General features: G+C 39.3%; 2 protein-coding genes across 2 annotated transcripts; one reads left to right on the top strand and one right to left on the bottom strand.

Moving 5' to 3' along the window:
* Nucleotides 1-63,405: 63,405 nt before the first annotated feature.
* Nucleotides 63,406-72,044, bottom strand: si:dkey-266f7.9 (uncharacterized protein LOC100006223 homolog). The gene is made up of 4 exons (XM_051671820.1): nt 71,911-72,044; nt 71,227-71,308; nt 68,440-69,010; nt 63,406-63,992 (listed from the first exon to the last, which is right to left on the bottom strand). Exons 2-4 carry the CDS (start codon nt 71,280-71,282, stop codon nt 63,720-63,722), a joined length of 900 nt encoding a protein of 299 aa, XP_051527780.1. The 5' UTR covers nt 71,283-71,308; nt 71,911-72,044; the 3' UTR covers nt 63,406-63,719.
* A 45,067-nt stretch (nt 72,045-117,111) lies between these two features.
* Nucleotides 117,112-272,840, top strand: LOC127425641 (ephrin-A3-like). The gene is made up of 5 exons (XM_051671835.1): nt 117,112-117,790; nt 259,301-259,602; nt 262,139-262,204; nt 264,088-264,159; nt 270,855-272,840. The coding sequence occupies exons 1-5, from the start codon at nt 117,681-117,683 to the stop codon at nt 270,971-270,973; spliced, it is 669 nt and encodes a 222-aa protein (XP_051527795.1). The 5' UTR covers nt 117,112-117,680; the 3' UTR covers nt 270,974-272,840.
* The last annotated feature ends 15,518 nt before the right edge of the window (nt 272,841-288,358 follow it).

Below are 288,358 nucleotides of genomic sequence, written 5' to 3'. Positions count from 1 at the left end.
GGAGTATTGAATGTTATCGGATGTGTTTGTCAAGCCATGGTCAAGCCATGGTCAAGCCAAGTCAAGCCAAGCCAAGTCTAGTCTGGTTATAGTCAAGTTTCATGTTATGATTGCTTCATGTTGTAGTCAGTGTTAATGGGTCTCACGGTCTCTAAATAAACTGCACTTGGGTTCTTCATCTTCACGTCCTCGTCATCGTCATCATTGTCAGCAGTTCCAGCCAACATACGTTACAGTGGATTGTTTCCCTTCAGGATCATGGGTAGTGTAGTTCTTCACCTGAAATACCACTATTAAACACAATTTGTTTTTTAATTACGTTGAAATAGCGTGGACCATTGATTAACAACCTCAGAGCTCACGGTAGGTCTGTCTTTAAATGTTAGGTTGTTGTTCAAATTTAATTGGCCAATAAATAAATTAATGAAAACTTTTATGTTCTATTCCTAATCAGTTTTGAGGTTCCATTTTCATTTGAATGCTGCCTTTGGGGCTGTTCCCACCAAGCACGTTATGTACTGTTTTTTTTTTTTTTTTTACTATTTTTATATGGAAATATGCACTAAATGGATGTCTTTGACCGTTATGTCACTTCCTGATGTTTTCTAATCTTTTAACATAGGAGCACCACATTCAGATGCTGTAAAGTTAAAAATTAATGTAAACCTATAAAAAGCCTGCATCCTATTCTATTCATTTTGTTGTGTCTAGCTTTTTTTTTTTTTAGCAGGAGAACGGCTCATTCTGAATTGCCTCTTAGAAGGTACAGTAGCTGCCTATAGTATGTACTGTAACCAGTAGACAGCAAGGCAGCTCATTATGTTTAGGAACAGAGCTTGTGTGTGTGTTCTCATTATTAGTAGCCTCTATTTAGTATCTCTCCTGACAGATTTGACAGGTTTAAGGGGCTGGCTGTCTACCCCCTTTTGTGTTCATTAAAAAGTCCCAGCTATGTTTAGTTATCAGGCATTGTAGTGGCAACCGAGTCTCTCACTTCTCTCTGCTGCTCAGATGACTGCATTAGGCAGCACCTTTAAATATAATTGCTTAATTGGGGCCTTTTCATTTGCTGTCAGTGTATGAGGGGCCTTGAATGGCCAAGATAAGACTGTAATTATATGGCCAGCTTTGCTATACTCTTTCGGTTGAGAATGGTGCTGACAAGCAACTCTCGTGTCCAGCACTGCTCACCGCGGCCTGTCAGAGAACCAGATACACAAAAGAAGACAAATGGGATTGAGAGAAAAAAGGCACTCTAATATATATATATATATATATATATATATATATATATATATATATATATATATATATGATTTTCCCTGATATATATATATATATATATCAGGGAAAATCAGGGAAATCTGTGAGTTTAGTTGGGATTAGTCTTGCTTGAGGAGTGAGAGCTTCAGTGAAGAATGTAAAAGTTTTCTGCATCATACAAGGCACAGCTGTGAATTCGTTTGTGACACTTGTGGGGTGGCACAATACTGCGGGTACAACTGAGAATAAAATTTTCAAACAAACAGCATCCTGGTTGATGGCTTTAAAGAGTTAAGGTCACTCAAAAGGTGTCTTGCAGTATATTGATTACATTTTTGAAAATGTGTCCAAAAATATCACAAAATACAACTTAGGTTAAATACAACTTCCACTCTATCAACAGCCTTTGTGACTTTTTATTAATTACCACCAGAAAATAATTTAAAAAGAATATTCTGTGTTCAATACAAGTTAAGCTCAACTGACAGCATTTGTGGCATAATACTGATTATCACAAAAATGATTCAAAAAGCAAAAATTGAGGTTACAGTGAGGCACTTACAATGGAAGAGATTTTAAAGGCCGAAATGTGAGCTTATAATTTTATAAAATCACTTACATTAATTCTTCTATTAAAACTCATGTATTACTTTAGCTGTGAAGTTGTTTAAATTGTCATTTTTACAGTCATTTTAGGGTTTTAGAGTTTGTTGACATTACATTGTCATTGCAACGATGTCGTAAAATTGGCTATAACTTTACACAGAAAAGGTTATTAAGTGATTGTATCACACAAAAATCATATTTACACACATATTGCTTATATCTTGTGGCTATACTTTTGAAATAATTAGTATTTTAACATTTACAAATTGGCCCCAATCACTTCCATAGTAAGTTCTGTATACTGTAACACTGATTTTTTTCTTTCTTTTTTTTTTTTTTTTTAAATAAAAGGAGGGGTGAGTCAAAATTAATTTTTGCTGTCGATAAAGCATAACTTGTATTGAACCCGAAATATTCCTTTAAAATTATTTTCTGGTGGTAACAAATAGCCATTGGCCATTGTCTCATTTTCTTGCACTATTTACAAGGATTGATCATTTTGATGCAAAACTGAGAGACATGCATTATATTTTTTGAGATGTATATCAACAAAGCCATAAATCATAAATTAATAAATGTAACTACCATTAATATGACAATTAACTTTTTTTTTTAAATATAACTTTTTCAATTTGTGCCTCCATGTAACAACCCATCCTTTTTTTTTTTTTTTTTTTAGATTATTCCTTTGCTTGACAGAAAGCAGTCTGTTGTGTGTTTCCATGGCAACCACTTGAGGTCTTGTGTGTCTTTTAACTGGGAGTACTGGTAATGATTTTAGAGGCAGGCTAACACAATGGGGGAAAAACACAATAAGCAACAAGTTATCAATAAAATGTCTTGTTTATTGTAATATGTTATGATAATTGATGGAGAGAGTGAAATAAAGACAAGAAAAACATGTAAAAGGATAGAAAGAGATGCTGAAAGAGCTCACAGGAGAATAGAGAGTTGGGTCGGGAGAGGGGGAAAGGAGAAAGAAAGACATGGTTTGTGTTTACTAATTGGCTCTCTGAAGAATCGGAGAGGAAGTCAGGATCTGCTTTAATGTGTAGAGTCAGACAGGTATGAGTGCAAATAAAGGGAAGGTTTGTTGGAGAATTCTAGAGGAAGAACGGGGACACTGATGTTTGTCATCATTTTGAAATGGCAGGGACAGAATGAGAGAAAACTGTGTTACAACCCAACACTGAGGTCGCAACAAAAACTGGAGGAGACGAGCACAATTATCAACTAAATAACATTTATTTTGTGAAACACACATAGTTAAAAAAAAAAAAAAAAACACATTGAAAGACTGGATCACAAACATTGGCGAATGAGAAAACAAAAACAGGCAAGGTGCACTCAAGCGAAGCCAGGAGCAAATGCAACCGCGACTTTCTGCAGGAGAGAAGGCGGTTTAAGTAGACTGGGAAACCTGCGCGCCGGTGTTCCCAATCACCCATCAGCCCAGCGATCACCTGTAAACACACACAGAAAGGGAAAACACAAAACAGGCAGTGGACTAACTGGATCATAACACCCTCTGCCACAAGATAGAAACTAATGCTTCCAATAGTTTCCATATGCGCTACAAAACAAATGCAGACATCAAAAACACCATTTTCACAACTGCTACATTGGAAACACTACCATTAGCTTTCCTACCATTTACCATTGCACGTCAGTCCCAAATCTTCTACATACCCGTGCCCTGAGAAGAAAAGACACAGGACAGAGACAATGAAAGAAAACAACAGGAAATCCATGGAAACATCCTTTAGGACATGGGAGCAAGGGACAGCCAAATCATTATCCGCACCCTTGATATGACAGATTTCCAAATTATAAGGTAGCAAAAATAGTGCCCAGTGCATTAGACGTTGGTTTGGATTCTGAAGAGTTGTTAAATGTTGGTTATGTTCACAATAAACCACCAATGGAACCCCACCTCCTCCCACATAAACGCTGAAATGTTGAAGTCCCCAAATTAGAGCTAAAGCCTCTTTTTCAATTACGGAGTAATTGTTTTGAACTTTTTAAACTTTTTTTTAGAAAAAACACACAGGTCGTTCAACCCCTTGTTCATCGTCCTGCAGGAGAACAGCACCCACTCCCACCTTACTCACATCCACATGCACCTTAAAAGGCTTATCCAAGCAAGGAGCAGCTAGTATCGGAGCAGAGCTGAGAAGTGTTTTTATAGTTTGGAATGCATTCTGGCAGGCTGGGTTCCATATGACGGAGTCTTTTAAAAGGTCAGTCAGTGGGAAAACAATTTCAGAAAAATTCATACAAAAACTCTTATAGTATCCGATCATTTCAAGGAAACGCATTTACTCTCTTTTCGTACAGGGTGGCGGATACTGATCGTTTGCTTCCACTTTCAAACGCACGAGATACACACAACCCTGACCCACTACCTTACCTAAATAGGTCACCGTGGCCCTAGCAAACTCACAGTTCGCAAGGTTCACAGTGAGACGGGCTTCCACCAAACATTCAAATAAAGAACGAATATGGGTTAAATGATTTTCCCTGATGTCACTACACACAACTAAATCATCTAGATAGATGGCACAACCTTTAAGTCCTACAACCACTAGATTCATAAGTGGCAGGTGCGCTCCACAGACCGTAGCGCATAACATTATAGGAATGAAGCCCTTCAGGAGTAATAAAGGCAGAGAGCTCACGCGCATGTTCGGTTAAAGGAACCTGCCAATATCCCTTTAATAATTCAAACTTACTGATAAATTTTGCTGCACCTACCTGATCCACGCAATCTTCAATTCGTGGAAGAGGGAAAGAGTCCAGCTTAGTTACAGCATTACATTTTCTGTAATCAGTACAAAATCTATATGTTACATTCGGCTTATTAACCAACAAGCAGGGAGAAGCCCAGCTCGAAAAAGACAGAACAGCTAAATTATTTTCAAGTAGATATCTCGGACTCCAAATGTTTATGCTTTTCCAATGAAACTCTGCAAAAACGTTGTCAGATAGGGTCAGCATCTCCCACCTAGATGTCATGATATAAAACTTGTGTTTCAGTGAGAGTGTCAGAAAATAAATATGGATATCCTCGAATCAAATCAATTAACTCTAAACATCTGTCTGATGGAAGATACTCCAATATGTCAGGTTATTTTCTCAAGACCTCCGAATTTTTTAAACGAGGCAACAAAACATAATCAGGCTCCTCCACCTCCGCCACTGGCAGTCCACAGGGATGCGAGGACCAGCATCTGTCCACAGACAAAACAGCTTTTCCTGGCTTAGATGGTAACACATCTTTACATTGATAATATGGCTTGAGTAAATTCACATGGCATAACTGGGTTGAATTTTTCCTATCTGGAGTCGCGATCACATAGTTTTCATCAGACTGTTTACTTACCACAACAGAAGGCCCAGCAAATCTGGCTTTAAAGGGAGATGTAGCTACTGGCAAAATGGCAAGAACCTGATCACCTGCACAAAAAGAACAGCATTCACTACGTCAATCGTATCGTCATTTCATGTTTGCTTGGGAGTATTTTAAATTTTCGCTAGCCAGCCAGCCAGCCTCATAAAGATGCCTTTTAAAACCGTCAACATGCTCAGATAATTTCTTTGGAGGTTCAGCAGGTGCCCAACCATCACGCAAGACAGCTAAGGGTCCATGCAACGAGTGTCCAAAAACGAGTTAATTATGACTGATCCCAGTCACGATCCAATTCCGTACAGTATGCATACAAAAACAATTTGAGTGTTTGATGGAAGCACTCCAACACACCCTGGCTCTGAGGATGATATGCCAAAGCCTTGTTGTCCTTGATATTAAGTTGACGGAGCACCTCCTCAAACACTCCAGACGTGAAATTGGTACCCTGATCCGACTGTATAATCTTAGGTATCCCGAAAATCCAAATAAACTGGCTTAACGCTTTCAACATGGATTTCGCCATAATTGAACAATGCGCAAAACTGCAGGATACCAAGTTATCTGACACATGATGGTAAGCACATATTCATCACTTGATTTAGATCGGGGCAAAGGACCAACTCAATCTACTATTAAGTGCTTGAACATTTTACTCACCACAGGAACTGGCCAAAGTGGAACTGGCCTTGGAGTTTGGTTGGGCTTCCCTGATAACTGACACACCTGATAGGTCTTAATATATTTGGACACACTGCGATTTACGTGGGGCCAATAAAAATAACGAACAACATGGTCATAGGTTTTACTCACCCCAAAATGTCCAGCAATATTATCGTGAACTGTTTGTATGACTAACAAATGAAGAACTGTAGGAACCACAATCTGGATGACAAGTTCATTAAAAAAAAAAACTTTCCATAAGACGTCCACTTTCTCAACAGAATGTCATCCTGTATCAGATAACCTTGAGCGACACTGTCACCAAGCACAACCTGTGTAAACAGTTCTTTTAGGTACGGAACAGACTTTTGCTCTCTCGCCAAGACATTACGGGAGATGGATAAATGTAATTCGGGACAAGGCACAACCATTTTTCTATCAGCTGAAAACAACTCTTGGCCAGCACTTTTAGGCGTGACTGCTGCACGGCTGGTGGCACGAGTCACAGCGCAAACATGAAAACTTCGACAAATTCTCAAAGATTTCATCAGATTTACCCACCAAATATGGCATAGAAGTAACAATTAGGGGTGATGACCCATCACTCCAGACTCGGCCTCCAGCCAAGTTGTTCCCCAAAATCACTGAAACTCCTTCTACTGGAAGAGCAGGTCTCACCCCTAATTCCACCTCACTGTGCACCAAATCAGATAAAAGGACCACTTTATGCATCAGCACAGATAAAGTACTCAACACAATCCCACAAAATAAGGAGCATATCCTTATTCCTTCTCCATGTGGAACTCCATTTTATGTGTTCCATCTGAAAAAGGACCAACTAAGTAGACCCTAGTCTTCAAGCATACAGCAGCGGGTACTTTCTCTCCTGTTAGTAGATTACAACCAAATAAATTGGCAATGCTCTAACCACTGCTTCTGCTTAAAAAAATAACAAACTAAAACAAAAAATTCAACATGCCCACAAAGGACACACTGCTTATTCCTAAGGGGGAAGTTAATGAGTTGGGCCAAAAATTACAAAATTCTTATTGTCTCAGCTGTGACAAAGAAGAAAAATATCACAACAAAATGTAATAATTTCTATGTAATTTTATGGCAACCAAATACACTCTTAAAAAAATGCTATTAAATTGTAATTATACTAGACTCTTCCAATACAAATATTGGACTTAGATGAGTTATTAATGAATAAATAGGAGGAGATAGGGAGGTGGAGGGATGCCGGATGACTCAATGACACGTAGAGTTAAGCAGCTTTTCATATATGCTTACTCCGGCAGTGTGATTGGTCGGAATAAATAAATAAACAACTGTAGGAATTCCTATCGCCCAAGAGAAATCCATCCACTTCTATTTAATTTTTAGAATTGTTCTATTGAACTCGATACGGCTAAATTTCTCACTTCTCTTCCCAAAGAAAAGATCGATAGGATTATTTCAATCACTTCTAACATCCTATCAAACCCAAGTTGCACTAAGCATGATCTCCTCTCCCTCCTCGGCCATCTAAACTTCGCCATGCGTATCATTCCCCAAGACGGCCTGTTCATCTCACACCTCCTCTCTCTAGCTTCATCCGTTCACTCTTTAAATGACATCTGTAAGGAAGTCGACTCACTGAAGGAGGCGGGAGCTGGTCAAACATCCAACATGAGACACTTTATTGTCAGCACTTTTCAGTGTAACAAAGACATTCAATACCACTGCTTTTCAGCTCCACATAAACACACATTAACAGGGTGCTTTCAAGCTCCACATAAACACACAGCTTCATTGGTTTCTCTCTCTCCCAGAGTCTTTCTCCGACTGCTGCTCTTGTCGCGGCTTTATCTCTCGCTCGTTAATGCTGCAATCACCCACAGCTGGGCGAGATAATCCGCTGTAGGTGTCCAACCTGGCCTCGCTCCGCACAGTCGCTGCTCGGCCTGCCCCACTCTCCACATACCCCCATTGCCCAACTCAGGCTGGGGACCTCTCTGGCCAGAGCCTTACTCCTTCCCATTTCTGGAGAGGAGCCGCTGCCCTTTCGGCCAACCCAGTACCGGATGGTTTTCCCCGCCTCCGTGAACCTGGAACAGCTCTAGGGAAAGGAGAGGGGGAGAAAGGAGTGAGAGAGAAAGAGAGTGAGAAGAGCACAAGAGAGGGGGGGAGAGAGAGGGGGAGAGAGCGAGAGAGAGGGAGAGAGAGAAAAAAAAAACTCCTTGGCTCCCGAACATGCTGCCCAACCGTTCCTCAGCAAGTTGAAACACCTCCGTCAGCGATGCCAGGCGATGGTGCCAGACTCGCTCAGCCGTCCCTTTCGGTAGTCTGCTGACGAGCCGCTTCAGAAACACCAGATCGGATATCCTCAGCGTCGCATTCTTGAGGGAGCAGCGAGGTCTCCAGGACAGCGTGGTCGTCCTTCAAGTCCCGGGTTTCGGCACCAGTGTAAAGAAGCCGACTCACTGAAGGAGTTGTTCCCTGCTACAACCAAGCCACCGTCCAGTGCATTAACTAAGGCAGATCCTGTTCACCAGAATTGTCGCAATTTCTTTTGTGCCTAATTGGATTTCCATCCGTAACCAATTTATAATTAAATCAGAACACATTCCAGGCTCTTTTCTCATTTTCTCTTTCAGAGATTCAGAGCTTTGGCCACAGAAGCGAACCCGACACCAGCCCCAGTTTCTCCCTGTTCAGAACTATAAATCACCCTCTCAAACCCCTTCACCACAATTCCCACTTGAATTCTTCAAGCCGTTTCCACCCAAACCCTCCAAGCATACTGGACAACTTTGAAATGCTTAAAAAAATTACAAATTATTTACAATCTGCCATTTCCCAACTTTTCTCTCCTCTCTGTATCCTCCTTTGCCTCACACCTCAATCAAACCAAAAACCTATATCCTGGAACCATTAAAGTGTACTTAAGCGGCATCCATTTCTTCTATAAATATATTTTTGCCAAAAACTCCTCCACAATAAGCCACCCCCAGATCTCACTTCTCATTAAGGGTATCCATAAATCCCAACCCACCAGAACCGATACCAGGCTACCCCTCACCATCGGCCCCTGTGGTCGGGCATAGCAGACTTCTCCAGCGCTATCACATGAAGGACTCCCCAATTCAAATGCAGTGAGGGCCCCCGTTCGAACGCATGTTGGGCTCACTTGCTCGAGCGGCCGCCGAGCCCCTTTCCTGCAAATTAACTGCGTCAGGATGGGGACTTAAGGTCAGGTCTAGGTGGCTTGGATTTAAGCCTCCACCCGGGGCCCCGCGTTCTGTCATAAAGATCCCTCCAGCGCATCACAGCTCCTGTAAGAACTAATTTTCATGTGGCCGTAACCGCCACTGTCTCTTCAGTGCTTCAGCCTAATTTCATTCTTCATTTCTACCTATCCTGCACCTCCCAGTTTCCTATCCCCCGAGCAGACCCTTGCGTGAGGTTGCCTCTGCTAGTGGCCCTGTTCGTTCTGTCATCTTTGGCACCTCTTCCCATCTCACATAGGGCTTAGCAAGCATCGTATAAGAGGCATTGTAACAAATGTTCATCTTTTCTCAAACATATCACTTCATACTACAAGGCTCTGTAGCTAACAGTTCACTGTTCCATTTCCTGGCTTCTTTTGGGGGGTATTTGAGCTCAGATCAGATCTCGAACCTTGAGCCCTTCACCCAGAACAGTGAGCCAAACACGTTTACACTATCCTCAGTGCAGCATTACATTAACTTGTGAACTACTGAAATGGAGTTTCATTAAGGTTCAGGAGGAGCACGTTTATTTATTTCGACCAATCACACTGCCAGAGTAAGCGTACATGAACATATTTGTTTGCCTGCTGAAAAACTCACTGTTCTGCATTTGTATTCTTTGATGGAAGAATCTGACAGGTTGCTGCTGGATTGAGGAATGTAGTTAGTTTGTTTGTTTGTGGTAGCAACGGGTTGGAGGTGTGTGATTGTGGGGCAGGAAGTGCTCGGTCGACCTGCAGACAGTGCATGAAATACTCCTGCATCCCAGGAACTCTCTATTATAAAGATCTAGATCTAGTGCTCCCCAGTACTGGCATTGATTCCACTGCACTACTCTTGCTGCACATTTTGCTGAAAAAAGCTTGTGATATGTGAAAAAATGACTGCCGCTGTAAGAGAGTGATAGTTTGATGATGATAGATAGATAGTCGTTAAGCTCGCGCCATCTGTGTGGAAACATAGAGCATATGACTTCGGTAAACTGCCTGAAGGCGATGCAAAATTCGCCGAAAGTGAGCATGTGAGAAGAGCTGAGAGAGATTTACTGAGAACTTGCTGCAGTCTATGGATCTAACCGTGTTGTTGTGAGGGACTACTGAATGTAAAGAAGAGAGATCTATGTCTGCACCTGCTAGAATTTGAGAGCGAAGTTGGTTGGAGACTGGCGGAGGTTCAGTAACTGCGGCGTTTGAGAGAATAGAAAGAGGTATGGCTATTTGAAGTGTGAATTTGGGAAGGTGAGCTAGAAGGTCGGGGTTAGCTGAGAAAGGATTTGGGAACGGGTTCACTTACTGAGGCAGCCTCGCGCAAGGAACAGTTCCGGGGTAGGGGAGATTAGAATGGTAAAAAGGAGAGGGATAAAGTGAAGAGGGGAATGGGTCTGGAGCGGGGTTCTCCAGCGGAGGCAGCCTCACATGGGAATCCGCTCTAGTGGCCCATAGATAGGAAGGGATAGAGGGATGGATGTTGGCAGAAAGAATAGGTTGCGTGGATAAAAACGGAGGTGTTTGGAAGGGCTTTCATTGAAGAATGAGGAGAATGGCCCGTGTGAATGGTGGAATATTCTGAGGACAGGTGGTGAGCTTGCTGCATGTGGGGAGATGAGTTTGCTGATAATTCTGTTGTTGAGTGAAGATTTGTCATGGTAGATTGGAGAGGGAGAGGAAGAGGATGGAGCTCAGCAGGGGAGGAGACAGTGACATGTGATCCGCAACTGGAGGTTCTGCGCAAGCGCCGAACTTCCTTGATGACCTGGGGGTATATATTATTGCTGAAGCTGGATGGCTGAGACAGAATTATGGGAATTTCTGCAGTTTTGGGTTGAGGGCAGCCAATTTAGAGCATTTAGCGGGTGGAGACATAGTTGTTGGGGTGGGTAAATCACTGTGTTTATAGGTGACAAGCAGGTCATAGAGCTGAGCTTTGTTTGAACAATGGAATATCTGCGACTGCGAGAGCATGTCTTAGGCCATTGACGGTCCACTTGGCCAACCGGGAAGTGAAAAGCTCAAGTTCGAGAAACATCTTCGGGTAAGGGTGGGGCGTAATGCCGGAAGACTCGATGCCACATAGAGTTAAGCAGCTGTTTATATACGCTTACTCCGGCAGTGTGATTGGTCAGATTAAATAAATTTGCTCCAGCCAAACCTTGTTAATGAAACTTCATTTATTTAACACAGTTCATGAACTTACCTAATTTGTCATTAAAACATAATTTGATGATTTTTAAAGACTTATTGGAACCATTGTGACTGCACACACATACACAAATTCATCCATACAAGAGTGTAAATTACTTTACTTTTATAAGTTCCATCTGGATAACTGGATTTCATTTGCTGAAAAACGAGGGTCCCATCTGAGTTTTGCTCTCGGTCACCTGCAGCAACATCCTTGCAAATGTTGTTGTAATTTGAGTTCCAATCTGTCTTCAGAGGATTCGTAAAGATTTGTATGTCTCTAAAGTTGTACATACGTAAAAAGGTTTACATTTTAAAGGCAGATGCTATTTGGACCCTGGTGCAACTAGTGGCAGATACTATTTGCACTCCTAATTAAATACTAACAGTTTAGGGGCATCACTGCAGCATGTTTATTTTGTTTATTAGAGTCCCACAGATACACCAACCACTAAACCAAACTCTAACATTCTTTTACAAAAAATAACCATTGTTTTACTACAGTAACCAAAGTACCACCATGGTATTTTGAAGTAAAATCATAGTAACCACAAAAATAAACATGATTACTATATTAACACCATATTACAGTAGTATCACCATTGTTAAAAAACATGGTTACTTCAATATTACTATAGTAAAACTATCTTTATATTCATTTCTATGAATTATTATACACTAAATGAGCACTTTATTGGGAACACTATGGTCCTAATAAAGTGCCCGATGTGGTCTTCTGCTGTTGTTGCCCATCCGTCTCAAGGTTTGACGTGTTGTGCATTCTGAGATGCTATTCTGCTCACTACAATTGTACAGAGTGGTTATTTGAGTTACCATAGCTTTTCTGTCAGCTCGAACCAGTTTGGCCATTCTCCGTTGACCTCTCTCATCAACAAGGTGTATTGTTACCGTCCGCAGAACTGTCGCTCACTGGATGTTTTTTTTTTTGGCACCTGATTAGCTGATTAGATAATCACATGAATAAGTAGGTGTACAGGTCTTCCTAATAAAGTGCTCAGTGAGTGTAAGTAGTATTAAAGAAAATATTAAGAGAGGAGACAGGAAACAAAATGGAAAAAAGAGTGCGACAAATGTGGAATCGAACCAAGGTCGAAAAGGCACATTTTCACCTGGTGTTATGCTCCACGCCACTGAAGCAAACCTCACAATGCAGTTTGTCATAAATTTCTATGTTTGCAATAGACAATCTGCATTTTAAATGCTTTCGATACACTGTTGTACAGTATGTTTTAGCAGCCATACAAACTTAACAAAATGTACGCCAAAACTTTGCGTGTATATCTTTGAATACTAATAAAATCACCCCGGAAAGAAGACGTGAAAAGAGTGAATAGAGGCACTGGCAGTGTATAGCTGGAGCTCACGGGTAGAGAAAGATGGATGACAGTGAACAGAAAGGACAGAGTGAGACAGAGATGAATGGATTGGGACTCGTCCACAGAGAGAGGGAGAGAATGAGGGAGTGACCAAAGAGAGAGCTGTACAAATGGACTCAATAAAGCTTGTGGAGTCCTGAAATATAAAAAATGGTAAAGCAGGAAGAGCTAAAAGGAAAAAACTTAAAGTGATGGTTCACCCCAAAAAATCTATTCTGTCAAGCAGGTTTGACCTTCTTTTTTCCGTAGAATACAAAAAGTTCATTTTTGAAAATGTCCGTGCCACATTTTTCCATAAAATGAAAGTGAAAGGAGACTAGAAACTCCTCACTTGGAATGATGATGAGGGTGAGTAAATGATAAATTATAATAATTTTAAGTTGAACTTTTCCTTTCAATGCAAAACAACAAGGAAGACAAAGCTAGGGGGAAACAAATGGAGACCAGAACCCAGCAAAATTCCTCCCCCTTCCAGGCCTGACAGCTATTATTCCAGCCAGAATCTCAGTCAATTCAGGTGACTGGCTATCGGTGATAAATTACAGTGCAGGGACAGCATTGATCAGGCTTAGTCAAATGTGACATAAACAAGATGCTGGCGATCAATGATGCTTCGGAGCGTTCGGCCCCAGAAAATCACGGTGTGTCTCAATTAGGCGAATCTCGGTCTACTGTGTGTGCTTTGATAAAGAGACTCATTTAGCCACATCACTGTGAGACAAAGGAGCTTGCCGCAATCGTCCACCGAGCGTGTGATACAGCCACTATGCTGCCAGCCATCTGGGAGTTTGCCAGATCAATCATCTTTGTTGCTTATTGCAGCAAAGAGAAAGAGAGATAGATAGACAGGCAGAAAGACTATGTCCTCGTTAGTATTTGTAGGTATTTATTCATATTGTGTGGTTCTATCATACATACATTTGCACAGACACTGAAATGCACAATGTCAATGTATCGACAGCATCTTAAATGTAAATACTTCTACATATGAACAACTTTAGAGATGTGCAAAAGTTTACGAAATGATAAGGATTCAAAGAATCAGAAGTTTTGTTACAATTGTGACAGCACACTCACGTGAATCAGAAAATGAGTGAAACACTCGTTAATTAGTGTGTTTCCATGCAGACTATTATGCTGATGACTACCAAAAATGGGTTTATTAAAAAAATCTGTCAACGCAAGAAAAATGCTTTTACATTAGATTATTCTCTACTTTTGAGAGAAGGGTCTGACTGCATCCTGCAAGACTACTACAAAGCACGGCCACTACAAGTTATGCCCTTTTCAAATAGCGGGCGAATTGCTTGAGTATTGCAACCGACAGTTGGATGTCACATTCATACACAGTTTGTTGTGTTTATCTGGAGTCCTGTAGCAACCCTTTTCTTATAGGGATAAGAAGTTTTGTTACAATTGTGACAGCACACTCACGCGAATCAGGAAATGAGTGAAAACTCGTTAATTAGTATGTTTCCATGCAGACTATTATGCTGATGACTACCAAAAATGGATTTATTAAAAAAAAATCTGTCAACGCAAGAAAATGTTTTACATTAGATTATTCTCTACTTTTGAGAGAAGGGTCCGACTGCATCCTGCAAGACTACTACAAAGCACGCCCACTACAAGTCATGCCCCTTTCAAATAGCGGGCGAAATGCTGGAGTATTGCAACCAACAGTTGGATGTCACATTCATACACTGCTTGTTGTGTTTATCTGGAGTCCCGTAGCAACCCTCTTCTTATCCCTACCACTAAACCTAAACACAAAGATAAAAAAAAATTAAAAAATTTTTTTATTATTAAATATACCGCAATGTAAATGTTCTATTAAAAACAATAAAATCGCAGTATCACTAGTTGGCAACAGTGAGGAGAAACATGATAAAAATGAAAAGGAGAAGAAAATGCTCAGCTAAAAGGCTAACTGGTTAGCTTGTGAGCTAACTGGAGAAAACAGAACAGAGAAAGGTTTAATTTCACCATTTATATCTTTGTTTTAATAATATGATATGTGACATATAATTTTAAAATTATTCTTTGTCACATTTTCATAGTTAAGACAACATTAATCATACAGCGATTGCATTGGATTTTAAACGTTCTTTCAGCCAATAGAAAGCCTTTGTGATCCAAAGGGGGCATTACTTGGTGTGGGCGTGTCGTGTAGTGGGTGTTCTTTGTCGTCTTGCGGGAGGCAGCCAGAAACACTTGGCTTTTGATGTCAGAGCGTAAACAGATATGTGCACAACATTCGTGCACAATGGATAAGCCGGTAAGAGCTCTGGTAAAGGTGTTTGCATGCAGAGCAGAATCAGGGTAATTGCAAAATCTTCCTGTGTCGATCGGTTTATGCTTAAACCGTTTATGACCTTCACCTGATAAAGGAAAACCGTTTAAGGCGTTTATATGACCACACACATTGTCGACTTATTAAACATAATCGGTATAAGATTGTGCATGTAAAAACGCTAAGTGTAGCCTACAATAACAACATATTGGCAGCATCTTAAATGTAAACGCTTCTATGTTTGAACAACTTAAGAGATGTAAATGTTTACAAAACATTTTGTAAACATTTGTTTACATTTGGGGTGAAGTTTCGGAACAACTGGGACAGCACACACACATTTGGAAATATGTGCACACACATTTGCATAATGCCCGCCTCGGGAATGCGCTGCTCAGGAAGCCTCGGGAGCTGAAACTCGGTTATGGTAAGGGCTGTTACATTTCCAACACAAGCTCTAAGTGGTTGACCAATCACAACAGACTGGGCTAGCTGACCAATCAGAGAATACTGGGCTTTTCAGAAAGGGGGGCTTTAAAGTGACAGGAGCTACAACAGAGCGTTTCAGACAGAGGATGAAAAGAGGTGCTGCAGCAATGTACAGTATGAGAAAAATTATGTGTTTTTTTGAACATTAAAACACGTAAACCTATTCTAGTAGACCTCCAAAATAAAATTATGAACCTGTAAATGAGCATAATATGGGCTCTTTAATAAGTTTAATCAGGATGCCATTTATACATTAATATGCTTTTAAAATGTTTAATTCTTGGATAATGTTTTTCCATCATTTACTAATAAATGACAGTTCTGCTATGGGATTGTGTGTGAGTACTGAACTCATTTATCTGTCGCAGTACCCTCATTAATGTCCAGGGAATTTGTGTCCCAACCAGTCATCAGAGGATTCATAAAGATTTGTATCTCTCTAGACAGCTGGACAGATGTAAAAGTGTTTATATTTTAGATGCTGTCAATATGCTCAGTCTCTATCCAAACGCACAAAAATGTATGCGTAAATGTTACATGCAAATATCAATGAACAAGAATGAGATCACCTTGGAAAGACATGCTGATATTGTGTGGAATGCTGTGGCAAACAATTGGTTGGGGTTTCTGGCTCAAGTGGAGCTTCACAATGCTGTTCCATTTCCAAGATTACTGCTCTGAACCTCTGTATTGGATGCTTATTGTCCGTTTGGCATTGTGTCGATTCATCCTCACTTTCTAGTCTGTCTGCTTGGAATCCATTTATTAATTTTCATAGGTAATGAACAGCACTCACTAATGAGGTCCTCTGATCTTGACCTGAGAGCTGAAGGAACAACAGTCTCAAACACTCCTGCATAACTCATAGAGCTCATAGACTCGTGTGTGTGTGTGTGTGTGTGTGTGTGTGTGTGTGTGTGTGCTTACTTAGCTATAGGTTGGGGAAAAAGTAAAGCTACAGTAAATCAGACAAAACCACGCTTTAGGGACATTTTGGGACATCCTCATTTGGGAAAACTACCCACACTTAAATTGAATAATGATTTAATATATATATATATATATATATATATATATATATATATATATATATATATATATATATATATATATACTGATGCAAAAACTGTTCTGTAATAATACACTGCCTGGCCAAAAAAAACTTGCTGGACCGCCTTTATCTTTGATTATGGCACACATTCGTCGTGGCATTGTTTTGACAACCTTATGCAACGTCTCAGCATTTATTTCCATCCAGAGTTGCATTCATTTTTGTCCGAGGTCTTGTGTTAATGATGGAAGAGTCGAACCACTCCGTAAAGTCTTCTCCAGCACATCCCAAAGACTTTCAATGGGGTTAAGGTCAGGACTCTGTGGTGGCCAATTCATGTGTGAAAATGATTCCACATGCTCCCTGAACCACTCTTTCACAATTTTAGCTGTATGAATCTTGGCATTGTTGTCCTGGAATATGCCTCTGCCGTCAGGGAAGAAAAATTCCATTGATGGGATAACCTGGTCATTCAGTACATTCAGGTAGTAAGATGACTTCATTTTATGGCTGCATAACGTTGCTGAGCCTAGACCTGACCAGCTGAAGCAACCCCAGATCATAACACTGCCTCCAGAGGCTTTTACAGTAGGCACTATGTATGATGGGTGCATCGCTTTATGCACTTCCCTTCTTACCCTGCCCATGCTTTGGAATAGGGTAAATCTGGACTCATCAGATCACATGACCTTTTCCCATTGCCCCACAGTCCAATCTTTATGCTCCCTAGCAAACTGAAGTAGTTTTTTCCGATTAGCCTCACTAACAAGTGGCTTTCTTGTGGCCACACAGCTGTTTAGTCCAATCCTGTTTGAATCTAAAGTTCTCTTTGCATTGTGTGTGTTGAAATGCTCTACTTTCTCTATTAAACATAGCCGTGCATTCTACTGTTGATTTTTTTACGATATGACTTCAAGCGTTTTAGTGATCTCCGATCACGATCATTTAAGAATTTTTCTGACCACATTTTTTCTGCGAAGCTGACAGTTCACCACTACATTTTTTGTAGTGTAAAACTGTAAAAATAATAGAAATATATGGTATGCTGAGCAGACATGTCTTTGTGGTTGTGTGTGTGTAATTGGTGTGTAGTGCTGCAATGGTAATATCAAGTCAACTTGATATGTGCACCACCATCAAAAATGTTATTGCCAAGAGACTTTGTTGTTCTCAGTTACGTTACGTATCAAAACTCTTTTCAAGAGATAAAAATGGAAACAAATCAGACAGTTCTTCACATGCATTAAAAGTATAGTTCTTTAAAACTGATGGATAGCATAGCCTAAATAATCTGGTCTTTGAAGAATTTATATTGAAAATTTATGTTTGATTTGTTTTTTTGTTTGTTTTTTTGTTTTTTTGCTGCTATCAAGGAAAATCTGAGCACAATTTGTGACATTGTTGAGATCTTTTCTGAAACAGAGTTTGAAACACATGAGATTATAGAGACTACTTTTCACAATCCAGTAAATGTATTATGGATAAAATCAAGCCCTGTTCTACACTCACTGAAACTTTATTAGGAACACTATGGTCCTAATAAATTGCCCGATGTGGTCTTCTGCTGTTGTAGCCCATCCGCATCAAGGTTTGATATGTTGTGCATTCTGAGATGCTATTCTGCTCACTACAATTGTACAGAGTGGTTATCCGAGTTACAGTAGCCTTTCTGTCATCTCAAACCAGTATGGCCATTCTCCGTTGACCTCTCCCACCAACAAGGCATTTCCGTCCACATAACTGCCACTAACCGGATGTTTTTTGGTTTTTGGCACCATTCTGAGGTAACTCTAGTGACTGTTGTGCGTGAAAATCCCAGGAGATCAGCAGTTACAGAAATACTCAACCCAGCCCGTCTGGCACCAACAATCATGCCGCGGTCCAAATCACTGAGATCACATTTTTTCCCCATTTTGATGGTTGGTGTGAAGATTAACTGAAGCTCCTAACCCATATCTGAATGATTTTATGCATTGCACTGCTGCCACATGATTAGCTGATTAGATAATCACATTAATGTATAGTAGGTGTTCAGGTGTTCCTAATAAAGTGCTCAGTGAGTGTTTTTTCTTATTTTTCTTATGGAATATCCTTAAATATAGTTAAATAGGTAACAAACATTGTTTCATGTTGACTTTAAGCAAAAGCCACCATTTGCTCTCCATTTCATTTCTGAGAGAAACAACTGAGATCTCATTTGAGATTACCTTCCTATGAGAACAGTTCAAAGAACATTTACTGTTTTTCAGGAGCTCATCTTTACCCAACCTTCCTCTTCACTAATCTCTTTCTCTATCTTGCCTACAGTACCACACAAACAAACTCACACTTAAGTACAATATACACATATGTCGAAGTACTAATGCATTTGATGTAAATGAAGTACCAGCATCGAGCATTACTAATGGTTGTCTGTCTAATGGTGCACTCTGAGCTTATGATGTACACTAACAAGCACTGAAGCTTCTATCTGAGCTAACCTCCCTCACCCTGAGCTCCTTCAGCCAGACCGCAGCAACTCATAAACAGCTCTGTGGCTACATCAAAGCTCAGCTTTCTGTTCCCGAATAGGGGAAATAGATTGACACCAACAGTTTCAGTATTAGCACAGCTCTTAGCACTGTTTCCCTCAAATGAGTTTTTGCATTAATGCTACTCTGAACACTACTGAAAACGTTGTGCTGATCTAATTATAGACTGGTGGAGGTGACATATGGTATCTTCCGTAATCTTTTTATTGGAGATGACAATGGTAAGGCTGCACAAAGAGAAAGGTACTTGTTTTCAAAGTATTAGTTGACCCAAAAATGGAAATTCTGGCATCATGCACTCACCCTCATGTTGTTTCAAATCTCTTTGACTATCTTTCTTCCTTGAAATACACAAGACGATGTTAGGCAGAATGTTAGTCCTTAGTCACTATTCACCCTTTAATTGTATTGATGAACATAAGAGAGAAGGATGAACTGATGAAGGATGACCTGTTCCTTTTAAGTTCAGTTGTGTTCTTAGGAAATGTTCCTACAAAATTCAAGTTGCAGACTTATCTAGTGCCAGTGGATGGCAGTAAAATTTAAGAAATACACATCCTGACCTCTCAAGCTGCTAAAGTTCATGTACTGTATTATAAAATAATATATAATATATAAAGGCATATACTTTATATTTATGAAGTTAATTTAAAGTTCTGTATTTTCAAAAAATATATAAGTAGCATAAATCAAGCAAAGACGATGCAAGCTATGAAAAATTGTGTAATGCCCTTAGCATCAAAATCTAATTCATTCATTATCCTGTGGCACTAATCTAATTGCTCTCAATTTGGTATACATATAGACTCTCTAGAAACAGAAAGCAAACATGACACATTGATTGAATTATGTGGTTTACTCATTCACAGAAGGCATTAATCTAATTTAAGCTGAGCCTGAATGTTCTCGGTATGAATACTAGTAAAAGCCTGGTTTTATTAAAGTAAAGTGCTCTCACTGAGAACAAGCAGCAGTAAATGGCACTTTGGAACAAAGAAGAAGAAAGTGCTGGAAACAGTGATTTCAGTCAGGCAAAGTGCTACTTCACTAATCGTTGGACTTTGTTTGTTTGATAAAAGGTGAGACAATCACTGATTTCCCTTTTCAAAAGGCTTGAACAGAAAAGCATTACCAAGAAAACAGCTGAATGCAACACAGTCAGAGAGGGTTAAAAGGTTGTGTAAAGTATTTCTCAGTATGACTGATCCAGGGGCAGTAAATTGCCTTTCACAAAGCTCTTGTTTTTGATCAAGGAACTGCGTCTAACTGCATTCATGATGAGGATAAGTGCTAATTGCAAGGAACTGAGGACAAAGCAGCATAGTAGGATATCAACTCTGGCATTTATTAAAGGGATAGGTTACCTAAAAAATAAAATTCTGTAATTTATGTTGTTCCAAACCCCATTTGAACACAAAAGGACTTGTTGAATGTTAGCCTCAGTCACCACTGACTTTCATTGTATGGAAAAAGATGCAATGAAAGTAAATGTTGACTGAGGCTAACATTCTGCACAACGTCTCCTTTTGTGTTCCAAGAAAGAAAGTCATACAGGTTTGAAACAACATGAGGGTTAGTAAAGGATGACAGAATTTTCATATGGGGTGAACTATCCATTTAAAATCACTTATCACTTTATCAGTATTTTTGTCTTGTTTTCCAGTAAAAAATATCTGAACATCCTTAAAACAAGATGTATTGCGTGAAACAAGACTGGTTTTTAGAGAATATATCTTGAATTAAGTTTATTTTTTATTTTTATTATTTTTATTAAGCTATTTTGTTAGATTTATACTTAAAACAAGAAAAACAATTGTAATATGGTAATAAAAAATAAACTTCATTCAAGTTATATTCTCTGAAAACAAGTCATAATATCTTTGAGATAATCCAACATTTCAGGAGATCTTCTGGGATTACCACAATTTAACCTCAATTGACAGCATTTGTGTTGATTATATTTGCATTGATAATGTTGATTACCACACACACACACACACACACACACACACACACACACACACACAAATATTTAAACTCGTCCCTTGTAAGTAAAAAAAAAAAAAAAAAGTAAGGCACTGACAATGGAAGTGAATAGGGCCAGTCCATAAATGTTAAAATGCATATTGTTTCATAGCATAGCATTGCCATTATATATGTTAACATGATTTTAGAGTGATAAAATCTCTTACTAATCTTATCTGTGTAAAGTTATAGGCTGTCCAATATTACAATGCCAGTAAAACCCTGCTTTTATCACACTAAATGTAATGTTTATGTCTTGTGACTATACTGAAACTGTGTATTTAATGTTTATGGACTGGTCCCATTCACTTCCATTGTAAGTGCCTCACTGCAACTGCAATTTTTGCTGTTTTTAAATAAATGAGGAATGAGTCAAAATTATTTCTTGTTATAATCAACACTATGCCACAAATGCTGTTGATTGAGCTTACATTTTTTGAACCCAGAACATTCCTTTAAGTTAATTTCTCATGTTTTAAATTTGTTAAAAATATTTTTAGGAGGAAACAAGGCAAAAATACTAATTATGGATTATTATATTATATATATATATATATATATATATATATATATATATATATATATATATATATATATATATATATATATATATTTATTTATTTATTTATTTTTAGTGCAGTACAGTGCAGTGCAGTCTAAAATAATTTTACTTCATCAATTGTTTTTGACCCATTCTGTAATTAGCTTCATCGTTGCTCCGTGCCAACTGCCCAGACCTGGGAATGATAAAAAACACAAACTGTAGCAGTTCTCTCCCCTGACACAAGAATTGCAATTGGACACACATTAAAACCCTGGTATAGACGAGCGCAGCATATTTTGTAATTTTAGTAAGTGCTAACCTGTTCTCTTATGCTTGGACTCTTGCTCTGATTAAAGTAAGTTATTAGCCCCCCTTTATGGCCTGTGTTGAAAAGCCACTGCTCTTATAAAAGCCAAGAATAATTTATCCTTGACCTAAAGGGCTGTAGTGAGGACATGTACCCAGTAAAGCTCCATTACTGTATTAAATCTTAACCCTGGACACCGGCAAGAGCTAATAGCACTTTTACTCACAAGGGGAAGGATAGCGGATGCTAACAGTTGCTTTTTGAAGCTGATCACACAGGCAGGTACTGTTAATATGGCAAGAGGTGATAATGAGACCTATCTAAAGAGCTGTTACCATCACACAGGTGTCACTTCCTGTGGATTTTCTTTTCATTTTTCTCATGTATGTACATTTCAGTGCTTCATTGTCTTGGTAAAAACAGCTTACAGTATTTTGATTATCTTTATTATCTTAGTCTCTATAAATATATGTTTTGCAGTTATCTTGTGGAAAGCCAGGTGGAAAACTAGCTTTTTTAGTAGCTTAGACTTTAAGGTATGTGTCTATACAGAAAGTAAAAGTAAAAAGTACTGAAGTAAAAAGTGTGACTACTAGCTCCAGTTCCCCATATCTCTTTGTTAGTAAAATAGGATTCGGATGCTTTGTTCTGCCTTCCTCACAGTCACTCTTCGATCAGGAGATGAATTCACCGGTGGGAAGAAATACACAGACACAGAAGCAGTGGCTTATCCAGGACATTTTTACTGGGGTGGCCAAGATGGGGCACATACCTAGTGTGGGATGGCGATACCAAGAGAACCTTTATGAATGGCACATGATCAAAATGTGTAAATATCACACTGCTTTGCTTCAGCATCTACACATGTAGAATAAATGAATTCTTAAACTCATGTTAGCATTCACTGAATTGTTTGTATTCAATATCAGACTGTTGTTTTGACATTTGACAGTTTTCTATTCCTGTTCTATTTCAACCTATTACAGTTTCTGGGAATCTCTGGTTATTTTAACATAACATCCATTTTTAAATCAGTAATTGTTTAGGAAAATCAGTTACACATTTCTAAGAGTTATTCTCATTGTAGAGAATTAATCTGCGTATAACATCAGGTATAGTGTATAATCATAAAAAGATACAAGTACAGGTGATAACTGATTGAGGCGCAATTCAATCAATCATTCAATCAATCAATCAATCAATTATTCATTCATTTATTAGCTATAACTGCACTGTCCAGCAGAAATATTGTTAAATTGGGTACAAATCAGTGTGTGAAACTGGCTATGAGGGCTTATAAGTGTCTGTCTGGAAACCCCAAAATTGCAGATTGAGCTCTGAATACAGTAAAAAAACAAAACTCTATTTACAGTGTCTACTCAGGTTTATTTTCCACATGTTCTGATAGCTTCAATTACTTTGAATATTACTAATAAAATAGTTAGTCAAATCATTTGCAGCATTTAAGTGCAATTTGCCCTGCCTCTGCATATTTAAAATGTCAAATAATAAAAACTTTGAAGATTTTATTGGTCTGACTGACCAATAATACACATAAAGAGCTCATAAATAACTCATGTAAAGATTTAAAGTACAGTCACAGCACAAACCCTTCCATTTCACACACAGGTTAACCATATATATAACTTTAGCTATTGAACATATACATCTGCAAAACGCTTTACACACCTCCGTCATTAAATCAGAAAACATGGCATTTCATATTTCATATCAATATAAAGATAACATGCTGAATGTGGTGTAGGGTCTAGCTTACTCTTTAACCTAGCTACTGTAACAATGAAAAAATGTTTTCACATTCACATGTAAATTCGGGATAAATTAAACGATAGATTAGATGAGCATACCTCCCAAATAACAACATTCTTTTTGACCACAAATCGACGTCGTCAACTCATTGGAAGTTGGAGGTAGACGCTAGCTTGTATCAGCTTCGTGCTTCTGAACGACCGTTATACTCCAGACCTGGCGCCCGCTGCGCCCGTCACCTGCGGCACCTGCCTGGCCACCCGCGGCCTGCCCCTCCCACCACTGATCAAAGACCAGCTCACACAGCTTCAGTTCCACCACTACTATAATGGTCAGAAATATAAAACTGACCCTGGGTCAGTGTGGCTCTAAATCAACAAATGAACTGAGAAGTCATCTTTGATTGACAGGCGTTTCTATTGGTTCTTCGTTCTTGTGTTGATGAACATGATGAACTACCAATCAGTTCTGGGGTGGCCACAGGGTGGCCAATGAGCTTTCAGGGGTATTATATGGTTCTTGTCACACAAGGCTGGTTACACCCTTTACCTTGAACCCCCCCCCCCTCCCCAGTCCTCCATATATGGGGTTTTTTCCTCTCGCTTACAGAAGTACATTCTTATCAAGTACATTTTGTGATCAAGACAGTGCCGAAAACATACAAAGCAGATAAGCAAGCATCAAGGTCACATTGTTCCATCTGAGGCCTATTTATCACACTCTTCTATTGTGATGATTTTGTGCCTGGCTTTTACAACAGTAGAAACTGTAGAAATAATATCTACTATCCAGTTAACATGAGTTATGCAACAATGTTTGGATATGACCCAGTTTTGTTGGCCTAGCAGAGAGTTGTCTACTGTAACACTTGCAGTTGGTTCAAACAACAGCACAATGCTTGAGTGACATCTTTAAATATTTTGTTATATGAAGCGCCATTTGTCCATGGGGTAGAACATCTAGGAGAAGTCCATGTAAGCGAAAGACTCTACAAACGAGGAGAACAATCAAGGTGCAATGACCGAAGGGTGTAGTGTAGGCGAAGGGCATGAATCATGTGGTAATCATGTTTACCAAAATGATGATGAAGGAGGGCTCAAGGGATTTAATTGCTAGAACACAACACATTTTGGAGGTGTGGGTTTAATTATACATTAATACATTATAGTAGTAACAAATAGTGGTATTTATGACAAAATATCCAAATTTATAGTGGGGATAATATATATATAAAAATGTAGCTGTCACTATGCTAGAGTGTTCTGATTGGTTGCCAGGGAATTGCTGTGCAATTGCTAAAGTTTTCAATGCACAACAGTCACTAGAGTTACCTCAGAATGGTGCCAAAAACTGAAAAACATCCAGATAGTGGCAGTTTTGTGGACGGAAATGCCTAATTGATGAGAGAGATCAATGGAGAATGGCCAGACTGGTTCGAGCTGACAGAAAGACTACGGTAACTCAGATAACCACGTTGTTCAATTGTAGTAAGCATTGCAATGCAGTTGCTAGTAGAGTTCGACCGATATATCAGTTTTACCTATTAATCAATGTCGATAGTTGCTTTTTGGAACTATCAGTTATCTGAAAATATCAACCACAATATTTTTTTTCTTTTTTTTTTCTCCATGTTTCTCTGTGGCCAAAATCCTTCTTCTGGTGAATATATAGGCTATAAACAGCTTAATTTGGTGAATATATACGTATAGAGGATTGTAACGGAGCACCTGTCAGCAGCACTGTTTATGGACTAAATCATGATTATTAATATGAAATATAATTTTTTTAAAAGACACATATGAAGCATAGACATTATCGAACGTTTATTTACAGTATATAACCATTATTGATTATTTAGTTCATGCTGATTTTGACTGACAGTGTCAATAGAGAAAAGGAAATAACTCTGTTGATCTACTATTGATGAATGATGATCTACTGTTAATTATTTGCTGCACATACAGTATTTTTTAGCCCATATGACAACTTAATGGTGCATTTTTTAGGTGCTGCCCGCAATTTTTCAACCTTAAATTTAAAAGCTCACCATTCACACACACTATGTATCAATTGCAAAAAATTGGTCTCATTTTTCAGAAATCCCCCAAATAATAAAAAAGACTCCAATTATTCATAAGTAATATTGAATGTGTTTATAATCTTATGATAAACAAAAAGAAAAAAAAAAAAACAACAACTTTGTTATCATGAAATTCTAGTTCTGCTTACTCGACCTTAAATTGAAAAGTCTTATTTAATTCCACTAGATGGCAGAAAGCACTAGAATTTTTTCTCTCTCTATCACATTCCATCACAATATACAGATCTGAAATGTAGGTGGTGCTCTAACACATTTTAGCCCTCAAATATGTGCTCGTCCAAAGACATTCAGTCTAATTTTCAGTTCATGCACCACCTTCGCTATTTCATCGAATATCTCGGCCTCTGAGTGGACTAAGCTCAATCTAAGAGTCAATAGATAGATGAGATCCTCCCCTTTGTGATGATATGATACATTTTATCATCAATAATCTAAAACATATTTTTCTGATGATTTGTTTAACATGCTTTTCCTGCTGGATGGCATATTTTGTTCTGGACATCTAAGACATAACATTGGATTACCCAAGCAAGCTCACAGACAAGTAAAAAATGGCTAATATATTTTTTAAACTGCCTAAGATAAAAGCAGATATTGACCCCATTTCCACCTGGTATTACGATGCGTCTTGGGTGATCCGATCACAAGTGGTCAAGTGAGACACATTGCTGATTACACCTGGTCACATAAATGCGTCTCCTGTGACCACTTGTGTTTGGATTTGGAGGGGAAGGTCTCTGTTTCATGACGACATACATCAGTCACTATGTCAGTGTGTTACTGCATGATAATAAAGCGCAACAAAATAAGAAAAGACAAAGAAAGCGTGAAAAACATGGCACACTATTTCTCCCAGATGCAGTTGAAATTTAATCTAAGCACAAATGCAACATGTCAAGCAGAATTATCCATTTTGTTTAGTGTATTACCTGTATTAAAGGAGCTTCAGGTGTTCCTGCTTGTCATCTGTGTTGATATCAGCCACACTAAAGAAGATCCATTAAGCTCTTGTGATTGTGTATGTAACCGCTTTTTTAAATTTTCCGATCAGACAGCTATTTCCTTTTAAAGCTGCAACCAATAATCCTCTCAGCAGTCCTTTGTAGTCTTCTGATGTCTGATTTCGTAGCTGAACCAAACCAGACAGTTATTGAAGTGCAGAGGACAGACTCAGTGACTGCTGAGTAGAACTGTATCAGCAGCACCTGTGGCAGGTTGAACTTCCTCAACTGGCAAAGGAAGTACAACCTTTGTTGGGCCTTTTTCACAGTGGAGTCAGTGTGTGTCTCCCACTTCAGGTCCTGTGAGATGGTAGTGCCCAGGAACCTGAATGACTCCACTGCTGCCACAGTGCTGTTTAGAATGGTGAGGGGGGTCAGTGTTGGGGTGTTCCTCCTAAAGTCCACAACCATCTCCACCATTTTGAGTGTGTTCAGCTCAAGGTTGTTTTGACTGCACCAGACAGCCAGCTGTTCAACCTCCCTTCTGTATGCAGACTCATTGTCATCTCGGATGAGGCCGATGACAGTGGTGTCATCTGCAAACTTCAGGAGCTTGACGGAGGAGTCCTTGGCGATGCAGTCATTGGTGTAGAGGGAGAAGAGTAGTGGGGAGAGCACACATCCCTGGGGGGCACCAGTGCTGATTGTACAGGTGCTGGAAGTGAGTTTCCCTTGTCTCACAAGCTGCTGCCTGTCCGTCAGAAAGCTGGTAATCCATTGACAGATAGACATGGGAACAGAGAGTTGGTGTAGTTTAGTCCGGAGAATAGCTGGGATGATGGTGTTGAAAGCCGAAATGAAGTCCACAAAAAGGATCCTCGCATATGTCCCTGGTTTGTCCAGATGTTGCAGGATATGATGCAATCCCTTGTTGACAGCATCCACAGACCAGTTTGCTCGATAAGCAAATTGAAGGGGATCTAGAAAGGGTCCAGTGATGTTCTTCAGGTGGGCCAACACCAGTCTCTCAAATGATTTCATGACCACAGACGTCAGGGCGACAGGTCTGTAGTCATTAAGTCCTGTGATTTTTGGTTTCTTTGGGACAGGAATAATGATTGAGCGTTTGAAGCAGCATGGGACTTCACACTGCTCCAGTGATCTATTGAAGATCTGTGTGAAGATGGAGGCCAGCTGGTTAGCACAGGATCGAAGACATGCTGGTGAGACGCCATCTGGGCCTGAAGTTTCCTCGTCTTTTGTTTCCGAAAGACGTGGCTCACATCATCTTCACAGATTTTAAGTGCAGGTTGAGTAGCAGGAGGGGGGAGGAGGGGGGTTGCAGGAGGTGTTGGTGTTTGTGTGAAGTGAAGGTGAGAGTGGGTGTGGGGTGTGAGATTGGGCCTTTCAAATCTGCAGTAGAACACATTCAGGTCGTCAGCCAGTTGTTGGTCCACCACAGGGTTGGGGGTAGGAGTCCTGTAATTTGTGAGTTGTTTTCATGCCACTCCACACTGATGCAGATTCGTTAGCTGAAAACTTGTTTTTCAGCTTCTCAGAGTATCTTCTTTTAGCCACTCTGATTTCCTTGCTCAGTGTGTTTCTGGCCTGATTGTACAAGACTTTATCCCCACCCCTGTAAGCATCCTCTTTGGCCTGATGAAGCTGCCTGAGCTCTGCTGTAAACCACGGTTTGTCGTTGTTGAACTTTAAATAAGTCCTAGTAGGAATGCACAAATCCTCACAGAAACTGATATATGATGTAACAGTATCTGTGAGCTCATCCAGGTCTGTGGCTGCAGCCTCAAAAACACTCCAATCCATGCAATCGAAGCAGGCTTGTAGTTCCCGCTCTGCTTCATTGGTCCATCTCTTTACAGTCCTTACTACTGGCTTGGTTGATTTTAATTTCTGCCTGTAGGTTGGAAGAAAATGAACCAGACAGTGATCAGAGAGTCCCAAAGCTGCTCTAGGGACAGAGCGATATGCATACTTTATTGTTGTGTAGCAATGATCCAGTATGTTCCTGTCTCTGGTGGGACATGTAATGTGCTGTTTGTACTTGGACAGTTCACGTGTGAGATTTGCTTTGTTAAAATCCCCAAGAATAATAATAACTGAGTCTGGGAATTTTTGTTCCATGTCTGTGATTTGATCAGCCATCTGTTGCAGCGCCACATTCAAACACACGTTTGGCGCGATATACACACTCACCAGAATAAACGTGGAAAACTCCCACGGCGAGTAGAATGGCTTACAGTTAATAAAGAGTTCTTCCAAATTAGGACAGCACATCCTCCTTAACGTTGTTACATCTGTACACCAACTTTCATTGATGTAAAAGCATGTTCCACCGCCTCTCGTTTTCCCCATTAACTCCGCTATGCGATCCGCTCTTTACAGCTGAAAGCCCAGCAGATGTAATGCGCTGTCCGGAATGGCTTCACTCAGCCAGGTTTCTGTGAAGCACAAGGCAGCAGAGGTTGAAAAGTCCTTGTTAGTGCAGGTGAGGAGATGTAGTTCGTCCGTTTTGTTAAGAAGAGAGTGGAGATTCGCAAGATGAATGCTCGGCAGCGCTGTTCGAAAGCCACGGCGACAGAGTTTGACCAGCGCACCGGCTCGTCTCCCTCACCTGCGTCTCAAAGTGTTTAAACAACACAGCTGCGCCTCCGACTAAAATGTCCATCAAAACATCTGAATATTCAAAAACCGGGAAAAGAATGTTCAGCAGTTTGTCTCTGGTAAAACTGACTGGAAAAAGATTACTAAACACAGGACAAACAAACAGAAACAACAAAACAATAGGAGCGCTCCACACCGAGGCGGCCATCCGCGGCGCCATCATGATGTATCATTATTCTGGTCCCTTATGGCTCGGGTTCCTCCTTCAATATAAATCTATGGTATCTTTTTGGCAGTTTTATCATTCACAAGGTGAAAATTCTAAGTCTGAGAGATAAGCTCCATGCCGATGTTTAATATTTAGGGTTAGGAGTTTCTTTAAATCCCTAACCTGAAGTATAAGCAACAGTAAAACTGATACTTGCCTTAACAAGAACTATTAAAATTGATGGTGGTGGTTGTAATTGCACAAGATCATCTTCAAAGTCTAGTGATTCATCACTGGGTTAAATAATATGATCAAGTGAGAGTGATTCATTTTTTGTGCTCGTTTGCAAAATAGCTCTTAGCTCTTTTCACAAAGCTCTGTGATAAATTACGCTAATTGAAAACAAAAAGATTATGATGAAGATAAATAGTGTTCATATAATAACACTCAGTTTGTAAGTGTTATCTTTTAGATAAGGTTTCTTATTCTAGTATGTAATATATTACAAAGATGTTCGACTAAAGTGAGGGGTGGTGTGTTTTAAATATTTGAGCAGTCATACATAATTTGTAGCTGCAGTAGCTGAGCAGTGATATTACACCAATGTTGCATAAAGGTGCAGAATCAACCATTACGTTCATTCCACTCTAGTAGCGGAAAACTGATTGAGAATCATTATAAATCAATTGCCCAGGATTTTAATAGATGCCACAATTGTATTCAGTGGGTGGAGGCAAATGTGGACTAAACGATTTTAAGATTGGATCTTATAAATAAAAAGCCACCCCTACATGAAAAATAGTGGGCTGAACCAGCAGCGTCAGTGGGTTGCTCGCAGTAGTAGGTCCATTTTTATCTCAGTAAAGGAGAATGAACCATTTTAGAGTTTGGAAATGTGTCCCAGTGCAGGACACAAAGTGAGAGAAGCCAGCAGCAAGAGAAAGACATTATTCTAGACAGTATTTTAAGGCATCATAGGCACACTCCCACAAGGTCCCAGACGGTAAGCAGCATAATTAAGCAACTTTCTTTTGGTCAAATTCTAAAGCAGCATTGCATTTCCATTCAATACTGAAATGTATCCATAAAAATAGTTGAATCTAATTAATATGTAATATTTTTAATCATCATAAAAATGTGGCATTCATGGCCTGATACGCTGTAACAGCAGCAATACGCATCACAATGGTCTGTTGTGAACAGCCCCATAGAAGGCAGCTGCCTATGCACACTAGGTTTTGGAACAGAGCTAATGTGCATCTCACCTTCAAGAGGCCATATTACATCATTGCTTCTTCTCTCCACGGGCTATCTCTCCATCACTGTGTAAAGGAAGAAAATAGATGGTAATGCCTAAAGCCATCCGAGCAGTGGAGCGAGAGAGAAAGACAAACACACACAGAGTAACCATAAATCTCCACTTTCACTTTTACTTTCAAAATGTGAAAGAATGTGAAAGTGGATATTTATAGTTAAAAAAGGACTTAAATATTGATCTGTTTTCACCTACACTTATCATATCGCTTCTGAAGACTTTGATTTAACCACTGGAGTCTTATAGATTACTTTTATGTGGCCTTTATGTGATTTTTGGGCTTCAAAGGTTTGGTCACCACTCACCACTCTGGGATTGCATGAAATTGAGTAAATGATGAGAGAATTTTTGGGTGAACTAACCCTTTAACATCAAAAAATTGTGTGAAATTAATTGAAACTCATTTCCATGACTTTTCCAGGCCTGGAAATCCCTATTTTAAAATGTTTTTCCAGGTTTTCTATGACCGTGGGAACCCTGAAACCCACAGTTAAAACAAATGCTATTGAAAAAAAAACATTTGCGTTTTTGGGCAATAACAAAAACTAGATGATGCACAACGAATATAACACAATGCAGGTGTCCTGAGATGCACTTTTAAAAGTTGATGTTCTTTTTAACCTGACACAGCATTTAAAAAAAAAAGAAGATGAGATGCTGAAAAAGCAGCAAGACGCACCACAACAGTCAAAGATGTCCGTCTAGCGCTTGTTAAGATAGAAAAACTATTGAAATACAGCACAGATGCAGGTGAAAGCGTGTTTGGTGTCAGCAGCCCCTTTAGAGTTACTGAGATACAGCCCTCTCTCCTACATATAAAATAAATTGCCTTTAAATGCATGTTCTCTTCTAGGAATGACTAGAACAGACAGTATATGCATCACGTGCCTGCAGATCAAGCGCGAGAGTGACTGCACGTGACCAGGGCCCGGGGCCGGAGTGGTCACTCTCCTACAGGTTCTCCCTCATTCCATCCATCGTCCTCACTCTGTACATCCCCTCCATGACCTCTTTGTCGTTCTATGTCAGTCTTTTCCTCTCCGCTCTGATGCCTTTACATAGAAGAACTGCACAGCTGTAGATGCTACACGGACTGTGTGTGACAGCTGTGGCTTTGACCCCTGACCAATGAGATCTATGTGAACCACAAGATCATCACACATTCTGACACCAGCTGGTGCTTATAAGTTAATTATCATAAACACTTCTCTGTATTGCTATGTTGTTTGTGTGTGCAGCGGTGGGTGAACAGGTTTTCATCATCTGTTTGTCTGTATCTCTCTCTTTCTCTGTCCCACCTAAATTGACATTTCACTGCCCATTTCCTTTTTTCATGAATGTAATGAATCTAATTTTATGAGTATAATTCAATAACCACAGAAAGGGCAATAGTGAAAAAATGGAACAGGGAATCTGGCATAGATCACCTGATATATGGGAGACTGGGGATAGTTGTCACGCTGTTTTCTATAGTGATTATTTCTCATCAATTCTACATCTATAAAGGTTCCTATATTTAAAGTCTTGGCGACAAAAAAAAAAAAAAAAAAAAAAGGCTATTGGCAGTTTACACTGTTATTTCCCAGCAAAAAAGATACAGTTCATTTAACACATGTTGACTTTTTGTGACAACATGCCCCAATTGCAGACATGCCATTATTCAGCCCATTTTATATATATATATATATATATATATATATATATATATATATATATATATATATATATATTACAATATAATCCATATATATTATAAAACAATATAATTATGGTCCATGTAGCAACTGTAAATGGCCTGCAGTTAGGCTAATGAAAAAAAAAATATTTATATTAATTTATACTCGATTATTTATATTAATAAATTTATTGAACATTGGTGTCTTTTATCATATTGCCATTGCTGCCGATTTATAAATGCAATAAGCTTCTCAAAAAAACCCTTAAGCTGTTATAAAATTACTGTAATACACAGCCTTTTACAACCACTTTGAACATGGCTCTTACAATCAGATTGTATAGCCTTAATTATCCATTATCTAAAGCTATTTTCTGTTCTCTGAAGTCACAAGGGTGCTAAATAGTTAATTGCAGTCCTCTGAATTGTTGTTAACATGGAAAATTGATGTCACCATTTTCAAAATGGGTGTAAGATTAACACCACATAGTTGCCTTTACTTGATCTACTATCTTATTTCTTTTGTTTGTCCGAGGCATCACTGTTATTTATTCCAGCAGATATCTGATTATAAGCCTCAGTGCTTCTGTTCTATTTAATTTTTTTTCTTCTCTTTTTCTTTCTCTTACAGTCTCTTGCTCTGTCTTTTCCAACCCCCTGGCCCAATTTGCTGTTTCATCTCTTTATCTCGCCTCCACCCTCCTCCTCCTCTTCTGCTCTCTTGCAGTGTTTGTTTAATCACTTTCACGGTCACTGCACTGTGCTCCCTCTCACCACTGCACTGTGGTCCCTCTCACAGGACAGAACCCCCCACCCCACCCTCACATGTTCTCTCTTATGAAAAACACTCTTCCATTCCATTTGCACACCATCCTTTTGTCCCCCTTCCTTCTGAGTTATTTACCTCCATCCAACTATCTCTTTCCTTTCTGATTATGTGTACATCCACTCCTGCTGTCTTTTATTCAGTTTTCCCCATTCTTTTCTCCCCTTCGAAACCTTTAATGTTGGGTTCTCTCTCTCTCTCTCTCTCTCTCTCTCTCTCTCTCTCTCTCTCTCTCTCTCTCTCTCTCTCTCTCTCTCTCTCTCTCTCATCTCTCCTGTAAATAACAGCTCTGAAATTCTGTCATGCTTCACAGGCATCACTGGGTCTCTTCACTTTTGAGATCTAAGGCTGAATGTGAGCCAAATATAACTATAAAACATTTACAATACTTACACTCTTGCAGGCTCGTGGTTGTTTAAATTAAAGAAGGACCTTTCTAGATAGAAAACAGTAATCAAAAAGTGTGATTTTTTAAAATCTTTCTTAGCATTTCTATTTTGAGTCCTGGAATAGTACCAAATTGTATCCAAATCAAAATGTACAGACCCATCCTAAAGTAAAACACCAAAATAGCCTTGGTAATAATTCATGTTATTGTATTTGTTTATTGGGGTTGTTGTGTTGTTAATGATTCCAACATTTTCTTCCATCCAAGTTTAGCATTATGGTCGAATGATTTACAAATGCTTTGGGAATCATTTTGACTGAATCATTTAAAATAACCAATTCGAATGAATGATTGATTTGTTATTTAGACATCACTACAGCAAGCTGGCCTGGGAAAGTATTAATCAAATGTATTTACATGTATTCACACAACATTAATTAAAATACAAAATCAATATTGGTAAGTCTGATTCATTTTACATTTTTTTATTTTTTTATTTCTAAGACAGTTTCATGAAACAATTCACCATTTTCTTGAAACTATAATCAAAACATTTATTTGAGAGTACACAGTAAAAAAAAAAAAAAAAAAGTTGAGTAAACTTAAAAAATAAAACAATAAAAAAAAGAGTAAACAGCTGCAAAGCATTTTTTTTTAGTTTACTCAACTTAAGGCAAATTAGTTTTAACAACTATTCAAGTTGGATGGTAAGTTCCATGAGCTTAAAACAATACATTCACCAAACTAAAAAATATAAATGATTATTAAGTTCAATAAACTTGCATTTTTAATTATAGCTGAGCATAATTATCAATATTGTTAAAAATTATATAAAAACACTATTTTCAAGCAGATCCATATTTCAACATAAGATAATGTATCAGCCCCACCAAGCGATCAAATATTTGGTCCAACTTTAAACATGGTGTGGGTTACAAGTACTTCAAAAATTTAACAGGTTGAGTCAATTCTATAAATAAAGAAAATTCATCAAAGTGAACACTAATCACCCTGATGGTGACTAAACAAAACAAAACTTTTTACAGCAAAACAAAAAAGCACATAAAGTGCTATAACATCTATTTATTCAAAACAGATTATTTACAAATAATCTACACGCTTTGACCAAACACACTTGAATAATTCACAGGGGACTGTGGGTAATGTCCTCAGCCACAATGATTCTCCAGTGGGCATGCTCAGGTGCAAACGCAACAATGTGAAATTCATAGTGCTCAGCCTTACGAGTCTCCCACAGATTTTGACCCATTAATTTTCAAGACCTTTCCAATACTTTAACAAATAAATAACATCCGTAGATATGAGTCAAAATCAAAGATTTATATTCCCATTGTCCTGATTTTCCATGGTAGAGCCTGGCTTTATAGACGTATAGACTTAAAATTTAAACTTCCATTTAATAGAGGTGCACAAATTTTCCACAGAAAATGCACTAAATGGACAATCATGCAGTAATTTTGCAAAAATAAACAAAAACATTTTGTCAACTAGTATGGTAAGTTCAATATATAATAATATACAATTCAACATCTGATGAAAATATTACTTTTATAATGTACTTATGATTTGTAAAAATGTATATTTCATAAGACAATATTCCTTGTCAAAGAATGGGGAGGGGGAGGGGGGTTCCAGAGGCTGTATATGGAGGTGAGAAGGGATCAAGGCACATCCGAATCCAATATTCGTGTCACATCTTGTCTACTGAGATGCCTTTATCTGATCGATTTTTGAAGGCAGCATAAATGTATCCTTCGCTGCCTATGAAATCCCACAATCCTGTGCCTGTGGATCCACAGTGGTTGAGCTGAAGGAAAAAAATGGCGGCTGAAGAGGCAGTTGATAGCCAATTTGTAATATAAATGTATGTTTTTATTAACTTTTTCCAACTTTTGATTCCAGTTCTATGCTGCCTCAGTAGCCGTCCAAAACCAGTTTCTGGAGGTACCTTCGTATGCAAATGCTCTCTGTGGAGTAACTGACTGATAGGGTAGTGAGGCAACAAGACAGCTACCTCTGGTTTCGGACACAGCCTATATAACACTTAGTTTTAATATTTACTCTTCCTGTCAAGTGCCATGCCAGTGCATGATGGGAAATAGAAATTCCCACCCCAGTTTCAGTTAAATTTCAGTTCCTGTAAATTTAAAGAGACAAGATCATTAAACTCAAAACAATAAAATAATTCAGGTTACTTAAAAGGTGTCAGTTTTGTGAACTCAAAAAAAGAGAAAGTTCTACACTAAATACTCATTATGGTTCATTTATTTTAACTAATTTATATGATTACATTTTCCTTACTCAAAACAATTAATTATGTTGAGTGTTAGGGTTTACAGTGTACTGTAAATCTGTAAGTAAAAGTTGGCACACAAAAAAATCATACTACTCTGGATTTGGCATGTTTTTCACAGGACTGGGCTTGAGCTTTAAGATTTGCCAAGTCTTTCTTGAAGTCTGCGAAGTCTTTCTAGCAAGTCAGTCCACTGTTGGCCATGTTTGGAATGCTCTCGGGAAGCTATTTCCAGTCATAACAGTGCAGCTCCTATCTACTTGAATGGGGAAACACCAAAATCTCCAAAATTGTTGGTCAAGATTACGATCAAAGAACATATTTCAAATCAGCAGTAAAATCTGACAACACTAATATCATAAATTGTGCTTCTTTACCTCAGAAAATGCAAAATAAATAAATAAAAAAAAATCCCGGTTTGTATATCTAATGCGCATGCATGTTCTCAAGTTGATTGACAGGCAATGTCTGTGTCTAAAAGATGATTGGCTCTTTTAACTGTAAGGCTGGACTTCCTTTCTACATCCGTTGACCGTTGGCTGCCACTGGGCATTCCAATTTTTCCTATTCATTTTTATAGAAGTGGCCTGTCTCTGCTAAAAAGTCTCTGGATTCGCCCATATATTTATATGCAATATAAAGGTGGAGATGGGGAGGTGAATGGATGCCAGAAGAATCATCACCAGCAGCATCAAAAAAAAAAAAACAAAAAAAAAAATGAGATGATGAATCATTGAATGATGAATCATTAACTGATAGTACACCATTAGATAGTCATTTAAAAACAATTGGGAATCAGTCTTAACAAATCATTAAAAAGAATCAGTTCGGGGGGCCTGGGTAGCTCAGCCAGTAAAGATGCTGACTACCACCCCTGGAGTTCGCAAGTTCGAATCCAGGGCGTGCTGAGTGACTACAGCCAGGTCTTCTATTGCTTATCCACCAAATTGGCCCGGTTGCTAGGCAGGGTAGAGTCACATGGGGTAACCTCCTCATGGTTGCTATAATGTGGTTCGCTCTCGGTGGGGCGAGTTGTGCGTGGATGCCACGGTGGATGGCGTGAAGCCTCCACACGTGCTTTGTCTCCACGGTAACGTGCTCAACAAGCCATGTGATAAGATGCACGGGTTGACGGTCTCAGACGCGGAGGCAACTGAGATTCGTCCTCCGCCACCCGGATTGAGGCGAGTCACTACGCCACCTCGAGGACTTAGAGCGCATTGGGAATTGGGCATTCCAAATTGGGTAGAAAAAGGGGAGAAAGTAAAAAAAAAAAAAGAACCAGTTCAAATTAATGATTCATCCACAATTTGGATATCACTAAACCAAAACACTTTTAAAATGTTAATGATATTAATAATCAGCAACAGCATCAAGACTACAAAAATATCATGATGAATAATGAATTATTAATTGATACTGTTCCACATACTGTTCCACCTGGATGACTTAGTATGTCTCTCAGCATGTCTTTCAACATGCTTTGCTTTCAAGACTGTCAACCACAGCCGTGAAGTATCCATAACCCCCCCCTTTACCTCAGTTTCCCAAAGGATCTTCTTAGTGTTAAGTGAGTTCTGGTCTGATGACTCGCCCTCAACCTGTCCACCTTCTTTCATCTCCTCTCTAATGTGTTGTCTATCTCCCCTGTTGATTTCAGCATTCTCTGTGTGCACACATGTGTAAACAAGCTCAAAGAACAACTTTCATTTGCATGCACACAGGTTCACATTTACATGCACAAAAATTATATTGCTCAGTGGTTGCTCTTATAACATAGGAGAGTGAATAGAATCTTAGCAGAATTTGCGACATCTAGTAGTTTACACATACACAGATGCACACAGGTTCACACACACACACCTTCACTTCCTTTTTGAAAACCAAGCTGTTGTTCAAAGCATGGATGAATTGAGGGAATACATTTACATTTATGCATTTGGCAGACACTTTTATCTAAAGCAAATTACAGTGTACTTATTACAGGGACAATACCCCCAGAGCAACCTGGAGTTAAGTGCCTTTCTCAAGGACACAATTGTGGTGGCTGTGGGGATCAAACCAGCAACCTTCTGATTACCAGTTATGTGCTTTAGCCCACTACGCCACCACCACTCACTGTGAAGATACAGAAAGAGTAATGAAAGCATTCCTCCAGTCCCTCTCGTTCTTTATTTTTTATGACTGTGTTGTTCCCTCTGACTCGTGTTTGTCCTCCAAAATGAATTATTCCTTTGACGTGGCGATAAGGGACGGCTTTAGTCCATTATGCAGAGACCATCTGCGTTACTGAAATATGTTTTGCAAAGGCACACACTCATACCTGAGGGGGAGCTTACAAATACACACACAGTAGATTTCTCTTGCTCTCCTTCCTTCTCACACAAGCTCGGCTTCACAAAATGTTAGTCAAAGTATTCCCAGATCTGTGTCAAGGCTTTCTTTCAAGACGGCAACCAAAAACAGCCAGAGGGCTTGATTATGTTTCCAACCACCAGTCCAGAGCATTTCAAAACCACAACATCTAGCCAACGTCTAGGGCTCTTTCACTCGTCATTCTTTTGGTCCTGGTGGACATTAACTCTTGTAGCTGCACAGATGGTTTTATGTGGCTCCTCTGTGTCTTCATTATCCGTGCAATTACTAAGGGAGGACGTCCACAATTACAACCAACAACAAGAGCCAACGTCGCAGTGCTCAGTATTTATTACTTCTACACCTGCACCAGCTTGGCCCGGGTTTTTCTTCTGCCACAATGGTAATTTTCTTGTTTCTCTCTCTGCTTTTATGTATAACGTATGGAAATCAGTGCCTTACCTTTACGTTGCAACATTGTTGATATGGTGATGGGGTTTACAACATACTGGAATCAAAATTTCCAGATTAGATATACTATGAACATGGACTTTACTCTACTGAGAGGAAGTGGTGTTTCCTACTGTCACCCTGCTGGTTTTCCTATGGTTATTTTTTTTTTTACCCAAAAATAAAGGGTTAATCTGCATCCAGCACTCAAACTTATGCTCCACAATTGGGGCTTGGTCAATGTGTATTCAATGTACTGTATCTTTTTTTTTCTTTTTTTTCTGAGCAATAACGGTGGAATTGTTCAAAAGCTTTTTTTTTTTTTTTTGTTGCCTAAAAGACTTTAAGGTATGTGGCTATATAAAAATGGACTATCAAAAATAACCCTACCCTGAGAAATATTCCACCCGAACGGATGAAAATGTCATGACTGTGGCGACATTTCATTTGGTTCCTTAAAGGAACAGTTCACCCAAAAATGAAAATTATTTTATCATTTTCTCACCGTCATGCCATCCCAGACATGTTTGACTTTCTTTCTTCTGCAGAACGCAAACAAAGATTGTTTTAGAAGAATATCTCAACTTTGTAAATCAACACAATGCCAGTGAATGGTGATCAGGCCTTTGAAGCTCCAAAAAGTAGATAAAGTCAGCATAAAAATAATCCATACGATTCCACAGGTTTGATCAAAGTCTCCTGAAGCAATCCAGTTTGTTTTGATTGAGAACAGACCAAAATATAACTCCTTTTTCACTGTATATACCATTGCAGTCTCTGAGCACGATCATGATTTCAAGCTCGATTACACTTCCTAATGCTTGACACATGCGCAGAGTGCTAGATGGCACTGTAATCGAGCTTGAAATCATGATCCCCAAGGAGACTGCTGTCAAGATGTACAGTGAAAAAGGAGTTACATTTTGGTCTGTTTTCAACCAAAACCAACTGGATCGCTTCAGAAGACATTGATTAAAAGTGTTTATGAACTGTTAATCTGACATTTTACTTGAGATTTGTGTGAAAGTGAATAAAATTAATTGTTGTAGAGGCACTAGTGTTTATTTCTCATGGAAAGTGCTGTGATTTGTAAAACTAGCCATGTAAAAATTATTTTGCAAATATTTTGGTAAAGTAATGTGAATATGAGATCAATTTGAAATAATTCACTGGAGTTGAAAGTGTGACAACTAGCCCCAGTCTCCCCTATTCATAATCATAAAATTGTGAATGGGCCTAAAAATATATTTTTTTTAAAGTTGGTGTCAAACTCTTATTGAAAACATGACACTGTGTTCATTCAACTTATTCACATACACAACCACACACACACACAACCAAATAGATTTGCCTTTTTTCCTGTTGGCTTCTTCAGGGTCAATGATTTCTTCAAACTCTCAGAAAGTCTTGAGAACAGGTTCATTTAGCAAAAAACAGCCTGCAATAATGCTTGCGAGATGCAGCTGGCTTTGCCACTAATAATAATAATAATAAAAAAAACATATCTGCTGCTTATTAGGCAAATGAACCAGAGGCCAAAATTTTAGACTGAGCTGGAATGAGAAAAGTGCAAACCAGACATAATAACTTCAGTTTTTAACTAGAAGATGATATATATATATATATATATATATATATATATATATATATATATATATATATATATATATATATATATATATTTAAATTTCATTTGTTTAAAAAAAATAAAAATAATAATGGCTCTGCATTATTCATGAATTATTGTATATATATTTATTTAATTTTCATTACAAGAATGAAAGCAAGAAAGACTAAAAAGAGAGTTTAAAAAATATTGTTCACTGTGATCAAAAGGCCAAGACAAGTTTATTATAATATTTACTGAATAATTTAATCATCTTAAGTTGAACTGGAACATGTTAACTGACCTTGGAGACTTCAGTGGCAAGTCTAGACAATTGCCCAGACATTTATTTCTTGCTAGTAGCATTTAAAAGGACGTGCGTATGCGTAGGTGTGTGGTTGGTTTACTGAGTGTTGGAAGTATGCCTGCAAGCATTTTGTCTTTATTTGCATACATCACCTTGAGATGCTGCTGTATTAGCATATTTGAAAACAAATGGGATTTCCATTCAAGTGCTTGATACCAGGCCAGTCAGAACATAATGCAATGTGAATAGTTAGAGAATGCAACAGTTAGCTGATACCAGAGCATTGAATCTAAAAATTCAAACTGGGGTTAAAGGAATAATTCACCCAAATACGATCATCATTTACTCACCCTCATTTGTTTTCAAACCCTTATGACTTTTCATGCATTCATGGAAAACAACTAAAGATCCATATAATGAAAGTGAACTAGGACTAGGGCTGTCAAGCTCCAGAATGACAAACAAGCACCATAAAAGTATCATAAAAGTCAGTGGGTATTTGTAAAAAAATATTTTCAAGGGGGATGGTGTAGTCAAATTGTTTTTTTCATACTTATGGGTCACTGACAAATACAGTGGTCCAATGTGTTAAAATTAGAAATATTGTAATAATCTAGTTTAAAACACTTGTGTCATGTTCTCAGAAATTTGTGTCCAAATTGATTTCATACATTTTTGAAAAACCTTTATAGCATTTTCTAATATATATATATATATATATATATATATATATATAACTTTACAATTGTCATGTGGTGTAACCATCAAGTAAAAAGTATTATAATACTTTATTTGCATACTTTACTTGAATATATGGTATAAACAACTTAATCATTAATTTCCAAAAAGTTTTCAAGATAATTATTATTTTTTTTAAATAAATATTATGAATTTCTGAATCAAAAATGTCAAGAAGTTTTCTCAGGGTTACACCACATGACTTGAACAAAATGTGCCTTTTCATAAAAATGTCAAAATAAATATCAGATGTTTTTTAAAACTTCACGCTCTGTCTTGAGGGTCTAAAGGTGTCCGCTCTGTTTTATGTTTTTTATGGTCAACATAAACAACAAAATGGCTACCTACATGTTGGTTTCACCCAATGACTTTATTTGGTGGACAAAAGTGTTTTTAAATATGAATAATATTTTTAAACAGTTATTTCACATCTTTTATTTTTTTATTTTTTATTTTTTATTTTTTTCAAAGAAATAATAAAATATTATTCTGCTGTAGTTTTAATGTAGTTCTAAATTTATTTTTTCAGGAATTTCAGCTTTTATTAAGACTATGTCTTTTTTTTTACTGTCTCTGGACACCAAATTACATTTATTTTACTTTAAGCCCCAGAAAAAAATTTCAAAGTGATTTTAAACTCAGAAATCGAAAATCATAGAAGAGGTGTATTCAAGTAAATAGTTAGTATGAATTGCATTTATATATATATTTTTTATTTAAAGGGGTCATGTCATGAGGAATCAAATTTTCCTTGATATTTTGACATATAAGAGGTCATTCTACTATAAAAACATACTGTAAATTCCAGAACTCAAAAAATCCCCAATGGAATAAAAGCATTCAAAACACCCCATTCTCTACTTCTGTGACTTCCCTATGTCACTTGGGGTACTCATTAACTCAAGACGGCCTCTACAGCAACACCATCAACGGCTATTTTAAAATCATCAGCCCCACCCATTGGTGCTCACTTGGCTCGTAAACAGAGACAGACAGAAGGACAAAAGTCCCACTGTCTGTGGCCTAACTGCCCCTGAACACGAAAGGGGACTGATCTGGACTATTTCGAATTATACAAACATATACTACACAAACATTTTGACTATTGTCATCTCTCTAGCACGCTTTTAAAAGACGCGGTGTCAAGTTTCAATTCTGAAGAGAAGATGCGTTTTATAAGCTGCTGTGGCTTCTGCTGTTTCTTGCTTATACTGCTCAACAAACTGTTTGTTCGCCTATCAGTGCTATTTTTAATTGTTGGTGTATGTAAACACGCACTAGATGGACATTTTTGACCGTTTTGATTTGTTTCTGGTGATGTGCACCTCAGTGCAGGATGATAAACTGGATGTGTGTGTCTTGTGAAGCAGTCATAAAACAAAGGAATTTTCACTTAATGATATGGGGCAGTTAAAAACACTATTGGACTCGAGCAAAAACATAAGTAAACAATTCCATTCATTAATATTTAAAATGTCATGATGTTTGTTTATGATGCTCTACACCGGGCTCATCCATTGACGTGACGCAACGGCTTGAGGCTGTCTACACCAGGCACGTCGACACAAACTTTCTGAAACGTGTCTTTGTGTTATTGGCAGTAGTAGCGCCAGCGCAAAATGGAACGGGACACCTGTTTGTTTACTGTTGGAGTGACGCGCTGCAATGGACGGTTCCATGGTAGACAGCATCATTGATTATAGCATCTGGTGTAGACAGGTTGTGAGTGTTAACAGTTGTGCTTGAGATGAATAGTGTAATATATTTGGATGCAATGTGTTGGATGTGCGTTATGTGTAATTTTTTTCTCCCCATTTTCTCCCCAATTTGGAATGCCCAATTCCCAATGCGCTCTAAGTCCTCATGGTGGTGTAGTGACTCGCCTCAATCCGGGTTGTGGAGGACAAATCTAAGTTGCCTCCGCATCTGAGACCATCAATCTGTGCATCTTATCACGTGGCTTGTTGAGCGTGTTACCGCGGAGACCTAGCGTGTGTGGAGGCCCATGCTATTCTCCAAGGCATCCACGCACAACTCACCACGCGCCCCACTGAGAGCGAGAACCACATTATAGTGACCACGAGGAGGTTAACCCAACGTGACTCTACCCACCCTAGCAACCGGGCCAACTGGTTGCTTAGGAAGCCTGACTGGAGTTACTCAGCACGCTTTGGATTCGAACTTGTGACTCCAGGTGTGGCAGTCAGCGTCTTTACTTGATGAGCTACCCAGACCCCCTGAAATGTAAATTTCTAATGTTTTGGTGCTTGTTTATTCTCTTCCGATTGAGTTTAAAAAATGGCTGAATTTGAGGGGCTGCACGCTGTTAGCCAATCATAACAACGTTTGATATCATAACACTGACGTTTAAAGGAGGAGATGAGGCAAAAATCAAGCTTTTCAGAAAGATGGTCAGAGACAGGGTGGAAAATAACCATATTTTACAAAATGATGACTGTTTTGGTGAAAAAAATAAAAACATTACTAACATTGTCAGTGGATCTCAGGGAAGTTAATGAAACTATAAAAAGAGCATTTCATGACCCATTTAATAGATCTGGACAAAAATGAGCCTCTTCATTGACCATTAGGACAGATGGCCATAATAGGCACCTGTTACCCTCTGTTATTGTATTTTATGATGAATCTTGTGAAAAAAATCCATGTTAAGATAATGAAAAAGGTTTTTTTTCTAGATTGCTCGCCCACTGACACAGACATGCATTTTTTTTCTACTACAATAACCGAACTAGTAACGGAAGTTATGGGCTGTTTCTATGGCTGCGGTTACACTGCAAAGCTTAATGCACAGATCCGATATTTTGATCGTATTTTCAAAAGTAGGCAAAATTGCACGCAATTGCAATCAATTAGGCAAAAAAAGCTGAAAGCGAAAGCGACTTTTCACTGCTGCCATGTAAAGTAATTATTACTGCGGACGTCTGTAATAAGAGATGTCTGTAAAAATCGCAGACATGGGTGTGTCTATTGCATTTACACACTGCTGTCACACGTAACTGACCTATTAGAAAATGTGCAGTATACTGTACTGATTAATTATGCAGGAAATATTAAACATGAGCATATACTGGAATATCTGGCTAAATACATCAGAACTGGTGAGATTAACAATCCTGTAATCTTGTACAGGGGCGCAACTACAAATTTGTTGAGGGGTATGCAACATCAGTGTTGGCACCACCGAATAGGACACACACACACACACACACACACACATTCACACACACACACACATACACACACACACACACACACACACACACACACACACACACTACAACACAGATCAAAAAAGCCAAAAATCCATAGGCAAATTATGTGTCCTTTGGAGCCGTTTTAACTTTATATTAAATAGTCATTTGAAGATGACAAAAAATTTGACACCTAGAACTGAACCATTAATAACTTTTATTTTAAAAGTGTTTAATAAACACTTTTTAAACTGCTTCAAATGTTACAAATATTACAATTCAGAACACAATTAAAAAAAAACAAATAATAATTAAAAAAAAAACATTTAAATCAAGAATTCAATAAAAAAGTTATAACTTAATGTGATGCCAATTATTTAATTCAAACTTTCATATTTAAAATTTAATTTAAAATATTTATATGAACAGTTATGTACATAGCAATGAAACTGTTTAGTTATAAAAACAAATTATTAATTTAGTTTTACCTGCATCGTTATTTTCAACCCAAACAGAAAAAGAAAGAAAATAAAGAAGAGACTTTATTGTTCAACATGATTGATTCTGAAGCAAGCCTCTCCATCACACAATTCTTTGCCCAATTTTTTAGATTTAGTCAATAATTGATCCAGGTGTTATTTGATAATTCCTGAGGTAATTTATTCACACAGCATCCAGTGATTTCTCACGTTGTGTTTGACAGCGAGACAACAACAGGCAAAGGTTGGAAAGCTCAGCAACATTAGTTATGGTTAGTAAGAGGAGCCCAAGTAGGCTGGACATGGCGAAGGGTCAGTTCTCTCTAAATGTAAAGCGATTGAACACCCATTACCAAACATACTGCGACTTTTTGCATAACCGTGATAGAAAAGATATTCGGAAATTAACTAACATTTATAATAGCTGGCCATCTATAGCCTACTTCTCTGCAATGATACATGTCGGCTAACTTCAAGCCTTTCTTCAAGATTTTCGGTGAAAAGTGATGTTAAGCCCACCAATCTTTCTTTATCCACTTGGGCATCGTTCTAATTTTTTTTTTTTTTCACAATTTTCCATCTTCCTTTTTCTGTCCTGCACCCCAGGCCTGAGCGCATTCCCCCTCTGACCATATTTGTCATGTGACAGTTAAGGCTAATTTATACTTACTGGGCGAACAGGCTTTGCTTAGTTAGCCTACAAATGATGATGAAATGCAGTGACGTTTTTGTTCTGCCAAGGTGTTCATTTGGTGAGATTTCTCCTGTTTGCACACATCTCTGAAATTATTGACCCAAGATAACTCGGCTGGTCGAAGAGTGTTGATGACTGGTTAAAACTATTCGTGGGTGTGGTTTGGATGTGACGCTTTTTATTAACAATGGCATGTGCCTCTCAGAGTTTGTGTGGAAGTATACTTTTTTACAAAACAGCATGGCCACGACAAATGAGTGGAGAGAGATTTGAGCTTTTAAAAGTGAAAGGGGCCGTGACAAGTTTAACAAAGCAAAGAAGCGGCACAGCACTAAACGCGGCGGTCCACGGAGAGAAAAACCTGCATTACTGGCTTTACTTGAGGCTGGAACAGTACGTTAAACACAGTGGCATCGCCCTAAACGAACACATTTTAAAATGACATTGAGTGTAGTATAAACAGCGGCTTCGTTCGCATGGGTGCTTTAGTTCGTCCAGCAGAAGAAAGTTCGGCTTCTTCCAAAGTATGACCTAGGCTTTAGAGCAACGTCGGTAGATAGAGGGTGAGCGCAGTTGTGTAGTAGTATCTGAAGAGGTGGGCATACTGTGTAGTATGTTCACATAATCTAGTATTACCATATATAGCCTACATAAGAATTAATGGTTATTTGTTTTATTTGTGTACTATTATGTGCTTTTCTTTGTATATTGAAATTGTTTTCCTACTTAGAAATATAAATTTAAATGATTCGATATCATGAGAAAAAGGCACCACTGACAGCAGTAAAAGAAAAAAGAGCATCAAAAACTATCAGGGTGCAATAACATGCAATATATTCACAAAGTTTAATTGCATAAGTTAAATTTAAATGAATATACATATATTTACGTTTAGCAGAGAAATAATTTTACAGTGCAAATTGTGGTTACTCCAGGTTTGCTTGTGCATTAGCATTAGATGCTGGAAATGTCCCGCCCCTTACTGAAATGGAAAATATTATTGGTTAGCAAATATCCAATCACGTCTGAAATGAATGTTCTGATTAGTGGATCAGATTAGTCGGACTGTCTGTCTTGCCAGTGTCATCAGTTGCACTCCCGCAGCTCCGTGCGAGTTTAGAGAGAATCTCTGTACACTTAAATATTTATATATATATATATATATATATATACACACACACACAATTCACTCAATGGTGCTGCGGCATCACATTAGTAGATTGAAAAAATTCCAGGTCAAAAGCCTACTCGTTGTTCTGGTGGCCATACTTATCATCACTTATTTCAGGTGGGCATTTGCAAAATCCTAAGAAAGATAGCTGGGCATACGATGTATGCCTACGTATGCCCTAGACAACACTAGTGGGTGAGTGGTATGCTATGCTATGAAGGTACCTCTTGATAAAAAAAAAAAAAAAATAAAAATTTAAAATGCTAAGAAAATTTTAAGTTAAACAAAATTAAATAAAATAAAAGTTAAATAAAATACATTACAATTGTGCTTTTGGTTAATTGTAAGGTATTATTGGAGATTTAAAAAGTATGATTTTGCCCCACATTTGTGGCTCAGATCGGATATGAAAAATTCCAATCTCGTGTGGATTTTTGTGTTTATACACATGTGCAACACTGTCCGATCTGTGCCAAATTTGAGTAAAAAATCGGATTTTTTTTGTGATGGTGTAAACATAGCCATGAAGTATGCTTAAACAGTGGTGTAAAAAAGTTGTTCTACACACAAAAGCGTTTTATGGGCGAAACCCTGAAAATTGTTTGAGTTAAAATCATGTACATGTTATAACTGTACACTCATCATAGCAATGTCTTACCTTCTGTTTCATGTGAAAACTAGGAAGGACAAGTAAACCCATCGCTAAACTCCAACATACCTGTTTGCCTGTGTAATGATAAATTGAGTCCGCCCAGTAAATCGAGCCCCAGGGGGTAACCGTTTGTAATGTCTGATCATTTTATCGTGATAGCATGTCATTGAAGAATAGGCTAACTGAAAAACGCAAACAACTACACATCTTTAATTTCACAATCTATAAATTCAGTTATATACCATTATGTGTAACTTATGGTTTAAAGGTCATTAAATGTCGTATTTACAAAGTTATATCAACATACATCATAAAATAAGAGGGAGACCCAATTTTCAGGGGGGACTCGATTTCTTACAACACCGGTGCTTCCAGAAAACTGTGTCTTTTCGCAGTGGAGAGAGAGCTTGCGTGCTCCCGGTTACCAGATTGCATGACTAAAGCGTCACCCGGGCAGAATATATCCAAACTGTTCAAGTGTTAAGATCTGATTGGCTGAGTTCACCTATAGAAATCTGGCAACCTCACACATCGAAATATAATTCTGACTGGCTAATCACCATTATTTAAAGTCTTTTATTTATCAAACGTAGAAAATTATGAGTAATACATGACACACTTGATCTAAAGGGGATGCTAAGGGGGATTGTGGTTTTACAAGCGTGATGCTTTTTGATATTTCTTTCAACAAGGGGGATAGCATCCCCTCACATCCCCCCACAACTTGAGCCCTGATAAAAGTAGTGCATATGACATATGCACTACATTCCAAGTCTTCAGAAATAGCTTTTTGTGATGATTTTAAGTTGTTATTCACTCATGATTTTCCCTTTCAGTTAAGTTCAGAAATGGACCATGATATTGGTGTCGTTGACGCCATTTAGGCCAAACAGTATTGGTTCTCGCATGTCACGTCCTGACCAAACATCATTGACATCAATAGAACATATTTGATTTGAGAGCAACAGTGGAGAGGAAGTTTATGCTCAAATAACGACTTAAATTTTGGTCTGTTCCACACAAAAATATAGTATGAGTTCAGAAGACTTGGAATGTAGTGCACAAGTCTAATGGACCAACTTTTGTGTTATTTATTTATTTAAATTTATGACAGCCCAAGTCTCCATTCACTTTTGTAAACTTTTCCTATAAGAACTAAACTAGTTTTGTCCCTGCTTAGAGAGAAAAGTGTTCCAAGGTCATTACAAATTTGACCATTCAAATGCTTTCCTAATTCAGTTGCTCAGGGTCACTGAAGGGGGTTTGGAGTCCCGGTTTGAGCTTCACTGGTGGGGAACAGCTTCTCAGCAGGCCATGGATCAAAGCCAGGCAGCCAAATCACCAAGAGCCGTATGTGGAGAGATGCTGGATTAGCAGGATTAAGTGGGAAATGCACTACAGTTGGGAAAACTGCTTCACGGTCACCAGGGTCAGCTAAGGCCCAGGGGCCGGTTGCACCAGCTATACGAACGTTACAACTTAGCCTAGTTTTGGCATAAATGGGCACTAAGTCACAATTTACAAATTTACTAAATATTTGAGCGTTACACCATTAAACTTAGGTAGGACGAAACCCTACGTATAAACTAAATATTTATGGAAGCCTCTGACCAGGAGTAATGGATGGAATAAAAAAGCAGACTGATATTTTATGACATCAATGAGCAATCTTTCGACATACAGTATGATGTTGACATTTACACTCATTTAGATTTACGAGAGAGAAAAAAATGGCATCCATATATTTGTCGCGAGGAGCGTGAGATCCGAGAACCACGTCTGGGTGGGCCAGTAGGGTGCTACTAGGATGATCTACTCCTCGTCCTCCCTGACCTTGCACAGGGTCTGTGCAAGTAGGCTCATTGGGGGAAATGCGTATTTGCATAGTCCAGGGGGCCAGCTGTGTGCCAGCGCATCTATACCGAGGGGTGCCTCAGTCAGGGCGTACCAAAGCAGGCAGTGGGAGGATTCCCGGGAAGCAAACAGGTCTACCTGTGCTCGACCGAATCGACTCCAAATCAGCTGGACCACCTGAGGGTGGAGTCTCCACTCTACCCTGAGGGTAACCTGATATGACAGCGTGTCCACTGCGTCCCATCCGGTCACCCCGGATGTGAGTGGCTCGTAGCGACTTGAGGCGCTGCTGACTCCAGAGGAGGAGATGGCGGGCGAGTTGTGACATGCAACGGGAGCGTAGACTGCCTTGACGGTTGATGTACGCTACCGTCGCTGTGTTGTCCGTCCGGACCAACAAGTGCTTGCCCTGGATCAATGGCCTCCAAAGGGCGAGCAGTACTGCCAACAACTCTAGGCAGTTGTTATGCCAACGCAGATGCGGGCAAGTCCAGGAGCCGCTGGCTGTGTGCCCATTGCATATGGCACCCCAGCCCATCTTGGAGGCATCTGTTGTAACCACGACACGCCTGGAGACCTGCTCTAGGGGAACCCCTGCCCGTAGAAATGCAAGGTTGGTCCCCGGACTGAAGAGGTGGCGACAGATCGGCATGATGGCCACGTGATGTGTCCCGCAGCGCCATGCCCATCTTGGGACTTGAGTCTGAAGCCAGTGCTGAAGCGGTCTCATATGCATCAACCCAAGCGGTGTGGCCGCCGCTGAGGATGCCATATGCCCCAGGAGCCTCTGAAAAAGTTTCAGTGGAACCACTGTCCTCCGTCCAAACGCCTTCAGACAATTCAGCACCGACTGCGTGCGCTCGTTTGTGAGGTGTGCTGTCATCGAGAAATCCAAACCGAGAAAAGAGATGCTCTGAACTGGGGAGAGCTTGCTCTTTTTCCAGTTGACCTGAAGCCCCAGTCGGCTGAGGTGCCGGAGCACGAGGTCCCTGCGTGCGCACAGCAACTCTCGAGAGTGAGCTAGGATCAGCCAGTCGTTGAGAAGGTTGAGGATGCGGATGCCCACTTCCTTAGCGGGGCAAGGGCTGCCTCTGCGACCTTCGGGAAGACGCGAGGGGACAAGGACAGGCCGAAGGGTCTGTGTCGAGGTAAGACCGAGACATGGAAGTATGTGTCCTTCAGGTCTACCGCTGCGAACCAATCTTTATACCAATTCTCATTGGCCTTTTTTAAAAAAAGCAGAAGTGTTTGGGGCTCCCAAGAGTGACCCCTAGTGTCACTACATCGACACATCTTCGAGTGAGTGACAGATAGGACAGAACGTACTTTTAAGTGGCTCTTCATCATGAAACCATTCTAACGGTGCAGTTTTCAGGATTAAAATGAATAAATGTCTATTTTTCCAGCCTGTTGTATTAGTATTTATTTATCACCCCTTTTTATTTTAGATACAGTTCCAATATATTGTTATTTACACAGGGTAAATATACTATTTATCAAATCTACTTTTATTATGGATCATATTTTAATGGGGATATAATTTATTACAGCTGACAGTTACGTGAGCAAACAAGGTTTGAACATCAACTGTACAAGATCAAATTGAAGTTCACGGCTTTTTAACACTTCTGTGCACAAATTTGAAGGCTGCTTATTGGATCAATACAGGTAAACGTCATATTATGCAACTATGCATTACTTTACGGAGAGCTTACAACCTGCTAGTTAAGTCTTGCCTTAAGAACAGGTGGTGCAACCAAATTAAGCACTGACTTAGTTACAAACTATCTAGTAGTTACTGAGCCCTTAGTGTGAACTTTACATCCTAACTTACGTGAGAACTTATACACAGTTAGTGCAACCCTACCCAGAGGAATAGGGCCAGGACTGTGACCACCTTCCCCATCCATTGCATCCTGAAACAGCTTAGTTTGGCAAGGAAGAATTTAAGTCACCCTTATCTTGGCTCTCTTGTGCCTACAAAGAGGAAAAAGATATATACTGTATAGGCTTAAATTAATTGCAAGGAAAAGGTTTCACCAATTAATTAAGTTCATTTAAAAATATATATATATTTGTGAATAGATATTTCATGAGGACAATAAAGGTTTTGAGATAGAAACGAGAATTGTCTGAACACATTTAAGTGTTGTGTTTCACAAAGATTGACATTACCTAGTTAAGCTGGAAAGTCAGTCTGGGAGTAGGTTGGCATTGCATATGCGACAATAGTGACCAGATTACCAATATAAATACCGCTGTTGCTCTTTACAGTGCTCTTGATTGTTTCATAATTCTCTCAACAAAGAGAATATGACATCTACCTTAAGTCCAAAGGGTCACACACTTTCTCCACAGAGGTCAATTTCTCCACAGTGCTTTTAGTACAGCCTTATTTGGAGGAACAACAAGTCTGTACTTAAGCATCACCACTGCGGTTTGACAGCATTACAGCTATAACAGTAGCAATAACTATGGGTGTCATATCAGACAGCCATTATTATATCATCATAAATTTCCCCATGGACCTTTCCAAGAATGCAACAGTCAAAACATATAAGAAATATGGTACTTAGAGGCTACAGCTTGTCAAGACACATTCATGCTGCATATAAGTAAATTTGTTCTGCCCATTAATCTTGATAACATGCCTTTATAGGTCCAAGGTACCCCGCGGGGATGGGCTGTTTTTTTTTTTTTTTTTTTTTTTTTTTGCTCAACTTTAGTGATATTGATATTAGTGTTACACTGAGTTCCATTCCACCATCTCCAGCTTATGAATTAGGGAGAACACTTCCTTTGGAGGGTCCCACCATCAGTCATAGAAACAGTGGTACACAGTTGTTAATACTCCACTCACTGTGGTTCAACCCTAGCAGTGTGACCTGGCTAGTCCTGTGGGAGTGCATATGTGATTAATGTAGCATTCTGGGCAGGGAGTTTTCATTTTCCTCCTATCAAGGGAACTGGTCTCTAGGGGTATAGTTGAAGCTACTGAGACTCTGCATATACTGTTATTCTGGGGTGTCCTACTATGTAAGAAACCGAGAAGAAGGAAGAACAAATACACCAGTTTATTACCAAATATGGTTGCCAAAGAAGGTCGATCCAGGAGGTTAAAGAAATAGTCTACCCAGTCTCATGACAAGTTGTAAGTCGCATGCGCAAGCCGAGCAACTGCCATTGAGAAGAATGGGAATGCTAACAGATAGCTTTTTCCAGGTATGATAGACCTCCTTGGTTGATGCATTCAAACCCACAAAACAGGAAAAAGCCAAGGATGTATCTGTGTGTGGTTGTGCACATACCTACTCACAAAAGCATAAAACAAAATGTCTTTGGGACAGACACAGTCAATTCCAATACAATTTTGTAATTTGGGTAAGCAATTGGCTTGGAAACTGAAACAAAAGACGGTCCAATTTACAGCGCGTTTCAATTTCAGCCCTATCGACAGCTGGAAAGCTTTTCTGAAACCAGACTTCCATTGAATACTACTTGCTTGTGAGACTCGGGTATGTGTATCACGTCTACTGCACACACACTAGCCCACCTCAGTTGTGTCTCAGTGGAGCAAGCCCTTTTATTGGCACTCTAAAGCTTGGTCATAAGTGGTGGTGATTGTTCACAGTGAGGGACAGAAAGCACAGGAAGAGTGCCGTTTACTTAACTCTTAGAGACATGATCACAACAAAACTACCAAAAGGCACATTAGGGCTCGGAAATTAGCCTTTTGGTGAAATTGTATAATCATATATAGAATATAGGTCTGCCGATTTAACACGTTAATTCAGTGTGATTAATTATATAAAAAATAACGCGTTAAAAACATTACCGCAATTAATCATGTCCCCACCATAGGAGCAATTTAAGCTTGAAGTACCACCTGTTTAAGTACCACAAATGGATTGCTGTGAACTGCAGGCCAATGATAGGCTTATGCTCAATAATTTGTAAATAAACAATAGCCTATATTGGATTCTAAAGCCACTTTTTGTATTGTCTTATCAATGCTTTTGGGTCAGAATTTGTTTGATAGGAAATGGGGCAAGTGCTTAGTGTTTTGGGGGTCTCTCGGAGAGGGGCTGAAGAGAGAGTAGTTTAATTTTAATCATATATGATCATTATATTTTCTTTTTTGTTTTCTTTGTGTGTGTGTGTGTGTGTGTGTGTGTGTGTGTGTGTATTCTTATTTGTGACCACAGGGGTGTTTGTTGGGGGTCAGGGTGGGGCTGGTGATTGGGGAGGGGTAAAAGTGGGGGTTAAATGTTAAATGTTGATTCAGTGTTTATATGTTTTGTTTTTTCTTTGTTATATGACCATGAATCAATAAAAAATTTTAATTGAAAAAGAAATCTTTATAGGCAAATAAATACAAACCAGCGTAATATTCATGATTATTAATTTTTCACTGCTCACTGTTCAGTTTCATATTGCCAGCATAATCATCACAAATATTTTGTAAAAATTTAATAAATCACACAGCCCTAATTGAGATAACCACAAAATAAATGTAGCTCAATGACAGCAATAGGGGAACTATTTACTCAAAAAGTAGTTTTCACAGCCCCCTTAATGGCTCTTCTTTCTTCCAATTGACAAATGTGGCAAATTTGATTGGTGTTACCTTTAAAGAGCGATTCAAAATCAGATAAGGGCTTTCTGCCACTCAGTGCTGACAGATCTTGAACACCTTCACAATTTGTTTGATTATCCTGTCTACCTGTTTTATCATGTTTTTTTCCCCCCATTGCTCACCTTCCTTTAGTATTCTGCACTCTTCCCAGTTTCCCTTAATACAACCCCTTCTCTTTATCCCTCGTTTTCTTATTACCATCTCTCTCTAGTCTTGCTTTCTCTCTTTTATTCCTCCTCTTCCTTTCCTCTCTTTCCATAATAACAGGCCTATGGTAAATGCTGCTCCCTCATGCCCTCCCTTGCTCTCTCCCTCTCTCCCACCAGCCAAATTACCAGTTGGTTACTATAGAGACGTGTTTATAAATGCGCTTTCCTCTTTTTATGATTCCCAATCTGCCCTTTTCCTCTCCCCCTCCCCTCTTGCTTTTCTCTGCCAGCATTTCCTGCCCTGCAAGGTGCCTATTCTTTCCTTTGCTTTTTTCTTCCCTCTTTTTGCTGCATTCCATTTTGGGGTTTAATTATCTGTTTTTTTTTGTTGTTTTTTTTATCCATCTCCATGCTATTTTTTTGCCCTCTCAGTTCATTTCATCATTAGTTAGTGCATGTTTTTCATAAGTTGTCATCATCACTAGAATCTCGCCCCATACTTCCCAGCGAGACAGATCAGCCTCTATGACACATTTGATTGGTTGTGCAGCTCTCCGAGTCTTTCACTGCAGAGATCTCTTTGGTCCCACCTCAATTAAACATCTGCATCAAATGACTAATAATCCAAGATGTTTACCATGCAAGCTGTCTTTCTGTACCGACACAGGTGTCTTGAAAAAAAGAGCATGCTGTATGCGAAAGATGCTGGAGGGTGATTACAAATGCTTGGTAGAAAATAGTTGAAATTAAAATGAAATGTTCTCACAAAATTCCAAAAAACTACCTCAAACAGTCAAGCGAATATTATTTAGAATGTGCATTTAAAATGTAACTAAATATGTTTGGAATAAAAGGTTTCCCTCAGCCCAAGGTAGCTAGGATAGGCACGTCCTGCAACCCTACATAAAATAAATGGTTAAAGAAAATGGATGGATGGATGGATAGATGGATGGATGGATGCGTGGTGACATTTGACACAGGAGTCCACACTGTAAATACTTTTAACTGTGTGTAAATACTATACTGACAAATATCTGCATATTCACAAAGCACCCTAAAAATACTCCTTACAACAAGTCTTGAAAATAATCAGATTACAAAATTATTTGTTAATGTAATTACTTTTTAGTCAAAAAGTAGTATTACATATTACATTTTAAATTTGTGCAATCAGATTACAGTTACTGAAATTCATTTGAGGTAATTACTAGGCTTGGGATTGATGCATTTTTCACCCATTGATAATCAGAAGAGATTTGCAGATTGATTATCAATATATATCAGGATTTTTATCAGATATAAACACACACATGACAATGCTCAGCGTCAAAATTCTGAAGTGCCAAGGAGCTCAACTTGCATAGTTTTCCAATAAATTTGACCCAAATCATTATCAAAAAACAAATATTCTCTGACCATTGCTGTATATGTATCATTCATTTAGCCAACACAATGTACACTATATTGCCAAAAGTATTCACTCATCTGCCTTTAGACGCATATGAACTTAAGTGACATCCCATTCTTAATCCATAGGGTTTAATATGACGTCGGCCCACCCTTTGCAGCTATAACAGCTTCAACTCTTCTGGGAAGGCTTTCCACAAGGTTTAGGAGTGTGTTTATGGGAATTTTTGACCATTCTTCCAGAAGCGCATTTCTGAGGTCAGACACTGATGTTGGACGAGAAGGCCTGGCTTGCAGTCTTCGCTCTAATTCATCCCAAAGGTGCTCTATCGGGTTGAGGTCAGGACTCTGTGCAGGCCAGTCAAGTTCTTCCACACCAAACTCGCTCATCCATGTCTTTATGGACCTTGCTTTGTGCACTGGTGCGCAGTCATGTTGGAACAGGAAGGGGCCATCCCCAAACTGTTCCCACAAAGTTGGGAGCATGGAATTGTCCAAAATCTCTTGGTATGCTGAAGCATTCAGAGTTCCTTTCACTGGAACTAAGGGGCCAAGCCCAGCTCCTGAAAAACAACCCCACACCATAATCCCCCCTCCACCAAACTTTACAGTTGGCACAATGCAGTCAGACAAGTACCGTTCTCCTGGCAACCGCCAAACCCAGACTCGTCCATCAGATTGCCAGATGGAGAAGCGTGATTCGTCACTCCAGAGAACGCGTCTCCACTGCTCTAGAGTCCAGTGGCGGCGTGCTTTACACCACTGCATCCGACGCTTTGCATTACACTTGGTGATGTATGGCTTGGATGCAGCTGCTCAGCCATGGAAACCCATTCCATGAAGCTCTCTACGCACTGCTCTTGAGCTAATCAGAAGGCCACATGAACTTTGGAGGTCTGTAGCGATTGACTCTGCAGAAAGTTGGCGACCTCTGCGCACTATGCGCCTCAGCATCCGCTGACCCCGCTCTGTCATTTTACGTGGCCTACCACTTCGTGGCTGAGTTGCTGTCATTCCCAATCGTTTCCACTTTGTTATAATACCACTGACAGTTGACTGTGGAATATTTAGTAGCGAGGAAATTTCACGACTGGACTTGTTGCACAGGTGGCATCCTATCACAGTACCACGCTGGAATTCACTGAGCTCCTGAGAGCGGCCCATTCTTTCACAAATGTTTGTAGAAGCAGTCTGCATGCCTAGGTGCTTCATTTTATACACCTGTGGCCATGGAAGCAATTGGAACACCTGAATTCAATTATTTGGATGGGTGAGCGAATACTTTTGGCAATGTAGTGTATTTTAAATTACAAGTATTTGACAGCTTGAAGGAGAGCCCTATTCAAGGGTACATAAAGAGAAATTACATAATAAACATCACCATTTCTAATTGTTCAGTTTGCGCAGTTACACTGCAAACTCAACAACACTTTGTTAATTCTTGAAGAAATACAAAAACCTTTGTAACTTTGGACTGCCATCAGCTGCACCGCATCAGCTCGTCCTGTGTCTGTGATTGTGAACGCGACTGGCTTCAGTAAATGATATATCACCCTCTTGTGGTCTCCCAATGCTATTACAGCAGACTGTTAAACAGAGGCCAACTGAGTGAATTGGAAAGCATGCAAAATAGGCATCTAATTTAAATGTTGGCTAATTTGAATGTATTGATAAAATATTGTGGCGATCAATAATCAATATATCTATATTTTATGACATACCTAGTAATTACTTTTAAGCACATTACTTGGGTTCCAGATATTTCTAAAATAATATTATGTAGAATACATTTAAAACTTGAATTATGTGCATACTGCATATGTCTGTTTGCCTTTCTGTAACAGCTATAGTAACAATAGTCAATGTCAGTTTATTTATAAAGCATACTAAAAACAACGACAGTTGACCAATGTGCCATACAACAACAGTAGCAATATAAAAATATAAAAATATAAAAATGTCACTAATAAGTCACTGTTGAAACTAGTGGTTTTGAGTGTATTACTATAAACAAGGATGAAATATAATATTTTTAATTCATTAAGAGGACAAACTAAAGCTGTTTTGTGAAACATGTTTTAGAAGTAAAGTAATTAGTTATGTGAATACTTTTTCCATGAAGTAATAAGCACTTTATTCCTATTACAATTTTTTAGAAAAGTAATAAGTAATTTTTTGTGGATTACTTGAGAACTGCTTATGCTTCATGCGCTATGCATTTCAGGTCTTCTGAAGCAATATAAATGCTTTCTGTGATAACATACCATAATCTAAATAATTACTCACTGATAATCTTCTCTTCCGCCATGGCACAAGATTTTCAGTGAATAATGACTTAAATCATACAGAAACAAAACAAAATCATACACGTTTGCAATGGCATGAGGTTGAGTAAGTGATCACAGAATTTTCATTTTTGGGTGAATTAAAGATGCTATTCTTCTACTGTTGTGTTTAACAACCGTGGAAACACGCACTAATGCAGCTCTTCTGCTCGGTGTCGGTCTTAACACTATCTTTGATGTGCTGGGTTTTTGAAAGAAGGTGCATGGCTAATATAATGGTTCAGTCTCGTGGAAGTTAGAACGGCTTAAATCGCTTACAGCACCTTTAATCCTTTAAAGGTGCCAAGCTACGACACATCAAGCTATGACAAAAGCAGTAAATGGTATATTAGGAGTTAAACCCAAGTGTCATCAGCTTGATTTAAGAACAGCAAACCCTTAATGTACAGTTCTGCTGTGATGTTTTTACAGGAGTATAATGCTGCTAAATAGTTACACATGAATTAGGTAGAGATGAACAATTCCCAAATTAACTAGCAAGGAATTAAATGTAATTGTCTTTGACTTTGGAATAAGGAGGACATTTTAGCCAGTAAATAAGAAGCTCAGAGTCAGAAATAAGCTCAGAAAGCCACTGTCTATATAGCACTGGAGCTAATGAACTAGTTTTGCCCCATTATGCAAGAACATTTAATTTGTGCTAATAGCACTGTTATTTTGTGCCTAAGCACTTTTTGAAAGTGCATTACAATTAGGTCTTATTATGACTCAAGCAAAGTCGATGATGAATTTGTACAAATCACACCAGTACTATTCAAAGACAAAGTAGGGAACAAATTAATGACTGCATCAGACTTAACACCCTCGAAGATTATTATTATTTTTTACATGGTAAAATCAATTCAGCCAGGCTAATTTACATGAAGGATTCAAACCAGCAAGGGTTGCATTGTGCAAATGTCATATGAGGCTATTCAAGCTAAAAGACTGATTTGAGTGCCATGACGTGCTCTATTGCTGAAATGTGTTTTGACGGTTGTAATGGTTTGCTTTGTACAGCAAGGCACCTACATTTCAAATGGTGAAATTGTTGGAGGTAATGTGACATTCGTTCAAAACCTATTGGGTCATTGTTGCTATGCAGTAGCTTTTAAACTCCCACTTTTTTGCACTGTCCCAATCTGCATGCGACAGAGGGTGGAAAACCAATTTGGACGCAGAGCAAAACACATTCACTCACCTTCTGTCATCCTTCTGTTCCTCTCATGGCGTGTCGTTTTCCGCACACTGTTCCCTGGGTGTTCAGATCCAGGGATGGGAACACTCATGTGATGTCACAGACACAGGAGAGAGGGATGATGGGACACAGAAACGTGACATTGAGGATGCAAAGCTGGTTATCTCCTGCTGTGTTCCAGCACCGCTTAATCTAGCACCTTGAATAGGGCCAAGGCTTTTTGTAAGAGCATCACTTGAGACCAGAATTCAAGTCATCTATCTATCTATCTATCTATCTATCTATCTATCTACTATCTGTCCATCCATCCGTTACTTGATGTTTTGTTAAATTTAAGTGTAGTTTCTTTTCTACGTGCGTTGTTGTTTTCTAAGTTGTTGTTATATATCAGCTAGCACAGATGACTCAATGTTGCACACCTTGACTTTGGGATAAGCATCGGGACAAACAACATCATTCTACTGCTGTGCCAGAGATTTAATTTAAAAATGTGAACTTTTCCTTTAAATAGAGAGCTGTGTGACAGCAGTGCATGGACAACAAAACTCTTAGTGTAAGTGTAGGAAGAATCTGTTGGCAACATCTGAAACTTATGTAATGCTACCAAGAACAAACATTATGTTATACCTGGCATTAACTTAGCTTGGTGAAGACCATTCTTAAAGGGGTAGTTCACCCAAAAATAAAAATTCTGTCATAATTTACTCCAAACCTGTTGAACACAAAAGGAGATATTAGACAGAATGTTAGCCTCAGTCACCATTCACTTTCATTGCATCTTTTTTCTATACAATGAAAGTTAATGGTGACTAAAGGTGCAGTCACACATACCTTCTCACAGCAAAATTCTACAGGCAAAGATGGCATGGGAGGACATTGAGCACGTGTGAAACCAGCAAAAACATAATTGTCAAGCGGCTTTCTTTATTGCTGCACTTTATACTCATTGAGACTTTAGCTAAAAAGAAACTCATGGCTAAAATGATATCCTTGTCCATTGTGAATATTCAGTGTAGCTGTGCAGGAAGCATCGCCCACACAGAGGTCACTGCCAAACCAAGCGTCTTCCTATGGACCCTTTTCATACGTCCACGTTTGAGAAAAAATTGGATTGGATAAACGCATCTATGGCCGCTACTGAGGTGTATGTGTTTTCACAGTCCTTAAAAGTTTTGCCTGCATTTACGTTTGGAGACATTGACTGCATCGTCCATCAACGGTTAAATCTAGACTCAACAAAGGTTACAAGTTGTATTTCTAGGGTTATCTGCACGAATACAAGAGGTTGTGCGTTATATCAGCAGGCACATATTTATGTATTAAAGGAACAATCTACAAATCTGTAGCCATAAATTGTAAAAATGCAAAAAACAGGGCACAGTTAACAAATCTGTGAGTTGTACATGGTGAAACTAATATCTGATGGGGGATGATGCAGGATGTCAAGTAGAGAGAGTAGAGAGATACATGTCCCTCTCCATCCAACTTCTAACCCTGTCAAACACACACTCTTGTGTTGGTTGTGATGTGTATACATTTCAATGAATCTGTGACAGTACAGCTCAGATTTAAAAGCGTTTCAGAATTCCACCTGTGAGCGACTGCTGTAAGTCCTCATCTTGAAAATACTGTCCACATACAAAAGTGCTTCCTCGTTTAATAACAAAGTTATCTTCTTTGAGTTTAATTGCCTGAACCCACTGTTGGGCCTCATGTATTCAGATAGAAGACAAAGGCAGGCCTAACACAGTCGTAAACACCTAACTCAAGCCCCCACATTCCAAGTCATAAATTATATTGATAAAATTTGCGCCAAAATCAAACAAAGGGAGTCCAAAACAGACTACAAATCCCATGAAGCCTTGCTCACTAAAGGATCGAACTTTCAACTCCTATTGGATGAGGCACACAACAGAACGCACCTCAAACCATGACATCATCAGGAGTTGAAATACCTCTGAAATGCTTCCGGGATTTGCTTCCAGCAACTTTGTTTGCAGTGCGTAGACGCAGCTCATCGCTGCTCTCAGGTGCAACCTCATGGCACAAGGAAGTAACGTCCGACTTGAAACTGTGGCCATACAATCTCCATCTCGCTGGACGAGTTGAGATTACTCTGTGTTCAACCGAACACTCTAACGGATCTGAAGGAGACCGCCGAGCAATCCGCAACTTCATCCGTTTGCCTGCAGAAGTGAAGAGATTAAAGATTTCTCTTCTATCTTCAATCAAGTCGACATTTCTGAGTTCTCCGCCAGCCCGCCGAGAATCAACAGCCATGCCCGCCAACAGAGCGAGGAAACGGCCTCCCGTCATCACCCGAGCCTCAAGGAACCGGGTCAGAATTAAAGGACGGATGAACACACATTCTGTCTTCATGCGATTCAAGTAAGAGGTTTACGTCTGGGCAGAGATAGAATATTATAGTGTGTTATTCTTGTGTTTCAAGGTTTTGGCTTGTACAGTTTACGGACCGCCATGTCCGCTCATTATTAATACTCAGGGTATTAATTGTCACGAATTTGATTTGCTGTACCAACCAAATTGGACTGTTGTGCATTTTCGCCATCGCGGGTGAAACCGGCAAACTGAGTTATCCATTAAAAAGTCAAAGAACGCGGAACTTTTACGAGCCGTCCACCGCGTCTCTGAGTGATAAACTAACAGCTGCTTTCTCTTCCATGATCGCGAAATCGGCTTTAGGGCCGTCACTTAATTCTCTCTCTCTCTCTCGTACTAACCACACACACACACACACACACACACCTTATGTGTTATAGGATTATTTTTATTTCCATATCTAAACATATCACTGTTTAGTTTGTAGTTGTAAGTCGGAAGTTTATTGACTGCATTGTATTAATTATTAATTGATATTACTGCATAAATATACTTTGTTTATATTACAAAGAGAAGTGTTTTGGTTTGTTTTGCATACGCCTGTGTCATACTGATGGGATGTCAGTGCTCGGATTCAAGCCTTCATTCATTGTTTTTTTTCCCGAAAATCGATATTCTTCGGATGTCGATTTTCCTAAGAAAACAATCTAATATTGGTTATTAGTCCCTGATTTCAGGGTGGTGCCCCGTCAATGTTAATCCTTATTAATATTCTATTGATTTTTGATAATTGATAATTATCTTTGATGATTGTTGAATTTGAATGATCAATAAGCTAGTGTTAATTTTAATTAATGTTTCATCAATGTTAACAATTAATGATTATCTTTGATAATTGTTGATTTAAAGGATTAAAAAAGCTAATGTTGATTCTCGTCAATGTTCTGTTGATTTTATTAATTAATAATTATCTTTGATAATTATTAATTATTGCTAATAACCAAACTTGCTCCTAAACATAGCACACTACATTTACTGGAGCCCCATATGAGGTTTTAATGAGTTAGATTCAATTAATTAATTTAAATATGAATTAATAACTAAATAAATAATTATTAATTATTTCTGATAGTAACACTGATCTAAACAACCAGTAAAGCCCTACACCACCTAGCCCGTAAAAAGTTCAGCATCTTTTGGAAATTCGTGGAAACAAAAATTTCAGATGTTTTCTTTTAGAATTTGTGCAAATAGGAACATTGTAGTGGAACTGGTTATTGCTGTTCTTCCTGATTGCTGCTATAGTTTACCCAACTATGACAAATTCCGCTTCGCGCATGCGTAAGTGTGAAAAGTGTCCATTGGTCAACATGGTGATTTTGCCAAAGTACCCCAAACTTGAACTCCAACATGAAATCTGCGATAGGAAATTCTTCGCCACCGGAACTTGCATGGATTCCCATTGAGATTATTGTATTTCTCCCACAGAATGCTGTGAGAAGGTATGTGTGACCACGCCTTCAGGCTAACGTTCTTCCTAATATCTAATTTAGTGTTCCACACAAGAAGAAAGTCATACAAGAGAGAGGTGAGAGAATTTTCATTTTTCAGATTTGTTCCTTTAACACTTTTAAGGTGGACAGCATGTTCTGTTTTCAGTGCCATGATGCAGACATTTTAAAAAAGCACATCTGTCTAATTAAAGTCCTGATGGAGAGACTGGAGAGCATGTTTATTTCAAATTTTGTCATGACATGGTGTTATGACAGGAATTTGTCTAAGTGCTTTATTACACTAAGTGTCAGATATTCCAAAAATTGCCACCAAGCTCAAACATTTTCTGTCACAGTTATGGAAATTTCAATACCTGGGATTTGTGCCAATTAATATTTTTTAGATTATTTTGTATTTTTATACTATATTAGTATTTTGCCCAGTTTTAGTCATATTAGTTCTGACTTCCTGTCATTGTCTCTCTTTAATTGAAGCCAATAATTGTTTGCACTAACTTTGCACCAGGAAAATCCATTGTTACAATACCGAATCCCTTGTTTTGAAAAATGTAGCCTGTCAGATATTCATGTAGGCGTGGGTTTATGAGCTTGGCCAGGGCATTGGGGTGTGCCAGGATGCTGGCACCACTGCTGTAGGTTAGGAACATACGGCCTTTGTTACTAACTGCAGCTGCCTCCAGATGGTTGTAGACACTTCTCCATTTCTTCTCCACATCCTCTGACTGCAGAGAGGACACCTGGGGCGAGAATAAGTGAGGCTTTTATCAGTTCCATTTAATAATGTGGTAAGGGATCACAAACATTCTCTGATGGACTTTCAAAGACAGCTGACTATGAAGATTAATTGGACTCTGGAAGCTAAATATAAAGAGTCTCAAAAGTGTATTCTTAGGAACCCTGTCAAATGATTCAAATGACTGTTTTGTTATTTCAGATAACCCCTTTCCTGGATGTTTCTTTCAACAATTGGCATTGTTATGTCCCAGTAACACACACACACACACACACACACACACACACACACAGATATATATATATATTATATATATATTTGTGGGTGATTTCCAGCCATTTTGTCAAATTATTCAAAAAGTAGCAACATGAACAAAATCTTATATCACAATATGAATACTTTTAAATCACGATAACGATATGTATAATGATTTAGTCAAATTCTTTCTGGAAAATCAATAAAAATTGGTTTAAATTAAATACTCATATTTTAGTATCGGTATAAATGAGTGTGATTATTATATCTATCTATCTATCTATCTATCTATCTATCTATCTATCTATATATATATATATATATATATATATATATATATATATATATATATATTTTTTTTTTTTTTTTTTTGTGTGGGTGTGTATACTCATGTGTGACCACAGGAATGTTTGTTGAGGGTCAGGGCGGGGTTGGGGATTGGGAGGGGTAATAGTGGGGGTTAAATGTTGATTCTATGTATATATTTTGCTTTTCTGTATGAATCAATAAAAAATGTTAATCACAAAATAATCATATTTTAAAGGCAATTTTTTGGGAGAATCCAGTCAATTAATTAAATAATTCATGAATCGATATTATAATTCGAACATAATTTTTGTAAGAGTGATGATGTATAGTTTAAAACCCCTTTATTTTGGTACATAACACATTTAGTTTGAGATGTTTGACTTTCTCCATAGCACTTTCTCCAAAAATGTTTTGTGGTCTGCAGCATGTTATCGAATGAAGCCGGGTAGTGCGAGTGATCTAGCTCTGCGCTCTCCTGTTTCAGGAGCACAGATATCGGGAAGCCTGCTGGACTCGCATACAATTGCATACTCCAGATATAGCACTCGCAACACGGTCATGTGAAACATGTAACGAGTATTTGCTGAGATGAGACAGGAGACACTGGATCTAAGTGCAGGCTTTTAATGAAGATGATGATAGTAATACAAATATACGTGAACTCATGAAACAACAAACAAGAACTGTACTCGTGTAGCAACAAACAAGAACTGACAAAGAGGGAACAAAACTAGAGGGTATTTATACAAGCAGGTGTAAATGAGGGAATGTAGAACAGGTGAGGATGATGGGGAACAGATGGCTGTGATGAGGGCAGTGCACCGTGGGAAATGTAGTTCATGGAAAACAGAGGGCAGAAGACAAAAACTATATCAAAATAAGAGTCCTTGGAAACATAATGGTGACACACTGTGATCAGGATGTTCAGGAGTAATTGGTGGATGATCAGGAGGGTGGGGAGGAGTCTGGGGATGAACAGGAGGCCTGGGAAGCGGCCACAGGGCAGGGGTAGGATCGGAAGGCCTAGGAGGCAGCCACAGAGCAGGGATAGGATCGGGAGGTCTGGGAGGCGGCCACAGAGCAGGGACAGGGCCAGGAGGACTGGGAGGAGGCCACAGAACAGGGACAGGGTCAGGCGGCCTGGCTGCAGGAGGTGGAGACTTAGAAGGCAGATCCAGAGGCAGAGCAGCAGGAGTGGGGACTTGAGATCCCGATGGCAGGGCTGGAGATAGGTCCGGAGATGGGGCGGCCAGAGCTGTTGGAGGAGGAGTCTCAGGGGGTGAGGGCGGAGCCAAGGGAGGCTCGACGAAGGTGGGCGGAGCCAAGGGAGGTTCGACGAAGGCGGGCGGGGCATGGAAGGTGGCGCCGTGAGAGACTTGAGGGGCAGAGCCATGGAAGGAGGAGACTTGAGTGGCTCGAGGGGCAGAACTGGGGATTCTAGTGCCCGGAGAGCAGCCTAAGGCTCGAAGGACCATGGTGGAGCCAGAGGCTCGGAGGACCAAGGCGGAGCTGGGGGATCGGAGGACTGAAGTGGAGTCGGTGGGACTGAGGACCAAGGCAGAGCTGTAGGGAGGGAGGTCTCTGGTGGAGCCGAAGGAACGTAGAGCCGAGGCGTAGCCGGAGGATCAGAGAGGCAAGGTGGAGCTGGAGGGATGAGGGACCCCGGTGACGGCGATAGGCTGATGGTCCACGGTGGAGATGAGGGGATGTAGAGCCGAGGTGATGATGAGGGATCGGAGGGCCAAGGCGGAGTCCAGGTCTCGGAGGGCCAAGGCAGAGTCGGAGGGTTGACAGATACCCTTGTCTGGGAAGTCACTGGGGCCGATCGTTGAGCCGGTGACTTGAGGGGAACCGGCTGATCAGAAGGAGGAGGAGGAGCTAATGTTCTGGGTGGAGGCAACGGAGGAGAAGGGGCCATCATGCTGGACGGAAAAGCGAGTCTATGATGCTGGATGGAACCAGCGGAGGGGGAAGGGTAAACAGAGTGGGCACATGGGCGGGAATTAACTCCATGCCTATTAGCACAGTGAGAGCTGACTCTGGGATGGACAAGGCTTCAGGCATCAGCTCTGGGATGGTCGAGGCTACAGGCATCGGCTCTGGGATGGTCGAGGCTACAGGCATGGGTGCTGGCTCTTTAACCGTGGCAGGCGTGGGTGCTGGCTCATTGGCCGTGGCAGGCGTGCGCGCTGGTTTGTTGGCCGTGGCAGTCGTGGGCACTGGATCGTTGGCCCTGGCAGGTGTGGGCACTGGATCGTTGGCCATGGCAGGCTTGGACGAAGGAGCCGTGGAAGACTTGGACGAAGGGGCCATGGAAGACTTGGACGAAGGGGCCGTGGAAGGCTTGGAGCAAGGAGCCGTGGTAGACTTGGAGCAAGGGGTCATGGAATCTTGGAGCAAGGGGTCGTGGAAGGCTTGGAGCAAGGGGCCGTGGAAGGCTGTGGGGCATTTACTGTGGGAGGTGATCCAATGTCTTCATCCGCCTTACCTACAGTGAAAGGGGAGTCACAAAGTTGCAGAGCCACCTCCACGTAGTCTCACAATGTCCAGTGAGGATCCGCCGGAGGCATCTGTGCCTGTAGTGCACTATTTAGACTGACCCTGAAGAAAATCACCAGAGCACGGCCATCATAGTGCACCACGTTAGCCAGTTCTAAAAACTCACAGATGTGATCCTCAACTGGATGGTCCCCTAGCTTGAAAGAAGAATTCTGACAGCCGCTAGATCCATGTAGGTCAGTTCTTCTGTAGCGAGTAGTTGCTGAGATGAGACAGGAGATACTGGATCTAAGTGCAGTCTTTCAATGAAGATGATGATGATAGTAATACAAATAAACGTGAACTCAGGACACAACAAACAAGAACTGAACTCATGTAGCAACAAACAAGAACAGACAAAGAAGGAACAAAACTTGAGGATATTTATACAAGCAGGAGTAAATGAGGGTATGGAGAACAGGTGAGGATGATGGGGAACAGATGGCTGTGATGAGGGCAGTGCACCGTGGGAAATTAAGTTCATGGAAAACAGAGGGCAGAAGACAAAAACTATATCAAAATAAGAGTCCTTGGAAACATAACGATGACACACTGTGACAAAACACAGATGCGTGTCAGATGAGAAGCATATTTAGAAGTTATGAAGTGCTGAACTCAACATGAATCTTACTGAATTTGCTGAAATTTTAAATCCTGGAAAAACCATGTTATGTATCTTCAATTCTCTCAGTCTCACATGAAGCCTTGCCCACTGATAGACACGCACTCGCCATGCACATGGATATTTACATATCGCAAAATAAACAATATAGCAAAATCTCTAGCAATTGACACTTTATATCATCACCACAATATATATTGTCATATCGTCCAGCCCTAGCAAATAGTGTGAAAAAATTATTTAATTGTGAGTGTATTTAGGTTACATGAAATGTTAGCTGTGAAATTAGTCTTAACAAGGCAAATTTGTCATTTTTAACACTGTTTTAAATGTAAGTTTCACCTTAGAATGTTATTACATTAAATACATAATGTGAGATTTGGTTATGTTTGCATGTTGTCCCGTAATAGCTGAAACATGATGTATTTTGGCCAAAATGAAGACATCCCATACAGGATGACTATTGTCCCATATTTAAGCAGTGCGAAGTGGGCAGCCATGGTGGGAATGACATTTATTTTTCCAGAAAAATGACGGTTTTGAAAAAAATAACAAAATTCTCATGTAATGCATGTACTGTATATCCAATTATGGACATTGTTAGTAGAAAATGTGAAAACTGTTTTTTTCCAAAAGTGTTTTAAGTCCACAGGGCCAAAAGTTACCAGATTTCATAAATCCATCAGAACCTGAAGTACAGAAGACTTTCTTGAATATCTGTCCTTACCTGCCAGTCATCTGCAATGTCCAACGAGTTGTAGCGCATTCCCAGCTCAGGGCCTGTAAAGTCTTGCAGCACAATCAACTTTCCTCGTGCCTCTCCCATAGTGGGCATCTCACGGCTGTGCCACAGCAGGTCCCAATGTGCATACTCGTTAATGTAGCGCACTACTGCCCCATAGATATCGTTTGTGTCACTCAACTCTTCCTTAAGTCTCATCAACACCGTTTCAGTAGGATAATCCTTTAGGAAAGCCACAACGTCCATCAATACATCCCCAAAATGAGCATACTGATACGAGATTCCGTGGTGGATGGTCAACTTGCCTCTCACATGACGGACACGAATATCCAGAAAGCGAATTCCAGCATGCAGTTGTAGGGCGAGGTACCAGGAGTTACACTCAGCCAGTGTGCCACCGTACAGAGCCATGGTGTTGTGGGTGCCAGGCATTGTCACGTCTGACAGAGAGTAGATGTCAGGGATGGTGGCCATCCAAGATGGGTTTAGGATCTCAGGAGTGGAGGTGTCATCATAGTCAGGGGTCTGGATTGCCCCATGTCCCGGGCAGGCCACACTATGGGGGGAATTCACTAAGTATGAATTGTGAAATTATTTGCATGCACTTTCTGAGTTTTCTCAGATTTTCTAAGGGGATTGTTCACCCAAAAATTTTAATTCTTTTAACACCCTTATGCCATCCCAGATGTGTGTGACTTTCTTTCTTCTGTTCAACACAAACAAAGATTTTTAGAAGAATATCTCAGCTCTGTAGGTCCATACAATGCAAGTGAATTTTGATCAGGCCTTTGAAGCTCCAAAAGGAAGAAAAGTCAGCATAAAAGTAATCCATACGACTCCAGTGGTTTAATCAATGTCTTCTTAAGCGATCCAGTTGGTTTTGAGTGAACTCCTTTTTCACTGTACATCTTGCCATTACAGTCTCTAGGCACGACCATGATTTCAAGCTCGATTACACTTCCAAGTGCTTGACGCAGGCATGCAGCGCTAGATGCCGCTATAAGAAGTGTAATCAAACTTGAAATCATGATCGCCAAGGAGACTGCTGTCACGATGCACAGTGAAAAAGGAGTTACATTTTGATCTGCTCTCACCCAAAACCAATTGGATCGCTAAAGAAGACATTGATTAAACCACTGGAGTCTGATGGATTATGTTTATGCTGACTTTGCCTGCTTTTTAGAGCTTCAAAGGCCTGATCACCATTCACTTGCATTGTATGGACCTGTAGAGCTAAGATATTCTTCTAAAAATCTTCGATTGTGTTCTGCAGAAGAAAGTCATACACATCTTAGATGGCATGAGGGTGAGTAAATAATATGAAAATTTTCATTTTTGGGTGAACTAACACTTTAAGGAATAATGCAAATCAGGTAACTGCGCAAACATGTCAAAAAATTTTTTGCTGAACACAATTTGCATGGCGCAAATTCCAGATCTTGCAAGTCAGTAATATTTCAATATTTTCGTCAGGCAAATAGCACTGTCTTTTTTGACTTAACGGCAATGTATACTTCGGTTTACCATGTGTGCGATGCAAATTTCATCATCAACACATTACGCGTGTACTGTTTGGTAGAAGTCCACTGGTATTGGATTTTGCAGATACCGATAACTAAGGTGGTGGAAAAAGCCAGTAACCGATTAATTGGCCGATAGTTTTTAAAATGCATTTATTGAATGTGTTTTCTTTCTAATAAAATGTTCTTAAACTTTCCTTACTGTGAAGTGTAAGGAAAGTCCAAATGTAATAAAATCTCAGATGCATTTTATTGTGCAACCAAAATTAAGATTTAGGACATAACGTTGGACTTTTAAACATAAACAAGACAGAAATACAACAGGGACTCTTATTTTTAAATGTTTTCACTCCAGCTGTGCACACAAACAGATGGGAAACGTAATATGCACTTTTACTATAATCTACTATGAGGTATTGCAATATAAACACTTTAAAGTAAACAATGACTTTTAACAAATAAGCATTAATTCTCAACAGGTGAAAATAAGCTATCGCTTGTCATAAATGTTCAATAATCCGGTATTATTCAAACTGATTTATTTCCCTTTTCTCTATGGACACTGTCTATCAAAATCAAAATGGTTATATAAATAAACATTAAATAATGTCCATGCTTCGTGTGTCTCTTTTCTATAAAGTCATCTCGTATTTACAGTATAATCATGCATTGAACAGTGACAAGAGCTCCGTTACAAAGCACTACATATAAGCATTCACCAGATGAAGTTTTTGTATTTATAGCCTATATATTCATAAGATGAATGGGTTTTATATGCATTTAAAGTTTTACTATGCATGCCCTTGCTTCAGTTTAAACACTTGATGATTATCTAATCAAAATAATAAAATATGCATTAAAGTGAGGATATTAATAAGGATGCATATTGTCAATTACCAAACAGAGATCCGATTAGCATCAGACAAAGTATGGCTGTTCATGGAAAGCCTTATCTGTCCAGCAACAAGATACAAAAAGGTTACAGTGAAAACACTCAGGCACGCTTATCTATAATGGATGAATATAATGATATTAAATAATTGGTTAATTTATTCATGCTAACACCAGGCAAACAAAGAGAAATGGATACATTTGGTCAGTTTGAGATAAATGTTTTTAAAAAATGGATAACAGACTTTCTTCTCAGTAGAATGGATTTTCTTTTACTATAAATGAAATGAGAAAGAACTGCAATTTGTTATGTAATACACTGTGAAAGAGGTTGTACAATTATGGTTATTAGGAAGCTTACCCCAGCAAAATGCCCATTACCATTAGCTGCACAATGTGTCCTGTGATGCCTTCCATAATGAGCCCTTCAAATGGGTCCTTTACTGTAAAGATAATGATTATGATAATTAAATTATAATTCCAATGACAATGATAATACTTTTTTTGGTATGACATCATAAATATCAGACATTTGATAGTTATTTCATGGCTGTGTATTTTCAGGTAGTTGACACATAATGTGTCCATAGGCTTTCTTTTAATTAACATCAAGATTTCAAGTTTATATTTATATGACTGTAAAAGGAAAAGTGTATACAGTACGTTACACTGCTCACCACTTCAAGTTTTTCACCTTTTTATTCACTTTATTATTTTTTTTTTCACTAGTTAATTTTTAATTGCCCTGCAGTTTGTGATAAATGAATTTTTAAAAGTTCAAATATTCCATGTAGTTTCTCAATGACTTCATAAAAGCTGCATTCATAAGCATTATAAAAGAATTAGCAACATTCAGTTTAAAATAGTTTTAGATGAGTATAGCATGTCACACTTTAGGACGTGTCGACCCTTGTTTGCTGAATTATCTGCCATACAAAATGGCAAAATAAAAAGCCTTCAAACAAACTATGCTGGTACACACAATTTGATATGCAAATTAATATTAACCGCCACTGGAGAAGTGGCCTAGCACAAGATTTCCTACCTAGTTTATTGGGTTTGCCAGTAAAACTGAAGAGTGACTTCACACACAGAACCTACCAGGCAGAGTCAGGTTAGCCGTGAAGCCTGCTGCTGTTTTTGTGCCTTTTTTTTCTTTTTTCAGTAAGTACACAGATGTGGCTTGAACTTGTTGGAGGCACCAATACAAGCTGACCCTTTTGTTTGAGGGGTCATTGTACCTATTAGTAGTGTACAGTAAAAAGCTGACTCATTGAGAGGGGACAAATAGTCCAAACTGAACTCATTTGCCCCATGGACCACACCAAAATGTAGTTGTGTAATGTATTTATATTTATACAGTTGATTATTTATATGCATTTACATGAAATGCATTACTTGTATTTGTGTACTTTTAAGCAATATATAAAATGAATAGTGCCGCCTCAAAATTCTCATTCAATGAACCACGTTTGAAGCTATAAAATGACACTAAATGCGTACACTAGTCAATGGTTCTCCCCACACTACTGAAAATTTCTTGTGTGTTTTTCAATGTTTATATCTGTTTATTAATTAGACAAACAAATATAAAAGAGTAAAAATAGAGATGTCAGCTCTATTTAGAATGAAAATAGAAAGTAAAATATTACCATGCTGGTGTAAATATATTTAGCATAAGATTCATTATCTCCCAGAGTAAACAATTAGGTTTACAGTAAATAAACATGAGCCTGAACTGCCATGATAGACATGGCCAAAGATTTTTCCAGGGTTTATGGGAAAATATAAGTTTACTTCTTCTGGTACTTCTTCTAACTACTGTTCTTTTTCCCAGGGGTGAATAAAAAAGGTTAAAACTCTTGAAAATGTTTTCTGTTTTCAGCTACTGTAACATAAAAAAATAAAATAAAACAAACAAATAAAAAAAAAACAACAACAACAACAACAACAAAAAAAAAAAACATAAAAAATAAACCAAAGCAAACATCTTTGTTGTTGTGTGTAACCCACGTAATGCCAAAAACTTTTAATAAGTCAAACTTTGGCGAGCATGCATCCCATATTGTGCTTTACGGATTCTACAAAATAGCAAAAACAAAACAACCTTAGCTACTGCAGTTGTAATTTGAATATGGATGTATTGCTTTTTTTATCAAGGTTCTGCCAATAACCATGTAACTTGACTAGTTTGTTTGCTCAACCATCTAAGGATTGTGATCGATATCAAATTGTAATCATTTTAATTAGTGGCTTACTTCAAGAGTTAATTTGTTTATTAGTGTGTCCATGCAACAAAGAAAAACTCTTAATTGGTAACACTATGCAGATGGGTTCAGAAGTCCACTTGTGAAAATGCTCTTTATTTTTTTCTAGTTTAATAATAATAAAAAAATAAAAAAAAAACAATTACAAATGATATCTTTAGACAATACAAATTATTTTTGAGTGAAAAGTTGAATTTAGAATTTATATCAATTTCAGGTCACACTTTATATTAGGTTTCTTTAACTATTATGTACTAACATTAAAATACATACAATACATTGTATTTACTGTGTAACTACATCTTGTTCTGCAAAATTTTCACAAAATTCACATTTGCTGCTTCTGAGGTTGAGGTACGGGTATAAGTAAGGGTAGGGTCAGGGTTTGGGGTTAGAGTTAGGTTTTAGGGTAAGGATTGGGGTAGAGTAGGGTTAGGTAAAATTCAAAAACACGTAGGTACATAATAAGTACATTGTATCAAATGCTTAAGTACATAGTAGTTCATATAAAATGGGACCGAATTTCAGAATTTCTCGGTATTTAAAAAGTCCCCATTTTAATTTAATGACAGCATGCACTCGAGCTGGCATGGACTACACAAGTTGGCCAGAACCTGATGATCCATGTTATTCCAGCATGATTTTAGAATGTAGAAGGCTCCGCCCGAAACTAGGAAAATGCTGCCTCGGTAGGAAGAAAATAAGGTGCTTTTCAAACTGTTCTGAGACCAGTTTCCTTAAGAGTTCCATTCATTCTAAACAGCTGTCAGTTAAGCCATTAACTGATTATGCAGCAAGGTAGCAAGTCAGCTGCCTACATTTTCGGATGCAGCCCAAGGTAAAAGAGCTTCATGTGTGCTATAAGTAAATGTCTTATTCACTATGTACTGTATGTGAAATTGGTTTGATTCTGTATTTTTTGATTAAATACGATTGTTAATGTGGACATGCCATCCATGGTTGCTGGACTACTGTGTGTACAGTTATTTCTTCTTCCTAATATATTAACAAGTTCTTCATGTGCAAATAAATTACTAAAATTTGATGACTATGAAATCTGAAGAAACTGCTATCTACCATTTAAAATATAATATTATTATTTTAGTTTTGTGTGAAATTGAGTAAATATAGTGCTAAATAAGAGTTTTTTTATTTTTTATGTTTATGTTATTTACTATATTAAATTGTGTGATATATCAGCATTGTATCGGCCTATCAGCCACCCTGCTATCTGGATATCGGCATCGGCCATTAAAAAACTCATATCGGTCGACCACTAGTCTTAAAGGAATGATCCGGGCTCAATACAAGGTAAGCACAATCAACAGCATTTGTGGTATAATGTTGATTACCACAAAAAATTATTTTGACTCATCCCGCCTTTTCTTTAAAAAAAGCAAAAATCAAAGTTACTGTGAGACACTTACAATGGAAATGAATGGAGCCAATTTTTTGAGGGTTTAAAGGCAGAAATGTGAAGCTTATAATTTTATAAAAGCACTTGCATTAATTCGTCTGTTAAAACTCTTGTGTTATTTGAGCTGTAAGATTATTTAAAACAACATTTTTACAGTCGTTTTAGGGTTTGTTGACATTACATTGTCATGGCAACAAAGTTGTAAAATTAGCTATAACTTTACACTGAAAAAGTTAGTAAGTGATTTTATCATGCTAAAATCATGTTAACAAACATATTGTTTATATCTCGATATACTTTTGAAACATTGAGTGTTTAAATGTTTATAGATTGGCCCCATTCACTTCCATTGTAAGTGCCTCACTGTAACCCAGATTTGAGCTTTTTCTAAAGAAAAGGAAGGGCAAGTCAAAATGTATTTTTTGTGGTAATCAATGTTATGCCACAAATGCTTTCGATTGAGCTTAACTTGTATTGAACCTGGAATATTGCTTTAAACGTGCCCATTGAGCAGTTTAATTTAGCTACAGTATTTCCACAAAATGCTATTGAATTTTCTCAGAACAGAAAAGCAATATTCAAGCAGTTGAGTTTCAAAACTCATCAAATTCAGTTAAAAGTGCAACACTTGTAGCTGTAATAATGCCCAACATGACGTTATCTGTTCACCTTCCTGCCTCTTCTATTTCTCATCATGCTTTGGAGATCAGCCGGGTATTCTCAGTTCCCTGAGCCATATCATCTGAAATAAATAATAAACAAATTTAATAATAAAAAAGTGCCATGTTTCATGTGTGGCATTCATAAATAAGTTATTGGATGAGGCAAGTACTTAGTATAGCAAATCCTAACACACTGTTCCCTATCTGTCACTCACTCGAAGTTGTGTCGAAGTAGTGACACTAGGGGTCACCCTTTGGAGCCCCAAACACCTCTGATCTTTGAGAAAAGGCCAATGGGAATTGGCGAGTGGAATTTGCATGCCACTCCCCCGGACATACGGGTATAAAAGGAGCTGGCTCGCATCCACTCATTCAAATTTTTTCTTCGGAGCCGAGCAGTTGTGTTCAGCGAGCTGAATCCTCTGCCATTCCATTCACCTCTAAAAAAACTGTTGGAGTTTATGGCATATTACAGAGGCTTCTCCCCCTTGCGCACCGGTGGAGTGCAGAGAAATTCCCCTGGGTGCTTCGACAGTCTAAAAGAGTATATATTCTTGCAAAAGATTATATTTTCCCTACTAAAAGAGTGGCACTGACGGAGAGCGTCTTTTTAAAGATGTCTTTCCGTCTGTGTTTAATTCCTGGTTGCGGTCGTTACCTCTTTGCTTCCAATGTCCACGATTGCTGTCTTACGTGCTTGGGCGCTGCCCACGTGGAGACAGCGTTCATGGACAGGTCATGTTCTCACTGCGAGAGCATGACCATGGCAACGTTGCGGTCGCGGCTTTCCTTCATTAGAGGGAAAGCCACCCCAGCGGCTCCCCGCCTCGGTCCTTCTACCTACAGGTTTGAGGCCGCAACGGTTAGCACTGGGGGCGATTTGGGGACCCCAATGGGAGCTGCTCCGCCGGGTAACCCCCCATGGACCTCCCATTCCCCAGTACACTCGTTCGCCCCGGTTAAGTTCTGGGATGAGACCGCCGGCTCTTCTCAGGCCAAGTTCGCAATCTCATTCGGCGCTCGCGTAGTGGATGAGCACTCGATCGCAGCATCAGAGAGCGGGCTGGTCCAGTCTGACGCAGAGGACTCGATGGGCTCCCACCTTCGGGTGCGGTCGCCCAGTCGCAGACCGACGCGGAGCTGGCGGCCATGTTTGCCCGGGTGGCTACGAGTGTCAGGTTGGAGTGGAACCCTCCACTCCCTCCTGAACCCTCACAGCTTGATGATTGGTTCCTGGGCTCGGAGCACCTGAGCATGAGGAGCTCACGAGGTCGTGGCGGGCACCTTTCACTGCCCGGACCCGGTCTCTGAGCTCCTCCGCTCTCACTACCCTTGAAGATGGGTCTGCCAGGGGGTACTCGGCGATTCCCCAGGTGGATAAGGCGGTTGCAGTGCACCTGTGCCTGCAAAACACCGCCACCTGGCAGAACTGCCCGAGACACCCATCCAGCGCCTGTAGGTTTATGCTGTCTCTGGCAGCTAAGGCCTATGGTGCCGCTGGACAGGCCACCTCCGCCCTGCATGCCATGGCTCTCCTGCAGGTGCACCAAGCCAAGGTGCTAAGAGAACTGCACAAGAGTAGTTCTGACTCAGGATTGATGCAGGAGCTGCGCTCAGCGACCGATCTCGCCCTGCAGGTGATGAAAGTCACAACGCGGATTCTTGGACAAGCGATGTACACCCTGGTGGTCCAGGAGCACCACCTATGGCTCAACTTGGTCAAGATGAGGGAGGCTGACAAGGTACGGTTCCTTGATGTCCCCATCTCCCCGGTCTGCCTATTCAACGACACCGTCAAGAACTTTGCCCAGCAGTTCTCAGCGGTTAAGCAGACGGAGGTCATTCAGCATATCTGTCCCCCTGTGGCGATGACACCGTCTCCACGGCAGCCCGGGCCAGTGGCCCAGCCCCGGCGTAGAGCCACCCGCAGGAAGCAGACGGCCCCCGTCTCGTGGCCCGCCACCAAGAACCTGAGAAAGACTTCTAGCCGCCACTAAGACGGGTGACACAGGCATGTGGAGACCTGCTGCAGGCCTAGAGATGGTAAGCAGACCACTTCATCCCCCAGTGGAGGGCTGGGAGGAGAATCCTTTGTTGCCTTTTCTTTGTTTTGCTGCATGCCCGAAAGGCTGCAGTACCCACATGTTCAGAAAAGGAGCAGTTTCCTCATTTCCTGGGTCACACACCCAGTGTTTACGGCCGTCGTTATTGTGATCGCCAGACACCACACATTTATGGCATGCATGATGCTGTGGAGGCGGGCCCCCGCCCCTGCACGCCCAGCTGCGGCAAACACACCCGCCCGGGCGGTTGTGATGGATTACGAGGACGGTTCCCTCCTCCCCCATTGCTGACCGGTCCTATGGTGGGTACCCGGAGCCAGGTAAGTGCTTCAATGTCCACAGCACGGCCACGAGTTCAGGATCCGAGCCCCCTCAATGTAGTGCCTCTGGCTCCGCCCTGCCGCGAGGCCCCACCCGTCAGTACGTCAGACGCGATTGTCTCCTTGGTCCCCCTTGCCCGGAGCTTGGGGGCATGTCTTACGCCCCCCAACCCATTGCGATGGCTGACTAGGACCGTCCGAATTGGCTATGCGATTCAGTTCGCCAGGCACCCGCCCGGGTTCAATGGCGTAAAATGACCTCAAATGCAGGGCGAGAACGCCGCTACCCTGCCTGCGGAGATTGTGTCCCTTCTGCAGGAGGACGTGGTAGAGCCTGTCCCTCCAGCCGAAATGAAGAAGGGGTTCTACAGCCCCTACGTCATCGTACCAAGGAAAGGCGGTGGGTTGCGGTCAATCCCGGACCTGCGAGTTCTGAACCGGGCCTTCAACAGACTCCCGTTCAATATGCTGACATGGAAACGCATTTTAGCGAGCGTCCAGCATCAGGATAGGTTCGTGGCGGTAGACCTGAAGGACTTTCTTCGGTTCACCTTTGAATGGCTGGGCGCACCAGTACAAGGTCCTCCCATTCGGTCAGTCCCTGTCGCCTCGCATCTTCACGAAAGTCGCAGAGGCAGCCCTTGCCCCGCTAAGGAATGTGTGCATCAGTATCCTCAACTGTCTCGACGACTGGCTGGCTCTAGCTCATTCTTGAGACTTGTTGTGTGCACACAGGGACCTTGTGCTCAGGCACCTCAGCCGGTTGGGGCTTCGGGTCAACTGGGGAAAGAGCAGCTCTCCCCGGTACAGAGCATCTCTTTTCTCGGATTGGAGTTAGACTCAGTCTCTATGATGCATGCCTCACGAGTGAGCGCACGCAGTCAGCGCTGAACTGCCTGAAGTTGTTCAGACGGAGCACGGCTGTCCCACTGAAGCATTTTCAGAGGATCCTAGGGCATATGGCGTCTTCGACGGCAGTCACACCACTTGGGTAGATGCATATGAGACCACTTCAGCACTGGCATCGGACTCGAGTCATGAGATGGGCATGGCGCCGCGGCACACATCGCGTGTCATCACGCCAATCTGCCCCTACCTGTTCAGCCCTTGGACGGGCCTTGCATTCCTGCGGGCAGGAGTCCCCTTAGTGCAAGTACCCTAGGTGCGTCATGGTTACGACAGACGCCTCCGAGCGTGGCTGGGGCACTGTGTACAATGGGTCAGCCACCCCAGCGGCTCCCCGCCTCGGTCCTCCTATCTATGGGTATGAGGCTGTGCTGGTTAGCAATGGGGGTGATTTGGGGACCTCAATGGGACCACCTCCGCCTGGTATCCCCCCACGGACCTCCCATTCCCCAGCACGCTCGCTTGCCCCGGTCGCACGCTCGGACGAGATCACCGGCTCATCTCAGGGCGAGTTTGACCCCTTGTTCAGAGCCCGGGAAGAGGCATCGAGTGCAGCATCGGAAAGCAGGCTCATCCAGTCAGACGCAGAGGCTTTGACTAGGCTTCCTCCTTTGGGAACGGTCACCCATTCCCAGGCTGATGCGTAAATAACGGACATGCTTTCCCGGGCGGCCGTGAGTGTCGGGCTAGAGTGGAACCACTCTCCCCAGAACCCTTGCGGCTTGATGATTGGTTCCTTTCTTGGGACCAGGAGCTGACAAGATCATGGGAGGCACCTTTTACTACCTGATCTTTCAGCTCCCCCGCTCTCACTACCCTCGATGGCGGAGCGGCCAGGGTGTACTCGGTGATCCCCCAGCTGGATAAGGCGCTCACGGTGCACTTATGTATGCAGAACGCTGTCACCTGGCATGGGCGCCCGAAACTCCCGTCCAGGGCCTGTAGGTTTATATCGTCCCTGACGGCTAAGGCCTACAATGCTGCTGGACATGCCGCCTCCGCCCTGCATGCCATGGCTCTCCTGCAAGTACACCAAGCCAAGGCACTAAAAGAACTGCACGAGGGTAGTTCTGACCCAGGATTGATGCAGGAACCGCGCTCAGCGACCGACCTCGCTCTCCGGGCGATGAATGTCATGGTGCGGTCTCACGGGCGGACGATGTCTACCCTCGTGGTCCAGGAGCTCCACCTTTGGATCAACTTAGTTGAGATGTGAGAGGCTGACAAGGCACGGTTCCTTGTTGCCCCCATCTACCAGGTTGGCCTATTCGGCGACACCGTCGAGGACTTTGCCCAGCAGTTCTCGGCAGTGAAGCAGCAGACGGAGGCCATACGTCACATCCTGCCCTGGTGTGGCGCAAGACCCCGCACCCTGTCTGCTCATCGCCAAGGACATCCTCCTGCTGCAACGACATCAGCTCCACCGCAGCCCGCTCCCGTGGCCCGGCCCCGGCGTAGAGCCTAGCGCAGGAAGAAGATGCCACCCATCTCACGGCCAGCCACTAAGTTCCTGAGGAAGATTTTGAAGCACCCCTGAGACGAGCGACCCAGGGGCAAGGAGACCTGCTACACTGGAGCTGGTAAGCAGACCACTCCATCCCCCAGTGGAGGGCCGGGAGGAGAATCTTTTGTTTCATTTTCATTTAATTGCGCCATATGCCCAAGAGGCTGCGGTACCCAAAAGTTTAGCAAAAGAGCGGTTTCCTTGTTCCCTGGGTCACATGTCTGGTGTGCACGGCCGTCATCATGACCACCATCCACCGTCTCATCTTTGCAGGTATGGCGCTCCAGCGGTGGTCCCCCGCCTCTGTGCACCCAGCTGTGGCACAAACACGTCCACACGAGATTGGCTGCGGTGGCTAACGGGGACGAGACTCCTCCTCCCCCCTTCCCACCGGTACGTCCGACGTGATCATTCCCTTGGTCACCCTCGCCCATAGTTTGGGCGCATGGCTCGTGCTTTCCACCCACTGGTACGTCCGACGTGATCATTCCCTTGGTCACCCTCGCCCAGAGTTTGGGCGCATGGCTCGTGCTTTCCAACCCGTCGCGATGGCTGGTCCGGACCATCCGACTCGACTACGCGATTCAGTTCGCCAGGCACCCACCCAGGTTCAGCGGCATCCACTTCACCTCGGTGAAGGGCGAGAATGCCACTACCTTGCGTGTGGAGATCGTGTCCCTTCTGCGCAAGGGTGCGATAGAGCCTGTCCCTCCAGCCGAGATGGAGAAAGGGTTCTACAGCCCTTACTTCATCGTACCAAAGAAAGGGTGCGGGTTGCAACCAATCCTGGACCTGTGAGTTCTGAACCGGACTTTGCACAGACTCCCATTCAAGATGCTGATGCAAAAGCGCATTCTAGCAAGCATCCAGCATCAAGATTGGTTTGCGGCGGTAGATCTGAAGGACATGTACTTCCATGTCTCGGTCTTACCTCGATACAGACCCTTCCTGCATTTTCCTTTGAAGGCCAGGCGTACCAGTACAAGGTCCTCCCCCTCGACCTGTCCCTGTCCCCTCGTGTCTTCATGAAGGTCGCAGAGGCAGCCCTTGCCCCACTAAGGGACGTGGGCATCCGCATCCTCAACTATCTCGACAACTGTCTGATCCTAGCTCACTCTCGAGAGTTACTGTGTGCACACAGGGACCGCGTGCTTCGGCACCTCAGCCGACTAGGGTTTCGGGTCAACTGGGAAAAGAGCAAGCCCTCCCCGGCTCAGAGCATCTCTTTTCTCGGTTTGGAGTTGGACTCAGTCTCGATGACAGCACACCTCATGAACAAGCGTGCACAGTTGGTGCTGAACTGTCTGAAGGCATTCAGATGGAGAACAGCGGTTCCACTGAAACACTTTCAGACAACTCACCCACCATCTCCTCCTGTGGAGTCAGCAGCGCCTCAAGTCACTACGAGCCACTCAAATTCTGGGCAACCTCAGCACCGCAGCGGACGTGTCACGTCAGGTTACCCTCAGGGGAGAGAGGAGACTCCACCCTCAGGTGGTCCAGCTGATTTGGAGTCGATTTGGTCGAGCATAGGTAGACCTGTTTCCTTCCCGGGAATCCTACCACTGCCCACTTTGGTATGCCCTGACCGAGGCACCTCTCGGTATAGACGTGTTGGCACACAGCTGGCCCCCTGGACTACGCAAGTATGCGTTTCCCCCAGTGAGCCTACTTGCACAGACCCTGTGCAAGGTCAGGGAGGAAGGGGAGTAAGTCATCCTAGGAGCACCCTACTAGCACACCCAGACATGGTTCTTGGATCTCACGCTCCTCGCGACAACCCAACCCCCACGGTGAATTCCCCTGAGGAAGGACCTTCTTTCTCAGGGATGGGGCACCATCTGGCACCCACGACCAGACCTCTGGAATCTCCATGTCTGGCCCTTGGACGGGACGCGGAGGACTTAAGTGGCCTACCGCCCGCAGTGGTAGACATGATCACTCAGGCTAGGGCTCCCTCTATGAGGCGCCTGTATGCCTTGAAGTGGTGTCTGTTTGCTAAGTTGTGTTCTTCCCGACACGAAGACCCCCAGAGATGTGCAGTCGGATCGGTGATTTCCTTCCTGCAGGAGAGGTTGGAGGGGCGGCTGTCCCCCTCCACCTTGAAGGTGTATATAGCCACTATTTCGGCTCATCACGATGCGGTAGATGGTAAGTACTTGGGGAAGCACGACTTGATCATCAGGTTCCTGAGAGGCGCTAGGAGGTTGAACCCCACTAGACCACACCTCATCCCCCGTGGGACCTCTCTGTAGTCCTTCAGGGTCTACAGGGAGCTCCCTTTGAGCCCTTGGAGTCAGCTGAGCTTAAGGCACTCTCTTTGAAGTCTGCCCTCCTGACTGTGCTCACTCCATCAAAAGGGTAGGGGACCTGCAGACATTCAGTGAATCGTGCCTGGAGTTCAGTCCGGGTTACTCTCACGTGATCCTGAGACCCCGACCCGGCTATGTGCCCAAGGTTCCCACGACCCCTTTTAGGGATCAGGTGGTGAACCTGCAAGCACTGCCCCAGGAGGAGGCAGACCCAGCCTTGGCGTTGCTGTGTTCGGTGCGAGCTTTACGCATCTATTTGGATCACACGCAGAGCTTTAGAAGCTCCGAGCAGCTCTTTGTCTGCTTTGGTGGACAGCGGAAAGGAAGCACTGTCTCCAAACAGAGAATCGCCCACTGGGTCATTGACGCCATCACAATGGCATATCAGGCTCAGGACATGCCACCCCCTGCGGGGTTACGAGCCCACTCTACCAGGAGTGTGGCGGCCTCTTGGGCCCTGGCCAGTGGCGCCTCTTTGGCAGACATCTGCAGAGCAGCGGGCTGGGCAGCACCCAACACCTTTGCGAGGTTCTACAATCTCCATGTTGAGCCGTTCTCATCTCGAGTAGTGGCAGGCATGAGCAGGTAAGTTCTGGGACAACTGGCCGGGTGTACCACTTGCGCATAGCGCCTTTCCCCTCCCTTGAGGGGAAGACGTGCACTCTTGACTCCCAGTAGTGTTCACAGACTGGATGACTTTCCTCCTTAGCCCTGTGGCAGTTGAGTTGGTGGAGAAACTCGCTGCCGGCTCAGTAAGTGTGCTAATGAGGCACTGTACTGAGGTAGGTGCTCCGCTTGTGCTGGTTCCCCTGAAGGCAACACCATATGATATTTTCTGAAAAATCATTTCCCTGTTGGTAAACTGCGTCTTCCTTGGGCAGGGGCCCCTCTGCCCCCGGTCGCCATGCTTTGTAGAAACTCCTCCCCCTTTGGGTAGGACCTACCATGGGACCTCTCCACATGACATACTTCTGACAAGGCTCGGTAAAGACCATGTGATGTATTTCCACTCAAAATACCCCCCCCCCTTTTTTGGACGGGGTGTGGTCTCCATGGTGTCTTCCACTTGGGAGTGACACCCCCCGACGTAGACACTTAGGGCTCCCAGTCAGTTAACAAATTCCACTCTTTTTGGGGAGAAATGAGAAGGAAAAAAGGCCTCGGATGGGCTAGCCTGTCCACCTATTCGTTGGGCAGTCGACTTGTTCCTGAAGGACTGTTCGACGCCCAAAGAACATTGGGGGAGGTTACGTGACGGCCTGGTGCGCTGGCTACGAGGCACACAGCAGTCTGCCCATCACACATCGGCACTTCACGTAACACAGCTCAGTTAGTTGTGCCATTTTGTATAGGGACCCCTAGTGTCACTACATCGACACAGCGTCAAGTGAGTGACAGATAGGGAATGTCATGGTTACTTTCGTAACCTCCGTTCCCTGATGGAGGGAACGAGACGTTGTGTCCCTCTTGCCACAACGCTGAACTACCTGCTGAAATGGCCGGGACCTTATCTCGGCTCCTCAGCACAAAACCTGAATGAGTGGTTGCATACCAGCTCCTTTTATACCCGTATGTCCGGGGGAGTGGCATGCAAATTCCACTCGCCAATTCTCATTGGCCCTTTAAAAAAAAAAAAAAAAGATCAGAGGTGTTTGTTGCTCCCAAGTGTGACCCCTAGTGTCACTACATCGACACAACATCTCATTCACTCCATCAGGGAACGGAGGTTATGAAAATAACCATGACGTTTTCACAAACAGTACTACATGAATATAATGCCTTTATATTGCAATTGCAATCACAAAGCCTGCTGATCTGCATAAATTCAACACAGTGTTTTTTATAAAGAGGTTTTGAATATATATTTCCCAAATATCACCATTACAAGGTCTATTGTCACAACTGTTGTGTACATACATAAATTACCTCATCACATTAGTTAATTAGGATTTCTTTTCAAATCCAAACCGGACTCTGACACTAATTATAAAGACACAATACAGTCCAGGAAAACTGGGAGTTGTATAATGCAAGCTGATAATCATTTGAACTACTCTAGTGCTTTTCTAAATTAACAGACTTGAGCTTTACCCGTTTATCTTCTCCGTTCCCACTCTCTTTATCTGTGCTTTATACCATTTGTTTTTTTCCCTCTCTCTCTGTGTTTTGTAATTGCATGGAAACAGTTATTTTCTATTGGCTGATGAATCTTATCTGTCTCTTTCTATGGAGGATTAATTACAAGCTCAAAGTGTTCAATAGCTTTCATTGTTTTTGGTCCCCACATTCAATCCTCGAAACAACTGTTTCTACAATGTCTATTTGATTTTACCCATATTACTCTCTCTTTGCTTATCTTTATTCTCAGCTAACATTTTTGTCTGCATATCCTGTACTTTATTTAAATACTGAATTTCTATCAGTTGTGTGTTTATTGAAGGTCTGCATCCATCCTTTATTTGGCCCATTTCTCATTTTAGGTCAGCTGGGAAACAAGAAAAGTGTCTTAGAAGAAGAGACAATACAAGGGCATCAGTGGCTATCATCTTTTCTAACACGAGGCTCTTAGAGCAAACATGAGGTGAGCATCATTACAGGAAACGAAGAGTTACATCTGTTCTTTTTATGTACATTATAAGCACATGCTTTATGAAAAAAAAATACCATGCAAGATCCTTCAAACACAAGCTTTAATTTTCACACACAAAAGTATATGTTTAGCTATGTTCAGAAAGGAATACTAGCATAAAGCTTACACTGTACAGTACACAATAAAAAAATAAAATAAAATAAAATTGGTATGGTTGCCCAGAATTTACCATAACAACCACAGTGACCATGCTTTAGGCATTATATGATGTCAGTTTGTTGCCTGTATATTTTACAGTTCACTACAGTATCAATAAATGATATAATGTTAGTATAGGCTACTATCTTAAAACTACAAAAACCTACTTCGCACTTTTAAATGTACTGTTAACATAGTAACACAGGTGGTCAAATAAAATGCCACACGATGACTTAAATTTAATCAAGAGTGGCCCTTCCAGGAGCAATGGCCAATAATTATGTATAGACAGTGACTACGTTTACAGGGACACCAGAAAGCGGGTTATAGCGTGAAAGCGGCTTTTTGCAAGAAAGCAGTGTTCTGGTTTACATGCACTGTTTTGCACAGTCACTGACCATGTTTACATGCACTTAAGAAAGTGGTTTATTCCAGGGATTTTGCAGAAAGAGGCGTTCTGAAATGTCATGTAACAAGAACACAGATTTTCTTATGCCGTTTAATGGATTAAACTATACCCATTTACACACACCCATGTAAAATATCAACGGTCCCTCACATTAGCATATATGCGCTCCAACAGTGTGGGATTCCTGGAGATTTACGTAAGAGGGAAAGCCCACAATTGCAGAGTTGCAGGTCCCGATAGAAAGTTAAGGAAACAAACACAGCAACAATTCTAATATCTGGAATATCTGGCAATGAAGCGAAGCAACAGAGAATAAAATGGTTAAGTCTTCATTGGATACCGTGTTTGTTATTTACAGAAGCGCTGCGGGGAAATTATGTTTCTGTGGAGAAAGCTGTGTACTGACACAGCTTGTATACGGGAGGAAAGAGTACGCAGCTTAGAGGTGCACTCAGTAACTTTTGTCTTTATGTCATCTTGCACTTACACTGACACCTAGCGGCTTGATTGCAGCATAATTTAAAATCAATAGTTTTGTAGAAATTTAGTATTTACAATTAGCCATGCTTAATTTGATGAGTAAAATTGTCCAATAACAGGATTGTTGCTGAGATTAAGCAAGTAGTATTTGGCTGGTCATGTGATTCTAACATGGCAGCCCCCATGTGCGGACCCTCTCCATGTTGAATAAAACAGCTTTTATAAGGTTACTGATATGACTGGAGTCTCATTTTAATGGGTGTGCTCATGATTTTCTACATACATATTGCAAAATTACAATTCATGTCTTTAGGAGTTAAACTTTTTTAATGAGGAAAAAATGACTGAGTGCACCTTTAAACAGTGCATGTAAACCGGAAAACTGCTTTCTCGCATCTTTCTTGTAATAACCACTTTCTGGTGTCCATGTAAATGTATGCTCGCACAAGCACAAAACACACGTCAGGGTTTCCTTATCATTAAAGGAATAGTTCTAATACCTAAAAATGCTGCTTTTGTGTCCTTTTTGGCACTTGGAAGTTTTGGTCCCCATTTACTTTAATTTGAATGAAGTAAGACACTTACAATGGAAGTGAATGGGGCCAGCCAATAAACATTAAAATACATACTGTTTAAAAGTATAGCCACAAGACGAAACACATGTAAGAACATTATACATGTAAGCATGATTTTAGTGTGATAAAATTGCTTCCTAATCTTATAAGTGTAAAGTTATATGCAATATTCCAACATTGTTGCCATGACGACACAACACCGGTAAACCCTATAAGCGATTTTAACACACTAAAATTGTGTAGAACAGTGAAACATGTTAAAGCATATAATGTTTACGCCTTGTGGCATTATTTTTGAAACAGTTTGTATTTTAACATTTATGGACTGGCCTCATTCACTTTCATTGAAAGTTCCTTCTTGTAACGTCTTGATATTTTTCTGTGGTAATCAACATTATGCTACAGATGCTGTCCACTGAGCTTAACTTGGATTGAGCCCGGAACATTCTTGTAACCAATTAACAGTTTTTAACTGTAGCATTTTTACATTCTTTTTCCGCTAAAATTCCAAACATTTGGCTAACACTTTTATCCAAAGCAACTTAAAGTGCCCTGATTACAGGGACAACCCCCCTGGAGCAACTGCCTTCCTCAAGGACACAATGGTGGTGGCTGTGGGGGTTGAACCAACAACCTTCTGCTTACCAGTGCAGTGCTTTAGTCAACTACACCATGCTACTTTTTACAGTGTATATACTGTAAACCATCCTAATAAAAACAGCATGTGAAACAGTTTGTAGAACAGAAAACATTTGCATACTGTTCACATACTGCATACTGCATATTGCAAAAATTGTAGTAGGTAGTAGGAAATGCTGAATTCAGATCAGGATTTCTGCCTTAAAATTCAAGGCTCTTAGGCTCCAAATGGTGTGCAGTATTCATCCCTGACCCTTGTCATGGTGAATCATGTGAACATCTGTGCTGATTGCTCCTCTTCTTCCATTCAGCCCTGGGCAATGCATCTGCAGCGGAGAGAATCCCCCATCGCCTCGTTATCACCAACTCAGCATCTCTGTGATTTACTCACCTGCACCAATGTATACCGCACAAACTAAAGGATGAACAAAAGGAGGGAGGGGTGAGAGGAGAGGCTGTAAGATGCTGTAAGTGTAAAATGTAAGAAGCTGACAGTAGTAGAAGTATTTGAGAAAGAGAGAGAGTAGAAAGATGATAATGACTAGATGTCAGATTGAAATTCAATACACTTAATGTGGTGAAGATCCATGCTGAGCTGTGCTTGTAGCTCACACTGTAGAGATTTGACACTACCAGTGATGTGAGATATCTACATTGTGATGATGGATAAGCTGTGCAGGTACATAATAGACTAGGAATACATCAAGATGCATTTAACTGGCATATAAGCTATTGAGAAGTCAATCTGTGTCAAGAGAAAATTATAGCATCAAAATAATGTTATTTTAAAATGTGTATTTCATTTATTATTTAAACACAAATGCTATTTGGTCAAATCTGTCAAAAGCACCAGTCGCTGATAGCTTCTGCTGGAAGGAGAGATATTTTGTCAGGTCAACTATATTCTTTGAATATTGCTGGTGCCCAGGCTCAGTGGTTAGTGCATGTGTTGGGACAGATGTTTTCATGCAGGAGATGCAAGTTTAAGTGTGGCTGATGACATACCCCATTCCTTGTCCTCTCTGTCTGTATAAATAAAAGTGGCAAAATGTAAAAATTAAAGTGTTAGTATGACCCTTATAAGGGGTTTGAAAGTTCTGTAATCATTTATTCACCCTCATGTTGTTCCAAACCTGCACTGAAAAATACAATTCACTATATTTTTTTTTTAGTGGTTGCATGAGATTTATCTAAATTTGAGATATATATTATGAGTTTAAAATACTATTTTTTGTTAAAAACATTACGCTGCTGGGAAGGACGATACGAGAGATTGGGGATCCAAATGTAGAACTATTTATTATGGGACTCAGAAAATGATGAAAATAAAGCACTGGAGCAAAAGGGAAATCAAACATAACAGCAGTTTGCTGGCTAACTATGTATGTAACATCCATAGATTAATGTGCTCACAAACAAACAAGAATCGACCATGAGTGAAGGAAACAAGAGGGTATATATACACAGATGAATAATGAGGGAACAGGGAACAGCTGTGGAAGATGGAGGGCAGGTGAGTGTAATCAAAAACATGCATACTGGGAAGTGTAGTCCATAAACAAGGGGAAAACTAAAAAGTCACAGAAACTGAACTGAAGGTGAGGGAAAAAACACGAGGCAGTTTGTGACAAAAACAGCCCAATTATATTAAGTAAAGTGAGTTAATCCAATGAGATCAAATCATTTCCTTTCTACTTAGTTAAAATATGTACTGTACATAGGGTGTCATGTAAACTTTTAGGTATACTTAGCATTTTCTAACTCCAGTGCATTATCAAGCAGAGAATAATTACAGCAGAACATGAGGGATAATTTTATTGTCTCAAACTCTCTTTTATCAAATATGAAAAAATATCAATCAATTGAAATCTTTGTTGACACTGACAGGTTTGATGTCAATGAAGAGACAAACAAGAACCAAAAGCATTTGACATCATGATGCCAAACATGGCGTGACATGCCTTGTACGCATATTTGAATTGAACGTGAGTGCAAATGAGATTGGAGAACTACAACGGATGGGAAGGTTTTCAGTGAATAATGATTTAAATTTCTGTCCTTTCCTCACAAAAAGCTAACAGATTGCCCCAGAAGATCTAGAATAATAGCACAAGAGTCGTATGGAATGAACAAAAGTTCAGCCATGCAACTCTATGTGGCACAGGCAGATAGGTTCTCTGAATGGTATCTGTTTAGTCAACTGGCTCGCTTTCATGTGACATGTTAAGCCATTCAGCTCGCATGGTGTAAACTAAATTGGTCCTTTGACTTGCACTGCAAGAGTTTTTTTTTTCCTGAAACCCACCTCCACCCCAGCTTCACTTGCCTAGATCTGCTACATGGCGATTGTTTGTAATGCTGATTTGTGCAGCAGCATATGCATAACTCAGTATGTATGCATATTTTCTAGCAGTAGCATGTCTCTTTACTTGCTCTGCAGCAGCAGCAGCAGCAGCAGCATAGCAGATCTAGATGGCCAAGACCAATATCCTATCCATATGTCATACCTACATCAACATACTAAACCTTTCCAAGAGTTGTCATGACTGCACTACTATTATGGTGCTAATAGCCCCAGTCCATTTAGTTTCATTTGATAAAAATATCACTTTGGACATTCTGCAATTTATTCCATGGAAGAGAGAAAGTCATATAGATTTGGAACAACAATGATAGAATTGTCATTTTGGGTGTACTACTGTATACCTTTAAAATAAAAATCAACAAATGATTGCAAATTGTTTGCAATTCTACTTCAGATTATACTGTACATTTTCAGTCCATTGTCAAAAGTACAACACATGCAGTAGGATGATTGTCTCCATTCTGTATAGAACTGAGCTGGAATTTAAGTTAAGCCTGAAGGCCTTTCTGAAGTATGACTTTGCCCTCTCTATCAATGATTACATTCACAATAGCTGGAGATCTCCTCCGCTGAACCCTCGCCTCGTTTTTAAAGCCACTCCATGTCTCTGTTATCTCTTGGCTTAGCTAACTCATCCGTGTAAGCATGTAGCCTATCAAAGCCCCCTGACACAACCACAGGCACACACCTCCCACCCAACTGAAGGTAGTGTCTGAGGAAACCCCGTCTGGCTGGTTCTTAGAGAGACATCCAAGCCACGCTCTACCAGCAACACCAGGATAGAAGACAGACACATTGAAGTTGAGCCTGCATGCCTCAATGCCCGCTCTTTTAGCTTTTCCTCTAAGCCAAGATCTGGCAACACATTCTCATATGGAAACGTCACTCTAGCAACTTATATCCTGCAACATAAAAAACGGCAATCTTGTTCCATATTTTAAATGTCACTCTGGTGCCATATTCAACTCGTTTTAGAGGAATGAACAAGACGAGAAATAAGAACTTAAATTTGAGATTTAAGACTTAAATTGCTCTTTTCATCACACAAAGTTATCATATGGCTTTAGAAGACTTGCACCATATTTCAGATGTTACTTTTGTACCATATTTAAATTATTTTGGAAGATTCCATTACTTCAACTTTATTACTTTTGGCTCAACTTTGTTAAAATATGAAAATTAAATAAAAAGTTCTGTTATCATTTACTCATTATTTGTTTGCCATGGGACACAAAAGAAGTTTTTGATTTTCAGAATGTTCGAGCTTTAAATTTATCATTAAAATAGTTCACTCTATTTCTGCACGATATTCCAAGTCTTCCGACGCCATACAATAGCTTTGTGTGACCGAAATTAAAGTTTTTATTCACTGATAATCGTCCACCATAACTCTGAAATCTCACTCTCATTTAAACATTCAAAAGTTGCTTTCTCAAGAAGTGTTATGACAGATCTGATGTCAAATGCCTTTGACTCTTGCATGTCTTGTGACCAGTTGCATCGTACTTAATTTTGGATGTAAATATTTGATTGAGGTGTGACTGCCATTAAGGATGGAAAGATTTACAGCTAATAATAACTTAAATGTTGCTTCATTCTTCACATAAAGCTATCTTATGCCCTTGGAGTACTTGTATTGTCCTACCTGGTCTCATAAATACATGTTGCTATACCTACATTTTGCTAAATAATTTTTACGTGCCTCGTTGTACAACCCCAATTCCGAAAAATTTGGGACAATATGAAAAATGCTAATAAAAACAAAAATTAGTGATTTGTAAATTATAATCACCCTTTGCTATATTGAAAGCTCTACAACTACACATTATGTGATGTTTTACCCTGTGAATGTAATTTTATTTATTTTTTTTTTAAATGTACAGTAATTTCAAATCAGATAATTGCAACACGCACCAAAAAAGTTGGGACATTCAAGTATTAACCACTGTGAAACATCACCATTTCACTTATTAAGCATTTGGGCACTGAAGACTCAAGTTTAGAAAGTGGAATTGTTCCTCATTCATTCATTATGTAGGTCTTTAGCTGCACAGTTGTACGGGGTCTTCATTGCCATCTAATGTGCTTCATAATGCACCACATAATCTTAGATGGAGACAGGTCAGGACTGCAGGCAGGCCAGTCCAGCACCCGCACTCTCTGCTTACACAGCTATGCACTTGTAATCTGGCAGTATGTGGTTTGAAGTTGTCCTGCTGGAAAATGCAGGGACGTCCCTGGAAAAGACAGTGCTGGATGGCAGTATATGTCGCTCCAAAATTTGTACATATCTGTCTGCATTCATGGTGTTCTCACAGATGTGCAAGTTACCCATGCCATGGGCACTGACACACTCCTGGCCCATACAGACACTGGCTTTTGGACCTGACACTAATAACAGCTTTTCGTCTTTGGCCCAGATAACACGACGGCTGTGTTTTTCAAAAACTTTTTGAAATGTGGACTCGTCGGACCAAAAAACACAGTTCCACTGTTTTACTTTCCATCTAAGATGAGACCGAGCCCAGAGAAATCGGCAGCGCTTCTGGACAGTGTCTGCTTTGAATAGTAAAGTCTTAACTTGCATCTGTGGATGCAGCGGTGAATGGTGTTGACTTACAAAGGTTTAATAAAGTAATCCCTAGCCCATGTTCATGATATCCATTACAGATGAATGTTGTTTTTTAAGAAAGTGATGCGTTCAGAAGTGGTTTTCGTCTTGCCCTTTACACACCGAGATTTGACCAGTTTCCTTGAATCTTTTAACTATATTGTGCACTGTATAGGTTGAAATGCCCCAAGTCCTTCCAATTTGTCTTTGGTGAACATTGCTCTCAAAGTGCTGGATTATTTGCTGAAGCATCTGTTGGCAAATTGACAAGTCTTGAACAATGCTTGCTCTTGAAGGACTAGGCTGTTTTTGGAAGCTCCGTATACAGTATACAGTACTATGACACAATTGCCTCATATGTTTAACATCTCCTGTTTCACATTGCCTTGTTATTTCAACTTGTCAAACTGTTATTAGTCTTAAATTGCCCCTGTCTCAACTTTTTTGGAGCATGTTGCAATCATCTGATTTGAAATTACTGTACATTTTCAAAAACACAATACAATTCACAAAGTAAAAATTAATATTATGTGTAGATGTGGTGCTTTCTATATAGCAAAGGGTGAATATAATTTACAAATCACTCCTTTTTGTTTTTATTAGCATTTTTCATACTGTCCCAACTTTCCTGGTGAAAAGCAGTTTCCTGGTGAAATGAACACAAGATTCGATAAAACAACGACTTTTATTCACTTTCACACAAACCATGAGTAAAAGGGCAGATTATAAATTCATAAACACTTATGAACTTTAAACACTTTTTGCCCTGTCTCTCAAAAAACTTTATCTGATGATATCTAAACACTTTTACTATAGTGCATGACTTGTAAGGCGATACATTTTAATGTTTGCATTACATAACCAACATTTTATAATCTTGTTCAAGCATGATCAAATATATATCATAATAATATAATTTAATACAAATATTAATAATATCATTTTGTAAAAATGTCACCACAGTCAGGTTTTTTTCATGAGATTAGGCTCCAAATGTTACTGTCACAGTTAATCACGTTATGTTTTCAAGGACTCTTATTTTGAAATGTTTTTTGTCCTCTGTCTTTAGTTTTTCCCAAACTACGTTTCCCATGATTCACTGCCTTCATCACAGCCATGTGTTCTCCATCTTTGTTCCCAGGTGTTCTGTGTTTGGTCATCACCCTAGTTTGTATAAATGCCCTTTAGTTTCTATCACACTTGTTCAGTTCATGCTTGTCTGTTGGTTCTTGAATATCTTTCAGTTTACTTGTATGTTAGTGTGTAGTCTAGGGTTTATTTGGTTCTTTGTGTTCTCCTCGTTGTTTGATATCTTCATCATTACGTTCATTAAAAGCCTGCGAATAGATCCTTGCCTCTTATCTCTATTACACATCCGTGACAGTTACACGAGTTGTATGGACAACTTTTATGGTCTCATTTCTTTTTTATTCAATAAATTATTGTGACTGTACATGTTTTATATTGTTGTGCAGTGGTTATGGTTAGGGTGGGGCAGGTGTTAAAAATATCTGTGTAATAAAATAATGTAATTATACTTGAATATTTATTATATAAATATAAAAAATCATATTACTGTTAAACATACTTCAGTTTCACATCATTCAAACACATAATAATATTCAAAGATTGTAGAGGTTTTGATAGAATCCTTCGAACTGACAGCAACATTTTTATAGTACAGGAGATGGTGTCCTGGATCTTCAATGACTGCCTGACTGTATCTGGGTGGATGTCCATGTTTCTTGGTTTGGGTGACACTGCCCATATTTCAGTGTTAAACCCCCATAACCAATTATGGCCCTCAATCTTGAGTGCTAAATGGCCCTCGTAATGTCACCGGAGATAGAGCCGATTCATCTCTCAATTTCTGACGCCCTCGCTGACTGTACGGTGTGAAGAGAGAGACATGATATCACAGTGGTACAGGAGTCTTGATTCAGCAGGAAACCTGGTGACCTTTCCACATTTCTGACAAGCAGACCCCACTGGCCTTTTATGAAAATGCTAATTCCATATGTTTGCCTTCTAAAATGTAGGTACATTTGGGACAGGCCCCACATGTCAAACAGAAACCAGTGCAAAGCCCCTGTGGATAGTGAGGTCACCGGCCCTTAACTTGAAGTGTTGCACGATTTTACATGTTTGTGAGTGTGTCAGTGTGCTTGTGTACCTCTGGGCTTATTTACATGTTTGTTTCTTGAGTGATATTCACAACAATGTGTGACTTTTAACTTTGGGTTAGAAACAGTTCATGATAGTCAAATGTAAAATAGTTTGTTCCTAGGATGTGAATTTTGAATTCAGAAACAAGCAAAACCCCACAAAATAGATCATAATGTGTACCAGAAGTTCAAGATTCAAGATTCATAATGTACACAGAACTATATTTTCCCAACCAACTGAAATTCAGAGGATCTAATATTACTTTCCATCTTCAAAACAGGTCAGTTGGATTGGTCCAGAAGTTAATATTCATGAATATTTTTTATATACATAGGCATACTGCATACCAGACTGCTATTAAAATTATATTGCTGAAAACATATTTAGCATAACTTTGCCCAAATATTGATTCAATAAATTGAAGGATCTAAAACACTTAAAAGACTGAACGACAGGATCATATATAAATTCGACTCAGTGAAGCAGTGGAGGATAGAGTTCTGTTTACACATACTGTTTACACCTTGTCCTAACCAGATGCGACACAATAAGATTTCATCGACAAGCAATCTGTCTGTCCACACTAGACGTGACAGTGATATTCATACACTAAAATGAGGAAAATTTACAATAAAATGTAGAAATCAGAACAATCACAGACAGAACAGTCTGTTTATTGAACGCAACTCATTTTCGCACTGAAGCACGGGAGCATATTTACCAGCAGAAACACATAGGCCTGGGCTATTCAACTTCAGCGACAAGTGGGCCAGATGGTAAAAATCTTCTGCGCATTAGGGCCAAGAATGTTTTGTTAACATAAAGCTTCTATCAGATATATCATTATAGTAGGTCAATAATATTTTTTCACTATGTAAATAAAACATCTGTGTTTATAGCTTTAATTTTTTTTATCATGAGAAAAATTTGCAAGCAGAAAATTTCTGACTAAATAGTGATTTCATAATTTGTCCAAATTTTGTTTGTGAAGTTGCATCAGATGTTACCCAAATCTAAGTTTGTTATAAATGCATTGATCTAAACTTTTGACTTTTCAAATCAAATGTTTACTTGACCAAATTAATAAACAGAATTTTTCTGTTTTTCTGAACTCACGCTTATCAGTCGTCCATTATTTTAGTTGATTCATAATGATGGATAATGATCATTCGTAGCACATCCTCTGAAAGAGTCTAACAAATGTGGTGGTCCTGCATCAGTAGCGGTTCTAGCTTGTATGGCGACCTTCAACACGCCCCCGAAGTTGTTGACTGGGGGGGGGGGGGTGTTGGTGATTGTAAATGAACGCCCCTGAAGTTGGAGCGAAATTGTTGTCGCCCATGCCTAAATCCGCCACTGTCCTACATGAGATACTGTAAAATTATTGAAACGTGGCACGACGTCCATCTAGCACAATTTTACATAGGAAAACAATTGAAATACAGCGTGAACAGACACAAAATGCATCTGGTGTGAACAGCCCCTAAGACAACTGACAAACTCACGTGGGCCACTGGAATTTTAAAATGGGCCAGATTTGGCCACGGGCCACCTGTTAAATAGCCTTTATACAGGCTAATAAAACATGATGTTTAAATCCACTGCAATCTTTTATTGGTGTGATCTTTCAATACTGATTTACATATTTGTCTCCCCGGACATTTTCCTCACAGACCAACACTGCATTCAGCAACAGCTCACAGTGATCATGTCTTTCAGTTGTTGTTGTTTTTTTCTTCTTCTTCTTCTTTTTTTCTTTCTTTTTTTTTTTTTTTTTTATTTCATTGAAAAAATAACAGCATACAGTTTTAGAACAGTATGAGGGTAAGTACAGAAAATACTAATAGAATTTTCACTTTTGGGTGAACTATCCCTTTAAACTAAATATACATAGACATGGAATACAAGGTTCCATAGTTTTTATCAAAAGAAGTTGCAGATTAAACATTTGCATTTTTTTACCCTCTAAGGAATTCAGTTTATTTTGCCCTGAGGCCATCAGGCCTGCTAGATCTTTTTTGCAATGTACCATCATCAGCATTAAAAAAGGACAGAAGATGGTTATAAACAAAGGAAAATCATTACTGTCACTGTTTATTCATTGGCTGTGCCAGGGCTGATGCAACAGTTGGGATGCACCATGCAATTATCGTAATGGAGGACTGAGCACTTGCTCTTGTAGCACAAGGACCTCTTCACAAGCCAATCAATAGCACGGTACATATCTGCTCACTGGAAAACATTGCCCTCCACTGTGCCATCGAGCAATCCTTGTAGTAATAAGCAGCCGTTCTGAGGCTTTTGATATCGCTGCATAGCCCACTTTGCTAAATCAAACAGATTTTTGTTTTCTCAGTGTCTCACTATGACATTATTGAGTGTCACAACCAGGGGCGGTTCTAGGAATATTCATGGCTTAGCCCAAACCTTTGTTAATGCACATAAGGCCATCCTTTGATTAAATTTTAAAATATAATACACATTATAATAAATGTTGAAATTTTACATCTGCGAGGTGTAAATCTTTACATTTTATTAGAATTTCAATTGAAAAGGTCCACTAACCTAGTCTAACCCTCAGACATGCCAACAAATCAAAACTTGTGTTTAAACAGAGACTATTTAGCTGAGATGGGGCACTTCTATTAAAATTAATGGGAGAAATTGTAACGGTCAGCAGATGTAAAAAAAGGAAGTCCCACCTTACAGGTAAAAGATCACCTTTTAGATACAAACATTGCCTGTCAATCAACTCGAGAACGTGCATGCGCATTGGTGATACAAGCCCGGAAAATTTATAATTTTATGATTCCAGTGTTGTCAGATTTTACTGATGACTTGATATATATATGTTCTTTGATCGTAATCTTGACCAGCCATACTGAAGATTTTGGTCTTTCCCCATTCAGTTGATAGGAGCTGCACCATGCCTCCTGTTTACCTGCGTTCCAACGATGGCCGCCAATGGACTGACTTGCTAAAAAGACTTTGATTTAAAATACTCTGTATGGACTTGAAAACACAACAGTTAAAAATAAATAAATAGGGAATTTTGTCCCTTTTGGCATTCCTTACTTACATCAATCAATCGCCAGGTGTAAATAGCATTATTTAAAAGTTAGCAGGCTGTTAAAATATGTGCTTACGAGAAAGAAAATAGTTGCTAGATTGTCCAAAGTTTGCAGTGTTTATGGAATTGTGCCTTAGTAAACCACAAATGTCCAAGCATGTGTGTTAACATTGTCAAATTCCCCAAGCACAACTGTATTTTCTGCTTTGTTTTCAAAGTGGTGTCTCTGAAATATTCAGTACTTAGTGCATCTGGATGGACCAAAATCAACACCATTTTCTTTAATTTCTGCAGTGTTAAGAACGTTAAGCTATACTGTAATTGAGTTTTCACTTTGTGGCAGAATAAATTATAATATTTGCCAAACTTTGTGCAAAAGAGTCCAACATGTGGCATACAAGACTACAGTATATTTATCTGATTTTTTTAATAGATTATTAATTTGATATATTATAGATTTATAAATGTATAGATTTAGATATTTATCTTACATTAAATTATCAGGCATGAAAAAGCAAGATGATAAAAAACATCCTGAGTTTAAGCCCCGGAAATCAAAGTCTAGCACTGCCAATCGTTTCAACCATTGTGTGTGTGTTTTTTTTTTTTTTTTTTTTTTTAAATGGCCTTACCTATTCATATTTTCCAAGCGCACAACCGTATGCATTACAAGTGCATTCTTAACCAAAGCACTTTGCCTAGTATCACACCACACTCAAAAACTCATTAAACCCAAACAAACAATGAATCCTCAAAGGGATTGTTCCAGGATTCTCTGCCTGGGCAATTTCTATCACATTACTTATTTGCTAAGTAGAACTGTTTATCTCCAACAGTTTATGTAATTTAGGTCCGAAGCCCTTATGTCTTTACTTTGCATTTTCATCTGGCTCCAAAGACACTAAAGCTCTGCCAGTGGCAGAATCACTATGGCAGATTTGGATGACCCTCATTCTGATTAGCCACTGATTTCCCTTAGGGCTAACGTCACACTTCTACAGATCAGAGCACTGCTAATCAGCAACGTAAGCAATAGAGGAAGTGCCATGAAAGCAGCAATAATGCCACACAATCAGAGCACAGTAAGTGTTAAAGCTGTGGGTGGCATGAGGGTCTTAAACCTTCCTCTGCCTTGACAATTTAATTAATAATAATTAATTAATAATGTTGCTTATTTTGCATGTATGGATTTGGCAAATACTTTGATCCAAAGCGACTTACAGTGCATTCAAGGTATACATGTTAGTACATGCATTTCCTGGAAATTGAACCCACAACCTTGGTTTTGCTAATGCCATGCTTTACCAGCTGAGTTACACTGGCATTTGGTGGCAGATTAAAAAACAAAATACAATTGAAAGTATTAAAATCATGTGACATGTGGAATATACGCTCTACTTCTTATTTTCTTCATTAGACATTTAATTTACTAACCAGGCTCCTTGCTGCTGCTTGATAGACCAGAATTGCTGTTCACATTCATATGTTTTGTTTTGGATGCTGGAGTCCCCAGCAGGCGCCGGTTGCACCAGCCATGCGTAAGTTACAACTTAGACTAGTTATATTGTAAATGAGCACTAAGTTATAATTTACTGTAAGCACTTGCAAGTATTTCATCATTGCACCATTAAACTTAGGTGAAACGTAACACTACATATTAACTAAATATTTATTGAAGCCTCCGACCAGTAGTAAAGGTTGGAATAAAAAAACTGATTGAATGACATAAAAACAGTGATGTTTGGCATGACTACAATCCTTTAGACATACACTCACTTAGCACTTTATTAGGAACACTATGGCCCTAATAAAAGCCAGATGTGGTCTTCTGCTGTTGTAAACCATCCACCTCAAGGTTCGACGTGTTGTGCATTATGAGATGCTATTCTGCTCACTACAATTGTACAGAGCGGTTATCTGAGTTACCGTAGCCTTTCTGTCAGCTCGAACCAGTCTGGCCATTCTCTGTTGACGTCTCTCATCAACAAGGTTTTTCCATCCTCAGAACTGCCACTCAATGGATGTTTTTTTGCTTTTGACACCATTCTGAGTAAACTCTAGAGACTGTTGTGCATGAAAATCCCAGGAGATAAGCAGTTACAGAAATACTCAAACCAGCCCGTCTGGCACCAACAATCATGATACAGTTGAAATCACTGAGATTGCATCTTTTCCCCATTCTGATGGTTGATGTGAACATTGACTGAAGCTCCTGACCCGCACTGCTGCCACTCAAATGGCTGATTAGACAATCACATGAATAAGTAGGAGTACAGGTGTTCCTAATAAAGTGCACAGTGAGTGTAAACTGTAGTTCAAAATAGTTTACTCAGATACTCATGCACTAGCTCAAATTCATTACAATGCTACTCCCCTGCTACAGTAACAAGTGTGGAAAGGTCAGTAATTCACACAGGAATACATGGAAGCTATGTTATACCACTGATATGACATTTGGTTCAGTGTCAAGATATTGTAAAGACATTGGCTTTAATTGTATCATGTAAACTTAATTTGTTTATAAAACATTTAACATAAAAGCATTGGATTTAATATTAAAAAATTGCTGAAATTAATCAGTTGCTCTTAGCATGCAAATTTCATTTGTGTAATGGCTTTCCTTTACTTATTTGAGTCTAGACATTATTGGCCAATTAATTTGATGGAGTTTGCTTACTGATGGCTTTTAAGCCTGTCTAACATCAATGAGCCAGTTTACATGCACACCAATATGCTGATTACTCTCTAAACTCAGCTTATTTAAAAAATCCGACAAAGCAAGAAATCCATGTTTACATGACATTTGAAAAAATCGCATTATTCTCTACTTTTGACATCAAACCGTGAAGAGGCATGCGCTCAACACGTGCGCACATTGGATGAGCCAGCTGGTAAGAACACCGGGTAAGGTGTTTACATGGCACGCAAAATCGGTGTAATGGGCAAAAATCTACCCGTGTCGACCGGGTTATTCATAAGACATTTATGGTCTTTACACCCATAAAGAAACGCCGTTTATTGTGTTTACATGACCGCATGCGTTGTCGGCTTATTAAGCATAATCGGTGTTATAAGCGCATGTAAACTTGCTCAGTGACAGAGTCAAGCTCTGTATACTGTACATATAATAGCTGACTTGCTGTCTGCACAGTTGATTTTGACTTTAGCAAGTTACTAAGCTAATAAGTCAATACTCTGACAAACACAAAACATATGTACACGTAGTTATTAGGAAAAATATTACACTTTTAATTGGATTTTCTATCAATACTGTTTAGTAATGAATAAAAATCACCAACATGTCCTCCAATTTGTCCATCATCTTGGATGGAATTTTGCGCTAAGATTGTCGCAGTTCATTGTGGGATTGCTTTATCCATAAAAGATATATGCAATCCCGCCTCCTGCCTTGGGCCAAAATGAGGTATCTCAGAAGTATGCCTAATGCCTAAAAAATGTGTTAAGGTAGGCAGCACACACCAAGTTTTGAGACCCAGCCAAAGTCACAGTCTGATTTAAAACTTTCAGCAAAACTCCCTTGAGAAACAAGACTCAGGAAGCTGGACAAACTCAATAGGCAATGCGGACAAACTTTTCTGACGCAATGACTGAGAAGATTTAAGGATTGTTTAGATGTTACACCATCATTTCTTTGGATCTGTCTATGGCAGTGTTTGATCAGTCATACAGCCTAATGCTGACATTTGTTTTTTTGCACTAGTATCAGATTCTGAAAAACATGATTTGAGCTTTTTGTGTAGCATCAAAGGACTCTGACATGGTTCTTTAGGTTTATGGCTGGACAGCTCCTGCTGCTTTCTCAAACACAGCTGTCTAACGGGATGAACAAGTGTTAGAAAAGAGATGAAAATGGAGGTAGACATCATGGCTCTACTCCAAAACCTTGTGAAAGGACTCTGTTGGCAGGATTAACGGTACTCCAGAGGCAAATGCTGTTCCAAAGGTAGACAGCACAATTATTATCCTCCCATGATGATGGAAGTTGATTTACATTTACATTTAGTAGGTGCCATGGGCGGACTCTTTTCTGCATATCACGGCGCTGTTTTGTGGCCCTCTTCAGCTAGTCATGACCCGTTTGGCATAACGCAACTTATCGCCACCCGTTTCGCTGCCGGCCCACCGGGAAAAGTCCCGGTACTTCCTATGGCCAGTTGCCCCTGGTAGGCTCTATTATACAAAGCAACTAAAAATGAGGAACATCAAAAGCAATTATGTATGTATTATTATAACATTTTTGATTAAAAAATATACAATTATAATATATTAAAAAATCCATTCAATACTGAAAATATCGTTAAAATAGTACAATCAAATTACATATTGAAAAAAATTAAATGACTCAATATTTATGTATTCTATGCTTATTAAAGTGTCAAGTTGTTAGCTAAGCCAAGCTATATTTAAATCAATTGTGAGCCATGTCTCCTATGTGCTTTACATGAGGAGCTCTATTTTATAATACTGAATTGTTTTTATTTTTAATTATTTTGTTATTTTTATTTTAAAGGGATAGTTCACCCAAAAATGAAAATTCTCTCATCATTTATTCACCCTCATACCAGATTTGTATGACTTTCTTTATTTTGCTGAACACAAATAAGTATTTTTAGAAGAATATTTCAGCTCTGTTGGTCCATACAATGCGAGTGAATGGGTACCAACATTTTGAAGCTCCAAAATGCACATAAAGGCAGCATAAAAGTAATCCATAACACCCCAGTGTTTAAATCTATATCTTCAGAAGCGATATAATAGGTGTGGGTGAGAAACAGATCAATATTTAAGTCCTTTTTTAATATATATGCCCAGTAGGTGGCAATATGCATAAAGAATGCAAATCATCAAAAACCAAAGAAGAATATGAAATTGAAAGTGGAGAATGATGGTAAAAAAAAAGGAATTAAAGCTGAAGTATGTAATTTCTGTGACACTAGCCCCACCGAACGGAATTGCAAATGTAAACAATGTTTTCAAAACAGCTTTCTGAATACACCCCTTGCCTGTCTCTGGACCTCTGTTTGAAACGCTTGGTTTTAAGCTGTCTGGCCCTTTAAGACTTCAATGTAAACACCCATTGTCATGATTGGCTGACATCGTGCAGCCCTTCCAATACAGCCATATTTGAAACGTAGTCCGAAGAAAATAAACAAATTCCACAAGACCACAACCTTAATAAAACTAATAAACTATTAAACATTTATGAATTAAATTTTTTACTTACGGATTTGCAGTCCAATAGTGTTTTAACTGCCCCATCCTTCAATAACAGTTCCTGTGACTGGATTACAAGCATACAATATAATCCATGCTGAAATGTTCTGAATACACAAACGTAATACAGTCCATGGTGATGTTGGGGTGCTTTAACCGGTTCAACGGGCCAAAGCAGAGATGCTGGTTTTCAAATCTTACAACTTCCATGTTTGTTTACACACAGGACTGCATGTTTCTTCCATTCAGTGGCAGCAGCAGAATGAGATGCCTTTTTAAAAGTTGTGGTTGTCCTGCTCTTAAAAACATGGCATACTTCTACAGAGCTGAGATATTCTTCTAAAAATCTGTGTTTGTGTTCAGCAGAAGAAAAAAGTCATATGCATCTGGGATGTATGAGGGTAAGTAAATGATGAGAGAGTTTTAATTTTTGGCTGAACTATTACTTTCAAAGGTGAACAAGTAACTTTTATCTTTGTGCCATCTTGGATTACACTGACACCTAGATGAAGCTTGGATGCAGCATCATTTAAAATCAAGTTTTCAGTTTCAGATGCCATTGTAGAAATGTAGTATTCACAGTCAGCCATGATTACTTTAATCAGTGAGTGAAAGTGTCAAATAACAGGACGGCTGCTGAGTGTTACGGCTGGCTTGTAAACTGCAACATAAAAAAGCATACAATACAATTCTCTCCATGTAGAATAAAACAACTTTTATAAGGTTACTGATATGACTGGAGTCGTCATTTTAATGTGAGTGGTCATAATTTCCTACATACTGTATATTGTAAAATTACATTTAATACCTTTAGGAGTTAAACTTTTTTAATGAGGAAAAATGACTGAGTGCACCTTTAAGTAATTTGACAGTTTTTTTTTTTTTATTTTAATTTTTAATTTTTTTTATTATTATTAGAATTTTTTACCTTTATTTTTATTATCATTATCATTTTTAAGTATTTTTTAGTTTTAAGTTGTTGGCTATATCGGTCACTTATGAGGTTCCGTTTCAGTTAGGATGCTGCCTTTTCACTAGGTTTTGGAACAGAGTTCATGTCTTTGTTTTACACATATGTACAATGTACAGTAGAAGAGAGCAAACCACAAATCACATCGCAACATACAGTATATAAAATGAAAAGTGAGGTTTTATGAATTATCTCATTCATCTCTCTATCTGAGGATAAGAGAGATAAACTTTTTACATCTTTTTAGTCAAACAAGAAACTTTTTATATCTTTTTAGTCAAACTGGCCACACACACATATACACACACAACTGACCCCGTTAGACCTCAAACCAGATTTTCAGGCAATTATTCAGGCAGCTAATTAGGTCATTCTCCTCCTTTAGGCTCCAACAGTGCAGCAACATGAGATGCCACAGACTGACCAATGGGCCTACCTGCCTCAAGGCTCAGAGCAACAGAATCTGTGATTGGTCCACTACTTGCCTCACCGGTGGATGTACTGGCGACTGAAGACTCCTGTGGTGGTCGCCAGTCTCTAGAGTTCACTATAAATACCGGGCAGTTTATGGAACCTTCTGGAACTGTGGAGTATGGTCTAATATTCATATAGTGCAGTTAAACATTTGATTGTCTGTGCTATATAACTCAATAGTGCTACAAGGTTGAGGAGTTTTGTACCGTACTTTTTTTGACTTTCTCCTATCTCCGCATTACATTGTTGTCTCTGCATATTACATTGATTTTCACAGACATTTTTAAACACTGTGACTCTGTGGTGCTATCAAAACATTGCTTATCGCTCTAACTAACCTATCAACATTGGCTCAACCAATGGCATCAGTCTGGGGCAGGATCTCTTTGCCCAACTAATGGGAGGAAGGGGGAGTGTTCATGAAACCTGTAAGAAAATAATCAATGTTGGCTTGACAAACAAACTCCAACTGTCAAAAAATAAAATTTAAACAAAACCCATGGGTTACGAAAGCTGACATATATATATATATATATATATATATATATATATATATATATATATATATATATATATAAAGAACTAGACTGCTGACGCAATGGTAAACTGCCAGTAGGAGGTGAAGCCACCGGAAGTGTTCAGGCAACCATGTTGGAATGTCCCAACTGCCATAGAGCCTCAATGACCAACGGCTGATACAGCTGTCGGTTCACCATCTTTAACTTCTGCATTCGACAGTTGCATTTTGCCCCCTAGTGACAACCAAAATTATCTTTTATTTGCTCGTTATGGATCATATTGTTACAAGGGAGAACATACACTGGATCACGATGTCAGAGCATCCACCTGCCACCAGTCTATTAGTGCAGCACAATGTTAACCAAGGTATGTGGCAAAACTGTCAACAAGTTGTAATGTAGGAAGGAAAAGTTGCAACATCTGCTTGTTGTAGGGTGACAGCACGTCCTTTTCCACAGACATCTAACCAGGATTTCTAAATAGCCTAAAATGCATGTTTTCACATTGACATGCTCTCTAAAGTCATAGATACATTTCTTACATTCTCTGTGTGTGTTTATAATTTGAAAACCATTTAAACTTAGCGTATCAGTTTAATTTGATCCATTTTGCATGGCTTATCTCCCACTCTTTCTGCGCACCCACTGCATATGTGTCAATATAAAGAGAGACAGAGAGAGCAAGTGAGAATGCACACTCACTGTGAGGAAAAGGCACTTTTAAATGAAACAATTTCTGCAAAATGAGCTCAGTACGAACAATTCCATGTTAGCCATACATATGTCTGAAGATGTCAGACTTATGTTTCAGTGAACTTGCTTACATTCAGTGTAATCTGTTTGCCACTGAAGTTAGTTAAAGCTATTTTCTGATATAGATGTACAAAACTTGCTCAGGCTTTAAAAAAGCAGTAACATTTCCTGACTAATTAATTAAACAATTACATGTATTGGAAGATTGCATTGTAAGGTTAAGATACACAAGTGGTGGATGAATTACTAATGTTTGCTCTTTTACTTGAGATGTTTTCCTATTAAGTCAATTGGCACACTAAAATTTTTGGGCTGACAATAATGGCGGCGCGGTGACTTCAATGTTATGACGTCTTCAGCATTCCAGATCAGTGGTTGCGAATGACATTTTATGTTCAATTTAAACCCCAACAGGCCAAAAAAGATGCTGTTACTTGTTGGTAATAGGGTTTTATAAGGAATTAAAGAGGCTGGTCAACTTACCGGACACACATACACCCACACACTGATTGTGTCAGTAGGGGAGCAATCTGCAATGCCCACCTCATTCAGTGCCCATTGAATTCTCCCTCTCTTTGCAATAAGGGCAGATGAGTTGCCCTCCCCGCTATGTGATTCTGCAAACAAAAATGTCATTCTTGAAAACACACACAGATGACCACATGCACCAAGCGAATAAATGGGCTTTGTAGTTCATCCAAACACAGACACTAATATCATCCCTCAGATTTATAAAAAGCAAGACAAAAAGTATTGTGTCCAAGGGAATGCATCTGTGAATGCATCTCACACACACACACACACACACACACACACACACACACACACACACACACACACACAAACAGAGTGAACACTCTCTCTGATAGCCAATGTGACATTTCATCTATTCTCCCTCTGGGTGCTGTTGATCCCTTGTGTTACCTCTGCCTCATGCGTAGGGGCCCTTCTTTCCCTCCATCCTTTCTTCATCCCGACACAACAGGGAAAAAAGGTCAACCGCACCATTATTTTATCCCGAACCTTTGGCATAACATTTATACTAAAGGCAAGAAATATCCACCAAAGTAAAATACGAAGGAAGGGCAAACAATAGGAGAACACTATTGGTTAATGCCAACAAAAGCTTTGAAACTGATTGGCGTAAGAGTTCAAAAGACCTCTGTGCTGTCTGGCAATTGCTTTGAAACTCACTATGGGATTGAAAATCAGTGGTAAAATCATGATTTTTTCAGTTTTTAAAGACTTTTCCCCTTCATTTCATTGCAAATAGAACACAATTGAATGGCTTTTAAGATGACTAAAAGGTTAGTTATTGTAACTATAAAATCTAATCAAGAGTATAACACCTTAGAAGTAGCATTTTAGCTGGTGCTAAATGTCTGTCACCCCTCTATAAATATATTAAGTCATTAGTGTTGTGTTTCCATATCACATTCAACTTTTAAATTACTTTGAAAGATATAAAAGGCACTGTTTTCATGGCACATGCATACCCTGCAAAAATGTTATTTATATAAGCTGATTAATAAGAAATATTATTCAGTCAGCCTAGTCATTTTCACAAAATAAACCCTAATGAGGTAAAATGGGATTTATTTAGCAATAATGGCCATCTGATTGTACATTATCTCTCTTATTAAAGACGATATCACTATTTACCAAATAAATAAAAATAAACAAATAAAATAAACACTCAAGAGTGATTTGAGCTATTGATTTGCAAACTAACTGAGAATGTGAGAAGATACGGTGGCGTGAAATAGGAAAGCAATACAAAACTAGCACAGTGTAGGAGATGTAGATTCAAATATATAGTTTGGTGGTCAATATACAAAATATTTTACTGCAGAGTGTCACAATTACCCAATCATATTGGGGGGGGGGGGGTTAACAAAAGGGAGAGAGAAAGCAGAGAGGGAAGAGAGAAAGGAGAGAGAGCCGGGCTCGCCGGCCCCGGACACGCCATTCCGTCTGCGACGCCGGGCGATGGCACTGGACCCCTCAGCCGTCCCTTCCGATTGCTGGTTAATGCAGTGCTCCAGCACTACTGGATCGAGCACTCCCTCAGCATCGCGATCCTCAGTCAGTGGCTAGGACACCTTGACGGTACGTCCTTCCTCCAACCCAGGTTTTGGCACCAGTGTAACAATTTATATGGTAAGGAGGAAGCTGGGACTGGACTGACAAACACTTTTCAGCATAAAAAGAAACAAAAACACGCACTGCTTTTCAGCCAGCTGCGTCAAATCATAAAAACACGTGGACAAGCTTCGTACATCTCTCTCCCATCTGCCGCTGTCTCCTCTCCTTAAATACTCCCGCCTCCCCTCGCTGGAACGCGAGGCAGATGTGGCGTGCAAGTGGAAATCATTCGCCACTTATCTGCCCAGACACCGCTCGGCCCTGCCCTGCTCACCACAACATTGTACAGTGGACCAAAAGCAGCTTCCATTTTCTTTAAAGTTCACCTAGTGCGCTGCCTTGAGCTTCAGCTGTGCCAATTTCAGTTGAAATTAAGCATTTCTGTTAAGTTCGCAAACCTATCCTCGGTCCTGCATCAGCTGAGGACGTTTTCCTTGAAGTCTTCTCATCTTCCTGAGCAGACAAATCAAGGTTAATGCATAGCAGTACAGTAACATGACCTTATCAATCAGCGAGAGTCATCAGTCCAACTAATCTCAGACTAAACATTGAGCCAAGCTCAGCAAAGTCAAGCTAGACTAGTGGTTCAGACAAGGCCAAACTCAAATACCTTAAATCCTTCAGGACAACTGTGCATGGCTTATATTATCAAAGAAGGCAAAAGAAGCAAACTCAGTGTAAGAGATAATGTGAGAGGTGAAGAGGAAGACAAAGACATACCAGGAACAACAAAATAATGGAAGACCACACATAGATTCATTGGGAGTCTTACTTAATTACTTCCTTAATCGATTGGTCTATTTGCAGCTTAGTCAGGGGAGACGGCTGTTTTGGGGCCAGTTATTGACCCGTATGCTGATTGTGCATTTGCTTTGTTGTATACCACCAATTCCTCAGTGGCTGTAGAAAGAAGCTGATGAAAAGACATCTATAACAACTCTATGACAATGCTGATTTGAAGTGTTGGTTATTTGGGATTTGTAATATTGTCCGAAATTACATAAAATTAAATTATATGTCAGTAATATCGAGATACTAACAATAAACTGCCTACGATCAATTCATTCTAGACCAGACTGATCGCACTGTGAATTCGGCAACAGTAGGTCAAAAGTTCTGCTGTTAAAATCAATCTGTGCTTACTGAAATTCAAATTACTGTCCCCAGTGGCTAAAGCGGGAAGTGTTGTTGGACGTACAGTAAGGGCACGTGTGAGCTCCAGTTTCAGGGTGAAATGTACACAGTGTGGTGCCAAAAGCAAGTTGTATTTTTAGTTGTTAATGGTGTAATACAGTCAACAGAAATGCATATTTTATTAACTCTACCCCCTAACACAAACCCCAACCCAAAACCTAACAGTCAGTGGAGTAAAAATTTAATTTTACAGTGAAAATGCAATCTCCAAAACACACTCACCTTACTTCCTGGTTTCTGTGGGACCAGAACCCTTGCCTTGGTTGTTGCTCACGCTGCGTGCTTACAGTAGCGCTAGAGGAAAATGTGTTCATGCTTGAATTTATGCAAAAATGTCTGATTGGGCATATAGGGTGCATGAACATTTGAAAGCAACTTGTCGATTTCCAGTGTGACCATGTTGCCCAGACTGGCGGTAGTCAGACATTAAGTGTTACCTAGTGTCTGCCACCAACACAGTAGGTGACACACCCAAAAAGTGACAAAGAACTATGGTAAACACTAGGGATATACACTAATTGGCTAAACAAGCGACATGTGCCAACAGTTAGGGGCACATTATACCAATACATGGAACAAGATGATTTCAAAGTACAAAATTGAGGAAGTAAGCACTACATTTCAGCAGCTGTCTCCATTGATGGCCATTCAAAAGCAACTTATAAAATCACAGATATGTCATTGTATTATAGTACATTGTTTTATAAGTGACTGACTTATTTGGAGGGCACTTAAAGGAATAGTTTATAATATATATATAAATATATATATATAAAGAGAGAGAGAGAGAGAGAGTATCATAATATACTATCATGTCACTTGACTGAGAGGGATCTTTATTAAAACATCTCCTTTTGTGCTCCGCATAACAAACAAAGTCATACTGGTTTGGAAGGACATGATGGTGAAATACTGACAAAATTTTCATTTTTGGGTGAACTATTACTAGTTTGAGTCTCAAGTGTGTTTGAAGTAGAGGAAGAAATTACTCAGCATCCATTCCATCCATCTGTTTTAGAACTCTGCAATTAAAGGAAAAAGTATTTATAGAGGAAAAATTCTACCCCTATATCTTATTACCCTCTGTTTCACTTTACCTTTCACTTTTGAAAACATAAAAAAAACCCACTGCACCTTTTACTGTATCTCTTTGCTCTCTTCAATATTCTCAATATCGTATCACTGAAAGTACATTTATTCCTGGCCAGGTCAGCACATGTCTTGGCACTTTTTGACCATCAACATATAATTTCCTATTGGCCTAGCTCATCCTCTTCTTTGAGTCAGCTAACAGCAAAACTGCCTCTGTTTTGACTGTCATTCTCTGTTTGTTTGTTCCTCCTCTTTCTCTTATTTGTGTCCACCATTTCCTGATAGTTTCCTGTCTGTTTCTTCCTGTTTCTCTTCACATTTTGCTCTCTTCCATTTCCTTTCCCCTCTCTTTTGCCATCCATACTTGTAATAAAATTTTTAATGTCTCGGTACATCTTTCTTCTTCTCAATTTCTTTGCCTCCCTTCTTCACCCTTCCTTCCTCCCTCTAAATCAGCCTTTAAGTCATGACACGGCAGAATATTGCCAGCGATTTGCCTGGCAGGTGCCTTTATCCAAGGCCTCTGTTTCCACAATCACATTAGCCATTAGTACAGCTGGGGAGGTACTGGAGCGAATCAGGTTAAGTAGCTGCTCAAGGGTACAAAAGCAGAGGCCCACCTGGAGTTCAGATCTGCCTACCTCGCTAAAACACTCTCTCAGATGCACACAAACACACACTTGGACTTTTGCAGGAGTGTGCATATTTACATACTTAGATGTATGCACAGGCACGCATACATGCAGATGTTTGCTAATTCAGGTTTGTGGCGTACAGGCAGAGAATCTGGAACGGATGGGACATAGTTGGCAGGGTGGTTATGTCAGATCAGTTGATTGAGTTTACATAACCCTGAAAATGCAGAAAGAGAGCAAAAAAAAAAAAAAAAAAAGAGACAGAACTAGAGCATTATAACCTCTTCAGTTGCACTGAATAACTTCCCAGAAGGCATCCAAGAAGAGTGGAAGCTGTTACAGCAGCAAAGGGAGGACCAACTCCCTAATAATGCCTATGGTTTTGAAATGACATGTTATACAAGAACATACAGTATAGGTGTGGATTTTGGGTGTCCATGTACTCTTGTCCATATAGGGTATCTCTGCTAACAATCCTAAACAGCATTCTTCAAAAGTCAACACAAGGTTCAGTACCATGAAACATGGGAAACTTCAGGACCATGGACAGTTCCCATGCCAGCTCAGTGCAAGTTTAATGGATAAAACCTACTCACTTTTGCTTTCTGATCAAGCTGCGCAGTTCTCCAATTGTAAAATGAATTAATATGTAAGGGATAATGTACAGTCAGCCGGTCGTTTTAGCAAAATAATCCCCAATGGTCTTGTATCACTATGAAGGGGTTTATTTTGCGCTAAAGACCATCAGACTGTACATTATCCCATTTATTACAAGGCTACCTACCAAATAAATGGATATAAAATATTGATTTGCATTGAAATTATGTTATTATGTAAGAAGAAAGAGACTGCGGAGTCTCCAAAAACAGCTCAACTGAACCTCTGGTTTGCTGCAAGCAGGGTTGGGGAGTAACGGAATACATGTAATGGGAATACGTATTTAAAATACAAAATATAAGTAAATGTATTCCACTACAGTTACAATTTAAATCATTGGTATTTAGAATACAGTTACATTCAAAAAGTATTTAGATTACTGAACAGATTACTTTGCATTTTATTGTCATTTGTTTCATTTAATATGTAGTCTTTTCAGATAGAAAACATTTATACATATAAATGATGCGATCCAAAATGCATTTGAACAGGGTGAAACACTTTCTTATGTTGTGTTACATTCATACGAGCAGACAGAGAAGTAAGTTTGAAGTAAGTTTGGAGCAGAAGAAATAGAAATAAACCTTGTGTAAATTGTCAGCTTTACGCTAAGCTAAAATGCTATTTCTAGACATTTTACATGCACATGTTAACAGGCACAATCATATTTTTTTATCAAGAAAATTCATGTTAGATCATAATTTCTTTTTTTCTAGTAAGACCTTTGATATTAGCGCAAAAATCATATTCTTGATAATAATTTTTGTATTGTTTTCCTGTAAAAATATCTAACAATCCTTACATTTTATTATTAATTTTTTCATGGAATGGGTTTCCATGGCCGAGCAGCTGCATCCAAGCCATACATCACCAAGTGCAATGCAAAGCGTCGGATGCAATGGTGTAAAGCACGCCACCACTGGACTCTAGAGCAGTGGAGACGCGTTCTCTGGAGTGACGAACCACACTTCTCCATCTGGCAATCTGATGGACGAGTCTGGGTTTGGCGGTTGCCAGGAGAACGGTACTTGTCTGACTGCATTGTGCCAACTGTGAAGTTTGGTGGAGGGGGATTATGGTGTGGGCTTGTTTTCAGGAGCTGGGCTTGGCCCCTTAGTTCCAGTGAGAAGAACTCTGTATGCTTCAGCATACCAAGAGATTTTGGACAATTCCATGCTCCCAACTTTGTGGGAACAGTTTGGGGATGGCCCCTTCCTGTTCCAACATGACTGCGCACCAGTGCACAAAGCAAGGTCCATAAAGACATGGATGAGCGAGTTTGGTGTGGAAGAACTTGACTGGCCTGCACAGAGTTCTGACCTCAACCCAATAGAGCACCTTCGGGATGAATTAGAGCTAAGACTGTGAGCCAGGCCTTCTCGTCCAACATCAGTGTCTGACCTCACAAATGCGCTTCTGGAAGAATGGTCAAAAATTCCCATAAACACACTCCTAAACCTTGTGGAAAGCCTTCCCAGAAGAGTTGAAGCTGTTATAGCTGCAAAGGGTGGGCCGACGTCATATTAAACCCTATGGATTTAGAATGGGATGTCACTTAAGTTTATATGCGTCTAAAGGCAGATGAGTGAATACTTTTGGCAATATAGTGTATGTTCCAAGCAAATGCAAGCATTCAGCTGCAGGTTAAGGTGTTTGTGGCTAAAATGTTAGCATTAGAAAAAATAAAATACATATTCAACAACATCTCTTGCAATGAATGCACTTTTATATAAAACCAAAATGTAATTGCACAATTATAAATGATCGTAATGATAAGAAGTTAATAAAATTTGTGCTTGAGATTGAAATGTTCAGACCAATGTGTGACAGCAGTCAGCAGGGGAAGAATAAGAGAAGATGAATGAATTAGTTGATATGAAAAAGAGATGGATGAGAGACAGCTAAGAGAAGGGGGAGGAGAACAGAGAACAGAACGCACCCATCTTCGTGTGATCTTGCATGCCCCGTGAATAAAAACCTTGGGAAAAGCAATTAAACACCAAACAAGGATACATGACTGCAACGAGTCAGATTGATGATAATGGATTATCTGGATAATCAATGTGCCCATAGCAGGGCTTCTCATGAATTAATCACAACCAACACACGAAAGCAAACAGAAACAGTCTAGTTTTACTAATTCCTCCTGCTGCCTAGCAACGCCTGAGCCACAATGTGCACATCAGCACCTCCCCATCACTCAAAAGCCAAGCCAAATGTATCTGATTACAGGAGACACATAAAAGACACTTACATCATATGTAAACATGCACACAGCAAACACATATGAAATGCTGATGTACTGATGGCATGCAGAGGAACAGTAGCCTTACTTTGGATATGATAAAATAATGTACTCTTGTAAATAAATATAAATATAAATGTCCAAACTTTAATACTGTATATATAATTCACTAAATTTAAGAGGATTTATATAAAAATATGTATTTAAATTAATTGCATGTGCCATTTTCTAACCCCTAAATTAAGTGATAAATTACTGTTGCAAAATTTTATATGAAAATAAATGTCATTCAGTTAATTTAAATCATGTATGCATCTTCTTAACTATTTTGTAATATGTATAATAATGGCTGAATAGGTTGAATATCTTGCACTATACTCTCAGAAACAACTGCCTAGAAATGCCACCTGTGGTGGAATAAAAGCCGGATGACCCTCCTTTTCATTCAGTTTATTTTAGCCAATTTTGCAGTACTCAGGTGGTGCGCAATGACTAGTGAGTAAATTTCTCTCTCCACTTTCTGTCAAGTGATGTATCGATGTACACTTATACATACCGTCTGTGATGGCATAGAACAGGTGTGCCTCATACACTGATTTTTGATACTGTTGAGTTTCAGAGAATCCTTGATTTTGGGACAGGAAGATAATGTGAGAATCTTGTGATACAAAGATATGGGATACTGTAAGAGAAACATACTGGATGAGAAATGGACTTTGGAGAGAGCGAGAGAGAGAGAGAGAGAGAGAGAGAGAGAGAGAGAGAGAGAAAGAGAAAATAATTTGATTGACAACAGTGGCAATTGACATGGCATATATGCACAGACAAGTGCAAGGATGGTAGATACAGCAAGTTTAAGAAGTGATAGTTCTCTCTCTCTCTCTCTCTCTCTCTCTCTCTCTCATCCCCTTTACTGCAGTCACCACAGCAACATGCCTGGAGGGGACACAAGAGAGGCAGCATCCCTGTCAAAAACAACAGAGAATGGGAGCAAAAATTGAAGGAGGGAGAATGCAGGAAAGACAGAGTGGGAAAAAATATGCAGAGAATGACAATAGGCTATACAAGCTAAAAGGAAACACCAATTAGTCATACTTTATGGGATCATTTGATTCAAAATAAATATTGTATGCTTATCAACTTTTAAAGGGAAGAAGAAAATGCTTTCCATATCTTTTGCTGTTGACATCAAAGTCTGTGCATCCAATCAAACTTTATATTTGGTGCACATTTATCTGTCACTTGGTATAATGGCTTATGCTAGTAATACACTATATGGCCTTGTACTGTATTTGTTCCATGCGGTAGGCCACACATCTGAGATAAAACATTTAATGAATTTTCTGTTTAATTTTAACAATTTTTAAACAAAATTAAAATTCTGTCATTATTTACTCACACTCATATTGTTCCAAACACATATTTCTTTCATTCTTCCATTGAACCCAAAAGGATACATTAGGCAGAATGTTAGCCTTAGTGACCATTCACTTTCATTGCCTTTTTTCCATACAATGAAAATGAATGGTGACTGAGACTAACACTCTGCCCAACATCACGTTTAAAGAAATATTCCAGATTCAAGGGATAGTTCACACAAAATTTAAAATTCAGTCACTGTTTACTCACCCCTGTGTTGTTATAATCCCATATTACTTTTTCTTTTTCTTAACACAAAGGGATAAATTGTAAAAAACATGTTTTTCTCAGTGATGTCATACAATGGCAGTTTATGGTGACCACCTCTTCAAGCTTCAAAAGAATGTAAAAGTATTTTCCAGAATAAAAGTATTCCATGAGACTCCATTTCATTAGTAAAAATGTACACTGACCGTTATTCTCCGGTGCACGTTCAGTCTGCAGCTCTTTGCATGAAAGCAACAGTAGTAATGCAGCACGTGCGAGATGGGGCATTCAAGCGAAAACGAATTTTGTTTCGCTTCAACAGGACCACCAGTGATATTAACAACAGAAAACACAACATAGCTGCACACAAACCAGAGAACAGAACTTACAAAACATATCTGAAGAGTTTGTAGTAGAAGAATAGATGCATTTCAATGTCGAGCCTTATTTGTTTTAACAGTTGTCCTCCATCAAACAGAGAGATAGGGCTGAAGGTAGCTACACTCACACCGTGTCCTACTCAGATGGCAAACGACACTATCTTAATCAGAGTTTTTTGTCTTAAGCAGCTGCGATGAGCAACGGGACATTCTGTTGATCACTTGGTGTCTATATTTGGTGTCGCACCCGGTAACCCAGCCCACTATGAACTGGCACTGGTGCGAGTGCGAGGCGATTGTGTGTGTTCCGCAACTACTTTCGGGTCCTTGAATAAGGTGTAACGTGCGAGTAAGGGCAGCTGGTGGAGTTTCTGGTGCCCCCCTCCAGTAAGATGATGGTCATGTTGAAGCGAAACAAAACTGATTTCCGCTTGAACGTCCCATCTCGCGGGTGATGCATAACTACTGTTGCTCTTTTGCAAAGAGCTCAAAAGCTTGCGTGCAGACTAATGAACGTGCCAAGGAGAATAATGTTCAGTGAACATTAGATTTCGGTTTGTTTCACACCAAACCATACTGTATGCTTTCATAACAATCATGAGTCTCATGGAATAATTTATTAGACTTCTGAATTATACTTTTGTGTCCTTTTGAAGCTTGAAGAGGTGGTCACCATAAACTACCATTGTATGACATCACTGAGAACAAATATTTTCCCAAATTTCTCCCTTTGTGTTAAGAAAAAGAAAGAAAGTCATATAGGGTTATAACAACACAGGGGTGAGTAAACAAATGCTGAATTTTCATTTTTGGGTGAACTAATCCTTTGAGCTCAATCGACAGCATTTGTGGCATACTATAGATAAAAAAAATTAAAATAAAAATTTACCTATCATTGTCTTTATAAAAAGCAAAAATCTGTGTTACAGTGAGGCACTTACAATGGAAGTGAATGGAGCCAATCCGTAAATGTTAAAATACTCACTGTTTCAAAAGTATAGCCACAAGAGATAAACAAAATGCATGTTAACATGATTTTAGTGTGATAAAATCGCTTACTACAACCCTTTCTTTGTAAAGTTATAGCCAATTTTACTATTTCATTGCCATGACGATGTAATGTCAACAAACCCTAAAACCCTAAAATTACTGTAAAAATTACTATTTAAACAACTTTACAGCTCAAATAATACATGAGTTTTAAAAGAAGAATTAATGTAAGTGCTTTCATAAAATTATAAGTTGCACATTACTGCCTTTACACCCTCCAAAAAAAATGGCCCCATTCGCTTCCATTGCAAGTGCCTCACTGTAACCTTGGTTTTTACTTTTTTTTTTTCAAGAAAAGGTGGGATGAGTAGAAATTATTTTGTGGGAATCAACATTATGCCACAGGTATGTGGATTGAGCTGAACTTGTATTGAACCTGGAATATTCCTATAATGTTCCATGGGGGAAAAAAGTCATACAGGTTTTGAACAACATAAGGGCAGTAAACAATGACAGAATTTTCATTTTTAGTTGAATTTGCAGCTTTCTGTTATACATATCTAACTTTAACTGAAAATACAAGGAGCAAGAAATACTGTCTCCACAATAGGAAAAAACAGCGACTTAAACAAACAGTTAAACAAAGCCGGATAATGTACGTTTACTAAACAGTTAAAAAAGACGCTTTATTGTGTGAGTGGGAGGAGGGGGCGTGGCCGCTAACAGGGCAACCGCACCCTGTCAATCACACACTGTGGCGGGAGGCTGAGGAGAAAACGAGTGTCAGTCAAGACGCCTACGGCTGGCTTACGTTTCTTATTACTGTTTGACATTTTATCTGCGTTTCGTCAAAAAAGAGAGTAAAACCATAGAGGGATGTGGGAGAAGCTTAGACAAGTTCACATGCGGTTTTGTATCGTTCTTTGCACTTTTTGAGTCGTTCTTGTGTCTTGTTTCTTCGGTCTACCGCACGTCACCTGGCCAAAGAGACACCTGCTAATGTTTATCGTCATTTTTTTCTTTCTTTTTTTCTTGTAGATGATTTATTTCATAACAGAATTATTTTGGAACTTATTTCAGTGAATTCCGACAGACTTGGGCAGGATGCCTTGGATGAGCGTCTCTCTGTTAAGGAGTTACATTAGGGAATGCACAAAGCTCTGTGACTAAAACTCACCACACTGCGGCACGGCTTCGCGATATAAACGCTTTGCGACCGTCTGTCCACTTACCGAGTCGCAGGAATGTTGTAAAAACCGTAGTTTTCCGTGGGACTGGGGTACTGAGAGTCGAAGAAGGTGAGAGACGCAACGGGTGACGGGTGAGCGAGAACGCGGGAATATTATAATGGCTCTCGCGGCGGTTTGTCTCTACCTCCTCGCGCTCGCCTGGACAAACTTGCGCCCGGTCCAAGGAAACAACCGGCACGCCGTGTACTGGAACAGCTCAAACATACAGTAAGTGTGTTTTTTAAGTTTTATTCGACGGCAGTTGTGAAGAGAGCACAGTCCCGTACTTTGGTTAACACGTAGAGAACGTTTGAGAAAAGAAAACATACACCGTGGTGGATCCACGTAACATTTCACCCAAGATTACAATAGTAATACATAAATAAGTATATTTAGAGACAGATTTTTATGCATTGTGGCATTATTCTCATTACCATAATGCGTCAACGCCAAATGGAACAATACAAGTACTCTGCACTTTTAAGTCTATTATTGTAAAAATAAAGTAATACAATCTAAAAAAAAAAGTTTAGGTTGTAAATCAATGTTCTCAATTCAGTACAACAATGAAACATATTATGCATAAAGATACTTAACATTTATTTGAATTACAGTAATGACAATCATATACAGTATGTTTTTGCATTACAGTAATGAGAATGCTTAATTGTCATGAAATAATGCCACAGTGCAACCGTGAATGGTCTTAATGATAAGCATATTTGAGTAAAATATATGGGGTGGCACCGAAATTCCGTCCGACCGGGGGTGGGGGTTGTGACTGTTATATCGTATGACCGGGGTCTCTAGAACCACTCCTGTGACCCAGACATGTTCTTGACATGTTTTGTAAAATTTGGCCACTCATCCCCGCACACACATTTGTGTACACGTACTTAAAATTGTCCTCAGGAGTTTTGATTTAGGGGATGGTTGTCTGGTCACGTGCCACACATTTTGGCTCGTGCACTGAGGAAGTTGATAAAGTGGCTCGTGGTTGAGCCATGTTTGGTTATGCCTCTAGACTGATTTATTTTTGTATCAGGACTGGATTCTGTGAACTGTGTGCTGATGCTGGGTTCACACATTCTCCGTGAGCAGGGCGTGAGCGCAGCCTGATCTCACAATGAAAAGAGTAGATCGACTTATTTTTTTGTCAAAATCGGTATACGTTGACTGAAATTTCGAAACATTGCCCCGCAGTGGCCAAAGTGTTGTAGGGCATATGGGCACGTGTGAGCTCCATCTATGTCCAGGAGAGGTCGCCAAAAGCTAGTAGTGAAGCAAGTTATTTTCAGCTTTAATGGAAGTTATACAATGAAGAGAAAAGCATATATTTATAGATTCTATCCCCCAATCCAAACCCAGACCTTACCTTAACCATTAGTGGAGTAAAAAAGTAATGTTAGAGGGAAAAGTGAAACTTCCGAATCATGCTCGTCATTGATTATTCAAACGTGGTTACTGCCTGGCTTTGAATCCTAGTCTCCCACGCAGCTGCTTATCACACCAGGTGGAAAGGTAAACACATTGAAACCACTGCAAACATGTCTGATAAGAATTCTGCATGTCAGCACGTCGGCATACAGTCACCAAACCTAGGGTACCGAAACTATCGGAAACATCATGCCGACTTCACATGTGATCATGTTGGTGAGCGAGGCATGAACGGTGCGTTTTCGTTTCGCTGCCCATATTAACAGATCACACCGTTCTCGCTGCAAGCATGAGTCGCGAGGTGACGTGTTCCAGATGCGGCATTGAGCGGACAGTTTCAGCATTGAGCCTATTTTTCCCGCGTGGCTCACGCTGAGCTCAATGGCTCTGGGTGCAGTACAACACTAAAATAATCAGGAGATTATAGAAAAAACACAAAAGCAAATCAAAATTATTTAAACCGAACCTTAGTACACTACAGTTTATATGTCTGCATGCTAGTAAACTCAATAAAATAACTTAATAAAGGAAAGAATTAATAAACTGCCTGACCATTTGTCATTCTGTGTATATAGGTGTACAGTATAGACACAACATTAACTAATCTCAACCAAGTGTGCTGATAAAGATGAAGTGCACGTGACTGCCTGCTGTTGTCCTTGAAGCAGTAATAACCACGGCTTATTATGACCTTATTTAATAATAAATTTGGCATAGGATCCCATAGATAACTTATTTTCTGTGCAGAGGTGCTACTGTTTCTTGCAGAAGAGATGCGGCCAGTGTGAATGTCCTCACGTCCTTGCTCACGCCATGCTCATGGAGGATGTGTGAACCCGGCGTGACAGGTGATAATTCAACATTACCTGACAGCCAAGACATGATAGCTAAATAATCTGTGAAAAAAAACTGTATGGTGCTTTTTTGGCTACCATTCTTCTCTTTTCTACCTCACCACAGATCTTTTCCCCCCTCTTTACCTCAGCTGCTTTGCTCCCTTGTCTACTTGAGCTTCTATACTGTAGCCCATTTCATCATTTTAATTTCTTTGGTCGGTAATTACAAGAACTGCTGTTGTGATGAATGGGATGTCTTGTGCCTTTAGTATTATTATCTTAAGATAAATCACATTTATCTCTCCTCTGATAAAAAGGGAGGGTGAGCACCACCTCCCTTTTTTCCCCTCATATCTATTTGTATTCATATCATCCACTTATCTCCTGGCTATATTCTGCTTACCCGCTCTCCTCTCCACTTCTGATTCTGTATTTCTTTATAGTGCTTCTTTTCCTATATTTCCCCCTCTTTCATCTTGCTATTGATATGCATCACTCTATCTCTGATGGAAATAGTATGGAAATATTTGTTAGAGTCAAACTGGGGGCCAGAATATGTGGCATGAATGCCAGCGAGCATTACACTCAAAACACAGGTTTAGCATTAGTCAAAAACCTCTTGTGCAACCTACCGGCCCAAACAAGCACCAGCTGCAGCAGCAATTAAGTGTGTCAGAGTGTTAGTATTTGTGTGTGTGTGTGTGTGTGTGTGTGTTTTTGGAAGTCTGGGTGTAGAGATGAGAGGAGAGCCTCATTAATACCCAGATCCTCATTATCTTAACTGTAGCATCTTCAAAGTGCAAAGCAGTCACACGTTTCCCTGTGTGTCACATTCTGTTGATTCTGTTATCTATTACCTTTAATTATCCTTACTGTTTGAACAGAAGTTTGGTTAGATGTCTACAGATGTGTATTTAAATGAATTCATATACATCAAGAAAAGAAGTAGGCTCCACAGAATTTTTAAATATTCTGTAGCATTGTTACCAATAATAATGTTAGAGTCTTGATGTATGCTGTAGACACTAGTGAAAGGTGTGCATTGTTGGGGGAAGCTAATTTAAAACTGTGCTACTCATAACATAAAGTAATTAATCTACAGTCAAGCTACTCTTTAAAAAAGAAAGCAGTTAGCTACACTACAAGCTACTAATGAAAGTATCGAGCTGCAAGGAAGCTATTTAAAAATTATAATAATAATATTTTAAGATATATAACAACAACACAGACTCAGCCCCCTCTTCACTCCGGACCGTGGTGGTGAAGAGGGAGCTGAGTCTGTGGGCAAAGCTTTCAATTTACCACTCGATCTATGTTCCCACCCTTACCTATGGTCATGAGCTTTGGTTAGTGACCAAAGTATTAGATCGCGGATACAAGCGGCCGAAATGAGCTTTCTTCGTGGGGTGGCCGGGCTCACCCTAAGAGATAGGGTATGGAGCTCAGACATCCAGGAGAGGCTCGGAGTAGAGCTGCTGCTCCTCTGTGTTGAAAGGAGCCAGTTGAGGTGGTTCGGGTATCTGGTCAGGATGCATCCTGGACACCTTCCTCGGGAGGTGTTCCGGGCATGTCCAACTGGGAAGAGACCCCGGATCAAACCTAGAATATGCTGGAGAGATTATATCTCTCGGCTGGTCTGGGAATGCCTTGGGATCCCCTAATAAGAGCTGTAGGATGTGGCCAGGGAAATGGATATATGGGCTGTCCTGCTGAGTCTGCTGCCACCGCGACCTGGACCCGGATGAGCGGAGGAAAATGGATGGATGGAGGGATAACAATTGTATAGTATTATTTAATTCTGCAGTCAGTTCTGATAGAAAGACATTTATAAAAGGTGACATTCCCTTACAAAAATTAACCATGGTTTAACTACAGTAAGTCAGTAAACATAGTTTAACCATGGTATGTGTAATAATACCATAATAACCACAAAATTAACCATGGTTACTACAGTCATGGTTACTACAGTATTACTATAGTATAACTATGGTTCATTTTCATAAGGGATAGGTTAAACAAATAGGGTGACAACATCAAATTGAACATACTGTACACTCACTGAGCACTTTATTAGGAACACAATGGTCCTAATAAAGTGTCTGATGTGGTCTTCTGCTGTTGTAGCCCATCTGCCTCGAGGTTTCGACGTGTTGTGCATTCTAAGATGCTATTCTGCTTACTACAATTGTACATTTGTACAGTGTTTATTTGAGTTACCATAGCATTTCTGTCAGCTAAAAACAGTCTGGCCATTCTCAGTTGACCTCTCATCAACAAATCGTTTCTGTTCGCAGAACTGCCGCTCACTGGATGTTTTTTGTTTTAGGCACCATTCCGAGTAAACTCTAGAGACTGTTGTGGATGAAAATCCCAGGAGATCAGCAGTTACAGAAATACTCAAACCAGCCCGTCTGGTACCAACAATAATGTCACGGTCGAAATCACTGAGATCAAATTTTTTTCCCAGTTCTGATGGTTGATGTGAACATTAACTGAAGCTCTTGAACCGTATCTGCTTGATTTTATGTATTGCACTGATGCCATACGATTGGCTGATTAGTTAATTGCATTAATAAGTAGGTGTACAGGTCTTTACTAATAAAAGTGCACAGTGAATGTACATTTATAGGTACCTAAAGGGTTAGTTCACCCAAAAATGTAAATTCTCACATGATGTACTTACCTTTAAGCCATCCCAGATGTGTATGAATTTCCTTCTTCAGCAGAACTGAAGTGAAGATTTTTATAAGCACATTTCAGCTCAGTTTTTCTGTACAATGCAAGTGAATGAGTGCCATCAGGCTGCTGGCTATTTGACAGTCCAAAAGTAATATTTAGGTAGCATAAAGGTAATCCACACGACTCCAGTCGATCAATTAATGTCTCATGAAGCAAACCGATAGATTGGTGTAAGAAACAAATCAATAATTAAAACGTTTTTAACTTTAAATTGTTGCTTTAGCCCAACGCTGGATTGTTGTTTGAACTGCCTGAAAGAACCGACTCACAAAAATGGGAGTTTCCAACACAAAATATAAGGGAAAAAGATTCCTTTATTCTAACCAGTTCATTTATATGAACTGTCCAATAGAACTGATTCATTTAAAGGATTTTGTAGGGGTGTAACAATCTGGATCAGTATATTGATCAAATCACCAACAATACGATGTCATCGATTCAGTGTGTAAACATCTATGTATATTTTTTGAAGATGCACCTTTATTTTGTAATTCTCTTGCCAGCCACGTCCATACGCATTTCCGTCAGGCTATGCAGCATCCTGGTGATATTCATCTTGCTTTATAAGTGCTAAATATGCTTCTAATGTATCTACATGGATGTGCGCAGAGTGATTGAAGCCTGATATTGCGCTGTGTTCTATCCATGCTCGTCCGTCAACAGGGCTGCGAGTTCTGGTTACAGTATAGCGCAGAACGGCTCACATGCACAATTCAATCGGGCTTTCCTAGATATCGTGGCACATATAACACATTTGAATTCTACATAGAATTTTCTATTTTAAAGCGCTGTGAAGCAGTTGAACCAATTCAATTGGCTAAACAGCTGTGATATTCTGAACAGCGCTTACGAGGAAAAGAGAAAACACATGCCCTGCCCCAACATCAATAACAAGACTTTTCACATTTACACAAACACCCTTACTAACATTTATCACAGTAAACTATGACACAGTTTTTCAATACAGCTGTGGAAGTTGTAGCCAAGAAAAAAACACAGAATAGCACATACTTTTCTGTTGTGGGTATGTACATATTTTGGATTGAAAGACTTGCTTGATTGTAGTAGAGAAGACAGATTGTCATTGTAGTGTTTCCTTCATTCTACAAAGCAATAAGCTGTCATCAAATGATTAATGATCACATGTATGTGACTTATTTTTTTATTATTTTTATTATTATTATTTTTTTTTCTGTATTATTTTTTTCAACAACTGAAGTACCTTATTTTGTTGTGGATGTCCCAATCTGGATACTGGATTTGCGCTTTTCTAGAGAGCTCAATGAAATATTCAAATTATATTTTGGTTGCATTTGTGAGATAATAAATGTAACTGATTGTGTAACATTTAGCACATAATATTGTAATATCGATCGCAGGCCCCTGGATCGAATCAAATCGAATTGCATCAACAGACTTTGAGGTATTGGCAAACATTGGATCGCTGGCTAAGAGAATCGATATAAGATCGTATCGTAATGAAACTTGCAATTTACACACCTATTGTTTTCCCAGCGCTACATGAAAGAGAGAGGACTGTATAAGTGAGTGTGTTTGATTACTGCATCAGCTCCATTGCTGTGTGCACAATACAATGTGACAAATGTAGCATTTTGTAAAGCTACAGAACTACTAGATGGAAAATATATGTTACTGGAAAAGCTACACTATTGTGAAAATAGCTGAACTACTGTCACACTACTGAAAAGTTATTACTGAAAAGTACAACACTGAAGTTGTGTATAATTACTTCATGTTCACGAACTGAGCACTTCATTAGGAACACCTGAACACCTGCTTATTCATGCGATTAATCAGACAATCATGTGGCGGCAATGCATAAAATTATGCAGATATGGGTCAGAAGCGTCAGTTTATATTCACATCAACCATCAGAATGAAGAAAAAATGTGATCTCAGTGATTTGGACCGTGGCATGATTGTTGGTGCCAGACGGGCTGGTTTGAGTATTTTTGTAACTACTGATCACCTGGGATTTTTACGCACAACAGCCTCTAGAGTTTACTCAGAATGGTGCCTAAAACAAAAATACAACTAGTGAGCGGAAATGCCTTGTTGATGAGAGAGATCAATGGAGAATGGTCAGACTGGTTCAAGCTGAAGGAAAGGCTACAGTAACTCAGATAACCACTCTGGCATACAATTGTAATGAGCAGAATAGCATCTCAGAATTCACAACACGTCGATCCTCGAGGTGGATGGGCTACAACAGCAGAAGACCATGTCAGGCACTTTATTAGGACCACAGTGTTCCTAATAAAGTTCTAAGAGAGTGTTGGTCAGGCAATAAAAAAATACTAAATATCCTGTCTGACTTGGATTAGTTTTGGCAGGTGCAATTCAAAAGGTGGCAATATTCTTTTGAAGAGGTTTTTAATCAAGTGAATCCAAATGTAGTTTTATGGTTTTTAGGAATAAATGAATCTTAAACACCTCATTTAACTTATTTAACTATTTTAAATAACTAAACCTGGTTCCCGCCATGAATATAGCCATAGAAGCTGGCATGGCGTAAAAAATGAAAGAAACAAACAAACAAACAAAAGGTGGCAAATATTACTGTTTGTAAGAACTGTTTTTTTGTTGTTCCTGTAGTTATTGTTGTGTGTATAGAGCTGATGAATATTTCTTTGAGTTGTGTGCATGTTCAGAGCTCTGTGTCAGGGCATGTGTACCTGTATGTCTCTGTTAGTATAAAGCCTATTTCTACTCTTTCCTCCCACACTGGGAGAAGATCTGCAAAATAATGCATAAACTGACCTAGATTGCAGGTAGTCAAGGAACCCGCTGAGGCCTTACGGCATGAATACTGATCCTAGATCAATCCTGAGAGGCTTAGAGCTCCAGGCCACGCACAAACATGCACGGTACAAACTGGAGCAACGTTCTCCAAACCAACCGGTTCTTATGAGCCCCTCAGAGTTTGTTTGTGGCCAGGAAAGCCTAGTGGGTCATCGTATTTTTAGATGAGATAAAGAATTTTAGGGACTTGTAACACTGGGACAGCCAACAGAGATGGACAACGTAGGCTAATGCAATGAAAAATGTAGTAACGTGGCCCACAGCTCACTTTTCACTCTGCTTCCCAATTCTCACAACACAGAGAAAGATAAAAGCGTCGATTGATAAAAGCACTTTCATGGATGCAGTGAGAAACCTTGCTCACAGAGTCTGTTTGAAATTTTGCTGGAAAGTCAAGTGAATAGAGGATAATCAATCACGTGAGATGATGTGTCTGGGGAAAATGCCAAATCTGGAAGCAATTCAGAGAGAACACGGCTCCTGGTGTAATACAACAGAAAGTTGCAGGGAGTCTTCTGAGTTGCTCAGATATGTATAAACAACCAAACCGAACAAGTATAGAGTATGTGGATACGGATGGCGAGGATGACTCTGTAACACACGGCTGGGCTTTGATTGCATCTGCACGGCTCCATTAGGAGGCAACACTCTTAGCTTTTGCTGGCACTGGCACTGCAACCCAGTCTCATTACAGCTGTCCCAGCTAATGGAACACACACTCACACACAATATCATTTAGATACGTTCTGTCACGGCGTTAATTAGCGATTTGTTTTTCACACAAATTTATCAATTCACTTCAAAAGACATTACTTAATCTACTGGAGTCATGTGGATTACTTTGATGCTGCCTAAATATGCTTTTTGGACCGTCAAATATTGGTGTCCATTCACTTGCATTGGATGAAGCTAAAAACCTGGGATACTTTCCTAAAAATCTTAAATCCTGTTCTGATGAAGAAAGAAGGTCATATACATCTTGGATGGCCTGAGGGTGAGTAAATTATCAGCAAATTTTCATTTTTGGGTGAACTATTCCTTGAAGAAACTGTAATTGTTACGAGGAATTGGAATTGTTAAATTCCTTACGATTCCCATTCCTACTGGTTTATAGATTTTTTTTTTTTTTTTTTTTTGTACATAAAATATAGCATATGTTTTTTGGTTTTTATATTTTTAGTGGTGGTGCTTTAATTAGTGTGCTGTGCTTTAGACCTTGAGACCCCTAGTTTTTCAAGGTCTATAGACCCCACTATTCTTTTCCCTTCCATTGCACTCAATCAAGTTTTTTTTCTTTTTTTTAAGAAAGCACACATTTTTATTTAAAGTCCCCCAAAGAAACATGTCCGTTAGGTGAACATAAAGCCAGTCTTATTATACAGGGCTTCATTAATACCAATTAGTTGACTCGTACAGGCAATACACGACTAGTCGGTTTTCAAAATATGTAATTTGCACATCCCTATACACAAGTGACTTGAAAAATCCAGACTCTTGGATTAATAGGTACCCCACACCACCTCCCCCAGCATGCACATTAAATCATTGCTACTCTCAGGTTCTCTGTTAATTAGCCAAGTTTGAGGTGGAACATGTGTAGCTGAGCAAGGTGGTCATAGGGTACATTTCATGTGGCGGCGTGGCCTCTTGCACCAAGTTAGTGTCATGGCCCGGGATCAGAGCAGTGCCCTTTAATTGGTCAACCTCTGTCAACATGATGATAACAAATGAGAGCCCTGCTCTCATACTGCACAGCTGAAAACACTCAAAGCTCTAGGCAACAGTGAAGGGCTAGAGCAGGGGTCATGAACCTTTTTTCAATAAGGAGCCAATTTAAAATTTTTGGTTGATGCATTTTTTCGAAAAGAGCCATAGCACAAACGAATAATTTCTCAAAAACACAAAAACAAACAAATATGCAAAAATTAATAGGTAGCGTGTTGCAAGACATCTTACAGGTCACCCACCTGTTGCGGGTAGATGAGCAAAATTACTCACGCATGAAATACTTTTGAATGAGGAGCTCGCGAACTGGATTGAGCCTCGTCGCATTTGCGGTGGCGGGTGCTATTTCACACCCTGGGCGCACACAAAAAATAAAAAGTTCATAAAATCGCTCGTAGAAAATGCTCTTAACAGCTAAGATCAATAGTTATTGGGAAACAAGGCCCAGAACTCTATGAATGTGCGTGTCTTGGAGAAGCGCTTTCATTGCACTCGTAAACAGCAGCGCTTACTGCGCACACATATCAAATCAGACAAGCATCAGCTGCTTTTCTTTTGTCTGTTCTTCAAAAATATAATCATGTTTCATGAAACGCGTGTCTTTGTGTCTAATTTCTTGTAATATATCACTCCGACAAGTCTTACAGGTCGCCTTCCACTGTGGCTGGTACATCAGCAAAATGCTCTGCATGAAAAATCCGCATTTGGCGGTTATTCATTTCAAACATTGTTCACCAGGAGTAGGCTATATGACAAATTCAGGAGAAAGAAAATCAAAACATTGACTTCAAGCTTTGCAATCGCACCCACATTTTCTGCAGGAAAATTATCTCTAGAAAGTTTTAAATGATCATGTGTTGGTGAACGGTGAGACACCCGGCGAGCCACCTGATTTTTAACAAAGAGCCACAGGTTCCCAACCCCTGGGCTAGAATACTGCTGCTTATGTACTCTAAAGCAGAGTTACACTAGAAGTGAGACACAAAAAAGTGGTATGTATCTTCTCAAAAGCATTGTGCTGTGTTAAAGAAAGATCAAGCACACAAGCTGCAACATATTTAAACCTTCAAGAGCTGGTTCAAATGAATTTGAAACTCACTTTTGGTGAATTTACACTCACCTGTGGAGATAAAGCTTCGAAATTAAATTTTTGTTCCAGCAATCGTTTACTCCTAAAGTAGCTGCAAGGTCTGATGGTGGCAGCTGATTTCAGAACTGCAATTGCACATTGTTAAGTTTGTATCAACAACGGTTGTATGCTTTGAGACAAAGAGCTTTGATCTTAAGTATAAATCAAATTATAGAGGTGATAGTGTGATGTTGCTACCATTATGGATTGTTTCTTTAATATGAGGTCAGACCAAATGTATTCCGCTTTTCTATAAGATGAAACAAGACTGGTGGGTGGGAAAAACCAGTAGCAAAAAGTAGGAAAGTTATTATATTTAGTGCACAATCTCCTGTGCTGCAGAGCAAATTATCATCTTGACAAATGGCTTTCTTGGGAAATGGAGGCATTGGGTGGGGTGATCAATGACCAACTGGGCAGGAGGCTTCTTCCTGCAGGTCATTACAGTCTCATATATCCTATTAATGAAAAAAATAGACAAAACTCACTAAAAAACAAGGTCGCGCACAGAGTATAGTTGCTGACAACAGTTCAAGCCCTTGTATTATTCTGACTATGGTTTTAGAACTGTGAAAATAGGAGGGGAAAAGTGCCATTGTGTAATTTTATTAGAAATATTAATTTTGGCATTTGGGCTGGTTATTAAATAACCTGAACTCTCTGGTTGTGACCTTGGGTGATGTATTAAGTTCAGTCAGTGCTATTTTTGAATTGTTGGTCTGCGTACATTTACATCAGATGAATCCTTTGGCCGTTGCATAGTGTCTTGCGCAGTGAGCATCATGTTTTTTAAGATGCTGCCGTGTCGATATTACATTTTATTTTTATGTTTCATTCCATTCCATCGGCTGCGCTCTGCAGAGTTGTTTTTGAATGCAAGAAGGCATCCAGTGTGAATTGTTTTGTGAAAAGGCACACAGTTATTGTACTTATGGCCATCCCTAATGTTAAGATATAAAATTAAAGGAATATTCCGGGTTGAATATAAGTTAAGCTCAGTCGACAGCGTTTGTGGCATAATGTTGATTACCACAAGAAAAAAAAAAAGAAATTCAACTCATTGTTTTTCTTGAAAAAGAAAAAGCAAATATCGAAGTTATAGGGAGGTACTTACAATGGAAGTAATTGTGGCCATTTTTTTTGAGGTTTAAAGGCAGAAATGTGAAGCTTATAATTTTATAAAACACATTAATTCCTCTGTTAAATCTTGTGTATTATTTGAGCTGTTAAGTTTATTTAATTGTCGTTTATATGGTAGTTTTAGGGTTATGGCATTATGTCATCATGACAACGAAGTTGTAAAATTTAATATAACTTTACACAGAAAAAGTTAGGTTAGTATATTTTAACTTGTGGCTATAATTGTTTACGTTTACGAATTGGTCCCATTCACTTACACTCACTGAGCACTTGTGTTCCTAATAAAGTGCCTTACATGGTCTTCTGCTGTTGTAGACCATCCGCCTCAAGGTTTGACATGTTGGGCATTCAGAGATGCTATTCTGCTCACTACGATTGTACAGAGTGGTTATCTGAGTTACAGTAGACTTTCTGTCAGCTTGAACCAGTATAGCCATTCTCCGGTGACCTCTCTCATCAACAAGGCTTTCTGTCCGCAGAACTGCTGCTCATTGGATGTTTTTTTTTTTTTTTTTTTTTGGCACCATTCTGAGTAAATTCTAGAGACTGTTGTGTGTGAAAATCCCAGGAGATCAGCAGTTACAGAAATACTCAAACCAGCCTGTCTGGCACCAACAATCATGTCACGGCCGAAATCACTGAGATCACATTTTTTCCCCATTCTGATGGTTGATGTGAACATTAACTGAAACTCCTGACCCTTATCTATATGATTTTATGCGTTGCACTGCTGCCACATGATTGGCTGATTAGATATCACAAGAATAAGTAGGTGTACAGATGTCCCTAATAAAGTGCTCAGTGAGTGCACATTGTATGTGCCTCACTGTAACCCAAAGTTTTGCCTTTTTTTTTTTTAAGAAAAGGAGGGAGGGAAGTCGAAATTAACTTTTGTGGTAATTAACATAATGCCACAAATGCAGTCGATTGAGCTTAACTTGTATGTGAACCCCAAATATTCCTTTAAAATAATATGTTATTCAAGCAAAAGATAGAACTAGGCTACTTCTGTTGCTTACTCTTTAATGCTTTTTAAACATTTATGACAATATCCATTGATTGCTCATTTGAACAGATATAACTTTGCTTAAAACTTTCCCCAAATGTTACTTTGTTGTTTGTTGGAACTGTGAAACATTTACATCTAAACGTAATCAGAATGTTATTTAAAGGTCAGCGTTAAATTCCTGAACTTAATTCGGCAAAGTCTCCAAAAAAGACATACAAAGAATTTTGCATTAATTTGTTTTTTTTTCCTAACATTGTGAGAACTTTTATCAAATACTTAAAAAAATGAATGTTCGTTTAACATAGACAGGTACATATAAAAAAGAGGACAGACAAATGTGACCGCAAATATCTCAATTGGATTTAAAAAATATATAAATAATGAATTTCAAACTCTAGTTCCCCAAGTCAGTCCTCTTGCCAAGGGACTTCATTTGTGCAGGTAGATAAAATCTATTTCAGGCTTTGAGCATGTTTTTTTAGCCAGAGAAAAAGATGAGAGTCAGGTATTGATGGAACGGAACAAGGAATAAAAGCATTAGAGGAGCAAGGAATTACTCAAAAGGTGTTAAGAATCCGAGACTGGCAAATTAATTAACATGAGAAATGAGGAGCAGCAACAATGAAGATTAGAAAATTAATTGGAAATGGAGGCTATCAATGTGAGGGAATTTGAGTGGTTTAGAGGTGTTTTTCCACTGTAAAAGAAGGTTCAATTTCAGAGAGTCATTCAACCACACAGAGTTTGTCATGTGGATGCTATGAAACAAAGGAGCATGTGCTACACCGATCTGTACTCGGCTGTGCCGTGGCTACGAAAAAAATACAAGTGGATTTGCCAGCCGATTATATGCAAGTCTGTCCATCTGGCTTGGCCTCACAGTAAAGTCTCAGATTTTGCATAATGAACCTTATTCACCAGCATTCAGTCATTCATAACCAGTGTGTGCGCAATCTTACAGTTATTAAGCTTAAACCCCAACAATGTGTAAGATCATGTAAATGCCTTAAACTGTTTTTTTTTTTCTTTTTTATAAGGGAAAGGTCATAAATCGTTTGACCAATAGGATCAATGATGTGACGCTCTTTTTTTCTTTTTTTTTTGTGTCTAAGTGGTGTAACTGTCCAGACACACACACGCACACAAAAAAAAACACTACCGTTCAAAAGTTTGGGGTCACTTGCCTGAAAAGTGTCTCATGATCTTAAAAACCTTTTGATCTGAAGGCGTATGCTTAAATGTTTGAAATTAGTTTTGTAGACAGAAATATAATTGTGCCAACATATTAATATATTTAATTACAAAACTAAAATTTACAAATAAATGTAAAAAAAAGTTTTTGAAATGGATGACTTGGACCGAATAATTAAAGGTGCAGTATGTAAGATTCAGAAACCCTTGTTATTAATGACACCTGTGGCTGTTAAGTGAACTGCAGCCTGTTGCCTGTGATCGCGCTCGTGCACACACTCCAAAGGGATGCGAGCGAGCATGACTCCATAGGGAATTGAGACTGAACGTGATTCACCGGCATAATGATGACAGATGAGGTAGCATAATTAAAATTTCACAGTTATGATTGTTTTACTACAAACTTTGAGACTGTATATTATATTTGACTCTCCAGTGCTGGAACAGGGCTAAAACAAAGTGTGGATATAGGTCTGACTATGCGAGACTTTAGTTTGAAGTAATCACATTTCTTTGCATGATACATTAACTGCATTTATACTATGTCGGCGTTAGCTAGCTAGCCAGCTTTATCAATAGCTGTTAGCTAAATTTGGTGGAAGATGACAGTAGCTGTTTATAAAGTAGACTGTACATTATAAATATGTTGACACATTTCAGTATTGATGTGATTCCATCACAACTGTCATTTTGATATATCAATGTGCTATCGTTTCATAATAATAGAATGTATATATTTTCGGTGTAACCAAGTTATGTTACACTAATGAATGGAGCTTTTTGCATTATCTTGAATATTGTCTTGCATTCATTTCATGTGTTATTGTAGTTTACCTTGCTGAATAATTACAGATTAACATTATGTCAGTTACTGTGAATCAGCATACCTGACTTTTAGTATAAAGAGAAGATCGTTGAAATTATTTGAAAGTTACGAAGCAAGGTATCTTGCAATTCATCAGCGTTAGCAGGCAAGATCAAGTTAGCTAAAATTACACAGATCAATCCTTATGGCACAATATTTCACATGCTTTGCAGTTATGTAAGCTTACCTGTCCAATAAGAAGAATACCAATTCAGGGTCGGTTTTGATCCCCAAAACCAAACAAAGGTCCCTCCAGTAATCAGATGTCCTGCTGATGTTCACTGTAGTTTTTGCTCGACCATGGTCACGGTCCCGCTTAGCCAGATGGGATTCAGTAAATGTTTTTTTTTTTTTTTTTGGCTAACTCAGAGTTTGTGTAGGAGTCAGTGTTGTGCTGGGAGCCGGACGTTTGCTGGTTTCCATCTCTTAAGATTACGTTACCTAGTGTTGCAGACAGTTGTCGCTGTTGAATAGTGGAAGAGAAGCACTGAGGCAAGGCTCTCGGGAACACGCATAAACGTCACATCCTTTGGATTTTCCCGGCAAAAGTGACCCACTCCCTTCACATGAAAATCAGTCTACAGGCTTTAATAGGCAACCTAGGAAGTCTGGGAAGGGCTCATTATTTAAGTTGCGTTACAAGCCATTCACACATTGGCAAAAAAAAGGCGAATATTACATGAAAAAGTTTACATATTGCACATTTAAGAAAAGCAGCCACTAAGTGCCCAGCATATAGATGGGAACTCCTTCAATACTGTTTAAAAAGCATCCCAGGGTGATACCTCAAGAAGTTGGTTGAGAAAATGTAAAATGTAAATAAAAAATAAAAATAAAGAATGAGTAAGTGACCCAAAACTTTTGAATGGTAGTGTGTGTGTATATATATATATATATATATATATATATATATATATAGTCCAACTCCAAACCGAGAAAAGAGATGCTCTGAACCGGGAGGAGCTTGCTCTTTTCCTAGTTGACCCGAAGCCCTAGTCGGCTGAGGTGTGAGAGCACCAGGTCCCTGTGTGCGCACAACATGTCTCGAGAACGAGCTAGGATTAGCCAGTCGTCGAGATAGTTGAGAACGCGAATGCCCACCTCCCTTAACGGGGCAAGGGCAGCCTCTGCGACCTTTGTAAAGATGCGAGGAGACAGGGACAGGCCGGAAGGGAGGACTTTGTACTGATACGCCTGACTCTCGGACGCAAACCGCAGGAAGGGTCTATGTCGAGGAAGGACCGAGACGTGAAGTACGCATCCTTCAGGTCTACCACCGCGAACCATTCTTGATGCCGGACGTTCGCCAGAATGCGTTTTCGTGTCAGCATCTTGAACGGGAGTCTGTGTAAAGCCTAGTTCAGAACTCACAGGTCCAAGATTGGCCGCAACCCACCCCCTTTTTTCACTACGATGAAGTAGGGGCTGAAAAACCCCTTCTTCATCTCGGCTGGTGGGACAGGTTCTATCACACCCTTCCGTAGGAGGGTAGCGATCTCCGCGCAAGGTAGCAGCGTTTTCGTCTTTCACCAAGGTGAAGTGGACACCGCTGAACCTGGGCGGATGCTCGGCGCAGCCGAGTCGGACGGTCCGGACTAATCCTCGCGACGGATTGGAAAACGCAAGCCATGCGTCCAAGTTCCGTGCAAGGGGGACCAAAGGGACAACGTCATCGGACGTACCGGCAGGTGGGGCATCGCTGCGGGGCAGAGCTCGAGGGACTTGCCTAAGGACATCGAAGCACTTACCTGGCTCCTTGTGACCACCCCTGGAACAGCCTGGGATGGGGGAGGAAGAGGCCTGTCCTCGTGACCCATGGAGACTGTCACATCGGGGGTGGATTTGTGCCACAGCTGGGCGCTCAGGGGCGGGAGACCGCCGCTGGAGCGCCAAAGCTGCCAAATAGAGTGGTGGACGGTGGTCATGATGACGGCCATGCCCACCGGATACATGACCCAGGGAACAAGGAAACCGCTCTTGCTGAGCTCTTGAGTATTGCAGCCACTTGGGCATGCAGCGCAATTAAATGCAAAAGGTAACAAAAAGATGGAGATCTGCTTACCAGCTCCAGAGCAGCAGGTTTCGTTGTCCCTGGGTCACCCGTCTCAAGGGCGCTTTGAAGTCTTTCACGGGTTCTGGGTGGCCGCTTCCTGCGGTGGGCTCAACACCGGGGCTGGGCCGAAGGGGCGGGCTGCAGTGGAGCTGGTGCAGTCACCGCAGGGGGACACCCTTGGCGATGAGTAGACGGGGTGTGGGATCTTGAGCCGCTCCGGGGCAGGATATGCCGGCTAGCATCTATCTACTGCTCTACCATCGAAAACTGCTGGGCAAAGTCCTCGACGGTGTCGCCGAATAGGGCAGCAAGGAATCGTGAATCGTCGGCCTCACCCATCTCGACCAGGTAATTAATTTATAATAATTATAATTATATTTATTTATCACACATTATACATTTGCACATATACAGTGAAATTCCTTTTTTCCACATATCCCAGCTAAGCTGGGGTCAGAGTGCAGGGTCAGCCATGATACAGCGCCCCTGGAGCAGATAGGGTCAAGGGCCTTGCTCAAGGGCCCAACAGTGGCATCTTGGCGGTGCTGGGGCTTGAACCCCCGACCTTCTGATCAGTAACCCAGAGCCTTAACCGCTGAGCCACCACTGCCACCTTTGGTTGAGCCAAAGTTGGCGCTCCTGGACCACTAGTGTGGCCATTGTCCACCCGAGAGACCAGTTCCTGCATCAATCCCGGGGCGGAACTACCCTCGTGCAGTTCCTTTAGCGCCTTGGCGGACTTGCAGGAGAGCCATGGCGTGCAGGGCGGAGGCGGCTTGTCCAGCGGCACCGTAGGCCTTGGCCGTCAGAGACGACGTAAACCTACAGGCCTTGGACGGGGGCTTTGGGCACCCGCGCCAGGTGGTGGCGCTCTGCGGGCATAGGTGCACCGTGAGTGCCTTTATCCACCGGGGGATTGCCGAATAGCCCTTGGCCGCCCCACTATCAAGGGTAGTGAGGGCGGGGAAGCTGAAAAGATCGGGACCGGGCAGTAAAAAGTGCCTCCCGCGACTTTGTCAGCTCTTCATGCACTTCCGGGAAGAAAGGAACGGGGGCGGGGCATGGCTTTGAGTGGCGCCGCAAGCCCAGGAACCAATCACAGAGCCACGAGGGTTCAGGGAAGAGCAGTGAGTTCCACTCTAGCCGACGCTCGCGGCTGCCCGGGAAAGCATGTCGTCATCTCTGCGTCAGCCTGTGACTGGGCAATCGACCCCGAAGGGAGGGGCCCAGCTGAGGCTTCCGACTGGACGAGCCCGCTCTCCGATGCTGCGCTCGAGAGCTCATCATTTTCGTGGGCTCCGAATAAGAGGTCGAACTCGCCATGAGACGAGCCGGCGGACTCATCCGGAAGCCCGATCGGGGCAGACGAGCGTGCTGGGGAATGGGAGGTCTGCGGGGGGATACCCGGCGGAGGCGGTCCCATTGGGGTCCCCAAATCACCCCCAGTGCTAGCCGCGCTGGCCTCATACCTGTGGGTAAAAGGACCGAGGCGGGAGCCTCTGGGGTGGCTTGCTTTCTTACGAAGGCGAGCCTCAACCGCAACGTTGCCATGGACATATTCTCGCAATGAGAACATGATCATCCACGAACGCTGTCTCTGTGTGAGCAGTGCCCAGACACGAAAGACAGTGATCTTGACCGTCAGAAGGTGAGAGATAACGAGCGCAACCAGGAATAACACACAATCGGAAAAGCATCTTTAAAAAGACACGTCTTTAAAAAGACGTTCCGTGTGTGCCGCTCTTTTAGAGAAATATATACTCTTTTAGAGGGGAAAAATGCTCTTTCAGAAAATATACTCTCTATTTTTTCTGCCGAAGCGCCCAGGGCGTTCTCTGCAGTGCACCAGTGCAGAGGAGGGAGAAGCCGCTGAAATGCGCCATCAGATCCAGCAGAGAACATTGATATTCAGCTCAATGAGCATGACCGTTCGGCTCCGAAGAGAAACTCTGAATGAGTGGTTGCATACCAGCTCCTTTTATACCCGTATGTCCGGGGGAGTGGCATGCAAATACCACTCGCCAATTTTCATTGGCCTTTTATCAAAGACCAGAGGTGTCTCGGGCTCCCAGGAGTGACCCCTGGTGTCACTACATCGACACCAATGTCGAGTGAGTGACAGATAGGGAACAGAGAGGACCACTTTAGACCCTTATGACTGTCTGTAAAGTTGAACAAAAATAAGATATTTGGGAATTTTTAATGAAAATGCACATGGAGTCAAATGGCTAAGAAAACTAACTGATATTTGTGACTCAAGAATTTATATTTGTAAAAAAAATAGCTTAAAATGTGAACTCGTAATTTCAAAGTTTTGGTTGTCTTTCTTGCCATCCATGCCAGAGATGATGTTATCTCTGATTAATCTTCACACAATTTAAACAAATCTGTTTATTACCAATAGACTCAAAAATATATCTTTTACTTTATGGTTACACTACTTGACATTTTTAAAATAAGTAAATCTTATTTTTTTTTTTTTTTTTTTTTTAAGAAAATGCTATGCAATGTATGAAACCAACATGAAGATAAAGAATATATTTCTACGAACTTGACAGTTGTTTGAAACTAGATTTTTAAAAGACTTCTAATTTTTACCACCTCGGACAACCTTATTTGTCAACGACTAATAACCCCAATTTTTTTTTTTTTTTTGCCCTTTACCCCCATTTCTTGCTGCATGTAAACACCTTTACTGCCATTCTGGCAGCTTATCCAAGATATGCATGTCTGTTCACGTTTTGAAATCAAATGTGGTTTTCTTGCGTTTTTATATATATATATATATATATATATATATATATATATATATATATATATATATATATATATATATATATATATATATTTAATGAGCTGATATTTGATTGTTTTTTCATTATATTTGTCAATGTAAATGCACTCATTGACTGTTTCAGATTAGTTCAAATACAGAGGAAATAGGAAATGCTTTTTTTTATTATTTAAAAAAATATATATATTATTTGCACAGGCATCGGTGTGCAAATGATTTCTTTTCCTCACTAACAGAGCCTTCAAAAACCTAATCAATCACATCCCTAATCAAGGTGAGATCTACTTGAGTGAATCTTTAACGAGGTGGAAGCGTGATAACCTGTTTTCTGTTGCCCCCAGCAATGCTGGATCATTCCTGTAGAAATGACACATCTGTGCTGAACATCCCCCTGGTCCTCTGCCTGCTGCATGCATAAAAAGAATGACTGCCTTGGCTGTCAAGAAGAACTTACGCATAGCGGTTAGGTGGATGTGTGTGTCTGTCCTGTTCCTTCTCTTTATTTTCAGCATGGAGGATGACAGTCCGTAAGGACCTCTGTGAATTCCCTGCCATGGTGTGACTCATGCGCACAGACTTTGCAAAGGAAAACCAATGGCTTACCATGTAATTCCTCTGTGTTTTTCTCTGGAAAGTTAGATTGAGGAAAGGGAAGGTGATCGATTCAAGCTGAATGCAGGAAAGGCCTCTAGCCTCCAAATAAATATATAACCCTTAAATACGAGGCCTTTGGTGCCTAAAGAGCGGTCGATTTCAGGCCTTGTGATAATCAATACGCAAATTCATTTTTGGTTGAATGTGAAAGTGTGTGAGAAATACCAATTAGAATTGAGAGCAGAGTGGGATTTTAATTTGAGAGGAGAGAGTGTACAGCTTGGCTCTCTCAAACACTCTACCCTGAGGTCACCCCCCTCAGACACCTGTCATTGGGGAACAAAGTGAGAATGCAGAGACATGGAAAGCAGAAAACTGTTGTCAAATGGTAGTGAGTGGTGGAGTGGATGATTTGGTCTGTGGGCTTACCTACCTGTGACCGAATCTTTTACTCTTCCGCAGATTTCTGCAGCACTGGAACGCCTGTCATTCACAATGTTCTACACATTCCCAGCCCCATGCATGATTATTTATTAAATATTTTGGCTAATTTGATTATACTTTCAGATGCCAACACAGTACATTCAGCTCTGTTTAACACAATCCCCAGAACAGGTCCTGCTGAATTTTTCCCATTTTCTGTGCTGATTTTTGGGGACAATATGTTAAATTCTGTGATATATATTTAAAAATGATAAAAATGTGTATCACACTCTTATTGGTAGCTGAAGACACTATTAAAGGAATGTTCAGTCGACAGTCAAGTTAAGCTCAATCCACAGCATTCATGGAATAATTTTGATTTCTACAAAAACTAATTATGATTTGTCTCTTGTTGATTAAAAACAAAGGCCAAAAATAGGTTACAGTAAGGCACTTACAACTGAAGTGAGTGGGGCCAGTCCATAAACAATAAAATACCCGCTGTTTCAGAAGTATAGCTGCAAGCCTGCAAGACAAACATTATGCATGTGAGCATGATTTTAGTGTGATAAAATCAGGGATTTACGGGAAAGGTCAACCGTTATGTTTTTTTCAGGGCCGATACTGATAACGATTATTAGTAATCAAGGAGACCGATAACCGATATTTGGGGCTGATGTACACTTACAGTAAAAATGTAAATGTTAAATCAACAGTCAAAAAGTCTCTTAAGAACTAGGCAAGAATGAGGACATTGTGGCCCAAAGACAACCAAAGTAGTGTATTATGGGGTATCTTCTACATATGAAATATACTGTATAGGGGTTCAGGGGTAACCCCTGAGAGAAAATGTATGTAAAAGTCTTAATAGATTATTATTAAATTTCCGTAATATACAAATCTAAAAAACAAAAACAATGTACATCTAAATAGTGCAGTTTTAAAATACTGTTTTCTGTAGTTAAGTATAAATGGGCTGACTATCAAATAATGGAAATGTTTTTCATCATAAGCAGAGAACTCGTAATTTCAAAGTTTTGGTTGTCTTTCTTGCCATCCATGCCAGAGATGATGTTATCTCTGATTAATCTTCACACAATTTAAACAAATCTGTTTATTACCAATAGACTCAAAACATGTTGATTAATAAAGCTAATTTTAGACGAGAAAATAATTGTTTCTTGTCTAAAGGCGCTATGGAACAACGATCAATTGTCCTGTCACAAATCTTGCTTAGCTGAACCGTCTGAGTCATATCAAACACATGAAGATTGTTTCTGCTTCATTGCTATACTATGCTGCACCTAATGTCGCAGGCCGGTGGAGAGAGGCAACGCGTGTGGAGCGCGAAGGGCATTAATGAAGAGTGTTAGGTGCTAGAGAAAAATATTCAAGGATATAGTGCTGAAAGATCAGTGTTATCTATGCCCCAGTGCACTTGCTGTGTACAAAGCTCCGTTGTTTTGTTTCGCTGCTAATCAAAAGTGTAGAAATGGTAAGATTGAGCAACCATTGTCATGATGTCTCACGGTCCTGATGGAACAAATCCAGCGGCCGGATTTGTGATGTTTATTTCAACTTCAGTATCTGCACTCTTACCTTTGAAAACAGCCTGTCCTCTCAGTGATGCATCTTTCTCTCACTGCTTTCCTCTTTCCAACCTCTCCCCCATGAATACAGTACAGTGTTGATTGGCCATATACTCGTGACATATAACCAATCCGATAATACTGTGGGCGGGACACTGAGCCGGACTACAAGCAGTGACCTTTCAGAGAGAGGCGGTGGCATCAGAGCTAACGGAGCACATTTTAAAATTTGTCGGCAATAAGATCAGACAAAATAACGATTTCAATAATTCGAAAAATTATGAAAATCAGATCTGATTATCGGCCTGGTTGAACCCTAATTTACGGCATCTACCAGACTGCATTGTCACGACTAGGGATGGTCATTTTGGTCATTTTGTCTGCTCGAGTACTCGGACTAATTACTCGAGTACTTGTCGAGTACTCAAGCGGTGATTACATGTTCAAAACTGTATATATAATAACATGTCTGACAAACATCGATGGCTGCTGCATTGTGCCTTGTTGTTCCAGTGTATCGTCTATTCATTATTATAGGCTGTTACAAAATAATATGTTACAAAATGTACAAAAGATTCAAAATATAATGCATCATATTTTATCATTATGTGAAGATTCGCTGGCCAACTCTGAAAGAATGTGCCCAACGCACGTCTGTCTGTTCTTCCTTCAGGTTACCGTAGTAATCTTAGTAAGCACGCACCAGTTTTTTAAGTGACTGTCTGAACTGTCTATTTTCAACTAACAGGAGACGCCATAACCATTGCAGTTTTAAGCGTGTTAAATTGAAGTTCAGTTTGAAGACGCTGCATTGTGTTCCATTTAGCTGCGCTCTGTCTAGATGTTTGAAACACTCGCCTGCTGTATATGCGTTGTTTCAGCGCATTGAGTCCACTGCCACATGCGCCTGGTGTGTGTGTGTGTGTGTGTGTGTGTGTGTGTGTGTGTGTGTGTGTGTGTGTGTGTGTGTCCCCAAATGTTCACTCTTGTGAGGAAAGCCGCGATGCTCTGAATTGTTGTTGCTGCGATTCATGAAGCATTCCATTCAACTCGGAGAGTCTGAATTTCCACCTTTCAACTGGGGAAAGTGCAACGGAATGACACTTTATATTGGACATTTAACTTGGAAACTCGTGCAGAAATCTTCACGCAGGGCAGGGAGGTTTTACAGTCAGTGACAAACATTTACTTTTATTAAATAATATCCATTAACGAGTCAAAGTTCTTACATGAAAAGAAAATTAAAACGTGTTTAGCAAACGTTTTGCAGAGAGAGGTGTTCAAAACACGATTAATTACACTCTCTTTTGATTATCGTAACGATAGCATTGCAGTGATGTATCAGTTTGGTTGCTGTGAGACATTTCTGACAATCAATGTACCCCTCAAAACCACAACGTACTCAATCTCAAAATTAAAAATAAGCTCCCTCTTTGTTTGTGTGTTTAGTTGTCAGGTAATTGTCACTGGATTTTGAATTAAGTGAAAAGTCACATCATGCGTGATAACTATTGATCATCGTTTTCATGATCGATCATTGCTGCCCTGTCCGAGTACTCGAGTACTTGTGCCCATCCCTAGTCACGACAACAAAGTTGTCATAATGGACCTTATACAGATAAGATTAGTAAGCAATTTTATCGTGCTAAAATCATGTTAACATGTTTACATCTTGTGGCTATACCTTTGAAACTGTGTTTTTTAATGTTTATGGCCTCATTTGCTTCCATTGTCAGTGCCCTACTGTAGTTGTGATTTTTGCTTTTTATTTAATAAACGACCAAATAATCAAAATTATTTTTGTGGTGATCAATATTATACAACAAATGCTGTTGATTTAGCTTAACTTGGAACATTCCCAGCCTGGTCTAATGAAATTTACGTGAACATTTTAACGTTTTTGCAAAACTGAACTTGCGTGCTTCAAAAAAACACATTTGGCTGCACTTTTCAAGTGAAATGTCCAGCAGGGGGCGGCAAAACCGAGCGAAATGAGGTTGTAATAAGACGAGGTTGTTACGATGAATTTTAGATGGATAAAACACACCTCCCTAACCTAAAAATGTACCTTAAACTTAAACAATAGTGTCCTAAAAGAGAAATGAGAGTTTAACAAAACAGACATCCTTACCCTTAACCAACACCTAACCTTAACTGATAGTGTTTTAAAATGCAGAAACAAAAATTAAAAGCACATTTTCTAAAGCAACCACGTCAATTCGTGTCGCTTCTATGTCTCTGCCGTGTCACGTGTCAGCTTGAGATCTTGTCTGATTTTGAACCACAGTCCTCTGAGTCTAAAGTCCAATGCTCTGTGGCTGTGTTCACACAGGCAGAAAAAATCAGATTTTTTTTGGATGCAGTCACTCAAATCCGTTTAGGTTTTTGTAGTCTGAACAGGACAAAAACACATTAAATTAGATTTTTACAAGCCTCATCCAAACCACATTCGTAGGTGGTTTGGAATCTGATTAAAATCTGATTTTTTTTAATGTGTCTCAGTCTGAAGAAGCAGCCTTGAAGAAGCAGCCTTTATTTTTTGTCACACATTATACATTTTGAAAATATACAGTGAAATTCTAAGCTAAGCTGGGATCAGAGCGCTAATGGTCAGATCAGATTTCATGTGGTTTATTTCGTCATTTACTGTGCACGACGGTTGTCATACATCAGGTTTTGCGACGAGAAAACATACTCCGAACTACATAATTTATGCCTTCACAGGGCAAATCAAATTTAATACAATAATGATGACCACGCAGTAGGATCATTACAAACAGAATTTTCAATAAAAATGACTTCAAAAGTGAGATCAGCCTGTTTTATTACACATTTCAGCCCTACAAAACTCTCACAGTGGAAGGTAAACAGGGCATAGAGATCATCACTTCTGAATAAAACACACCCATATGTCATGTATATGTCACAGGGCATGCAAAGCACTGCAAACTTTTTATAAAAACACAGACATTGGCTTAACTTACCTAAAGAGATGCGCTAAGGTGCAGTAACCCATACCGGTTTGCGAGAAACCACAATGCAATAAAGTATTGAATGTCACGTGAATACTGGACGCTTCAGCATTTTGAACGTTTCATCACAGGACGCGGGTCCTCGTCTCACGTCTGACCTTTTTTGATTTAATATGGGACTCAAAACCTTCAATACGGGATGTTTTGCTCTCTGCTAAATTACAGGACCCCAAGATAAAAGGCGTCGTAATTTCGTAAGTATGAAACGTCGTAATTTCGGCCAAAATACAGGATGCTCATATTTGGATACTGCCCTCGCTAAAATCTCATGCATGGTGCATACGCAAGTTTTCTGCCTTACCATGACATGTGGATGTGATAGTAAAAGCGACTGTAGTCTGAACAGAAAAAATCTGATCTGGCCAAATATAACTTGCAGTTTGAACAGTCACTCAAAAAAATCTGATTTGAGGACAAATCTGATTTTTCCTGCTGTGTGAACAAAGCCTATGAGGTGCACTACCGCGCAAGCTAATCATATTGGAATAAGTGTATATATGTAGGTGGGTCTGTAATACAAGCGCTAAAATGTATATTTTTTCTAAAGATGCGTTAGAGTAAAAGTGTCTCGATATCATTACATAGCAGGATCTGAGTAATAGAGAGAAAAATAAATGTTTATAAAGTCATAATCAGCCAGTGAAGTCATGATATGAGTGAAAGTGAACAAAACACACAGTTGTTGTTTTGCCTCTAGTGTTCATTTAACCTGGAAACTGCAGGGAATCGTACACTGTAAAAAGAACACTGTGAAAAGTACAGTAACTGGTTGGCAGCAGTTAGCTTGTAAGTTGCTGTAGTACATTACACAATATGCAAATATGTAAATTGAATCACAGTATCTATAAAATACTGTAATTGTTATTACAGTAATAATCACAGTACTGTAATTGTCATTAGAGTAATTGGATACTGTATTTTTTATCACAGCAAATATTATACTACTGTAACAGGCATTACTGCATTAATTTTAATACTGTAAGTTAATAACTGTAAAATAATTACATACTGTAAATAGACACTTTTTGTCACAAACATGACATTTATTGTATAACTTAAATTTGAAAATACATATGCACTAAATAGATTTTAATTGTTATTTTTCACTTTGTAAACATTTTTCATTTTGTCTAAAAAATGTATTTTGTAAACAACAACACTACTTTCCTGAACATACAAATCCTTCCTCTTTGTTCGAGTTACCCTGGCAATGTAAACTAAATGGCCTGAAATTTTGTTCATCTTTCATGCATATTTAGAGAGTTTTAAAATGATTGATTTATTGTTTGAGGAGTTTTAGTTAATTTGACTGTATTTCTAGAGACACATATAAAAGAAAGAAAAAGAAAAAACAAAGGGAAGGAGTTGTTAATCATAAAGATGTGTACAAGTACACACACACACACACACACACACATTATCTGGTTTAAGTTTTGAGTGGTTTTGGTACATGTGTGTCTGTAATAGGGATGTGCGCTACAACAAATTTGACTGTCGTTTAAACGGAAGTTTTATAACCGACAATTCGATTAGTCTAAAGAGAAACCAACCTTTAGAAAACAGTACAAAAAAATAAAAATAAAATGTTTTTATGTGACCCATTTAAAATACTTAATCTATTCCAAATCAGATGCTAAATTCTACTGAAAAGGAGCATTTATCTGCGACGTGCTCGCCTTGAATTATGATCATTGTACATTAAATATAGACCATGACACGCATTCACTGAATCAACGTTAGCGAATATTTAATAGACATATTTATTGAAAACAATTGAATGAATAGTGCAGGATCAATGGAACAACCATAAAAGCCTGTTCTAAATGGAAATCACCAAGTAAAAGTTACTTAACATATTAAAACAGTCAGGACATTGTTGAAAATAATTAACAGGTAGACTAAGCCAAAAATGCGCTGAAAAGTTGGGCGTATTTCATGACGTGCAGTCGTGCATTAACCATTGATCTAATATGACAGTTGTTCGTTAAAGAACGTTAACCAATAACAGTTAGATGTAAAAAAAAAAAAAAAGTAGCTATAGGATAGAAAAAATGGGCCTGTGATGTAGTCTGTAATAAACCTAATATACTCTAAACATGACGTGCACACAGAATAAGAGATAGTTTAACCCATTCAGCAGTCGGCACCTCGTTGAAAATAGCCTTCTTAATCAGCAGATTAAAAAATTGCATACCTAGTCTAAAACAGTTATTTTCTAGGCTACTTACTCTAAAGCATACATATTTTGATGAGTAAAATTAACCCGTCGACATGGTCCTGTGAAAGACGGGACTTGACTCACCTGAGGCGATTATCCTGCAATTGAAAAAGCCTGCTCAGCGGAAAAATAACATCCAAGCATGCACAGATGTAAAGAAGACTCAAATGTGAAAACATCCATAGGGACTTTCAAACATTTGGAAAGCCGATTCCTGCACCACTACCGAAGTGATTTCATAACTACTTTGCTGAGTTTGCTTGTCTAGCGAGAGGATTTTGTCCTGTGCGCGCCGTGAGTGAGAGAGCGAAGAAGCACGCGCAGTCTGAGGTGAAATTAAACTCTGTATCTGCTCCAGATATCCTCTTTTTTAAATAATATTTGTATTATTAATTCTATTTAAAATATGTAACATTAATATAACAGTAATTTAAGTGCAGCCTCTGTAAAAATATAAAACCAAACGTAAATGTGTAAAAATGATTATCAGTTTAATGGGGGAAATATTAACCGACTAGTAAATCCAGTGTCGACTAGCAGCATAAGAACCGTTTAGTGACTAGTCGACTAGTCTCGCACATCCCTAGTCTGTAATGCACAAAAGTGTGGAATCTTGTCAGTAAGCTCTTGCAACAAAATAGTGTGGAGAAAAGCAGATGGCCATCAGCATATCGTTATACTCCCATAATTTGTGTAACTGTTAACGTTAGGGAGGATATAAACATGTTGGGTCCTCTGTCTGCATGATAACAAAAACTAGAAAACGTCTGTGTTGGAAATAATGCAAAGTGTACCATCAGCAAAGACAGATTATTGTTTCTGCTGTTGAAAAAAATAAAATAATCCCGATAAAAATTACTGTATTGTGATTCACAGGAAAAATATATTTACTGTAGAATTCACCCACCAAAGAAATTTAACCATGATGCTTTGCAGCTCTATAGCAACATGCTATATACAGGTTCTACAGTAAGCATTTGTTCATTATACAGTAAAAATACTGTGAAAACTACATACATTTGTTACAGTGTACCTGGAGACACGTATAACAAGTTTTGCAAAAATGTATAGAGTCACGTTTTCTATGACCTATGAGACCAGGTTGAACATTCCTTTAAATTAGCCAACATATTTAATTAGAAAACACACAAGTGGCAGATGATATATAGAACTTTGTGAATGACGGGATTCCATTTGGGCCTGGTCATGGGCTGTATACGTATATTAGAGTATACAGTTTCATGTGGGTGAAAACGTATTTCCATTTAATTGAAATGCCATCTTTGTTCCAGCTGCCGTAGCTTCTGCAATCACTTGTCAAAATAAAGGAAACATGAAGTTTGTTTGTGCTGTTCACCTTTTGGGGTTCTAATGAGCACTTCAAAACTGTCCTTCCCTATCTGTCACTCACTCGACGTTGTGTCGATGTAGTGACACTAGGGGTCGCTCTTGGGAGCCCCAAACACCTCTGCTTTTTTTAAATAAGGGCGCCGCCCACGGCCACGCCCTGCCCCCGTTCCTTTCTTCCCGGAAGTGCATGAGGAGCTGACAAGATCGTGGGAGGCACCTTTTACTGCCCGTTCCCTGTCTTTCAGCTCCCCCGCTCTCGCTACCCTGGATGGTGGAGCAGCCAGGGGGTATTCGGTGATCCCCCAGGTGGACAAGGCGCTTGCGGTGCACTTGTGTTCGCAGAGCGCCACCACCTGCGTGCGCGCCCGAGACTCCTGTCCAGGGCCTATAGGTTTATGTCATCCCTGACGGCTATGGAGCCACTGGACAAGCTGCCCCCGCCCTGCACGCCATGGCTCTCCTGCAAGTACACCAAGCCAAGGTGCTAAAAGAACTGCACGAGGGTAGTTCTGACCTGGGATTGATGCAGGAACTGTGCTCGGCGACTGACCTCGCTCTCCGGGCGATGAAGGTCACGGCGCGGTCTCTCGGGCAGGCGATGTCCACCCTGGTGGTCCAGGAGCACCACCTTTGGCTTAACTAGGTCGAGATGGGAGAAACAGACAAGGCACGGTTCCTTGACGCCTCCATTTCCCAGGTTGGCCTGTTTGGTGACGCCGTCGAGGACTTTGCCCAGCAGTTCTCGGTGGTGAAGAAGCAGACGGAGGTTTTACAATATATCCTGCCGCAGCGCGGCTTAAGACCCCTCACCCTGTCTGCTTGTCACCAAGGGTGTCCTCCTGCAGCAACAACACCGGCTCTGCCGTGGCTCGCCCCCGTGATCATACCGAAGAAAGGCGGTGGGTTGCGACCAAACCTGGACCTGTGAGTACTGAACCGAACCGGGCTTTGCACAGACTCCCTTTCAAGATGCTGACGCGAAAACTCATTCTAGCGAGCGTCCGGCATCAAGACTGGTTCGCGGTGGTAGACCTGAAGGACGCGTACTTTCACGTCTCGGTCTTACCTCGACATTAGACCCTTCCTGCGGTTTGCCTTTGTAGGCCAAGCGTACCAGTACAAGGTCCTCCCCTTTGGCCTGTCCTTGTCCCCTCGCGTCTTCACGAAGGTTGCAGAGGCTGCCCTTGCCCGGCTAAGGGAATTGGGTGTCCGCATTCTCAACTGGCTAATCCTAGCTCACTCTTGAGAGTTGCTGTGTGCACACAGGGACCTCGTGCACCGGTATCTCAGCCGACTGGGGCTTCGGGTCAACTGGGAAAAGAGCAAGCTCTCCCCGGTTCAGAGCATCTTTTTTCTCGGTCTGGAGTTGGACTCGATGACAGTGCGCCTCATGAACGAGCGCGCACAGTCGGTGCTGAACTGTCTGAAGGCATTCAGATGGAGAACAGCGGTTCCACTGAAACTTTTTCAGAGGCTCCTGGGGCATATGGCATCCTCAGCAGCAGCCACACCGCTCGGATTGATGCATATGAGACCACTTCAGCACTGGCTTCAGACTCGAGTCCCGAGATGGGCATGGCACTGCGGGACACATCGCATGGCCATCATGCCAATCTGTCGCCGCCTCTTCAGCCCGTGGACCGACCTTGCATTTATACAGGCAGGGGTTCCCCTAGAGCAGGTCTCCAGGCATGTCGTGGCTACAACAGACGCCTCCAAAACCAGCTGGGGTGCCGTATGCAACGGGCACACAGCCGCCGGCTCCTGGACTGGCCCGCGGCTGCGTTGGCACATCAACTGCCTAGAGTTGTTGGCAGTACTGCTCGCCCTGCGGAGGTTTCGGCCGTTGATCTAGGGTAAGCACATGTTGGTCCGGACAGACAACACAGCATTGGTAGCGTACATCAACCGCCAAGGTGGTCTACACTCCCATTGCATATCACAACTCGCCCACTGTCTCCTCCTCTGGAGTCAGCAGCGCCTCAAGTCGCTACAAGCCACTCACATCCCGGGTGACCTCAACACTGCAGGGGACAAGCTGTCATGTCAGGTTACCCTCAGGGGAGAGTGGAGACTCCACCATCAGGTGGACCAGTTGATTTGGAGTCGATTCGGTAGAGCATAGGAAGACCTGTTTGCTTCCCGGGAATCATCACACTGCCCACTCTGGTACGCCCTGACCGAGGCACCCCTCAGTATAGATGCGCTGGCACACAGCTGGCCCTCTGGACTACGCAAATACGCACTTTCCCCAGTTTTCCTACTTGCACAGACCTTGTAAGATAGGCTGGAGGGGCGGCTGTCTCCCTCCACCTTGAAGGTTTATGTAGCTGCTATTTCGGCGCATCATGATGCAGTAGATGGTAAGTATTTGGTGAAGCTCGACTTGATCATCAGGTTTCTGAGAGGCACTAGGAAGTTGAATCCCTCTAGACCGTGCCTCGTCCCTCTGTGGGACCTCTCTGTAGTCCTTCAGGGTCTACGGGGAGCTCCCTTTGAGCCCTTGGAGTCAGCTGAGCTTAAGGCACTCTCCTTGAAGACTGGCCACCTGACTGCGCTCACTTCCATCAAGATGGTAGGGGACCTGCAGGCGTTATCTGTCAGCGAATCGTGCCTGGAGTTCTGTCCGGGTTACTCTCACGTGATCCTGAGACCCCGACCGGGCTATGTGCCCAAGGTTCCCACAACCCCTTTTAGGGATCAGGTGGTGAACCTGCAAGCACTGCCCCAGGAGGAGGCAGACCCAGCCCTTGCTGTGTCTGGTGCGAGCTTTACGCTTTACGCATCTATCTGGATTGCATGCAGAGCTTTAGAAGCTCTGAGCAGCTTTTTGTCTGCTTTGGTGGACAGCGGAAAGGAAGCACTGTCTCCAAACAGAGGATCGCCCACTGGGTCATTGACGCCATCACGATGGCATATCAGGCTCAGGTCGTGCCACCCCCTGCGGGGTTACGAGCCCACTCTACCAGGACTGTGGCGGCCTCCTGGGCCCTGGCCAGTGGTGCCTCTTTGGCAGACATCTGCAGAGCAGTGGGCTGGGCAGCACCCAACACCTTTGCGAGGTTCTACAATCTCCGGGTTGAGCCAGTCTCATCCCGAGTAGTGGCAGGCACGAGCAGGTAAGTTCCGGGACAACTGGCCTGGTGTACTTGAGGGGAAGACATGCGCACTTGACTCCCAGTAGTGTTCACAGACTGTGATCCTTGGATGACTTTCCTCCTTAGCCCTGTGGCAGTTGAGTTTGCGAAGAAACTCATGCGCTAATGAGGCCCTGTACTGAGGTAGGTGCTCCGCATGTGATGGTTCCCAAAGGCAACCCCATGTGATATTTTCCGCAAAATCGTTTCCCTGTCGGTAAACTGCATCTTCCTTGGGCAGGGGCCCCTCTGCCCCCGGTCGCCATGCTTTGTAGAAACTCCTCCACCTTTGGGTAAGACCTACCATGGGACCTCTCCACATGACTTCCGACAAGACTCGGTAAGACCATTTGACGTATTCCACTGAAAATACCCCCCCCCCCTCTCTTTTTGGGTGGGGTGTGGTCTCCGCGGTGTCTTCCCCTTGGGAGGGACACCCTCTGACGCAGACACTTATGTCTCCCAGTCAGTTAACAAATTCCACTCTTTTTGGGGAGAAAAGAGAGGGAAAAGAGGCCTCGGCTGGGCCTGTCCCTATAGTTGGGCAGTCAACTTGTTCCTGATGGACCATTCGACGCTCATAAGATCGTCAGGGGAGGTTACGTGACAGCCTGGTGCACTGGCTACGAGGCACACAGCAGTCTGCCTGTCACACACCGCCAGTTCACGCAACACAATTCAGCTAGTTTTGGCATTTTGTATTGGGACCCCTTGTGTCACTACATCGACACAACGTTGAGTGAGTGACAGATAGGGAACGTCCTGGTTACTTTTGTAACCTCCGTTCCCTGATGCAGGGAACAAGACGTTGTCCCCCCCTTTGCCACAATGCTGAACTACCCGCTGAAATGGCCGAGACCTAGTCTCGGCTCCTCAGCTCAAAACCTGAATGAGTGGTTGCTTCCCAGCTCCTTTTATACCCATATGTCCTGGGCAGTGGCATGCAAATTCCACTCGCCAATTCTCATTGGCCTTTTTTAAAAAAAGCAGAGGTGTTTGGGGCTCCCAAGAGTGACCCCTAGTGTCACTACATCGACACAACGTCTTGTTCCCTCCATCAGGGAACGGAGGTTACGAAAGTAACCGGGACGTTTTGTAGATCTTTTCATAGTGCCTGTGAACTAACCACCCTTAAATAGACTTTTTGTGTTGGTTTCCCACACTTCAGAAAAGTGCTTTTGTCAGATATGGAGCAGTACAATTTCATTTAATATAATCACTGAATTTATCTATGCTCTGTTGCTAAAAACACAAAGAAAGCCTAATGGAGTTTCAGTACATTATAGGAGTTTTAACACCTGCCTGTACCAAGTACAGCCTATATATCTGTTTGTGAGTATTATTGTTGTCTTCTATACTGCCATACAAAGCCAAAATGCAGCAACTAAGCCAATACTAAAACTGAGAAAAGTGACTTCAAAGGTTTCTGGATTATCCAGACAAATGTGGATTATTAATCTGTAGAATCTATAAAATCTGTACATTGCCAGTTTACTTCGGAATGCACATGCGCATTAGCTGGACCAGCCTTTAAAAATATGTTAAAAATAGATAGCTCAAATATAGATTTGAGCTGATGTAGTACTGTTTATGATTGATGTCAGATTTTATTGTTGATTTGAAATATGTTATTTGAACCAATAGGTTTAGTGATTTCAGGCTTTCCCCATTAAAGTACATAGGAGCTGTACTTGCATGACTAGAAAGTAGCTGCCCGGAGGTGTTACAAATATTGTCGCCGAGTGACAAGACTTGCCTTAATGATACTTTCTCTATCCCTCACAGCCTTGTTTTCACTTGTGTCAAATGAAACGTATCCGAATAAGGTCTATTTTTACCCAGACAACTATTGCTTCACTTCAGGTGTGACATGTGAGAGATAAAAACGTTCCACTGAGCTCTCTTTGTTTTATGAATGGTAACTGTGTGTACGACCTCACTACATTGAGTCCCCCTAAATGCCTCTCTGGAGAGGCACTGTCAGCAATGTGACCTAATCATCGCACTCTTCACATGGTGGTAAGGTGTTCTGTATGGTTGCCATGACAACAGCAAAAAACAAAAGAGCCATACCATACCTTGCACTCTTGTCAGCCCCTACTTCAACAACTGAAAAGACAACACAGTAAGTGCAGTGGAATACTTGACAAAGCAAGGAGGTGCCATGGGACGTTAATTGTGAATGAATAGCAGTGGAATGTCCCTTTAGAACAAGGCGTGAAAGAGAGAGAGAGCAAGCAAGTCCACATTGACTTGAATCGCATCACAAGCCATTAATATTCCATCAGCTCCAAGGTTATGGAGTGTTCACCTAAGCGAAGCTCCAAATCCTGTAGAGACGGGTTTCCACTCCAGACAGGTGAAGTCAATTCCAGACTCAGTGATTTGAATGCAAATGCTGTAGTGAAGAGCCACCCCAACTTCAAGTCTCTTTTTATTGCATTATTGTACAGTACGTCTGTGACGCTGGAGAGAGGTACCTATTATTTTCACTGGTTAGAAAAATTGCTTTTGTTGTTAAAGGTGCAGTATGCAAGATTCAAAAGCCCTTGTTATTAATGACACCTGTGGCTGTTAAGTGAACTGCAGCCAGCTACCTGTTGCTCATGCTCACACTCAAGCGCACACTCCATAGGGACACGAGCATCGGCCAAAAACAATGACGTAACGTACAAAGAGACAACGTGATTCACTGGCATCATGCTGACATATGAGGTAGCATAATTAATATTACACAGTTATGATTGTTTTACTACAAACTTTGAGACTGTATATTATATTTGTTTCTCCAGTGCTGGAACAGGGCTAAAACAAAGTGTGGATATAGGTCTGACTATGCGAGACTGTAGTTTGAAGTAATCACTTTTCTTTGCATGATACATTAACTGCATTTATACTATGTCAGCATTAGCTAGCTAGCCAGCTTTATCAATAGCTGTTAGCTAAATTTGGTGGATGATGACAGTAACTGTTTATAAAATAGACTAAATATGTTGACACAATTCAGTATTGATGTGATTCCATCACAACTGTCATTTTGATATATCGATGCGCTATTGTTGTATAATAATAGAATGTATATATTTTCTGTATAACTAAGTTACACTAATGAATGGGTCTTTTTGCATTATCTTGAACATTGTCTAGCATTCCTTTCATGTGTTATTGTAGTTATTGTAGTTTAGCTAAAATTACACAGATCAATCCTTATGGCATTATATTTCACATGCTTTGCAGTTATGTAAGCTTACCTGTCCAATAAGAAGAACGCCAATTCAGGGTCGGTTTTGATCCCCAAAACTGAACGAAGGTACCTCCAGGAATCAAATGCCCTGCCAATGTTCACTCTATTTTTCTCTCGACCACGATCTCGTTCCTGCTTAGCTAAATGGGATTCAGTAGATAAATGGTTTGTTTTTTTGGGGGTTTTTTTTTCACCCAATTTGGAATGCCCAATTCCCAATGCGCTTTTTAAGTCCTTGTGGTTGCGTAGTGATTCGCCTCAATCCGGGTGGCGGAGGATGAATCCCAGCTGCCTCCACATCTGAGACCGCCAAACCCGTGCATCTTATCATGTAGCTTGTTGAGCGTGTTGCCATGGAGCCATGGAGGCTTCACGCCATCCACCGCAGCATCCATGCTCAATTCACCACGTGCCCCACCGAGAACGAACCACATTATAGTGACCACAAGGAGGTTACCCATGTAACTCTACCCTCCCTAGCAACCGGGCCAATTTGGTTGCTTAGGAGACCTGGCTGGAGTCACTCAGCACGCCCTGGGATTCGAACTAGCGAACTCCAGGGGTGGTAGCCAGCGTCTTTTACCACTGAGCTACCCAGGCCCCCAGTAGATAAATGTTTTTTTTTGTTTGTTTTTTGGCTTACTCGGAGTTTGTGTAGGAGTCGGTGTTGTGCTGGGAGCCAGACTTTTGCTGGATTCCATCTCTAAGATAACGTTACCTAGTGTTGCAGTTTGTTGTCGCTGTTGAATAACGGAAGAGAAGCTATTACTGTCTGAAGCAAGGCTCTCAGGGGCGTGCATAAACGTCAAATCCTTTGGATTTTCCCGGCAAAACCGACCCGCTCCCTTGGCATGAAAATCAGTCTACAGGCTTTAATAGGCAAACTAGGAAGTCCAGGAAGGGCTTATTTTTAAGTTGCGTTACAAGTTGTTCACACATTGGCAAAAAGAAAAAAAGGCAAATATTACATGAAAGTTGTTACATATTGCACCTTTAAGATGCAAATTTTCACTCATTGAAAAGTGATGGAAATCACTGAGCCATGAAGGCTAATCAGTGAGGTTGACATGAGGAAAATGTGCTGTTTTTTTTTTTTTTTTTTTTTTTTGTGCACACTATGTTGTATGAGGCTTGGGCCATAGCTGAAAAATATTCTGTTTATATTTATAAGCCTTTAGATGATATTTGATATACATTTTGTGTTGAATTAGAGTTTTGAATGAACCACACCTACCAACTCTAACACCATTTTTGCTACTGAAGTTTAGGTAACACCTTAAAATAACTTTCATTAATAAATCATTAACAATATAGTGCTTAATAGATAATTAGTTAATGTCAATTAAAATAGTTAGAAATATTAGATAATGTGCTTGTTAATGTTTACTAAAGAATTTAACTAACATTAACTAATGATCTGTTAAGCATTATTTAATGCAAATTCAAATACTTAGAACTAAAGACTTACTGTCATGCCCTTTTTTACATTTACTTAATTTTCACTACTTCTTGTTTACAAATTATTAATTAATGTCCAGCTAATTAGTAACCAGCAGCAGGAGTTTCCATTTTCATTCATGTCTGTTATAAAAAGTCCAGTGCTGGAGTTTGTAATTTCGAATGTTATAATGAGTGCTTGTTGCTGCTGTTATCAGTGGCGTTAATGCTGCATTCCATTCAACTCAGAAAGTCGGATTTTCCATTTTCCTACTAGGAAAAGTGTAATGGAACGCCACTTGAAATCGGAATTCTAACTTGGAACTTGTGCGGAAATTTTCAACTACGATTTTGCCGAGATGCAGGTGCGTGACGTCGCACAAGCATGTCTGCACCCAGGTAGATATACAAAGTGATAAACATTAACTTTTATTAAATAATATCCATAAATGAGTCAAAGTTCTTACATTACATGATATTAAAGCTTGTTTAACAAACATTTGCAGAGAATGGTGTTCAAAATATGATAAATGATACTCTGTTTTGAAAATAGTACATCTGTAGCACAAATGCTAGCACTGCAGCATTGTTTATCAAATGGGTTGCTAGGAGAAGTCTCTGGTGACAGTCGAACCCCTGCTAAGCTAACGAAGCGTTACAGTTTTTTTTCCTCACATGTCATCTTCCGAGCATTTTGCAATGTAATGCCTTTATGGTCAGAGATCGGGGACATCAAGTAGGAATATCCCATATCCTTTTTGAATGGAACACAGCATAAGTGACAGAGGGCTGCGATTTTATATAGTGCATCCAGATGTGCTCTCTACTCGCGCCGCACCTCGCGCATCACCTTGCACTCCTTTCCAGTTAAATCGCAAAGCAAATTGCAAACATTCAGTATGTTATTTTGCAATATTTGAATTTACATTATATAATGCTTAACAGAGCATTAGTTAATGTTAGTTAAATTCTTTAGTAAACATTATCTCATATTCCTAACTATTTGAATATACATTAACTAATGATATGTTAAGTGTTATATAATGTTTGTAAATTATTTATTAATGAAAGCTATTATAAAGTGTTACCAAAGTTTAAAACAAAAACATCAAATACACATTAAAATATCTTATGTCAAAGATTTAGAAATGTAAAAAAAAAAAAAAAAAAAAAATACCAGAACAGTGTAATTTTCATGACTTTCAGTTCTGTTCAAAGTTCTTAAATTTGTGCATTTTTCCAACATCAGAACACAGAACTAAAATACTCTGACAGTGTTTCCTGCAGCTGTGCAGCCTTTCTACTAAATATACATTGTCAATCACACTATGCGAACAGTGTATTCTGATTACCAAACAAATTACTGTTATGAGCCAGTTCTTTTGCATCTTCAGCTTGAAACAAATATTTTTCCTCAAAAGTAATAAAAAGAATAATCAATGGAACTGTTAAGAAATCAGAATTGTAAATGGAACCGGAGTTATTAAATTCCTTATAATTCCCATACATATTATTTACTCACTCTCATATTACAAACCTGTATGACTTTCCTTCTCCATGGAACACAAAAGGAGAATGACAGCCTCAGTCACAATTGACTTTCATTGTATAAAAAAAATTCAATGAAAATTAATGGTGACTGAGGATGTCATGTCACCTAGTATCTCCTTTTGTGTTCTACAGAAGAAAGAAAGTCTTACAGGTTTGGAACAACTTCAGGGTTAGTAAATTATGACAGAATTTTTATTTTTCAGTGAGCTATTCCTTTGACACTTGACTTAACTTGAATATCTGGTATATCAGAGAGCGCTATGTGAGACATCAACTTTTAGTGCATGTCTGTCATCACTGACAGTACATTTAGATTTAGGGCATTCATTTGCTCGGATCTCTTTGCACTTTGTCAGAGCTTGTCTTTAACGACTGTACCGCTGGGTGCCATGTCTAAGATTTATTTTCTCCCTAAGTCTAAAGCGTTTGATTTTAATAAAGAGACAACCACCTCTAACTCTCCCTTGAGCACTGTTAAAATGAGGCACTTCAGACAATTAATCTAGAAAGGCTATTTTAAATCTGGACATAATAATTAGTTATTCTGTTATAATTGAGAATTTGCCTATTGATGCAGTAATTATAAGATCTCAGACCCTTTGGCTGCCATCAGCACAGTAATGAGAACATCAGAGGCCAATTGAAATCGCTCTACAGTGTTTTACACATTAACTCAAGCAAAAATGTAATTTGACCTCCCTTCAATGGCATTCAGGGGTGACCAGTAGTTAAATACGACTACTTCAAATGTCCAGGAAAGTAAAAATCAGTGGAAAATTACAAGCGAAGCGAATCCATTTTGTTACGGTGTCATGGGCGATATAGTTCAACTCCAAAAGCTCAGATTAAGTGATGTGGATAGGATGTCTTTGCATAGGAAATTGCATACAACCTTCCAACTGAAGGGCAACAGTAAGAAGTCTCAAAAACCAGCTTTTCCAAAGACAAGTTGGTGGAACTAATGCCTACTTCATTGCTTAGGTCTAAACAGCCTACTTTAGCGCTCACTCCATTGCTCTTATCACCCTACATTTGTTCGTTGATTGAAAAACAAGACTGCAATTATCCTCAATGTGTCATCCTTGAGCGAGTGAAAACGGGGAACAAAACCTTCATCTCCATTGATTAAGCTCAGGCTGCCTTGAGTTTCTCAGTGTCGCCCCATTTCACGGCTAAACTTGGACCAGAAAGCACAAACAGGGATCGATACAAAAAAAAACCTTGACATCAACATGAGCTGTTTGAGATTGTTGCGGCGATGCTCCCTGCACGTTTCAACCTCATCATTTACTCTTGTCTCGTCTATGCCTGCATCAGAAATCCATTTGGAATGCATTTGGCTGCCTTGATGTGTAAATTTCTCTATGGTTAATACATGAGCTTAGGTATCATCTGCCTACCCATTACAAACATTCTCAGCAGCTACAGTTGAAGTCAGAAGTTTACATACACCTTAGCCAAATACATTTAAACTCAGTTTTTCACAATTCCTGACATTTAATCATAGAAAACATTCCCTGTCTTAGGTCAATTAGGATCACTGCTTTATTTTAAGAATGTGAAATGTCATAATAGTAGAGAGAATGATTTATTTCTGCTTTTATTCCTTTCATCACATTCCCAGCGGGTCAGAAGTTTACATACACTTTGTTAGTATTTGGAAGCATTGCCTTTAAATTGTTTAACTTGGGTCAAATGTTTTGGGTAGCCTTCCACAAGCTTCTCACAATAAGTTGCTGGAATTTTGGCCTGTTCCTCCAGACAGAACTGGTAGGCCTCCTTGCTCGAACACGCTTTTTCAGTTCTGCCAACAAATTGGATTTAGGTCAGGGGTTTGTGATGGCCACTCCAATACCTTGACTTTGTTGTCCTTAAGCCATTTTGCCACAACTTTGGAGGTATGCTTGATGTCAATGTCCATTTGGAAGTCCCATTTACGACCGAACTTTAACTTCCTGGCTGATGTTTTGAGATGTTGCTTCAATATATCCACATAATTTTCCTTCCTCATGATGCCATCTATTTTGTGAAGTGCACCAGTCCCTCCTGCAGCAAAGCACTCCCACAACATGATGCTGTCACCCACATGCTTCATGGTTGGGATGGTGTTCTTCGGCTTGCAAGCCTCAATCTTTTTCCTCCAAACAGAACAATGGTAATTATGGCCAAACAGTTACATTTTTGTTTCATCAGACCAGAGGATATTTCTCCAAAAAGTAAGATCTTTGTCCCCATGTGCACTTGCAAACTGTAGTCTGGCTTTTTTATGGTGGTTTTGGAGCATTAGCTTCTTCCTTGCTGAGCAGCCTTTTAGGTTATGTCAATACAGGACACGTTTTACTGTGGATATAGATACTAGTCTAGCTGTTTCCACCAACATCTTCACAAGGTCCTTTGCTGTTGTTCTGGGATTGATTTGCACTTTTCACACCAAACAATGTTCATCTCTAAGAGACAGAATACATCTCCTTCCTGAGTGGTATGATGGCTGTGTGGTCCCGTGGTGTTTATACTTTCGTACTATTGTTTGTACAGATGAACGTGGTACCTTCAGGTGTTTGGAAATTGCTCCCAATGATGAACCAGACTTGTGGAGGTCCACAATTGTTTTTTTGAGGTCTTGGCTGATTTCTTTTGATTGCCCCATTATGTCAAGCAAAGAGGCACTGAGTTTGAAGGTAGGCCTTAAAATACATCCACAGGTACACCTCCAGTTGACTCCAATTAGCCAGTTAGCCTATCAGATGCTAATTCCACAACAATTGTTGGAAAAATTACTTGTGTGATGCACAAAGTAGATATTCTAAATGACTAACTGACCAAAACTATAGTTTGCTAATATGAAATCTTTGGAGTGGTTAAAAAATTAGTTTTAATGAATTCAGCCTAAGTGTATGTAAACTTCTGACTTCAACTGTATGTTTGGAATAGCATACTACCTTACTACTCTTACCATTGCTGATGGAAATAGGATGTATAATGTGCAGAGTATGTCAATTTTGGTTAAGCATAGAATGCACAGATGACCTACTATTAACCAAAATCTAATAAGTATGGAATACTGTATCTCACAATGCATTGCACTCAAATTGACCTTCCATTTCCAGTTTGATGGATGGACTGGAAGTAATATTCCCTGCAAACATATCTTTCTTGGTCAATTTTTTATTATTTGTTCAGACTGCCAAATTTTCACACAATGAGATTCAAAATGCAAAATAATTTTCAAGATACAAAAGTAGGTGTCACTCACTGAATTGCAAACATGCAACATGATTAGGTTACAGTATATGGTAATAATGTAGCAAACTACTGTTTAAATGTTTAAAGTGTAATAATGGCTGCTGTTAATTACTAGGTAAAAATATAAAAGTATAGTGTATTATAGGACTGCAACAACTAATCGATAAAATTGATAATTATTGATAATGAAAATCATTGACAACGAATTTCATTATCGATTAGGATTGGATATTTGTGGCGAGCACAGAGAAGATCCGTCAGTGACGTCACTTTACAGCCTGGTGAAAAATGTGTTGCATGATGAAATCCATATGAAAAATGACGGAGACAAGTTCAAGTGGAAAAAAAACATGACCCAAGGTGCCCATCGAATGAGAGCACTTTATAAACACTTTAAAGAAGATCATAATAAGCATACAGTTTGTAATGGAGCGGTTGCTGCATCAGTTGCATTGAAAGAGGGCTTGTGCTGTTTCATGCGCTTAAGACTTGTTTCTTTCCAGCGCATAACTTACATTTTACTGCTGTTTTCTATGTTTTGTAATGTATACATGTTATGAATTCAAAATCAGGTGCATATTTCTATTTCGCAAAACTATTTGTCTTTACCACAAGCGAGTCTCCGTTAAACTTTACCGAGTATGCGAGCACGTGCATACGCGTCAATCAAACCGATTGCAATGGAGAAAGAGAGTGCAATCATTTTGATTACACACATGCAACATCATACCACGATTTCAGTTTCAATGTAATCAATTATACAGCTTTCATGGATATCACAATGTCTTAGAGGTCCAATTGTGCCAGCTTTAAAATGTTTTAGATGGTTTAGGATGTCATGACAGTGTTAGAGTGAATCTACTGATTGTTCTATATAAACTGTATGCTGAATATAATGTATAAAAATGCTAAGGGTCCTGATATTTGATAGGCCAGATAATGCCAAATGTAATGTCTGATTTCACCAGTACATTTATACTATGGCAAACATTATTTTACTGGATAAGCATACACTACCATTAAAAGTGTTTTTTCGAAAAGAATAGTTTAGAAACATGTAATGAGATACCTTTTTAAAATGTACAATTTTAATTTTAAACACTTAAAATGTATGTAATCAGTAACATAATTATGTCTTTTTCAGCTGGGAAGAATTGTTATTATTTTTATTCTGATGACATTTTGCCCTCTGCTGGGCTGATTTTTTGTCACACTCCATCCCTGATGGATCATTTTACTCAATGAATAGTACTTTTTGTTAAGCTTCACAAGTAAGAGAAAGGAACTGTTTTGCATATGTCCTTAAGGGTAATAATATTTTTAATAATAATAAATTAAAACTTAACTTTTCATGATTCAAATCAAATCAAATCACTTTTATTGTCACACAACCATATACACAAGTGCAATAGTGGGTGAAAGTCTTGGGTGCAGTTCTGAGCAACATAGCAGTCATGACAGTGATGAGACATATACCAATTTACAATAAACAGATTTACACATCACAATTTACATATCTAATATACACATAATGGGGCTTTGTTAAAAGTTTTGTGAGAGTATAGAATCGTGTATTAGAATTCAGAACTGTATATCGAACAAAATATTCTTTATAATTTTATAAAAATATCACATTTTCATAAAATACAGGAAATAAAAATTTCGTTTTTTAAAATCCAATTTTTATAATATTAATTGATTAATTGACTTTTGGCCGATACGATACTGATTTTTAACAAAAATGTATAGGCTGATAACGAGACTGATATTTTGCAACTAACCTAATTTTGTCATCAGATCACTGTTTTATTTAAGAATGCTTAAAAAATGTACAAAGGGGTACGAAGCTTTTTCACTGTTCTAACAATAAATCATTTCCTTTGAACACTGGATCTGTTTAACACATGACAGGTCAACATTTTAAAGAGAGCTGCCATGAAAAATACACAATACACAAGATAAAAAGATATAAAAAATAACTAAATATGATAAAATGATGATTTATATAAAATTAGTTTTTTTGTACATATTTGCACTTCAATTTTTGCCATTTATAATGCAGCCTTTTAAGGTTTAGTAACCGCGCAAGCCCATATTGCAATTTCAATCTTAAGTCAATCAATCATGCAGCATTAATAGATATCATACCACTTAGAGCCCGACCGATATGGGATTTTTGAGACCGATACCGATTTTAGAGGGGGAAAATTCACCGATATAGTTAATGTTTGAGCTGGAATGAAAACAGACCTTTTCTATGTGGATTGTTCACCGATTTTGCACCAATATGACTAAGCAAAGGTACTCAGAAGGCTGCTTTCTTAAACAAATATTTTTATCAAAGAATATTTGACATTATTATTATACATTGTCAACAAATTCTAGAAATTAACACTGAGAAAATAAAGAATAAATAACAATACAATAAATAGCTTAATAAACATCAGTACTGTATGTTCAGTATCAGTCAGTTGCTGGCCATTTAAATAAAGAATAAATAAAAGTACAATAATTAGCACAATAAACATCAGTACTGTTTAGTATGTCAATTGCTGACCATTTAAATAAAGAATAAATAAAAATACAATAAATAGCTAAATAAAAATCAGTACTTTGTTTAGTATCAACACTCAAGTGAAATCAACACTCAACAGACACAATCCACCACCGACCGTTGTCTGCTGAGCTGCAAAAAGATGCTCTGATGTTTAACTTTCAATTTGCTACATTACTGACTGCACTGACAAACTGTAGCTGGCTAACACAGCAAACAGATGTGATAAACATGAGTGACATGGTTGTCAGGGACAGGGTTAACGTTATATTAGTTATATTGAAAAGAGAAAATGATGGGGTCATTGTTTATTAACTTTCCAGTATGTATTTCACAAACTAGTTAGCAACTTACCAAGAAGACACCGCTTAACTCCACACCGCTTAACACCGCACCGCTTAACTCCGCCCTGTCTGCAGAGCTGCCGTCAGTTCAGAGTCAGCTCTGTAAACAATGGAGTCGGAGTGCGCTCTGCTGAACAAACTACGTTATGACACCAATTCTAAAGCATTGTTTTCTGCATTATATGTTCTGAAAAAAAGTTTTCATATCTGCGCATATCAGTAAACATATCGGACGACCAATATATTGGTCAGGCACTAATGCTGATATCTCAGATGTCAAAGTCTGCTGGTTTCAAAGCGTTTGAGATGGTTTCCCTTATCATGTAGCCTATAGGTAAGGTAGGTATATCCATTTATGGCGTTTTTTTCTGCATTAACGTGAGAATGAGACAGGATAAAAGTATTACATGTACTTGGGAGTGCCAACCCTTCTTCATATTGTGGCTATTATTATTTCTTGATTGTGCATTTGAATTCACAGACTTTTTACAAAGTGTGTTACCAGTTAACTACAAATCATCCTTGGTTTTTCAAATCAATATTTTCATGCTTATTACCGATATGCCGATGGTTTTAATTTGGTCAATAATTGGCCAATAAATATCGGCAGCCGATACATTGATGCATCCCTATAGCCAACTGATGGCAATAGATGCCATAGCCAATTTATTTCCATTTCATGTTGATGCTTCCTTTGAGTCTACCTCCATGCATGAGTGTGACTAATAATTTTGCTGATTTTTGTATGCATGCCTGCATGCCTTTCTGCATTAATGCAACGTATCTCGTTGACGTCTCTTCCAGAGCATAAAAACTGGTGTTAGCTTGTGCATAATTGAGTAGCATTCATGGGTTTATCCCAATATTTTTGTGGGTAAGCAAAACCTGTCTGTGTTTACAATACAGAGAGCAATTTGGTCATGATTAATACTGTGTGCGCGTGTGTGCCCATCAGTAAATTTGTGTACATTGCGAGCAAGTCTGCTTAATGATGATACTGCAGAAGGCTGCGGCGTGTGTGTTAACTAGGAAACTCTGGGAGAGTCCACATCTCAGATCCTAACCACACTGTGTGTGGGTGTTCTGAATATCAATGGCGTGCTGTGCTCTCCTTGTCTGCCCCTGAAAGAGAGAGAGAGAGAGAGAGAGATGCTAGTCACTTAGTGTTTGCATGTTCTCATACATAGATAGCATATGCAGTTTTCTTGTTTATTAACCTTGCATGGTTGCATTGTTTATTTTATCACTTATTGTGGGTTTTAAAAGTGGCTAGAGGCTCAGAGCATGTAGGAACCTAGGGCAGGATGTGTGTTGGTGTGTGAGTAGGTGGATGGATCGCCAAGTCGAGTCGAGTGTGTATCCTGTGTGGGTGAGTTTGTACACCGATGTCAGGGAGTCATTTAGCTCTTGGTTTTGTAGTTGTCCACTGCCTGGTTTTGTAGTTGTCCACTGCCCACATATAAATATGTGTAAGTGTTTCCCACTAAAATACACACTCAGTATTGTATGTGGAGGACACCTAATGAGCAACACTGTGTGTGGGTATAAGAGACAAAAAGTAGTTTATGTAGCCCTGTAGTATAGTGCTGCTCAAGCTTTGCGTCAGTGGAAATTCCCAGATGAAAATGCATGGAATGTAGGAGGTGTGTGTTTTATGATCAATGCAAAGGCTATGTTCGGAATGGAATATTAGTATACTGTTTACTGCCAACTGCCAAAGTCTCTGTAAGGCAAGTCAGGTCACTCACTGGCCATGTCCGTAACACCTCTGGGCAGCCTGAGGGATGCTATTTTCTATGGATACTAGTACAGCTCCTATATACTTTAAAAGGGAAATACTGAAAGCTCAAATGGTTGGTCAAGATTATGAGCAAATAACATATTTCAAATCAGCAGTAAAATCTGACAGCAATTGTATTATAAATTGAGCTTCATTAGCTCAAATCACGCCAAAAATGCTACTTTTTTAATCTCATCCTATACTTTCTCTGCAGAAAATTACAGTGCACAGTATAAATATTGCATAGTACTTTTTTTCAAAAATAGTAGGTAGTATGCCTTTCTGAACTTACCGAGTTTGTATTTAAATGTATTTAAAAAATACACAGCTGCTAGGTTATGATGCATAGATTTGCCTTAACAGCAGCTTAAAGATTCAAAGCAACTGTATTGCACATGAATAAAAGAGAAAATGGAGGGGAAAAAGGAAGAATACAAAAGATAGATATGGACAAATGGTTTTAAAATGAGGAACGGCATCAGAGGTGTTCAGTTAAGAGTGATAGAGAGAAAATACTAAGATACTAAGATTAATGGAGAGACAGAGTGTCTGCGTTGAAAGACATAATGGAGGCAGTGAGAATATTAATGTTGTGTCAGACAGTTGAGACTCTTATAGACCATCCTTCCTCAAGACATCGCAACACACACACACACACATACACGCACATTGAGATGTGCTCTGAAAACAAGGGCCACCTATTCTTATACATTCAACACAGACCTGCCAGATTCACATTCTAATACATACGACACTCACTTGTCACTTTATTAGGAGCACTATGGTCCTAATAAAGTGCTCAATGTGGTTTTCTGCTGTTGTAGCCCATTTACCTCAAGGTTCGACGTGTTGTGCATTCTGAGATGCTATTCTGCTCCCTACAATTGTACAGGAGGTTATCTGTGTCAGCTCAAACCAGTCTGGCCATTCTCCGTTGACCTCTCTAATCAACAGTGCCGCTCACTGGATGTTTTTTGTTTTTGGCACCATTCTGAGTAAACTCTAGAAACTGTTGTGCATGAAAATCTCAAGAGATTAGCAGTTACAGAAATTGCTCAAACAAGCCCATCTGACACCAACAATCATGCCACGGTCGAAATCACTGAGATCACATTATTTCACCGTTCTGATGGTTGATGTGAACATTACCTGAAGCTCCTGACCTGTATCTGCATTATTTTATGCATTGCACTTCTGCCACCTGATTGGCTGATTATATAATCACATGAATAAGTAGGTGTACAGGTGTTCCTAATAAAGTGCTCAGTGAGTGTATAAGACACACACTATGACCCTGCTTAAATCTTATGGTTTGTTTTGGGTGCTGGTCCGCCTGCATGGGATGCTGGTGTGCTGATATCCCCACCAGGCTTTTAAGCTAGCCTAAACAGCTTCACAAGCTAGGTTTTTCTGGTGAAAAGCATGGCTATACTGGTCCACCAGCTAGACCAGAACCAAACCAGCACTAACCAGCATAAACCAGCCTAGACCAGCATGGGCATGGCATGCTGGTAAAGCTGGTCTTTTCAGCAGGGGAGGTATGCATATTTAGAAGGATAGTAGATTGAAGTAGTCTTCAATCCAAATCATCAGTGTCTAAAAACTGTGGTGCCCTCCACTGATTGTGGATCATTGTAATCAAGCTTTGATGGCCAGCTGCAGCCTGTTATACTTCCATTTCACAAACCTGCAGTCACACTGTTGTTATGACATACACACACACATGTCCATTCCTACAGGTGCATTACAAGTTAACACTATGTCAAGATTGTGAAATTTCTGACAAGACCTGTCACAGTGCAGATTCAGCTTACAGACAGAATAAAGAAGACAAGCTGCAAAAATAGAAGGCAAAAGAGAGAGTGAAAGAGAGAGAGAGAGAGAGAGAGAGAGAGATAGGGGAAAAGATGAAGGGGTTAGAAAAAGGAGATTTTTAGATGTTCATGATTGTAAGAAGAGAGAAGACGTCCTGTCGTTCATATGACATATGTTATGTCTCCTGGTCAATGGACAATGACAGGTAAGATTATATTCATAGAGCAGAGAGGGACTAAAGCAAATATAGATTAATAGAAAAGGAACAGGGGGGATATCACTTAGAGTGTAATACTAAACTAAGAAAAGATATGTGTTGGACAGAATACTGAGAAGATTTTAAGAATAAAATGTCAATATTGTTGCATGCTGAATAGTCGGTAGGCCTGCATGGAAACTGTGAGGCAGATATTCACAATACAGGTGCCCATCATTCACAAATTTCTATGAATCTGCCGGTCCTTGCATGTTTGTTTTATTAAATATTTTAACAGATTTTATCATTTAAAAATGACAGTTTAAATGGCTTCCAGATCAACTGTACATTGGAGATGGAAGGTCAAGTTCAGTATGCAATGCATGCAGTGTGCTCAGGTTGAAATTGGATGATTCTTTCGAAACCTGTCAAGAAATTCCAGGTCGTATTCAACCCCAAATTAATACAAAAAATATAAAATTATATGTTGCATAAAGAAAATAAAGCCAACATTTAGGACGAATAAGATTTTTTGCATTGTGACATTATTTTCAGGAAACTAGAGCACATTTACTCCCAAATTGTCATTACCGTAACGCAGACGTTTTACTATTTTTAACTATTGTTTTTTACTTTTACTCTTTGCTGTTGTACAATGATTTTTTAAATTAAAATCAGCGAAAATTAAATGCAGTATCAAGAGAGGACCACTATTATGCATAAATATACTTTACAATTCGTCATATTTGTCATATTTTTCACATTGCAGTTATGAGAAGATCACAATGACCATCTTTTTTTGCATTGCGGTAATAAGAATTTGTAGGGTAAAAAGTGTCATGAAAATAATGTCACAATGTAAATCTTAATGGCCCTAACACTAGGCTTTATTTTTTATATGCCAAATTTAATTTCTTATTTGTTTCTTTTTGATTTTGGAGTAAAACAGGACCAAGATATTTTCCTAACAGCAGGAGCAATCTGGGACTAAAAAGTGGCCCATCAAACCCAGCCCACAACACACCACACCATAACATACCAGCTCATTGATTAGATTTTCCGTCTCAATTTCAAATTTTTGTGTTGAGAAAAAAAAAAAAAAGTAATTTCTATTGACTGCTAGTCATGCAGGGTTCCCACGGATCCTTAAAGTCTTAAAATTTATTAAATTCAGTTTTCCCAAATTTAAGGTCAGAAAAAGTCTTAAATATCTTAAATGAAACAACAAAAGTCTTTATGATCATTTAAAGAGGTCTTAAATTTGGAGGCGGAAAGACAGAAATCATGATATGACAATGTCATTATCAAACTTCAAAATAAATTTTTAAGAATACAATTTAATTAAATAAATGCATGCGCTGCGTCCTTCAAAGTTGTATTTTCTCCAAGTATGTGGGGCTTTTGAGTGTTTTCAGCTGTTGTAGAGCACTTCACAATCATTGGGCCATATCGGAAATTTATGACAAACTATCACTAAAGATCAACTGTTGATGATGATGATGTAGTGTGGATGAAATATGGCAATGTTTACTTTTAACTGTTTATATTGTAATACGTTATAGATTATTGTAGGAGTGCATGTTTTATTTCCCTTATTTGTTTGAATGAGCAGCTGGAAGCAGTGAAATGCAAGCATTTCAAAATAAGAGTCCCCGGTGTATTTCAGCCTTTAAAGTTAAAAGTTCTGCGCTATGAATCAACTGAAGCCACTGAAATGTGCTGTTAGATCCAGCAGAGGTGAATGAACAGCCGTGGGAATTCAGCTCCGTGAGCATCGACCGTTCGGCTCCGAAGAGAAAATCTGAATGAGTGGTTGCATACCAGCTCCTTTTATACCTGTATGTTCGGGGGAGTGGTATGCAAATACCACTCGCCAATTTTCATTGGCCTTTTTTCAAAGACCAGAGGTGTTTCGGGCTCCCAAGAGTGACCCCTAGTGTCACTACATCGACACAACGTCGAGTGAGTGACAGACAGGGAATGTTGTTTAAAATAATTAGATGAAGAAAGTGTCACACAGCAGGACACTGATGACAATGCTAAAATTTTACGTCAGTTACTCACATAACTGTGTAAATGTTTATTTAAAAAAAAAATAATGAAAACAAAGTTGGCCAGAATATGTACATATATAAAAAATATAAATATGTGTAAAACAAAATAAACATACCTCTTGAATTGTAGAACTTTGCAGATATTTTGCAGAATAATTGCTCATATTTTCACTGTGTGTGAGTCTGTTGGGTCTTTATATCTGCAGTATTTTAATTCCTTCCCCAGATTATTCTTGACAAAAAGTGAAAAGCCCTATACTTTGACGAGCGCTGTTTTTGCTATCCTTTAAACAAAGTAAGCCTTAAAGACTCAAATAGCCACAAAGTCATATTTTTCATGACTTATTTTCTGCATTTTTATCAGGCGTGAGCATTATTCAGTAAGACGCACTTCAGCTCCCTGTGGTATGAATAAATTGTGCAAATAACTATGTACTGCTCACAGCTTTACTGTTTGCAGATTTTATATATGCTTCTGTTATTGTATTTGTCATAACTTGCAGTTATTTGTCATTTTGTGATTATTCAGAGCTCATCTTATACTTAATATGGTGTCTTTGGTTGTCACCATTATGGTGATTTGTATGTCAAATACTGAGGTCCACGTGATACGGAGGTAAATCACATAAGTAATGTGTAGGGCTGCACCCTAATAGTTGACCAAACGCTAGTCGATGAGAAGAGTCTTGGTCGACCAAGTTTTGATTGGTCATTTGGTCGCAGAAAAAAAAAACTCCACAGGAACACCGGTATTACTGCTGGTTGGACGCTAGGTGGTACTATGGGGTAATTTTCGATAAGCAGGTTTAGGGTTAAGCCTACACAATAAAGCAAGACACAATGATTTCAAACTTTATTTTTTTATTTATTTTAACTAAAAATTAAAATGTGTGAAAGATGGTGAGGTCATTTGCAGCACTCATAGACGATACTGTTCTTGCAAAAAAAAAAAAAATTCAGAAGAGTGAGAACCTTTTACATGCACGTGTTCCACGAGACTGCACGCCTCCATACAAACAGCGTGCCATACAGGCGCATAGATGGCTTTTCTGTCATCCGTTCTTAATAATATAATAAAGTGTGTTTCTTCAAGTTCGTGTCTATGTGTCTACAGACAAATTATTTGTAATATTAATCTGATAATAATAATAGCCTAATAATAATAATAATTATTTAATATATTAATGGGGAAACGAGCCAAATATCGTCTTGACATCGTCAAAGGCCTCAGCTATTGGCGATCACTCTGACCATTGTCGATCCCTGAGATCATCGTTTGTTGGCACAACCCTAATGTGCATTTCACTCTATAAATTAAAATGTTCAGACAGTCTCCTTGCTGGTTTTGCCAACACATTCAGAATCATTACTGCTTTTGCCGGTGTCGCTGCGGCTCGCTTTGTGCATGCGCTTATAAAATGTATATTTTAAAGACTCATTATTACGGTTGAGTATTTCTCTGTAATGTAGAACAGTGTTAGGAATGTTACTTATAACATTCTTTCTCAGCCCTGGAACTCAAACCATTTTCTGATGCCCCCCCCCCCCCCAAATATATTTAAGTAATTAAATTAATATCATAAACGTGCGACAACTAGTCAACCAATGGCTTAAACTAACACCTACTAGTCGACTAGGATAATCTTTGGTCGGGGGCAGCCCTAGTAATGTGCTATGATGTGGAATTTTTGTTCAAAATAAAAGTAATTTAAATTTTTCAAAATAAAAGCCATTGTAATGGCTATACCTTACAGAGTTTTTTTGAATAAACACTCTATAATGGAGTCTGAGCAGGCATGTTGGAGCCCAGGGCAGGTGCCTATATCTCCTGTAGGACGGGCCAGTACTTGTGCAGCAACGGGCCGGCCCAAATTACCTTGAGGCCCACAGGGAAAAAGCCCGGGGCTCCCGATGGCCAGTCCGCCCCTGCCTAACAGATTTTGTGAGAATCACTAATAAACAACATGTAACCCAATAAAGCCTAATCCAAAGCTTTCTTTCGTCAGCTTAAAATTATTTTTGGAGTTCTCCACATTACTGCACAAACTATTAACTACCCAAAGGTGCAGCCATAATCCATTGAAAAGTTGATAACCTGAGGCAGCATGCTCGAATTGGCTAGTTTTTAGAGGTGTGCAGTGTAGCCATTATCTGTATTTGTATCTGTATTTGTTCATATGACAAAATTATCTGTATCTGTCTCTGTATTCGTATAGAACTGGGTGGAGGCGGGGCTTAAACCGGAAGTGCGTCAAAACTAAATGAAACGCCCATTTTAAGTGTTACTCTTACATTTATAGTTTCTATTAATAAAATATGCATAGTATATGCCTTTTCATAATAATACCCTAATAATAATAATAATTATTATTATTATACAATTTTTTTTTTTTTTTTAATTCTTCTTATCAGAAAAGATGAATTTGTAGGCTACATTTACTGTGGAATATGTTGTGTTTTTTCCTGGTATATCAGATATTAATATCTGCATGAAGCAGAATTTTCGTTTGTCCCTGCATGTATAACAACATTATTCTGGAGGCAAGAGGTGTCAAGCAAAATGTGAAATGTCAAGCACACATTTTGCAGTGAATAATAAATAAAAATTCAAATATTAAAGAAATTAAAATAAAATCAATATAGCCTACAAACAGGTGAAAGACCCGTAAATCTATCAGGAATTTTTACGATAGGACACCATTATTTAGTTAATAATAATAATAATAATAATAATAATGTTAAATTTATATAGCGCTTACCAGAGTTCACGAACATTTAACATTTTCAAATTTAGCACAGTTTAAAGAAGAAGAAGAAAAAAAAAAGACTGAGCATGTTTCAGTTTCTTCGTTTTACATAAGGAGGAATATTCCGAATAGATGAATACTCTATGGAGCATTTAAACCTTTATGGAGCATTTTAACTTTTTTTTGGAATAAAGTCTTAACCAGTTAATAACCTAAATCGCTGATGTGGATATAAATTTGGTCAACATCGCGCTCAGGTTTAGGCTATAAATAAGTACATGAGAATCTCTTGTGAATCGTGTGATACATTAACATAGACATTTCAAGAAGTGGAAAGTGTATATGATGTCGTATCTTAGTTTATGTTACACTTGACAAGCTCCAGATGCGCAAAATTAACAGAGACCAAACGGAGTTAAGACCACGCCCATCCGATCTGAAATCACAATGTGTGCATTTTCATTCATAAGGTTTACACTTTAGAAATATTGGCTGCACAGATTCATAAATTCGTTGTAATTTTGGATATGTTTATTTAAAATGTCGCTTTATCCTTGTGCTTTTTGTATAATCAGTCATACAAATATTTTTTATATTATTCGGATGAATCCGTTATTCGTTTTGAAGTCATTTTTTGTGCCTTTCCGAATAAGGTATTTGGCTTTGGGCACATCCCGACTAGTTTTATTAACTAATTGGCTCCCATTTAGCTTTAACTTGTGTAGATAAATTTAAATTACTTCCGAATGTATAAAGTTTGCCAAATCACTGTCTGGAGTGTCAGAATCTCACTATTTTCCACTGATATTTAGCATGTGAATATTGACAATGCAGTATGAGTGAGATACAGTATTAGCATTGCCATTGAACAGATTGCCTGCGAACTCTCACTTTTAAAATCCAACATGAAATGATCTGTTGTCAGCAGCCCCACCCTCTCCCCTCATTAGGCATCTCATCAGCAGTCAGTCGTCTCATGGATAATTTATGAATGCAGCATTTTGGTTAATTTTGCAGGCAGCGCAGGTTTGCTCTTTAGCGTGCACGCCACACAAGGGAGGTTAGCATTAACTCATTGTCTGCTCTGATTTCACAGCCCAGAGCAACAGTGCCATTTAGAAAATAAAGTCAATCCCAACAGATACCTGCAAGGTTGAGTCTCAGGTGCTTGATAGCTCACAGATGCCCATTTCTAAACAACCTTTTAGTGGGATTCGGTAAGCTGCTAGGTCACTAAATTATTTATCCAGTGTTCCACTGACCCACAGGGTAACCCTGTTAACAATCACGCCTTTAATCAGTGCACTTCTGTTGAGAGTGTGTGGATAGACTGATGATTGGCTGAGTGGATCAGTGTCGGGAAAAGGAGACTTTATGCTAACAAATCACAATGCACTACTCACCTGCGCAGTGCAGTTACCAGTTATGGTGAAAGTGATGCTGAAATGGCTTCTAGCTTTACAAATAAGAAAGGAATCTTCATGGTTTTTATTTAAAGGGTTAGTTCAGTCAAAAATGAAAATTCTTACATCATTTATTCAACTTTTTTTCTTCTGCGGAACACAAAAGGCAGAATGTTCCCAAAGCAATTTTCCATACAATGAAAGTGAAGGGGTTTGAATGAATAACTCATAAAAGCACCATAAATGTAGTCTATAGAACTTGTGCAGTTCTTTCCATTCTTAAATGTTATTTATGTTTGTCCATATTCAAATATGGTACTCAGTGCACAAGGTTTGGCAACAATGATAAATGCCATTGGTTGTTGTGTGTAGTAAACTGATTGTATGTTTTTTTTTTTTTTTTTTTTTTAAGCTTGAAAGCAACTTGGAGTGGTTTTGAGTAAAGTGAGGTTTAGTAATTGTGAGGTTAAGTAAATTGGTGAAATATTCATTTAACATCATTCTATAACAGCAGACAGTTTGATTATGATAAAGGTAACATCTAGAGCCATTTTGTTTGGCCGTTTACTCATCTTTATTAAATATGTATAGACAGGAGAGGGAGAAAAGAGGAAAACATGATCAGCAAATTGCAGAAGTTGGACTTGAACTCACATCACCCACATGAGCACCACAGCACACTTTGTCAGAGCATATGAGTTGACCACTACGGTCTGAAAAGTCTAGACCCACTTTTACAAACCCTTCAGCACCTGGTGAGGAGCACGGGGTGAAGAATTACAACCCATATCTTGAGTATTTCATCAACCTGCAAGCTCATCTGTCTCCCCCAGTGCATCGCATATTGCAAGCAAATTGTAAGGGGTACGTGTACTTCGCAATATACTGAGTGTGAGTAGGTGTAAATCCACAAGGGCCTCTGCAGTTTTTTTCTCCTTGCAACTTTCAAACCTACCATGGTCTTGACCTATGGAGTTGGACGATTAGCATCAGCTATCATTGGCATTCAGTTCAAGTTCTGAATTCCCCAGTTTCACTCAACCTCCCACTCCCCACTTGACAGAGGACCGCAGGTTAAAGGCAAGGGGAACACTCTATCATGACTAGATTTGATCCAATTAAGTACAGATTTAATCAGGCTTGTGTTTCAGGAGGTGAATGCGGAATGTAATCTGCGCTGTAACTGCAGTTTCCTCGAAATGGGCCGTGAGTTTCCTGCTTGGCATGGTGATTGGCGGAGATTGCGGGTGGGAGGGTTGGGCCATGATCCAATCCAACTTGTCAGTAGTATCCACTGGGATTTTTTTTGGTCGCCGTCTTTTTCTGATTAATGAGCTAGTTAGCTAGGTTCTGGTTTAATAAGAATCTGCATCTGAGCCTAAAAGGAAGGCGAAAAGGATGGTTTTTGGGATTGGAATGTGAATGGCAGGATAGACCAGGAAATGGCTCTCCTATCATAGGGTGTAGCAGTTCCAGAAGTAAAAACCCCATTCAGCAGAGCACCTTGTGAAGATGCTGGAGGAAACAGGTAGACAAGTACCTATATCAACAGTAAAACAAGTCCTATATTAACATAACCTGAAAGGCTGCTCAGCAAGGAAGAAGCCAGTGCTCCAAAACCACCATAAAAAAGCCAGACTACAGTTTGCAAGTGCACATAGGGACAAAGATCTTACTTTTTGGAGAAATTTCCTCTGGTCTGATGAAACAAAAATTTAACTTTTTGGCCATAATGACCATAGTTATGTGTGGAGGAAAAAGGGTGAGGCTTGTAAACCGAAGAACACCATCCCAACCGTGAAGCATGGTGGTGGCAGCATCATGTTGTGGGCGTGCTTTGCTGCAGGAGGGACTGGTACACTTCACAAAATAGATGGCATCATGAGGAAGGAAAATTATGTGGATATATTGAAGCAAAATCTCAAGACATCAGCCATTAAGTTAAAGCTTGGTCACAAATGGGTCTTCCAAATGGACAATGACCCCAAGCATACCTCCAAAGTTGTGTCAAAATGGCTTAAGGACAACAAAGTCAAGGTATTGGAGTGGCCATCACAAAGCCCTGACCTCAGTCCGATAGAAAATTTGTGGGCAGAACTGAAAAAGTATGTGCGAGCAAGGAGGCCTAAAAACCTGACTCAGTTACACCAGTTCTGTTAGGAGGAATGGGACAAAATTCCAGCAACTTAATGTGAGAAGCTTGTGGAAGGCTACCCAAAATGTTTGAACCAAGTTAAACAATTTAAAGGCAATGCTACCAAATATTAACAAATGGTATGCAAACTTATGACCCACTGGGAATGTGATGAAAGAAATAAAAGCTGAAAGAAATAATTCTCTCTACTATTATTCTGACATTTCACATTCTTAAAATAAAGTAGTGATCCTAACTGACCTAAGACAGGGAATGTTTTCTACGATTAAATGTCAGGAATTGTGAAAAACTGAGTTTAAATGTATTTGGCAAGCTGTATGTAAACTTCTGACTTCAACTGTACACAAGATCCTGAAGAGAGTTCCATCCAATCAGAGAAGTCGCTGTTACCATGAAAATGGTATAATATACTTGGTCTCCTTACACTCTCAACCTCTTATATATTTGTATATGGTTGTTTCTTCTGGCACTTTAGCACTGTGGACTTACCTAGAAAGTAAAGTCTTGTTAAACTTTTTTCACACACTCAATTGTTTTTTTTTTTGTTTGTTTTTTTTTTATTTTATTTTTTTATGTGTCTACTGACAATGTACAACAGTGTAGGTACATGCATCACAGGAGATTTATGTAATTTATTTTTTTTTTTTTTAGAAAATTCCACCACATCTCAAGTTCTTTATTGTGTTTAATAGAATTCTGTGGTGGAAATGACAGTGATGGAAAGGACATTTGTAACAGTTTTTTAATAAAATGGCCAACTCCTTTGTCTTGCTGAACTAATTTCATAGCTAACATTTTATGTATCCTAAATACACAATTAAATGTTGATTTTTTTTCATACTTTTTGCAAAATCCCATTCACAGCTTGATTGGAAATGATACCCAATACGAATTGATTATGATATTTTTATTTTATTTGTGTTCTTCAAGCATCACTCATCTAATATTTAATCTCAAGCATGTTCTTGACTGACACTTTATTAGGAGCAAAATTGTTCGGTGTGGTGGAAATGACACCACAACAGTGGGACAGTCAGTCTTTTTAAAATATTGATTGAAACCATTTTACACAATACATTTTGAAATGGTTTGTTTATTTCATCCATTGTTTAGATTATCGTAGTTTTAAAAATGTATTCATTTGTATTTTTATAATGGATTTTTATAGTTTCATATTGAAAGTCTGGGTCTGGGACAGGACTAAAACAATAAAAATCTATAGGCCTTAAGAAAAGACATTTGAAAAGTACCAAAAATATATTACGAAAGCCAGGTCAAAAGTTTCCAAGTTTATTGTGACAAAAAGAAAAAAAGTCTTTTAATAAAAATCATCCCTCGGGACATGAAAATTCTCGGAGTTGAACAAACACCCATATATCTTAATATTTTGTTATAAACTTTATTAAAGCAATATCACAAAAGTAAGAGTGCTTTTATGGATGAATATATAAGCGTGGCTGTTATTCGTGTGGTGTGTGCATGTAAGAGAGAAAGAGAGACTTGGTGTGTGTGATTACCTGCTTCTGTCGTGACTCCCAAGCAGTGATGAACATTAATGCTGAAGCTGTATGTCAATTCCTTAGCTGTAGTGTGGTAGTAATACACTCCAAGCTATCGTGGATGCTGTTATTCGGACATGCTATCTGACATATTCTTTGAGTATTTCACGTTCAAGTGTTTTGAGGACGCCAGTTTCATTCTTTTATATTCCTTGGAGAGCTCTTATCGGACACAGAAACTGTATTCTACTTTGCCACGTTGAAAGTTTACGTCTCCTCCCAACTTGGAAACTTGGGTATCAGGTTGGCACGGTGAGCGTGTTGGAGAATTTCATCTGTCGCAGCTCTCAGCTATGATCGGCAGAAATGCTGTTAGTTTATCTCTATTTCTCAGCTATAGTGTAATACTAATCCAAGCAATCAAGAAGTCAGAAACAAGCTGATGACGTCAATGAAACTCTTACTGATTGACAGAGCAGACTCTCAAAGGCAACTGAACTCGCTCGTAACACATTAAAGGCAGCTTTTTGTCGCCACCTGATGGCTGAATGTTGTCACAGGGATGAATCAAAATCCCCACATCTAGCTGCTCTTACACTTCTGCACTGCTCTTACACTTTAGTTTGGAATGCCACAAACTCAAGTGGGGTGATACAAGCAGTGAAGTATCCCAGTGCTGATATGACTCCTTTATCAGCACTCTTGAAACACCTCTCATCCAATCAGATTCGATAACAGAACTAACTGTAGTATAAATACTTTTTATAAATGACTATATGTCAACAGTTTTAAATTCTGAAACTTTTTTTAATTACATAATTTGCAGTACATAATGGAACGAGTAGTACAGAGTCTCATAAAAGATGTTAAATATGCAGTTTGTACTTTTATCATTTTTCCTATTTTCTGTTTTTTTTTTTTTTTTTTTTTTTTTTTTTGCTTCAAATCGAAGTTTGTTTTCTTATAATTTTTTAAAATCTCTATGGAGAAAATGAATGAGAAAAATGTGTCCTGAACTAAGGCAGCTAAAAAAGTTTCTCAATTTACTTTCTGTTTTCATATCTATGGTAGAAATTAGCTTACTTGACTTACAGTAACAGGACTAAATCCAATGCCTCCACTTTCCTTATTCCAGCACGAGAAAAATAAAAATCTCTCCTAAGACTTAATTTTATAGAGTAAAGGAGTTGCACAGAGATGATAAACTGTGTTATCGCCTCACTCTCACCGCATGAGTTAGCACATCTAAACACAGTGGGTGATTATGCAAAAAGAGAGAGATGAGCACGAATTCAGTGTTGACACAAACACTTAATTATTTAAATAATGAAATGATCGAATTATCGGCCAAACTGGCAGAAGGAAGACAAAAGAGATGATCATCTTTCATTACTAAAAGCGAATACAAGCCTATATAATTTAGGACAGAAAGAGGAAACACTTCTGCTTGTGAGGTTTTGCTAATGGTTGGGACAAGTTTCAGAGAATCTGTGGGTTTCTCAAAGGAGAAACTGCAGTGCTGTATGAAATATGGCTCCCTTGTGTGACACACCTTCTCTCCGATAGAAACTGCAGCGTCACCCCATTAGTTTCTGTAAGGGGTGTCTCATTAATGAAGGTTGAGTGATTTAAATTGCCAAATGTTGAGATCATATTTCAGATCATCCTCAATCCAGTTTGAGACCATCAATCATGACAGGCCCTTGTAACAACACTGGACTTAAAGTATCTGAGATATGGGTGTAAGCAGTTTAAAGAGTTTGTCTTTTAGTGCCATCTGAATTTTTGGTACAGTAGCATAGATTTATGTAGCCTTGCAGTGATTAAACCATACCTGAAAACAATAGCAAGATGACTTGATTTGTGGAGGGATATATAATGATCTTGCAACATGTATTGAATTACAAGAAACTATGAAGAACTACTATATATTCTATTATATATACTAAAATGGGTCTATGCCATTGACAGTCTCAGACGTGGAGGCAACTGAGATTCGTCCTCCACCACCCGGATTGAGGCGAGTCACTAAGCCACCACGAGGACTTAGAGAGCGCATTGGGAATTGGGCATTCCAAATTGGGGAAAAAATAATAAAAAAAATGTATCCTTCATCGATGGTATTGTAATTTGTCTCCCTGAAGGAGAGCTTGCGACTAATAAACAGCACTGGCCGTTCCTCCCCTCCCACCTTCTGCGAGAGCACCGCCCCAGCCCCCTGTCAGATGCATCAGTCTGCAAAATAAAGGGGAGAGGGAAGTCAGGAGCATGTAAAAGCGACCCCCCCACAAAGTGCAGACTTCACCTTCAGGAAAGCCTGTTGGCACAACTCTGTCCACTGGACCGGATCAGGGGCCCCCTCTTTAGTAAGGTCAGTCAGCGGGCTGGTGATATCAGAGTACCTAGGCACAAACCTCTGGTAGTAGCCAGCCAACCCCAATAACTGCCTTACCTTCTTTTTGGTCTTGGGCGTCAGGCAGGCCACGATCGCTGTGGATTTGTTAACTTGTGGACACACCTGCCGTGACCCAAGTGGAACCCCAGATACCTAACTTCCACCCGCCCAATTGCACACTTCTTCGGGTTGGCCGTGAGTCCCACCTGTCACAACGCTCTCAGGAAAGCCCTCAGATGTTGCATATGCTGCTGCCAGTCATTACTGTAAATGATGATATTGTCTAGATATGTGGCATATGCCATATGCGGTCTGAGGATCTTGCCCATGAGGCGCTGAAACGTGGCCGGGGCTCCGAACAAACCGAACGGAAGCATCATGAATTGGTGTAATCCGAACGGTGTGGAAAAAGCCGTTTTTTTTCTCGGGATATTGGAGTTAAAGGGATCTGTCAATATCTCTTTGTTAAGTCCAGTGTCGAGTAAAATTGAGCCGCACCCAACCGATCGAGTAACTCGTCAATTCGCGGCATTGGATAGGTGTCAAATTTGGACACCGCGTTCACTTTCTGGTAGTCAACACAGAACCTGACCGAGCCATCGCTCTTCGGTACCAGAACTACCGGGATGGCCCAACCGCTGTGCGACTGTATTAGTTGTATTACGCCCTTTTCAAGCATTGCCTCTAATTCTTCCTGAACTATCTTTTTCTTGTGTTCAGGAAGACAATAGGGGCGGCTACGAACCACCACTCCTGGGGTGGTTTCAATATGGTGCTCTATAAGGTTCGTGCGACCGGGAAGGGGTGAAAACATGTCCGCGAATTCTGCTTGCAACCGGTCAATGTCTGTAAGATGCGACAGTGAGAGGTGGTCTCCACAAGGGATCAATGGCAGAGGGCGCAATGATGCTTTTAGGGTGGCTTCACCAACTGACATTCATGGCACGCTGCACACCATTTGCGTACATCACCGTGAATACCCGGCCAAAAGAAACAGGCCGTTATATGGTTCAAAGTCTTTTTGTGAGCTAAGTGACCAGCCATTGGGTTATTGTGAGCCACCTGGAAGAGTGTTTCCTGACGGCTCTTTGGTACTAACAGCTGAGTTGTATTCTCTTTGTGTCCTGTGTTACTCGACATAACCGCTCTTTAATAATAGAAAAGTATGGATATGTGAGCACAACATTAGGCTGGAGCTGTTGACCATCAATTACTTTCACTTGGTCAAAGGCGTGCTTGAGGGACTCGTCACGGGACTGCTCCAGAGGGAAATCCCCCTCAGGGAACCCCCTGAGTACGGGAATTCCCTTGTCTGTGTCATCATGACGTGGAGCAGAAATCGACGGCCCTGGCACCGCCTCTCCAGCCATAGCATCGCACGTCACATACCGCAACACCACTTTGCAGGACCCATCCACACTTTTTAAAGCCAGGCCAATTGGTTCCCAGAATTAGTGGATGGGTGAGGCAGGAATTAACCGTGGTCTCGACTCTATGCCTTTTTCTGCTGAATCGTATCTCAGTGGTAACCACTGGATACTTGTGGATGTCACCATGCACACACCTCACCCTCATCTGTTATGCCCGCCTTGCAACAAGCGTTGGTGGATGGGGGGGGGGGGGGAGGAATGAGATTCAGGGGGTGGAGAGAGAGAAGAGGGAGAAGAAAACACTGCTTCGTTGCCTTCTGGAAACGCCACCATGTAGTCCTCTGCCAGCTGAATGACCTCCTCCAGCGATGCCGGGCAGTGGCACTGGACCCACTTGGACATTCCTCGAGGAAGTTGGGAGACGGACTGCTCCAGCACCATCCACGAGGCTGCGGGTTCCCTCTGTCAGCAACCATTTCCGGCAGGCATCCCGGAGTTGTTGGGCAAAAGTGAATGAGCGGCCGTGCCTCCCGAAGCTCAAGGATCTGAAGAACTTCGCCCAGTGGTGAAGACTCCATAACAGCATAATCCTCCAATCCCAGGTTTCGGCACCACTGAGATATGTTCAAGTTCGGGGCAATGGAGGAGTCAGGAGGCAGTGAACTGTCAGCGTAAGTGTTTTATTTTCTTATTTCCACTCTTGGTGTACAGCGCAGTCACTCTCTGTTAATTTTCCACTCAGGCAATAATTCACTTCCAACATAAACATAAAAGGCTCTGCAAACACTCATTAGATTTTTAACACTCGGAAAGCATGCCACTGCTGTACACTCAGTCTCTCTCTCTCTACTGGTTCTCCTCCACACTAACGCTCTGGCATGCCTTATCAGGTCTCCCTCCGCCATCACTATAATGAGAGACAAGTGTTAAGAGTAATCACAACCCAGGTGACGAGCCTTACCACTCTCCGTCTCCCGCAGATAGACACATGACCACGCCCCCCATGCCACAGGTTAGTTCACAAAAAATTAAAATTCTGTCTTTTACTCAGTCACCATTCTATACAATGAAAGTGTTTTTTTTTTTTTTTCATATAATGAAAGGGAATGGTGACTGAGACTGAACATTCTGCCAAACATTTCCTTTTGTGTTCCACAGAAGAAAGTCATACAGGTTTGGAATAGGGATGGGCATTTTGGGAATGAACAACATGCATTATTAAAAAAACAAAAACATTTGCACTCACCCGGAGCTTACATAGAAACCAATACTGATGATATTAGGGTAACGCACATATATAAACTCTGAGAACATAAATACTATCTATTAAAATTTCACATGTTATTATTCAGATTATCATTTGACGTGTTATTCAGAAAAACAAATGGTAATAGTTTGCTTTTTATAAAATGTGCTTTCTGTGTGTTCAGAGACTTAACACACATACACATGCACATACTGGTCTGCTAAGCTTCACTGAATTGCTCCACTTTTTTTCCACCATAAAAGCAGATCCTTGTTCATTGGTTTGCATGACTCCAGCAAGAACTGAATACCAGTAAGTGTAATTCAATAAGAATCAAATATTACAATTATTACCACACCCGGCTTTGCTTGAACGCGCAGACATCATCAGAAGCCTGTTGCACGAAGCTGATTCAGTAGCTACCCAGGTAAGTTTGAGTTTAGTTTGAGCAAACTCTGGTTTTTCTGGCTCAAGAAGGTAGGTCGGTTTTTACCGGTGTTCACCACTATAGCAACTTACACCACACGGCTAACTTGCTCCATAGCAGGTTTTATTCTGGGTTATAGACTGCAAACCGATGCTGAACCAATCAGCTGTGAGTAAAGTGATGTCTCTGATGAAATAAAATTACTCCTGTATCTCTCACTCCAAATTAAAGCATGCTTCACAGGGAAATTTATATATTAAATGAATTTAGTTTTATATATATATCGATTTAATATATTAAACCTTCATATTAAGACATTGTAAGATGGTTTAATTGAGAGATCGGGGAAACTTTTATCTTTTGAGCAGCACATTAAAATGTATTATTGAGTTTCTTTGCATTTACATACTGTACCCAATGTGAGAACCTCTGATTCTAACACTTTAAAGACAAATTTATTGTGTGACGAGTCTTTGCACATGGACAAATAAACTGGTTAAAATTATACTGTAGACTATCACATAAAATTACATTGCAGCTTCATTCATTGGCTGTTCCTGGCAAACGTCACTCATTCATGTGCACGAGCTTCAGGGTTAACCGCGTACTTGGGATCAAACTCTTGAGTTGACAGCGAACATTTGTTTCAAGCTTCTTGAGATCGTTGAAACCGATCTAAACCAGTTTGGCTCTATCTGGTTTTCTGAACCTGAATCTTACTCTGAAACTCTGAGTTTGTTCAACTAGCTTCGTGCAACAGGCCACAAATCTGCTTCTCTCGTCCATCACCTCATCAACACAAACATCCAGAACGCCCCCCAGTGGACTAAATTGTAACTGCAAGATGTAGTGAGAGATTCAGCAGGAACAGTGTAATTTAGCGCTGCTAACGGCAGACAGATGCGGAAATGAATATTCATTTGCGATATTCGAGTAATGTTTTTTATATTCGACTAGCTGGTGCAGAACGATTAGTGGATTACTTGTGCCAAAAACAAAAAACATAGAGTGAGCGGCAGTTCTGCGGACGAAACGCCTTGTTGATGAGAGAGGTCAACGGAGAATGGCCAGACTGGTTCGAGCTGACAGAAAGGCTACGGTAACTCAGATAACCACTCTGTACAATTGTAGTGAGCAGAATAGCATCTCAGAATGCATAACATGTCGAACCTTGAGGCGAATAGGTCACAACAGCAGAAGACCATGTCGGACACTTTATTAGGACCAAAGTGTTCCTAATAAAGTGCTACATGAGTGTATATCAGCATTATATAAATTATATAAATATTGGTATCTGCATTGCCTATTGAAAAACCAATATCAGACTACAACTAATTTTGTTTTCAGTTTGTAATATAATGTTGAGTCTCATTTTTAGTTTTTCAGTGGACACCTTTTCCATTGAGTGAAAAGCAAGTACGGTATATTAATTTTGGTTTGAAGGATGTTTGAAGGAGAACAGACACACATAGGCTTACAGAAAGGCAAACTTCAACACCAAACCACTAACGATACAGGAATATTAATGCTGCTGCTAAATATTTTGCCTTTTTATACAACAATTTGGAACACTGCATCCTTTATCCTTGGGTTGGCACCATTGACTTTTCTTCCCCTGCGCCACACCAGAGCCACGGTCTATAATTGTATTCAAGATGGGATGGAACACAAACAGCCTTCCCTCCTGTTCTGCTCAGGTATGAGTGGCATAGGGAAAGGTCACCGGTAAAAACTTCTCCCCTAGGATCTGGCTCTCTTCAGGGATGAGCTCGGCTCACCTCCTGCCCTGGCCTGATAGCACAGACTCCCTTTCTTTTTGTTTTTTGAAGTGCTCGGTTGGGCGTCTGGTGCGGCATTCACTTGGCGCTCAGCATGAAGTGCCAAGCACCGCCCCCCACACTTACAACTCATGCTCGTTAAGCATCTCTTTTTCTGCATTTGCATACATAACAAACAGGAAATTGTGTTCATTTGTATGCAAATGCTTTTGTCCCCAAGGCAGCGCTTTTGAATTCAAAGTTTTACCATCCCATTAATTCCAAATTACAGTCAGGCACAGACACGGGCATCCATTTTTTCTGTGACTAGGAGAGGACAGATACCGAAGGTGGGGTCCTCGTCCCCAAACTGCCGTGTCTGGCTGGTGCGGTTTAGTGTGCCATCTGCACATCAACGTCATGATTTGACCGATTCAGTGGTTTACAGATTGATTGGTTGTGCTCTGTCCTGGTTTTCATCTGAACTATCAGGAGAGGAATATGCAGTGATCTGGCATGACTGATATTGCTCAATATTCTCGAGGACGGGTGAGCTGAGACCTTGGCGGAGATTTGATGGACAGGCTGTTAAGCAGACAAAGAATGGCAAAGGACATTGTGCAATATCTTGGCAGAGGGCATTTGATCATTACTGATTCATTAACATATATGTAAAACACATGCAAATTGCATGAGACCTTAATTTTTCACTTACCTGCACCAGTTCTGACACATGGGAAAATTTTGTGGTTCTGCGTTAACATTAATAAAAATTAGGTGGACATTTTTATTAATTTTTATTGTACAAAGCTTAGGTATATTCAGTGAATATACCCAGGATATATATGGGAAAATGGAATATATATCTCACGTAACCTGTAAAAAACATGTCTGATCATACTTTGAATCAAATTATTTAATGAATCAGAATCATATAAAATTTTATTTAAATTGGAATCTAATCAAATCTGGAAATCTGTATCAATACTTAATTTTAGAACCAATAATATGTTTTGCATTGTGACATTATTTTCATGCCAGTTGAACACATTACCCCATACAATTCTCATTATTTTAAGAAAATCAAATTCTCATTACTGTAATGCAATAAATAAATAAATGATGTATGATTAAATTGAAAAGTAGCCTATTTATACGTAATATAGTATTTGTATTAGAGTTAGCGTTTATTTATTATTTAATTAAAGCCTTTATGCTGATTGAAATTTTGAAAAATCATTGTATTGCAGTGTTTTCTTTACTGTAATATATAAAAAATTATATTGCAGTAATGTAGGGTTGCGCGGTTTACCGGTACTAACGAAGTATCGCGATACCAAAAAATTAAAACGGTTCGATATCTTCTTGTTGCTAATTTCAGTACCATAAAAAACCTATGGATACGGCCAAGTGTGATCATTAAACAGCAAAAGGATGTGATTTAATTAAATAATATACAGTCACACGCGCTGCACGCTATAGAATTAACGAGGTGCCTCTGCTCTGTCATCTGCTTCACACACACGCGCGCACACACTCACACAAACGCAACACACACAACTGGTGCTTAATTTTCATGCAGTGTGTTTAGAGTATAAACGGCTGTTAACACTTAAATGAACTCCAAAGCAGCTCAGATTTCAGCTCGAGAGTCACCAGGGGAGTATCCCAGAATTAATGGGAACATTGATATAACTAACCCGTCATAAACAGGAAGAACTGAAAGGTTTGTCAAAATAAAAGTCCAGCTAAAATGAAAGCTCTATTCAACTGGATGCGTAAAATTGAAGACAGAAAAATATAACCATTGTATAGAAATGTAATATTCAAAAAGTAGCAATTATACTCATAATAACAATTATATAATATTAAATGGTTGTATTATTATTATTATTATTATTATTATTATTATCTGTACGCAATATCACAAATGCAAGTGTATAATCAGCATGTTGTGATTCAACCATAGCAGCCTTGTGCCACAGGTAGTTAAAAAAAAAAAAAATTCATTAATGTTTTCATTAATACTGTGAGGCTCTGTTGTGCAGCATTTTATTTCACCAAAAAAATAAAAAATAAATTGCTATTTTTTGTGAAAATAAATAAATACAAATTATATATATATATATATATATATATATATATATATATATATATATATATATATATATATATATATATACAGGTGCATCTCAATAAATTAGAATGTCGTGGAAAAGTTCATTTATTTCAGTAATTCAACTCAAATTGTGAAACTCGTGTATTAAATAAATTCAATGCACACAGACTGAAGTAGTTTAAGTCTTTGGTTCTTTTAATTGTGATGATTTTGGCTCACATTTAACAAAAACCCACCAATTCACTATCTCAAAAAATTAGAATATTTTGACATGCCAATCAGCTAATCAACTCAAAACACCTGCAAAGGTTTCCTGAGCCTCTCAGTTTGGTTCACTAGGCTACAAAATCATGGGGAAGACTGCTTATCTGACAGTTGTCCAGAAGACAATCATTGACACCCTTCACAAGGAGGGTAAGCCACAAACTTTCATCGCCAAAGAAGCTGGCTGTTCACAGAGTGCTGTATCCAAGCATGTTAACAGAAAGTTGAGTGGAAGGAAAAAGTGTTGAAGAAAAAGATGCACAACCAACCGAGAGAACCGCAGCCTTATGATTGTCCAGCAAAATCGATTCAAGAATTTGGGTGAACTTCACAAGGAATGGACTGAGGCTGGGGTCAAGGCATCAAGAGCCACCACACACAGACATGTTAAGGAATTGGGCTACAGTTGTCGTATTCCTCTTGTTAAGCCACTCCTGAACCACAGACAATGTCAGAGGCGTCTTACCTGGGCTAAGGAGAAGAAGAACTGGACTGTTGCCCAGTGTTCCAAAGTCCTCTTCTCAGATGAGAGCAAGTTTTGTATTTCATTTGGAAACAAAGGTCCTAGAGTCTGGAGGAAGGGTGGAGAAGCTCATAGCCCAAGTTGCTTGAAGTCCAGTGTTAAGTTTCCACAGTCTGTGATGATTTGGGGTGCAATGTCATCTGCTGGTGCTGGTCCATTGTGTTTTTTGAAAACCAAAGTCACTGCACCCGTTTACCAAGAAATTTTAGAGCACTTCATGCTTCCTTCTGCTGACCAGCTTTTTAAAGATGCTGATTTCATTTTCCAGCAGGATTTGGCACCTGCCCACACTGCCAAAAGCACCAAAAGTTGGTTAAATGATCATGGTGTTGGTGTGCTTGACTGGCCAGCAAACTCACCAGACCTGAACCCCATAGAGAATCTATGGGGTATTGTCAAGAGGAAAATGAGAAACAAGAGACCAAAAAAGGCAGATGAGCTGAAGGCCACTGTCAAAGAAACCTGGGCTTCCATACCACCTCAGCAGTGCCACAAACTGATCACATCCATGCCATGCCGAATTGAGGCAGTAATTAAAGCAAAAGGAGCCCCTACCAAGTATTGAGTACATATACAGTAAATGAACATACTTTCCAGAAGGCCAACAATTCACTAAAAATGTTTTTTTAATTGGTCTTATGATGTATTCTAATTTTTTGAGATAGTGAATTGGTGGGTTTTAGAACATTTTTGATTAAAGAATGTATCAATTTTATTAAACACCATTTGTTCATAACATTTAATTAAATCATTTAACATGGAATCCAGAAAAATTTAACGGAAAACACAAAATTTGTATCTGTGTTACTTTTTGCAGTTCTTGTAATCAGGTAATTTTCTGTGTAATTTTATACAAAATTGGAGGTTTTTATTTATTGATTATAGTATTGATTTAGTATCGATACCAAGATACCAGACTGGTATCGTACCTAAGACAACATTTTTGTTATCGGAGCAACCCTACAGCAATGAGAATCTAATGACAATCACTTCTGAGAATAATGGTAATTACAAAGAAACTTAAAAATAAAATGTTCTAATGAATTACAGAAATGCAAAATGTATGGTAACTTTAATTGTTTAATGGTCTTTAGAAAAATACCACAATGCAAACAATTTATAGATCCTAAAGATAGGCTTCATATTCTTAATATCCTTAATTCTGTTTTTTTATTTTAAGTTTTGGGGGTAAAATATGACCTGGACATTTTTTTTCTTTAGATTCACCCACATTGGATAGACTACACTACCCACACAAGATCAATCTTTCTTGATAAAAATATAAACAGGTAAATGAAATCCCTCAGGAACTGAGCTGCTTGTATTTATCTCGAAGGAAGTCAATGGGCTATGAGAGCATAAATAAGAAAAATAAGATTAAGAGGATTAGTTAGTTAAATGATTGGATTAGACGTTTGCTATTTGCCATTCTATACTTTTGTTCCAGGGTATATGTTGCAGTGGCTGTTCAGGAGTTTTAAGTAGGTTATAAGAGGTAAAAAATAATCCTAAAGGCATTATTGCATAATTTATTTACTGTGTTTATGGGTCATACGATGAAATATAAATACCTTCGTAGTCTTTAACAGGCTGAAAATGAGAAACTGCTAAAACTAATCCTAACTGTAATCTATGCTAATTACACATGAAAGACATCCAACATTTGAGAGAAATAATGTATAAAAGAGTATAACACAGCACAGGAGGATAGAATGTATGACACCTACAGTGCACCTGGCACTGCTAGTAAATGTGGCATCTGTCCTAGATATCCTGGTAGTGTGGTAATGTGTGGTTGATGGGGACACTTGATAGAGAAGGTTGTAACAATGCAACATGCTATGAAACTGCCACCACTGCCACTATCACAGACAGGAAGATGACGACATGCCTAACCACAATAATCACTAAAAATCATTCTTATGAGACACAACCTTAAAAAGTGTGTGTGTGTGTGTGTGAAAGAGAGATTTGTAGCCCTAAATCTTTACAGTGAAAGCATACAGTGACTAGGGACTGTCAAGCTCTAAAAAGTACTACAAAATGATCCATATCCACATAAACCTATATGATATGGCTTTAGAAGACTCGAAATATAGGGCTCTAATTGTATGGACTACTTTAATGGTGTTTATTTTATTTATTTATTTATTTATTTATTTTGGAAACTTGGTACATTGATAAATATATTGATTTTACATATTTTATTTTATCATTAGTTTTTCATAATTCTGGTCATGTTTTAGCTTTTTTAAAAATTACAAATTCCATGTATTTTATCAGTAAATATGATGGCTTAGTACAATATATAATAAACTGCATACACTTATGAGCCAAAACATTATGACCACCTGCCTAATATGCTGTTCTGTTGATCCTTTGCGTGCCACCAAAACAGCTCTGACCCGTCGAGGCATGGACTCTACAAGACCCCTGAAGGTGTCCTGTGGTATCTGGCACCAAGACATTAGCAGCAGATCCTTCAAGTCCTGTAAGTTGCGAGGTGGAGCCACCGCAGATTAGACTTGTTGGTCCAGCACATCCCACAGATGCTCAATTGGATTTAGATCTGGGGAATTTGGAGGCCAGTGCAACACCTTGAACTCTTCATGTTCCTCAAACCATTCCCGAATAATGTGTGCAGTGTGGCAGGGTGCATTATCCAGCTGAAAGAGGCCACTGCCATCAGGGAATACCATTGCCATGAAGGGGTGTACCTAGCCTGCAACAATGTTTAGGTAGCTGGCACTTGTCAAATTGATGTCCACATGAAATGCCGGACTCAGGGTTTCCGAGCAGAACATTGCCCTCACACTCCCTCCACCGGCTTGTTGTCTTCCCACAGTGCATCCTGTTGCCATCACTTCCCCAGGTAAACTGCACACACATACATGGCCATCCACGTGATGTAAAAAAAAATGGGAGTCATCAGACCAGGCAACCTTCTTCCACTGTTCCAAAATCCAGTTCCGTCGCTCTCATACCCATTGTATGCACTTCTGACGGTGTATAGGGTTCAGGTTCGGACCAGACAGGACAGACTTCGTTGCCCTCAATGTGCCCATCAATAAGCCTTGGTCTCCCAACACCCTGTCTCCAGTTTGTGGTTTGACCCTCCTCGGGCCACTGTTGGTAGGTACTCACCACTGCTGAACATGAGCACCCCATAAGCCTTGCCATTTCAGAGATGCTCTGACCCAGACGTCTGGCCATTGTCAAAGTCGCTCAGGTCTTTACTCCTGCTGGATTGTTTGCTTACCATCTAATCTACCCAGACCTTTACATGTGGCCTTGTAAGGAGATGATCAATGTTATTCGCTTCACTTGTGAGTGGTCATACTGTTTTGGCTCATCTGTGTATATTTTATTACATAAAAATATATTGTTACAAATTTGTTGTTACATGCATCATTTATACTATTTGCATCATCTAAGCAACTGGAACCTTTTGAATTTGACTCAAATGGAGATTTATTTCTTTTTTCTTTAAAGATGCTATGTAAATTCAAACCTTATTTCAAAAACACGTTTCTTTAGGACTAGTTATAATATTCTGATTGAAACATGAGTAGACCACTTTATTAAGTTTGGACTGTGCTAGTGGAAATGTTTGTTCCCCGTTCCATAACAGATATTGTTTTCCTTTCATCAGGCTCATAATGATTTAAGTAATTGTTAAGAATATCTTAAGGCAAACAAGGCCAGTTTATAACATAATATCAATTATGATTCAAACAGAACATACTGTATGTTTAAATGAATATCACCATGCATCGTAAAATGTATATTTTTACCCACCCCTAAAAGAAAGTCATACATGTTTTCAACAACATATAAATATGATAATAGAATTTTCATTTTTTGGTGAACTGTGCCCTTAAAATTAGTTTACCGCCTGCTTTTCTTGGGCGGTGATAGTGTAATGTTTTTTTGCACCAGGCAGATAGCAGTTTTGTGAATAAAGCGCAATATATAATAAGCTTAATTTACATGAAATGAGGCGAGTTTGCATTGAAAGAAATGACAGTGACTTAATTTAAATACTACCCAACTGCTTAGTGAATTTGCCTGTGAATGTTCTACTAGCTACAATTAAGGCTGGATGATATGGGCAAAAATATTATCACAGTATTTATTTTCATATCGTTCAAGATCTATATTCATCACGATATACATTTCATAGCATTAATGGGGAGGGAAATGGATTCCACATGTTGTTAGACCTCAAGAATAAATGTAAACTTAACTTGTTTGTTTACAAGTAAACTCCACAGGTTATGATAATTTTTAATTTGAAGTTCAAGAAGTATACTCAGGTTACGATTTAATCCTACATAAGGTGTGTGACCTCTTCAGCAGATGTTTGACTCTACTCAGAAAAGACTTTGTTGTGATGCTCCACACTCCAGCTCAGTAGGTGAATGTAATGCACAACAAGCTGGATTGCCAACCTCCGATAAACATAACAAGAAGAAGAAAAACGTACTTGCCTGTGCCAAAACAATTTGTGGACGTGACAGCGCTATGGATCATAAAAAAACATTTAACAAATAGTACACAAATAAACAGCAATGAGGTTGATGTTCGAGTTGATGTTGTGTTCAGTCGATAGTAGGAGTGGGTGAAAAAAATGGATTTTTCGATGCATCGTGATCTGCGTCTGAATCTCGATATCGATTCTTAAATCCCAAGATCGGTCTTTCACTTTATGCACAACCATCTTAAACGCGTGACATTAATTAATTAAAGGAATAGACTGATTCTGAACATTATTCAAAAGCTTTAGTGTGATTAATTTAATGAAAAACTAATGACAAAATATAATTTGTAAAATAAAAATTTTCGAATTGTACCTAGAAGGTTCCTTTAAAATTAAGAGCATTAGCTGAGTCATAATTTATTTTATACAGTATATAAGCAAAATGGACATTGTAACAGAAATGTACCCATATGAATCGACATCGAATCAAAATCGGAATCAAATCGAGAGCGTGTGAATCAGAATCGAATTGAATATGGAAATCTGTATCAGTACCCAGCCCTAGTTGATAGCTGTATTGCATTGTCAGTGCTGTCGTATTCGGTACACAGCAGGGCTATGTAGCCGTTAGCCAGCTTATACTTCCTAACCTGCTGATTTAATGACTATTCAATTAGTTGTGTGTATAACTTTGCTGAACTGCTTACGCACCTGATCCGATTGTCTATGTTGAATATAGGCAAAATATTCAAAAGTTTATCATCGATATTTAGGATTTTCTTTTCTTGGTGAATATCATATCGTTTTATCGCCCAGCCCTAGCTACAACCCTTTAATTTCCAAATTGCTGCATGGTTTATTATGTTGAGAATGAAGAATCAGACAGAATATAGAAGCCTGCATAATTGAGAGAAACATTTACAATAATCACGACTGAACAAATAATGACAGAAGGAAGAAGAAAAGAAATTTAGCACAGAGAGCATGTCAGAGGTCAAGGGTTAGCGATTGCGAGTGGGAATGTTGTGATAATGGAACATTAATGACTTATATAGGCTTGTGGGAGAGAAGAGCCAAAGAACTGTATGGAAGAGGTAAGACATATACAGAGCTAATCATAACCCTTGAAATGTTCCAATCCACTTTCCAGTGTGACTTTATCCTTACCATGATGCTGGATGCTTCTTGATTAATGCTTTTAAAGCTTCCCTGCCCACAAGGATGTCATAAAAGCCAATTGACAGCTCTCGTGGAACAAAAGGGGAGAACTTTGCATCTAGCATAACATACACTATATTATGCATAGTAATATACCTCACCAGCATGACACAATAAAGCAGTGATTTCACCTTCAGAAAATACCCAGTGGATTGGACTCTCTGGACTTAAACCTGGATAATAATTAGTTACATTTGAATAGCAAACCATTTATCATTATCTCAAAAGCACATAGCTCACTTGAAAAGCATCAAAAAGCAATAAAAGTTTATAGGTGTGATGCAAAAATAAGTCTGGATGGCAATTTCCTTGTTTTGCTTACATAACTTGTTTGCTTACTGTCTGGTTCTTCGGCAAATGGTTTTACTGGTCTTGAGGCTTATAATTTTTTTTTGCCTCATTATATAGTCTTTTTTTTTTTTCTGTGTACATAAACTCAAAAGTGACAAAGTTTTGTGTAATGAAGGACAATTAAGACTTCAGGTGTGAAGACTGAAAGCTGCGAGAGTGAAACATTCAAGCAGGGACAATGAAAGGTGAGATTTTGGCCATGAAAGTACAAGGTGCATTATCTGCCATGCTATAATCACCTCTCTCGCCCTCCCCACATCCTTCTCTTTCTCTTCTACTCCCTCCGAACAGTGGCAGCTATTAGTGCTGAATGGAGCGGAATTGAATTAGCGGTGCCCACTGTTTCTCTAAAAGCGCCAGGGCCCAGGGGCACCATCAGCATGCTAATAAAGCCAAGGCTCTTACTGTGCAAGGAAAAGTGGCCGGAATTGCTGATGAGAGGGGTGGGGGGGTGGGGAGGGGGGTCTTTCTTCATGATTCAAAGGCGGACATGAGTGGTGAGCAGACAGAGCTCACTGAATAAGAGTGCTCACCCCTGCGATCCCATCGGCGTTCCACGGGCCTGAGTGACACGCAACAATAACTCACGCCACAGCGTTCTTGATGCTTCAGGCTGCCTAGAACCATTTTAGCTGCTCGCGGCGCTTTTGGAATAGCGGGGCACTGCAGTTTAACTGTAATTACATTCATTTTCCGTACTCTAGCTACCACAAAATGCCAAGACTGCACTCAAAAAGGTCGGAAATATGCACCGCGGGGATCCGGACTATTTGCTGTTGAGCACATCATCATCCATATTCACTATTGCAACTTTGTTACAAGTTCATGTAAAAGTGAACAGAAGTTGACTCATAAGGAATGAATGCAGGAGCAGTGGTTGACCTTGTGACTGAACAGAATTAAAGGCATAGTTTACCCCAAAAATAAAAGTTCTCTCATCATTTATTTATTCTCTTGTTCCAAACCAGTATTACTTACTTTCCTCCGTGGTACACAAAAGGAGATTGCCTCAATCACCATACACTTTCATTGTTTGGAAAAAGGATGCAATGATTGTGAAGGGTGACTGAGGTTGACTTTCTGCACAACATAGTCTCATAACAACTCATAGTAATTCTTTATTTTAAGAAAGGAAACGTACGTGAACAAATTAGATTATTCATATTCATATTCAATACAAATGACTGATGTCTTTCCATAACCTGTTACACACTTCCCTCATTCCAAACCCCAATGTTTTCTTTCATTGAACACAAACGTTATTTTCATATTAAAATCTTGGTAAGGTTTAGGATTTGGGTAAGGGGTTAATCTTTATGGTTAAACCGACAGGAAAGAAAAATCTATGGACTGAAGCACTTAATGACACACTTTGGTTGAGCACAACACATTTGAGAAGCATGAGTTGGTAACAGTCTACTTAATCTCGGGACTGTTAAAAGTATCTGACTGATGACCATAAAAGTAGCTAGACAATGCCAAAGTACCCCTCGCCCTTAACATAGCTAGCACAGTTTTGACCAAAGTATTTGCATCCATCAATAGGTTCCTAAAGTACCAATTAACCCTGCTAACTTGATATTCACTATTACAGGCCAAAGTTAAACTGGGTTTAGACAAATTTCTTCTTGGTTGATAGTAACCACCCTTGGGCTGTGACATTTGGGTAAATAAGGTTCATATACATTAGGTCTAAATTATTTTAAAATTGCTGAACCAAAATAGATAGGGAAGATTCATGTCTATGTCAGGATGTGAAAAAGAGAAAGAAACATGAAATTGCCCAACATGTCCATTTTATTTAGACCAAAATTTCCAAACTCTTAAGTAGATCCTTCCCAGGAGAACTTGAATGCAGCTATAATACAGTGCCAACTGGATATCCTTTCTTCTGCATTTTCGACATTGATCTTACAACAGGGGGCTCAGGGTTTTCCCCTGTTGGTGCCATCATTGTCTGCATACAATTGGCAACCTCTGGCTTTGGCAAAGTTCATGTCACCTATACCATTTTGTATCTCATCCTTATTGGATGACACAACACAAAGGTCTGCCAGCCTACTGGAGCGCAGCCTTTTGTCTTTTTAGAGTCTCTAAAGGAGGCATAGAGCCATTTGTACTGAAAATGGCAGGGAAGCCTGCAACATTTTATCTTCCTGGTTTTAGTTGGCCTACATCGACACAGGACACAAAAGGCGGCATACATTCTCAAGAATAAAAACAACATGAAATGGTGTTTGCAACCCATTTTACTTTGTAATATTAGGTATTTCCAAGAGAGTATTTTTAATTATAAATTATGTAATACAGTCAACAGGAATGCATATTTTATAAACTATATGCCCAAACCCTAATTCTAACAATCAATGAAGTTGAAATGTAATCTTAAAGGAAAATACAACCTCCAAATCACGTTTACCATTGTTTATGTGAACACAGTACTTCCTTGTCTTGGAGATTGCTTGCGCAACCCACTGTCAGTCACGTCACAGGGAAAGGTGAACACATTTGAATTGTTACAAAAATGGCTGATTGGAGATCATTGTTACTATTGGCAGAATGAGGTCATATTTAGGGTATATGTACATTTGGAAGAAACATTTTGATTTCCAGTGTGATCATGCTGCTTTAACAACCAGAATAAGACACATTTGAATGGTTAACCCTAAAACACATGTGTGGATGAAAATTAACCAGCGTCTAGTTTTTAGACATCATTCTTACATGAAGTGGTCATTTGATCTGCCACTCCATGTATTACTCAATTAAGATGTCTTCTATCGTGTGAATTTACTTTTTTTAATTTAGTTGAATATTTTTAAATTATGAGATAATTTGCATCACTACCCCAGGAATTCATATGTGGGTCCTTTAAAACCCATTTGTGTTTCCTATGGGATTCAATGCATTTAACACTGGTATTATTTTTGTATGACATTGACTGTATTTAGTTTCCATTTGTTATGTTATTAAATACACTGATGAGCCTAAACATTATGACCACTCAGGTGAAGTGAATAACATTGATCATCTCATAACAAGGCCACATGTCAAGGTCTGGGTAGATTAGATGGTAAGCGAAAAATCCGTTCTCGTAGTCAACGTGATGAATGCAGGAGAAAAGACCTAAACGACTTTGACAAGGGCCAAATTGTTATAGCCATACAACTGAGTCAGAGCATCTCTGAAACGGCAAGGCTTGTGGGGTGACCCCGGGGAGCAGTAGTGAGTACCTACGGACAGTGGTCCGAGGAGGGACAAACCGCCGACAGGTTGTTGGGCGCCCAAGGCTCATTGATGTGCGAAGGCAACGAAGGCTATCCCGTCTGGTCCGAACTGACAAAGGTCTACTGTGGCACAAGTCACATAAAATTGGAATGATGGTTATGGGAGGAATGTGTCACAACACACAGTGCATCGTACCCTGCTGCGTAGCCGTAGACCGGTCAGAGTGCCCATGATGACCCCTGTCCACCGTCGAATGCGCCTACAATGGGCACATGAGCGTCGGAACTGGACCTTGGAACAGTGGAAGAAGTTCTCCTGGTCCGATGAGTCCCGTTTTCTTTTACATCACATGGACTGCCGTGTATGTGTGTGGTGTTTACCTGGGGAAGTGATGGCACCAGGATGCACTGTGGGAAGAGGACAAGGAGGGAGTGTGATGCTCTGGGCAATGTTCTGCTGGGAAACCCTGAGCCCGGCAATTTATGTGGACGTCAATTTGTCACATGCCAGCTACCTAAATATCGCTACACAGCAGGGACACAACTTCATGGCAATGGTATTCCCTGATGGCAGTGGCCTCTTTCAGCAGGATAATGCACCCTGCCACACATTGTTTGAGAATGGTTTGAGGAACATGATGAAGAGTTCAAGGTGTTGCACTGGCCTCCAAATTCCCCAGATCTCAGTCCGATTGAGCATCTGTGGGATGTGCTGGATCTATGCAATCTTGCATAGTTGCACCATGCAGCTTACAGGACTTGAAGGATCTGCTGCTAATGTCTTGGTGCCAGATACCAGGACACCTTCAGGGATCTTGTAGAGTTCATGCCTTGATTTGGTGGCACACAGAGGACCAAAAGCATATTAGGCAGGTGGTCATAATGTTTTTGCTCATCGGTGTATATGTTAAATACCATGTTCATGTTCATATTTATGTGTAGTATGCAAGTATTGAAAAGGTTAAGAGCATTGCTGGGGCAGCATTATTTGCTTTGTAACTGTAGTTTAGTGCCGTAAAACAGCTTGATCAATTACATAGTACTCAAGCTGCCCATCTGCTCACCCCCTTTGTTTTGTGATGTTTTGCTTATTCTAGCAGTCTGCTAAAGTTCATTGTCTTTTCCCATGGCAAGCTTTGTTTTCATTTAATTTGTCTTTGGCAGAGTGCGCCATAAAATCGCCAATTTGTTTAGTGGACACAGGGTGTTCTCTGTGAGTTTTATGTCTTTTGTGGCATAGTTATGTTTTGATTTTTATGAATATCAAATTTTGTGTGTGCGTTTGTGGCTGTAGAGTAAAAACAAAAAAAAAACAAAAAAACAGGCACTGACACTGATAGTTTAATGAATAGTTCAATCAAAAAATAAATGTCACCATACACTTTCATTCAATTTGGCTAAATATTTTATTTTGTGTTCCACGGAAGAAATTATGTCAAATGGATTTTGAATGGCACGAGGGTGACATAATTTTTCTTTTTCTTTTGGGGGGGAAATATCCCTTTAATGAAATGATCTATGCCATCAGTAGTTATTTTCATCATGTCATTATGCTGATGCTGATACAGTTGGACGCATATGGATCATCCATATTAATATGGATATTTACTCTTGGCGGCAAATGGATCTCCTTGTCATTAACATGCACAAAACCTGTTAATGAAAACCTGAAGATGCTTGTTTTCATTCCCAACCTGACTTAAATTAACCAAAGCTCAGAGGTGTCGCTATCCTGCTCACTACTAGCTGTTTTCACACTGTGAACAAATGTTGTGTGATTTCCCGGTAATCTGCCTCCTCCCAAGAGAAGTACGTAGGTGTGCTGTAATGACAGGCCTGTTCCAGCAGCCACCTGTCATGACCTGCCTCACAGCAGGGCCCCGCCATCACTTACCCAACACAGCCATTCATCTCTGCACACTAATTGTCATACACTTATTCATCGGATTAGCTGCGTAATTATTCCTCATAATTACCACTTATTGTTCATACTTGTTATTTCCTTGCTCAGATTGTTTGTTTGCATTCACAGCTTGCCAACAAAGAAAACAATTTAATTCATTGTCATGACAATGAATCAATTTGGATTCAAATGAAATAAATTTAATTTAGTGTGTAGGGGGTGATCTTAAACTAAAGTGGCGGAAAATTGGAAGATGGGATGAATGAGGAAGAACAGAGAATAAAAACCAAAGAATAAAAACAGTTAACGGTGTAAATTTAAGAGATACTGTTTACTTAGCCCAGATGTATTATACATGAATGATTTTTAAGACCCCATGAATTAAAAATTGGACTTGTGGCTTGTAGTCCAGGTTTATTGGCTTTGAGGCTGTCTTTAGGCTAGTGTACTCCTAAAGGTTGACAAAATTAACTAGCAGATATACACATTTAAAATGTAGTCTTTTGTGAAAAATTACAAAAATATTGGATGTCTTATACTGCACAGGAGCATATACAAACTTTTGTCAAATAATATGATTAGTAGAATGGAAATGTTCTCTCCCCTGTATAGAGTTATGGAACTGCTCGTTTTTTAAAAATGCCGGAACCGTATGATTTTCAAGACTTTCAGGTCCATTAACGGATCCCGAACATGCTGTTTTTCTCCAATGCAGATGGGACACTGTAATAAAATATTGTTTTCTGCAGCCCTATTAATTGGCCGTGCTGCCCCACGACTGAATCCATCTTGCGAAAAATGTGCAGCACGACCAGTGTATTCCAATTCCTGAATGAATGACTGGTTTCCTTTTTTTTTTTTTTTTTTTTTTTTACTTCAGTGCGAAACATACAGCGTAGTCAAATTCCTGAAAGAATGACTCTTATGAGCTCTTGAATCTAAAACGCAAAACACACAGCGCAACCAGCGTTGTCCAATTCCTGAACGAATGACTCTTATGAGCTGGTTCTTTTGAATCTACCATGCAAAACAAACATCAAGACCAGTGTAGTCCAATTCCTGAACAAATGGCTCATATGAGCCGGTTCTTTTTAATTTAGAGCACGAAACATACATCATGACTAGTGAAGTCCGATTCCCGAAAAAATGACTCTTAAAAAGTCGGTTCTTTTGGATATACAGCACAAAACACACAGCGCGACCAGTGTAGTCCAATTCCCAAACCAATGACTCTTAAGGAGCCGGTTCTTTTATAACTACAGTGCAAAACACACAGTGTGCCCAGTGTAGCCCAATTCCTGAACCAATGACTCTTAAGGAGCCGTTTCTTTTATAACTACAGTGCAAATCACACAGCGTGCCCAGTGTAGTCCGATTCCTGTACCAATTACTTTTAAGGAGCCGGTTCTTTTAAATCTACAACACGAAACACACAGCATGACCAGTAAAGTCCGAATCCTGAACAAAAGACTCTAATTAGCCGGTTCTTTTGAATCTACAGCACTACCAGTGTAGTCTGATTCCAGAACAAATGACTCTGGGCTGTCTCTTTTTAGTGAATCAAAAACACTTATACATAATTTGGAGTGGTTACTGAATTAGTCTTACTGATGTGCAGGTTATGACTTACCTATCTAGGTCTGAATTGGGTTTGCTTTAAAGGGGTCTGAGTTAGTTACCAACAATTTTGCAAACCATTTTCAGACCCCTACAATGAAGTGTGAAAACATCACATGTGTGGGAAGTAAAGCCAAACTGGTGCAGCAATAGAGAGCAAAGCTAAACGAGTTAAAAAAGAAAAAAAAACTCAGCAGAAGCATCAGTTTGAACTATATGCTGAGAAAGTATCCCCGCAGGGCTCCTCTTGGAAGGATTATATTTGGTGCTCTTTAGTCTACTGCATATCTTTACATCAAGATAAGTCCAAGATTGTGTTATAGGCTGCTCTCTGTCTGGTGAAAAGTCTTTTCTATCCTCACTGTTCCAGCTAGGAACACTCAAAGCTGTGCTTTCAAATGAAAACAGATGCACTAAAATCAACGAATGACCCATTTCTGTCTGTTTGCAAACTCAGTGTTGCAATGAGTGGTCAAGGCTACATTAAATTGTTGCGATAATGCACAAGTCATATGAATTACTTTTATGGTACTTTTATTTTTGTCCTTTCTGGAGCTTGCGAGTCCTTGGTCATTATGAGCTATAATTTTATGGCAAAAGCCGTGTAAAAAAAAAATTTGTGTGTTTGTTTTTCTGTGGACAAAATAATAGCGTACGGATTTGAAACGGCATGAGGGTGAATAAATAATGACACAATTTTCATTGTTGAGTTTTACATAAAAAATTTAACTGAAATGGACCTTTGACTGATTGTATCTTGGTGCTTGGTCCAGTATCCAGGGACTGGGCGAGAAATGTTGTAATTGGACTATTCAATTCATATGACGCGTTTTTGACAGAAATCTTCCGAGCCATCCCTACAGATGGTGAGTGAGCCGGGTTTCTTGCGCTCCCTGTATTTGTGGTCAGAGATCCCATGGGCCTCATGGAACACGCACACACTTCAGTGGCCCACTAATGGCAGCTGCTTGCCTGAGCCAGGATTACTGTGCAGGGCTTCAAACTCCACCTGAAAATCAATACACAACTCAACTGTGTTCAGCCGGCTGGAACTGGCTCCCATTTCCTCCCCAGATTCAATACACAGCTCAGGCTCTACCGGCTTTACACTGTGGAAATGAACAAACTCCATTAATGTTGAATTACTTTGCAACCATGCCCAGTTAATTTACAGTTTAAAACTTTACCTTGCAAATTGTATTTATAGTTTTAGTTTTTGGCAAGCATGCTTTGAGGGAATTAATGAAGTTTAGGAATATATAAAGTTTCATCCAAAACACCATACTACTGTAACATGCTGTACTGTAGCATATACCATATTATATGTAACAATCCTTTCCTATTCTGTCCTATATGGTGATTTCAGGGAAATTGGGCCACTATTTTGGAAAGTTTTGTTTGAGGCATTTACAAAAAATACATTTTTGTTGCATTTTCTGATGTTGATGTGACTGTCAAAAGTTTTTCAGATTATCTGAATAAGATATAATATAAAATACTGTCAGTGCTGGGTAGAAACAGATTACATGTAATCTGGATTACATAATCAGAGTATAAAAACCTAGTACTTTGAATTAGATTTTATTGCATTTTAAAATACTTGGAATCAGATTACAGTTACTTTTTTTGGATAACATGATTACATTTTCATCAGGAAAAGGCAGTAAACAGCACATAAAGACCTGATACTAGACACCAGCCATAGTTACATTGAAGGTGGAGTAATACACACATAAATGCCGAACAGATTGCATTAGTGCGGTAAAGTTAGTTTTAGTCTCGCAAATTGATTTTGTGCTGTGCTTCAAAAATGTACATGAATGATCTTTTGCAACAGCATATTTTTTATTTTTATTTATTTTTTTTATTTTTTTTGTGATGTTACTGGTCTGATTTGTAGCCACATATGGATGGCATTTGTAATGCCAACATTTCCGGAGTAAGAACATTTTAAGTATCTTTTTATTACATATGTATTATTTTATTATTATTTATTGACTGAGTTACATTTACATTTATGCATTTGGTAGATGCTTTTATCCAAAGCGACTTACAGTTACTTATTACAGGGACAATCCCCCCAGAGCAACCTGGAGTTAAGTGCCTTGCTCAAGGACACAATGGTGGTGGCTGTAGAGATCGAAACGACAACCTACTGATTACCAGTTATGTGCTGTAGCCCACTACGCCACCACCACTCAGAGTTTCATCTGTAATGCGTCTCAAACCACCTCCACAATGACAGGATTTTTATCCATTTCTAATCTGCCTGGGAGGGCATTTGCACTTGGTCTTTTCATGATCGGATAGCTCTCTGATCATTAAAAATGCATGAAGTGACCAAGTTTAAATACCCCCTTAAAATGGTTGTTGTTCTCCATCTGGATGTACACAATGCACATGCCTGTGATTGGATACAACGCAAAGCAGAAAAAAACATATTGTAAATGGAAAACTTTAATGCAACGGGGCATAAATGGAATAGTATAATAAGGCCACTGGTTTTGAAAATTTTATTTGAGGCATTTTTACTAAAAAGGGCATTAGCAAACATTAGCACAAATTAAATGCTTTGCACTTTTAACAATGAAATGACTGACAAAAGTTTATAAATGTATCTGAATTTCACTATTGTACTATACTGTACTGTACTATACTATTGGGTGAATTCAAGCAGTACAGCTGTGCACCTTGATGGAATTAATGAATTTAAGCCAAAGAATAAGTACCATAATGCACCAAACTATACTATATCATACCATAACATACTACTGGATGTACAATAAGCCTACCCCTTTTGCCTGCCCCTGTGTTCTGGTTGGCTGCCCTCTCTCCATTTCTCAGGCTCTGTATTGACTAGGAGAGTGTTGGGCTGTGCTAAAACAGTGCTGATGTATTAGCAGGCGTTAGCCTCCTGAACTGCCGTTAATCTTACTGTAATAAACTTACACTGCAGCATTGACAAGGTGGATTTCTCTCTCTCTCTCTCTCTCTCTCTCTCTCTCTCTCTCTCTCTCTCTCTCTCTCTCTCTGTTTATCTCTCTGTCTCTCACTCACATATACACACACAACATCTGTCTGTCTGTTTGTCTGCCTGTCTGTCTGTCTATCATCTTAGTGTCTGTAGTACTAGTATATCAGGTATGTACTTGTATGTCTATGAGAGGTGTGTTTGTTATGTTTGTGTGCCGTTGTAATCTTCTGCCTGTTGTTTATGGCATAATTTACTCGTATATCTGTAAGAATCACTAGCACTGGAGATGAAGCTCTAATTGGAATGTAATCTGTGAAACGATATCTATAATAAATTACACTAATTCTCTTACTGAAATGCAGTGTTTAATATCCCAGGCTTCACTTGTTCAGGCTCTCTCTCACTCATCTCCTTCCTACAGTCTTTGTGGTTTATGTCAGTCATGTTCAGTGAAGCGACTCTGAGGAACAAGCCCTCCTACTATACCTGCTCCAGAGCAGCAGGGTCAATGTGCATCTAGAGAAACAGTGATTTCAAGGAAGTGGGTGTTGCAAATGTTTTTTGCTGTTATTTTTAAATCTTTTATTATTATTATTATTATTATTATTATTATTATTAATGCATATTGTTCATTTAATTTTTCCCCCCAAAAGAAAAGCATAGTTTGTTAAAGTTAACTTATTTTGAAACCATTCTTGGTAACGTTTGTGAATAAAACTAAATCTGTCTATCTATCGATCGATCGATCGATCTATCTATCCCTACATTGAATAAGCTTATCTATCTATCTATCTATCTATCTATCTATCTATCTATCTATCTATCTATCCCTACTTTGAATAAGCTAAAATAGAAGATAATTTCTACCTGATCTCATAGAATTATATAACTATACCTATATTTTTCCAAAAGGAGTTTTATGCGTCTCGTTGTATGTATCGCTGATTCTGTACTATGTGTCGCTCAAACGTTATTGGTTGGCTGCACAACTGGCCATAGCTTTTGAAATTCTGATCACAGATGAGATATAAATTAAAATATCATTCTAATTTGACAAGGAATCATTTGTATTGACTCAGGAACATCCTGCAGGGTAGAGTGTTATTATATGCTTTAAACTGGAGCAGTGCTCAATGCAGCATATTATTAACACAATGAATGATCTATTGATTTATGAATCAAAGTTATTCAGATTGCTGACAATTTCTGACAATTTTCCACGCATATTTTTTTCCCCATTTTATCACAATACTCTTTTTTTTTATATTGTTTGATATCGATATTTATCACATTATACATTCACACATTGCAAGTTTCAAAGTTGTCAGATGAAATTAAGAAGAAAAAAATTCTAAACGGTCAAAATAGTCTGCACAAAACTGCATTGGGGCCCAGAGACAGCCAAAGCAGTGGAGTCTGAGGGATAGTCTACCAAAATATTTTATTGAGTTTATCAATTGAGTGCAGTTGGATATGAATCTATTCATTTTGAAGCATAATGACAACATATAATTTTTACATTCAAATTATTTTTATAATTAGTTACATTCAGATACCCAAATGGGGGCATAGAAGCCCTTGTGACTGAGGAATGATACTGTGTGGGGGTTCAGGTGTATCCCCTGAGAGAAATTTTAGAAAATGTAAATGTCTGAATGAACCATTTTTATATTTTCATTAAAGTGAGAAAGACTAGGCTACAGACTAGTCATTTTATTTTCTTTCCTTGTCATCCATGCCAGAGATTATGACATCTGATTAATTTCACAAAATTTGAACAGAAATCTATTTGTTTATTATTAAAAGCTTGTAACATGCAGATTAATAAAGCTAAATTTAGAAGGAAAAAAGTTATGGTCTAAAGGCGTTAACTTATCCGGCGCCTCATGTTTACTCACATGCGGGGAAAAGAGGCAACGTGTGCAGAGCAGGACAGGACATAAATGAAGCATGTTCGGTGCTAGAGAAAAATATTCAAGAATACAGGGCAGAAAGATCAGATCTGGTGTACACACCACTGTTGTTTTGTAGCGCTGCCTACAAGAGATGATGAGAGAGTGCAACTGTCGTCATGATGTGTTGCGGTCCAGATGGAATCAATCCAGGGTCCAGACCCAGAGTCGGATCACAGTGACTGCCGTAGCCTACTCGTTAGCAAGGCAGCTAACGTTAGCAACTTCATTCAGAGAAAGCCGAACTGCTTGAGTTTTTAGCGTCACACACCTGATCGTCTAGATGCAGAACACAGGCTAAATATAGAAAATTACTCAAAAGCTTATCATCTATATCGTGGATTTTTTTTATCGCGATAAATATCGAGATCGTTTTATCACCCAGCCTTATGTACAGAATGTAGTTACAGACAAATGATATAGAACATTGAAATCGATGACAACAACTCCAGTTTTCCTTGCACTCGACTCTAGTCTCTCACAGGAGACGGATGCCTTGAGCTCCGTCTTCAATCCTATTGGTAGTTACTGCACAATATTGTTTTGTATTTGCATAAGGTTAAACTATTCTCAAGTTTGTTGCATCTCTTGACACACCCACATCTTGTTGCTAATGGTCGCTGTCAATCGTGTCACCGGAAATCGCCAGCTCTCGTTGAAAATGAATGGTCTCCTGTCTTTATTTGGTGCTAGAGGAGTTAAGGAGACTGTGGAGGAGGTCAGAACCCTGCGCAAGGGTTTCCGTCTCACTTGCAAGCTACTATAACAGCCATAGAGCATAGAGGCTGCTAATTGTTTTAGTTGTATTAGTTTGAATGGAGAGAAATCAGTGAAGAAGAAAGCAAAAGAGAAAATATGGGAGGGCCACAGGGTGCAGCAAAAGAAAGAACTGGGAAAGTGAGCTGGAAATCAGAGGAAGCAGAATACAGAACCGCTCCATTCACACTATTTCTGGTTTTGTATGAGGTTTTAATTCAATATTCAGAGAGAGCAGCATTGCAAACCCTACCTGCTTTCACATTAATCAGTCTATGCATCACAGTCTCGCCTGTGTCACCTCCAGATTGTTACGCAAAACCTCACAGCTGCTCAATTTGCGAACTTGTTCTGAAAACCTCAAACGCCGTGGTTTGAAAAGCCACAGGATTGCTCATGTAAATTAGCTAATCTTTTGTTCATTTCAGGAGGCCCAGAGCATGCAGATGTGTACTGCCTCTCTGTCATATCCTTTGGCTTAAAGGAGCAATTCAAAATTTTGTAATTATTTACCCACCCTGATGTCGTTCCAAACCCGTATGCAATTATATTTCCATGGAATGCAAAGGAAAAATTTTTGAGAAATCTTCATGCAGCTTTTTTCATCATTGTGATCATGTCTGTTGAGCTCCAAAAAGGCATTCAGTTTCAACACACACGAGAACTGATGCCATTTGCGTTATTTTTTTAATCTTAAAATGGACACAAATAAGATTTCAGAGTTTCTAAGATTTATTCTAGAATAGATTTTTTTTTTTTATATATATATATCTAAGTCCCTCATTTCATCTGTTGTCGATTGCCCAATTGGAAACATCTTAGTCTCGGATCACACCCTGGTGAGTTTAGAGGTGTTGCCTTATACGGAGAAAAAGAAATCATATAGTTGGTGCTTTAATGTATCCCTTTTGCAAAATCTAGAATTTCAACAAATGATAAAGGCTGAAATTAATGTCTATATGGAGACCAACAGGTCCTCAGTATTCTCTGTGGGCGTGGCTTGGGAGGCATTTAAGGCGGTTCTTAGGGGCCGGATCGTACAGTATGCCTCATTCATCAAAAAATCCAAAGCACGAGAACTCGTGCAATTGGAAGGGAATATTAAAAGTGCCGAGGCAGAGCTGAAGCACCAAATGTCGTCTGATGGCCTCAGAGAATTGACCCGATTGAAATACAGATATAATGCTATTTTGTCACGGAAGGTGGAGTTTTGGCTATTCAGGGCAAGACTATTCATATTTTGAGTCGGGGGACAAAGCAGGGAAGATTTTGGCTAGACATATAAAGCAGAGAGAGTCTTTTTCTGCCATTCCCTCAGTGAAATCTGCTGATCTTTAAATATTTACCTCAGCCATTGATATTAATAATGCTTTTAAAGAATTTTATCTTGATCTTTATAGTTCCACATCTTCGTCTACTGATGAAGATATTAGGAACTTTGTGGAACCATTAGAACTCCCTAAACTGACGACTGAGCAAAATAATTCTCTTGATTCTGAGATAACCTTGGAGGAGCTTGGCGAGGTAATTAAGGCCTTGCCTACAGGCAAGGCTCCGGGGCCAGATGATTTTACCGCTGAATTGTTTAGATTTTATACTACAGAACTGGCTCCAATTTTGTTAGAAGTTTATACAGAATCATTAAAGAATGGAAAGCTTCATCCAACCATGACACAAGCCCGGATCAGTCTGATTCTTAAAAAGGACAAAGATCCAAGCGAGTGTAAGAGTTACCATCCAATTTCCCTGATCCAACTAGACGTAAAAATATTGTCAAAAGTTATGGATAACCGATTAAGTAAAGTTATGACATCTCTTATACATATAGATCAGGTGGTGTTTATTCGGGGCCGTAGCTTTTCTGATAACATTAGGCGTTTCATCAATATCATGTGGTCAGTGGCGAATGATCAGACTCCGGTTGCTGCCATCTCACTTGACACTGAAAAGGCATTTGATATGGTAGAATGGGATTATCTTTTTAAGATTTTGGAAATATACGGGTTTGGGAAAACTTTAATTGGATGGATTAAGTTACTTTATAGACACCCGGTAGCGGCGGTACAAACAAATGGATTAATTTCAGATTATTTTACTCTGGATAGGGGCACCCTGTACGGTTGCCCTTTTTCCCCCTTATTGTTCTGTCTGGCCCTGGAACCATTAGCAGCCGCGAAAAAAAAAGGAGGATGATTTTCCAGGGGTGGTGGCGGGAGGTATGGTGCATAAGCTTTTGCTTTTCACAGATTATATTTTATTTTTTGTCTCCAACCCTACTAGACCTATGCCTTGCCACCACAAAATGATTCATTCCTTTTCTAAGTTCTCAGGATACAGAGTCAATTTGTCTAAATCCGAAGCTTTGGCTCTGACAGCATACTGCCCAGTAACGGCTTTCCAGCCGGGTGCCTTACAGTGGCCCAAACAGGGCATTAAGTATTTGGGTATAATTGTGAGTTAATTATGAGTTAATTTTGACCCCTTAATAAAAAGATTTTCGAGCGATGTGGGCAGGTGGGCTTCATTACATTTATCTATGATTGGGAAGGTTAATGTTATTAAAATGAATTGTATTAAAAATTTAACTATCTGCTGCATTCTCTCCCTGTAGATGTCCCCCTCTTTTATTTCAAACAATTTGATAGCATAGCAAGTCCTTCATTTGGAATGGTAAACATCCTAGTTTACATTTTAATAAGTTACATAGGCCGATTGACAAAGGTGGGCTAGCCCTACCCAAGATTTTGTTTTATTATTATGCATTTGGTCTCAGGCATTTGGCTCATTGGTCGATTCCACCTGAGAGAGCCCCTCCCTGGTTTTGTATTGACAGGAGGTTTTTGAAAATGTCCCAAATGAATTTAATAGACAGAGAAGGAGAAAGTGCTCAAAGAGGAACCACAGAGGAGTCCCTAATGATGGTAGAAAGGAGATTTCTAAGCATAACGGTTTAATGCTATGCAGACTTGACTTAAATCCTCTCTTTTCCACAGACTAGGAGCATAATGTATTCACCATGAATCCATACTGTATTTCATTTAGGCCCAAACTTTTATTCATGAAACTCATACCATCTATACCCATTGATGCATAGGCTATTAGTTTTGTGGAGTTAAAAAGCAGGGTCCAAAACTAACTCTCGCCAAAGCATCTGTTTACTGACACCTGGCACTTGGCAAGTAATAATTAACACTCTACTTTTATTTGCTAAAATAAGTAAAAGAAAACAGAGCTATTTGCCAGTTGACCTATAAGGAATTGTAACATAATACAGTGTTTAGCCTAAATCCCAATTTATGAACAGTAGCTTAGTGACTGTTGTTGGTGTTTTCTAACAACTTTTACCTCAGTAGAAAATTTACCATCAGAAATGTAAGTAGGACAGGATGTTTTTAAGTCATAATTCTAAAACTCCATGTGGAGAAACATTTATGGCATTGGCCCAAAAATATGTGAAACAAAATCAAGATGGGTTTGATGTTTTATTGACTGGAAGAGTTTAAGACCGAGGGAGACCGGCTAGTACATGATGCTTTGAGTGACACGTTTGCTGAAAACATGTATCTGATTCTAAATGATTCTATCATAGCCTGTCAAGAACAGGCCATATATCACCCTGAAATCATTAAAAAAAAAAAAAAAATTGCATATATTTTGCATGAAGAAAATGAAGCCAACATTGGCACAATTTCCCCCAAAGTTCTCTATAATTATTAATTACTGTAATGCATCCAAATGTCTTTTGCTAATTCTCATTATTTTCAATGATGATTCTCATTAGATTCTAATTACTGAAAGAAAAAAAAAAAAGGAAAAAAAAGTATTTTAATGTATACTACAACACAAACAGGGTTGGGAGGGTTACTTTTGAGATGTATTCCACTACAGATTACAGAATACATGCTGTAAAATGTAATTTGTAACGTATTCCATTAGATTACTCAAGGTCAGTAATGTATTCTAAATACTTTGGATTACTTCTTCAGCACTGGTAGATTTTTTTCACTTGTTTTGACTATAAAACTCTGCCAGTACAGTAAGACAAAATACACGTTAAAAATACATTTCCTGAAAAACCTAAATATCTTATGCAGTGTTGTTTCTAAAACAAGATTAATCTAACTGATCTAGTTTTAAGGATTTTTAGATATTTTTACAGAAAAACAATACAAAAATTATCAAGAATACAATTTTTGCCCTAATATCAAACATCTTACTAGAAAAAAAGAAATTATGATCCAACATGAATTTTCTTGATAAAAAAATATGATCGTTCTGTAACGTTTAAGACAATGTATTTACATGCATTCTGTTAGTATGCAGGGTACCTTTAAGACGCTGACCATCTCATATGCGTGTGCTGTGTGATTAGAGAGTTACTACTCAGTCTGTGTGCAGGTGCAGGAGGATGATGACCGATCTGCTCTCCCTGACCTTTATTATACTTTTATATTTTGTGACACTAATGGTTTGTTAATTTTCTCATGTATGAGAAGAGCGTGCAGCATGTGTATCTGCCATTAAATGTGTGGAATACAGACTTTTTCTGTTTGGCTCCGTGATTTGTTGGACTAAACAATTTATCTCCGGGGAAAAGCGTTACAGTGCCTGGTAATGTGCATGTCAAATGGCTAGAAACAGCATTTTAGCTTAACGTAAAGCTGACAATTTACACAAGGTTTATTTCTATTTCTTCTGCTCCAAACTTACTTCAAACTTACTTCTCTGTCTGCTCATATGACTGTAACACATCATAAGAAAGTGTTTCACCTTTGTTCAAATGCTCTTTGGATTGCATCATTTATATGTATAAATGTTTTCCATCTGAAAGGACTACATATTAAATGAAACAAATGACAATAAAATGCAAAGTAATCTCTTCAGTAATCAAGATACTTTTTGAATGCACCTGTATTCTAAATTCCAATAATTTAAATTGTAACTGTAGTGGAATACAGTTACTTATATTTTGTATTTTAAATACATATTCCCGTTACATGTATTTCGTTACTCCCCAACACTGAATACAAATACTGTAATACAGTGTTTTTTTTTCACAAATAAAATAGGCATAAACAAAAGGCAGCACAACAAACACTTCAATGATGTATAAATGTGCTACATTTGAGATATTATACACTACCGGTCAAATGTTTTGAAACACTTGACTGAAATGTTTCTCATGATCTTAAAAATCTTTTGATCTGAAGGTGTATGCTTAAATTATTGAAATTAGTTTTGTAGACAAAAATATAATTGTGCCACCATATTAATTTATTTAATTATAAAACTAAAATGTAATAAAAAAAATTAAAAACAAGTTTTTGAAATTGATGACTTGGACCAAATAATAAAGAAAAGCAGCCAATAAGTGCCCAACATAGATGGGAACTCCTTCAATACTGTTTAAAAAGCATTCCAGGGTGATACCTCAAGAAGTTGGTTGAGAAAATGTCAAGAGTACATTTCTGCAAATTCTAGGCAAAGGATGACTACTTTGAAAATGCTAAAATATAACACAGTTTTGATTTATTTTGGATTTTGTTTAGTCACAACATAATTCCCGTAGTTCCATTTATGTTATTCCATAGTTTTGATGACTTTACTATTATTCTAAAATGTAAAAAAAAAAAAAGAAAAAAAAATATATTAGGCATGTAACGATTCTAAATTATATATATATATATATATATATATATAAATTAAGAGACCACTGCAAAATTATCAGTTTCTATGGATTTACTATTCATAGGTATGTGTTTGAGTAAAATGAATTTTTGTTTTATTCTATAAAGTACTGACAAAATTTCTCCCAAATTCCAAATAAAAATATTGTAATTTAGAGCATTTATTTGCAGAAAATGACAACTGCTCAAAATAACAAAAAAGAAGCTGTGTTTTCACACCTCGAATAATGCAAAGAAAACAAGTTCATATTCATTTTTAAACTCAATACTAATGTTTTTAATTAGAATTCAGAAATCAATATCTGGTGGAATAATCCTGATTTTCAATCACAGTTTTTATGCATCTTGGCATGCTCTCTACCAGTCTTTCACATTGCTGTTGGGTGACTTTATGCCACTCCTGGCACAAAAATTCAAACAGCTCAGCTTTGTTTTATGGCTTGTGGCCATCCATCTTCCTCTTGATCACATTCCAGAGGTTTTCAATCGGGTTCAGGTCTGGAGATTGGGATGGCCATGACAGGGTCTTGATCCGGTGGTCCTGCATCCACACCTTGATTGACCTGGCTGTGTTGCATGGAGCATTGTCCTGCTGGAAAAACCAATCCTCAGAGTTGGGGAACATTGTCAGAGCAGAAGGAAGCAAGTTTTTGGTAGAGAGCATGGTAAACGAGTTTAACGCAGTTCACAAATGGTCAGAACACAAAATCAACTAGAGCATACATTTGAGCCATCAAAGAAATTAAGCAAAAGTGGTTACCTGTGTTGAACTGGTTAGCTAGCTAGATATAACATTACATACATTATACATTGTTTTTCAGGACAAGCAGCCGACTGGAAGTGAGAGATGCTTTGCTGGCGCAAAACACAACGTTAGAGATCTTTTATGCTGTTATGAGAAGTATACAAATATTTTCAGTTCAATATGAAACTGCCGGGACAAATTAGACTGTGGCGGGCCACTACAGTCTAGGTAATAAATGTGAAACACTGCACAAATTTCATGATACGATACTATGCATAGCCTCACTATACGATACGAAACAATACGATACAATCACCCACAAATGTTTCATTCAGACTTATTCAAGGATTCAACATAAATATCTTTTAAACCATAAATGCCACAAAAGTGTCTGACATTGGCAACAAAAAGCAGAGCTCTAAGTATCTTAAACAACAGCACTGCAATTATTTTGTTTGATTGTTGAGAAAAACTCATATGAACTCACAATTTTCATGTTTTTCTTGAGAAAATAAGTTTGTCCACACTCTAGTCATTTATATTTGTATAGCACATTTCACAATACTCACAAAGCAGCTTTATAGAAAATCATGCCTAAATGTCTTAAAGCCCCCAGTGATCAAGTTAAATTGAATGTACAGTAGCAAGGAAAAAACTTCTTTCAATGTTATTTAGTGGTGAAAAACTTGAGAGGAACCTGACCTCTGGTTTTATGATATATGTATATAATCCATTATTATATAGCGGCTTGAGCAAAACCGATCGGCACACTTAGTTTTTTTATTTTTTTTATTTTTTTTTTGCCCTCTTCCCCGTTTCACTTTTCATGTAAAATTTGCCGGCGTTATTACCGGCTTAAAACATGTGCGCAAGTGTTGTTCTCAAAGCTGTTTACATTTCGAAGTCAAAAGCAGATAATTATAAGTTATCTGCTTTTAAATAAAATTAAATAACAGCTATATCCATTATCATAAGTAAAAAAAAAAAAAAAAACATTTTTATGACATAATGCTAAATGCAGTTCACCATCTTAATTCACCAGTCATCGGCAGTAGGTTAAAAAGTACATTTTGGACTGTGTTTACAAAGTTGTATGTCTATCATTTTTCAATCCCTAAGAATTGTGGACAATTCATAAAATGCAACAACATCTGATTTTCACGAATGGAGAAGACCAAAAATTGTTTAGAGGTGAGAGAACAAAAGAAAAGGGAAAGCAAAAATCCAGAGAAGCAGCAAGAATGGATTGGTGGAGGGAGGAAATGGCACAGAATACGAGTCAGCATGGATGAAGCGAAAGAATGAAACAAGGATTTGAAACAGAGGTGAAAGACACGGGCGATACACGGGCTGAAGGGGAGAAAAAGGGAATGCATGGAGGGCAAGCCAATCATGTAAGAGAGGCTGAGAGAGGGTGTGTTGTCATGGGACAGAGGAAGAGAGCGAGGGGTGAAAAGGAGATAGAGAAAAGGAGGAGGTTGTTGTTTTAAGATCAGTACGGATGAATGCATTCCCTCTCTCTGGGGAGGAGGCCTGCTGCCTCTCTGTGTCTGTCATTCCACTCGTCTGTGCAGAGTCGAGGAGAGAGGGGGGTGGAAGAGAGGTGCACGGGCCTCTGATTTCAGAAATATTTCCACCTGCAGTCTTCTGGAATTTTTGGAGCGAATTTGGCAGCTTCTGTTTTGAATGTATGCCCATTTCTGCTGGGAATATAGAGTTTACTGCTTTGCTGTGCAATTTGTGTCTTAATGAAAGAGTTTGAAGTTCAACAAGTAAAATGTGTGAAATATGTGAAAACTGTGAAGAACTAATGCGTAAAGGTTTTTATAATGAAATAAAGCTGGCAAAAACAACAGCACTTTAATTTGTGTCCTTGGTGTGTAAGGCCGGCGCATGAGCTTGGTGAATTACTATAGAGAATATACATTTCTCTTAAAGGGGACATATCATGGAAAACTGGATTTTACTGTTTGGGGAAAAAATAAGAGGTCTTAAAGATGCAGTACCTGTTTAATTCTTAGGGTCACAGAGAGGGTGGAATGTGTTCATGCAAAACTAAATGGACTCTATTCAAGGCATGTAGCCTACTTGATTAAAAAAAAAAAAAAACATTTTTTAAGCCATTACAGAGCAAATGAATAAATGCTATGACTTATATCAAATTTCACCAAAAGGCAAAATAAACTCGATTTGTTTTTTTTCCGGCTATGCTATACAGCTCTAAGAGACAGCAGGTAAAGTTGAACAACAAGAAAAAGAGGGAGCAGGTAAAGGTAAAACTGAAGAGAGGGAGGTTGAGGCTAGAGAGTGAGATGGGAAAGGAAAAAGAGTGCAAGGTGTAATGAGATGGGAAGACAGGGTGAGAGGGCAGAGGCAAAAGATTGAGAGTGAAAGAGAAAATATATAGAGAGAGTGAAGGTGACTGCGAGACAGTGAAAGGTGATTCTTCATGAGGCTGGCAGACGGGTGATGATGACCAGCATGAGATAATAACAGCACACACACACACACACACACCTTGCCCTCTGTATTTCTGGCTTCCTCAAACAGTGAGAACAATTTTGGTGATACAGGAATAGTTTAACCAAAAATGAAAATTCTGTCATCATGTTATTCTAAACTTGTATGGCTCTTTTTCTTCTGTGGAACACAAAATAAGAATGCCCTGGCTGCTCATTTTGCATCAAATGCTTTTTTGTTTTGTTTTTTCAGCAGTGGGCTTTTGATCTCCCAAAATGACAAAAAAGCACCATAAATATATAAAAAGTACTATAAAAGTAGTACCATATCTAAGACTTCTATAGTGTTGGGCCTCATGTATTCAGATAGAAGACAAAGGCAGGCCTAACACAGTCGTAAAAACTAACTCAAGCCCCCACATTCCAAGTCGTAAATCTTACTGATAAAAATCGCGCCAAAATCAAACAAAGGGAGTCCAAAACAGACTACAAATCCCATGAAGCCTTGCTCACTAAAGGATCGAACTCTCAACTCCTATTGGATGAGGCACACAACAGAACGTCCCTCAAACATGACATCATCAGGAGTTGAAATACCTCTGAAATGCTTTCGGGATTTGCTTCCAGCGACTTTGTTTGCAGCGTGTGGACGCAGCTCTTTGCTGCTCTCCGGTGCAACCTCGTGGCACAAGGAAGTAACGTCCCACTTGAAACTGTAGCCATACAATCTCCATCTCGCTGGACGAGTTGAGATTACTCTGTGTTCAACCGAACACTCTAACGGATCCAAAGGAGACCGCCGAGCAATTCGCATTTTCATCCGTTTGCCTACAGAAGTGAAGAGATTAAAGATTTCTCTTCCATCTTCAATCAAGTCGACATTTCTGAGTTCTCCGCCAGCCCGCCGAGAATCAACAGCTGTACCGCCCGCCAACAGAGCGAGGAAACGGCCTCCCGTCATCACCCGAGCCTCAAGGAACCGGGTCAGAGTTAAAGGACGGAGGAAAACACATTCTACCTGTGTCCTCATGCGATTCAAGTAAGAGGTTTACGTCTGGGCAGAGATAGAATATTATAGTATGTTATTCTTGTGTTTCAAGGTTTTTGCTTGTACAGTTTACGGACCGCCATGTCCGCTCATTATTAATACTCAGGGTATTAATTATCACAAATTTGTTTTGCTCTATTGTGGTCCAACCAAATTGGATTGTGGTGCAATTTCGCCATCGCGGGTGAGACAGCAACTGAGTTCATCCATTAAAGAGTCAAATAACGCTGGACTGTTTATGAGCCGTCCACCGCGTCTCTGAGCGATGAACTAACAGCTGTTTTCTCTCCCACAATCGTGAAATCGGCTTTAGGGCCGTCACTTCTCTCTCTCGTACTAACCATACACGCACGCGACCCCTCACAAACATTCTGGCACACATTTTTGGCTCATAGATAGCTTAAATGCTAAAGCCCAGCTTTGTCCCTAAGCTATCGTACAAGCGGATACACGCGGTAACTGGTAGACGCCATCTCCGCCCCCATTCGCGGTCATATTCGCTGGCCGGAAGTCTCGCGTGACATACTCTCCACGAGAGTCACGTCCGCCATTTTGTGCGCGTCCCTCCTTACACACACACACACACACACACTGTCACACACACACCTTATGTGTTATATATTTATTTTTATAATCTAATCATATCACTGTTTAGTTTGTAGTTGTAAGTCGGAAGTTTATTGACTGCATTGTATTAATTATTAATTGATATTACTGCATAAATAAACTTTGTTTATATTACAAAGAGAAGTGTTTTGGTTTGTTTTTCATACGCCTGTGTCATGCTGACGGGATGTCAGTGCTCGGATTCAAACCTTCATTCATTATCGATTTTCCGGAAAAAAAACATTCTTCGGAATCTAATATTGAGACTGTTTTACTATTTGGTTATTAGTCCCTGATTTCAGGGTGGTGTCCCGTCAATGTTAATCCTTATTAATCTTTTATTGATTTTGATAATTGATAATTATCTTTGATGACTGAATTTGAATGATCAATAAGCTAGTGTTAATTTTAATTAATGTTTCATCGATGTTAACAATTAACGATTATCTTTGATAATTGTTGATTTAAAGGATTTTAAAAAAGCTAACATTGATTCTCATCAATGTTCTATTGATTTTAATAATTAATAATTATCTTTGATAATTATTAATTATTGCTAATAACCAAACTTGCTCCTAAACGTAGCACACTACATTTACTGGAGCCCCATATGAGGTTTTAATGAGTTAGATTCAATTAATACATTTAAATATTAATTAATAACTAAAGAAATAATTATTAATTATTTCTGATAGTAACACTGATCTAAACAACCAGTAAAGCCCTACAGTAGTCATACCAAAGCTTTGTGTGAAGAATAAACCAAATTTGAATCTTTATTCTTGTTTGTGTACATTCAAAGATGAACTGACTTATGACTTTAAGCAGCGTGTCTTGAGATGTTACAGTAAAAATCTTGTTAAACCTAATCAAGCATTGTTTTCCACCTGTTTTCACCTGTTGTAAATGAACAACAGAAAGATTTATATTTAATAATTTTCATTTGAATGCACCAATATAACATAACATTGGTGTTTATAACATTAAATTCCATTGTTTACCCATATCTATTTACTGAAATGTTCTAATATATGAAAATGGCACACTGAGACTTTTATTAAACATTTTTGAGTGATGACGTAAAGAAACAACCAAATCCAAAGTATTTGTTGCATAATGTTGATTACCACAAAAAAAATCATTCACCTCGTCCCTCCTTTTCTTTAAAAAAAAGTTTGACAATTTGAGGTTAAAGTGAATTACTTACAATGGAAGTGAATGAGGCCATTTTTTTTTTTTTTTTAGGGTTTAAAGGCAAAAATGTGAAGCTTATAATTTTAGAAAAGCACATACATTAATTTTTCTGTTAGAACAACTGTTAGATTTGTAAAGTTGTTTAAATCATAGTTCCCCTTCTGTCACTCACTCGACGTTGTGTCGATGTAGTGACACTAGGGGTCGCTCTTGAGAGCCCCAAACACCTCAGATCTTTGAGAAAAGGCCATTGAGAATTGGCGAGTGGAATTTGCATGCTCCCCGGGCATACGGGTATAAAGTTGGCTCGCAACCACTCATTTAGATTCTTTCTTTGGAGCCGAGCGGTTGTACTATCAGCGAGCTGAATACTACTGCTGTTCCATTCACCTCTTAAGAAGCGTATGCTATTGGATATACGGCGCATTTCAAGCAGCTTTCTCTCCTTCTGCATGACAAGCGCAGATTTCGCCCCTGGGTGCTTCGACAGCGCTAAAAGAGTGTATATTCCTGCTAAAGTGTATATTTTCTCTATTAGAGCACACACATTGACGTTGAATGTCTTTTTAAAGAAGCATCTTTATAAACATGCCTTTCCGTCTTTGTGTGATTCCTGGATGCGGTCACTATCTCTCCGCTTCCAACGGCCACAGGCGCTGCCTCACGTGTCTGGGCAGTGATCACACTGATGCAGCGTTCGTGGATGGTTCATGTTCTCATTGCGAGAATATGACCATGGCAACATTGCGGTCGCGGCTTAACTTCTTCCGGGGGAAAGCCACTCTAGCCGCCCCCCGCACCTCGCCTTTTACCTCCGGGTACGAGGCCGGCCTGGCTGGCGCTGGAGGCGATTTGGGGGCTTCAATGGGCGCGGCTCCGCCGGGTAAATCCCTGTGGACCTCCCATTCCCCAGCACAATCGTTTGCCCCCGGCAAGTTCCAAAAGGAGACCAGCTCGCCCCAGGGCCAGCTTAGTGTCCCTTTCAGAGCTTTGGAGCGGGATGAGTGCTCGATCGCTGCATCGGAGAGCATACTGGTGATGTCAGATGCCGAGGACTCGACTGGGCTGCCACCCTTCGGGTCGGCCCGCCCAGTCTGAGGCTGACGGCAAGATGACGGCGATGCTTGCCCGGGCCGCCGCATGTGTTGGGTTGGAGTGGAACCTTCCACCCTCCCCTGAGCCCTTGCGGCTAGATGATTGGTTCCTGGGTTCAGGGCGCCGCTCACAGCCATGCTAAACACCAGCATCCCCCTGTGGCGGCGAAAGCCCAGGTGGCTCAGCCTCAGCCCGAGCCCAGTTCTCGGCCCCAGCATAGAGCCCCCACAGGAAGCTGACACCCCCCGCCTCACGGGCCGGCACGAGGACCCGGAAGGCTCCTAAGCGCCCCTGAGACGGACGACCCAGGGAGCGAGATGTCTGCTGCAAACCCAGAGCTGGTATCCAGACCACTCCATCACCCGGTGGAGGGCCAGGAGGTAAATCCTTGGTTTCATTTTCTTTTATGTTCGCCGCACCCCGAACGGGCTGTGGTACCCACATTCTCAAAAGAGCAGTTTCCTCACTTTCCCTGGGTCACATAGCCAGTGTTTTACGACAGCCATTATCACGGCAACTGGGCACTAAGCACCTGCGACTTAGACGCCGCGAACGCGGGCCCCCCGCCTTCTTGCGTCCGGTCGCACCACACTCACACCCACAGCCAGGTGGTTGTGACGGACTATGAGGACGGTCAAAAAGTCCCTCCTCCCCCATCGTTGACCCCCCCAATGCCGGGTACATGGAGCAAGGTAAGTGCTTCGAGGATCCCCTCAGCGCAGCCATGAGTTCGAGACGAAGCGAGGCTCCTCGACTTCGCATGGCCATCACGCCGATCTGCCGCCACTTGTTCAGCCCTTGGACAGACCTTGCATTTCTACGGGCAGGAGTTCCCCTATAGAAAGTGTCCAGGTGCATCGTCATTATGACAGACGCCTCCAAGCGAGGCTGGGACGCCATGTGCAATGGGCACACAGCTACTGGCTCTTGGACAGGACTGCGACTGTGTTGGCACATCAACTGCCTCGATTTGCTGGCAGTATTGCTCGCCCTGCAGAGGCTTTTGCTGTTGATCCGGGGCAAGCATGTGTTGGTCCGGACGGACAACACAGCGACAGTAGCGTATATAAATCGCCATGGCGGCTTACACTCACGTCGCATGTCGCAATTCTCCCGCCGTCTCCTCCTATGGAGTTAGCAGCGACTGAGGTCGCTGTGGACCACTCACATCCCGGGCAACCTCAACGCCACAGCGGACGCCCTGTCACAGCAGATGACGCTCAGGGGAGAGTGGAGACTCCACCCCCAGGTGGTCCAGCTGATTTGGCGTCGGTTCGGCAAAGCACAAGTAGACCTATTTGCCTCCCGAGAAACCTCCCCGCTCTGGTATTCTCCGACAGGGGTCCCCCTCGGCCCCCCCTCGGCCCAGATGCGCTGGCACACAGCTGGCCCCGGGGGCTGCGCAAGCATGCATTCCCCCCAGTGAGTCTACTTGCACAGACCCTGTGCAAGGTCAGGAATGACAAGGGCCCCGTATTGGCCCACCCAGACTTGGTTCTCAAACCTCACGCTCCTCGCAACAGCCCCTCCCTGGCGAATTCCCCTGAGGAAGGACCTTCTTTCTCAGGGACGGGGCATCATCTGGCACCTGCACCCAGACCTCTGGAACCTCCACGTCTGGCCCTTGGATGGGACGCAGAAGACCTAAGTGGCCTACCACCAGCAGTGGTAGACATGATCACTCAGGCCAGAGCTCCCTCCACGAGGCAGCTTTATACCCTGAAGTGGTGTCGGTTCGCAAATTGGTGTTCTTCTCGAGCTGAAGACCCTCAGAGATGCGCAGTCGGGTCAGTACTTTCCTTCCTGCAGGAGAGGCTGGAGAAACGGCTGTCCCCCTCCACCTTGAAGATGTATGTGGCTGCCATGGCGGCACACCACAATACAGTGGACGGTAAGCCCTTAGGGAAGCACGACCTGATCATCAGGTTCCTGAGAGGTGCCCGGAGGCTGAATCCTCCTAGGCCACACCTGTTCCCCTCATGGGATCTCTCCGTGGTCCTCCTGGGCCTTCGCGGAGCCCCCTTTGAGCCACTAGAGTCAGTCGAGTTGAAAGCCCTCTCCTTGAAGATGGCCCTCGTGATTGCACTCACCTCCATTAAGAGGGTCGGGGACCTGCAAGCATTCTCTGTCAGCGATACCTGCCTGGAGTTCGGTCTGGGTGACTCTCACGTAATCCTGAGACTCCAGCCGGGCTATGTGCCCAAGGTTCCCACAATCCCCTTCAGGGATCAGGTGGTGAACCTGCAAGCGCTGCCCCAGGAGGAGGCAGACCCAGCCCTGTCTTTGCTGTGTCCAGTGCGTACTTTGCGCATCTACTTGAATCACATTCAGAGCTTTAGACGCTCTGAGCAGCTCTTTGTCTGCTTTGGCGGACAGCGGAAAGGGAACGCTGTCTCCAAACAGAGGCTCGCCCACTGGATCGTGGATGCCATCACCCACTGGATGCCCACTGGATATGGCATACCAGGCCCAGGCCGTGCCCGCCCCTTCAGGAATATGAGCACACTCCACAAGGAGTCTGGCATCCTCATGGGCACTGGCCCATAGCACCTCTCTAGCAGACATCTGCAGGGCAGCGGGCTGGGCGACACCCAATACCTTCGTGAGATTTTACAATCTCCGGGTTGAGCTGGTTTCTTCCCGTGTTCTGTCAGGTATGAACAGGTAAGTTCAGGAAAACGGACAGCTGGCCAGGTGTATCACTTGTGTATAGCGCCTTTCCCCTCCAAAGAGGCGAAGATGTGCGCTTCTTTTCCCATGCGAGTTCACGAACCCGTGAACCCTGGATGTCCTTCCTCCCTAGCCCTGTGGCTCGCAAATTCAGCGGAGTAATTCATGGCCAGAACCAGTACGTGTGCTAATACGCCCTTACTGAGATTGGTGCTCCACAGGTGCCGGTTACTCCGGTAACCCCCTCTGATGTATTTTCCACAGTACGGTTTCCCTGTAGGCAGACCTGCATCTCCCTTCGACAGAGCCCTCTCTGTCCCGGTCACTGTATCTTCCATGTGCGGCTCTGAGCCCACATGACGTGCTTGCCACATGTTACCACCCCTCCGGGCAGGATGTGGTCTCCGCGGGGTCTTTTCCCCCTGAAAGAATAGGATAGGAAAAGAACACCTTCCCCGGTGCATATATTGAGCATTAAAATGGCCCCAGCTGAATAACTGAATACTCTGTTGAGAGAAAACATATAGAGAAAAGGCTGGCGCGGCCTGCTTCCATACTAGATACGTCTCTTCCCCTCCCCAGGGATGTGGGGAACTATACGACATTTTTTGGGGTGTTGGGGGAGGCTACGTGCAGACCGGTGCACCTACTACTATGCACGCAGTAGCTTGCTTGCACCGGCACCGACAGTCCACATAGCACGGTTCAGCTAGTTGTGGCGTTTTGTATATGGACCCCTAGTGTCACTACATTGACACAACGTCGAGTGAGTGACAGAAGGGGAAAGTCTCGGTTACTGTCGTAACCCCCGTTCCCTGATGGAGGGAACGAGACGTTGTTTCCCCCTGCCATATTGCTGTACTACCCACTGAAATGGCCGGGACCCTGTCTCGGTTCCTCAGCACAAAACCTGAATGAGTGGTTGTGAGCCAGCTCCTTTTATACCCATATGTCCGGGGGAGTGGCATGCAAATTCCACTCGCCAATTCTCATTGGCCTTTTCTCAAAGATCTGAGGTGTTTGGGGCTCTCAAGAGTGACCCCTAGTGTCACTACATCGACACAACGTCTCGTTCCCTCCATCAGGGAACGGAGGTTATGACAGTAACCGAGACATTTTTTGGTCATTTTAGGGTTTACGGTGCTACATAGCCATGGCAACAAAGTTGTAAAATTGGATATAACTTTATACAGAAAAGGTTAGTAGGTGATTTTATTACACTAAAGTCATGTTAGTATGCATGTTGTTTATGTCTTGTTGCTATACTTTTGAAACTGTGAAAAATAGTTTTAACATTTATGGATTGGCCCCATTCACTTCCATTGTAAGTGCATCAGTGTAACCCACATTTTTGCTTAAGAGGCAAAAGTAAAAATAAATTTTTGTGGTAATCAACATTATGCCACAAATGCTATCAGTTGAGCTTGACTTGTATTGAACGTGGAATATTCCTTTAAATCAAGAGACAATATTAAAACATGTAGACTCTCTTAATGCTCACCAGTCAAGTAAAGTTCGGAAAACTAGTCTAATGTCTAGCGTTTCTTTAGGAAATGTAATGTAAATAATAATTATTTTTTTAAATCATATAAAGAAAAGAAAAGAAATAAAATCATCATGATATTTGCAATGTTGCTTAATTTTTTATTGCCGACAAAATAATCTTGAATATATTGTAACTATCTGATATATTGTGTGGCCCCCTCTCTCTTTCTCCCTCTGTTTTTCTTCCAAGAGTTTGTCATTTTTCATCTGTATCTTCCACCCTAATCTTTGTCCTTTCAGCTGTCTCTGATTCCATTCATCATCTCGGCTGTGGCCTCCCGGTGAAGGTTACTGGCACAGGGTAGAAAGATGGAGAAAACAAGAGGGTGGAGAGATGACCGTGTGGAGTGACAGAGAGGGCTGGAATCTGTCCTCTCTTCCTCTCCTATCTTCATCCCTCCAGCTGCCCATTGACACCTCTCTCCATCGTTTTTTACCCTGTATTCCTGTCATTCTCCCTCTCTGATGCGCTATGATGCACCTGAAGGAAAGAGTGACAGCTATCCAACACACACATTGTACCTGCAATCACCCATGTGTGTGTGTGTGTGTGTTGTTGGGGGTATTAGCCAGAAAAAAGTCAAATAAAAGTTATGTTCAAAAACCTAGTGAGCTACCTTAGTGCCTACTGCCTACATAAACAGCTTTCTTCTAAGGGGGCGTTTACACTGAACATGTTTTTTTGTCCGTCTCTGTTCTCTTTTTAAATATGCGCTAAACGTACACTATATTGCCAAAAGTATTCGCTCATCTGCCTTTAGACGCATATGAATTTTAGTGACATCCCATTCTTAATCCATAGGGTTTAATATGACGTCGGCCCACCCTTTGCTGCTATAACAGCTTCAACTCTTCTGGGAAGGCTTTCCACAAGGTTTAGGAGTGTGTTTATGGGAATTTTTGACCATTCTTCCAGAAGCGCATTTGTGAGGTCAGACACTGATGTTGGACGAGAAGGCCTGGCTCGCAGTCTTCGCTCTAATTCATCCCAAAGGTGCTCTATCGGGTTGAGGTCAGGACTCTGTGCAGGCCACTCAAGTTCTTCCACACCAAACTCGCTCATCCATGTCTTTATGGACCTTGCTTTGTGCACTGGTGCACAGTCATGTTGGAACAGGAAGGGGCCATCCCCAAACTGTTCCCACAAAGTTGGGAGCATGGAATTGTCCAAAATCTCTTGGTATGCTGAAGCATTCAGAGTTCCTTTCACTGGAACTAAGGGGCCAAGCCCAGCTTCTGAAAAACAAGCCCACACCATAATCCCCCCTCCACCAAACTTCACAGTTGGCACAATGCAGTCAGACAAGTACCGTTCTCCTGGCAACAGCCAAACCCAGACTTGTCCATCAGATTGCCAGATGGAGAAGCGTGATTCGTCACTCCAGAAAACGCATCTCCACTGCTCTAGAGTCCAGTGGCGGCGTGCTTTACACCACTGCATCTGACGCTTTGCATTGCACTTGGTGATGTATGGCTTGGATGCAGCTGCTCAGCCATGGAAACCCATTCCATGAAGCTCTCTACGCACTGTTCTTGAGCTAATCTGAAGGCCACATGAACTTTGGAGGTCTGTAGCGATTGACTCTGCAGAAAGTTGGCGACCTCTGCGCACTATGCGCCTCAGCATCCGCTGACCCCGCTCTGTCATTTTACGTGGCCTACCACTTCGTGGCTGAGTTGCTGTCATTCCCAATCGCTTCCACTTTGTTATAATACCACTGACAGTTGTCTGTGGAATATTTAGTAGCGAGGAAATTTCACGACTGGACTTGTTGCACAGGTGGCATCCTATCACAGTACCACGCTGGAATTCACTGAGCTCCTGAGAGCGGCCCATTCTTTCACAAATGTTTGTAGAAGCAGTCTGCATGCCTAGGTGCTTCATTTTGTACACCTGTGGCCATGGAAGTGATTGGAACACCTGAATTCAATTATTTGGATGGGTGAGCTAATACTTTTGGCAATATAGTGTATGTCTTTAACCATTGCGATTGACTCACACACGAGTACCACATTTTTAAGACGCCACGCCGTTAACTTGAACCTTTAAAATTGCATCATGAGACACCTGCATTTTATCAACTGCCATCAGTTCATCTGCTGTAAAGACATCAGGCAGGACCGGGGCTAGGTCTGGCAGGCTCTGGTAACCTCAGGATATGTATCCCAAGGTTGAGACAAGGAAACAAATGGAATAATATTAGCGTAGATGCCATTCACTTTAAAGCAGAATTCTAGAATATGAGAAGTGTTTACGGTTGCGGCAGACCTAACTAATGCAGCAAAACTATGAGTTGATGGATAAATTAGGTGTATGACTGGCTGAAACTATGAGTCTTTAGTCTAGACTTAAACTGAGAGAGTGTGTCTGAGTTCTGAACAATGCTTGGAAGACTGTTCCATAGTTTAGGTAATTTAAAAGGTAGCCAATGTATTGACGATAAAATTGGTCTGATATGAAAATATTTCTTGGTTCTAGTCAGCACTCTAGCTGCTGCATTTTGAACCAATTGAAGTTTATTTATTGAACCTGCAGGACAACCTCCTGGTAATGCATTAATATAGTCTTGAGGTCATGAATGCATGAATTAGTTTTCATGGCATCAGCAACAGAGAGCATGTGTCGTAACTTTGTAATATTTCTAAGGTGGGAGAATTCTGTTCTACAAACACTGGAAATGTGATTTTCAAAGGACAGATTGCTATCAAATATAACACCTAAGTTCTTCGCTGTAGATGACATAACAGTACATCCATCAAGAGTCAAATTATCTTTTAGTGGCTTGTTTTTAGAGGTTTTTGGTCCAACAATTAGTACCTTAGTTTTGTCAGAATTGAGTAGAAGGAAATTTCTAGCCATCCAATCTTTGATTTCACTGATACACTCTGCTAACTTGGAGAATTGTGAAATTTTGTCAGGTTTTGAAGAAATATAAAGTTGGGTATCAACGACATAACAGTGAAAAATAATTCCACGGTTCCTGATATTGTCTCCCAGGGGAAGCATATATAAGGAGCATATACTGTACGTATATAAGCACATATATTATGAGGCAACATAGTTAAGTTGCCTACTTTTTCGACACTCTTAAACTGAAATACACTTTTAAGTTTGATTTCAGTCGGACTGAAACAATAATTCATCTTTTCCAAAACTCAGTATTTTACACTTTAGTCAGACTGAAATCATACCAGTCCAATTTTTGCAAAGTCAGACTAACACATCTAGATAATGCGATTGAGCTTCGCCCAGCATGTATACGCATGCCCGAAAGACAGGTGACGTGTGATGTGTGTTATCTGCACTTTCTTAGCTGATGTCCTTCCTTCAAATATTCAGTCGCATTATGTCATGTATACTTGGACCAACAGATGAAGACTGCAGCTCGACCATGCTAAAACTTTCTGTATATCGATTATAACTGCACATGTAAACATACTGACTGTCTTTTTGTGAGGAGCGGGACTTTGCCTTAAAATGTTGCCTCCATAGGCATCTCACCAGGTTTTGAAACAGAGCAAAATAGTTTCTTAAGTGTAAATATAATAATATAGAAATGTTCTAGTAATTTTTTTGCAGTTGATGGAGCTCAAATACAGATACCGCAGCCCAGCACAAAGCAATTATATAAAGAGCTGGTTTACATTACTCTCAGTTTGTTTCAGAAAAGAGGGCCACTCACCTTAATAAATTATGTGATGGCTGTTGTTTCTGTAGAGGTAGTACACAGTAATAAAGCATGGAGAGAAAAAAACATTAGATTAAAAAGCCATTCACTGTTGATGAAAAACAATAACAAACATACTCCCTCCGTGACATGTCATATGGTACATTTGGGAATTGAAAGCATATTTCAATGTGTTATTCCAGTATTCCACTGCTTTTTGTGTGAATATAATAAAAGTTTGGGTGAAATACTGTAAAGACCTATTCACATACCAACAAATTCATTCTACTTGTGTTTCAAGAATAAAACAAAATGTGTCTAACGCATGTTCTGTCCTCACAATCATACGGTCATACACAGCTATGTTATAACCTGGTGTTAGCTCGTCCTTGGCACAGATGCTGTCCACTCACCCAGGCAGCTGCTCCCATTCACTCAGCAGCTCATCACAAATAACCTCAGACGTTAAGCCATACCTTTCCTCATCCATATTATCAAAGTGTTTCAGTTGTCTCTGTACACCTGGAACATGCAAATCACCATCACTTCACTGTATGGATTGAGTCTTTGTTGACTGTCTTGTGGAAAAGAGTGCATGGTTTGACTAAGGTTAGCCAAGACTGAGCTCAGAGTTGTTCAGCAAACATAAGTTCACAGGAAATCGACATGTCCTCTCTGCTGTCTCTGATTCCATTCATCAACTCAGCTGTGGCCTCCCGGTGAAGGTTACTGAAAAGCACCATCATATATTTTTTTTTGCATCAATTCAAGCTTGAATACATTTCCCTCTAGTGCTACTAATAGCGCATTGTGCAACAATCTCAGAGACATGGGTTCTGGTACTATGGGAACCAGGAAGTAATCACGTTCACATAAACAATGGTGAGCCCGATTCATAAGTTGCATTTTCACTCTAAAATATTTTTTTTTTTACTCCACTGACAGTTAGGGTTGGGGTTTGTTTTAGGGGGTATGGTTAATAAAATATTCATTCCTGTTGACTGTATTACATAATTTACAGTAAAAAATAAATAAATAAATAAAATATATATATATAGTTTTGCTGCCACTCTGTGGACCTTTCATCTGAAACTGAAGCTTATACATCCATACATTCAACAACACTTCCAGGTTCGACCACTTGGGGACAGTGATTAAAATTTTGGTAAGCACAGACCGATTCAGCAGCAAAGAATTTGACCTACTTTTGCCAGTTTCACAGTGTGATCAGTCTGGTTCAGCATGGAATAATCATCACTTTTTTACCTGTTTAATACCACATTATCCCAATGATACTGTACTTGGTTATATGAAAGTGAGGGGTTTTTTTTAGGACAAATTGGACCCTACATACTTTCTTATTAATTGTCCCTGGTCTTTTGTGTATGATTTATATTAGCACATTATTTGAAAGGGGAAAAGAATATTTGTTTTCATAATTGTTTATCATTTCTTTCTCTACCTCAGAAAGAACATTTCTGCTGACGAAATATTAACATGGATGGATGGTTAGCATTGAATAAAATTGAAAAGGCCTGCTACATTATTTTCTGCTGCCTTTTCTGTTTGAATTGGAAATAATGTACAGTATAGAAGGTACACTCACTTGGCATTAAATTAGGAACACTATGGTCCTAATAAAGAGCCCAATGTGGTCTTTGGCTGTTGTAGCGCATCCACCTCAAGGTTCGATGTGTTGTACTTTCTGATATGCTATTCTGCTCTGCTCACTACAGTTGTACAGAGTGGTTATTTTATGTCAGCTCGAACCAGTCTGGACATTCTCCGTTAACCTCTCTCATAAACAAAGCGTTTTCATCAGCAGAACTGGCGCTCACTGGATTTTTATTTATTTATTTATTTATTTATTTTGCACCATTCTGAGTAAACTCTAGAGACTGTTGTGCGTGAAAATCCAAGGAGATCAGCAGTTACAAAAATACTCAAACCAGCCCATCTGGCATCAACAATCATGCCACAGTCCAAATCACTGAGATCACATTTTTCCCCATTCTGATGGTTGATGTGAACATTAACTAAAGCTTCTGACCCATATCTGCATGATTTTATGCATTGCACTGCTGCCACTCGATGGCTGATTAGATAATCGCATAAAAAGGTCTTCCTAATAAAGTTCTCAGTCAATGTAAATTCTTTTTGAATACTATTTCATGTTTTCTTAAAACTCTAATCTTTCTGAATAAATTTACCTCAAACTGTTCTGTATATGTGAGCCAGGTGCGGAACCAAAAAGCAAACAGATTAACATAAAGTGACACGTTAATCTTCAGCAATTAAGCCAGTAAAGACTGTAAATCTGAAAATAACATGCTATCCAACACACAGCATTTAGTATTATGCTAAATTTCAGTGTGTTTCAGCTTTAATGTTTCAATTTAAAGGCTCTCTCGCTCGCATATATGCATTAAAATGGATGGATGTTATCTAACGTTAGACACGTAACCTCAAACAGGGGGTGACTCTGCATGCATCAGTGCCCAGACAGTCTCCTTTAGACTTCATACACTCTCCTGCATACAGGAGTAGATTTCTCTCCCTGCTCACTCCTTCTCCAGTACCGTCTGCTTTCTTCTTTGTTACTCTTTCTCTCTCTGCAATACTAATCACTCTGTACACCAGCAGTGAAGATCTCACTTATGCTAGTGAGATCTCTCAGACTTTCATCTTGTTTAAGGTCATGGCCATTATATAGCACCCATGTTCATTATTAACATTTTCCTTCTGGATTGCTCTACCTCTGACCATGTCTTTTGTGTGTTTTCTGCTTCGTCTTTTCTCGCTTCGTTGTTCCACACTGTCCTATTGTCTTTTATTCTGTTAACATGAATGGTGTCTCCATGTCTTGCAGACCATCAATATGTTTCCATTCCCCCCTTTTCTTCCATAAATATTGACTTGACAACAGAGTTCCCTAGAACATCAATGCATTTCTGGTATTTTGTAGTATGGTGCACTGCAATAATTAACATACACAGTTATGTTATCATGGACACTTCAAAATGCCACAAAATTTAGAAAACCCATTAGCTAATTTTTTTATTTTATTTTTTTAAATGCACCATTATGTTTCCTCCTCGTCTAGGGATGGGTGGGGGGGGACTAACAAGTGATAAAGAACAAAATTATTTAAATGAAACGTATATGGAGGTCTTCACTCCTGTCCCAGCCAATAACAACCACAACAGGTTACAATAATAGTTACAAGTTTATTTTCCTTTTATGAACACAAAGGAAGCATTAAGACTTCAAGAGGGGACCAGGCCAAAATAACAAACAAAAGGAATCTAGCTGATGGGAGGCACAAACTACTTACCCTTACAAATAAAGAAATAGAAAATTAACAACAGAAGTCTAGCCTCACTCCCTATCTAGCCATAAACAGGAGAAAACAAGGTTTACACCAAAAATGGCACCCACCTCTCTACTACTTCCATAAATGTTAAGGGGTGAAAATAAGCACACACCCAACATAGGATTTTATACTCACAAGATTGTATAAAAAAAAAAAAAAAAAAAGGCAACTGTTTATCATAGAGTGCAACTTCAAGTTACAACAGCACTAAACACCAAAGTTGCACATGCTGGGGCAGGAGGAAGAAGTCTCTTCTAGCTTACTTTCCACCTCAGCTTTGTCCACATGTTCTCCATGTTGTCCACCAATCAGAGCAGCTCAGCACTTGACCTTAATCATTGGCAGCTGATGTCAATTAATCTGGTTGGGAAAATGACAGAGAGAGAACAAGGAAAAACAAGGAAGACAACAGAAAACCTACAAACACTGTATAATCAATATACAATCAACCACTACATCCACAGATGTAACAAGGAAAGAAATAACGAAAGAAATAAAGAAAGAAATACGTCCTGGGACGTAACACTGTAGCTTTATTTCCATACACAATTCAAGATTCTGAACGAGGGACCAAAATTTACTTTAAGAAGCTAAAATGTGATTACAATTATGAAATGCAAAATATAAAATAAAATTTACAATCTTGCATACTATATTGCGTGAAGTCATACATATAAATATTCTGCGCTTCCCGAGCACTTTATTAGGAACACCTGTACACCTACTTATTCGTGCGATTATCTAATCAGCCAATCATGTATCAGCAGTGCAATGCATAGAATCACGCAGATACAGGTCAGGAGATCACATCAGTTAATGTTCACAAGAACTATCAGAATGGGGAAAGAATGTAGTCTTAGTGATTTTGACCGTTGCATGATTGATGGTGCCAGACAGGCTGGTTTGAGTATTTCTATAACTGATGATCTCCTGGGATTTTCATGAACAACAGTCTCTAGAGTTCACTTAGAAAGGTGCCAAAAACAAAAAACATCCAGTGAGTGGCAGTTCTGTGACAGAAAAGCTTTGTTGATGAGAGAGGTCAACGGAAAATGTCCAGACTGGTTCAAGCTGACAGAAAGGCTATGGTAACTCAGATAACAACTCTGTACAATTGTAGTGAGCAGAATTGCATCTCAGAATGCACAACACATCAAACCTTGAGGCGGATGGGCTACAACAGCAGAAGGCCATGTCGGGAACTTTATTTGGACCATAGTTTTCCTAATAAAGTGTTCAGTGAGTGAATATAATGTATGTGAAGATAACCCCTTCCTGGTTAGCTTAATATCTTTTTCAGATTTTTAGTTGCATTACACTTACATGTTGTTAAATGTCTGGTGAGTAAAAATATACATTTACTAGCCAATGGCTATTCTTTCTCCAGTGTGTTCGTAGAGGGTTGAAGACAGATCAAGAGATTCATTAATGTGTTCCATATTAGAAAGAAAGTCATACAGGTTTGGAACAACATAAGGGTGAGTAAATGACAGAATTTTAATTTTTGGGTAAACTATATCTTTAATGTAAAGCAGACCTTTCCATTGATAGCTGTGCTGAAATATCTCTACTAGTTGATGCATATATAGTCATACCACCCAGGCAAACTCTAACATAATTCTTGCATCAAGTCATTGGTAAAGATATTTGGTACAGGTTGCTAAACCTTTCCTGAAACACTGCCCTATTCCTGAACCTAAGCTGTAATTAAACAGTTTTCGTGTCTAAATAGTCTTCTCCCTTATCTCTGCCCTTCTTTTTCTCTCATCCACCTTTCTCCACCTTTCCTTTCGTCTCGTCCATATCTGGAGACACGCTGCTCCACCTCTGACTTCCTCACTTCCAGCCATCCCTGGGCTTATCTGCTCCGCCTCTATCCTTCCTTCATCTTCCCCCTCTGTCTCTGCCCAGTTCCTGTGGACTAGAGGCTGTCCTGTATCACTCACTCTCATCCTCTGTCAGTCTGTCTTTCTGTCACCCTGTCCCGTATTCCCAGGTGTAATAATGAGAGATGGCAGTATTGGGCCAGGTCAGCGCCTCTCATTCCATCTGTCTCTTTGAGAAACAGTATAGCAGAGTTAGGAAAGGGAGATTAGCCACATCAAACCACAGCAGCCTCAGTGCACACTGGGCAGTCAGAGTATTTTTAGATGATTATTTTACATTCTGCTGGTCACACAGATTCAGCATTGACTGCAAACACACACACACACACACACACACACACACACAAACTGAGAAAAGGAAAGTTTAACCTGCATGCCAGGACATAGAAATACACAAACACACAGAAAAGTGCTCACAACTTCCTGAGGCAGGCTCAAATAACTATGTATTATAGAGGTAAATACATTCACACATGCACACAATTCCCCTCTCAAATGCAATTTTTTTCTTTGGCTTGGTTTCAGTTTCATTAGCTCTCCCTGCTGGTTTAAACTCATTTTCCAGCCTGGCTAAGCTGGTGTTCAGCTGGAATAGCTGGTCGGCCAGCTAGTCTCACAGTCTGACCAGCTGACAAGTGTACAAAACCACTCTAAAACCAGCAAACCAGGTCATCCCAACCAGTTTGGCCAGGCTAGGAGACCATTGGACCACCTTCAGCTAGTTTAAGCTGTTTTCAGCTGCTGTTCCAAAACCAAGTGATATGCCTTGCATTTTACTACCTACATAAGAATCCTGTTGAAAGGATAGATCTGGCGCAACTTTACTTACTCACAAGGTAATTGGATTAAATCAACAAGGATGAAGCAGAGGGATCAAGTAAAACTTGTGGTAAAAAACAAACAAACTAATTTTAAAGTAAGACAAGAAACCAGTGCATTTCGGCACATAGAACCCTGACGAATACCTACATTGCCGAAACATGCTGGTTACTTTTGTTACTTTTAAATAATGCTGTCAGTTGGTGAACATTTTTATTCACTATTAATTGCATACTTTTCTGTAGTTAATCGAGATTAATCTCGTATTTTGAAAGTGCTGAAATTTGACACAATGTTCTTTTCTTGTCAAAATTTATTTATTTCCATTTTAGGAGGAAAACAAAACAATATGTAGCAATATAATGCTTTATTAACATTTTCCAAACAAAGCCTTCCACAATATAAACATAGACATGCACTCAAATATCACCAATTCAAGTCAAATCAAACGTTTCCCAAAGTCTAAGTGGAAGTTTGACTAATTGAAAGAACTAGTCCCCATATAAGTTGCATGCTCATTGCAATGGGCATTAAATCTCTTAAACTCTCATCCTCCACAATATTAATCTGCAGGTAAACTGTGGCTATCTGCTTTGTTACAGCAATCGTGAAGCTGCGTTCATGATTGACGTCAGAGCGTCAACACCAGTGTCGAGCGCCTCTTTGAGCTCACCATGCACCTTACATAGGCTGAAAAATACTGGTCCTGTCTTGGCTTGTTTTGTACATCAAATAGCGCTAAGAGCTCCTTTCTCCATCATTTTATCACTGACAGGGAAGCGCTGTCAGAGATTCTTTTATTTACTGAGATTAAACCTTCGTGGCTCTATCATAGGAGAGAGCATAATGGTCTGTTTAACCTGTTAAGACAGTTCTGCCCATAGAATGTCTATGGGACATGTATGCTATGCTTGTAGGCTCTCCTTGGTAGAAGGGTGGCGGGTGTGTTAGTGTAATGACTCCAGGCGAACACATTACAAAGGTCCCGCCCTTCACACCAGTGTTTATGCTGTATTAACGATAAAAGATTTAATTGCAATTAAGAAAAATTTACTTGTTAAACGTTTTAAATTAATCACATGCTTTAATGCGTTAGTACTGACAGCTATACTTTTAAATTATAATAAATTTGTTGTTTTTTACCACAAGTGTTACATAGGAATCCTAATTGAAATGGAACCTCTTAAGGGGTTGAACTGGAATGCCCTACATAGGCAACTCTGAGCACCACACATACAGGTAGCGTTCCACATTTGAAGCACACAGGAAACTTGATTCACAATTGATGCCAATAGAGCTTGACATCAGCATGTTGCTCAGATAACAATGTGATACTCCAAAATAGTCTCATGACAACTCAATAAATCATAAGATATCGTACAGCTTGACTTGTGAAAAGGTATGACTTTTATTCCCATAGAGACCAAACCATTCAACAAACAGAATTACAAAGCGATACAATACTGACATCAAATTTTAGCTATCCTCTGATTCAACACTTAATTTTAAGAAAGGAAACGTAAGTGGACAAATTTGTTTAGTCATTCCATATTTATTTATGCAATACAAATGATTGATGTATGTCAATCACCTGTAATACGCTTCCCTCGTCTCGTTACAAACCCCTGTGTTTTTATCTTCAGTGGTACACAAAAGTTATTTTCCTCTTAAAATAATGGCTAGGTTTAGAGTTTGGGTAAGGGGTAAGACTTTATGGTTCTGTTTAGTGTCATACGTCTATAAAACTTTCTTCCAGGACTCAACAGGTTTTTCCTAATTACTTCTTGAATATTCAAGTCAACATTTCCCTTGGTGAAGTTTTGCTTTCTTCCACACCACAAGAAGCTTGCTGTTGTACCATATTTAAAATATTTATGAATGTTGCTGCCAACTTTGTCTATTGGAAATTGAAGTGCCTTGGAAATGTACTTTTAGTCATGACCTTTCTTGTGTAATGAAATAATCTCCTCTATTAGCTTTTGAGACAGCTTATTTTTAATTGCATTTTTTGCATAGAAATACATTTTTGCTTACAACGCTAAACTTAAATTTTATAACTTAAGTGCCATTGCAGATTGATGACTTAATTTTGTTTAAAACTATTACTTGTGTAGCCTTACATATTTAAGAAACAGCTACATGCAATAGGGGTTGAATAATTATGACATAATTTTAAAAAAAAACTGCTATTTCAAAATATTAGGTTATATATTCACACTATGACTTTGAACGTGTCACTCAACTGATATAGATGGAAAGTTTAAAAATTCTGGGTCATCAGAAAAGCTTACCTTTGTAAATCCTTACTGTCTTGGGGGGTTGAATAATTTAGATTGCAACTGTACATATATATATATATAGTATTTTAGAGCTCCTTAATATAAACCAATAGCACCATGTAGTAGCGATTGTTTATTGCAAAGAACATATCTGGCTTTTAACAAATATGCGTAAATGTATTAAGTGGACAGATTTAGCCAGGTCATATTTTCAAACATCAAGTAAAAAAGTTAAACAAGACAAACAAATGCTTCAATAGACAGTTCTATGTTAACTTAGTTCTATGGCACCAGAAAAGAGCAACACTACCACGGACTCAAGCTTCATAGAACCGGCAGTATCACAGTGTTTTACAGCAAGACGCAGCGAGACGCTGATAAGGCATAGTCAAGACACAACCACCAAAGACATCCACCTCTGGGAGCCGTTCACTCCAAATGCAACCGTCCTTTTCTTTGTAAGCATGCGCTAGATGGACGTCTTTGATCGTTGCATCATGTCTCTTAAATTTTATGAATAATTTGACAGCCTTAGACAGAAGTAATGATACGTTTTGGTATGCATGCACCAAGCTCAGCAAAACCATCACTCAACAACTCACTACCATCTTGATTCATGTCTTTCGCTTTGTACAGTGCTTGAAAACACTCAAGAAGACAATCATTGACACCCTTCACAAGGAGGGTAAGCCACAAACATTCATTGCCAAAGAAGCTGGCTGTTCACAGAGTGCTGTATCCAAGCATGTTAACAGAAAGTTGAGTGGAAGGAAAAAGTGTGGAAGAAAAAGATGCACAACCAACCAAGAGAACCGCAGCCTTATGAGGATTGTCAAGCAAAATCGATTCAAGAATTTGGTGAACTTCACAAGGAATGGACTGAGGCTGGGGTCAAGGCATCAAGAGCCACCACACACAGACGTGTCAAGGAATTTGGCTACAGTTGTCGTATTCCTCTTGTTAAGCCACTCCTGAACCACAGACAACGTCAGAGGCGTCTTACCTGGGCTAAGGAGAAGAAGAACTGGACTGTTGCCCAGTGGTCCAAAGTCCTCTTTTCAGATGAGAGCAAGTTTTGTATTTCATTTGGAAACCAAGGTCCTAGAGTCTGGAGGAAGGGTGGAGAAGCTCATAGCCCAAGTTGCTTGAAGTCCAGTGTTAAGTTTCCACAGTCTGTGACGATTTGGGGTGCAATGTCATCTGCTGGTGTTGGTCCATTGTGTTTTTTGAAAACCAAAGTCACTGCACCCGTTTACCAAGAAATTTTGGAGCACTTCATGCTTCCTTCTGCTGACCAGCTTTTTAAAGATGCTGATTTCATTTTCCAGCAGGATTTGGCACCTGCCCACACTGCCAAAAGCACCAAAAGTTGGTTAAATGACCATGGTGTTGGTGTGCTTGACTGGCCAGCAAACTCACCAGACCTGAACCCCATAGAGAATCTGTGGGGTATTGTCAAGAGGAAAATGAGAAACAAGAGACCAAAAAATGCAGATGAGCTGAAGGCCACTGTCAAAGAAACCTGGGCATCCATACCACCTCAGCAGTGCCACAAACTGATCACCTCCATGCCACGCCGAATTGAGGCAGTAATTAAAGCAAAAGGAGCCCCTACCAAGTATTGAGTACATATACAGTAAATGAACATACTTTCCAGAAGGCCAACAATTCACTAAAAATGTTTTTTTTATTGGTCTTATGATGTATTCTAATTTTTTGAGATAGTGAATTGGTGGGTTTTTGTTAAATGTGAGCCAAAATCATCACAATTAAAAGAACCAAAGACTTAAACTACATCAGTCTGTATGCACTGAAATTATTTTATACACGAGTTTCACAATTTGAGTTGAATTACTGAAATAAATGAACTTTTCCACGACATTCTAATTTATTGAGATGCACCTGTATATACTATATATACTATATATATATATATAGTATTTTAGAGCTCCTTAATATAAACCAATAGCACCATGTAGTAGCGATTGTTTATTGCAAAGAACATATCTGGCTTTTAACAAATATGCGTAAATGTATTAAGTGGACAGATTTAGCCAGGTCATATTTTCAAACATCAAGTAAAAAAGTTAAACAAGACAAACAAATGCTTCAATAGACAGTTCTATGTTAACTTAGTACTATGGCACCAAAAAAGAGCAACACTACCACGGACTCAAGCTTCATAGAACCGGCAGTATCACAGTGTTTTACAGCAAGACGCAGCGAGACGCTGATAAGGCATAGTCAAGACACAACCACCAAAGACATCCACCTCTGGGAGCCGTTCACTCCAAATGCAACCGTCCTTTTCTTTGTAAGCATGCGCTAGATGGACGTCTTTGATCGTTGCATCATGTCTCTTAAATTTTATGAATAATTTGACAGCCTTAGACAGAAGTAATGATACGTTTTGGTATGCATGCACCAAGCTCAGCAAAACCATCACTCAACAACTCACTACCATCTTGATTCATGTCTTTCGCTTTGTACAGAGCTTGAAAAGTAGCCACTCAGGTACAAAGCAACCAAATTTTCTTATGCAGAATGGTACTCATTCAGGGGTGTGATAATAACCCTGTGGCACATGGTTCTTCACTCCAACAGGCAGAAACTGCTCATGTTTCTCAAGGGTCTCCCACAATGGATTTCCAACTGGAGTTATTCAGTGATTGGCCCTTGAGCAGAGCTCGAACTACAAATTGTTGTGAGGCTTCTATTGGCTCCTGAGCTAATAACCTATTTGCTGGATTCTAGGGTGTGTGTATAAATGTCTACACATACATACATACTTTTTCAAACTGTAATTGTCATCAAAATACATCCCGCCCACCCAGCGAGGCCACTGTTTGATGGGAACGTAAATGTTCAGGGGGCGGCATTCATTTGCCACAAGCAAACAAACACATTGCAGCAGCTGCTCGTATATAACAGCCTACACAAGTTGCTCGGTTTACTTTCGGTAGTCAGTGAATTTATGCTTCATTTATGGTTTAGAAGCTTGATTTATTGCAAAATCCAAATGCTAATGCTCTTAGCAAGAAACACTTCAACCCCGGAGGTTCCCCCATGGGTGTGGGCGGATGACAGTGCGCCAGACAAGGATTCACTGTCGACTCCCACTCACACGCACACACACTGACACAGGAAAGTGGAACATTACATTAATCATCGGAACTGTGATTCAAAGGGATCCTGCTTATGTTTAATTCCTTCGTTCTGCATTTTTGAGCACACAGAAAAGAGGCTTGCATGTCAAATACAACTTCTTGCATCAGTTTTATTTTATTTTTGACAGGTTTGGTATCATATTTATTGACAGAAGCTGTTAAGAGGAGACAAGAATGGGATCAGGACAATGCAAGGTGAATTCGAAACACTATGCTATAGCTCCAATGTGCATCACTGTTTTGCCAATAATTCTTTGCATGTATTTGTAGGTTTCTCTTCTCTGTGGTGTTTGGTAACTAATACAGGTAACTTTTGGCATGAAACCTAGTTATACCAGTGCTTTGCTAGCACACAGAGAGAGCAAATTAAACCTCAGGGACATGTAATGCAAAGTATCTTTGGAAAGTTTCCAATATGTCCAAAGTAATCTGCAATAATAGGACAGGATTTTACTAACAACAGCATTCCAGTCAAGACGCTTCTCACACTTGGCAGACATGTTTTGGGATTTTGTTTAAACCAAGCATTTCTTAGAATGTTAGACATTTGAGCATTACTTAAATACAGGAAGGTTACATATCAGAATATTAGAGGACTTTGGTTAAACACAGTTAAAATCTTATGATACCTATTTGTTACAAATGGAGTCCAAGGAAACTCAAGCAGCGATTTGCAGCTAAGTGAACATACATGTAAGACATGAAATCTGCTACAGCTTCTAGTGTGCAGAAAAGGATATATGAAACGAATAATGGTCAGTCAGCTGGTCATTATCAAAATAAACCTCTACAGGGTGTTCTTGTTTCACCCTGAGTTTAGTTTGGAAATATGCTTATTATACAGCTACTTAAAAAAAAGTGCATGAAACACTGATTTTATGATGAGAAGATTGAGACTCCAGAGTGGTACGAGAGACATTAGACAAGAAACATTGGTTGCTTGGGACAATGCTCAATTATACAGTATAATGAATGTCATTATTAAAAAATATTTGTCCGCAGAATGTCGCAATTGACTAAAACTATCAAGTATTCCTGAGAAATGTGGAATTAAAGATATTGTTATTATAATTTATTTATTTATTTATTTTTTTTTTGTGGCTTTTGACTAAGGCTTTGGATGAAGAAGTTATTTGAACCCTTTAAACGACATGGTGAATACAGGAAATGAGAGTGAGCTACTGAAATAAGAGACTTTAAGGGATATAAGTTGAGGCCGTGTAGCCCAAATTGGCCAAACCTAAGACACCTCTCTAGGCTTAGTAGACTTAGATTAAATGTTGCATCTGAAAATGGACTTTTAAAAAAGAAAGAGGAGAAAGATAAGGGTACAGAATATTATAGTCTAAAGTTTTGCTTCATACTGAGTTGTGGCCTTATGTTTCAGATAGTTGTTAATTTGATTGGAAAATGTCAAAAATATCTTTAAGCTACATAGACTTGCTTGAAGTCAAAATTAACACTTTTTACTTTCTAAATACACTGTGCATTGTGCATTATTTTACATGTTCATGTTATTTAAACTATAGTGAACTTTGGAGTTGGGTATTGATACAACTTTCCCAATTTGATTCGACTTCAATTCACAAGCTCTCGATTTGATTCAAAATCGATTCATATAGGTGTATTTCAGTTATAATGTCCATTTTGCTTAAATATTAGAGAAATTATTTTCCAGCTAATTCTGTTAGTTATTTAGTGGACCTTCTAACTAGGTACATTATGAAAATATACATTTTTCAAATTATAGGCTATTTTAATTCTATTTTAATTATTTTAAGTCGCATTTAAGCTTTTTAAAATGTACAAATCCATGTATTACATAAATAAATATGATATTATATTGTATATATTTTGTCACATCTTTATTGTTTAATGCACAATGTATATTATTTAAATTATTTACATTGATTTGCATAACACGAGCTAAATATTGGTACTGTCTAAATTGGCAGTTCTTTAAAGAGCATGTGTAAATGAGCGCATATTTACGAGAGAGGACTTGAATGGCTTCTTTTCCTCATCTGTGCTATTCATGATTAGAATGAAAGGCTTATTTTTTGTTTTTTATTAACAACTGACTGTAAAGAACAGAAAGGGTATTAAAAGAGACATTATTCAATGACAAATAGATTGCGTGGGTTGCCGCATAGAGTAAAAGATTGATATTATTATTTAAGAATCATTATCGGGATCATTCAAATGAGGATTGCTATGCATAGGATATTTTTCTACCCAGTCCAATATTTTTACCCATTCCTAGTCAACTAAGGAATTCATGTATAATTACACTGCAAAAAAATGATTTACTTATTTGATGTTTATAATATTTCTCTGTTTTAAGTAATGCATCTTTTCCAAAATATTGCCAATATTTAATAATACCAATTAATGACAATAATAGCAAATAACAAGAGATTTGAAAATGAAGTGGTACCATTGGAATACGTTAAGATGCTCATGAGGGTAAACTTGACCTCCACGTCCTGGTCAAAAAGCTTCCTCAATAGTGGGTGCCATAGGTGTTTCTGGAGGGGAGGAGTTCTCCACAATCGACTTCAACCTTGCATTCAGGTTTGGCTCCATTCTGGTATGGAATGCTAATTTTTCACAATCCAAACTCTTCTAGATAGATCAAATCAAGTCCCTTAATTTTGTTCCCATTGAAAATTCAGTTTAACTCAGTAATACGTCACATTACTGAAGTAAAATGGTTGCGAATGCTGTTTTTTGACTCTCATGTCGTCCTAGTTGTGGGGTTAGCCAAATACTCATGCAATCCACAAGTTTTGTGTGTCTGGCTTTCAAACCATGGCTAATTTATGACTCCATTGCCTGTTTAGCAGGAGAGGAACAGTTTTAACCACTGACATTTCTTACCTCTGAAGAGCCATTAAGACAAATGGCCGGTCTCCGTCTCTCCTCACTTTCTAACTGATGAAAGACTCTGACCTTCTGATGGGGGCCTTTATTTGATGTGAACCTGATAGTACCATCTCTCTGACAGACACATTCCACCTTTATTACCCAGAATGCCTTTGGGAGGCAGTTTCATGTAATGGGAGTTATATAAGTTAGATGTACATTCTCTCCAGAGCTGAGAGAGAGGGAGGTGACGGCAGACACACACACACACACAGAGAGAGAGAGAGAGAGTTGGGGATGGTTGTAAATTTTTAATTTATATAGTACAGCACAGCAGCAGCCAATGAGTTCTGCCCCCACCTCACCCTCTATCTCCGACTTACTCGCACCAGAGCATCATCATAGCAAACTATGTATGTGTGTGTGAGTGTATGTCTGTGCCATTGTGTACAAAGTGTAAATAATTACTCAAACTTTCTGGTTGGCTTAATGTTTGGACAGTTATTTAAAAGGCTGGCTATTTTTATGATACAATCAAATATTCATGGAGGATAGAGGCCTTCCATGACGCACCCGTTTGTGTTAGAGCGGGTTTATGAGTGTGTATGTCTAGATGCATGCATGAGCAAACACATATATGAAGAATAAGCACATGAGTTATGTATGAGAATTGCTTAACATAAGTTTGGGCCATATAAATATATGTTTTCTTTAAAGGTGGTCTCTTAAAGGTATGAATTTCTTTTTTTATTTTGGGCTTTTTTGCCACTTATTGACAGCAAAAGACATATTTTGGGGGGATATGATGCAGGTTGAATGTGTCTCCCACATGAACAGGGAACAATTTTTGGAGCATATGCGATATTCATGGGTAAATATCATGAAAACATCTCCAGGTCACATTTCATGCCAAAATCAAAAGCAAAATAAAATGTTTTGTATAAAGAAAATAAAGCCTGTTTTTTTATGAAAAAAGCAAAAATTCTAACTACTATAATATAAAATATCTTGACACTTTATTTTATTTATTTATTTATTCATTCATTCATTTTTGCAATTCACATTATTGTCAGTGCCAAAAATTGAATCGTGATTAATTGCATAATTTTTTTATAGTTAATTTCGATTAATCACAGATTTTGAGAAATGCTGAAATTTGACTCTTTATATACAGTATACTTCTTTTTCTGTCAAAATTCCTTTATTTTCTTTTTAGGAAAGAAAACAAAATATTTTGTAACAATAAAGCTATATTAACATTTTCAAAACAAAGCCTTCCACACTATAAAGATAGAAATGTACTAAAATAGCATCAATTCAAGAAACATTAAACTTTTCCCAAAGTCTAAATGTGATGTTGACTAATTGAAAGAACTTGTCAGAGGGTGAGGGGAGACAAAGGGACCAAAACGCAGAAGGAGTTTATTAACAACAATGATTGTAAACAAGGACAGGTGCACCCGGCACCGGCTGCAGTGATGAGCAGATTCAAAAGCTATAGCCACTCAGCGGGCTAAGGAATGAGTGTGTTAGTATGATGAGTGCATGCGTTGTGGAAGTCAGGAGCAATCCAAAGAGAGTCCGTTGAAGCTGGTGTGGTGCAAAGCAAAGCCCAGGCAAATTTCTTCCCCGACATGCGGGCAGGAATCCTCCTTCAAGGGAACTGGGCGACAATACAGGTGAAGGCGACGGTGAATAGGAAGGTAGCCACACCTCTAGAGACAGGCAACCAACAGACACACGAGCAATCTCCAACTAAATAAGAGAGCACAGTTAACACTTGGCAACAAACAATAAACTGGCAAAGAAAGACGGGAAACACAAGGAATAAGTAGGGAGTGCAATCAGTGTGAAGCAGGTGGAACAGGCAAGTAAATCATTGGCGTGATCAGCGCCTCCCTGGGAATGATCTCATGGAAACACTGATCACGTGTGCCTGCTCCACCTGTGAGACACGAAAAAGAGAGAAAAATAAACAACAGTATGAGCTGGCACAAATGCCGGAACCATGAACCATCCCCATAGGTTGCATATTTTATAGAAATGTGCATTAAATCTCTTAAACTCTCATCCTCCACAATATTAATCACCACTTTCCTGTAGCTGTCATGTGTATTTTATTGATTCTTGTATTTCATGTCTTTTATTTAGAAAATTCTAGTTCCTGGTTCATGTCATGTGGTTCCCTAGTCATGTGATTCCTGTTTTTCCTCCATGTTCATGTGTCTTGTTTTCATTGGTTTATTGTTTAATTATCTTGTTTAGAGTTCTGTTTGTTCATTGGTTTGTTCTCCCATGTCCATGTATTTAAAACCTCATGTTTTCCATTGTCCTATGTTAAGTATGGTATATGTTTGGTATGCTGTTCATGTTCATGTTCATGTTCATGTTCATGTTCATGTTCATGTTCATGTTCATGTTCATGTTCATGTTCATGTTCATGTTCATGTTCATGTTCATGTTCATGTTCATGTTCATGTTCATGTTCCTGTTCCAAGTTTATAGTTAGGGTTTTATTGGATTTCACTTTTGTTTAATAAATTGCACTTAGGTTCTTCAATTCGCCTTCATCTTCGTCATTGCCAGTGCCAGCAGCTACGTTACAATAGCAATCCTGAAGCCACATTCATGATTCACATGAGGGCATGAACGCCATCATCAAGCGGGCTTTGAAATTCACACCAAAAGTGTTACAGACTTCTTGTTCTGCTTTCAGCTCTTGCACTACCCATGTAATAATACTTCATCTGAATTGCCGTTTTGGTGATAGTTAAGACTTGACGTTCTTCTGCGGTAATTAAATTGCACCCTACAGAGGCTGCAAAGTACTTGATTTCTGTCACAAGTCCCATCTGTAATTTATTTATTTTTTTTGTACAACAAATAGCATTTAGATGTACTTTCCCCATCACATGATCACTGATACAGAAATGCTGTGTGTTTGTTTGTGGTGCAGTGTAATAATGTCCCTGCCAGACACATTGCAAAGCATACACATTGTATTTATTTTATTTTTTTTTCATTATGGTAATGGTAATTGCAGGGGGAAATGTGCTTATCACTATGAATTTTTTTTATTTAATTTTTTTTTTTTTTATAAGTCTTAAAAAAGTCTTCATTTCCTTGAAGAAACCTATAATTGATTATTTCTTCATTTTATCTTAATGCATGTTCTTGACAGATTTTGTGAGATTCACCCTTACAAACTCCTGCTGTGACTTTAGCACTCACACTGACTACATTTACATAGAAACCAGAAAGCGGGTTATTGCGAGGAAGCAGCATTCCGGTTTACACGCACTGTATAAGCAGCGTACTCTTTACTCCCATTTACATGCAGCTCGGTCAGTACAGTGTTATTATAGTTAACGAAAACTAACTAAAATCATTTTCGTTAACTAAAATGAAATTATTGGAAAAAACTGAAACTCATCTAAAATGCTTTTTCATAACTCCAAAACGAACTAAAATAAAATAAAAATGATCTCGAATTCATTTTAGTTTTAGTTTTTGACATAATATGGTGAATATGGGCAAAGTGGGACAATTTTGGACATTTTTCTTTTCTTGACACTTTGATTTATGATCCAAATGACACATAACCTAACATTATACCTTTGAAGAAAGCTTAGGATGTCATATACCTTAGCCAAAAGCAAAAATTAAGAAATATTCAATATTGGGAAATAGAACCTTTGAAGATCCTCTTTTGACCAAATCCCAGATGTGTTTAAGCAGCAGGGCCTACTGGTAAAGTGGAACAGAGGAAAAATGATTGTCTAGAATATATATATATATATATATATATATATATATATATATATATATATATATATATATATATATATATATATATATTGAAATTAATTTTTATATTTTCTTCTACACTTTCACATTAAACATTAAGTTAACTTTTACTTGTTTATAAGCTTAACTAGATTTACCTCTAATTTCTGTCATTTTCTTTACCATTGCTTTTCCCACCAGTGGTCATGAAAAGAGTTCACATCCCAAAGTAAAATCATCAATTTAAATCCTCAAAACAATAAAGTGATAGTTCACCCAAAAATTAAAATTCTCTCATCATTTACTCACCCTCATGCCATCCCATATGTGTATGGCTTCTTCTGCAGGACACAAATTAAGATTTTTAGAAGAATACCTCAGCTCTATAGGTCCATACTATGCAAGTGAATTGGGTCAGAAACCTTGAAGCTCTAAAAAACACATAAAGGCAGCATAAAAGTCATCCATAAGACACCAGTGGTTTAATCCATGTCTTCTGAAGTGATCTAATCTGTTTTGGGTGAGAACAGACCAAAATGTAACTCCTTTTTCACTATACATCTTGCAGTTGCAGTCTACTGGAATGATCATGATTTCAAGCTCAATTACACTTACTAGTAGAGTTTGCAGAGTGCTAGATGGCACTGGGAAATATAATCTAACTTGAAATCATGATTGCCAAGGAGATTTCTGATGTCAAGATTTAAAGTAAAAAGGGAGTTAAATATTGATCAGTTTTTTCACCCACACCTATCATATCGCTTCTAAAGACATTGATTTAACCACTGGAGTCTTATGGATTACTTTTATGCTGCCTTTATGTGCTTTCTGGAGCTTCAAAGTTTTGGGCCCCATTGACTTGTATTGTATGGACCTACAGAGCTGAAATATTCTTCTAAAAATCTTTATTTGTGTTCTGCAGAAGAGAGAAAGTCATACATATCTGGGAAGACGTGGGTGAGTAAATGATGAGAGAATTTTCATTTTTGGGTGAACTATCCCATAAATTGTTCACTCCCCAAAGATTAGTTTAGTAATGATTTATAATCATTTCATGAAATACATATGGATACAATGTGGATCGAGCTTAAATGTCTTTTGTCACTTTGCCCATATTCGCCCTATAATATACATTTTGCAACATTTACAATCCACATTAAACATGAAAATACCACTAGACAGACGTAACACAAGACTGCCGTGAGAAATGTAATGATGTTAGACTTTTTAAATTACACCAGTAAATGCTCAGCTTTGGCAGCCATAAAAAAATACTAAAACTAAAATATAAAATAACTAAACTGAAACTAAAAAACACTGAGAAAATGAAAACTAAACTAAAACTATCAGACAAACTGTGAAAACTAACGAAAACTAAACTAAATTGTAATGACAAATTGAATATAAAATAGAAATAAAAACTAAAGTAAAAATCCAAAACTATAATAAAACTGGGTCAGTAAGCAGCTTTTTCCACAGCAACATAATTTCCCCACGACGCTTGTGTAAATATCATACATTGCATCTGAGGAACACTTCACTATTTTATTCTCTGTTGCTTCACTTTATTTTCAGATATTCCAGAATTGTTTGTTTAATTAACTTTGCATCACGACCTGCAGCGGAATTACGCTGCAATAGTGGGGTTTCCCTCTTACATAAAACTCTGGGATTCCCCCAGTATACAAGCGCATGTACACGTACATAAGGGACAGTTGATATTTTACATTGGTGTCTATTAATGGGTATAGTTTATAGCAGTGGTTCCCAACCCTGTTCCTGGAGGCCCCCCAACACTACACATTTTGGATATCTCCCTAATTAAACACACCTGATTTAACTCATCAGGGTAGGGTTGCACCAGCTGTGCATAAGGTCTCGTGTAAGTTGGGACGTAAAGTTCACACTAAGGGCTTAGTAACTACTAGTTAGTTCGTAACTAAGTCAGTGCTTAATTTGGTTGCACCACCTGTTCTTAAGGCAAGACTTAACTAGTATGTCGTAACTCTCCTTAAAGTAATGCGTAGTCGCATAATATGACGTTTACCTGTATTGATCCAATAAGCAACCTTCAAATTTGTGCACAGAAGTGTTAAAAAGCTGTGAACTTCAATTTGATCTTGTTACGGTTGATGTTCAAACCTTGTTTGCTCACGAAACTGGCAACTGTATTAAATTATATCCCCATTAAAATACGATACGTAATAGATTTGATAAATAGTATATTTGCCCTGTGTAAATAACAATATATTGGAACTGTATCTATAATAAATAAGGGCTGATGAATAAATACTAATACAGCAGGCTGGAAAAACAGACATTTATTAATTTTAATATCCTGTTATTTTGAATGTGTTGAAACTTGACACAGGGCGACGCATCCTGAAAACTGCACCGTTAGAATGGGTTCATGCTGAAGACCTGCTTAAAAGTACGTTTTTTTTTTCTCTCGTGCATGTAAACGAGTGTAAATGTCAACATCATATTGTAATTCAAAACGATTGAAGCCTGTCACGCAAAACATGAGCTCATTGATGTCATAAAATATCAGTCTGCTTTTTTATTCCATCAGTTACTCCTGGTCGGAGTCTTCTGTAAATATTTAGTTTATACTGAGGGTTACATTCTACCTAAGTTTAATGGTGCAATGCTCAAATATTTAGTAGTGCATAAACTGTGACTTAGTGCCCATTTACACCACAATTAGGCTAAGTTTAACTTACGTATAGCTGGTGCAAATGGCCCCAGCTCATTAGTGGAGACTCTAAGATCTGAATTGGGTGTGCCAGAAAAGGGAGATATACAAAATGTGCAGTGTTAGGAGTCCTCCAGGAACAGGGTTGGGAACTAATGTATGTGCTTTTCCCACTGTACTCCAAGAAATGTTGAATTCCTTCCACTGTGTTGACTTGTTGTTGGGCTCCATCCTATTTGGTCTGTTCACACACATGCGCATTCTTAAAACACCCATCACAACTGCGCTCATGTGTTTACATGGCCAAATTAATCCGCGTTCTCTTAATCCCTAAAACGGTGTAAGGAAACTGGTGGTCTCGTTTACATGACGTTTCAGAATGCTGCTTTCTGCAAAAAACCCTGGATCAAACCGTTTTCTTAAGTGCATGTAAACGTGGTCATTGTTTGGGTCCAGAGATTGGCATCATAGTATTCATTTTTAACATCTGAATGAGGGAGTTTCTCTCAATTCAATTCAAACAAGCTCTTTTTTCCCTCCTGTCTTACTCTCAAAGGGGAGCGTAGAGTGAGAGCTCACACCGCATTGTGTCAGACTTCCTGAAGAGAGTACTGAGTAGCGGCTCCCCATCACATTGTTCACTTCAAAGACAGCGCTGCTCACTCTCAGCTCTTTGAACAGACACAAGTGTCTCTACTGAACTTGGAGATTGCTGTGTCTGAACGCCGTACTGTATGAGCTCTGCTGGGAGGGATCTTTAGAGCATAAATAATTTATAAACTCATAAATGTTTGATACAATTGATTAGCATGTAATTGCTCACATAATGATATCTCTAGTCTACAAGAATTGATATTATATTGATTTGCATGTGCATGAGTTGCTTACAGATGTTGAGTGGTGTGTTTTGTTTATTACATAGGATTCAAAGTCAAATTTAAATTTATAACTTTTGATAAATTTAAAACAAAGAAATATTATGACGTAAAATGTACAAGAAATATTTAAGATTCTGCACTATTTCTAGGTCATTGGTCAAATGAGCAAATTTGTGATAGTGACCATGTTTACTCCTTTGTACAAAAGGTAAAATTTCTTTGCTTCCATTGAAGCACATACGATGCTTTTTGGAACATTCTCAAATCAGCTGAATAACATGGATCATCGTGTTTTGCACAAACTTGTGGAGTTCAGGCCAGCTCAAGTGCAATTTTTTAATTCAAATTTTCACTCAAACTCTGACGCTGATGATAAAAATTTTAATTGAAAACTGTATTAAATTTAGAAAAATGCAAGATGAAGCATGTTAATAGTCTTTAATCGAATTTTGGAATCCACTGTTTATTTGAATGTAAATGACAAATATCAGCAAATATTTGTCTATTTTTAAGATTTACACATTTCAATTCCATAACAAAATTCCATCAAATTGAATTGTGTAATTCATAAAACTTAAAACATTTAAGTATATAATTTTATTTTTTACATTTTGTTAAAGATTAGTCAATTCAACTTGATAGAATTTTGTTATGAAATTTCAATCTTAAAATAAATAAGATCTTTAAATTAATAAAATATATATTTTAACTTTTTTAAAGATTACACATTTCAATTTGATGGAATTTTGTTATGAAATAAAACATAAAAATAAAAAAGGAATCTAACATTTTTGAGTGCAGAAGCATTTTTGCAAGTGAACTCACAATGTGCTCGTACAAGATTATCATTCTTTATTGAAAATATTGAATGAAAATATGTCCTCTGATATAAAATGCTTTACATCCCATTTCAAAATGAATATGGCATGCAAAATCAACTACAGCAGATATGAAGTGAAATAGGCTACAGTACATACTATTGAAAAGGCTTCTTAGAGCATGCAGACATCTCACCTTTTCAGTCTTACTAAGAAAAAAATTAAGATAAAAGACAAGAGAAAGAGATGTTTCTTCATCCTTTCCTCCTATGATGCTATGTTAGCTATGGTGCTCTTTTATTTATTTATTTTTAGAAAGAAGCGTGTTAAGAGGTTAGATGTGAGAGATATCGTCCACATAAACAAACATGAAAAGGTCAGGTATTTGTATTCTCTCATACACTTCAAGCCTGTGGAGTGGCCGGTATTATTTTAAAACTGTACTCATTCACTTATTACTTAAGTTGGCAATACGAGCACTTGTATGGGTCTCAACTGATTTCTTTAAAGCCATGTCTATTGCATACTGTATGTGGATGTAATCTAGATAGATTTGCCACAGATATTTTTAAACCTGTTAGAGTGGAGCTTTTCAAAGAAAGTTTTAAATGTTTTTTTTTTTTTTTTAAATGAAGCCATCCACACGTGTGGGTTGATGGTCTCAGATGCAGAGGCAACTGGGATTCATCCTCTGCCACCCGGATTGAGGCGAATCATTATGTGACCACAAGGACTTAAAAGCACACTGGGAATTGGGCATTCCAAATTGGGTGAAAAAGCAAATATGAACAAGTGTGTTTGGCTCCATCCCCAAAATGTTATTAACCAAAGGATCTCAGTTCTCAAATTTCAGTCATTACCACAGATGTAACAGATGTAATTTTTAGGTTCTTTAGATTATGTACGGTATATACTCTTAAATCTTGCTCCCTCTCTATATCTTATATTCTCTCTCATGCTGTCTCTGCATGCAGCCATGTGAATAATTTGCGGATTGCCCCCGGGAGTGAATTTTCTATGGTAGAGCTATAACCTTTTACAGGGAATCCATCACAGTAATAGCCAGCCAAGATTGCAGCAGATACCATTTCTGCAATGTTTAAAGCTCAGAAACAAACTGTGCTGCAGTTATGTGCTGTGTTTTTACCAGATAAATAAAAGTGTATGACCTAGAGCGCAATAGTGCCCGCCCACTTTTTCAGCCGTCTTGTTTCCGGAGGTTTTTTCCCACTATTTTTTTCCAAAGGGATGGAACCCCAAGCCATGAACAAAACCAACCAGCTCCAGGGTGAATTACACCATTACAAACTTTGATTTGAAGCATAAAAAGATTTGAAAATCGGGCAAAACGGTTCAAGACTGTGTATGTAATCAAATAAAAAATGATGAAAAGTGAAAACACTACTGATTTAAAGTTGTTGATTTTAAGTATGTTAACATTACCTTTTAAGTTTATTGCAAAATATTAAGATATATGCAATAAGTAAAACATATACAGTATATATAAATAGTCCAAAGCACACTTATTACAGGGACAATCCCCCTGGAGCAACCTGGAGTTAAGTGCCTTGCTCAAGGACACAATGGTGATGGCTGTGGGGATTGAACCAGCAAACTTCTGATTACCAGTTATGTGCTTTAGCCCACTACACCACCACCACTACTCCAGCATAGGGAGACCGACTTGATTGCGTAATTTGCGGTACGTCATGGGAGTGACCGGTCACTGCAGAGCTCTTTTGGCACGGTTTGCTTGCCTGGATTATCTGATTGGTGGATCTTTCTTTGCTGGATCACAGATAGTGTAGTTATTCAGCACAAATTCCACTATTAAATGCATTTTTTTTTTTTTTTTATCACTTTGAAATAACATGGATCGATGGCTTCAATAGAAACATATACAGTACCATTGATTAAAAACATTGTATCTCACGATAGGTCTGTCTTTAAAGGTTTATAAATTATTGTTAAAAGTCTGTTGCCCTATGGGAAAAATAAATCGGATTTTAACTTCCAAAACCAGACATTCCACTGACATGCAGAGCCAGTCATAGCCTTTGGTGTGGATATCTGAACACAGAAGTGTCATGCCCATACAAACTGGTGCATTCGCCCTCCAAGTAGATTTTGAATGCAACTTCCAAAAAAAAAAAATGTATTGCATCTTTGCTTGAATTGAAGTTGCAAAGTTATTGTGTAGAAATCACTGATTCGCATCTACTATGTTTGGTTAGTCTAATCGAGTCACACCTTTTGCAGATCTTTAAACTGAAAATTGTCATCATCTGCACATTGCTCAAATTTCATAATTATAGTGGAAGGATAGCTAGCCTAAATCAAAGACACTAAAGTGCAAAAAATTAAATCATTAATGTTAAAAAGAGATATGTTAAGAAGAAATATTAAATTTAGCAGGCTAAAAGCAAACAGCTAAATTTGTGTTTACAGATAGAGCAACACTGGAACAAAAACAAAAGCATCGTTAACACCAAAGATTCACCGGCCGTCTGTTTGACTGCCAACAAAATTGTCTAACTAATCATATTGTCATTTTCCGTCCTCTGAGAGAGCTCTGAGTCTCTCATAACAATCTGAGATCTGACATCTGAGCAGCTCAACCACAAATTAAAAAGTACTGCAATATGTCTCTTTAGATATAGTGGGTACATTGAGTATTTGGTGATACTGAAGACTTTTTATTGTGTCGTCCTCAGACGATTATTAGCAGGATACGACGCTTCTGTGTGTCTCTCCTCACTTTTATTTCTCACCTTCTGTCTTACCACTCTCTTTCTCTCTGTCCTTTTACTAACAAGGTTTTCCTTCCTCCTGAAAAGAGAATGGTGATGAGATAGCAGAATGGGGAAGTGAGAAAAGAGAGGAAGAGGGAAAAACCATTACTCCATTTTCACACTTCAATACATGTGCTCATCCCTGGGGAGTGCTCCATCTCTCTCTCTCTCTCTCTCTCTCTCTCTCTCTCTCTCTCTCACGCATCTGTTGGTGTCATGGGGCAGTCATATAGTTGCATAACACTTCACCTATAGAACTTACGCAGTAAAGTGCACAAACATACACCTATATGTGTTGGCACAATGATACTGTAGCATACTGTACTTGTTCAGAAACACATACCCACATTATGAAGTGTGTTCTCTTTTTGTTGCAGTTAACACACACACACACCCACACACACATTTACCTATCCAAATGGACACATGCCATTGACCTACTGATTTTATATCAAGATAATTTATATAATATAGAGACTACAGACTAACCCAAACCCTAATCCAACATGTAAATAAAGCAGATTCTCATTCTCATTCCAGAGAGGATTTGATCGGACTAAGATCTGTTTAGTGCAAGATGAATGATCAATATTTTTGGTAAGACTGTAAATTATAAATCTGCTATAGGTTAATTTAGTCAACTTTAAGGAATAAACTGGCATATGGATGTTTTCAAAGCTAATAGAGATGGACTAAAATCCACTGGTTTTGATTTAGCTAACTTCTGGTGGCAATTCTTTGTCCACAAGGTATAGCTAAGGCCCTGTTTACAACTGATATTAAGATGCATTTTAGGCGATCTGTTTGAAATGGGATAACATTAAAGACAGGTGTAAATGGGGTCCAAAACGTTTTGAGATCTGTCCATTTTATCCACATTCAGAGGGGGCCGAATGTGGTTGAAAACGCATGTAACCATACGGCGCTTGTAGTGTCAACGCTCATCCACTTGAATGTGTTTGAACAGTAGTGAAGAACTGCCTTCTCACCTGTCAATCAGCCGCAGCACTTAAACAAAAGATTTACTTTGTCAGTTATGAGTGGCTTTGGTCGGAAATAACTGTGCAGAAAAGCACGTAAATAAATAAGAACTTCACGGAACTTCATTAGCGTGTCTGATATCATAATGCAGTGACACAGATGAGTAACACAAAATAATATCTGTTTTCTCGTTCATTGTCACACACACTTCAGCTGTCACAGAAACACAAACAGACATATATGAATATATTAATTTACATTTGAATTGTATTAGGGATGCACCGATACCACTTTTTCTCTTCCGATCCGATTCCGATATCAGAAATCTCAGTATCGGCCGATACCGATCCCATGCCGATACCAGTGTTGTTTTTTTGCATAATCAGTTTAGAATATCTTTACATTATTGTCAAAAATCTAATCAAAATCACTTTTATTGCCACACAACCATATACACAAGTGCAATAGTGGGTGAAAGTCTTGGGTGCAGTTTGAGCAACATAGCAGTCATGACAGTGATGGGACATATACCAATTTTCAATAAACAATAAACATCAGATTTACACAACACAATTTACATATATAATATACACATAATTACACACAACACAATATACAAATAATAATATACAATGTACATTATACAATACACACAATATAGAATACACATACACACAATATAGAATACACAGTATACAATGAAAATAGTATATGTAGTATATTAAAATATACAGTAGGTTGTATTGTACTGTATTGACAATCAGGCTGTCGGTTGATTGTCAGTTGCCAGTGTGTTGTTAAGAGAGAATATAATTTATTACAGTCCAGTGTGAGATAATAAGATTAATAAAGTGCAGTGCTGATGTATATTGATTGTGAGAGATCAAGAGTTCAAAAGTCTGATTGCTTGGGGGAAGAAGCTGTCATGAAGTCGACTGGTGTGGGTCCTGATGCTGCAATACCGCCTGCCTGATGGTAGCAGTGAGAGCAGCCCATGGCTCGGGTGGCTGGAGTCTCTGATGATCCTCCAAGCTTTTTTCACACACCTCCTGGTATATATGTCCTGGAGGGAGGGAAGCTCACCTCCGATGATGTGTCTGGCATTTCGCACCACCCTTTGCATGGCTTTGCGGTTGTGGGTGTTGCTATTGCCATACCAGGCAGTGATGCAGCCAGTCAGGATGCTCTCTACAGTGCTGGTGTAGAACCGTGTGAGGATGTGGCAGTTCATTCCAAACTTCCTCAGCCGTCTCAGGAAGAAGAGGTGCTGATGAGCCTTCTTCACAACGGCCTCAGTGTGGACAGACCATGTGAGTTCCTCGGTGATGTGGACACCGAGGAACAGCTGCTGACTCTCTCCACCAGTGCTCCATTGATGGTGATGGGACTGTGTTCTCTGTCTCTTCTCCTGAAGTCCACCACAAGCTCCTTTGTCTTGCTGATGTTGAAGGAGAGGTTGTGCTCCTGACACCAGTGTGTCAGAGTGTGCACCTCCTCTCTGTAGGCTGTTTCATCATTGTCAGTGATCAGACCTACCACCATCGTATCATCAGCAAACTTAATGATGGCACTGGAGCTATGTGTTGCCACACAGTCGTGTGTGTACAGGGAATACAGGAGTGGGCTGAGAACACAGCCCTGCTCCAGTGTTGAGGGTCAGTGATGAGGAGATTTTTCTGCCCATTCTAACCACCTGGCGTCTGCTTGATAGGAAGTCCAGGATCCAGCTGCACAGTGAGCTGTTTAAGCCCAGAGCCCTGAGTTTCACATCAAGCTTGGAGGGCACTATGGTGTTGAATGCTGAGCTGTAGTCTACAAACAGCATTCTCACATAAGTGTTCCTTTTTTCCAAGTGGGAGAGAACAGTGTGTAGTTTAGATGCAATGGCATCATCAGTGGAGCAGTTGTTGCGGTAAGCAAACTGCAATGGGTCCAGTGATGGTGGCAGCACAGAGCAGATGTAATCTCTGATTAGTCTCTCAAAGCATTTGCTGATGATGGGGGTCAGAGCAACAGGACGCTAGTCATTTAAGCAAGTGATTTTGGATTGCTTTGGTACAGGCACAATGGTGGACGTTTTGAAGCATGTGGGGACCACAGACAAAGAGAGGGAAAGGTTGAAAATGTCCATAAAAACACCAGCCAGTTGGTTTGCGCACGCTCTGATTATGCAGCCCGGAATGCCATATGGACCCGTGGCTTTACGGATATTCACCTGTCGGAAGGATCGGGTTACATCCGGTACAAAGACGGAGAGTGAACTAACCTCTGTAGCTTCGGCCGCGAGAGCTCCCTCCACGAGGGTGGTGTTATTTCCCTCAAAACGAGCATAAAAAGTATTTAGCTCATCCGGGAGAGAGACTGAGTTTTTATTTCCTTTAAAGTCCGTGATGATATTAATTCCCTGCCACATGCTTCTAGAGTTGGTGACGTTAAACTGTCCTTCAATCTTGTCCCTGTACTGGCGTTTGGCTGCTCTGATAGTTTTGCGGAGTGCATAACTGGCTTGTTTATGCTCCTCCCCATTCCCGGAATTAAAAGCGGAGGTCCACGCATCAAGTGCCGTGCGAACATCGCTATTAATCCATGGTTTCTGGTTGGGGTAGATCCATATTGTTTTGGTTGGAACAACATCCTCTACGCACTTTCTGATGAAACACGTTATGCTATCAGCGTAAACCTCGATGTCGTCATCAGAGGCGGAACATCTCCCCGTCCGTGTAATCGAAACAGTCTTGTAGCATAGAATCTCATTGGTCCGACCAGCACTGGATCTTTCTGAGGGTGGGTGCTTCCTGTTTCAGTTTCTGCCTGTAAGCGGGCAGAAGCAGAACGGAAGAGTGGTCCGAATTGCCATATGGTGGGCAGGGGAGGGATTTGTAGCCATCCCGGAAGGGAGAGTAGCAGTGGTCCAAAACCCGGTCCCCTCGTGTGTTGAAACTGATGTGTTGGTGGTATTTTGGTGGGATTGATTTGAAATTGGCTTTGTTAAAGTCCCCGGTCACAATGAACGTGGCCTCAGGGTGCGCAGATTCCTGCTCACTTATACTCCCATACAGTTCCTTGAGTGCCCGGCCTGTGTCGGCTTGTGGCGGGATGTACACAGCTGTGATAATGACCGCTGTGAATTCCCTTGGTAGCCAGAATGGCTGACACAGAAGCATGAGAAATTCCAGATCAGGAGAGCAGAAAGACTTGATAGAATGTACGTTCCTCTAATCACAACAGGATTTGTTGATCATAAAACATACACCACCACCTCTGCTTTTACCTGAGAGGTCTTTCGCTCTGTCCGCTCGGTGCACTGAGAACCCCGCGAGTTCAATGGCTGAGTCTGGAATCTCCGCAGACATCCAAGTTTCTGTAAGGCAGATAATGCAGCAGTCCCTCGTCTCTCGTTGGAAAGAGATCCGTGCTCTCATCTCGCAGAGGTTGTTGTCCAGAGACTGAACATTTGCCAGTAGAATACTGGGTAGCGGGGGTCGATTTGCGTGAAGTTTACTCTGATGAGAACGCCGGCTCTCCTTCCCCTTTTTCTTCTGCGTTTCCGCGGCCAGGCTGCCCAGACAAAGGGCTCCGCTGCCGTGTTTGTAAACAGCGGGTCGGCATTGAGGAATCTGAAGTCCGGTTTACGGTGTGAAATTGCAGAACCAATGTCCAAAAGTGTTTGTCTGTCATATACAATAAGGCAGACAACATCCAAGACAAAAAAAACATAAGAATTGTAAACAAAACAAAAAAAAAAATGCAATGTTGTGTTGGAGCTCGCAACGCAGCAGCCATACTCGGCGCCATCTTGAGTCCATTTAAGTGGATTTGAGTACATATTGTGTGGAACTAATTGGGAGTATTCTTTAATATGTAAAGAAACACAAACCTCTAACTACACATTATTTCAATATAAATGTATAGCTTATTAAGAAACACTGTATTATTAACTAGTATACTGGATAATGTAGCAGCAAAATTAACAGTAATTCCAGTCTTCAAGTCTTCAGTAGAAAAGAAACCAGTGTTTTATTTTTGCCTTTTTTTCTTTTTCTTTTTTCCCCAAAAAAACTTGCATCTGGACTTTAAAGGATTCAGATCTCTTTTTTTGTTCAATTTAGTTATAAGACATCATTCTACTTTTCATTCACACAGTTATTTTTTGGAACCCATTCAACTTAAATATTGTTATACATTGTAAACAAACACTAATGATGACAATAATAATAATAATAATAATAATAATAATAATAATAATATTAATAATAATAAATTGTTATTAATATTATTATTATTTACTTTTAATTTTAATTTTAAATACAACAGTAATATATTTAAATCGTGCACTTTTTAAACCCTCACGCTTTTATTTTGACATTTTAAACTCTCCAGGAAGTTCTGTATGTGTCTGTTTGTAGGCAGTGTATAAGTTCACAGTAGTTTAATTCACTTCTTATTCAAATTCTGGTAAAATGCACCTCCGGTGCCATTATAAATGCATATTATAAGTGAACCGAACTATTGAGCATCTACATCTGAGATGCTGTTCTTGAGTAGTGCTCAAATATTGTGCACCGCTGTGAAGGCTAAAAATAGCTGCGAGTGCATCACCAGCCAGTGCGTGAGTTTGTGTCCTCAGAGCAGCGGCATTAACTAAGGCTGGCGCTGCGCATACTATATATATTTACTTATTAAACACAGCTTTTTGCGATTCACAGAGCTATCGCACGTCTTCAAGTGGCTTTGAATAAAATGCAAATGAGTCATATGAATTGTTTTATTGGTATATTTATGGTTCTTTTATGTCATTTTTGGAGCTTGACAGTAACAAACATGACTAACACACAGTATCGGATTTGGATCGGGTTCGTCGGACCGATACTCGATCCGTCTAAAAGCTTTAGTATCGGATCGGTGCATCCCTAAATTGTATTACATATACAGTAAACAATATTTTTTTGAAATATTTTTAACCCAAGTAATGAACTTAAAAGTACATTAATCAGTAACTGTAATCTGATTACTAGAATTTAAAATGTACATTAGTACACTACTTTTCTGTGCCTAAAAGTAATTAGATTACAGTAAATAGTTAATTTGTAATCTGATTACACCCAACATACATACATATGACCAGTTGTAAATGGTAATGTGTCTCGCCTTTCCACTTGTGATTACAACATCCAAAATGCATCTTAATACAAGGAGTAAACGAAGCCTTAGTTAGTCCACACACCTTAACATCATTATTTATACACCCCTCTCAGTTCTCTCTCTCTTCCTAGTTTTCTCAACCTTTGTTTCCTGCTCTCTCTCATTTCACCTCTCCACACTCTTTCATCTTCTCTCTTCATCTATCTCTTCTGTTCCTTCTTCCTATCTCTAAATATACAGAAGCTGCTTTGAAGCATCCCTCCCCAAAACACACTACATGACAAAAATAGTTCATTCAGTCTGTGTGTGTACATTTGCAAGAGAGAGAGAGAGAGAGAGAGAGAGAGAGAGCCCTAATCAAGGATGTGATTGCCATCTGTTGTCTAATAATAAAAGGCTAAGAAAGGCACTGAGTAAAAAAGAGAAAACAAAATGGTAGGAAAAAAAAGAGAGAAAACAGCAGATACAGATACAGAGAGAAAAGATAGGTAGGAATAAGGAACCCTCATCAAAAAATCCTAAAGGAATATGTACTGGATTTAAAAAAAAAAAAAAATGTATTATTGTAATTAGGAACCAATCCTGAAGAATCCTAATACTGTAAGATCATATAAGAATCCGCTAAAGCTTTGTTCACACTGGCAGCAAAAATAAGATTTTTTGGCATGTCTGACTCAAATCTGGTTAGTTTTGTAGTCTGATCAACAAAAGACCACATGAAATGCAATGTTTACCCTCCTGATCCAAACCAAATCCATTTATTTATTTTTTTGGAATAAATGAATCTTAATCTGAATGGTTACATCGAATTTTAAGTGTGCAGGGTTTTTTTTTTTTTTTTTTTTTTTTTTTTTTTGTCGTTTGTGACACATTGTAGGCTATAAGTAATGCCATTCACATAGTGTATAACATTACTGATGAATACATCTAGCAACTGATATTGACAGACATTGAGTACACTGTCTGAAGAAATGGATTACATTTAGCCAGTTACATAATGACAGTGAGGATAGATTAGATTTGAAAACCAAATCAAATTTGAATGCAGTGTGAAAAAAGCCAAAGAATCAAACATGATGCACCAGGATAAACTCCAAGTCCTCCAGGATATTTAGGGTCCATTTGAATATTGGGTATTCTTTATCAGAACTAGACTGTGGAATGTCTTACTATTGGATAGCTAAACGAAATCAAAGAAAGTGCTGTAGAAGTTTTAAAATTGTGCAAGATTAGCTTTAAATTCTTTTGATATTCTACAGGGGCATTTTATCCTAATGGAAATAATAATGGTTCTACTGGGAACTATGCATTTTAAAATATCTAGTTTTTGTGTTATGCTGGAATACTGTATGAAAATTTCAAATAGAATAATTTATAATTGGTTCTAAATTATGACTGAAATTCCATTTGGAATCCTGTACAAATTCCTTTTGGAAATGTTGACTAGGCAACAAAGTGATTGGAGCTAAAAACAGCACAGGACTGTGTAATGTGCATTGTGAAAGTAGAAAAATACAGCAGTGCATGTAGTAGTAAAGAAAGTGCAAGAAAGACACAGAAAGCGAGGAAAACGGGTTTGCAGTGGATGTGTGAAGAGGAATGGAGGAGTGGGTGACATTTCTGATCCTCGCTTTGTAATTGAATTATAATCTCCTATGGGACCTGACCTAGAAGCGCGCAAGTGTGTGTATCAGCACGTTTTTTCGGTGTGAGCTTGTTCAAGACAAAGAGATCCAAATGAGAAGGACCGGCGTGAAATGTAACACTGCCCCCTGTTGTTTGATGAGTGCATTACACAGATTAAGCATGACAAATGACCAGTTTTAATGTGCTGTGACAAAGCATTGAAATATAACTGCTTCTCCGTTCAAGAAGGGCTTATAGATTTTGTAAAGGTCAATGAGATAAATCAAACTTTTTTCTTCTCTCTTTCTAATTTCTCTGTCACTTTTTTCTATCTGTCATTTACAGAGACTGGCCACCAGAAATGCCAATTACTCTTGCCGACTTCAGAATGGCATACTATCATACTATTACTGTTTCTGGCAAATATAGATATGGTAGAAGTAGAAAGAGTGTTATGGATATGTTTGAAATAGCATACTAACATACCACTATTTCTATTGCTGCAGTATACAGCTCTGGAAAAAATTAAGAGACCACTCCAAATGTTCAGTTTCTCTGGATTTACTATTTATAGGGATGTGTTTGAGTAAAATGAACATTTTTGTTTTATTATATAAAGTACTGACAACATTTCTCCCAAATTCCAAATAAAAATATTGTCATTTAGAGCATTTATTTGCAGAAAATGACAACTGGTCAAAATAACAAAAAAGATGCAGTGTTTTCCGACCTCGAATAATGCAAAGAAAACAAGTTCATATTCATTTTTAAACAACAAAATACTAATGTTTTAAATTAGGAAGAGTTCAGAAATCAATATTTGGTGGAATAGCCCTGATTTTCAATCACAGCTTTCATGCATCTTGGCATGATCTCTACCAGTCTTTCACATTGCTGTTGGGTGACTTTATGCCACTCCTGATGCAAAAATTCAAGCAGGAATTCAACACACTGGAATGCAATGGCTGCCATACATGTAGAGATGCTAATTTAAGAAACATTTGGAATGGTCTCTTAATTTTTTCCAGAGCTGTTTACTGTATTATGTATACTGTGCCCATGTATGCTAATTTTCTTTATGTATAGATTATCTGGATGACAACATTTGACAATATGTGAAATATACAACAGAGAACAGTGTGTTGGATACTGTATTTTAGGTTGCTGCCACTCAAATCGCAAAAAGTTACCTTTTTTCCTTCCTCTTTGTGTTTTTCTTCCTCTTCTAGTTTGCGGAGAGAAGGCTACACCGTACAGGTCAGCGTTAACGACTACCTTGACATCTACTGTCCACATTATAACCAGAGCCAGCGGGGGTCGCTGGAGCGCGGCGTGGCCGAGCAGTACGTTCTCTACATGGTCAGTTATCGAGGCTACCGCACCTGCGACCCGCAGATGGGCTTCAAACGCTGGGAGTGTAACCGACCGCACGCACCCCACGCGCCAATTAAATTCTCAGAGAAATTCCAACGTTACAGCGCTTTCTCACTAGGCTACGAATTCAACGTGGGTCACGAGTACTACTATATATGTAAGTATTTCATATAGCCAAAGTATCTTATGATATAATAAAATTGCCATTATTACAATTGCTTTATTGCATATTTGCGTTGTGTTTGTTTGTTACAGTTATTTATTGCTACTATTTATTCATACATCTTTATGTACAGTGCTTCAGAGTCACATACAACAAAAACATAAACATAAGAATGTCTACGAAGCCGCTTAGAGTTCAAGGCTGGAATATTTTTTTCAGAAATAGTTTTGCGTACCCTCGCAATAATTTTGCGTTCCCTTCATATACATTTACCATGGTTTTACATGCTTTTACTACAGTAGCCATATTTTAACCTATTCATTGTAAAACCATAGTAATAATACAGGAAAATGAAACTATTGTAATAAAAATCTGAATTTTGTGGTTATGTGGATAGTTCACGCAAAAATTTTTATTCTATCATCATTTACTTACCCTCATGCCATCCTAGATATTTATGACTTCTGCTGAACACAAAGATTTTTAGAAAATATCTAAACTTTGTATGTCCATACAATGCAAGTGAACAGTGGTCAGAGCTTTGAAGGTCCAAAAAGAATATAAAGGAAGCATAAAAGTAATCCATATGACTCCAGTGGTTAAATCCATGTCTTCTGAAGCAGTATGAAAGGTGTGGGTGAAAAACAGATCAATATTTAAGTTATTTTTTACTATAAATCTCCACTTTCACATTCTTCTTCTTTTGTTTTTGGTGATTCGCATTCTCTGTGCATATCGTCACGTACTAGCCAGGGAGGAGAATTTATTTATGAACTATCCCTTTAAAGCTCGGGTACACTTTGTTTTTCCACGTGCAAGTTCAATGCATGCTGCTTTGTATGACTGCTTTGTGATACCCTTTTATGACAGTCTATGCCAGGCATATGCACGATGACTCGAAAAGATGCGGACTGTGTATACTGTGCAGATGACTAAATTTGCGTCATGCACACTGTGTGTGAGACGTACCGGCATGCAGAAAAACAAAGTCTACTTTGAGCTTTACACTTTTCATCGGAATCAACTTATGAATGGTTTACTTATAGTTGTCTCTGCATATTAAACTAAAATAGGAGAAATAACTGTATTTTAACATCACTTTAAAACATTTTTTTTTTTTTTTTTTTTTTTTTGCCAGTTTGCAGTAGGCATACTTTGCCTAGACTCTCCTGACAGAAAAGGTTATTACACATACTGGTGAGCAGATGGATGTTTAGTGCTTTGTTCAAGGATACATTGTTAGCAGAAGTGCCTTGGCTGGATCCTCCCATTCATAGTGTGAAAATTAAAACAATCATCACCCATCCTGTCTTGGATTCAGTAGTTTTTGAGATCCTGTTTAGAGAATATAGGAGTGAATACTTTCTGCATGGGCACCAATGTGAGCAGGGTTACACTTAAGCAAATACAAATGTAGTTAACACAAGACAAATTTGTGAAGACAACAATTGTGGCCACTGTGATGTTTTTGAAGAGTTTCATTGTCATGAAATGGCTACATGTAGACGCACTAGACGGTAAGTTATTTCAGACACAGCTGGGCTTCAGATTTCCAAATCACTTGTGTTGAAGAATAAAAGACACCCCTTAAGGCTCAAATGCATCTCTCAGAGCAATCCATTTGCTCTCAAATATGCCTTGTACTGTAGGTAAAATGGTGACAGCTTTGCCAGACAAAAAAGGCTTGTTATCGGGATACGGACATTACAGCACCACCGGTCGTCAATCTTCCTGGCATTTGGGTCAATCGGTACCAATTAGAGAGCTCCCTTCTTGATTGAAAGTGTTTTTTTCATACAGGCTATAAAGCTAGTGTTAATAGAGCATTGCTAATGTTAATTCCCTTATGCATGTCTCATCTGATATGTCTTCTTCGTCCTGTTTATTAGTGTGATCTGTAATAGCTGTAATAGACTTGCAGGCAATTACTGATTATATGACAACAAATGGCCTTAAAAATGATATCACACTCAAACATTTCTATAATAATGCTGCCTGTATGTTTCTCGACCTGAAAATGGAAAGCTTTTTCTATGCCTTCTTAGCTCAAGGGAGCTCAAGGTGTTACCAATTACTTTAGTTTGTGGAATGGGTTGATTTATTTACCATATCTTTTTGTGATCAATGTTATTTATTTAGTTTGTTTCTTCTGAGCAAAAGGACCCTTAGATATGTTAAAGGGGCCTTTTCATGGAAAACTTTTCCTTGATTTTGAAATGATTGTATTTGCTCTTTTGAAATGATTCACTGTATAGACATACTCTTTTTTTCTTAATGCAAAGCACCCTCCCCTGGTTGTTACTAATTTCACATAAAAACAGGTTGCCAGATCATAACAGAGATCATTTACATATAGATGTCTAAAGGCACAATTGCAGCCTTCTTAATTGTAAGAGTTAGAGAGAGATGTATGGTAGTATGCTATTCCAAACATACAGTTGCCATACATTTAGAAAGTGATGTCAGCATACCTCTTTTTCCAGTAGGTGGCGGTAGGATAATATTTGTACTTTCATGTGTTGTTGTGCAGCTTCACCAATCCATCACCACGGACACAGTTGTTTAAGACTGCGGGTGTTTGTCTGCTGTTCTACAGGTGAGCATCGTCATATAGTTACACAACCACACAAGCATAAAAGCATGCAAACCATGACAGAAGGTCATAATGGATTTTTATTGTGATATGAAAGTGTTTGTATGTGCATCTGGAAAATATTTTTAGAAGTTTATGCAATAACACATTCTGTGGCCACTTTGATCAGAGCCATGTGTAGAGAGTTCATGCCATCCCTCTCCCTTTCTTTGTCTGCATAACTCTTGTGAACACAACTTTAGCCCTCTCTCAGCATGAACCACTAATAATTCCCAGGTTCATGTGTTTGTGCGTTTGTTGTTGTTGCTTTGTGCTGGTTTGCCTCATTATCTCAAAGATTTGTAACCAGTGAAATTAATATGTAAATAAACAGGCAGTAAATATTTATATAAATAAGGAACAGTAATAGAATTGGAATTTATTTTGAAATTTGCCATAACAGAAGCTGTTTTGATATAAAAATAAAATAAAAAGATTTTAGGATTTTGTGAGCAGATTTCTCTCAAATAGAAACTCATGTAGGGTGAATAAGGGTATTGTGAGACATTTGTCGTACTTTCGACTCAAAAAGTGTTTAGACACTTAAGCCACACTTAAAAATGTATGAATGACATTAGATAACAAAATATGAAACCAAGTGGCATTTATTTTTTAAAATAGCACAAACACACATTTCAGGTAAAACATTTCACACAATGAAGTTTGTTAAATTATAAAACAAGTGTGTTAATTGCTAATTAAATGTGCGGTAAGCGATTTTAGCCGTTCTAACTTCCACAAGACTGAGCCGTTGATTTAGCCACGCCCCCTCTTTCAAAACAGAGCACCGACACTGTTGAAACTGACACAAAGCATGTTCCCAGGGTTGTCAAACACAACAGTAGTGAAATAGCACCCTCAATAGACAAATTATAAATCAGAATATGGCATTAAGCCTCAGTAATTCGCTGCAACGACAACACTATGAGAACACGCAAAATGACTGACAGGCAGAAAGCATCAGAGACGGTGGCCCGCGAACACATTTTGTTTGCAAAGTCTAGAGCTGCCACAGAGACTGGTGAGATATCTCATGACACAGTATTTCAGTGATATCTTTCAGGGAGTAGGAAAAAATGTTGCATACCTTTCCATGAAATAATTACTTACAGCACCTTTAAATATGAACATTCAGTATAGGGGCATCACTGCAGCATGTTTATTGTGTTTATTTAGAGTCCCACGGACACCCTACTCCAACCCCTACCCCTAAACCTAACATTCCCATACAAAAATGTATCACCATAGTATCACCATGGAATTTTGTGGTAAAATCACAAAATTAAACATGGTTACTATATTAACATCATACAGTATTACTTTAGTTAAACCATGGTTAATTGCATTGAAACAATGGCTTCCGCAAAAAGCATGGTTACTACAAAATTACCGTGACCAAATCACTGTGAGGAAATCAACCTTAATATTCATCTTAATGTATTATTATAAGTAGTATTAAAATAAATATTAAGAGTGGAGACAGAAAACAGGATGGGAAAAAGTGTGACAAAAGGCGGAAACAAACCCGGGTCGTCCGCACAAAAAAAAAAAAAAAAAACACATCCACACCATCATTACATCCCACACCACTGCAGAGACACTGGGGGTGCAGTTTGTCTTTAATTTGTGTTTCTACTAGACTATTGGACAGCAAATAGCCTGTGTGGCAGGTGCAATTTACACCTAGTGCAAATTGTCACTCCGTAAAACAATCGTTGCAATAATGGCTCAGATATGTGAAGTTAGTTTGTTTGAAGATGCCTTTTGATTTAAAATTGTATTATCTAATAATGCATTGAAATTTCTACATTTTGAAATGCTTATATTATGTGTTTTGTTTGCTGCAGTTTCTAATGCAGATGACGACACGAACCCAAGTCCTCCTGACTACACTGTCGGACCCAAACTGCATGATATTGGTGAGTGAACAATTGGCTTTATAAACTCATTCTCAACTTTGCAAGATATTTGCAAGTCTTGCTGTGTTAAACTGTTTTGCTTGATTTGTATGCTTTCACACTTGCCTATGGTTATTTCCTATTTTAATCTGGCTAATTGGCATCTGAGATGTTCTCTTAAAGTCAGGATGACCATTAAGCCAGTTAGAATACAATAGTTTGGTTTCTAAAATAAAAATCCCATTTATTTTCTCCAAAGGCAAGCAAAGTTTTAACAATAACATATAAACTTTTAAATGTAGACCTACCGTGAGCTCCGAGGTTGTTAATCGATGGTATATGCTTTGCTGAAGCCATCAGTCTGCATTATTTCAACTTCATTTTTTCAAAAAGCACGCTAATTAGCAGAATTCGTGGTGAAGAACTACTCTATCCATGAGTCCTGAAGCAAAAACATCCACGAATCAGAGAATCGGGCAAAACAGAGCGCGACAAAAAGCTATGCAGCAACTGCCCACTCTCATGACGCATTGTGAATGACGTTGGTCTCAATACACTCTCAAACTGCTCTTAAAAAATTCAAATGTAGAAATGGACTGTAGTTCATTCCCTCATTAAAGATGTTAATTACACCGTCTTGCACAGTACCTTTGCCTTTTTGTCTGATTTTCCAATGCTTTTCTGCTTTAAATCAAAGTTTACAATGTTGTGATTCACCTCGGAGCTGGTTGGTTTGGTTCATGGCTTAGAACTCTGTTTTTGAAGATTTTTTTAAAAACCCAATTGAGAAAATGAATGGGAAAAACACTTCTAGAACCAAGATGGCTGAAAAAGTGAGCGGACACTGTTGCGCTCTATAAACTCTCAAAGTGGCCAGGGGTTGGCAAATAACAAACAACTGTATTTATTATTACCCTCATTTATACAAAGATTGCTTCTGAGAAACCATTTTAGATTGAGCTGTAAATTTGCATTTAGATGTATTTAGATACATCTAAAATGCCCAAACATTCGGCAAATACCCAGTTCACAACAGGACGACGGAAAGTTCATGCAGGCACACCCCAGGGCCCTACACTACACAACGCACATATCTCACACAAATGCCACTTCTTCTAAGAAACCATTTTAGGTGGTACTGCAAATAATGTGCATTTAGACTCATCTACAATTCCCAAACATATGGCAAATGCTCAAGTTCACATCAGGACTGATGGACGGGTCATCCGGGCACACAGCATTCTGGGAACTGGATTCACAGCTTGGCTCAATGCCCACATATCCTTGCTACTAAAACACATAACATAACAAATAGCTGTCACTTCATACTGCCCTAGGCATTCAAAAGCACTCTAGCAGTAGGGCATCTGTGCATTAACACACACACACATGTGTGTTAATGCACAGAGCATTAAAATGGAAACTGGTTCATGTGTCCATTCATGACACATGGACAGTGCATAAACCAGATGACCCTTTATTTGTCCCCAAATTCTACATCTAAAGAGTGGTGCCCAACTGGTGGACTGCAAGTCTGTTCTGATCACGGGCAACAGGTTAAAAAAAAAACTATGCTAAATGCAAATAATAAAATGCAAAATACTAATGGAATTGTGCATTGTTAGGAAAGCAAAATAAATAGGCTTTTCAACTTTTAAAAGAGAAGAGAAACACTTCCCATATTTTTTGTTGTTGACGTCAATGGCTGAGCATCCAAACAAACTCTACAAAATTCATCTGTCACTCGATAGAAGCATGCCAAATTAAAGTAGGCATAGGATAAGCATGGTTAGAGCTGACTACAATTTTTTTTGTACAGTGAAATATTGGCTGTTGTAAGCAGGACATCATTGAATCTATATATATATATATATATATATATATATATATATATATATATATATATATATATATATATTGCTGGCCAAAAGGTTGGAATAATGTACAGATTTTGCTCTTATGGAAAGAAATTGGTACTTTTATTCACCAAAGTGACATTCAACTGATCACAATGTATAGTCAGGACATTAATAACATGAAAAATTACTTCTTAAACTACTTCAGAGTTCTCATCAAAAAATCCTCCATGTGCAGCAATGACAGCTTTGCAGATCCTTGGCATTCTAGCTGTCAGTTTGTCCAGATACACAGGTGACATTTCACCCCACGCTTCCTGTAACACTTGCCATAGATGTGGCTGTCTAGTTGGGCAATTCTCACACACCTTACAGTCTAGCTGATCCCACAAAAGCTCAATGGGGTTAAGATCCATAACACTCTTTTCCAATTATCTGTTGTCCAATGTCTGTTTCTTTGTCCAATCTAACCATTTCTTTTTGTTTTTCTGTTTCAAAAGTGGCTATTTCTTTGCAATTCTTCCCATAAGGCCTGCACCCCTGAGTCTTCTCTTTACTGTTGTACATGAAACTGGTGTTGAGCGGGTAGAATTCAATGAAGCTGTCAGCAGAGGACATGTGAGGCATCTATTTCTCAAATTAGAGACTCTGATGTACTTATCCTCTTGTTTAGTTGTACATCTGGCCTTCCACATCTCTTTCTGTCCTTGATAGAGCCAGTTGTCCTTTGTCTTTGAAGACTGTAGTGTACACCTTTGTATGAAATCTTCAGTTTTTTGGCAATTTCAAGCCTTCATTTCAAGCCTTCATAGCCTTCATTCCTCAAAACAATGGTTGACTGATGAGTTTCTAGAGAAAGCGGTTTCTTTTTTGCCATTTTTGACCTAATGTTGACCTTAAAACATGCCAGTCTATTGCATACTTAGGCAACTCAAAAACAAACACAAAGACAATGTTAAGCTTCATTTAACTAACCAAATAGCTTTCAGCAGTGTTTGATATAATGGCAAGTGATTTTCTAGTACCAAATTAGCAATTTAGCATGATTACTCAAGGATAAGGTGTTGCAGTGATGGCTGCTGGAAATGGGGCCTGTCTAGATTTGATTAAAAATTACTTTTTTTTTCAAATAGTGATGGTGCTATTTTTTACATCAGTAATGTCCTGACTATACTTTGTGATCAGTTGAATGCCACTTTGGTGAATTAAAGTACCAATTTCCTTCTGAAACAGCAAAATCTGTACATTATTCCAAACTTTTGGTCGCCATTGTATGTGTATATGTTTGTGTGTGTGTGTGTGTGTGTGTGTGTGTGTGTGTGTGTGTGTATATATATATATATATATATATATATATATATATATATATATATATATATATATATATATAAAATTAAATGTATATCATCATTTACTCACCCTCATGCAAAATCTGTATGACATTCTTTCTTCTGCAGAAAACAAACGAAGAGTTTTAGAAGAATGTCTCAGCTTTGTACAATGCAAGTAATTGGGGTCCAAAATTTTCAAGCTCCAAAAAGCACAAATGCAGCATAAAAGTAATCCATAAAACTCCAGTGGCTTAATCCATGTCTTCTGAAGCGATCCAATTGATTTTGGGTAAGAACAGACCAAAATGTAACTAAATGTTTACTGTACATCTTGCCATTGCAGTCTCGAGACATGATCATGATTTCAAGCTTGATTGAAATCAAGTGTAATCGAGCTTGAAATCATGATCACCAAGGAGGCTGCAGATGTCAAAATTTATAGTGAAAATTGAGTTACATTTTTGTAACTGACCAAAACTGACTGGATCACTTCAGAAGACATGGATTAAACCACTGGAGTCGTATCGATTACTTTAATACTGCCTTTATGTGCTTTTTGGAGCTTCAAAGTTTTTGACCCCATTCACTTGCATTTTATGGAGCTTCAGACCTGATATATTCTTCTAAAAATCTTTCTTTGTGTTCAGCAGAATAAAAACGAAAGTCATGGATATCTGGAATGGCATGAGGGTGAGTAAATGATCAGAGAATTTTCATTTTTGGGTGAACTATTTCTTTAACAATGCTAGTACTGTGTTGCGCTGACACTTGATGTCCAATATAAAATCTGGGTCCTGAAGCAAAACCAATTGAGAAACACTGCTCTAAAGCTTTGTCAACTCCTTGTTTAAATGACCTAACTATTCAATAAAACGTTTTACTGACAGGTCAACAGCCGTATTAAAAGTAAACATTCCTTTACAAATTTACAGTGCAGCGTTCTTGAGGAGTCAGTGGTACTTCTTTTTTTCCTGTCAAAAATGCCATCATTTATGCTGACGCTGCACTATAAAAGCTTTTCTGCTTAAGAGTGTGCATGACACACATTATATAGTGGGTTTCAGGGATTATTCTCCATCAAAAAGATTTGATAAGATAGGGTTATGGATTTCTAAAACATAAAGCAATACAATCACTACTCTTAAAAGACTTTGAAATTTAAATGCAGCCTTAAGTTTAAACCCATGAGACCTAATATCTCTATTTCACCATGCCAGGTTTCAGGACAAGAGGTTCTGTACTGAGCCGAAAGCACTTTTATTTCTTATTTTTGGACAATTGTCTCTTTATTTGATGGATAATGTTGAAAGTGATTAAATTATTGGGGATATGGGATCAGGGTATGTTGCAGGCCAAACTCAAACTCACATCACCCACATGAGCACCATGGCCCTCATTTACTCACCCTCATGTCATTCCAAACCTGTATGACTCTTTATTCCATGGAATACAAAAGAAAATGTTTGGCAGAATGTGAGCCTCAGTCACCATTCACTTTTATCGCATCTGTTTTCCACACAAAGAAAGTGAATGGTGACTGAGGCTAACATTTTGCATAACAACTTCTTTTGGTGTTTCATGGAAGAAAGCAAGTCATATGAGTTCAAAATGAAATGAGGGTGAGTAAATGTTGACACAATTTTTATTTTTGGGGTTAACTATCCATTTAATGGTTAGGGGTTAGGGAGAAGGTTAGGATAACACGTCCTACTTGGCAAATTAACTGAGCAAAGAACTGAGCAGAACCAGTCGTTGAATTTTTACATGCCTGAGTCAACAGTAACAAATTCCAGACAGGTCCACAACGTGTTGATATGTCCATTGAGAGGTGTACCTATGTTCACCCATGTCTGAGCATCCATATTCATCATACTGTACAATGTGGCTACTACAGATAAAAAATGTCATATATTGTCTCTCTTGTTTTATTTGTTTCTGGTTAATATTCTTCCCAGTCTTTTGTAAACATTTATATCTCCAAGTTTTATAGATAAGATTTCTTTCTTTCTTTTCTACAGTCTTTCTTTTTCTCATTCTCTATCTGTCTTTCTGATTATTTTCATCACCAGTAACTCTTGCAGAATGTTATATTGAGTTTTGGGGCCAGTAATAATACAGAGAATGAATGGATGTGTTTTATCTGTTTATGTGTTCTTATATTTCAAAAAGGCTGTAGGGGAAACCGAGGAACCAATACAGTTGCTGTAGGTGATGACATTACTCAAAGAGAAAAAGAGAAATCATGATTTTTCCTGATCTCTTTTCACATTTTCTGTTTTTTAGTAGGTGGGTCTTCAAGAATTTGATGTCTTTGTTGGGGGGGGGGTTCTTCGGAGTGACTATTTGCACTAAGTGTAAATGGCACCTGCCACAGCGTTTTTTTTTTTTGTTTGTTTTTTTTTTGTGCAGTGGATTAGCAGTTACCGAACACCAGACACATTCAAATGCAGTAAGTTAAATTAAAGGAATAGTTCACCCAAAAATGAAAATTCTCTCATCATTTACTCACCATCGTGCCATCCCAGATGTGTATGACTTTCTTTCTTCTGCACAAACGAAGAATATCTCAGCTCTGTTGGTCTATACAATGCAAGTGAATGGTGATCAGACCTTTTGAAGCTCAAAAATCACATGAAGGCCACATATAAGTAATCCATACAACTCCAGTGGTTTAATCTATGTCTTCTGAAGCGATATGAGAGGTGTGGGTGAGAAACTGATAAATATTTAAGTCCTTTTTTTTACCGTAAATCTCCACTTTCACGTCCACATTCTTTCAGATTTTGAAAGTGAAAGTGGAGATTTCGGGTAAAAAAGAACTTAAATATTGACCTGTTTCTCACCCACACCTATCATATTGCTTCAGAAGACATAGATTAAACCACTGGAGTTGTATGGATTACTTTTATGTGGCATTTATGTGATTTTTGGAGCTTCAGAAGTCTGATCACCATTCACTTGCATTGTATAGACCAACAGAGCTGAGATATTCTTCTTCGTTTGTGCAGAAGAAAGAAAGTCATACACATCTGGGATGGCATGAGGGTGAGTAAATGATGAGAGAAATTTCATTTTTGGCTGAACTATCCCTTTAAGGAGCCTGGTGTGGACACCAGTACACCAGCAATGAAAATGCATCTAATGCTCTTTTATACACATTTCAACAGGGTAAAAAAAAAATGTATTTGTGTGGCAAGTAACCTATTTTTTTCTATTTTGCCTGCCTTCCTTTTTTCTTTCCTTCCTTCCCTCCTTCCTTTTCTTTCTTTCCTCCCTTCTTTCTTATTTTCTTTCTTACTTTTTATTTTATTTTATTTATTTTATTTATTTCTGTCTTTTTTCTTTATTTATTTCCCTTATTTCCTTTCTTTTTCCTTTGCTTTTTGTTTCTTCCTATCTCTTTTTCTTTCTTTCTCTGCTTCTTTCTTCCTATCTTTTTTCTTTCTCTTTCTTTTTATCTCTCTCTCTCTTTCTTTCTTTCCCGTTTTTCCTTCCTTCTTTCCTGTCTTTCTGTCTCTCTTTCTCTCAGATGAGTTTAACCCTGAGGTCCCCAAACTGGAGAAGAGCGTAAGCGGCAGCAGTCCGTCTGGAGACCGACTGTTAATCACTGTGGCGACGCTCCTCCTCGCTGCTCTCCTCGTGTCCTAGCAACCATCTCCCTCTTTGACATTTCTGTGTCAGCAGGCCCGAGCGCTCCAAAACGATCGCATTTCGTTCAACCTGTGCGGGAGACTATTCAATCAGAACAGATTAACCACAAGTTGAACCCTAACATAGGAGCTAATTGTAGACCTACTGCACCCAAACCGTGGCCTTCGTCTCCACAATTTTGATACAAACTAAACTGGAACGGAGTAATAAGGACAACATGCTTCTCAAAGCATTGATTTCAGAATTTGCCTTTGTGAATGAATGTCCATTCTCCGTCCTCAAAAATACTGGAGGAAAACGAGTCCAGCAAGACAGTGAGGTCTCCCTACCTCCAGTTACACACATTCTTGGGTTAATGAACCCATCCAGACCATGACAGCTCTTGTGGGGGATACTTTGAAAGTGATTTGAAAATTGATTCAACAACCATTGCGAAGTGGTTAGTCCTCATTGTATGGATCTCTGCGGATGGACTCAAGGATTGGTGGATACCTTTGATCCTGTCTTAAAGTTCTGTTGCACCCTATACCTTCATGACTGCATTGTGTGTCAGTCATTGATAGTGCTGCAGAGAAACATAGCACATTCATCCCAGATCAATAAAACTCATTTGGCAGTTACTAAGTTCAGGTGTTAGGCTTATGAATCGATCACAGACCGGTGAAGCTGCGATTTCTGCTAGTTGCTGGGCTGATGTCGTGTCTGGGAGCTGTATTGGAAACAAAGTTTCCATCTATTTTCCTAGTTCCATTCCTGAACTTGGAAACTAGAGGCACATTACCAGCCAGACCATCACTTTTGTACGGTATATATTGGAAGGCCAAAAGAGTTTGGTCTTCATAGCAGTCTCTCAAAAAATCTTGAGTGTTTGACTTACATTGTAATAAAAGGGAATAAAGACAGACTGAATGATAGATAGATAAGACCGTTATTTCTTGTAGTATGTATATTATCATGGAAAGGTAGCGTTCAGTGATTGGCCGGTGGCTAAAGGGACATGCCACTGATTAGTATAGTAGACATTTTTGTAAGAGTGGTAGAGTCGTAAACTGCAATTCACTCTTTTATATCGAAGAATTGCAATGCAGAATTAGTTTTTACTGCACAACACATATTTAACTACTGCTCTTTGAGCAGTAACTTTATACACTTAATTTATTGATCATTTGATCCTTCTTGAAACTTTGAGTTTTCGTCTGCTTTCTTGAGGGATCTTCCCTCGTCTTTGCAAATACCAAATTATTTTGTTTGTTTTTTTGTTTGTTTCTGTTCATGTGCCAGCAAATTGAGTCGCTTCAATTCATAGTTACACTCTAGGGAAAAGGATATCCCTAATGCATTCATACATTGTCAACAACACTCTGTTATTATAGGTACATCATCTGCATAAGGAGAGTCATTATAGGACAATGTGAGGATGTTGTAGTCTATATTGGTGGGTGGGGCTGAGAGGTTATTAGGGTGGGGTTCTTACAGATGGGCGTGGCTTCAGTGCAGTAATGACATAAAGCATTCCTCATACCACTGCATAGTCCCCCATGTAGAAAATGTCAAGAGCGAATGTCTTTGTAAATTTGTTCGTAGGTATGTCTCATGAGCGTGCACTTTATGGGGGACCGTATAAAAGTGCGTGTATGCATTTTGGCGTTTTCATATTCATTTAGATACATATTTGTAGGTTTTGAATATTCAAACTTGAGTACGAGTTTTGGTGTCAAGAATGTGGCAGGCGATGACAAAAGCATTTAATCATTGCTGGAAACAAAAGTACCAGTCGCGTTTACCTTAGAATGACTACAAACATGTAAACAAATCATGAATGACAATTACAAGAATGAAACTTAATAAACCATTCTTATTTTAAGCATCGTTTTGGTCTTATTGTCTGAAGTTGTCTTATCGTTACCTTATTGTTGTTTATATTGTATTTGTTTATGTTCCGCAGAATTTTGACGTCAAAATGTTTTGTGTGAATTAGTTCAGCTGCACTATAAAGAGAGCCATTCGTGCTTAATTTAGAATAATAATTTTGTTTGTGCATTTGCTTTTTGTTATAGTTGAATACTGTTTTCAGCCACTCCTTTTCCTCACGGTATGCTGACTGTCAATCCAAAATCTGCAAAGAGCTACAACCTGTTCCTTGATTGAATATGACCAGGCACTATCAGAGTAAGCATTTATGTCATGCATAGTTTTATATTGACTGCTTTAAACTTGTGTTTGGTAATAAAAAGTAGATTTATACACACACAAAAAATCAGTTTCCAAAAGTTTGCGAACAGTGTTAGGGGTATTGTGTTAAAAGTAACATGTAAAAGCAACAAAAATGGTAATTGCATGCAAACTATATCATGTGGACAAAAAATTGTCCATATATACTGTATACACACACACACACATATATACACACACACACACACATATATATATATATATATATATATTATGGGTGTAACGGTACATGTATTCGTCCCAAACCGTCACGGCACTGACGTCACGGTTCGGTGCATGCAGTCAGATGAAGAATACATCTGACACAGGCGATCCACACTCCAATCCAGAAGGGGGCACGCGACAAAACAACAAAACCGCCACAACAGGAAAAAGAGCAGAAGAAGAAGAGACCATCTACACACCAACCCAAAACATGAATGGCTTCTCCTAATGCACAAGTTTTATTTTTCATTATTCTATTTATTTTGTACTTTATAACACAAGAGATGCTTTTCAGTTTTGTAGCTGATTGTGATCAAATACCTTTTGTTTTTTATCAACCCTACAAAAAAATATGGCCTATGCAAGAGTGCATTCTGTTTACTGCTTAGTGCTTTATACACTAAAGGAGGCTGTACAGTACCAACTACCTCAGGGGGTACTAAATGCCGCTAGGTGGAACAAACTGTAATTTGCACTACTGTCTGTTCAAAACAAATGAAAAGAAACCTAGCATTTGGGATTTGTTGCTTTTTCCTGTCGTACTGAACTCGTATCGAACCGTGACCCCAAAAATCGAGGTACGTAGCGAACCATGACTTCTGTGTACCGTTACACCCCTCTATATATACAGTATATATATATAAATACTCTATATACACAGTATTGTGCAAAAGTTTTATGCACTTGTGAAAAATTGCATAGTGAGGATTTCTTCAAAAATAATCCCATAAATAGTTTTAATTTACCAATTAATGTCATGACATAAGTCCAGTAAACATAAAAAAAAGATAAATCAATATTTGGTGTGACCACCTTTGCCTTCAAAACAGCATCAACTTTCCTACATACACCTAGACACAGTTTTTCTTGGTTGTTGGCAGATAGGATGTTCCAAGCTTCTTGGAGAATTTGCCGCAGTTCTCAATTGCTTATGTCTCTTCATGTAATCCCAAACTGACTTGATGTTCAGTGGGGGGCTCTGTGGGGGTCATGCCATCTGTTTACAAAAGGAATGTTTGGAGGTCTAAAATTTATATTTCCTATTGAGCTTAATTGACATTAAAGCTGAATATATGAATGACCATCTTAAGATAAAATTTGGGTGGGTGGGTGTGTCTTTCTGAGTCAAAAAGTGAGTAAGTATAATACATAAACATTTTTTATTGTTAAATTGTTGGCAAACAGTGATGGCAGGTTTTTTTTTTGCCGTACATGTTTTTTTTGTTGTTTTTTTTTTTTTGTTGCCATTCTGGAAAAGAGAGGGAGAGCGAATATAGCTACCAAATTACTTTCAATAAAAAGTAACAATGTAATTATTTACTTTTATTGAGTGTAATGCAATGATGTAATATCACTTTTAAAAGTCATATTCCCCACACTGTTTACTGAATAGCATTTACTTTAATTAGAGTTTTCAAACAGTCCTCACAATTGAGTCTGTTTCTAGAAGGTACATCTGTCTCTCCTTTTATCTCTCCATCTGTGTTCTTCCCTTTGGTCCTGTCTGTTAATTAATCTTGGCTCTATGTTTCATACCCAGACATACTCAAATTCAGGCAGACCAAACAGATGTCTATTTTCTTTGGTAAAAGGATCCTACAATGATGTGGATCTGACCTCAGAAACTCATGCAAAACACCTGGATAGGCTGCTTTTCTTACAACACACAAATCAAAAAACTTCAAGGTGCCCATCATTTGAGAACACGCACAAACACAACATAAAACACACTAACAGTCCTGGGAAGATGTTTTCGTTCCTCTCAGTTTCGTCCCTTCCATCTTTGGGAAAGCTGCCTTGGAGCAAAACGTGTTTGTGCACATCTGCCTGTCTTTGTTTCACCTTCTTTGCAAGAAAGTGTTTCTCAAATCCAAGGACATTTCATGTGCAATCGAAGAAAAAACTTTGGAATACAATGGTGATTAACAACAGTAATAAATATTAAAGCTGAAGTTATGGGCTATCGATCACGACATCAGTTGTCATGGTGACAAGGTGCATGTGAATTTCAAAATGAATGGATTGACATATGAAATGCCCTGACTGAACATAAGCTCTTTTTCTGGTGCCCTTTAGCAATTTGTGTAAGTGCACTCACAGCTGGTTTCCTTCAGGGGATACACATGCTACTCCCAGATTGTGGTGGGAACTCAGGCATTGTGAGGACCTGGCATTACAGTTAAGAGTCAATAATTAAATAGAGTGATAAGAATAAAGACAAACAACATGAATGGATAAGTAATTTTTTGTTGTTTTTACATAAAAAAAAAAAAAACTGAAATATCAACAAGTATATACACTGTAAAAAAGTCTTGTTTCAACTTAAAAAAGTGAGTGATACAAACAGTAACGTGTCCTAGTACTGATGCTGTGTGACATCAGTGCTCTTGGAATGTCTCTCGTCCAATCGGATTCCGGAACTAACTGTTGTATAACAATACATATAACAATAATAAACAGCAATATTTACCTACACATTTTTTCACTAAAACATTTTAACACATAAAAAATGCAATGCCATCTGTGAAATATTTTTGAGTGATGACATGAATCATTGAATCAGAGTTTGGAAATGATTCACTAAAATGGACTGTTTGAACTAATTCGCAGAGATGAACTGAACCTACCAACTCTAATGCCATTTTTGCAACAGAACTTTAAATAAGAGATGCTATTAAAACATTTCTTAACGCATTCTTACTCGCAAGTCTCGAGATAAAGGACACATTTAAATCATCATGATATGCACTAGTAAAATCATTATGAATATAACCTCAAGCCGTAATAAGACTATATAATGCATTTTGATGCTCATCAAAACGTAACTCTTGCCTTTTGAAACTAAAGGTCTCGTCGTGTAATCAACTGTAGTAAATGAGTTTGTGATTTCAGCCCTCGGCCTGGCACTGGGGGGGTTCATTAGCCTGCGGTTTACTACCAGAGAGTGTCATGTTCATCTGTGGACTCCAACTCCCAATTATCCTGCACCATTAACAACAGTAATGCTAAATATATAACGGTATATGCAATTAAGAGGCACGATGTCACTATTGGATCGCTTGATGATGATTGTATCACTCACACAGATGGTGCAACAACCAATGAGTACTAACAGAGCTCATGTTGTTCATTTAGAAATGGCATTTGGTCCAGTTTTAAATATCATGGCCTAGAAGTTCTAATTACACAAAGATTTCTGGACAGATTTGGATCATTTGAATTTTGGCAATAATGCTATATTTGTCAATTCGTGTTATATGCTAATGAAAAAGAAGTTAGCAATGGCAACACAATAATGTTCTTTTAATATGCACTTTGTGTGCTGAGCTAACAGTAAATCATAAAGCTTGTTTTGCTTCAGTAACTAGTTTCAGTCAGACATCAAGGCAACTTTATACATTTATGGCCCACCATTTCTTGCCTTTTCTTGTTTTATTACCATTACATGAGTTGTTTTTAAAGTCAACCAGCTTGTCATTTTTCCACAACTTGATGCTAACTAGTGGTTGACCAATATATTGCCTAGGCCAATAAATCAGCTGATATTTGGTCATTTTAAATTATTAGCATCGGCCGATTAGTTTCTCAAGCCACGATGGCACCGAGAATCGTCTGCTGGCACATGGAGGAGCCATCTGAGACATGAAACGACCAATTACAGTTCATTCATTGTTACGTGACATTGTGTTACCAAAATAATAGACCGATGTGCAACACAGTCTCATTTAAACAGTCTCGCAGAGCAGAACAGTGACAGAGGCTTTTGAGCTCATGTTTAAAGTGCTTGAATGTTTCATTCTCTCTCTCTCTCTCTTCTCAACAATTCCCTGTAATTGATCTGTTTTGTCTTATTGAAAAAGGCAAATATCAATAAAACTTTTATCATATATCGTCTGCAAATATGGGGGTATCTCGTTTAAACAGATTTCATTCAGAAACCTCACGAAGCTTGCGCATATCCGTTTTCTTCCTGTGGAGTGCTCATTTATCTTTCTCTTAAGCACGTTTTATAATAGCATGGATGGCTCACGAAATTGTGTTATATATCGGCATTATATCAGCCAATCAGCCACCCTGCTCACCGGATATCGGCATCAGCCATTAAAAACCCACATTGGTTGACCTCTATTGCTAACCTGTTAATACTTCCATTAGTCCCATTGTTGTTAACAGAAAGACCAAAGCCTGTCTCAATACAAAGTTTAAAGGGACAGTTCACCCAAAAATGAACATTCTGTCATCATTTTCTCACCCTTGTGTCTTGCAAATATATGACTTTCTTCCATGGAACTCAAAAGCTGTTATTTATATTACTTTTAAGATGTAATGTTCAAGCGGCTATTTTCAATACAATGAATGTGAATGGTGACCTTGACTGTAAAGTAAGATTTTCAGGGTATGGTGACTTAAATTATACTTTTATGCTGCTTTTGTGTCTTTTTGGAGCTTGTCAGCCCCTGGTCCCTATTCACTAAAGTTCTACGGAGATAAACTTTTCTTTTAGTACTCCATGGAAGAGTTTAAAGTGTTTTCAATGACATGAAGGGGTGAATTATCCCTTTAAAGTCTAAGTTCATTGTACACGGCCTGATTTTTCGTCAAACTGTATTTCTTTTAGTAAGGGGTTAAAAAAAAGTATCAATGTATTCATATTACATGATAAATGACCTGTCATTGCAGTTTACCCGTGAAGAAGTCTAATGGAATTTGGTCCTATATAGTAAACCACACAATGGATCTACACTAAGCACATTTTCTGTCTATCCAAATCCATTTCGTCTTAAGAGGTTCTCAGTCAAGATATAAATCACTTATTGAAGCTAGAAGGTGTAAATCTGTTCGACTGTAGCTGCTGGCATGTTTAGAGGTGAAGATAAACCCCATTCTGACTGAAAGGCAGTCAGTATTAAGTTCCCTTTGGCTAACACTCGGCTTCAAATCGGGATCAGGTGTTTCAATGCTCCTCCCTCAGTCATTATAAGATTAAAGATGACACCCCTCCCAGATCAGTGCCAGAGAGTGCCACTCGAGGAACACAATGTGTAGCGTAAAAAGGCATCACTATTTCTCAAATGACAACATATAATGTGACATCAAGAACTTTTTTAAAGTCCAAAAACCATATTGAGGAGTATTGCTGAACCTAAAGTGCTCCAAAGAACCATAGAAGAATGTTTATTTTTATGAGTGTATGATGCTGAATTTACATTTATGTAATTCTCAGTGTTTGTTTAGAGGATATATCATTGATGAAACATTGAGAGGATTGAGAGAAGACAGTCGTAAATTGTAAATGGGGCAATTTGTTTGACAGTCACTTTGGGTTTATTCTAAATTTTCTGCATCATTAGTGCATAGATAAGCCATCTGTGTGTGTATGTGTCTGTGTCTGTCTGTCTTTCTCTCTGTGTCTCTCTCTCTGTCTGTCTGTGTCTGTCTGTGTGTGTGTGTGTGTGTGTGTGTGTGTGTGTGTGTGTGTGTGTGTGTGTGTGTGTGTGTGTGTGTGTGTGTGTGTGTGTGGGTCGGGTGATTCCCCTGTCTTGCTATCTAGCTAGACCGTCTGGACTCGTCACAGATACAGATGCAGCCCAAAGCTTGCCAGATTTCATGATCTCTCTCACTTTCTTTCTCTTTCTCGCTCACTCCCGTCTCATCCTGATTTGTTTTTCTTCTTTTTCTCATCAACTCTAAATCTTTTTTTATCACTCTCCTGCTGTTACCATCTCTCTCTTTCTCTGATTCTCTCTGTATTCATTTCCTCAGAACCTCACATAAATATATTCAGTTCAGCCTAATTCATCAAATTACATTTAGCAGTTTTCGTGCAAAAACAATCAGTTTTGTTTTCTGCTGGATGTGTAAAGATGAGTGATTTGTGGAATGGGACTACAGTTGCAACAATTATGTAGAATTAATATTTTAAGTTGTTTCTGGCTGTCACACATAATGTCTATGATAGGGATTAGAATGCAAATTGTGTTAAAGTGTAATTTTTCCTCGCTATATGAACTGCCAGGGGAAAAAAAGGCATAAATCTCTAAATGTGTTGAACCGTAAATAGGGGAGACTGGCACTCTCCAGTATATATTGAAGTTTCTAACATATGTACAGTACATAAAACTTGCTATATGTTATTATATACATTTATAAAAGTTAATTTTTTTAAACAAAGTTTGATGTTTCAATGTTTGGAAGTTTGCAATAACACCTCATCATTTTATGTGCCTTTTTCCTTTGTTTACTAGTATGTTTATTGATTAAAATTGAATTTCAATTCCTCACCCAGAGGGGTCGCCAAATTCTACACCATCTCCTATTCAAAGCCCCTCGGCAGAAGTTGTTATATAAACCTCTGTCAAAATGCTTATCATCAATGTGTATTACGCAGTTGGCTTAACAGCACACACCAGCTCCACATACTAACTTGTTGTGGTATAATTTCCATGTATTTATTTGCTTAGACAGTGGCTGAATGCATGACCCACCACAGAATCTTCTTTAACTTTTGTCGGTTAAGTCGGTTTTGACATACATTTCATACTTTGTCAACTTTCATAGCCGTAAGTTGTCAGTCATTCAGTGAGGTCCAAAAGTCTGAGACCACATTGAAAATCTGAGATTCAAAATCAAGTTTAAAACTGGAAATAATCTAAGTTTTACGTTAAGTCCATAGGTCAGATTTCCATGCTTACATTGAAGCACACAAGATGCTCTTTGGAACATGGTGCATGCTGCCATTAAAGCAAAATAGCAACATGCTAAATACTAAGGAATTCTGAAAGGGATGTTAATTTTTCAATTTAACATTTTAACAAAATGTTATAAGGATAAAAATGTGCATTGAATTAGATGTAGTTCACATTAATCCGGATACATTTGAAAATGCATAATTTTCTCTATGTTTTGGCCTTCCGTCCACACTGAGACTGCGTATTTGTACAGTGAAAGCATAGCTTTTCGAAAATACTCTCATAAATTTGAAAACGGTGTATTCAGGTTGTAGTTTTAAATATCTTGTACCATTCTTTCAGATAGGGAGAAAACATTCATTAGACACCAAGAATAAAGCACACACATATACACAAACACCTTCTGGAACTCTGTGGTTGTATTCCTCTATTTTTAGGTGAGATATGTAGATCCGTGAATATTTTAAGTGGAGAAAAACCTTGTTGTTTGTTTATTGTTGGGTTTACATATGTCAGATAGCTCATGGGATGCTGGCTTTCAATCATGGTGTGAACATGCTGGAGAAAAAAAAAAAAAAACAGGTGAAGCCAGCCAATACTGATGAGATGGTGGTCTAAGCTGGTCTCTCACCCTGATCAGGCTGGTCAGTTGTCTGGTTTTAGAAGGGTTTTAGACACTTTTTAAATCGTCATACAGGGAGTTCAGCTTGTTAATCAGCTAAACACCAGCTTGGCCAGACTGGAAGACCAACTTCAACCAGCTAAGAAAGCCAATCAAATTAGTCTGGTTTTCGCTGTTTTCTGCACAGCAGAGTGAAACTAAAATAGGATTCAAACGTTTTCAATAGTGGAAGGTGAAATATCTCTTATTCAAAACGATGAATTACTTGGTGATTCTTTTGAAGTAAGTTCTAGTCAGTAAACAAAAGAGAACAAATGCCAAACCAGAGCCGACTGGTAAGATGGAAACACAAAGGCTTATCGTGAAGCATCACAATGCTGTTAAACATGAAATGAGCACACTTGCTCACACGCACACATTTACACAGAGTCATTTGAGGCCAGCAGGTTTGGGCCTGTGTTGCAAGAACAGACAGACAGGGTTATGGATAAAAAATAGAGAGACATATAACAAAACAACTGATAACATTGAGTATGTCAGTTCTCCCTGGAACTTTCTCTAGGGAATGAAGTTGTTTAGTTTGTAGCCCTGAACCCGGAAGAGAATGAGCATTCTTTTAGTCATAGGTTTTCTCAGGAATTTGTAATGGGTTTTTAGAATATCGGTTTTACAAATAAGGTCTGTAGTGAACATATCTTGAACAGACTTCCACATTTCTTTACTACAACACAAATTACATACAGGCAAACCTCAAATGTGAATTTTGAAACTGTTGTCTACTGCAAAGGACTAAAGGCCCCAATATACTTCTGTAGAAATTCTTCTTTCAGGGGTAAAAAGAAGTTCTAAACAGCTGAGCAACGGTATACTGTTTCCGAACATTCAGACAAACTCCACACCGCTGTGGGAGGCATTTAGAAGTACATTTACTGTAAATATGAGGACGCTCAGTAAAACCTTAACTAATGTGACATTAAAATGTGTTATAAATTACTTTATGCCTCATTCTGAGTAGAATTCACACTAGATTAGTAAAAGAAGCTGTTTTAACCACTTGATGATGATTTAAAGTAATATATGCAGTAGAAAATGTCGCATTTGTCTTGTTTACATTATTAATTCATGACGTTAATGCGCTAACACGCTACACACTATATAAGTTATTGTCATTTTAATTTATGATGACACAGTTACTATTGCAAAGATGAGCGCATAAAAGTGTTAATGAGCAGAATAAAGACAAAATAATGATAGACAGAGGCAGGGTTGTGGACTCGAGTCGCATGACTTGGACTTGACTTGGACTCGAGTCACAAATTTGATAACTTGCGACTCAACTTAGACTTTGACAACAATGACTTGCGACTTGACTTGGACTCGAGCCTCTGACTTGGAAAGACTTTGTACCTTCTAAAACCAAAGATCAGAGTTGTACATTTAAAAATGTGCAGCAAATCAACGATTCATTTCCCCAATAAACAATTCATTTGATTTTCAAATCTGCATTTCCCCGCTCCACATTCAACCAATCAGAAAACCAACCAATCAACTTCCACAAGAGTAGGACCAAGTTTGAAGATTACGCATTCAAAGATAACACAGCCATAATGATAATGATACCAAAGGTAATTTCATTTGGATATAAAGAATACAATATCGAAGGCAACAAAAGGATTGCAACATGTACACTGGCGGCCAAAAGTTTGGAATAATGTACAGATTTTGCTGTTTCGGAAGGAAATTGGTACTTTAATTCACCAAAGTGGCATTCAGGTGGTCACAAAGTATAGTTAGGACATTACTGATGTAAAAAACAGCACCATCACTATTTGAAAAAAGTCAAATCTAGACAGGCCCCATTCCCAGCAGCCATCACTCCAACACCTTATCCTTGAGTAATCATGCTAAATTGCTAATTTGGTACTAGAAAATCACTTGTTATTATACCAAACACTGCTGAAAACTATTTGGTTCGTTAAATGAAGCTTAACATTGTCTTTGTGTTTGTTTTTGAGTTGCCACATTATGCAATAGACTGGCATGTCTTAAGGTCAATATTAGGTCAAAAATGGCAAAAAAAAAGAAAGAAAGAAAAAAAGAAACAGCTTTCCCTAGAAACTCATCAGTCAATCATTGTTTTGAGGAATGAAGGCTATACAATGCTTGAAATTGCCAAAAAAACTGACGATTTTATACAAAGGTGTACACTACAGTCTTCAAAGACAAAGGACAACTGGCTCTAACAAGGACAGAAAGAGATGTGGAAGGCCAGATGTACAACTAAACAAGAGGATCGGTACATCAGAGTCTCTAGTTTGTCCTCAGCTGACAGCTTCATTGAATTCTACCCGCTCAACACCAGTTTCATGTACAACAGTAAAGAGAAGACTCAGGGGTTATTTTGCGTGCCTCATTGCTAAAACTAGTTAAAAGATGCATTGTGGACCAACAGTTGCTACCCGTCCCGTAAAATATGGGAACATCTCGTATTTAAAGATGAAACGATGCGTCCTTTATCGAATCAATACGGGACGCGATTTGCCCGTATTTAAGCTGGTCAGATGCTGTCAAGGTGAAATCGTTCCAGATCGTTAATTTAAAATTAAGAGGGAAATTTTGCCTATGGTGGGTAAGTGGTCATCTGAAAAGGCCAGACATTATGCTAAAACATGCTGTTGCTGTGGAGGGTGTGGTAAGGGACTGTCTAAAAAGTCCACAAATTGTGTTAAAACATGCTAATACTATGTAAGGTGTAATTACTATAGTAATTAATACTTAGACACTAATTTGGGCAAAGAGCACTAATGACTTGTTTAAGACTTGATGCTTAAAGTTGAGGACTTGAGATTTGACTTGGAATTGCCTGTCTTGACTTAGGACTTGACTGGAGTCTTGAATGCAGAGACTTGAGACTTACTTGTGACTTGCAAAAAAAATGACTTGGTCCCACCTCTGGACAGAGGCATATCTTACTTCGGGCAGATGTGTGAATGGCTTTCAGCTGCAGATGAAACATGAGTGAAGCAGGATATAAAACAAAAGAGTGAATGGGCACTTAAGAGTATTTGAGTAGATTTGATCACTTTTGTAGACTAATAAAACAAAAAATGCATCAAATGGTCTTGGAAAATGTCTCTCGATCGTAAAGATGTAGGTAAATTTGCACCAGCTCGCTAATTACTCTGCACAACATAAACAGAATCAGCTGTTGGCCTCAAGGTAGATGGAGCTCCAGGTAACACCTACTGAAAAAAAAAAAAAGAAGAAAAAAAAAAGGCAAGGCAAGTGTATTTATATTACATTTAATACAACGTGGTAATTCAGATTGGTAATTTAAAGTGCTTTACATGGAAATGAAAAAGAAATTAAAAGATACATAAAAGTCAATTTTGAAAACCACTTAACTAGCTAAGTTTAGTTTAATTTACTTCTAAACTTCTTTGCCGCACCACAAACTAAATTAATTCAAAATACAAAGTCCAAAATCGTTGCTGGCCAGCAAGAGGTTCAGTCCCTGATCTACTTGTCTACTTGTCTTACCAATGTAAGATAAACCACAGGGACACTGGAGCATATATATGACGTTTGAAGTCTTACACGATACCATGCACTTGATCCTAAATGACTTTCCTGTTTGAGGATGGTTAAAAGTTTTTGTTTTGGAAGTAAAGTTGCACTGCTGGCAACTACCACACCGATATTTACCAGAAGGCACCTCACTCTGAGAAGAATGAGAAGAAGCCGTAGTTGGTGGTAAGTCAGCCCTAACTACAATATCATGCAGATTAGGGGGTCTTTTATATACTATACCAGGGGAACTGCTAAAACAACTCTTAAGGGATGGATCACTATTGAAAATATCCCAATGTTTCTTCAGAATAAACTCAATTTGTTTGCCAAGAGGAGAATACTGTATATTACAACTAACCCCTCGTATCTGTAGGTTTTGAAGTTCTTTTTATTAAGGCACTCACGTTGGGACATATGCTTGAAGTGATCAGCTGATGACATAACCCACACACAGAGTTCTGTGGTGACACATTTCACTTCAGCACATCATCCAGTTTCATCTCTAAGATATATTGGTATTGAAATTGTTAAAACACATTGGAGAGGGGGTGATGTTAATACACAATTACTTAAAAGAGAGGCATTCTGGATATTTACTCTTAATACTTTATCACCTAGAGGCCTTAATGTGGATTTTGATATACGTCACTTTCTTTGACTCAGATCTAAACTCTTTTGTAAGACTGTGGGTACTATAAGATTTTAAGATTCTGTTCTAGGATTTGTGTTTTTGTCTCATCATTTGAGTTAACTCTGACACTTGTGTTCACCTGTTTCTAGTGTTTACATGGTAGTAAGATAGTGTTTTCACCTGATGTTTTGGCCATTGTATCATTGATTTTAAGAAACTAATGGTAAATAATTTTATATTATTACGTTTTTATCATTTTATTTTATTTATTTAGTTATTTTATATAAGCATAAATTGATTTGATTGTTGTATTAGATGTTTGTTTATATTTATACTATATGTATGGTTGTTTATATATTCAGATTTTTATTTTAGGGTCATGTGATGTTATCATGTGATACTGTCATGTGATTTCTTGATTGGTTTACACAGGTGTATATGGGTGTGTTGGTGAGTGTCAATTTAGTCTGATGAAGAGTATGTAGCTTGAAACATCACATTTGTTAATTTGTTTGGTGAGCTCATAAAATTTTTTGGGAGCAACAGTGGGATGACTTTCCTGGAGTTTTTGTAGAAATACTAATAAGAAAATAATTTTTTGTTGCATTACTCTATCAGAGCACACCTGGTGGCATGGAGGCGACTTTTGTAGGGGCACATTTTAGTTCAGAAAATTTAAAAATCTTGTTTACATTTAGAAGTTAAACTTCCATTCTATTATAAAAGCTTAAAATTGGACCTGGTTTGTCTGAAACAACAATACATGAGTGTATGAAAGTTGTTCAAAAATGGCAATGTTTACTATACTATATGTTCATTATAAAGGCCATAATCTCTGAGCTATACATTTTTTTTGTTGTTGCAGAAATTAGAGAGGAGCCCTACAGCACTCTCGTAAACACCACTGTCCTCTACAAAGCTTAGTATATTTGAAGAATAAGACATTTAAAACATTAAATCTGGCTTTGTGCAACCAATGTTTCATGGCTGAAGGAAATCTCTACGTTAAATGAATAATAACATCTCATGCATAATCACAGTAAATAATCCTTAAAAAAAAATAAGTGGACTTTTTTGCACAGCCTCCTGTAATCTTTGACCTTTTTAATGCTTGTCATACCTCTCTTGATCTCCGATGTTCCCTATAAGTATTGCTATTATCCATTTTGTTTGTTTAGTTTTTAAGAACTCCTTTCTGTTTCACTCTGTTTTCTTGTCATTCTCTTTCATTCTTTATCATCCAAACTTCTCTCATCTGTTCTAATCTTCCTTTTCTCTTTCCCTCATTTCCTTTTTAATCTTTTCATCCCTTTGGTTTCCTAATGTTACCACTCTTAAATATCTTGTTCTTTTTTAGTCACCCCTTCTTCCCTTTCCGTCTGTCTTCCATCATTCTTTTCACCCTCCACTCCCTCCATCTCTTACCCTATATTTAGCTGTAATCCTTTATTTTTGCCTCTGCATCTGTATTGCGCTCAACAGCTGGGGCTGAATTCATGTACAGACCCCCACCCACATACTCAGAATGCTCTACATGAACAGCAATACAAATAGTACGTCACACAGACGGCAAAATTTAGAATGGATTTCAATAGAGTTTGCTGTTAGCATGTTGCTAAGCTAATGGAACAATACTTAAAAGCATAAAAATACATAGCAGACACACAAATACTGGGTAAAATAATCTATTTGAAATTACACTGAACTATTTATAGCGATCCATTTCAGTATTGAATGAATGTGTTTATTTTTATTCAACATTTCTTTCGCCTCGTACACCATCTTGGAGTTTTTCCGCAATGAATTCTGAGATTGCATTCTCCGCAAAGGATACATTTCCAAAAGGAAGATGCCTACCTTTAAAAAAAACAAAAACAATAAAGTGCCTAAAACCTCTCTTAACCAGCTAACAAACCAGCCTGACTAACTGAAAAGTGGTCAAAACTTCTCTAAAACCGGAAAACAGACCAGCTCGACGAGCTGAAAAGTGCCTAAAACCCATCTAAAACCAGCCAACAGACCAGCTGAAAAGTGCCTAAAACCCATATAAAACCAGCTAACAAGCCAGCTTGACCAGCTGAAAAGTGCCTAAAACCCCTCTAAAACCAGCCAACAAACCAGCCTGACTAGCTGAAAAGTGGTCAAAACCACTCTAAAACAAGACAACAGACCAGCTTAACCAGCTGAAAAGTGTCCAAAACCCATTTGAAATCAGCCAACAGACCAGCTGAAAAGTGCCTAAAACCCATATAAAACCAGCCAACAAACCAGCCTGACCAGCTGAAAAGTGCCCAAAACCCCTCTAAACCAACCAACAGACCAGTTGAAAAGTGCTCAAAACCTCTCTAAAACTAGCCAACCGACCAGCTGAAAAGTGGTCAAAACAAGCCAACAGACCAGCTTGAAAATCTGAAAAGTGCCAAAAACCCTTCTAAACCAGCCAAAAGACCAGCCTGACCAGCTGAAAAGTGCCCAAGGCCCCTCTAAACCAGCCAACTGATCACCTGACCAGCTGAAAAGTGGTCAAATCCCCTCTAAAACAAGCCAAAGGCCATTCTAAACCAGCCAACAGACCAGCTGAAAATTGCCCAAAACCCCTCTAAACCAGCCAACAGACCAGCATGACCAGCTGAAAAGTGCCTAAAACCCCTCTAAAACAAGTCAACAGACCAGCCTGACCAGCTGAAAAGTGGTCAAAACCCCTCTAAAACCAGCCAACAGACCAGCCTGACCAACTGAAAAGTGCCTAAAACCCATATAAAACTAGCCAACCGACCAGCCTGACCAACTGAAAAGTGCCTAAAACCCTTCTAAAACCAGCAAACAGACCAGCTTGACAAGCTGAAAAGTGCCTGAAAACCATCTAAAACCAGCCAACAGACCAGCTTAGACCAGCTAACCAGTTTTGGGCTAGTTTAAGCTGTTTATTTCAGCAGGACCTTTCCACCATCAGACCGAACAGTTCCCGTTGCGGAACCATGCCAAAACCAGACAACAGACCAGCTTGACCAGCTGAAAAGTGGCCAAAACCCATTTGAAACCAGCCAACAGACGAGCTGTAAAGTGCCTAAAACCCATATAAAATCAGCCAACAAACCAGCCTGACTTGCTGAAAAGTGGTCAAAACCCCTCTAAAACCAGAAAACAGACCAGCCTGACCAGCTGAAAAGTGCTCAAAACCCCTCTAAAACCAGAAAACAGACCAGCCTTACCAGCTGAAAAGTGGTCAAAACTCCTGTAAAACCAGCCAACAGACCAGCTTAGACCAGCTAACCAGTCTGGGCTGGTTTAAGTTGTTTATTTCAGCAGGACCACATTTCCACCATCAGACTGAACTGTTCCTGTTGCGGAACCATGCCATTCCATACCGATCCGGGATCGTGGACTTGGTTACGGTTTATTGCCGGTTTATTAAGTGGTGCTTTGAAATCAGA

This window comes from Myxocyprinus asiaticus, chromosome 34, assembly GCF_019703515.2.
Source record: "Myxocyprinus asiaticus isolate MX2 ecotype Aquarium Trade chromosome 34, UBuf_Myxa_2, whole genome shotgun sequence".
Classification (NCBI taxonomy): Eukaryota; Metazoa; Chordata; class Actinopteri; order Cypriniformes; family Catostomidae; genus Myxocyprinus; species Myxocyprinus asiaticus.
Note: the sequence above shows the minus strand (reverse complement) of the source record. Positions and strands in the feature narration are given on the sequence as shown.

What these genes read in the sequence shown, in the direction of transcription:
- LOC127425641 (XM_051671835.1), top strand. Translation starts at nt 117,681, where the DNA reads ATGGCTCTCGCGGCGGTTTGTCTCTACCTCCTCGCGCTCGCCTGGACA. An exon ending in GTTTGTCTGCTGTTCTACAG is followed by an intron (nt 262,205 to 264,087) that starts GTGAGCATCGTC and finishes TGTTTGCTGCAG; the next exon opens with TTTCTAATGCAGATGACGAC. An exon ending in ACCCAAACTGCATGATATTG is followed by an intron (nt 264,160 to 270,854) that starts GTGAGTGAACAA and finishes TCTTTCTCTCAG; the next exon opens with ATGAGTTTAACCCTGAGGTC.
- si:dkey-266f7.9 (XM_051671820.1), bottom strand. Translation starts at nt 71,282, where the DNA reads ATGGAAGGCATCACAGGACACATTGTGCAGCTAATGGTAATGGGCATT. An exon ending in GTAATGGGCATTTTGCTGGG is followed by an intron (nt 69,011 to 71,226) that starts GTAAGCTTCCTA and finishes TTCCCCCCATAG; the next exon opens with TGTGGCCTGCCCGGGACATG. An exon ending in ACATTGCAGATGACTGGCAG is followed by an intron (nt 63,993 to 68,439) that starts GTAAGGACAGAT and finishes TTCTCGCCCCAG; the next exon opens with GTGTCCTCTCTGCAGTCAGA.